The sequence below is a fragment of the Panthera onca genome, chromosome A3, assembly GCF_046562875.1.
Source record: "Panthera onca isolate mPanOnc1 chromosome A3, mPanOnc1 haplotype 2, whole genome shotgun sequence".
Lineage (NCBI taxonomy): Eukaryota > Metazoa > Chordata > Mammalia > Carnivora > Felidae > Panthera > Panthera onca.
In genome coordinates this window covers 63,812,877-64,101,234 of record NC_138341.1, presented here as the reverse complement: position 1 = coordinate 64,101,234, position 288,358 = coordinate 63,812,877, and the positions used below count along the sequence as shown (strand labels likewise).

The window sequence follows — 288,358 nt, the reverse complement described above, 5'->3', positions numbered from 1 at the left end:
TCATCTCTTATCTGATTTGCTGAAATTGATCCTGCCTTCTTTTGTCTTGGTTGTACATACCACTTTTTTCTCTATTTAGGCTCATTTTGAGAGTTTGTCACAACATTTCTCTATGATGGATTTGCCTCTTCTTGCCTTATTGTCTCATATCTATATATGGACTCTAACTATTGATAGGGCATTTTCCTTTTCATTCATTCCTCCAGGAATGAATTGGACAGTTCTATCAATGAAAAAAAAAACCCAGAAATTATTTTGGACCTATACCATGAAATAGGCAATTGTATTACATTATGAAAGAAATATTAGAACAATAGTTGTATACTAAAAAGATACTTTCTTGCATCATATGGAAGTTATTGTAGTTCCTGCAGTTCATCTTTCCCACATATTTAGTTTTATTCTCACACTCTTTCTGTGATGTAGAAAGGTTGAATGTGATCTTCATTTATAGATAAAGAAAACAAGATATGAGGAGTGATTTGTTGATAGCCATACTAACAGAGGAAGAAATTTCCACCAAGAGTCCCAGACCAAGTAGAAGGAGGGAAAAAAAGAAGCAGAGGAAAAAAAGGTCTTTTGACTACAAATTCTATTATTTTTTACATCACAAAAAAATACAGTGGATTGATATCGCAGCCACGATCCAAATTTGTTTAAGTAAAGTATTCTTCAAAGAGACTGGATGGAATTACCCAGTATAAATGTATATATCCAGTATATACCAGTATATATGATATGAGATTATCATCTTTCTTATGATAATAAATTTCCTTCCAAGAAACAAAACAGATGAACATATGGAAAAAGGGGTAAGAGAGAAGAAAGGTTAACAAACTACAAGAGATTCTTAATGATAGAGAACAAACTGAGGGTTGATGGATGAAGGTGGGTAGGAAATGGGCTAGTTGGGTGATAGGTTTTAAGGCAAAAATTTGTTGTGATGAGCACTGGGTGTTTATGTAAGTGATAAATCACTAAATTCTACTTCTGAAACCAATATTTCCCTCTGTGTTAACTAACTAAAATATTTTAAAAGGACAAAATTAATTTTTTTTATAAAGGAAGATAATACTACATAAGATAACTTCAATTCAGGTCTTTCCATGGCAGGACCTTTCCACTGTAATAACTTTCATACCTTTCCCCAGTCCACACTCCATGCTATTCCATCACTTCAACATTTGTTTCAATGTTTAGAACACAGTGGCTCCTCAGCAAAATTCAACTGCTTGACTGCATTTATTTTCCTGCCATTTTCTGTTTACTACCTACTAACTTGAGAGCTTCAGGTCATGGACCTGCATTCCCCTGGCCAGACTGTTAGTGGGATTTTTAACACTAGAAAGGAAATCATTATGCAATACATATTTTTGCCCAATCTTCTAGAAACCTTGAGCCATTGAAGAAAGTAACTAATATGACCTTCTTAGTGATTCCACTCCCTTTGCCATGAAGTTTATTAGTGAAAAGATTCTTTAACATGGAAGGAGAGGTAAATATCACTTCATCCAATCCTTTCAGTTTAAAGATGAGGGAATGAAGGTCCAGATAGGTTAAATAATCTGTTCAAAGGCATTCAATTTTTTAAATGGTATTTCTTTAATGAGTTTATGCCATTTTTAAAAAATTGAGATATAATTGAAATATAATATTGTGTAAGTTTAAGATGTACAATGTGCTGATGTGATACCTTTATATATTGTGATATGATTACCACTGTACTCTAGCTAACATCTCCATTACATTATATAATTATCAGTTCTTTTTTTGTGGTGAGAACATTTATTTAGTCTCTAAGCAACTTTGAAGTGTACAATTCAATATTGTTAAATATAATCTCAAGAACTTATTCATCTTCTCACAGCAAGTTTGAAACCTCAGTTCCCCTAGCCCCTAGTCCCTGCCAACCACCATTCTACTCTCGGTCTCTACAAGTTTAATTGTTTTAGACTCCACATATAAGTGATAACCATGCAATATTTGTCTTTCTCCGTCTGACTTATCTCACTTATCGTAATGCCCTCAAGTTGTATCTCTTGTCTTCCCACTAGTGCTACTGAGTTGAGAGTGTTACAGTATGATGATGATAACTAGATTGTAGGTTCAATTTCTTCATCATAGTCTGCATATCCCAGGCCCACCTGTACATCTTAAAATCACAAGCTTGATGGAAGTTGGCTTGTGGCTCTCAGTATACAAGTAAAGATAAGTTTATCATCACCAGTGGATGAGAAAAGGCAAAGTACTGCTTGCTGAAGGTGCCATTAAAATTCTGCACAAAGGGCATCATATGTAAACGTTGAATCTCACATAGAAAAATTGTGCATTGCCTATGTTTGTAACTTACATAGATTATTGGAAATATTAAATGAACCTTATCCTTTCTCCCAACTAAGTAAAAGCATAAGGATGGTAAACTATAAAAAAGGTGTTTTAGAATATATTTACCAAGACTGGATCATGAGCTGAAGGATATGGTCTATGAGGATTGGTGAAGAACATCTCATGGCCTAGAATGATATAAAAAAAAGTCTGTAATTGAAGTGAAAAGCAATTGCCTCAACATTGTGGCATGTGCAGAGTAAACTTCACTTATATTATTCAAACAAGATTGTACTTCATAACCATCTTATGGTCTTAAGTACCTTGCAACACGATCTCTGACACCATGTATGATAATGAGGTATAAGAGGCCTGTATATCCGGGTAATTTCAGAATGTGAAGATACTATGAATGTGAACCTCTGGGTGAGATCAAAATATCCGCAAATATATGAATTTATATCTAGCAATTCTCAAGATTTATTGAAATGACAGAAAAATATAAAAATAAAAGTGAATCAATAATCATACTAGGAAACTAAGAAAAATGCTATCATCAGATTCGATGAACTTCTGGAAATTATAATGCAGATGAAATCTAACTGATGGTAAAACCAAACAATGCTGAAGAACCAGAGATAAACACAGAATAAAAAGTTAATTTTCCCACAGGACCCAAGATTCCAAACCATAAAAGAGTATCTCCTGTATTAAAAAGAAAAAAGGTTACAATCAGAAAGATGCAACTAGAATTATTCTTGAACATTAGAAATGTGCATATCACAACTTGTAGACAAAACAATAAAGGGGCTGACTTTTTTCCACTAGGAAAATGTTAGCAATCTGGAATATCAATCTGGATATTCCCAAAATGTAGGACAAAAAGACTAAAATAAATTTATGGAAGAAAAGTAAGGGAAAATATTAACCAAAAATAATTTATTTTCAGAATCAGAAACATGAAAAGGTAGAGTAAAAAATATAGTCAAGGAAATGATAGAAGCATATTTCCCTGAACTTAAAAAAGATGATTTATCAATTAGAAAAGAGGCTTTGAATGTTTTAGAGGAATAAAGATGGAACCATTTAAAAATCTACCAACACCAGTAGTAAAGAGAATATGTCATGAATTTCAAAGGAAAAAAGAGAAGTTACCTGCAAGGAATAAAAAAAGACTTTTATGTGTCTTCTCAGTTATGTATGGAAAATAATAGAGCACTGCTTAAAATCCTGAGAGGACAGTTGTCAAATCCAAATTTCTGTATTCAAAAAAAACTATCATTCAAATATAAGGTCAAAAAAGCATTTTAAGGGATAATAAATCTCAGGCACCATCTGTAATTCTCAAGAATGTCCTTCAGCTAAGTGAAAATTAAATTCTAGAAAGTAGAAATCCAAGATATAAAACACATAATGAGCAAAGATACTGAAACTTGTAGTAAACTGACTATTGATAATATGGTGGTGGATATGATTTATTAGACAAAGATGCATAGAACAGATGAGGTATAATAGTAAGAAAAGCCACTGAAAGAAAATTCAGTCTGATTTCAACAAAATGGTTTGATGATGGAAAATATGAGAGGAAAATATTGAATTACAACACAGATCCTATGTGGCTAAAAGAAAAGACTACTAATGCTGGTCATTTTCTGTACTTTAATGGAAAATTCTGCTTAAACATTAAAATTTTTCTTGCAATTAGTTGTGTCAGTTGAGAAAGAGCCTAGACAGTGCTGTGGTAATAAAACCCAATGTCAGTGGCTTAAGCATGATAATAGTCACTCAAGAACCCAGGCTGACCAAGCCTGCATCATCCCTGAAGCCATCACCTCAAGATGAGGTACTGAGGGTTCACTCTGCAGAGAAAGAGAACATGGAGGGAGAAAGGAGAGAGGGAAAGCGTGGGAAACCAAGTACTGGCTCTAAATGTTACAGTACGTAAGTCACATAGCTCTGCTCACCCTCAAAAAGGTGAGGAGGTGTACTCCTACCGGTATTGGTAACCACTAATAATGTCTACCATAATAGACTAGAAATTAAGGATGGAACCTCCCAAACTCTATACAAAATATAATGCAAAAATGTCATGAATCTAGTAAAAATCTGGAAAGAAAAAGAGAAAGAACAACAACACAGAAAATATGTAGTCTGTTGTTAGAAATAATGCCCAGTATATCAATGATCATACGGATGTGAATGCCCCCAAATGAAGAGAAAAATACTGATTGGTTACTGAATAATTAAAGAAAAGTCAGTCACATTTTCTTCCTGAGAGGTCCAGGTAAAACGACACCAAAAGTTGAAAATGAACTGATGAGAAAAATAATAGAAGTATGCTAAAATAGAAAGAGGAAGAGGAGGAGGAAAAGGAAGAGAGAGCAGTCTTGGTAATATTTGACACCAGACAATTTGAAATGCATGGCAGAACAAACTAAAGGGAGCAGAGAGGATTCACACTGATTAGAGGTAAGAATCCAGCAAGACTCTATAAGGAGTTAGAATTTTTAATACACCATAAAGCAAATAATCAAACCATATGAAGCAAAACAAGTAGAATTTGGCATGATTAAAACCAAACAGAACTCAAGGACACACATATAGTAATAATATAGAGGATTTGGGTGACAGAATACCTGATGTGCATATGTCTGAGTGGATGCATATAATGTTTCATGTTAATACTCAGGAAAATGTATAGACTTAACTATTTTCCTTCTAGGAAGGGCAAAATAATTAAAAAGGAAAAAAAGCCATACTATTAGAGAAATTTCAGTAACTTCCCATGTCCAAAGAAATGGAAGCTAGGAATAATGTTAAAGGTGGCACTATGCTTTTTATGATGTGTCTTAACCTCCATTCTGTCAATCAAATAGATTGACATGAGATTGACATGAGATTGACATCCCAACTCCATGTATTTGCATATTCTCATTGTAATTTTTAAAATATTGAATATTTGGGGACAATTCTTATTTAATCTATATAAGGGTTTTTAAAACATTATTAATGTATTACTCTTATTTGGGAGATACCAATTAACAAGTCCACTAGCTTTTATATGTAGATGTATTTTCATTATTTTACTAGTCAATTAGTTTTACTATATTCAGAAGACACAGAATTCCAGATAATTATCACCATCACATTATTTTCTAAATTACAACTTTTGTTTTAAAATCTAAGTTCACTGCTCAAGGTATGTCAAAAATGAACTGACAAGGCCAAAAATAAAAATGCCTACAGGACAAGACAGGTGAGTGACGCAGGTCAGCTCTAAGACAGTACAGTGGTAAGGACTCTGGAAAACTGAATGCGGGCATCTAGTCTTAGAGGGAAGGGCGACCATTTCTCAGCTCCAGCCAATTGTCACCATGTAAAAATCAGGCCCATGTGGCCACATTTTCTAATATACCAAGAGAAGCTGGAAGTCAGAATTTCTATGTAAAATTAATGTGGTAAAAAAATTGATACAATTTTTCAAATGCTACACAAGGAAAAAAGTGCACAGGATCTAGATTGAGCCTATAGGCTGCCAGTTTGAAACCTGGCAGTTCTGGGTATATAGATAGACATGTTTATCTCCAGGCAATCACAGGCATGAGCTGACAATTAGTACAGAGAATTCAGGATAGAAGGGTCACTGCAATAAACTTTTAAGTAGTTAACCTGCTTCACTGTTACTCTATTCCCTTTCATTCTCCACGACTGACAGAGTAGTATATTGAAAACTCAAATTTCACTAAGTCACTCCTATCTATAAGCTTGCAATGGTTTCCTACTACCGTAGGAGCAAAGACCAACACTGTTAGCAAAACCCATGGTTTTTATGGTCCACACTCTGCCTACTGACCTGGCCTCATCTCTCACCTTGTTATCTCTAGTTTGGTGTGTTCAACCTCACTGGCTCCTTCTGGTTTACCAGATATTTTCTCCCTTCCACATAATATTATACTTAGAAGCATCTTCTAATTGCCACCCTATCCCTCTAACACTCATTCCCCTCCCCCCCCCCAGTTAACACCCATTTATCATTTAGCTCATAGCTCAAACATCATTCCTCAGAAAACTCTTCCTTGATACTCCCATACTGATACCCCATTATTTGCTTTCACACATCTGTGAGAGCACTTATTATACTTTGAATTTAATAATCTCTCCCATTAGCCTGTAAGCACTGGGACATAAGGAATGTGTCTATTTTGTTCGCCATGACCAACCTAGCACCTAGCACAGTGTCTAGTAAATAGAGGGCCTGTACAAAATGATTACTAAGTGAAAGAGCAATTGAGCTGTAATGAGAAACTATGGTTTTTTATTAGCTTTTATAGATCAAGCATGATTTTGTCCTCTATATCTGCAATGAAACACTTAAAGACAAAAGAGAATATTAAGGGAAAAAAGTAAAAATGTTATTTGGATACAAGGACAGATATCCCTTTGGTGAGTTTCTTACCTTTGGGAAGATTTTATTAGATGTTATAAATAAGGGTTACAAACAGAGAAATTTTTCTAGGGAGATGAATTTGAATTAATGTAGAAATAAACTTAAGATGAAGAGTGTCGTGTTTTCACAGTTAATAATAAATATATCATTCAACATATAACAATAGATTTTAAAAAGAAATGAACATCCTGCAGCATTAATGGCATTATTTGTTAAGAACAGTATTCATTTATTTTGCACTAAGCCTCCTTCCAGGATGCCCTAATGGACCATGAAGCAGTAAACATTTAGACTTGAATAAGCGCTCTCCCCTCTATCTGACTCTTTAATTCCTTTATCCTTTTCTGTGCTTGAGTCTGACACTTTATTCGCTTTCTCATTTGAACACCTCCATCCATCAAGTTTGGGGAACCCATTCTTTCTCTTCCTTGAGGACTTTATATGAAGAATCACACTTAGTTCTACTTACAGGCACGCTCAGAGGGTAAAAACATGGACTCTTTATGCTCTGGTTGGAGAAGAAAGCAGGCACTTGATGGATATCAGCAGCAATTTTCCAATGAGAATAATATTCTTGATACTTTAGAAATGAAGCTTTCAGAAGCTGATTCTCTAGGTTTCACCAACTTGCTACTCCTTTATAAAAACAGAGTTTTAAGATCTTTGCTATTGTGTTATGTATTATGAACACTGATATTTCAAACATTAAAATGCCGCTTGCGATCTTGTTTGTACTTTGCTATCTTCAGCATGTAGCTCTATGGCCTCTTATGATTTAGAAAAATCAGATCATTGTGTACTTTATTCTGTTAAATAGATTGAAAGCCTTCAAGTTGAAACCTTAGGAAGTTATTCTCCTTCCTAATAGGAGACTTAATAGAAGGAGGCGAGAAGTATGGGAAAACTGTCAGCTCTATTGATGGTCTTTAATTCATACCTGTAGGTTCCAGGTTAAGTTTTGATGATAGCCCCTTATAATTGGAGTATAACTAAAATCATATCCTATTTAGAAGGCCTATATAGACATTGAGAAAGAGTTTACTAAACTCTTGCTATCTCTTTCAAAGAATGATTGTGAAGAAAAATTGTCTTTAGAGTTTTCACTGGTACTTTGAAATTTCTTTTTATCTTGTAAAAGATATTCTGAAGAATCAATAAGTAATGTGTAGGTACCAGATATTAACAAAAAAATAATCATCACATTTCAGTATTATACCATGGACACCAACTTTAGATTGATTTTTCAGTGAAAGTGAAAGATAAGCATGACCCACCCAGTGCTTTCTCAGGGTACAACTTGTAACATGTGAACATCACCTAGACAGCATGAAAGGCTGTGATTAGGGATCATGCAACAAAATAGAGGACTCTAGAAGAATTGAACCTATGGTTTTGATCTCATCTCCACATTTATTCTTGACCCAAACTGTTGATCACCATTGGAATGGACCATCTGCTTGCCTCTTACCAGTTGAAATAGTGAATTTAGCCCTGAATCGTGCAAGGTCTTTTTTTCCAGTTACCAAATTATTTATGCTGAGACTCTCCAGTACTGGAAACTGCTATCAGCTCCTTTCCAGCAACCAAATGGAGTGGTCTCAACACCACTTGACATTAATAAAGGAGAGAGGGAAGCATCTGAAGCAGTAGAATGCCATCAATGCCAAATTTTCAATGAATTTTGCAAACAGACCAACAAAAGATTGAGCTCTTGTATCTCCCACTCCATGCAATTATGCTACAGATGGAGAAGTTGAGGCAACATGAATCTACTCTCATTGACATTGCCCGCATCAGTGGGACAAACATCAGGAAGTTCTCAGGCACACAGACACTGACGTCCACCCAAGTTTCTGCCTCACCCCTCCACGTAAGCTGGCTTCCAGTTGTACATACCTCAGGTCCATATTAGGCCCTTACTTTTCTTTGTGCAATTATCCCTTTACTGCAAATTACTAAAACCAGATTTTACTAAGAGGAGCTAAGGTAAAACCCGACTGACTGATCTTTTTTTTTTTTTTTAATTTTTAGTTTTACTGTCTTTACTAACCCTAGTTTATGTCCAGAAACTGACTTCACTTCAGATCACTTATTTCTAAACTGTGATGAGATCTTTTTGTTAACTTTACGTTACTACATTTCAGAAATAGGAATCAAATATTTATATTATCTTATTCTAAGCTGGGACCAAAGGCTTCTGTGATGAATACCTGGCAACATTTTTATACATTAAACTTCTGGTCCCAGTTAATTTTATAGCTACCACACAGTCATAGATACATATATTTTATTTTATTTTATTTTATTTTATTTTATTTTATTTTATTTTACTTTACTTTACTTTACTTTATTTTATTATTTTATTTTATTTTATTGAAAGAAGATTTGAAACCAGATTTTTAAATTTTGTCTCCATTATTGAAAATGCTGATTGCCATTTCTTCTTATTCTGATGCCTATCTGGTCCTAGAGTGCATTAAGTTCTATTTGCAGCTGGGGCACCTGGGTGGCTCAGTCAGTTAAGCATCGGACTTCAGCTCAGGTCGTGATCTCATGGTTTGTGGGTTCCAGTCCCACATTGAACTCCACGTTGACAGTGCAAAGCTTGCTTGGCATTCTCTCTCTCTGCCTCTCTCTGTCCCTCTCCGACTCGTGCTTTCTCTGTCTCTCAAAATAAATAAATTAAAAAAAAATTAAATTCTACTTGCATTTCATTCTACTGGTACATTATGCTTTGAGGACTAATTACCGACCCCTGCATGATTAAGATAATATTCAAAGACAAAAGTAAAGAAGAAATGTATTTAATGATGGACAGACCACATCCTGCAGCTAGATCATAAATTAATATGACTGGTCACAATGGAAAATGGGCACAGGAGTATAAATATCTCAGTAATACTAATACCTATTACTGGGAAGCCCGTCTTAAGCTCAGGGCATACAGATGATAGATCAGTTGCACCACCTTTGTATTCAAAGTACACCACACTTCATTAGTTGACAATCTACAACATTAGCTGTAGCTTCAGAATCAATCATGCTAATGTTGATATATAGCTGGCTATGTATCGCAAATTTCTGCCTAGGAATCTCTTATTCTTACATGCTGTCTGCAGAGCCAAGTTTCAGAACTAGTTGCCATCCATCCACCCTTTCTTTATTTTTTTAAAGGAGCAATTCATTATGATAAAATTTATTGTGCCATTTAGAGGAAAAGTTTCTGAAACACAGAAAGTAGAACAAACTTGGGTTTCCTACCTTTGAGTTCATACAATTAGTCCAGAAACTGGATCTCAAATGGCAGAAGACAATTTTCATGGTTTAAAAGAGAAAACTGTAAATACAGTTTATCATGTTCTTATAATTCTTTCAGAAACATGTGAGGAAATGTGAGGACCGCTGTGAATCGAACAATAATCATAAAATTAGGAACAAAAGAATCAGACAGAACAAAGCCTTTTTTTTTTCTTTTTTCTCCTTTCTTTTTTAGGATTCTAAATCACATACAAAACATTTGTTCTGCTCCAGCTCTTTGTGAACTAATTGGCTCTCCTGGAGGGATAGGTAATTGTACCTGACTACACAAGCTGTCCCGAAGCTCCCTTGGAAAGCTCCAGTAAGCTTCTAGTGTTAGCAGCCATCAAGGATTTCACAGGTCAGGCATCGGATCGATACAGCTAAAAGCAGCAGGGACTGTAATGTCGACAGCAGGTTTCAGAAAGCGCTGCAAGTGCCAGTTTGTTCCTCTTCATGCAGAAGCTCAAGACAGCTTAATTAACCCTTGGAAAATACAATTTATCCAGAGGCTCGGCAGGTCCCTACCAGGCCTTATTGGTGAACTGATAGGAGAGATACTATAGCTGTGGCAGCGCTGCATTCCCATTTCCCCCTTTAATGCTGTTTCAGTTAGGATGCAAAGAAAACATGATTTTTGGTGGATGTGTTCATCCCGTCCTGAAGAGCATGTGATAGGAGGCAGCTTTAGAGGGGGGTTCGTTAGAACTCACATGTGACTTCAGCAGGAGCAAGGCCGAGCCTGGGCATTGATCATCCGAGTCCTGGGGTGAGGAATTGGGGTGTGTGTGTGCGCGTGTGAATTGGATATGTGTGTGTGTGTGTGTGTGTGAGTTAGGACGGTGCGTGTATGTGTTCATATGTGTGTGAGTGTAGTGGCGGGGACGGGGGGAGAAAAAAAGCAAAGGCATTTTTTCACTGTTTCCCTGATGTAAATGCTTCTGTATCCTCATTTAAAAATATCCATCCCCTTGTTAGTTGTCTATTTTTCATGTCTGTAATATCACACAACCAAGAAAAGCGCAGATCTGAATTTTTTTACATCCCCCAAATACTTCTTTTGGGAAGACAAAACACCTGCTAGGGGTAAAAATCAGGAAGAAGTTGTTTTGCCATGTTCTACCCAAACTCTCATCTCTACCGTTGCCCATCGTGCTATTGGCCTTGTCTCCTACTATTTCCATCTTAAGGCAAGCTGCTGAAGAGACGTAAACGCAGCTAGCCAGACACAGAAAATATTTAAAGTTAGTGGGGCTTGAGGAATTGTGCCCACATGAATGGTCTGGTGCACTCACGCAAACTGATTGTATCTACTTGTATTTGCATTCACATTCACATTAGCCACATTTTTAATTTGTATCATTTCAGTTAATTCATATAAAAGTATTTTCCTAGGTTCATATCTATGGTCATTAGTGAGAGTTCACGGCATTCTGGTTCCAGAACAGTGAACTCTCGCATGGATGCCGACTGGATAGATACCGTCTCCTTTCTGCTGGCTCATTTCCATTTATGATCAGAAGCAACGTAGATTGAAGTGGAAGAAATAAAATTAAATACAGATGAAATGTGCATAGACTGATGGTATATTTTAGACCAGGCCACGATCTCTTTAAAAGAATTTACAACAAATGTAATACACACAGAATAAAAATAATCACATCAGTTGACACGTGAAGGTCCTGTCCTCCTCACTCATCACCAGCCTTTCTCTGGAGAGGTGCAACATGTAACCATTTCTGTTACTGGCTCTACTTTTGGATATGGGCATGCATTTATTCAATAAATGCATACTAAGCTGTTCCTATGTGCCAGGTAGCATTTTAGATGAAAAAGCCAGACAAAACAAAACAAAATCACAACAAAAAATCCCAAAAACTATGTCAAAGAATTTACTTACTAATATAAGTAGACTAAAGACAACCAAACAAAAACATACATATATAATAGCTTGGGAAGTATCTATAAAGAAACACCGAGCAGGGTAAAAATATAGAGTTGAGTTTCTATCATTATTCCTCCTAGCATAGCCGGGGAAAGTTGCTCTAAAAAGGTGACATTTGAGTGAAATTGGAAAGAAAACAGTAGTTTTCCATGTAGATATATGGAGAAAGAGCAAAAGCAGCATGTACAAAGGCCCTGGGGTCGGAGCATGCCTGTCCCAAACAACAGATAAGCAAGGAGGGCTTTGTAGTCACAGCAAATTTTGTGGGGAGGAATAAGACATGATATTAAGTCATACCCATAGTCGCGGGGCAGATCATGTAAGGCCTTATAGGTCTTTCCAAAGGTCACATAGTGAGTAAGTATTGAGTAAGGATTTGTACACAAGAATAACTGCTTGTTCCTAACCACCATAAACTAGGGTTTTTATTTTCACACATGATTTATGGTCATCTTTGTTCTCTCCCTTCTGTATCATTCTCTGCCCCACTTACTCTGATTAATCAAGAATTGACTTCAATTCCAAATTACCAGACTTATTAACTGATCAGCAAGGATGGCTTTATCTCTGCTGAAAACAAACACCAGTGCTCTCGAGTTGCATGTAGAGAGGGGTGACAGAGGCTTTATCACGAATTACATGTATGAGACTTCCAAAAGGCTGAGTCCATACCCAATTTTTGACTAGTGACACAGAAAGGACCACAGAGATTAACCAGTCAACTCTCTTCATTCTATAGACAAAAAAAAAAGAAAAAAAAAAAAAAAGAAGGTGAGGAGTTGTTAACAGTTTCCTGTTCAAAATCAAAGAAGTCAATTGCCAGGGAGATGGTCAGGAATGGAGGAACTACAGTATTCTACCTCAGTGTCCAGCATGGCCCCCTTTCACTTATTCTCTTCCTGACCAGCTCTGCCCCATTCCCCTCCTCCAACCTCCATTTCTGGTATCCTGTTAGGCACATTATGAGTTTTTACAAATTCTGAAGGCTGGATGTAAGAAAAAGGAGCAATGAAACCCCTAAACCTTATCTTCATTCTACTGTCATTCTTGTCTTCTGCAACTATTTCACTGGAGCAGATAGCAAACAAAAGGATAATTTGCACGTGAGAATTCCACTTGACTTTTAAGCCTTGTGCTGTGAAGTTCAACAAAATGGCTGGAAAGCCAACGGGAGGGAAGGTGAGGCAGTGTGGGGTTGGAGGCACAGCACTAATCAGGTGACCTGTTTGCCAAATGGTTTTGAGCAAGTCACTTACCCATGCTAAGCCTCAGATTCCTCATGTGCAAATTGAGAGTTTGAACAGATAATTTCAAAGTCTCTGTCAGCATTAGAGGTTTTAGATTCATGTCATCAAAGCACCAGCACCTAGCTGTCAAAACTTGTCCCCAAAAGCCACATACCATTCCTTTACTGTCGAGATTTCTATACATTTCATACAGCCACCATTCAAATTATGGCATGCAGTCCCAATTAGCACTTTATTAAAGCTCAGCTCATGTGTCTGTAGTCCATTTTTCAAGATGACTTAAAAGAAATCAGAATTTGTGTGCTATTCATTCTCTCTCAAAAGCGTATTTTCAAGATGCATTTAGGCGATAGTGCTTTCTCAAAGCATAATTGTATCCTAATGTAAAAACTGCAAATATATTTCTTTTTCCATGTTTGGCAAATCCTTAAATGACCTCACATTTTAGCATCATTATATAATACAGCAAGGAAGATGCATCTTATTTGAACTTACACACATAAATAGGATTTTAAAAAATTCTTGACACATTACCGTATGCTGCATGCTTTTTATGGATTATGAAAGAACAGAAGACTAATATACTAGCTAAAGTTTGAGAATTTCTCAACATTATCTGAATTTCTATGGTATCTATTCCATTTCATCACACATTCAAATGTCAGTCCCGTTAACAGCGTCCTCAAAGTATTTATATGTTGACTGCATTTGAACAAGATTTTTTTATATTTTCATTTTACAACCAATCAATGCTAATATGTCTGAATCACAAAGATGAGAGAATGTCAGATTTATTGACAGATGTTGCATATTCACATTATAGTTATTGCAATGTTTTTACGATCAAACTGGAAATAACAGAATTAGCAAATACATCTGTTTGTTTAATGACATTCCCAATATAGCTTTTGTACCCTGAAAACTTTTAAAAATATCATGATATCATTTAAAATAGCCACCCCTGTCTTTCTTCAGGTTTTACCTGCCTTCATTTTTCTTCATAAGCTTATTACTACCTGAAATTAAGCTGTAAATATATATTTATCCTCGTTAACTATCACAGAATGGGAATTCCGTGAATGTGGAAAGCTTGACTGTCTACTCATTGTATCTCCAGTACCTACAAAAGTGCTGAGCACATAGTAGGTGCAAAGTACATACTTGTTTAATAAAAAATGAATTTTGAACTATTTATATGTGCTTATAAACACATAAGCTAAATACTAAGTTGATACATAATGCATATCCCCGATTATTGGCATGTAATATATTTTCAACAGTAAGATATCTCTAAAGCTGATAATTATACTAATATAATAACTACACAAGGATGAGATCTGATATTTGCAAAGTCATCTTAAAGAGATTGGAGGCCTCTACAGCTAAAAGGGAGACCTGAAGATACTCATTTTCTCAGCCTCATTCCAAAAATACTTTAATGGGGAAATAAATAGCTAACTCTTATAATAAGACAGCCAAAGAAAATGATATATGAAGAGAACAGGAGTGGAAGGCACTAGAAGTATAGAAAAATAGGATACTTCAAAGTTGGCAATGTACCAGTCAACAATGCATGGAACCAGAACATTTGGGGGCACTAAGAAGTAATATGAGTAAGATGTTTCTTCCAAGCTCCCTCACTACTGTCCTCCTTTGCTCTGATTCTAACCTTATAGAGCAGTCCTTTGATTTAGAATTGGCTTCTCGATGAAGGGGCAGGGGTCTTCCTTGCTTAGCAAATACTAGCATTACTCTCTCCAGAAAGAATATCTCTGATAATAAATTAATGTCTCTGGTTTAGACATGACCTTTAATGGTGTAATTCACCCAGACTAACCCACTCTCAGTATGTGACAACATCCATTTCACGAGATTGTAAGGCTGAGATCCAGAATTTGGATTGAGGTGATCCAACATAGAAGCTGTGTCAAAACTGTGACAGCTGGACTTCAACTAGCCATACCCCTACTAACAATTATGAACAGATTCATTAATTTCATTAATGCAAATTACATTTTAATATATGCACTGTAGTTACACAATACTTTATATCCCTACCAAGGCCTTTGATTTTTCATTCCTTTTTACCTACTTCCAAGTTATTTTGAGTTAAGGCAATGGACATACATTCAGCATCTTCAAAAACTCCATCAGAGAGCAACTCCAGCCTCACAGAGGAGAGCAAGGAATAAACCTGTTACCACTCCATAGATACCAAAAATATACAACAAAACTTACTGCATCGCAAGATGCTTTATTACTCAGCAAACAAAAAGTGTATCATCATGGTACCATGGGTTCCCTTTATCCGTCAAGTGTTGTGGGCATTAATGACGGACCAGATGGGTTGGGTTGCAGCTAAGGGCTATAAGGCCAACAGCTCAACACATTTTACAGCAAGCAGCAAATAAGCTAGTGGTGACAGTGGTCAACTTGACCAACTTAGTTTCCCTACATACCCCTCTATATCATTTGTTCAGTATTGTGACACAGAGATAAGGAGTAGTAAGTATACAGGTAACAAATTGTATGGAAAGCAGTTGCACCTTCTAACGACTGCCTTCTGATTTGGTTCACTTGGCGTAAGTCCAGTTCTAAAATTAAAATGTTCTCGTCTAAACAATATCATTACCTATGGGTTTTTCATGGTGACAAATTCCACAGAATTCTGGAAGTTACTTTCTCAATTATCTAATCAAATAACTATAGAAAGGAAATATACAAAAGTTTGTCAGAGAAAATAAAGCAAAGTAATCAAGGTTGAATAGTTCTTGAGACAAAAAGGTAAAATAATAACACAAGAACAATAGTTACCAATTCTGTGGAATTTTTTTATTGAAGTATAGTTGACACACAATGTTTTATTAGTTTCAGGTGTGCAGCACAGTGATTCGATGAGTCTATACATTATGCTCTGCTCACCATGTGTAGCGACCATCTGTCACCGTACAATTTATGGAATCATTTTGAATTATTTTAAGACAAAGTTACTAGTTTATGAGGATTTCCTATTATAAACTTTAAAAAAAAATTGACATTTATTTATTTTTGAGGGACAGAGCATGAGCAGGGGAGGGGCAGAGAGAGAAGGAGACACAGAATCCGAAGCAGGCTCCAGGCTCTGAGCTGTCAGCACAGAGCCAAACGCGGGGCTCGAACCCACCAACCGTGAGATCATGACCTGGGCCGAAGTTGGACGCTCAACCGACTGAGCCACCCAGGCGCCCCTAATGTAAACTTTATATTAAACAAATAGACATACTTATTCTAGTTAGGAACAGGATTGAGGTTTAGGATATTCAGAATGTTCCCTAACTCATTATTTATAATATATACAAAATGGAAAACTCACTTGGATATCATAATTAAACATTTGAAATTTTTTAATATAACTGAGGAATACCAGGATAGCAAGTGTGGAAAATAGAACATATTCCAATTTGGAATAACTGAGTTTTTACTTCTTTATTTATTAATATATTTTTAAAAATGTAAACCAATCTCAAATAGTTACCAATTGAAAGTGCATATATTTGGACATCATATACATACCCCCCTTATTAAGAGAAAATTATCAATTTTAAATACAGGAAATGATTAAGTGAAAGTACCAGAAAATCCACCTTCTGAATTTACTTTAAGATGTCAATATCAACATAGTTTTAAATAATTAGAGGATTTATTTTACAAGGAAAATCACATCTTTTGGATATTAAGAAGTTACTCCTTTCGTACACATAGCAGCATTCTGAGATGGTAGCATTATCTTTCCCATAACTAATTGTGTTTTTCATATATTATGAGTATGATATATCAAGAATCTGAGGGGTGCCTGGCTGGCTCAGTCGGTGGAGCCCGCAACTCTTGATCTTGGGGGCATGAGTTTGAGCCCTATGTAGGGTGTTAGAATTTGCTTTAAAAAAAAAGAATCAGAAGGGTTACCCAATTTAAGCAATCCTTCTGCAGACCTGCATGGTGCCCAACTACCATTTTTACGCAGAGTAAGGAGGAGGAATCCTTCTTCAAAGCAGCAAATAGATCAGTATAACTGCTAGGTATTCGTTCCCTGGAAGGAAGTAGTCTAGGAAGTTGCAGGTAACTGAACATTGGTTCCAGAAAGATGTTTCCATTTCTCTCAGAAAAAATATTCCCTAGGACTGGAAAGGCTTTAGTAATGGAGCATGCTCCGTAGTTTGGTCTTTTATTTATCATAAAAGGCAATGGATTACATCATTTCCCCAAGAATTGGTCCCTCTTCAAAAATAGTAAGTTGAGCTGTGAGGACAGTAAAGAAATCCTATCTCACTTCAGGAAAACTGAAAGTCGAAATAGAAAGTTGAGGGCAAAACTAAGATAAGGAATGAGATGCCCAGCAACTTTATCTCCTTCTCCCCTTCAAAAAATAAAAGCTGACTGAATACAAATCTTTTCTCTCCACAATAACATTTTGTACTGATGGCTTCATGAATTCGAGTTTGTTTTCTTTTCTTTTGTTTTCCCCAGCTACTACCTTAGAGGGCCTCTTAGCATTTCTTTAGCAAACAGCCTTTAGTAAACATGTTGAAAAATAAGAGGAAACTAAGGATTTGACCAATAATGGATTAAAAAGGGGGTAAGGAAAAATTCCCCCATTCTGAATGTTCCCTAAGAAGACATTTCTTCATTCAAGAGTGAGCCCAAAACAACAAATACAGGGCTTAAAATGCAACACACAAGAAGAGAAGGAACGTTTCCATTATGTAAGAGAACATTATCTCTACACAGTAGAGCCTAGCATGATGGGATAAATTATAGATTAAATAGAGATTAAATAATAAATGCATATTGAGAAGGAAGAAAATTATAGGAAAAAATTACTCCCAAATAAAACTGCAATAGCCGAGTCTCAGAGGCAAAGGAGCCCATGTAAACCTGCAGAAAATTTGAATCACCAGTGTACAGATATGAAAAGTACTCCTAGTATGCTGAAGGAAGGGAGAATACAATGTCAATCATGTGAAAAATTTAAAGAAAAGAACAAATATACAAATTATAAATAAATAGGAGGAACAAGAGGAAATCCAAATTTAGTGAATTAATTAAGGTGCAGGAGAAGAAAGCATTTCTCATTTAAAAAGTTTTGAATCTAGAAATTGAGGAGGTTTACCATGACTCAGGAAAAATAAATGAAAGAGTTACTTACCTAGACATATTTTCGACAAAATGTTTGATTCTTAGGTATGAAGCTAGACTCATTAAAGAGGAAGACAGCCAAACTGGTCTCAGAAGAAAATAAAATTTGTGGTGCTTTGAGAAGAAACAGTTATGATTCAAGAATTTTATACCTAATCAAGTTGTTGTTATCATGGGAACGTCATTTTAAGATAAGCAGTGTTTCAGAAAATATACCCCACTTTGCACTTTTCACACACACACACACACACACACACACACACACACAGATTGAAGATTTGCTCCAGGTTACCAGGAGATTAAAAACTGAATAATGAGGAGGAGTGGCAGATCTGACTGTGAGAGAGCACTGATATCGGTTAAAGATCTAGAGATGGTCCAGGACAGAATCGTCCTGTGGGAAAAACATTGATTTATTGAATGTTAAAAATGTTCCAGGCTTTAAAATGGGTTCCATAGTTGCACAGTTTGGGAAAGTTCTGCATAATGCAACCTCCTATAGATAATTCACAATACTTATGATTATATTAGTCTCTCTTAATATGTGTTTAAACAAGGATATCAGCATAATTGTGTTTACCTCTGCATTGCTAAGCTACCCTTATGGTAAAAGAGTTCTTTTTAAAGGGCGTTTATTAACATATTACAGAACAAAGTGTTTTGAGAGTCACAAATTGGAAAATGCTTGCCTAAATAATTGTAATAAGTGTACCTAAAATAGACAAAAAGGACAAAATTTATAGGGTTGCCCTTTATGAAGGAAAAGAGGGGTCAAGATGACAAAATCAAGATGATGAAAAACAAAGTAGAGAGAGAAACACACACACAGTCTTATCTTCTTTTTTTTTTTTTAATTTTTTTTTTAACGTTTATTTATTTTTGAGACAGAGAGAGACCGAGCATGAACGGGGGAGGGTCAGAGAGAGGGAAACACAGAATCTGAAACAGGCTCCAGGCTCCGAGCTATCAGCACAGAGCCCGACGTGGGGCTCGAACTCACCGACCGCGAGATCATGACCTGAGCCAAAGTCGGCCGCCCAACCGACTGAGCCACCCAGGCGCCCCCACAGTCTTATCTTCTATTGGATGAAGTCAATGTTACTTTGTTTTTATTTACAAATAAATAAATATATGTTTAAGAAGGGTTGTGAAAGTCAAACACTTGAAAATTTAAGTGCATTTTCTGAATTACAGATCAAGTAGGAAATAAATTGGGAGTTATTATTGCATACACATTATTGACTTAAAAAATAAGACCAGTTTAAGAAATCGTGAAACTGAATGTTATTTATATACTCAAAGTTTTGGGATAGAGCTAGGGCTACATCAAAAGCAAACTTGCCACGGGAATCTACCCCCAAAACCAAGAGCACAGTGTACATGTTGCATGTTAGCCAATTTGACAATAAATTATATTTAAAAATTATATAAAAAATTATTAAAAATTTGACAATAAATTATATTAAAAATTATAAAAAATTATTTAAAAATATATTTAAAAATTATATTATATCTCTTACTAAAGAGAAAAAGCATTCAATTAAACTTATATGTCAAGAAATTAGAAAGAGCATTTCTAGGAGTCCTAAGGAAATCAAGACAAAGGAAATAATAAATATTAAGTAAAAGATACATGAAATGTGAAACAGGAAAACTGAGGAAGTTACCAAAACAAAAGCACTTTGAAAGAATCTTACTGACCCATATGTCTGAATATGTTACAATTTCAGTTTATCCCTTACCTATTTTCTTTATAGTCTGTAGTCAAAGTCCAGAATCTCAGGTTTATTTGAGTGTGGGATAGAAGATGGAACAATTCCAAATGAAAAAGGGCATATGCAATGCATATATATACTTATATACATCTATACAAAATGTATCTATATGCATACATATGTGTATATGTATATATTTTCATACCAAAGTATGTTTCTTTATGAAAATGTGGGTATTTCTTTACAATGAGAAATTTTTGAAATGAATTTTTTGCTAAAATTTAAAATATTGCATAGTAGCAAAAGAAGTACCAATATAAAATAAAAATAAACAGTGAAAACTATGTATAGATACTAAAGAATTTCTTATGAAAAAGAACCCTGGCTCAAATGATTTATGAATTAATGTTTTAATCTTCAAGGAACAGCATTTTCTTTTAATACATATTTTTCTTAGAGCATAGAGAAAATATGAAGCAGATGTAAATTTAATATTAAAAGCAGTTAAAATGATAAAAAAGGGAAAATTGAAGAGAATCTCACATATAAACATATATGCAAAATATTTAAAATATTAGCACATACAATTTCAAACCTTTAGTTTTCAAATTATTATAAAATTTAAGTTTAATATTTTATTATGTAATAAATGTTTTGTAAATTTTATTATAAAATATAATAAGTATATTTAAACCCATTACTAAATTTTAGCAAATATCAATTATAAGCAATCTGGTCCTCTATAATCCCACTGTGCTATCTCTTTACAACCCCTGTTGAATTTCTTTAAAACCAATCCCAAACATTGGTTCATTGCATCTCTAAATGTTTCAAAAATCCCTTTTAATTAATAGAGTTTTTCTTCCTCTTTTTTTGCTTTTTCAGAAGTTTATTTGTTAAAGAATCCATAGAGCTTTCCACATTCTGTACCTTGCTGGTAGCATTCCTGTGGTATCATTTACATGCTCCTTTATTCCATGTATTTTTGTAGACTGGTGGTAAGGTATAGAGTATTTGTGTTGGGGTCCCCAAGACCACCCTCAGGTTCAATGATTCATTACACAAACTCACAGAACTCAGCATGGGGTGAAGTGTAGAGGAAACCAGATACAAGCTTGAAAGAACGATCTCTGAGTGGATTGAGATATGACTCACTTAACAAGTGACAACACACATAAGAAGCTCATTAGAAACTCAGTGTTCAAGGTTTTTATAGGAAGCTGGTCATGGGGGTACCTGCTACCTGGTTATCTTGTATTTTTCCTGACTGAACTGTGGATTCACCCATTTCTACAAAGAGGCTTGGTTTATTTATTGGGAATTGGTACTGAGGGACCACACTTTGGACATTGTGGGTGCTCATTACTATCGGGTTACTTATTGTTTCTAGGCTTTTCAGTAGACAAATCTAGAAAATATGTTTGCTCTTGGTTCATTTTAAGATAAATACATATGACATCATGTTGATATTTCTAATTCAAGTGTCAACTTTCAGAATTTTTAACTTCCTTAATATCTACATCTCTTCTCACTTATACAAAAACCTTTAGTTCCTAATGACACTGATGTACTTGCTTTATCCTACTATACACATAATAATTACAGAATAACAAAGCAAGAGTAGCTTACCAAAAACAGTTTAGTGTGTGTGTGTGTGTGTGTGTGTGTGTGTGTGTGTGTGTTATTTTGGTCTTCAGGATATAAATCGCTAAGAAAAGTCAGTCAATTTACTATATTTTCAAGTCTCTTACATTAATTATTTTCTAGGTAGTTATGCCATGAATTCAATACAGTTAGATTTATTTGTTTCATTTAAATTTTGTTTTTGGCTGCTTGTATTTTTTAATTTAGATGTCATTTTTTACATTTATGTAAAATACATCCATTAGTACAAAGTGAAATCTTATGGAACAAGGTATATGAATTTTTTACCTTCAATGTCTATATTGTTTCTTTTATCTGACCTATAGATAATCATACAGTTTTCTCCAGTTTATTTTTCTTTTTCATTTAAAAACTCATACTAGGAATTATTCCATATGTGTATACAAAAATATTCTTCATTTGTTTTTGTAGCTACATATTTCCATTGCATGAATGTACAATAGTTCATATTCAGTCAGACACCAATTGATGAGCATTTGGGTTCTTTCCAGTTTTTGCTACTATTAATAATGCCCTAGTAAATAGCCTTATGCATGTCTTTTCATGTTTCTCCAGAATATCTTTGGGATATATTACTAGAAATGAGCTTTCTGGGGCAAAGGGTAAATACTTATATAGTTTTGTTAGATATTGCCAAATTTTTTCCATGGGGGTTGTACCATTTTGTATTACCATAAACAATATATGAGTGCCTATTTCCTCACAGCCTTGCCAACAGTTGTCAAATTTCTGAATTTTTGCCAACCTGATAGGGGAGAAATAATAATTCAGTGTAATTTTAATAGGCATTTTTCTTAATATGAATAAATTTGAACATCTTTTCATATCTTTAAGGGCCAACAAATTTAACTACAAAATATATTAAAAAGTATGATCTCCTATTAACAAGTAAATGTATTCCAAATAAACAAGAGTGTTGGTTAACTAAAAACAAAGTAATATAATATAAAATACAAGTATGTTAAATTTAAATGTATTTACTCAAAATAGGCTGAAAAGCACTTGTCCATATGTCATCCAATACCCATTCCTCGGAGGTTTTATAGCTTTTAAAATTTGAATTTCTTTTTTTAATGTTTATTTCTTTATTTTTGAGAGAGAGGACGTGTGCAAGGAGGGGAGGGGCAGAGACAGAGCGGGAGACAGAGAATCCCAAGCCGACTCGCTCTGTCAGCGTAGAGCCCGACAATGTGGGGGCTGAACCCACAAACTGTGAGATCATGACCTGAGCCAAAAGCAAGAGTCAGATGTTTAGCTGACTGAGTTACTTAGGTGACCCTAAAATTTGAATTTCTATATAATGAATTCTGCTTACATATTTACCTCCCTTACCTCCTCATCTCTTAATAAATTAAAAGGAAAAAATTCAAAATAATAATTGTCTAGCAGCACTGTAAAACTATAACGTGGGCCATCAAAGAAGTAGTGAATGTTTGGATTTCCTGGAAGATATGATACAGATCTGATTAAAATTGGAAAGGAACATATTGGTTTTAATGCTGAAATTTAAAGATAAAGAAAGAAAGGATAACTCTCTGAGAGGTTCCATTTCTTGACAGATACATATATTCCCTAAAGTCACAGAGCAATCTTTATGTTCAGAGTAGCTGAGGCCAATAGCTAGCAGAAAAAAACAGAAATTCATTATGAAAACTGTTCTTCCTTAAGGAACAACCCATTTTAGTTTAGGAGGGGAGGTGCTTATATAAGGAAGGAACATTCAAGTACCTGAAACTGTATGATGAGAAGGAGACAGACAAGCAAAGATGCCAAGAACAAGGAAAATGGGTGGGAGGTGAGGAGGTGGAAGCATTCCAGAAAATTAGAGTATCATGTGCATGGTCTCTGGGGAATGAAGTAACTAAGTGTAGTCTCTAGAGTAAAAGAAGATTTGGTAAGGTAACAGCAAAAGTTTATATTTTATTCTAAGTATGGCAAAAAATACATATAAGGATTCTATAATTATTTAAAAGTATTCTTTCTGCTGTGAAGAAAATAGGTTCCGAGGAGGAACAGAGCTTTAGTCATAAAGAAATATTTTATAATACCTTTCTCTCAGAAATGACCAGATCAAGTAGATATACAAGTTATAATTAATCATAAAATTCTGTCTTCATTTATTAATATATTATAAATCTATAACCAACTAATATAGAATTCACATTCTTTTCAAATGTCCATGGGATATTTTTAATAAATTGTCTATATGCTAAGACCTATAGTAAAATTGCATTAAATTGAAGAAAGTAGGTGGGCCATATTTTCTTATGTTTCAAAGAACAAGGAATTAAATATGAAATATCAATCTAATCCCTTGGAAATAGAAAAGAGTTTCTTCTAAGAAGTCAGCTAAAAGTACAGGCTCTTTGTAACTCAATGAGAATTTGAGCATGTGATATGAAATCCTCTGGGTTAAAGGCAGAGGCATATAAGACAAAATTCATAGCTGTATATCCATTATTATTAAATAAGAAACACTGAAATTTTTTAAGGAACCAGCTACCTATTAAACTAAAAAACAAACAGCAAAATTAATTAACAAGGAGGTAGAAGACTTAATAAAGGCAGAAAATAATTAATTGAAATCTACATAGAAAGTATAATACTCAACCCTTACCCGATGGGCAATGGCATCAAAATACATAAAGCAAAAACTATTCTACTCACACTAAGAAACTACAGATATATATATATATACATATATATATGTATATATATATATATATACATACTTACAGCAGAAGAATTGAACATCTATCAGATTTAAGAATCAGGTAGACCAAGAAACCAATAAATACAACTTAAATAATACAACTTATAAAATTTGTGTAAATGAGATATACAAAATGTCATAAATTATAGAGAATAGATGTTATTTATATATTATATTCTACAAGTTACTGCAAAAGTATGTCATCATATTTTTGGCCTAAAAAAGTCTAAAATTTAAAAAGTAGAAATTGGGCAAGCAATATTCTCTAATCACAAGAAAAACACACTGCTACCAGGAAATTAATAACAAAGTTACATATTTTAAACCAAGGCATTCTAGATAAGGTCAATGGCTGAGCTGCAACTTTGACTCATCCCCCCAAAATAATCATGCTTCAAACATATAAAAGCGCTACACAAAATTAGACTGACAGTAAACTTTTTAGGAGCAAAAATAAGCACAGAAAGATAATGAAGTACTGCCTTTTTGTGATGTGATTTGTTTTTTAAAAAGTCAACCTAGATTTTAATATACTCTGTATATTATTTTTCTATTGCTGCCATAACAAGTTGCCACAAATTTTGTGGCTTAAACCACTATAAATTTATTATCTTACAGTTCTTGGCCCTTTCTCCATCTCTAGACCCAGCAATACTGTATCTCTGCCCTTCTTTCACATTCACTTCTTCCTCTGACCTCAGCCAGGAAAGGTTCTCTGCTTGTAAGGACTCGTTTGATTAGACTGAGCCCACCTGCATAATCCAGGATAATTTTCCCATCTCAGGGTCGTTAGCCTAAATCATCTCTGCAACATCCCTTTTTCCATGTAATTTATACTCATGAGTCTCAGGGATTGGGACATAGACATCTTTGGGAAGCCATTGTTCTGACTACAATATGCCCTGCCAAACTATCACATGAGCAGAAAGGAAATGAAATAAAAGGCATAGAAGGAAACTACTCATAATGTAGGATTCTAGCTGGACAGTATTTGTCCCCCTTTAACACTGTGCTTTGGTATTTATTGCTGCTACTGAAAAGTGTACTACCAATAAGAGGGAAGTAGAACCTGTGAAGGAGAGTATATGCAATGCTCTAGAAACACATGTTGATCGATAAAAAAAGTCTTCACTGAAATAATAATTATTATAATAACAAACATCACAATGGAAATTTGGAAGGTTGAACATTGTGACACAAACCGTATCAATATTAAAGAAGAGAAAGTGACATTTATAGAAAAAGTTTGTGTTCCAGTGTTCTAGAATATGTGAAGTCCTGTCTTTCTGAGCCACACAGTAGTTGAGGTAACAATCATGCTAATCTGATCATGACTTTACACAAAATCAGCCAAATAAAGTTATCAATTTTGATATAACTCGCTGCATTGATGGAGTTGGATTAGTTAGGAAATGGGGAGATGAGGTATGTGAAAGGATAACTTGAGGAATATTAAAGGTTTTCAGAATTTACTTGAGCAATACTCTGTTCAAATGGGGCAGTGCCAAACTGGAAGCGGTTTTAGGAGGCTTCTACAGACAGGAATCAGGGGAAAGACGTATAAAGAAGGTGCAGTAGCAAAGAAAGGAAATTATTGTATTGGCTATAGCTTAAAGCCCAACTGGCTATTTGTAACTGGTTGTCCTTAACATTTAAATTCCTACCCTTGAGATAGTCATAGACTTAGGGTTTGATTTGGTTAGTATAGCACAAGGGCATTACAGCCATCCCAACTAGTAGCCTTCATATTTAATTAGTTTAACAGGAAATATCAGAAAAGATCACTGGGGTTGTCACGAGATTGGTGCTTGGATGATATTGTAAGATAGTGGCTGGCAAACTTTTTCTTTAAAGGGCCAGATAGGGGCACCTGGATGGATCAACTGGTTAAGTGTCCGACTCTTGATTTCAGCTCAGGTCATGATCTTACTGTCATCAAAAGGAGTCCCATGCTGGGCTCTGCACTGAGCATGGACCTACTTAAGACGCTTTTTCTCTCTCCCTCTGCCCTTCCCCACCTTGCTTGTGCATGCACTGTCTCTCAAAAATGATAGCGGGAGAGAGAGAGAAGGGGATAATAAATGGCCATATAGTAAATATCGTCCATACTGTTCATACTGCCTCTGTCACACCTACTCATTCTTAGCACCAAAGCAGCCATAGACAAAGTGTCAATGTATTCATTCTCTAAATGTATTTTTTAGACCCTAATGTTAAATGTGCAAATGAATAATTGTTGCATTTGGATAGTTGAAACAGTAGGGTGGACTCTCTATGCTAAATAAATAAATCAAGACATAAATTAATAAATACATAAATGCAAGAAAAACTTGATATTACAACCTAACAAAACAATTAAACATATTTGCAGTACATGTATCACTAGAAATGCAAAAACCAAAAAGCCTTCCTAAATAAAATGCTAACAGAGTATTTTAAGTGTATTAAGAGAAAAATACTCAGTGACCAAGTAGGTCATTTCTAGAATGCAAGAGTGGGAAATATGTCAATGTAATTTATCTCTGGTAAGAGAATAAAAACCATGTAATTGTCTTAAGTGCTAAAAGGCATTATATTAACAGTTAACTCTGCTGAGCATTTTTAAAAGTTTGATAAAATGAATCCTTCTTACCAAACTAGAAAAGGAAGGATCTTTGTTTAACATAATAAAGACTATCTACCCCAATATACTTCATGAGTAACACATTGAATTAAATCTCTTGAATGTCAGGGAAAAAAACAAATGGCTAAGGACAATGTTTAATGTTGTCCTTGAAGTTACAGTCAATCCAATTAGATAAGGACAGTAATGAGACATACATTTTGAAAAGGAGATACTTTTTTAGTTAACATTACTCTTTACCAAAAAATGCCAAGAAAAATAACAAAAAATATTAATATTATTAAAAGAGATCATTATAAAATAAGCACTTAAAATTCAATAGCTTTCCTACCTATCAGCAAAAGAAAACTGGAGGCTGTCATTAAAAGATTCTATTTTGGGGGGCACCTGGGTGGCTCAGTCGATTAATCATCCAACTTTGGCTCAGATCATGATTGTCCTGTTTGTGAGTTCAAGTCCTGTGTCAGGCTCTGTGCTGACACCTCAGAGCCTGGCGTTGGCTTCAAATTCTGTGTCTCCCTCTTTCTCTGCCCCTCCCCTGTTCCCACTCTGTCTCTCTCAAAATTAAGTAAACAGGACTTCTATAAAGAAAACTAAACATTTTTATTAAAATTTTTAACAAAATGAATCAAACAGTTAACTTATGAAAGTCATCATTAAGTCATTATGCATGTTTGTTTTCTCATGCTCTAATTTTTCTGGATATTTAAAGCTTATCATAAAAAAAAAACTCTCTTGCTGGAGTTTGATGAATAGCCAGCTAGTTATACAAACAAAGATTGGATGAAACTGGTATCTGGTAGAGGAAATCACTTAATAATATTCTATACCTATCCAATAAAATAGTATAAAGAAAATCAAATCCACACTATGAAATAATATTTAATAATACAGAAATAATATGGAAAAATGAAGTAATATCTGTTTACTTATATGATCAGAAAAAACAATACATTTTCATTAGAAAATGTCCTGACAGAAAAAGGAAGATTTAGTCAGGAAGTGGCACTAGAACAATTGCTTGACTATTTTTAAAAAGTGAATTTCAAAATTTTACTTCACACATCACTTTAAACAGTAAGCAACAAGTAGAAAATTAGTCCTTGTTAAAAGTAAAGGAGAAAATGCACAAAAGTTGAGTCAGCTATTTTACAAATACATAAAAATGATCAACTTGCTATTAAATGAAAATTTGAATAATGAAGGTATGTTATATTAAATTATCAAATATTTTCTCAATCACTAATATACTATGTCAGCAATTATGTAATGAAATCGATAAAATCAATCACTCGAGATAGCCATGTAAATTAGAGTTTTTCAATTAAAAAGCTATTTAGATGTACCAGTAGAGTTTTAAGAATATTCAAAGCTTTGAGTCAATAAATCTACTTTTGAGATATATCTAAGGCTATATTCCTAAATGCAAAAAACACATAAAGAACATATGTTTAGTTCAAAGTTATTCACAGGACACTAGAAGCAACCTAAATGTTAACTAACATCACAATACCAGAAAAATCATCATGACTTGAAATGTAAACCAATCAGAAAAAAAAAAGCACTTGAAAACATAGATCAAAACACAGTGTTGTCTCTTATCTAAATTCCATTTATAATTTTTTTCAATTTTAATAAAGAAGCATGTATTGACAAGGATTTATGCTGAAATGATAGCATATATACATAGCAAATAAGGAAGGGGAAACTGAATAGAGATGGTAAAAATGGGCACATTAGTAAGAATTTAAGTTCAATAGTTATAACGGATTAAAAAAAATCAGTGGTTTTTTTTGTTTTGTTTTGTTTTGTTTTTATGATATAAACACAGATTTATCAAGGGAGCTTTGACAGATATATATATGTAACACTACGGTACAGGTTTCAGGGATACAAAAACACTGTAAAATATGATTCCTGCTCCAAAGAAAACACACTGTTATTGCTGAAGATGTGACTGTAACACTCAAAATAATTAGATAACAGATGATAAAATCTTATATTTTGTAGTACAGGCAATAAATGCAATTATAGAACAACAAATATATGTTAAATAGTCAAGTCATTTATTTTTAAAGGTAATTTTGAAAATTAAACTGGGAATTCTTTTTCTCAAATGTTTCCAGAATCAGTGGTTTAAATAAAATAGAATACCTATGAGGACTAGTCCTACAAGAACTTATGACTCCACGGTGTTAGAGACCAAAGCAGTTGTATCTGGTTGTCCTGCCATTTTTTGGGTGTTGCCCTCATTCACATGTTCTTGGGTTCCCATCTAAATCCCGGAAGAATTGGTAGAAAGACCAATTTAGTTGATGAACAATGGACCCCAAATGGTCATATTTAAGAGTTAAATTTTTATTGCATTAATATTTGGTCTTCCACAATTCAATTATGCTACCCAGAAGTTTTGAAGTTAATAGAATTTTTACCATTGTAGCCAGGATTTCTTGTTTTTATGATATGTTCCAAATGTCTAGAAAAGGAGAGAGAATAATATTACAAACATATATAAACTCAATACCTATAAACATATTTTGACACATTTTCTGCAGATATTTTTAAAAGAAAATGTTATAGACACAGTTGGAATCCCTTAATATATTTCAATTCCATTCCTCTGCCTCCTTAGAATCAACTATTATCCTTATGTTGTTGGGGTTTCTTTCCAAACATGTTTCAATACTTTCCTCCATATCTAGTATATCATATAGCCGTGAACTTCCAAAAGGTTTTAAGATTTGGCTAATCAAACTCCACTAAATATGCTTTTAGAGGTTTTGTTTTTTTTTTTTGTTTGTTTTTTGTTTTTTCAACGTTTTTTATTTTTATTTTTGGGACAGAGAGAGACAGAGCATGAACGGGGGAGGGGCAGAGAGAGAGGGAGACACAGAATCGGAAACAGGCTCCAGGCTCCGAGCCATCAGCCCAGAGCCTGACGCGGGGCTCGAACTCACAGACCGCGAGATCGTGACCTGGCTGAAGTCGGGCGCTTAACCGACTGCGCCACCCAGGCGCCCCTAGAGGTTTTGTTTAAGTTATATTTGAATTTATTGCTTGATTGAAGAAGCATTAACATTTTTTCCATTTGTAATCTTTTCATTCATGAATATAATCTATTGATACATTTATTGGTCTCCTGCTATGTACTTTAAGATAATTTGGTATTCTTTTATAATTTTCACTGTAATAATTATTGATTGCTTATTACATTTAATGTTAGATCACATTTGGGGTTTCCTCTTAATATGAAACAGCTTTTTCTTAACAACATCTTCCAGTTGGCTTGTTATGGGTTTATGGTGTAGTTTTAATGTTTTCATATTGGTTTTATAAGCAGTTACTTGGCTGAGCTTTCTTACTAGTTTAACTGGTTTGCCTGAGATTGTCTTAGATTTTGTGTTTTACTAGAAATTATACCAGTTATCACTTTTTCTTCTATTTCACTATCCACAACCTCCAGTAGAACAGTGAATGGAAGTAGTAAAAATAGGCACATTAGTAAGAATTAAAGTTCAACAGCTATCCCAGGGACTTAAAGAAAAATCAGTGGTTTAAATAGAATAGGATACCTACAAGGACTGGTATAATGACTCCATGGTGTCAGAGACCACACTGGTTTTATCGAGTTGTTCTGCCATTTTTAGGATATTGCTCACATCCACACGTTCCAGGATGGTCATAGCTACACGTCTAGTTCAGTAGGCATAAAAGCCTGAGAGTCAAAAAATGAGATGTGCTCCTTCCCTTTAAAGATGCATCTTAAAAGTTACACACATCATTTCCCAAAATGTGTTCCAAAATGAACACAGTTATATCCATTTGCCAGAGAGGCTGGGCCATACAGGCAGCCATGGGCCCACTCTAAAAACCAGTAGTTATATTACTGCAGAAAGAGAGAACAGACATTGAAGGAATCCTTGTTAGGGGGGGTTCAAAGAGACTGCTTCTAGCACTGTACCCATTTGAAGAAGTTACCTGCTACAACTAGAACTAGTTATTTTAGCCTTTTTATCGTGAATGAATGTTTCTACTACACCTACTGAGATGACCACATTTTTTACAACTTGCTACTGTGGGATATTTCATTAATAAATATAATGCTAAATATTTCTTGCATTCCTATAGTAAGCCATACGTAGCCAAAGTAAATTATTTAAAGTTGTTACTGGATTTGATTGGCATGCACTTTGTTTACAATTTACCTTCTATTTTCTTAAGTGTATTAATCATTAATCATATTTTGTGTATTGCCCTTGGCTGGTTTTGGTGTCAGCTTATACTAATATCAAAATTAGGTTGGGTAGCTTTGGTGCTTTTAATTTGTTCTCTGAAACTCTGAGATATGCATTATGATTCCTTGATAATTTAGTAAAATTCATAGAACAATTTCATCTTGGTTCCTTTTTGAGCTAGGTGGTAAGAAGGGAGAACGTTTTTGCCAATTTAATGTCTTGTTTTCTGTTATGTGTTAAAGAATATTGGAATCTATATCTTTTCCAAAAATATTCTCCATTTATTCTAGGTTTTAAAATTTAAAATTTTTAAATTTAAAATACTAGTTTTTCTAGTATTTCCTTATGCTTTTTCTGTTTTCAATTCTACAAAAACTGTGCTGACGTTGCTTTTCCACTCTATGCAATTTATTTGCACCTTCTCTCTTTTTTGTTCAATTTTATCGATATGTATTTGTTGTTCCCAAAAAATCCATTTTTTGTCTTTATTGGTAATTACGTTGTTTCTTTGTTTTCTTTGTGATTAATTCCTGGTTGTTTCTAATTTTTCCATTTTTTTTTACTCTTTATTTGGGAAGAGGAAAATTTAATTCTTGTGTAGCTTCTTAAAAAATAACCCAGTTAACTCAGTCTTTCAATTTTCTTTATTTTCTAAGATATCTAACGTATCTGTATATGTTAGATAATATCTAATATCTAATAATATCTAAAATATCTATTAAAGGTGATAAATTACCCTCCCGGTACATCACACAAGTTTTTGTTTTGTTTTGAAATGGTTTTTTAATGTTTTTTCATTTTTGAGAGAGAGGGAGAGAGAGAGAGAGAGAGAGAGAGAAAATGGGAGCAAGACAGAGAGAGAGAGACAGAGAGAAAATGGGGGAGGGCAGAGAGAGAGACAGAATCTGAAGAAGGCTCCGCACTCTGAGCTGTCAGCACAGAGCCCAATGCGGGGTTCAAACTCAGGCCGTGAGATCATGATGTGAGCCGAAGTCGGACACTCAACCGACTAAGCCACCCCGGCGCCCCTCTAATTGCATTACATTAAGATCAGGTCATATGATTTATACGATATCACATTTTTGGAAGTTGCAGAGACTTTTTAGTAGCTTAATTTATTGCCAATTTTTGTACTTTTTATTGTGCATTTAAGTAGAATGTACATTTTTTTAGGGGGCAGGGTCTATATTATGTCTACAAGGTTGAATTTTTATTTTTTATTCATTTATATTTTTAATTTTTTTTTTACATTTATTTATTTTTGATAGAGAGAGAGCACAAGTGGGGGAGGGGCAGAGAGAGAAGGAGACACAGAATCCGAAGCAGGCTCTAGGCTCTGAGCTGTCAGCACAGAGCCCACGTGGGGCTCAAATTCATAAACCGCGAGATCATGACCTGAGCCGAAGTTGGACGCTTAACCAACTTAGCCACCCAGGCGCCCCATGAAAGGTTGAATTTTTAGTAATACTTTCAAATTCTTCCACACTCAAATTATTTTTTATATTTATGTTATCTAACAGTTTTGTAGACAGAAATATCAAAAACTTCCACTATAACAGTGGAGAAACCTGGTAGATACTACCTAACCACTAGTTTAACTTTTCAAAGGTGACATCACTTGTGATGAAACATATCACATCAATGTGTCTCCCGATATGATGCACTGAGAAGAACACAACATCACTCCTGTGGTATTCTTGCCAAAAAATGTATGATCTTTGGGGTGCTCAGTTGGTTAAGTGCCCGATTTCAACTCAGGTAGTGATCTCATGGTTCATGAGTTCAAGCCCCACATCAGGCTCTCCAGTGGCAGTGCAGAGCCTGCCTCAGACCCTGTATCTGTCTGTCTGTCTCTGCCTCTCTCTCTGTCTGTCTCTGCCCCTCCCCCACTCACACTCACACTCACACTTTCTCTCAAAAATAAATAAACATTAAAAAAATATATATATGACCTCATGGGAAAACATCAGACAAACCCAAACTGAGGAGTATTCTACATATAAGTGATCAGTATTCTTCAACAGGCCTTTGCTTTATGTATCTTCAGATAATATTATCAACCAAGTAAAGGATATTGACCTATATCTTTCAGATGGATAATCACTGCATAGGTTTCTTTATTTCTTTTCTATTCTGATCTATGGTAGTCGAGATCCCATCAGGAAAGAAAACCACACTATACAGAAAATCTGTTGCATAAAGGGTAGAGAGCTGAAAATTTTGAGGTAGCTTAGAGCTAATTACTGTGAGAAGCAGTTACTATCTCTAGAACTCAGGGAAAGAATGGATTTTATAGAACCAATAAGCTCAGAGCAGCTGCCCCATGAAGTGATACGTAGACTGCTAATAAAACAAATATGACAAGACTGGGTGAAATGAAAGAAGATAGAAGCAGAAGCGAAGTGACATTGATGAAGCAACAATGACAGAAGAAAGAATGGAACATCCCTTATCCCCTTCACTCTCTCTGGTGCCACCTATTGGCAGAGCTTAATGGAAACCAGTTGGAACAGCATCTAGGAAATACAGTTTGCAGAATCCCAGTAACAGTGACACAGAGAGTGTCACACGTTAAGAGCAGATTTGGTAGTGAGAGACATTAGGAAAATAACTGGCATACCATTAGTGTTTTCTTTCAAATCTGTTTCTTCCAATATTAAAATTAGAACATAAGCTATCTTCTAAGACTTGCTAATAACTTTATCATTGTTTAAGAATTTTTTATGTCATCCGCTTTGCTTTTATAGTTTGTACCATTTCGCTTTTAGTAGTGAAGTTTATTTTATTAATGTTTAATGTTATTGCTGATGTATGTTCAATACTTTTTAAACTTATTTTTCTTATTTACCATAACTTTTAACAAACCTAACTTTATTTTGTCTTTTTACCTCCTATCACATTCATCAAATACTATTTTTTCCTTTAATTTTCCTCCACTGGTCTGGAAAGTTTACCTTCTATTTCTATTCTTTAGTTGTCACCTTCCCCTCTTTTAAAATGTATACTTATTCTAACCAAGCCTGCTTATAAGTTTCTTTGCTTATTATTTTCTCATACATGACATGTTTTTGTTCTGGAGTCAATTTCCTTCTCGTAAATGTTCTTTCTTCAAGAAAATATATGTATTACATGTATTAATAATACATGGAAATGTCTTTATTTCACACTTAATCCTGAATGACAGTTTTTCAGAGTTGCAGGTTCTAAATGAAAGTTGTTTTATTTTTCTTGGTACTTTGATGTATTGACATTTTGTATCAGTTTGTCTAGGTATATATTTTGTTTTTATTTTTCCTTCTTAGGACTCATTGGGCTTCAAAACAGAAGATTCATTTTTTTACTCTCTAGAAAATTATTTAATATTAGCTATTCAAATACTCAAATTTTCTCCATCCTCTTTTCCTTTTCTGGAATGATTACTAGACATATATTCAAGCTTACCATTTTGTCCTCTGTGTGCCAACTTCTATTTCATATCCCCCATGTTTGGTTTTTATTTGTTATGCTGTGAGTGGTTTTTGTCATATGTCATATTTTCTAATTCACTAAGTTTCTTTTCAGGTGCATTTAATTTGCTGTTTAACCTTTGAATTTCAATTACTAGATTTTTATTTTCTGGAATTTCTGTTTGGCTGATTAAGATTATCCATTTGGAATCAAGGGACACCACCACAAACATAAAAAGATAATAAGGGAATATTATGACCCACTCTTCCCATAAATTTGACAATATACTTCAGATGGATAAATTATTTTAAAGACATAAATTGCCAAAGCTCACTCAAGAAGAAATAGACAAGCTGAAATCTACCATGTCTGTTAAAGACTTTAAATTTGCTGTTACAAATGTTCTAACCAAGGAAATTCCAGGCTCAGATGCTCCTCTGGCAACTTCTACAAAATAACTAATGAATAAATAATATCAATTTTTTGTATAAATTTTTTTTGTATAAAACCCTTCCATATTATGGGGGAGGAGAAAAACACTTGCTGACTTACTTTATGAGGCCAGCAAAGTCATACAAATAAATGATGGGAAAATTGTAAACCAATGTTCCTTGTGAACAGAGACTCAGATATCCTTAACAAAATACTACCAAATTAAATCTATCAATGTACAGAAAGGACAGTACACCATGACCTAACTAACAAGACTCATCCCAAGAGTTCAAGATTGGTTAAACATTTGTAAATGAATCAATGTAATTCAGCATATTAACAGACTAAAACATGAAAAACAGATATTAATATCTCGATAGATGTGGGAAAAAATTATCAAATTCAACATTCAGATGTGATTGATTAAACCAACAAGCAAGCAAAGTGCTTTCACCAAGCTCAGAATTGAAGGGATTTTTCCTTGCTTCCTTAATCTGATAGAAAACATCTCCAAAGAATCTATAGCTAATATAAGTACTGATAAAACAGTGGATGATTGGGGCGCCTGGGTGGCTCAGTCGGTTAAGCGGCCGACTTCAACTGAGGTCACCATCTCGCGGTCCGTGAGTTCGAGCCCCGCGTGGGGCTCTGGGCTGATGGCTCAGAGCCTGGAGCCTGCTTCCGATTCTGTGTCTCCCTCTCTCTCTGCCCCTCCCCCGTTTGTGCTCTGTCTCTCTCTGTCTCAAAAATAAATAAAACGTTAAAAAAAATTAAAAAAAAAAAAACTGAATGATTTCCCCCTAAGACCAGAAATACAGTGAGGATGTTCCACCTTCAATTTTCCTATTCGAAATCATACTGAAGGTCCTAGCTGACATTACAAATTGCTGGTAGGATGCAGAACAACTAGAATCCCTCATATTTTACTGGTAGAAATGCAAATTATTAACAACCTCTTTCAAGGTGTTTGGAAGTTTCTTATAAAGTGCACTAAGACGACTTCTAACTCCTGGGTATTTATCTGAGTGAAATGGCAATTTATGTTCACACCAAAATGTATATGTAAATGTTTATAGCATCTTTATTCATCGTTGCTAAAAACTGGAGAATGGATAAAAATACTGTGGCAACTCCATACAATGTAATAATATTCAGTAATAAAAAGAAGAAATGACCCCTCATACATGTAATAATATGGTTGAATCTCAGATACATGATGCTAAGTGAAAGAAGCTACATTTAAAAGGCTATATATACTATATAACTTCATTTACATGACATTCTGGAAAAGCCAAAACTACTGGGACAGAAAACAGAATAGCTGTTATTATGGCCTGGGGTCGGAAGAAGGGGTTGGCTACAAAAAGGGGGCATGGGAAAATATTTGGGGCTTATTTTATAAATAACCCCAAATGTGCATTTGTGTATTTATATATACATATATAAATAAAATCAAAATATAAAATATAGTATAGAGATAGTGGTAGTGATTACATAACTGTGTATATATATTATATATATGCTATATATAAAATCAAGATATTTTATAGATATATTATATTTTATATCTTGATTTTAGTGATGTTGGTTACACAACTGTATATATTTGCCAAAACTTTCAGAACTAGGTACCACAAAGGGTGATTTTACTGTACATAAATTATAATTTCATTAAAAAAATTTTTGAATACTCTTCTAAAGTACAATCCTATTTAAGCTTTATGTTTTCCTCTTCTTTGTGTTATCTCTTCTACCTTCTTGGGCATACTTACATTAAAATCTCTTCATATAGTGTATGATTTCTACTTCTTGAGACATTTTATCTTCAGCAGTGGTTCAGTGTTTTGTGTCATGATGTTACCTTTGGGTCTACCACCTAATGTAGTCAGTGCACATTTGGACTCCACAGTTTTTCAAAGCACAGTTTGGGGTTATGTATGCTAGCTCTTGACTTTTTCCTCCCAGGGCACCAGATACTGCCAGTTTCTTATTGCTTCCAAGTTAGCAGACTTTTTTTTTTCCTATTTCAGTGTCCTGAGCACAGCAACCCCTTCATAGCTCAGTTTCAGTACCCCAATTGCATGATTCCATTTCTTCATCCCCTGTCCACGCAGATATTAAACCCAGGCATCGGTGTCTGGAGATGGCCTCTGGGCTTGGCTCCAGAAAGTAATTGGTGGCATTTCATATCACTTAAGGCTGCCATCTTGACTGAAAGTTTCACAGCATTATTTCCTAACATACCATTCTAATATTATTTGGTTTTGCTCACACACAAAATATGAGTTGGAACATTGAGTTAATTATTTGGGCATTTTAAAAAGGAAATTTTCATATTGATTTTAGATAATTTGTATTTTAATTACCTGTTATATGGCATCAATTTTCAACTAAGTGCTTCATGTTTTATCAAAAATTTTGTTGTTGTTGTTTTCATAGTGCCTGTATGGCTTTTTTTGACACATCAGCAATCCATTCAGGCAGATGCACGCTGAAACCAGTAAGTGTCACTGATTTAATCAGCAAACAACTAAGGCTTCTTTGTAACACAGCCTTGGAGTTCAAGAAAACCTGAAAGTAGAGATGTGTAAAGTATCCACATAATAAATGCATTCTTCATTTTTTCAGAGGATTCAGATTTGTAAATAAAACTTCCAGTTTTAACTAGACAGTAGTTTAAAAACAATGTTTACCTCCTGTTTGTTTTCCTGCTTTAAGAAAAATATATTTCCGAATTAATTTATAAAGCTGCCAAAGGATAGATAAGTTAATAATACTGTATAATAGATCACTAGATTTAGAACATCTAACTGGAAAAGCTGGAAATGAGAAGTTTAAAGTTCAAGGAGGTCTGAAATCTAACAAGCTTAATCAAAGGAAAAGATGTGAAATGTTCACAAAAAGGAGTCTGCAAAGCCACACACACAGAAAGACTCTGCCAGTGTGGGAAAAGAATGGCAACTTTTTCCTATTAAGAAAAAATAAAAATAGGTCACATTGTTGACCTTGGCCATCCTCTGGCATAGTCATGTCACAGCCATAACACAGAGCATAACATAAATGGCCAAGGGGCTCTCAACATGTGAGAACAATTTCTGAAAAGGGGGTAGGAAATCAATTCATACTAATTTTAACTCCCTCTTGTTTCTGCAAAGGCTCATCTTGATTTCTTGGTGAACTTTAACACTCTTAGTCTCCTTGACACAGTTCAGTTTTCATTCAGTTCCCTTTGGACTACAAAAGAGATCACTGGACCATATACAGTGCAACAGATAAACATGACCTATCTTGTACTAAAACCGAGTATGTCATACTGAGCTGAAAGAAAAGAATTATATAGGGTAAATATGGTGCAGATGATATGATCATATTATAGGCAAAAATACAGTAAAATTTGCCTCTAAAAATTGCATAGCAACTTTTTTATACTCATCATCAAAAACATCACCAAGTCTAAAAGTAAACCTCACTCCAATATTACTGTCTAGTGTTGCACAATAGTTCACAAATCAACCAGTCACTCAATCAATAAATGAAAAAGCACTCATTAAATATAAATAAGTATCCAAATTTTACTGGATGCTATCGTGAAGAGAAGTGGAAGAATACATTTCACTAATATTTTCATATTTAAAAAATATTTTGATTGCTGTTAGCATGGGAAAACACAATATCTAATATACCTTTCTCATTTCATTTTCTCATTATAATAGACACACACACACACACACACACACACACACGTTAAACAAACAGGAGGTAGAGAACACAAACCCTATGTTAAATCCGTGAAGAGGGAAGAGTTAGGAAGAGGAATGTTAAGAACGCCTCTGTCCATAGTGATGGATGGAAAAAAATACATCCTTGAATATCTCCAAATATACCTCTAAAACTGAATGGCATGGATCATTTCAATAAAAGACTTTGATCTACCTCCTATTCTCTGACTCTAACATGAAGATATAGAGTCCATTATTACCAAAATATCAGCAAACATGCTTCAACTGTAAGAGGCATACCTTCTGAGTTCAACCATCAGTACCCCTGTTTACAGATCCATTTAGGCACTAAAGTTTTTAATATTTGTTATGGTTCTATATCTTGATAGTAGTGGTAGTTATATGGCTGTATGCATTTGCCAAACACATAGAACTAAACTTTTCAAAACGAGTGAATTTTACTGTAAATTATATGTTAACCAAAAAAGGTAAAATATATACCACATAAGAAGTGATGGGAGGTGGAGACAGTGTTGTGTAGAACATGGATATAGATATCTAAGGAAAACATTGCAAATAAGTATTGAAACAGACAAATGCTGACAAGCTAATAGTCTATGGGAAGCAGGCTTAATTCATCCTGTAGCATTTACCAAAGTAGAGTAGTCCAAACAACGTTCCTCGACACATTTACAAAGCATGCATGTTTCTTGAAAGTAAGTTGAACAGATACTGGTTTTAAAAAGAATGACTAACAAGCTTCTTTGCTATAGGATTTTTCTCCAGGTGCTTTATAGTGCATTTCCAACAAGGGAAAGCAGCACATTGTATTTCCCAAAATCATTTGACCGCTCAACATTTTTCTCCTAAGACCTGTAAAATGGCAAACAAATGGTAACCAGAGACTAATCTGACCCTCAGGAATAGACACCCTGAAATTAAAATTAGAAGAAAATCCACACTAAATAATGATCTCCTGTGCAACAGAGACTGGGCTGGAGACTGTAGATCTTGACTTTCAAATCACGGACAAATATAGGTGCAAATTTTTTCACAGCTAAAATATATAGTTAAGAGTACTAAAGATACAGACCTGTATAGTCGTGAACCACCTGTCTAGATGTCCCTGAATTCAAAAACAGATTAAAAAAATACACACACACATGTGTACATATACATGTACATATATGTATATGTATATATATGTGTGTGTGTTTATTTATTTATTATAAATATGTATTATATAAACACACAAAAAATACCGAGTCACAAGAGAAAAGTGCAATCCCCTAAAAGCTGGGAAATAACAGCATAACTGAAATCTCTTCCTACACAAAACATAAGATTACTGTGTAAAGCATTTATTTGGTATACCAAAAATTCTAAATAGATGAGTTCTATAAAGTAGAAGCAGGGAGTCATGAGAGGGCAATATTCTGAGGTGAAGTTGGACAAGCAAATGAAGCTGGCAAATTCTTTACAAAACAGACAAAGAATCAAACAATTCATAAAAGCAACAACAGAATAAAAATTAGTGTTTGCATCAGGAGAGAACAAAGTTGACCTCAGAGAAAGCCAAATCAGTAACATGAGGACAAACTCAAATGGCTCGTGCCGCGTTAGAAGAAACAGATAACGAGAATACAATCCAAAACCTATTGGCAGAGCTTCCAAAACTCGTCACAATCTGGCCCCTGCCTAAATCTTCTGACTCATTTTACCACCATCTCAACCCTTCCACTTAACACATCCCACACTTCAGCCTTAAATAATTACTTACAACTCCCTGAATATGATGCTACGTTTCCATTACCCTAATTTGAGAGCATCAACTGTGGAGTGAAAATGCCAACTTGAATTTCAATTCTCCCAGTTACTAGCCTTATGATTTTTGGAAAACTTATTTAGTTTTTCTGTGCCTCAGGTACTTCATCTACTATTAGAGTTTTTCCTCCTTTTTTTCAAAGAGCTAAATTCCATTATTTCTTCAAATCTCAGCCCAAGGTTTGCTGTCATTCCCTAGTCTCCTAATCGACGACGTTAGACATCTCAAAAGCATCTGAGTTTTTAAAATGAAAGCCATGTCTTTATTATTTTATCTTCTAGAATCAAAAAGAGTGGTGTGTAAAAAACTCTAGTAAGTATCTATTGAAAGTGCAAATATATGAATAAATGAGGAGATGAATAAAAACAGCTGCATAATGCTAAATTTCAGTCAGAAAGTGAAGGTGTTAGTCTAGCTTAAGATGGTAAGAATCACTAGCTAAATAGAGTTTTGGGAAGAGAAGATATTGGGCACCTTGTAACAGAACGTTTTCAGCCAGAAGCTAATGTCTTGGTAATTCCCTGATTTGGGTAGAAATTGCACTAGAAATCCTCGCTATTCCATTCCAACACTTAAATTTTGGGAGCCTCTGCTTTTTAACAGATATAGTTGTATGGAGAAAGTGAAATTTGATATTAACATTAAAGAATGGGTTGAATTTGAATGGTAAGAAAGGTCATTCCAGATTAGGGAACAACATGTACCATGACATGAATATTTCAGTTGTCTTACTTACAGTGAAAGGAAAATAACTCAGTAAAACTAAATACAAGAATCAATGAAAATTCCATACATTGCTAACAGAATTCACTATTATTTTCTTATGATTGTGCTATATTTTGACTACCTGGAGAGGAATCATAGTGTAATGGTTGAGTTCACATTTTCTGCAGCCAGACTGCCTGCATCCTAATCTCAATTCTGACACTGATTAATACACTTGGACAAAGTTTTGAAACTCTCAGTGCCTTGATTTCCTGATCTATAAAATGGATACAATGAAAGTATTGACCTTATAAAGTAGTTCTAATGGTTAAATAATTTAACATGCAAATCACTTAGAATAGTGACTAGCACATTTAAGGGCTCAATAAATATTATTTAATTTGAGGCCACATGCCATTTCCCATGAAGGTTAGTTGTATGTCTTTCAACATTTAGCATAATTGAACACAGTCCTTTCTAACCCAGAATTACATTGACTCACTGCCACTTTAAGACAGGTTGTAGCAGTAACAACGCAATCTTATTTAGCGTAGCATGGTACTTAACATCATAAAAATCAAAAGAAGACTATTCCCTCTGAGAATACCTGTTTGTTCTCATTGATGCGTTCAAAAGTCCTAAGTACAGTTGCCTTAAATTTGATTGTGTTAAGCAATGAGTTTTTCTTATAAGCAATGTATCTCTGGAAAAAATGAAAAGAAGGAAGGAAGAAAGGAAGGAAGGTAGGGAGGAAGAAAAGAAAAGGAAAGAAAAGAAAAGGAAAGAAAAGAAAAGAGAAAAGAAAAGGAGGGAAGGGAGGAAAGAAGGCAAGGAGGAAGGGAGGAAAGAATTACAAGAAAAGCAAAAAGAAAAGGAAAGGGGAGTTTAGACCATGTCCCTCCCTACCCCACTTGAAAAAATGTATCAGAAACTGTTTAAACACCCTAAAAACTTCTTTCTAAATCATACTGCACATGATCCATTGATTTTGTTTGTTGCCTCGGACAGGATTCATTCAAAGAAGTAACTGAAATATTAATCTGATCTGTGATTTGGAAAATGTTTCTCAATAAAAATATTCAAAAGCCTGACAGCTTCTCAGCTCTCAGATGAATTAAGATTTAACTCTGACATGAATTGAACCTCTCTCTGGGGATGCTTCTCTTTATGGGGCTGAGATCACAGAGTTCATCCCTCTGGCACTCGTAGCTCTTTGATCTTTGCTAGGGAGGCCTGCCACCAGAGCGCAATGCGCAGCAACGTGAAGGCATGTCTCCCATATGAGGGTATGTCTTCCCTAATGAAAAGCCAGCCTGGAGGTGGGGGGGGGGGGGGTTGGTTGGAGGGTAAATTTCAAAGAGGGGAAAGGTCAGCTCTTGGTCAAAGTATGAAGAGCTTATGGAAGAAAGAAAACTTCGAAAATAAAGCATTAACATAAATTACTGAACACAGGCTTTCAGGTTCTATAGAAAGAGATGAAGCAATGCAACCATGATAAAAGTTCCCTTTTAAAAAGATATACCCGTCTTTGTCCCCTTCTTATTACTTCAGAAAATTATCAGAAATGTCGGTAGATGATTCCGTTTGAGTTTCTTAAGGAAAACTTTGCAGGCAATGAAATTTGAAAGAGATCCCACCTCTTTAAATCAGAAAGGTGATAAGGTCATGGTAAGCTTTCTGGGAAGAAAATAAAATCTGTAACCTTCCCAGGAGAATAGCCTTTACTAATTGAGGGGGAAACGGTTAAGTTGACATAACATGATGACATAAACTGCATTAGTTCAAAGAGATAGAGGCATGAGTCAGTGTCAATAATCTAGTAAATCTATGAATCTGAATAAACTAGATAATTATTTTCCCATTATTTTCACAAAGTGAAGGTTTAGGGGGAGCCTGAGACACCTGCTGTTTATATGGTTTGGAGGAATAAAAATAACCGACCAGTCTCTGTTTTCCACTGCTGTCCCACTGGGATGAGTGATAGAAGGATGAAAATCCTCAGAAAGATACAGAAACAAAAACTCAGATAAGAAGAGAGAATATGGCAAACACTTGAGAGCTTTGCAGGCAAGAAGTCAAGAGCAGTAGTTTTGGTCTCAGGACTACTTTGCTTCCTTAAAAATTATTGAAAACCCCAAAGACCATTTTATCTGTGAATTATATATGTCAATATTTACTATTTTAGAAATTAAACCTGAAAATATTTATGTACTCATTTATTAGTTCATTTAAACAGAATAACAATAAGCTGATTCTATGTTAGCATAAGTAACACATATTTTAACCTTAATTTCTATATTTTTCCAAACAAAAAATTATTGAGAAGAATGACTTTTGCAAATCTACACTTTTGCAAATCTCTTTTAATATCTGGCTTAATAAAGACAGCTGAATTCTCTCTGCTTCTGTATTCCATCTGTTGTGATATCTTAATTTTGATTAAAAATATCAAGAAAATCTGGTCTCACACAGAAATGTACTAGGCAAAGGAAGAAGCATTTTAATAGCCTTTTCAGATAAGTGTGAGTACTCTTCTCTGATGCTACACTAATATCTGACAAGTGATAATTTCTCAAAGGTTAGCTGCAAAGTAGAATCTGAGACCATATCAACAGATGTTCTATACTTGATTACATTAAAATCCATTGGTCATTATGAAACTTTGAATGAATCATTAATCCATGTATGATTTGCAACATCATGCAATTGTCTTTTGGAAAATAATTGTTTGCTGAGTTATATAGATCTTTCATTACAAAATACATTTTTAGTAAATCACATTCATCAACATCACTACCAATCTCAGAAAAAAATACTTTATTAGGAAGCTGTCAAGCTCACAGAAGTGGCTAGGAGTCTTCCAAAAACTTAATTATTGCTTGAAATCTTAAATTTTATTATTGGCAACAAATATTGTAAGTGGTTTCCATGAAGTGATAGTTTCACTCCATTCATTATCAAGAAAATATTGCCTAATACCCACATCTACATAATTATAGTTTTTCTGTCAGTCATTTTTTTCTAATAAAAATAGTATTTCATGAAAAAAAGTAGTTCAGCTCACTTCTCAAATAATCACACTAGTGCTTTCGCTCAAGACAGTTACTGTATTTCCGTATGCAGCAAAAGTACTTTATGCATACTTCCTGTCATGTCACACAATATTAAAAAGACATGCACTCAAGGGTCAAGATTTAATACAGTAACACGTTTCGCTTCTTCATTAAGAACGTTCTATGTGAAATTGGCTTTTTTAAAAACTGTGAGTCCAGTTTGGTACTACCGCCTGGATTCACGCAAAGATGCAAAAGTTTTATCCACCGCCTTCACTTTTGCAGAGCAGGCCAAATGCCAAAGCAAAGAAACAAACAAAGTAATGTCTGAGTGTTACTATGAAATATTTTTTTTTACCTCACAAACCACCTGAGAGGGTCTTGTGGACCCCCAGAGGACCACATATAATACTTTGAAAACTGATGAAACAGAGAAAAGTTGGCTAAAGCCCAAGGAATGAGCAAGTACTGTGAGGCTGTGTTAAGGAGCAGAGGGGAAGGCTCCTGACTCTGCTTTTATGCTGATCCATCAAGGAGGGAATCTTTGGGACTATTAATGTTGGCCATAGCCAGAAGGAAGGCAAACATATGAAGTCAACCCCTTTTAAACCTATGTCTTGAGTACAAAGAGGGGGAAGTGACTAAAACTAATTGGATATAACTATATTCACAAGGAAGAATTTCAGGCCAAATTAGAACAAGAAATCTCTGGACTCTTGGTCGGAAAAAGAATGTCTTCCAAAAAAGAGTGAGATTCCAAGAAATAGACAGGATGAGGAAAAGCTAGTGATATGATAAAGATGGCTCACATGCTCCTTATCTCAAGAAAAGAAAGATGACCCCAGGCTTAAAAGAAAAACGAAAATTATACAAGAAAGTCTGATCCATATAAGAAGCAAACAGAGTGTGTTATGATTTTGAGCAATCAATGGAAGGAAAGAAGGGAGAATCTATTTAATTTGATGTTAGGAAATTTCTCTTTTGAGTTGCTCGGAAATTTTTACATTGGTTTTGTGGAGAAGAAAATATTTACATAACTATAGTAATATAGATACTGTTTACTCATTTTTAATGTATATGTAACTATATACATTTGTCTTTCGGTTAATTATATATATAATTACATATAGATGTATATGTTATTTATATTTTAGCTTGATTGTAACATACTATGTAAATACCATCGATACTGGGGATGAAAAACAGAAGAGATGTAGAAGGAACATATATCCTCAGTAATGGGGAGTCAAGAGATGCAATTAAAAGTATAGGGAAACTTTAAGTATTTAAGTCAGGTATTATTCAACATTACAAAGTTCAAGTTAAGAGATTTAGAAAATCTTACAATGATCACAAGTTGGAACATGTAGGAGAGATAGGTAGTGCAAATGAAATATATTTTCTTTGATAGTGCTGACTCAAGAAATAATGTTTAAATGTGATAAATCAAGAAATTAGTATGTAAATTTTATTATTTAGACAGCCCTAATATTAAAAATATCTGAAAAAAATATCTGGTAACTATTATGGCACAAACACTTAATGATCAGACCAAGAGGCTATATATTCAAGATAGAGGCTGACTGGGACACACCGGCTACATTATCATCAGTTTTTAAAAAAGAATTAAGGAAGTAACAGCCAGAAGAAATAAAGATAGGAGTAAGCCAAAAGGTGAGCAAAGCTGAAGTAGGAAACTGTTGCTTTTTATTAAAAACTTTGCTGTGCTATTTTTATTTTTATTATATTACTTTGATGAAAAATAATATTAATATATAAAAAGAATATTTTATTTTTATCAGTAATTAAGACCACTTAAAAATTGTGCTGCCATTCTCTTTAAAGTCTATAAGCAATTAATGTTCAACAGAAATAAGTTTAATAAAATGCAACTGTAAACATTTCCTTGGTTTAGTAGCAGATCTGAAAAAAATTCTAATGTGTTCTTATACTCTCAAGGATGTATAAAGGAATTACTTCAAGTTTTAATTTAGGAGATAATTCATCTTTTTACTTCTTTCTCATGAGAATAGAGAAGCAGTGGAAAATATCATTATCTCTAGGGCACATTTTTTTAAGTTATCAATGCTTTTAAATAGTAGGAGATTCTCCTTACCAAAATTAAAGATGATGTTGGGAATTTTATTTTACTTTAATGAATGGGCCCCAATGAACCATAACTTATATCTATATGGCACAATTAACTCTCCTTTCTATTCTTTAGATCACCACAGAGAACAGGGGGCCTACGATAATTACTAGAAGATGTATTTCGAGGACATTGCTTTACTTGAATTTATGAGTAGTACAATTAGTCACAGATATTGTTGGCTGCAAGAAATAAGTCCATGAATAATAGTCTCCCAAATAACATAGATGCCTGTACAAAGAATTATTTGAATGTTGGACTAATTCATTCTGAAGGTCTATGAAGTCAGTAAAGGAAATTATGTAAGAAAAAAGTTATCAAAATGTAATTACTTGCAATTTTCATACACTTCAAAACCTAGAATTTTGTAGAATTGTGTGTACATTTATAAATATGAGAAAATGGCTATATTATTGGACAGTTGTTACATTACAAGGTATAGAGGTGTAGTTGATGGAAAGTCAGGGTAAATGAACACTTGAGTTCGTTTGAAGGAGGCCCGACACAGAACAGTTTTGCAGGTAGTATCCATTTTACCAACACTTCCATCTTAAATCGAATTCCTCATTCTGTAATATAACGATATCTTTGTATAGTATTTTGGACCTCCAGAGTCAAATAACTTAGTATTTCAGGCTATATGGCTTTATTATTTTGGATGTTTCAAACATTCAAGTTGTAATTCCTTCTTTACTCATACTTTTTTATTCAATTTTGATAGGTCCTTGAGAATATAAATAAACTGTAATATTTAAACATAGTTTGGTAATATACATATTAGAAAAATAGCAGAATTGCCACATGTATGTGTATAACATAACCCTGTTGGAAATGAAAAGGAAATCTTCAAGTATTGGATTATTCAAATGCGGTAGCTTTGCGTTTGAGCACACATGTCTACAACAGCCTAATCACAACAAAGAAGTTAATAATTCAAATCTTTGATTATCTTTAATCAAATAGGTAGAAGTTTGAGGCTATGAAAGTCACATATATATAAACATATAAGGAATATAAATATATAAAATGTCAGAAAGAATATTGCTAGAGACCTGCATGTTATTTAAAGCGCTGATTAAATCTTGTGTCATATGTTAAAATCATGAATTCTAGCAAACATCTATAGGAAGATACCAAAATCTGTCTTCAGAGCTCATATACATTTATTAGTTGCAGTAACAAGGTCACATAAATCATATATACTAAAACATTTCTTTTTGTCCTGGAGTATATTCAAAGCAGAGTTCTTAAGGGTCTTACAACACATCAAATGAACATGTATTAAAAACTGTTTAAAACCACATTATTTCTACCTAAGAAAGCAAATTTAATGCACTAGCTTTTCCCCCATTCGTTCAATTATTTCTCCACCATTCATCTTATAAATATTTATTGAGCTCCCTGCTCTTACACTACTGAAGAGAAAGCAGAGACATAAAATATACGGCCATAATACTCTGTGATAAGTGCTCTGGGTTATTTACCAAGTTAGTCCACTCACAGGAACAAATAAGTTAATTACAAAAAGTCTTTCAATAATGTTACTTCTGAAGTAACAGGGTTTAAAAATAAAAAGTTGCGTACATTAGGCTTCATTATACTACAAAAGAACTAGCAAGTGGAAAACTCTAGAATTATTATATTTACATTAAGGAAAATTAGGCAAGATGCCTATCTTCTTAACTTTATATTCATTTAATGGACACCCATTCTTCATCTTTTCTCTTCAGTTATAGAAATTCTTGAAAGGCATTAGACAGGTTCATTTTAATAAGAGAGAGAACAATCAGACAGAAAATGACTAAATTATCCTCAGTTTAGGATTTCACTATTTTTTTTTTATTTTTTGCCTCAGGCTTTGGGGACATTAAGGCCATGTTATAAATCCTGGCCACTGCTTTTTCTAAAGAGCAAAAATGAGAGTTTATTAGCATCTCAGTGGTTGCCTCAATAATGACAAAACAGTTGCTCATTATTGCTCATTAGTTTCATATTAGATTCATTTGCAATAGCAATACATCTTCTATTCATACTCGATTGCAAAACAACTGATATGATTTGACACCTGCTGTACAATGGAATTCATTAGATAGTAATAATACAAATAGAAATTCAGAAGCTGGACTTGTATTTGCCTCTATGATGACTCCATACAGGAAAAGGCCTCTGAAATCACCTAGACTAGAATAAGACAAATAAATATGCACAACAGATGATCAAGGTTTCAAATACCAAAGTCTCTGTTTCTCTATCTACATCAATGTTCTATATGCACAATGTTATATTTTAATGAGTGGCATAATTTCCAAAATAATGAAGCACTTCTCACTATACAGATGAGTGAAATATAAATTGAAAGAACCATACTGAACAAGTAAGAAGCCTAACATAACTTTTTAAACCATAAGATAAACTACATTATTTTTTCATACGTTTTATATATATATTTTTTCATACATGTATGTCTTAGTCCACGGGGAAGAATCAGGTTTCAAAGTGTACCTAATCATTACTTCTGATATTCAATTATGTTTGTTTACTTGAACTCCTTGTGGCTGATGCCACATGTCACTGCATACAATAAAAGAAGAGACTTTCAGCTATTATTCTTTGGTTTAGATTCATGTCACCTAAATCATCTAAATGCAACACACAAATTCAAAATGAAATGACTGCTCCTGCTTATCAGAAATGTTTTAGAAGGGAAATCTAATGTGCTTTGCTTCAGGTAAGAGAGTCAATTGTTAACCTTCTGTCATATAGCCATAGAAAATAAAGAAAAACTACGTTAACCAATTAGTAAAAATATGAGCATGAGAGACCTTTTTTTTTGTTCCATCCCACAACCATTTTTTAAGGTATCCTCAATATTCAAGGGATTATAAGGTCATGATAGTCACACTTTTCGCAACTAGAATTTAACAACGCTTTACCGTTTCCATTAGACCATAAGCTCCAGAGAATCACAATAATGATTAAATTCCTACCACATTGCATAGGCCCAGAACATGGTGGGAACTCATTAAATATTTTTTGAATGAATGAATGAATGAGCGTTGTGAGAAATATAACAGAGGGCAACAATATCTGCCCCTTGATTGGTTATAATTCTGCTGAAGAAATAAGTCTCAAGAGTTTTTTTGCTTTGTTTTGTTTTGGTTTGGTTTGGTTTTAATAAAATGAGTAGTTTATAGTGTATGAGAATGGGTAGTGGAGACCACACTTTGGGAATACAGAAATCAATATAGGTTGAAATTGCAAGGGAATTTTTTTGTTAGACGGTTATATCTTCTTCCAAGCTGTGAAAGACAAGCTGAATTTGGATCAGTGGAAGCTGGAAAGCAAACATACTAGGCCAGGGAAAAGAATTGCCCTAGATTTAGAGGTAGAAATGAGCATAGAAAATATTGATAGTGCTTACCATATATTTTTTATAGTACACTTAAAGTTTGTAAATAGACATTTTTGCATATGCAGTGCCTCTTTTCAGACATCAGAATTTTGCTGTTTCAATTGTGGAAGCATACTTTATTTTGTATCCTGAAACAAAGCTACTAGAATCACAAAATAGATGGCTTTCAAACACACCTGTAGGAAGAAAGCCAAGTCAGAGTCATGATGCTTTCTGCCCAGCAAGTAAACTCATTCCATTTAAATACAACAGCATTTAGGGGCGCCTGGGTGGCTCAGTCGGTTAAGCGGCCGACTTCGGCTCAGGTTATGATCTCACAGTCCGTGAGTTCGAGCCCCGCGTCAGGCTCTGTGCTGACAGCTCAGAGCCTGGAGCCTGTTTCAGACTCTGTGACTCCCTCTCTCTGACCCTCCCCTGTTCATGCTCTGCCTCTCCCTGTCTCAAAAATAAATAAAACGTTAAAAAAATTTTAAATACAACAGCATTTAAATATTAAGTAGAGTATAGAAAATACTCACGGTATTAGTATGTACAATATTATTTAGATAAATGAACTCAAATTCCAACTAGTATATTATCTGAGAATATATTTAAGCAATGTTGGAATTTTCCATAACAAATATGTATAAAACAAATTTTATGATAATCAAAGCCTTAAGAAAATGTTACTCCTATGATATAATTGTTTTATAATAAAAAGCAGATTTTCCTGCCCTTCTCCATAAAAAAAAACAAACCAAACAAAAGCTACCCATAAATTCAATTTCATCATGTCAAAGTACAGACTGTGTATAAATATAAGTTATGTCACCTGAATTTCTAATACTATTTATACCTTGCATCTTTATAGTAACTAATTTGAAACCATATTTCAACATTTTTACTTATTTTTAAGTAAAAATACTTCATACCACCTGGCTAAATCTTTTTTTTATTCATAAATATCTTACAATACTTTCTATTATTCTTTATAATATCAGCTAATGTCTAATACAGAGTTTACAGATTTTGCAAATAAAAATACAGGGTGCTAGATGAATGTGAATTTCAGATAAACAACAAATAATGTTTAACAAAAGTATAATTTAGTGTAAATATAACAATCATATTATAGTATAAATATGTCCCAAATAATGACTTGTGGCCTATGATTCAGCTATAATTCTAATCCAAGCTGAATCAAGGCAGTTTGGATTTATACCTTTTTATTTGCGCAAAGTTATATTACATAATAAATTGTTTACTTTAACTGGTTAGATCATGTTACTGATCCTTTTTGGTAGATTGGATTCTTAGGGCTATTTATCTTTGCCCTACTTAGACCAGATATATAACATTCCTAATTCTAGACGACCATCTTTCATACGTGTGAAAGGCATTCTCTCTTCATATTACTTTAAAGATTAATAACTTTTGATCCTTATTCAGAAGTTTATGTTTAATAGTCAAAGAAACATCTTTGCTCTTTTCTTCCTGTTAATTTTCAATCTCTTTCTTTCTCTTTGTCTCTCTCTTTCCCTTTCTCTTTTTTTCTTACACACACACTCTCACAATTTCTGATCCACCATGTACCGAGGAGATTATTATAAACTTGTTGCAATTCAAACCACACTAATTCTTGAAGCCATAAAAATATTAAGTTACTGTGTATTATCTGAAGATGTGATATAATTTTTATGACTTGTATGATTTTTAAAAATTATTATTTAATGTTTCAATGGAAAAATGAGTGAATCTGTTTTGCTCAAGGTTTTTAAGTAAATCCTTTACCAAAAGTTTTTTATTAGAATGGTAATTGACTGTTCTCCAAATTGCAATTGTAATGATTTTGTCCAGTGAAACAAATCGATGCATTATTTTGAAATAGTGAGTGACATTTGAAATGAAGATTTTTGAACCTGAGTTTCGCAAATAGCCAAAAAATATATGGTTGGACAGTCATGTGTCATTTGTTTTGGATTTTATTACCAAATAGAAATCTTTTATTCCTTTAAAATGCTTCAGTAATAGTTGATTTTCTTTAATTTTGTCTTCTGCCAAGGTAAAGCAATATTTGAAGCAAATAATATAGATGTTTATAGCCCTTTTATAGATGTAGTTGTATTAGGTTTAATTTTAATAGAATATATAAATGAAATTTTTTTCTACCTAAACATTTATCTGGTTCTTTCATTGAATCAGGCAAATAAAATAAACATGTTGCTTTGTGAAATATCAGAAATTCCTAAGTTGATCAGGGATTGTTGAGCCATATACTAGTTCTTTGAGTCTAGTGGAAGACTATTTTATAACTGTATTAAATAAGAGCCTATAAAGTTCTTAGCAATTACAGTTAATTTTGAGATTTAAAGACTAGTTAAGTAGGTAGTATTCTAATTCCAGAAACCAATTAGTTGTCCATTTAGTCTAATTTCACAATTGAAAGGCAAAGAAATGCATAAACATTCAGGCATTAACACTCATGCAGTGAAGAAGAGACTTGCAATTTTACAGGTCATCTAGAAAATATTCATCAAGGATTATCTCATACATTACATTCTATTTGATATGACTTTATAATTAGCCAGGTCAGTCTGTAGGGATTCAGATGTAAAACTATTTTCCAGGAAACCATGCTTACACAGGGATTAAGTTAATAAAAGAAATAACATCTAAGAAGATAATAACTTACTTAAAAATTATCAAAATGGATAACTTTCTTTTAAAACTATGGATTTTTGTCACAAAAATAATATAAGCTCATAGCAGAAAATTTGGAAAATACAGAAAGTGTACAGATTAAAATGAAAATAATTTCTTACTCCAACAGTATCTAGAAAGCTTGTGCTTTTTGATATTTGTTTCTAGTCTTCTAAATCTTAATAGTTTTATAAAATTGGGATTATATTGGATGTAGTTTTTTACAATAGAATAATTAAATGTAAAAACTCAGTTGGTGAAGTAAAGACTAAGTTAGAACTAAGTAAAGAAAGGTTAAGATGCAAAATGAATCTGGTGAAATGATACAAAAATATAGTAAGAAGAAAAATATAAAACACATAAAATAAAAGACATGGAAGAATAACTGAAAAGGTCAGTAATAACATTAAAAAAGATAAGGGGTCAACATTTTTGAAGAGGTGTTGGAAACACCAAAACTTAGATTATGAATCTCAATCAATCTTAGGTAAAATAAAAATTCTTAGTAACAACTATATAGGTCATAATTAAACCAAAGAACAATGTGTAGAAAGAAAGATTTCAAAATTATCTGGCAGTGGGTGGTCTTTAAAAAATTGATTGTGGAGTTCCACTTCCAATAACTAGAAATGTGGAAATTTTGACCAATCTTTTTCTGAGAACAACTAGAAAAGTTGGACAAAAAGAAAAACCTTGTTTCAAACCATTAAAAGGCAACAAGCAATGAAAAATTATGGGACAAAAATACAGAATGAAAAAGAAACTCAGAGTGTTGACCCAGGCATTTGGAACTGCCTTATACTAAGAGGTTTTTTCTAGAAAAACTGATACAGCTGAGAAACTGAGCAGAGCTTTCATCAAACTTGTTAGGACATAGGAAAAAATAGGTATGTATATCTACCAAAATATGGGAGTGGAGGGGAAACGGGGCCTGGAAACTTTACTGAGCTACAAACAAAGGGTAAGTGAATCAGATAGACCATCTCTTACAGAGACTAATGCTCAGTTTTGAATAATATTGATTTTTGCTTGATTTCAGGTAATCCAGGATTGTTGTTTCTGCTGGCTTCCTAACAGAAGCAATTATGAAACATATGGGGAAATGGTAATATTGTCCTAGATCTCAAGTTATCTTAATATCCATCACTCAACGATAAAAAGCAGATATATGAAGAAACAAAATAAACAGATTTAAACCAAGAGAAACGATGAGAGTAAACTAGTTGTACTAGGAATCAGCATAATAGAGCTTTCAAAATAGAAAAAATAAAACAAAGAATATTGAAAGTGATAATGGTAGAGAATCAACTATAGATTACAACTCTAAAATAAATCCCCACTGATATTGAGAATGCAATGCATAGCAAGAAAACAAGGGTAAACACTGATAAAGGGATAATTTGTGAACTGGAATCCAGGTAAGAAAAAAAATAACAAGAATTAAGCAGAGAAAGACAAATGATCAAAATTATACTCTATATAGGCCTCCAGCTTATTCCATTCTGACCTCACATTTTTATTATTGCCATTTTCCTTGAGACAGTTTTTACTATAGAATAGAATGGGGGTGGGAAACTTGGGGTGGGGGGAGTAGTCAGCTTGTCCAGCCAACCCCACTCTTGGATCCTGCCATTCCAAATCAATGATGTCATCTTCTCAGGAGAACTTTACGTACTACCAGAACTTTACATACTACATCCTGAATCCTCCATTAATTTTTGCCAAAATTCACTGAATTTTTCATCTAGTCATCATTTTTGGTTAGGTATTTGGTATTTTATAGTTTCTATACAAAAAATATAGCAATTTCTTTTCTTTGTTCTCTTTATTGATTTTAGTAGATTTTTGAGAACAGAGTGGAGCAGAAAGACTTAGCCTACCATTCTTAAATGGAAGGCATTCTAAATTTTTCAAATTTATAGAAAATTCCATGATAAATATAGTTATTTTTACAAGTGTGTGAGTTTATATTATTATTTCCTTAGAGAAATGGAACATCTGGGACACAGGGTATAACATTGTCAAACTGTCTTTCAGAAATTTGTACCAATTTTGATGTCCACAATCACATGTGAGTGTGCCTATCTTCCTACCTTTTACCAGTTATATTATCATTCTTTTTAATCTTTACATATCAGATAAAGGAAAATTGTATACCATTGTTTTTTATTATGAATCTCTTTATGAAAATTTTTATTTATTATTTTGAGAGAAAGAGGGTGAAAGGAGGTAGGGGAGGGACAGAGAGTGGGAGAGAGAGAATCCAAAGCAGGCTCTGCACTGTCAGCACAGAGCCTGATGTGGGACTCGATCCCACAAATGGTGAGATCATGACCTGGGCCAAAATCAAGAGTCAGATGCTCAACCAACTGAACCACTCAGGTACCCTCGGTTGTTTTAATTTTTAGTATTTGATTCTAGTGGTAAATATTACTTAATTATTATATTACTAATTTGTAATTTAGGGGGTGAAGTTCTGATTGTGTGTTTCTCCCTCTTCTCATCTTTGGTCAGTTTCCATGGAAAACAGACACTGTGATAGAACTTGTTTCACAGGAAGTTCTTTTAGGGTGAATGTCAGGGTTCTCCAGAGAAACAGAACCTGCAGGAAATATAAAAAAAATATATTTATATATGACATATACTTTTTAAAAAATTTTTTTTAATGTTTATTTATTTTTGAAAGAGAGAGTCAGAGTGTGAGTGGCAGAGGGACAGAGAGAGGGAGACACAGAATCCAAAGCACGCTCCAGGCTCTGAGCCATCAGCACAGAGCCCAATGCGGGGCTCGAACTCATGAACCGTGAGATCATGACTCGGGCCAAAGTCAGATGCTCAACCAACTGAGCCACCCAGGTGCCCTTATATATGATATATATCTTTTATATGTTTATTATATATCATACATATTATTATTATATTATAAGGGATTAGCCTATATGATGATGGAGGCTGAGAAATTTCATGATCTGCCATCTGCAAGCTACAGACCCCAGGAAAACTGGTAGTATCATTGTGAGACCAGAAAGGCTGATAGTATGTCCATGTCAAGGGTGGAAGACCAACATTCTTCCCAAATAGTCAAGCAGAATTAGTAAAATTCTCCCTTCCTCCACTTTTTTGTTCTCTTCAGGCTCTTAATAGGACACATTGGGGAGGTCAATCTACTTTACTCAGTCCACTGATTCAAAAGCTAATCATATCTGGAAACACCCTCACAGATTCAAAAATAATGTTTAACCTGGGCACCTTGTGTCCCAGCCAAGTTGATACATAAAACGAACCAACTTGGAAGCAACACCAGTAAGGTGTTGTGAGGGTTACTTGGAAGCAACACCAGTAAGGGGAGTGAAGGAAGTAGGTATGGGCCAAGAAATGGAATTGCCCATGGAAGTTGCCCTCATTGAGACAAAGGGGCCAGACCTTTGTATTCCCACATAAACTACCTATTTGATGAGGGTTGTCCCAAGTAGGGAGCATGATCTTGGGGGAACACAGCATCCTTTGACTGAGAAATTCCTGGAGAGGGCCTCAACTGTGAGCCAGCTTCAACCAAAGTCCAGAAACTGATGAAGTCCCTCTGTCCTCATAGAAAGATACAGACAATGTACCACAGCATCCACTACACCCAGTTCCCAAATTTTCCTTTGGTGAAACTGATCTCCTGGAATTTTAGACATGAGGTTTGTATGAAATTGACCTCAGATGACCTCTAGTTCCCAGGATGGATTGTAATTGGCCTAAACCTGTCAACAGAATCCCAACCTACTTCTTTGCTACCATATTCAGTTTAAGGATGGGCACATCAGTAAATACAATTACCTGACCATGATAGTTTATTTGAGGCTCCCAAAGTCACCACAGATGTTTGAATCAGAGCAAAGACCAAAACTGAATTTCAATCAATCTCTCTCTTTCTCTCTCTCTCTCTCTCCATATAAATAAGGAAACATGTATCCCCTCTGTGCTGCTGGCAGCTGTTGTGTGGGTTTTTTTTCTTCCTGTTGTTTTTGACTGGGGAAACTAGGCATTGGATGCAGACACTAGGATACACAGGCTTTAGTTAGTTAGCAGTAGGGGATCTGGGGTCAGGATGAAGCTGACACCTCAGAAAGAAGCAAAGATGTGGAAAAAAGCAGGGTCTGTGGCACCATTGGACTACTGGATGAAAGCAATCCTGAAGACTCTCTCTGTGAAGACTATTTCTGCACATATGTGAGCTAAATAGTTCTTACACTGTTGAAGTCAGTTTGAACTGTTTGGGGGTTTTTTGGTCACTTGTAAAGTAAAGGGTACTGAGACATCTGCCATGCAGACATCTATTCCTGTGTGTTGGTAGTATTTCTATTAAAGCGTGACCATTTCTTTCTGCATAAATAATTTTTTCAGCCTGTTCGTCTAAACGCCTGTAGAGTCAAATATTTCATATTTTTCCTTTGTAGTGTTCTCTGCAGTGGTGTTATCCATACTTCTTATATAATACCCTATCAGTAAAAGTATTTGAACTTAAACAGCTTACCACACAGGTTGAACCGTCAAAGTAGACTCTGGCTAATCATGGCTATTACCCAAGATATAACAAAACTTTACATAGATTCAAAGGACACAGGAACTGGCACAGAGGTAGCATTTCTTTCTAGAAAAGCACAAATCCTTTAGACACAGTTTTCAAAAACATCCGTATCTCCTGCATAGATAACAAACACATTCTGATTGAGGAGGTGAAACATCTTTCTTAAAGAAGCCATCTCAGGAGTGCCTAGGTGGCTCAGTTGGTTAGGTGTCCGACTTCGGCTCAGATCATGATCTCGTGGTCCGTGAGTTCGAGGCCCACGTCGGGCTCTGTGCTGACAGCTCAGAGCCTGGAGCCTGCTTCAGATTCTGTGTCTCCCTCTCTCTCTGGCCCTCCCCCGTTCATGCTCTGTCTCTCTCTGTCTCAAAAGTAAAATAAACGTTAAAAAAAAATTAAAAAGAAGCCATTTCAGTTTTGTGGTTCCCCAGTTTTATACTCAGAGAGAAAATGTTTATGTTACTATATCCCATTCTCCAGCAGCCAAAGTACATACAGGTTGATTTATAATAAGCACTCTAGACAGACCAGGTATAGTATTTTTTTTTTCAGATAGGCATTTTCCAGTATCTTTCCCCTAATAAACATCATCAATGGGTTTTATAATGGAGGCTGGCCAAATTGATCAATGTCTCTGAGTAGGTAAGGAGTTAGCTTGTTTTTTTTTAATGTTTATTTATTTTTGAGAGAGAGAGAGAGAGAGAGAGAGCAAGTGGGGCAGGGGCAGAGAGCGAGAGGGAGACACAGAATCTGAAACAGGCCCCAGGCTTTAAGCTGTCAGCACAGAGCCTGACACGGGGCTTGAACTCTGACAGGCGAGATCATGACCTGAGCCAAAGTCAGAAGCTTAACTGACTGAGCCACCCAGGCACCCCTAATATTTTCTGATATAATGTCTCTAAGATCTAAGTTTTGGATATATAATGTTAATGACTATTATAACTGAAAAGATACGCAGATCCAGTGGGATAGGTGCTGAATTAATTGTGCTTACTAAATTAGGATATTCACTTTAAAATTCTCATTAACTAATTATGCACAGGTTCTTTTTATTAAATTTTTACCTTCCTCCTTGTCGATCAGTCCTTGCAAAATAATCAAAATGTAGTGTAATTTTACATTTTTAACAAGTGGTTTGGTTTCAATATTCACTGAAACCCCTCGTATGGAAGATTTGTAATTAGGTTAGAAAATTTTGTATCCAAGTTTTTAAAGTATGTAGATATGTGAGATTTATCAACACATATACGTCAATATCAGACACACACACACACACACACACACACACATTCCACATTATGATGTAAATATTTCCATATATTTATTTTCAAAATCTTTTCTGCTTATCATGAATTTCTGTTGAAAGCTGTTAACTTTCTCACTTTTTGATAAAAAATCACTTCCATGAAGAAACTGATTATGGTATTTATTTTTTCTAGAATATATATCAATGAACCATTTCTCTTTATAAAAATCTGGAATGCTTGTCTTTTTAATAGAGAAAACCTATAGCCCATATGCAAGTTTAACAATTTTCTTAAGTACTTTGTCATGAGGTAACCAGGACAAGTGTTTGTTTGTTTGTTTGTTTGTTTGTTTTTATAGTCACTTCTCATCTCCTGTACTGAAAGAAGTATTCTATGATTTAGGAAAATACCATCAGTGGATCTGTTTAACAAGACACATAATACATTGTGTAGGCACATCCACACATCATTATACGCGTAAATAAATACATACATACATGCATACATACCTGAAAGGACCACTGTCAGTCTCTCCATTTGTACCATGGAGCTTTCTCTATTTTTTTCTCTATGTACCACTGGCATTGAATGTCATCTGTGACCATGTGATATATTAACAAAGGACAGCCACCAGTGCAACCTGTTTACTAATAAAATTAATAAAGGGTCATTTCCTTCTTATTTTTAGTTTAAAACTAATATAATTAGTAGATCTACTATGTCTTCTTACAGTTCAATTGATCATTTCATTTTCACCCATATTGTTCACACATTCCATTATATGCCCATTTTATTTAATTCCTACTTTGATTTTCTGCAGTGTCAATTTGAATCATTACTGCTTTTTAATGTCATCGGACATTTTAGACTATTCCATTTTCATCTTGTTCATACAGCCCATATTTTATTGAAATTGTAAAGACTTTATCGTGGATACTTAGTAGACTTTTCCTTGTTTCCTGAAGTAAGCAGTATTTAGATATGCTTTGCTCATTGCCTGTAGATTGATGTTTTATTTATGTGAGAGAATACTTTCGTTGATTCCTCATGTTGATATTTTTTCAGCTTACTCATCCTTTAATGGGGAGCAATCAATATACCCAGGCCTACAAGTTGTAAACGGACAGTGTGAATGTGTATTCCAAATTTTCTCCTTAATGTTTCTACCTGATGTCCACTGGGATGCTGCCAAAATTCTTCTGTCCTACCTTAAGCTGGTTAACAATAGATGTGTGCAGAGCACCCCCGAATTTGTGGCTTCTAGAAAACCAGTACAACTGGTTAGTTACTTTAGTTAGTATAAAATAGTTAGTCCCTATTGACCCTTGATTAGTTCACATACTGTGACTTTCAAATACTCAATGGATAAAGGCAGTTAGTCTATTGGTCAATTTTGCTTGCCCCAGAGGAAGAATGATTGCCACTCATTTTGGCTGTAACACGGGTCTCTGTTTCTACCATAGGAATAGGGAGGAGGGGTGTGCAGGGGCTTTCTGCCATCTATCTGCCTGTCCATGCAGTAGTTTCCAAGGCCCAGGCATGAGGACCATGGTTTCCTGATCTGATCCTTCTGCATAGTTAATACTTCCAGACTAGCAATTCCACGCATCTTTTGCACTCATAGCAATCCTTACCTTCTAAAATATTATGTTAGTTGTGTATTGTCTGCCACTACCCTCACCCCATCCACCTCAGCTACTCTACAAAGGCAGGCAATTTTCTCTGAATGTTTACCTAAAACAGTGTCTGCCCCAGAATACGCCCTCAAATATTTTTAATACATTAATAACCTTACTTTTTAGTACAATTGTGATGTAACTCTATAAGTCTTCCTGTGTTTTCAGAGGCATTTCAATGGATAACTCCATCAGGCAAAGCTAGCTGGCCACCATGACTTGGAGGTCAAGTGTCAAGTGTACTGTTTTAGGAGTTAATCATGTGGACTTTATCCAATACATATCAATTTTAAGAAATATATAGATACCTAAAAGCCCGGGGCATCTTTTTTTTTTTTTTTTTTTTTTTTGGTAATGTCAGAGAAGACAATTGAAGTCACTAAATTTGCATTAAGAGCAGCAACTTTTCCTGAGACAATAGCTGCCTTAGGGCAAGGGCAAAACTTCAGCCATGTTTGTTTGACAGGGATGAAAAACCTGATTGGCCACAGACGCTGCTCTACATATATAATCCAATGAAATTGGTTTTAGTCAGTAATATTAATGGCATTCCTTCTTTGGGTTTCTTCCAATTCTTTTCAGTTGTAAAGTTTTGCCTCTATGATGGTTCTAAGTGCCAGTCAAAAAGCCTCTTTCCAAAGCTGCTGGCTGAGAAGATACTTGAACCAGAATTGCTATTAATAAGTTTTCTAAACAGTGATTTAGTGTCATTCCTCTAATAAATCATATTAAATCATGGAAGAAATACACAGTTGTGCCTGGTGTACTTTCCTCTTGATGAATTTGCTTCTTCCTAACAATAGCACTTGAATTGCTAAGATGGTAAGAGATGTATTCCTGGAATTTCTCCTCCTGACATTCCATTTTTTGGGTCTTGTTATACACCAGGAGAGCAAAGCCAGTTCAGTAAAATGCGTTGTAATAGTTGAAACCCAGGGGTTCTCATTGTTATGCCACAGGTTCAAATTCAGAGTATCATTTGCTGTTACATATGTGCTATTATCTGAGCTAAATATCACTTACTATATGAAGAACAATATCTGGGTCTGTCATTTTCCAACAGCAGTTCTGACTCTCTAATGTGGCCTACGAATGGGTGTCCTACAATTCGATCCTATTCTGACACTAGCTACCCAATGTTAGCATCAGACTTCATAAGTTTAAGAGCTCAGTCCTACAAGACTGTCCTCACTTCAGGGGCACCTGGGTGGCTCAGTCAGTCAAGCCTCCAACTTGGCTCAGGTCATGATCTCGGGGTTTGTGGGTTGAGCCCCATGTCGGGCTTTGTGCTGACAGCTCAAACCCTGGAGACTACTTTGGATTCTGTGTCTCCCTCTCTCTCTCCCCCTCCCCCTCTGGTGCTCTGTCTTTGTCTCCCTCTCAAAAATAAACATTAAAAAAAAAATACTGCCCTCACTGAATTCCTGGGTCCACAGCTAACTGCCCTACTGCATCCAGCTTGGCTAAAAATCAGGGGTTCCCACAATCTACTCCCTTCAGGTTCGATAATCACTAGAATGACTCATGGAACTTAGGCAATCACTGCACTTAGTATTACATTTATTACAAAGGATACAACTCAGGCACAGCCAAATGGATGAGGTGCAAAAGGCAAGGTAAGAGGAGGAAGGGGCAGAGTTATCATGTCTTCTCCAAGAGTGCCATCCTCCCAGTACATCAATGCATTCACCCACCCCAGACTCCTGGAATCTTGTTGTTCATGAGTGTTTTAAGGTTTTGTTACAGCAAATACTCGCCCACAAAGAGACAAGCCACATGCACTCGGGGAATCAGGAAAAGACTGTTTATTGTGCACCGGTGCCGGCCCAACAGAGTCACCTCCAAATGCTGAGCCCCAAACCTTGGCATTGGCCTCCTTTTATGGTTGGGATGGTAAGGGGTTGAGAGACAAAAGAAAAAGGGGAAGGGGCACTTATCAGTGGTGCTATACAGGCAGTTGCTGGACACAGGAGGCAAACAAGATTACAGAAGCCAAAAGCATGCCAGGGGAGTATCCAGCCTTGGACATCTGGCTGGCCCCTTTTATATTGTTTTTACTAGCTTTTCTTGCCATTTCCCCCTCTTGATTCTCAAGCTGCTGTAGCAGACTTAGAGAAAATCAGTTTGTGGGAGCCAGGGAACACTTTGCTGCCATGGAAGGTGGGGCAAAAACTGTTCTGGCTTCTTCCTGCTGGACAGGGACATGGAAGGGAGGGATGAGGCAGCTAGGATTCTTCGTCATCCAAAGGAGAGTAGCAACAGTTAGAATAGTCCAACTGGAGCGTCATCTGGAGTTTTATAGCTTCTAGATAAGAGGAAACAAACCTGGCTAGCCTATTAAGAATACAAGGACCAAACCAGAGGGCTATGAAAAGCCTTAGGAGAGGACCAGCTAAAAGGAGGAACCAAGATGCCCAATTCCATATGTTGCTCCATGAATCTGCTAGTTCCTGTCTTTGTTTGTTGATTCACTCCCTTAACTGTTGGACCATATCTCGGACTATCCCTGATTGGTTGACATAGAAGCAACATTTTTCATTTAGGAAGAGACATAGTCCTCTCCTTTCAGCAGTTAGCAGGTCCAACCCTCTTCTGTTTTATAAGACTACCGCTACTAGGGAGTGTCCTTGGTCTTGTAAAACCATCAGCGATTTGGTAACCTGTTCTATGTCATTTGTTAGGTCTTGGATAATTCATGATAATAAGTGGTTGAGGAGACTATTCCTCCTATTCCAGTGCCCACCCCTGCCATTATTTCCAAGGCAATCAGCCAGGGATATAACTTGAATGGCTCTTTTTGATGGAGTATATGCTGCCAAGAATACTATAAGAGACTGATTGTTGGGTATAATGTTTAGCTGAGGAATGAGGATGGCCAGGGTGCAGATGCCTGTCTAATTGGCTGGTAGACCATAATTGGGTTATAGGAAGATAACTGAGTTTCTAACTGTCAAGAGTCTGGTTGCATTTGCCAATGGTCAGATTGCCGACTGGCTCCATTCCCATTTTGTTTGTCAGACATTAGGGAGCTGTTTGGGACAAGTTGACTCCAGTTAGTACAGGTCTCACCATGTGGGCATTGGGGTCTTTAGTTAACAGGGTCACATTTGCAGTTGCTTGTGTTATTGGAGTAGCTGTGTAACTGGGGGGTCCTATGGACAAGCAGAGCTAGCAGGCTCTGTCCAGGCTGGGATTGGCATCATTGAGGAGGAGATGTGTTGTGTTTAACATTTGGTCTAGATGGGGATCTAAGATGAGTGGTCTATCTGATTTATATTTAGTCGGAGGTTGAAGGGCTAGGTCAGAGGTGACCCAACAGGCATGGGGAACCTCAGGGCAGGTTGGATCAGGCAGCCCCAATAGTGTTTTATTTTTATTTTTCCTATCCAATAAGTTTTCCCATTTCTGGTACAGAGGGTGATCCTCTTGGTATCATAACATCTGTTCGGCATGTGGGGGTACAGGGTGGCACAAGGACATGGTGGTAGTGTCGTTTTAGCTCTACGGGCCAGAGGAGCAGTAATTGGCACAGGGAGAGGAGCTGGAGCAAGAGTCGGGAAGGGCACAGGGGGAGGAATGGCCTCTTTAGGAGACCTTGTGAGGTAGCAGGCAGTGCAACCCCGTGCACCTGTAACATGAGTTTGTCCCTCATGAAGACAGTAGATGGGGTCCAACGGTTGGGAGCATAGAGTGGCTCTTTGTGCCTTGGGGGACAAAGGGGAGAGTGACAAGTCACACATTTGCATGGCAGGAGTGAGAAAACTCCTCTTGAACAGGTTAGGAACAGGAATATGTGTAGCAGGAAAGGAGATAGGGCAATCCCATCCTAGGGTAGGAGACGGTTATAAAGGCAGAGAACAACATGCAGAGAAGGACATCAATCATAACTCAGATCATATACATCTAAAGAGAATAAGACATCCTGACACCAGTAAGTAGAAGAAGGCTAACAAGAGTTTGTGAGTGAGGTGCCAGTCTGTGGGAGTAACTTGGGTCAGCGCTACAGCAAAGAGTATAGCAACAAGTATGGAAAGAGAAATAAGTAGGGGATGACAATGAAATCTGAGAGAGAACAATTTTTTATAATTCATTTAAGTTCCTTGGTGATTTTCCTCAAGCTTCCGGTTACAGAGAGTTCTCAGGTGTTGGCTTCAGGCTGCTTATTGTCTGCTACCTTCTTAAGGGTGGTCTGGAGAGGATTATTCCGGTTAGCGGTTACTTTCCATTTTAAATGGTTGTCAGGTGACAGGTGGGCTGCCTTTACTCGAGAATGGTGGACCCAGGCGGTTAGTCCTGCAACCTTGAGAGCTGTGGGCGTGGTTAGCACAACTAAATAAGGACCCTTCCAGGTAGGTGTAAGCGGTTCCTTTTTCGAATCTTTTATCCAAACCTGGTCCCCAGGTTTGTGGGGGTGCACAGTTACTCCTAGGGAAACAGGTATCCTGTCTGTCACCCATCTAAGTATCTCAAATACAGTTTTCCCTAGACCTTGTAGTTGTTTTTGTATTTCTAAATTACCTAGCTCTGTCAGGTCCCCCTTGCATTTGACTAGTGGAGGGGGCCTTCTGTACAGGATCTCGAATGGGGAGAATCCTATTTTTGCCTGGGGTGTACAGCATATTTGGAGAAGAGCTAGGGGTAGTATATCTGGCCAGGACAAGTTAGTTTCCTAACATAGTTTGCCATGGCTGATTTAAGGGTCCTGTTCAAACACCACTTTCCCTGAACTCTGGGGCCAGTAGACTGCATGTAAGTTCCATTGGATACCTAGGGCTTTGGCTACTTACTGCACCACCTCAGCCACAAAAGGTGGGCAGTTGTCTGAGCCTATGATTAACAGCATTTCATGTCTGGGAATGGTATCCCTTAGCAAATCCTTGGTTACTTCTCCTGCCTTTTCGGTGCATGTGGGATAGGCTTCAATCCAGCTTGAAAACATGCAGATGAATACCAAAAGATATTTGTATCTTTTACTGGGTCTTATTTTGGTAGAATCGACCTCTAAATCATCAAAGGGTGGCTAACCACAGCGTTGGATTTCCGTGGGCCCAGTGGGGCCTTGTTTGGCATTATTTTGAGCACAGAGGAGGCAGCGTTGAGAGACGGAGGCACAGAGGGAGGGGAGTCGAGCAATTACATAGTAATGGCTTAATAAGATATCAAGGGCAGTTTTTCCTAGGTGGGTGAACTCCTGCTGTTGGAGGACCACCTGGTGGGCTAGCTGCTCAGATGTGTAGACTTTTTGGTCTGTAAGTACTCACCATTCTTCTTTTGTCTGGCCTCCTTTTTCCTGTTGTGCCCATTTTGTTTCTTGGATTGTGTACTTTGGGGAAGTTGGCAGTTCCAGGACCAGCATGATTTTTGAGGGTGTTGTTTGTTTTCCCACTGCTTGTTTAGCTGCAACAGTAGCTCATCGGTTACCTTCTGACACTGAGTCCTTTCCTCTTTGGTGTCCCTTGCAGTGGACGACTGCTACCTCCCTCAGTTCCCAGACTGCTGTTAATAGTTTTAGGATTTCTTCCTGATTTTTTTATTTCTTTTCCTCCTGTGGTCAAAAGTCCTCTCTCCTTGTATAGAGAGAGTCCCATGTACATGTAGAGTGGCAAAGGCATAGCCGGAATCAGTGTATATGTTGGCCCGTTTGTTTTTACTGAGTTCTAGTGCTCTTATTAGGGCCCACAGTTCTGCTCTTTGGGCTGGCCATCCTTGTGGAAGGGATTTTGCTTCTATGACCTCAAAATCAGAGACTGCTGCATAACCAGCGTATCTTTTGCCTTTGTTCAAGAAGCTGCTGCCTTGGTTGTACAGGACGAGGTCAGGATTTTGTAAGGGCCTGTCTGATCGGTTGGGTTGGCTAGAAAAGACTTCATCAAGTACCTCTAGACAGTCATGCTCTGGGGGCCCCACCGCTGCGGGCAAGAAGGTGGCAGGGTTTAGAGTTTTTACAGCTTCCAATCTATTCATGGGTTCTCACATAGCAGTCCCTGATATTGTATCATCTGAGCATGCATTAGCCAGTGTTGCCCTCTGGCATCCATCAAGGTAATAACAAAATGGGGAACCTTAATATTTAGATTTTGCCCCAATGTGAGTTTGTCTGATTCCTTGATTAAAAGTGTGGTAGTTGCTGGGGCAACTGAGTGGCTCAGTTGGTTAAGCGTCTGACTTCGGCTCAGGTCATGATCTCAGGGTTCGTGAGTTTGAGCCCCATGTCAGGTTCTGTGCTGACAGCTCAGAGCCTGGAGCCCACTTCAGATTCTGTGTCTCCCTCTGTCTACCTCTTGGCCGCTTGCACTCTGTCTCTTGCATTGTCTCAAAAATAAAAACAAACATTAAAAAAAAAAGTGTCGTAGTGCTAGGGCCCTCAGACAGGGTGACTGTCCTGCCGCAACGGAATCAGTCTGCTTTGAAAGCTATGCCACTGGTCTTTGCCAAGCTCCAAATTCCTGGGTGAGAACACCCAGGGTCACTCCATTCTTCTCAAGTATGAACAGGTTGACATCTCGTGATACATCCAGGAGTCCCAAGCCTGGTGCCTCCGTGAATTTTGTTTTCATAATTCCGAATGCCGTTTCTTGATTAGGGCCCCAGGAAAGGGGTGTTCTCTCTTCACCCAGGAAAGGGGTGCCTTGTATTGAGCTCTGGCCAACTCTGAGAACCCTGGGATCCATATTTGAGAGAATTCTGCTGCTCCCAGAACTCTTGGACCTGCTAGCGGGTAGTGGAAACCAGAATGGCACAGACTGCCTGTTTCCTTTTGGCTCCCAGCATCATTTGCCTTGGGTAAGTTTGAAGCCCAAATATTTAACTTCCTGTTGGCAAATCTGTGCCTTTTTCTTTGACACCTGGTATCCTGCCTCTGCTAGTAGCCTGAGTAGGGCCCTGGTTCCCTCCAAAAACTGGGTCCACGTGGGAATGGCCAACAGAAGCTCATCCATATATTGAAGGAGGATACATCCTAGGTCCCATCTCGGAAACCTGGATAAATCAGATGCCAGCGTGTCCCACTAAATAAGGTTGGTGAATTGTTTTAATCCTTGCGGGGAGTCTAGTCCAAGTGAATTGTTCCTCTGTGGAAGGTTTGTCCCATTCAAAAGCAAATAGGGGTTGGCTATTAGGCACTAGCTGGAGATAGAAGAAGGTGTCTTTTAAATACTAGGGATTTGAACCATCCTGCTTCCGAAGGTATGAGCCCTAGTAGAGTATATAGGTTAGGGAATGCTGAATGCAGTGTGATGACTGGGGAGTATTCCTTGGGGACTGGCGTCATTTTAGAAGTCCCCATTTGAGTAGACTGTCCAAGTGTGTCTGGATCCCTAGGTGTGCCTCCCGTGGGACCATATATTGGTGTATTTTGACAGGTTGGGATCCAGACTTTAGGTCAATTAGTATTGGGGTGGTTTTTTTTGCCAGACCAGGGTGGAGGGGCGGTTTCCTTCCTTCCACCCAAACTGAAGGGAATTCAGCTTCTATCTTGGGGGGACAACAGTTGGCTCACCAGGAGGGGAAGTATATAATCTCTTTTCCTCTTCCCATGGAATCATCAGGAACAAAATCATGGGTTGGGCCTTTTTGTTTAGGCATAATTGCATCTGTCCATCTGAGGCAAAGGCTATTTCTGTGCTCAACTTGGCTCGGAGGTCTCTACCTAACAGAGAGACCGGGCAGTTGGGGAGATACAGGAATTCATGAACTACTTGGCGACCTCCCACCCTGCCAGCACTGTCGGGGACCCCAAAATGGCCTTTGGGTTTGACCCCTGTGGCTCCTGCGATGGTGACTTCTCAACCCGACAGAGGTGCCACTTCGTGTGTCACGACAGAGTGTTCGGCCCCAATGCTGACCATGCAATCTTTTGTTTGGCCCCTCATCTTCAGTTTGACCATGGGCTCATGGGGGCCTAGCTGGATGGAGCGCAGACTTCCCTAAGCAGAGTCTGCTCCTGCCAGTTCGATCAGGTCAGCCTCAGGTGGTCCTGGTTGGTAGCAGCTGGGTGGAGTGGAAGTTTTTGGTTTTCCCTTTTTGGCGGTTGGGGTGTTCATTTTTCCAGTGTCCAAATTCCTTGCAGTAGGCACATTGATCCCATCCCAGTGGTGCCCTTCTTTTTTGTTCTTGCATCCCTTGTGGTTTCCATGGGGGGCCTTTCCGGAGGTGGTGTTCGCCCCAAGACCATGGCCAGGAGAGCTGCCTTTTGTTTCATTTTTTGGTCTGCCTCCTTCCTGGCAACTGCATCCTGGTTTACAAAAACCTTGTTGGTGATTTCCAATAATTCGGTGGCATTTTTTCCAGCGAATCCTTCCAATTTTTGGAGCTTGTCTAATGTCACTTTGGGCCTGTCCCACAAAGGCAGCATGGACCATGTGCTGATTTTGGGGGGCTTAAATGGAGTGTAAATTCTGAAGGCTTCACAATCTTTCATAGAAATCAGCTGGACTCTCTTCTGACTTTTGTAGGACCTCAGATACCTTTGCCATGTTGGTGGGCTTTTTGGCCCCTGCTTTCACCCCCTAGAGGAAAATGAGTCAACATCTTTGTAATCTGGCCCTTCCCACCTCTATGTTGGGGTTCCAGTGGGAATCCTCTTCAGACATAATTTCCCATACTCGAGCCTCAACGTCTAGATTCCCATCTGGTGCCTGTGTCTGGAGCCATTTTCTGTCTTCGGTGACAATTTGTCAGTGCTCTTCCATGTTGAAGAGGGTAAGAAGAAGTTGCTTACAGTCGACCCAGGCAGGATGGTGAGTCTGAATTATGGATTCTAGGAGATCTATCATTGCCTGTGACTTCTCAGAGTAGGGCGGTATGTGGTGTTTCCAGTTGAGGAGGTCAGTAGTGGAGAATGGTTGGTAGTAGGAAACTGATCCGCTCTCTTGTACAGTCCCATCGAGGCCTATTCTCTGGGGATCCCTAGTCTCCCATAGTGGCATCTGCATTGCCATTAGGGACCTCAGACCTCTAGCTGTGGACCTAAGGCATCTTCCAACTGGTTCATGTGTCCCTGGTTGGGGCAGGCTGGCTGTTGGCAGAGGTGAGACCGATGGAGGTGGACTATTAGGCAGTTAAGGCCTCTCTCGATTGATGGGTCGCTGGGGCATATGGTGGCAGAAATGGAGGGACTTCTTTTGAATTTTCTTGGAGGATGGGGGGCAATTTTTTCTGTTGTGAAGTCTTCTTGGCCTGAGCCACTAACACTCTGCATTGTCCCTTACTATTAACACAGAACCAGACCCAAGGAGGCTTGACTCAGGCTCCTTCCAGACATGGATCAGTGTATGGGAATTGATCTGGGTGGCTAGGGTCTCCACTAACTACTTTATAAACAGCTTGGACTATGGGGACACCTTGGGTGCCCTTAGGGGGCCAGTCTATACCAAACATGGGCCATTCTAATTCACAGAGGATGGATGCATAACTTCCCGGGGATCAATTTGACCGCAGAGTCACCTGAAAATCTCTTTTTAAAATTCTTAATCATGTATTCCAAAATAGTTGGTTTTGAGGAATTTCCCCCCATCCTGGTATCCTAGATAGATCCCTCCCAATGTACGATGTCACAGGACAAACACGAGGGAAGAGTTTGCTTCAACCAACTGGCTGCTCCCCTCTCAGGGATTTAGACGCCTCTTAGCATTGGCAGGTCAGTATAAACCCCTGACTTGGATCAGGCCTCTGCGGACCTGATTCTGCCTTGAGCCCTATGAGGTCATCATGGAATCCCAGGGTAGGGCCCACTCAGGCCCCTCAGCAGAGACAGTGGAGCACGGGCACTCACACACACATTCAGACAGATTGCAGACTTCTACCCAGGACTTCCCTGTCTTATGTGGTGACTGTGTTGCCCAGGAGGTGATCAAGCTCCATTTCTGCCTCTAGGGTGGGCCTGAACTCTCTCCTGGGTCCCCGGGGACACTTAGCCCATCGGATGTCCCATCCTGGTAGAATTTTCTGATTCCCCCTGGAGTCCCTCTGAGCGCAGCGGGGACCAACTATTGCCTGGCCCAGGGAGGGTTGGGGTCCAGGGAAATCACCAGCGGTGGCGTGCCTTCTTTTCTGTCGCGGGGGCCTGTGAAGAGTGGCCTCTCCGCTGGTCTCTGACAACGGTGGTTCAAGGGGCGAGTGCGGGTGGTCGACTGACTTTCCTGGCCAATGCACCTAATGTTACAGCAAATACTTGTGTGGCTTGTCTCTTCCTGGGTGCTGAGTATTTGCTATAACAGTTTATTCCTTAGACATGTTAAATTAAATCATAGATCACATCGTCAGTGAATGAACTCTTTTTTGTTGTTGTTGTTTTTGTTTTTCTTTAATGCTTATTTATTTTTGAGACAGCACGAGCAGGGGAGGAGTAAAGAGAGAGGGAGACAGGATCCAAAGTGGGCTCTACACTGACAGCAGAGAACCTGATATAGGGCTCGAACCCACAAACCATAAGATCACAACTGAGCAGAAGTTGGAGGCTCAACCAACTGAGACAGCCTGGTGCCCCAGTGGATGAACTCATTTCCATCCACCTTCCCCTCTCCAGAGGGTGGGGGAAGGGATTGGAAAACCAACCCTCTAACACGTATAGCTAGTCTCTCCCTTGAAACTATCTAAGAAGCTACCCTGAGTCACCCCATTGGTATAAACTCATAGTAGAAAGGGGCTCATTATATGAATAACAAAAGATATTCCTGTCACTCAGGAGATTCTGAGGGTTTGGGGAAGCTCTGTGCCAGGAGCCACAGACAAAAACCAAATATATTTTTTTACTATTCAAGCCTGAGTAAATCATATTTACTAGACAAAGACATCTTGCATGTTATATACATGTAATACTAAATATTTTAGCTACCATTGTGTAGCCAGGTATTTATAATTAAAAAAACAAAAACAACTGATCTTCCAGTGTGTTTTAAAGTTGCAAAAACTTTGTTAAACATTCTGGTATCTGAAAATTCAAACTATGTGATGATTTATTAATTATAACTAAGAGGAAATCAGTTTATAGAGAAGAATAATCTTTCAAAAAAGTGAAAAATTTTAGTGTTAGATGTATTCTATTTTTTATTTACTTTTATTTTATTTATTTTATTTTTTTTAAGTTTATTTATTCAGAGAGCAAGCAGAGGAGGGGCAGAGAGAAGGAGAGCGAATCCCAAGCAAGCTCTGCAGGGTCAGCACAGAGCCTGACATGGGGCTTGAACTCACAAAACTGTGAGATCATGACCTGAACCAGAAACAAGAGTTGGACACTTAACTGACTGAGCTACTCTGATGCCCCTATTTTCTATTTTTTTAAATAAATCCTTTCAATTACAGTTTTAGATGAATAAAGTTAAACCAAAAAAATCACGAAGCAAAGAAAAAAACAAAAACAAAAACAAAAATGAAAACTACTGGCATTTCTGTTCTTTAAATGCCAAAATATTTTAATGGTAAAATATGAAAATAATGTATAATAAAAAGATATTTCAATGGTAAACCCAATAATTTAATTTTTTAATTACCTAATTACCTAAAAATGTTGAATATATAATTCTCTTCTTACATTTTTGAAATAAGTAAAAGTTGTGAAGAGTTTTGTAAAAAGAGACAGGTGTGGTACAAACTGATTAAATTTTTCATATTTTTATATTAGACTGTAATGTTTTTTCATTCTATTCTATTTTTATACATGCTATAGGTTAATCTTTTATAATACTTTCAGGCAATATCACCTAGACAATCATGACAGTTTTTCTATTTTCCAGCGGTGATTTAATATCAGCTATTCTTAGCACAGATAATTCCTTTCTAATTAGTTCATTTTATCAGTTTTTAAATTGATACATATACCATAAGTTGGTGCACAAACTTGGGAACATACTACATTGTAATTTGTTCTATGTAGTATCCCTTACTTAAAGAGATAAACCATCCAGTGGCACCTGGGTGGCTCAGTCGGTTAAGTACCCAAATCTTGGTTTCTGCTCAGGTCATGATCTCACAGTGTGTGAGTTTGAGCCCCGCATCAGGCTCTGTGCTGACAGTGTGGAGCCTGCTTGAGATTCTCTCTGTCCCTCCTCTGCTTGCTTGCTTTCTCTCAAAATAGATAAGTAAACTTAAAAACAATCTTTTTAAAAGGAGAGAAACCATCCAATCTATACAATGTGCATTAGACAACAATATTTTAATTATCAATACTACACAGTCAAGGATAATTTCAACCAACACAATGTCCTTTCTGCTACATTTAAATACCTTGCTCAAATCCTATTGTAAGCTTTTCTTTGATTATGGGTCCTTTGTCTACTTCCTTTGCTTTTTCTAGTATTAATTTTGTGAGATCTTGAGTTACATTGTCTAACTCTACCACTTAAAAGTCTTTGATCTTTGGGCAAGTTGCTTAAACTTTCTGTGCCTCTCAGTCTCCTCATTTGCAAAATTGAAAGTATAGTGGTATTTGCCTTGTAGCTTAGTAAGGATAAAATATGTTATTGCATGTGAATGATAAAAGTTCTAGAACATAATAGGTGTTCAACAAACATCAATTATTGTTGATAGTATTTTAATCATATTTTTATAGAGCTTATAATTTACAAATTCTCCATTGTGTTTTAATTTTGAAATAAAGATTTGTATCTAAACTGCAATCTTTTTAAAAGTTCTAAATTGCTGCATTTGTATAGATGCCATATCTTCTCGACAATAATGGAGAATATGAACTAGAGAGCTTTGAAAATTTTGCTCCTGTTTCTTGGAATGACTGTTTTCTTTCCCCTCAGAGGATATTAGCTGTACCTCCTCATGGTAGTTTTTCTCCCCACAACTACAAAATATTTCCATTTGCCTAGTGATTTTTCTGTTTGTTTAAATTACAGAGTAAGATACTATGTTCAGTTGGAGGAGTTAATATGAAATCAGCTGGTATATAGGTTTCATTACTACCTTTTAAATCCAGTCAAGGGGGACAAGGAAATATTTTCATTTCTTGTAGCTTTATTTTGCTAGATCTGGGAGTCCCGAGTGGCTGTTGTGAGAAGTGCCAGAGCTTCTGAGGAAGCAGTCACATGATAGAAAATTCTCTGCTTGGGGCACCTGGGTGGCTCAGTTGGCTAAGCATCCTACTTCGGCTAAGGTCATGATCTCGCAGTTCATGGGTTCAAGCCCTGCATCTGTGCTAACAGCTCAGAGTCTGGAGCCTGCTTCAGATTCTGTGTCTCCCTCTCTCTCTGCCCCTCCCCGACTCACGCTCTGTCTCTCCGCCTCTCAAAAAATAAATCAGCGTTAAAAAATTTTTTTATTTAATTCTCTGCCTGATAATAGGTTTTCTTTTCCACAGTTGGTAAACAAACCAGTTTAGCTGGGCACCCATCCCTGCCTTCTCCACCTGGGCACGATGAATCTCACTTCTGACATTGCCCGCTCCGCCAGTTGATGCCCTGTTATTTGCCCTCCCCTGACTCCCAGGTCCCAATTCCCAGCTTCTATTCTGAACCTGGATTATAAAGAGGAGGTATTAGGCAATTCTCTTTACTTATTACAGACATGGGCTCTTTTTTTTGTCATAAGTGCCTAATCATGGACTAATGATTATGGCTCTCAATCTGATCCCAATGTGCACTAGATTTTGTAGGGACAATCCTCTACATTGGGGCCTCTTAATGGCCTTTTTTCTTGTTATACAATACTTAATATTATTTTTTCATTTCTCCCACTATTTACATTGCTTTAATCAATTCTTTGAAACTTAGGGAAAGAGTTTGTTACATATACGTGTTCATATTAGTATCCTGAAATGCAAAGTTCTAATTTTTCCTTTTTTTATGGGAGATCCTTGCTTTCTCAAAGCACTGCTATTAGTATATAATGAATCCAGATTTGAAGTATGTGATTAAATATGCAATACATCTCCTTGAAAGAGAAGCCAGTTACCTTAATTTTTGTTAATTATAGTAAAGTCATTCTCTTGGATTTGTTGTTGAATTTCTGTTAAACAAATAAATAAGCTAGATCACATGAATTTTTTAAGCTTCCCCTTGATAATTATATGAAAATGCCCATAGTATGTGCTGCATCATAACAGATAGAGACAGCAAATATGTAGAAGATAATGTCACTTGAGTATTAGAAAATGCAGTTTTAAAAAAGGTACTTTAAAATCATTATATTCGGTCTATCCCATTGCTATTACAGTGCTTTTCACACAGTATTGGAAATGCATCTTTAAATACCTTTCCTACTAGATAAATAAACTAAATGATCGGCAGGCAAAAACCATCTTTCTGAAATTGGTATCTATAATGCCAAGCACAATATCAGCCCTCAAAAATCTGTGTGGAAGGGCACCTGGGTGGCTCAGTCAGTTGAGCATCTGATTTGATTTCGGCTCAGGTCATGATCCCAGGGTCATGGGATTGAGCCCTGAGTCGGGCTCCATGCTGAGCATGGAGGCTCTCTCTCCCTCTTCCTCTGCCTACCCTCAAATAAAATAAAATAAAATAAAATAAAATAAAATGTGTTAAATTAATTACTGAATACCATGACTATGTGAAACGTTAGGACAATGAAGAGAAAATGTTAATGCTGCTTCACAAAACTGGCAATGCTAAGAATATCAGTAAGGATTAGTACTTTAAGTGTGGAGGTAATACATGCTTTAAGAGTAATTACTAAATATCTCTGAGTTTGTTTTTTAGGAATTTCACAGCAATCTTGCAAATGTCAACATTATGTAATGTTGACATTAGTTAAAACTTAGCCATGACTCCTATTCGTACTAGGTTTTCATAGCTAACGTGACATAGAGAAATGAGACAATTATCCAGGAAATTGGGGTGTGTGTGGAAATAGAAAGCTTTGACCTAAATGGCATTGAGTGTATAATTTAGTCTGTATTGATTTTCAAATACCACAGAAAAAGAAGTATATTCAAGTTATTTGGGAATCCTTCAGGCTTCCTGCCCTGTGGTTCTAGTGTAGACTCAACCTTTAAACAGAGGCTTCTCAATCTTGACAGCAGAGCAGCATAACCTATGTGAATTTGTTCATGAAGCCGAATTTCTGAGGAGGACCAGGGCATCTAACTATTCCTCAGAAGTATACTAATTCCCTGATTGCTTAAATAGAGGGGCGCTTGGCTGGCTCAATAGGAGGAGTGGGAGACTCTTGGTCTTGGGATCATGAGTTCGAGCCCTACGTGGGATATTGAGGTTACTTAAATACATAAAAGTTAAAAAAAAAAGAATAAACAGATACTATTTCAAGAAATGGGGAATCGACTACATTATACAGAATTACAGTTACAGAACAACTAAAAGAACTAGAAAAACCATGCACTTGCAACTTTTCAAACAATTCAAACTTCTAAAAGGAAAAGAAGGAAAATATACACACAAAACAAGGAAACACAGACCATTAGAGATGCATTTAAAAAATTCAAATTTTTTCAAAAAGCATAAATAGGGTGACATAACCAAGAGGCAACATATTGAAATATGTTGAAGGTCTATCTGGAGAAAATATTAAAACACTACTTAGGGAGATTGTTTGAAATAGTAAAATACTGTATGCCAGTTAAGTGGCAATCACAGAGATCTGGCCAAATAAAGTCTGATATTTCCATATCATTAAATGCTATCTAACCATTAAAAATTAGAAAGGTGCTTTTTAATTTGTACTGATATGGAACAATTGCCAAAATATACAGTTGAATGACAAAACTGAGGTACATATTATGTGTAAAGGATGCTACTATTTACGTAAAAAGCAGAAAAGCAAATGTAAGTATAAGTAAATATATATATATATATATATATACACATATGTATATGTAAATATATGTATGTATTGTATATATGTATTATATGTATATAAGTGTTCTATGTAAATATATATATATGTACAAAACATTATAAGTAGATTGTATATATTATATGCTTAATATGAAAGATGTCTCTGGAAAGGTGCATAAGAAATAGTGGTTGCTTCTGGGGAGTAGAGTTGAGGGTAAGAGAAAGACCACTTTTTATTGTATAATTTTTTGTATAACTGAACATTTTTTTCAATGTGCATGAATTATCTTTTAAGTTTTTAAAAGTAATAAATAAGGTAAAATCTTGGAAGCCATTCTGATACTGCAAGTATCAGATCTAAGTGGTTTATACTAGACCAATGGCTCTTAACTCTCAGTATCAGAATGGCTTCCAAGATTTTACCTAAGGCACTGTATAGCAGAGGTTCTCAAACTTAGCGCGATGCATGGATTCCTTTGACAGTCAAAGAGAGCCTTTGGACCCATTTTGCATAATTTTTTCTTTTTTTTTTTTGATAAATAAAACAAAATACATAGGATCGTAAAGAAAGTAAAATCTGTTAAAATTAGTGATCAGAATAGTTTTAAAAACCAGACCTGTCAGAGGGCCAGACTTTTCTAATAGTGATGAACATAAATGATACTTTGAGGTATCTACAACAGCTGTATTATGATATGAGAACTCCTCCATTTTTGGGGGTGGAAAAATCATAGGTAATGCAAATATTACATGGTTTGTTGTGTAACTGCAGAAAATAGTAATTCCAGTTAAAAGTGGTGAAAATAAAGATGTGATATCTTCCCCTTTTTTCCAGGTTCACAAACCATTCCTAAAGTCTATCCAGAAATTCGCAGAGAGTGTATGGGCTCCAAATTAAGAACCTTTTCTTTAAAAGAATCCCCTAGCCTTAAATTCTTTCATAGTCAAAATAAAAAAAAATTAATATAGATGTTTGTCACATGGGTTTCAGATGAATAGCTAATATGTTACTGTAGAATTTTTCTTAATGCTAGCTTGTAAATATGCTTGGGATATTAATTTTCTGTAAGATACCACAGTGAACAAGTTAGAGATATTATGACAATTTTGTTTCAGTTTGTACTAACTTATGAAGCGAAAAATATATCCATCAGTTACCAGTGAATCTCTTCCATATAGACATCTGCTAATACTGATTCAAGCCTCTTTTTTTTTGTAATTGAATTTCCTCTCTTTTCTTCACCCCACCCAAAAATCAATGAGTTATAGTTTTTAACATTTTCTTTACTTTTCCTTATGCCCAAGACTCAGCCGGTAGCATCTCCCACACCTAAGTCCTGCCACAATATAACAAATAGCCACTGAAACCCATGTCTTCATTTGACTCTCTAGAGCATCACGTTTTTTACCCTGAGGTATCTGATTGGAAGAAATTGCTCAAAATCTAATGCCCCTGACTTTTAAACAATCATTGTTTCTTTCTTTTGTATCTACCATAAAGCTGTTAATACTTTGAACCCTCTTTAAGTTGCAAAATGTCCACTTGAAAATCTTAATCAGTCAGAAAGTTGGTAAATTATACCTTCATGCTATCCATATTGAGTACCCATTACTCCTGGACATAGCACATTAACTGACTCATTAGCTATTTCAAACCATATGGACTTAGGTTTGGGTGGGTCATTTTGATAATATCCTGAGGTGAGTTTCCTAATTATTGCAATTATGTGATCTCAATCATGAGGCCAGGCTCATGAAATAGTGTCAGTGCCTTTAGAATGAGTGTCAGTGCACCCAGACAGTGACTGAGATGAGCAACATGCTCTTTGGTTGTTCTAAGTCCCCTGATACCCAAAAAGTAATTACTTGAAAAGTTCTGAGAAAATGTCAGAAACAGCCTGAGAACTGAGTCAGCCTGGAATGTTACAGTGCTTGGCAATCATGAGTAGATTGTTCAACGTTGAAAGTCAGAAAACGTTAATGCCTCAGTACTGATGTTCCAACGTTATGTTTCCAATGTAAATCCTTTGTAGTATTTTAAGCAACGATTAAAAGTGGGGGTCGGGGGGGGGGCAGTGGGGAAGGAGTGAGAGGAGTGAGAAAAGAGCTAGTGTAAAAATTGTGGTGTCTGTGAGAAACTCTGGGTTGGTATCTATCACAAAGCAAATACAAGTCAGAAGTTCACGTACTGGAGGTGGCAGGCATAGAAAGAGATATTTTTAAACATAACTTAAAGTTTCTTTTATTGTGGTAAATATACATCATAATTAGCATTTTAACCATTTTAAAGCATACAGTTTTGTGGCATTAAGTGCATTCACATTGTTATGCACCCATCACTGCCATCGTCTCTGGAATTTTTTTCAGTTGGCAAAACTGAAAGTCTATACGCATTACACAGCAACTCCCCATTTCCTCCTCCCCACCCCCTAGCAACTGCCATTCTACTTTCTGTCTCTATGACTTTGACTCCCCTAGGTACCTCATATAAGTGGAATCCTACAATATTTGTCCTTTTGTGATCAGCTTATCAACACAAGGTTGATAACAAGTTTCTTCCATGTTACAGCATGCATCAAAATGTCTGTCCTTTTTCAGCCTGAATAATAGTTTGTCTATCCATTTATCTGTCGACGGGCACATGAGTTTCTCCCTCTTTGTAGCTCTTGTAAATAATGCTGCTATGAGCATGGGTGTACAAATCCTTTTCAAAGGACTTTTCAAGTCCTTACTTTCGATTCTGAAAGGTTATTTTTAAAAAGCAAAATAGTGGGGCAGCTTGGTGGCTCTGTTGGTTGAGTGTCTGACTTCGGCTCAGGTCATAATCTTGAGGTTCGTGAGTTTGAGTCCCATATGGGGCTCTGTGCTGACAGCTCAGAGCCTGGAGCCTGCTTCGGATTCTGTGTCTCCCTCTCTCTCTGCCCCTCTCCTGCTTGCACTCTGTCTCTCTCTCCCTCAAAAAAAAAAAAAAAAAAAAATTACAAAAATTTTTTTAAAAAGAGCAAAATAGTAAATGTGTATTTTTGAAGCCGACCTCTGCACAGACACCTAGAAGTTACCGACTACAAATTAAAATTATAATGTCTGCAATTAAAAGGATCAATTTGAAAATGAAACAGATGAAATCCCCAAAGTGTGCCACTTCCTTCTATTTTTCTGGCTTCTTACGTAATGGCCAAAGATAAACATTAGAAGTAAAACCTTTTTGTTTCTAGAACTCTAAAATACATAGGAAAATACAATCAGAGCTGCCAGGGTGAGTCAGCTGGGGACAATATCTGGACCCCATTACAAAATCAGTATAGAAGCTTTGGAGGAGAGGGTCATGCACAGGTTGATATAAACAACCAAACTGTTGAAATATGGAGATTTACTAGAAAAAGAAAAGAAGTCAGTAATCTCAGAATTGAATACTAATGATGGAAAGATACCTATCTGGTAAGAAATACTTTCATCTTTCAGGAAAAGTTTAGAGATGGGTAGACAGAAGAACCGCTTCTGAAATAAACTGGAATTTTCCATTTTAGGCTGGAATTACTATCTTTGTCAATGGATCTCAGGTTTGTGAAGAACCATTCACACTTAAGAACAGCTTAAGGGTTCAGGACAGACATTTTCCAATTTAAAGGTTGAAATAATAGGCTTAGAAGTAGGATATATCAGGAATTAATAGAAGTGTGTGTGTGTGTGTGTGTGTGTGTGTGTGTGTGTTGTCATTCTGTTAGAAGAATTAAGTTAAAGCACTTGATATAGAGTATGATCTCAGTTGGTAGTGGGAGTCTAAATTCAGTGGATTTATGATGTTCAACAATGAGTCAAATGGGAAGACACTCCCAGTGGCTTTAACACTTTTAAATTTATTTTTGGTGGGAAAGGGAATAATGGCTTTCTTGATATTTTGCTTTTGAATTGTTTGGCCTTCTAAGCTTGGGCCCATCCAACTTTATTCCTAGCCAATCTATCCACAGATCCCACTGCAGCAAATCTGTTACCTCTGGTATAAGCCAAATACCCTAAAGACATTTGATTTCAAGGTGTTGATGCTTTCATAAAGACCTGACTCCTAGAATACTAAGCTCTTAAGGTCTCACACAGTATTCAAGTAATAATGCATGGTGAGGGTGCTGAATTTAGTTGGTTAATGAGACAACAATTGAAAAGGATCAGTATTGAAAAGGATCACATTGAAAAAGATCAATAATTTTTGGAGCTAAGGGTTATCTAAAGATTCAAATATAAAGGAAAAACCTTTTGCTAGAAACCAAATGTAAATGTGGGTGATGGTCCTTGCATTGGTAAGGCTTCCTTATGGGCAAAGGATACTTCATATGGCCACTCTTTAGTTAAGCCATTCTTGGCCTTAATCCCATGTTACACTGAACATTGTATGCCCTACAGCAGAATGGTTGAGAGTGTGAGATCTGCAGCTAGACTTCTGGATTCAAATTTTGTCACTGCTGCCTCCAAACTGTGTGAGTTTAGGCAAGTAACTAAACTGCTCAGAGCCTCAGTTCATCCGCTGTAAAAAAGGACAATAAGATACATGTATCATTTCATTTTTAACTATTTTTTTAAATGTGTATTTATTTTTGAGAGAGAGAGAGAGAGAGAGAGAGAAAGTAAGTGAGTGGGGAAGGAACAGAGAGAGGGAGACACAGAACCTGAAGCAGGCTCCAGACTGAGCTGTCAGCACAGAGCCTGTCGTGGAGCTCAAACTCAGGAGCCATGAGATCATGACCTGAGCTGAAGTCGGACACTAAACTGACTGAGTCACCCAGGTGCCCCTCCTTTTTTAACTATTAAGTGAGTTAATACCTTAAAAGTATTTAGAGCAAATTGATAGCTCAATATGTGATGAGCCATTACTATTTCTAGCACTGGGGTTTCCTTCTTTCATTTGAATAAACTAAGAATTTGAAGGCCAATTTTAGAGAAAGCCCAAACTAAAGAACCAGACAAAAGGGGAAAATCATAGTCTAATTTTTTAAAATTCAATACTTGCTATATTTCAACCATTTCTAACGTAAATGTCTTGTATCTACCTTTGTGTTCATCGCTCAGGGTTATTCTGTGAATTCTGCTTCCCTGTAAGTCATGGTTTCTCTTACTGCCTAACTTAGACCTGATGGACAGCCAAGAACTGTGGCATGAACTTTTTTTTTCAAGGATAGAATGAATTCTCTGGCTGGATTAAAGATGCCCTTCTATTTTGGATTGTTTTATCCTAGTGTTTTTCAGTTTACCAGAGAAAGGATGCCAACTGGATGGCTTTTATAGAAAAGGTAAACTTTTGCTCAGGGACACTCAAAAACCTTTTGCCTGACCTTTGCAGATCACTGGCTCCAGCATTAGCCTTTGCAAGTTGTGCCTCCTTTATCTAACTTTTGTTCCCATATCTTAATCTCTTTTCATCTAATTTATAAGTTGTACAAAGCATTCATCAGTTTGTAATGGTCCCTGTGATTTCAGTATAGATGGCTACTCCTCATGCATTAAATAGTGCTCTATAAAACTATGTGTAAATGGAATAAAATGTGACTCTACTGGGGGATTTTAATACTTCAACTATTGCAAGTCTTCCCTTTTCCAGTGTACTCTGTCTCACTTGTTCCATTACATCATGGAGATGTGCAAAGTGAAAATTGCCTGGTACATTTTCCCTTTTGAAAGAGTAATGGAAAATCTTTGAATTGCTGAGATTATTGGAATGTCTATTACCTAAGGGCAGGTGTTGTCAGTGAGACCAGTGGTTTGTGTGTGAGCGAGAAAGGGAGGGGAGAGTGGGACGGGTTAGTATCTGATTTATGTAATTAATTTCTATAGCATAAAATAATCCTATATATTTAGCTAAGGAATGTTGATATGACTCCTGAAGGCTAGGGATCCACAATACTCTTCCTATGAATATAAAACCATGACAAGTAGCAGGTTCCATAAATAACGTGGAGGTCATGAGTGAAGCTTGTCGGTACTGGCATATGTAGCATTTTAGAGAAGTGAGTAATGCTCTGTCTTATTTTTAGAATGCACTGACTTTAACGCAATAAAAGACTATTTAATTATTTTTCTTATAGGCTGATAGCAAAAGAGAAAATTTTGTTGACTGCTGAAGAAACACGAATCTGCAAATTTTAGTCGGTTTTAGGTAGCCTATGGGTATATAGTTGTAAACTTTTTTGAACAAAGTAATAATCAGTTAAATAATTGTACCATTTTGTGCAAATTAAGGGTGGCTTTCCCTTTCTTTTTGCCTTTCTAATTGTTTATCACCTTAATTCTTTAATACTAAAAACTTAAGGGCACCAATCCGAGATGCCCAGTGACTCAGCAGGATGAGAAAAATCTTCATTGGAGTCCAGTGAAAATCCAAGGTATGATATAAAGATAAAATGCCTCTCTATCCAATCCCATGAACTTAAATAAGATCCCACAGTATTCAAATTACATCCAAGGAAAGAAAACAGAAATAGGCAGTGGTGGTGAGAAGGCTTCTATGGAGGGAGAGCAACAGCTATGACTGATAGTAAAACCTCTAAAATGCCTGAATATAAATCCAAAACAGTGTTTTAAACAACACAATGGAGGCTTCAGAGTAAAGGAAAACAGTCAATTATAGAGCTAGTCAGCTATATAAATAAAAAATTACTTTTTGTGCATCTGAGTCAATGTGTATAAATATTGACCCCGGTACAGACAGAAATATTGACAGAACTTTGTTATAAGTGTTTCAGGTAGAAAAAGACTACTGGCTCCTTCTCTGAGATTTATAGAAGTGTAAATATCCAACACAGGAGGGTGACCGAAAGAGAGGATAATAGGAACGGCTACACTGATAAAGAGGGAAAAAAAGTCTCTCCTCTGAACAGAAATTTGTGTGTATTTCCATGAATATGGCCAATGTTTTTAAATAGAAGTTTTAAGAAGAGGAATTGAGTATGGCTAAATTTTAGCAAAATGTGACCAACACTACAGTATTTGTCCACGTGGTGGAAGAGGGACATACCATGGCCAAGGCTTTCAAATGAAGAACTGCCTAGTAAGAACGACAGTTACTGTTGTTAAATAGACCTCGAACAATTCCATATTCTAGGTCTTTAATCTAGATGGGAGATACCTGAATACTGAGCCTGGACTCACCAGCTATTTTTAGAATTCAGAGCAGGGGAAATTGTTTTTCATCTTGAAATTTTATTGATCCTGATTTAGTGCTTTGTACACCAGGGCTCCCAGAAAGAGGTGACACTTAAGAGTGACAAGTAATAACATCATTTCCTGGTCTCGTCCATAGTTCCTATTTACTACAACACTATATCATCAGTTAGAAATATCTATATCTATATCTATATCATCTATATCTATATCTATATCTGTATCATCTATATCTACATCTATCTATATAGATCTATAAAGAGAAGCAGTTTTTTCCAAAGAGTAATCCAATACAATAGGTTCTGGGTTTTTGAAATTCTTGACAGTTATATTAAAACACTTAACAACTTGATCTCTCTTGAAAAATAATTGTACATCTTCTAGAAGATGAGATACCTCATTGCAGTTTAGTCATCCAGTAATTCCAAAAGAGCCAGCTGAGAAGTCTATTCAAAAATTCCCTTAAAATCCTAAAGAGCTCTATGGAAGCTGATGAGCTATTTTCTATTCCTGTTAAAAACCAAATACAGGAGAAAAATATAAGGCAAACCTCCAGGCATGAAGTGATCACCAGAATTTGCATCTCCAATTTTCTTCCACTTCAATGTCTCTTACCTGTCTGGTCCACTTACACCATTCTTCTCTTCTTAGGCCATTTTCCTCACAGTTCCCATTGGGCTTAACCTCTCAGAGGTCTCTGATTTTCTACTCTAACATTGTTAGATGGGACCATTTTTTACTTTGTATCAATTCAAGTAGAAACTGACTTTTACAAAGGAACTTTGTAAAATTTAAGAGGAAAGTGGTGTTTTTTAAAAATATTTTTAAATTTATTTTTGAGAGGCAGAGACAGAGAGCTAGCTGGGGAGGGGCAGAGAGAGAAGGAGACACAGAATCGGAAGCAGGCTCCAGGCTCTAAGTTAACCAGTACAGAGCCTGACACGGGGCTCGAACCCATGAACCATGAGATCATGACCTGAGCCAAAGTTGGATGCTTAACTGACTGAGCCACCCAGGTGCCCCAAGAGGAAAGGGTTTTTACATTGACCAAATGTAGACTTGATTAAAAGCAAGTAGTATGGCTGGCAGAGCTTGTGAGATCTTGCCCTATTTTCTTGTCTTTCACAATCTTTTCTCATGACCAGATTAAATTATTTGGATTGCTAGGCTAAGGCACACATAGGCTATTCCCTTATAATATTGAGGTTCTTAGGAATTTTTATTTGTTTGTTGATTTTGTATCATAATGGTCACTTTGGTTCTGAGTTCTGTTGAGCTCCTGGTCTACAGTTATCTTTAACTGTTGACTGTTCTCTTTTACAGTTATCTGACTTTTCCTTGAGTATCAGGATAAAGAAGGCCCATCCTTATCTGGCCTCTAACACTGCTTTTCGAGTTCTGAAAGAATCATCTCACACAGCATTTATGATTGTTGTTTGCCTGAGTTTATGACTTTGCCTGAGTTTATGAGTTCTAGAGTCATTGCTCTGGTCTTCTAGTCCAAACATGCGAATGGTCAAATCTTCAGATGATTCTAGTAGTTAAGCTGAGAGTCACCCACAGCTTGCAAATCATCCCAGCAGGAAAAAGCCATTCTCTCTGTGCCCCTTCCAAGCTCCTGACACAAAGAATGTACGAGCATGATAAGGTAGCTGTGGTTTTATGCCACTAAGTTTGGAGTGTTTGTCCAAATGGTGACTCCAAATGGTGACTAAAACAACTAGGGATATAAATTTTGGAGTTCATAACCCATATATTGCATTTAAAGCCTTGGAATGAAAAAAGATCAATGTCTGTGCCCTGAGTAGAGACTGAGCAGAGACAGACTGACCAAAGTAAATTTAGAAGGAATAGCTACTGGACTAAAAGAGCACCAGGAGACCAAAGAAGATAATTGGGATTGGAAGTGATGCATTTTTTGGTAATGAGACCAAGAATATGACTGTCAGTTTCTTCCCTTCCCTCAGTGTGACTGGCTTCAGCAGAGTAGAGGAAAGAAAAATCATTTAAGTTGTGAGGTCAAATAAAGAAAACTTTAAATACATTTTGAAATATTTGAAATAATTACTTAGACTTCAGATCATTAAAGCTCACCATCAGTATTTTTCTTCTAACGTAACTTCCATAACTAATGTTCAATCTAAATGATAGCCAGGTGCTTCCAAATTTCTCAAGATCTAGAAAAAATGAACTCAAGTCCCTTTCCTAAAATTTGAATAGGTTTTCTCCATAAAAACACTTTATGTTATATTCTCATGGCTACGTTGGACTGTTGTTTCTTCATGTGCCATCTCTAATTTGAGTCCCACCTGCTCAGATATGGAACATGGACTCTTTAATTTATACACTCATTCATACACATTAAAAAAAAATGGAAGGAACGTTGGAGAGGAGTTAAGATCATAGCAACCCAAACAACTTTGAGTGGAACAGTAGATATCAGTCTTGATTAGTCCTTTGTCTATCCTACAACCAAGGTCTCAACAATGACCTTTTACCCCACCCAGCCTCCAGTTTCATGCTATGTCTCTGGATGACCTCTCTTCCACCTTTGTCCTGTTTCCTTTTCTTTACTTCTGGAAAACCCTAAGAGTTCCGCATTATTTCCCAATTCTACAGAGCGATTTTCCCTTTTAGGTGTTCAGCAAACGAAATTCCCTTTCATAGGATGTGGTGTAGTTATGAATAGATAGAAACTCTGTTTTTACTTTTGCCTCATTTTTAGTATCCCCCCTCCCCCCAGGTTTTTAGTTACTTTACTTAGCAAGTTTTTCTGGTGTATGTTCTGACTTCTGCATATTTGAAAATATCGCTATTTTTGCCTTCACGCATAAGGATAACTTGACTGTTTTAGCATTCTGAAGTCACAGTCATTTTATTTACAACTCTGTGGTTGACACTCTTTCCTTCTTTCACTTAGTGTCACAGAGAAAAATCTTTGAGACGGATCTCATTTTGCAAGTAAGTAGATTTTTGCTCGGATAAATTTTGAATGTTTTCCCTCATCATTGAAGTTTATTATCTATCATTTCTTTTGAAATTGAAAGAAATTTTATGTTTATCTTCTACATTATTATTACATATTATCTTCAGTTCCATAGGTAAAATCTCTTCTTTGATTGTATTGTATTTATGAATAAAAAAATTAGAATGGTTTTCTGTTTATTGTAGTAATTTTATTTAAAAAAATTTTTAGTGTTTATTTATTTTTGAAAGAGAGAGAAAGAGTGTGAGCAGGGGAAGAACAGACAGAGGGAGTCACAGAATCCAAAGCAGGCTCCAGGCTCTGAGATATCAGCACATAGCCTGATGGGGAGCTTGCACCCATGAACCAGGAGATCATGACCTGAGCCGAAGTTGGATGCTTAATTGACTGAGCCACTCAGGCGCTCCTGTAATAATTTTATTTTTAAAAGAAGGTAGTTTTGATTTTTCAAAGAAGGAATGGAGTCTAAATTGTAGGATCTTTCCTTAAGCACAGTATTTTTTCTCAATTTGGTCATCTACAGAGGGCTATCTATGCTTTTCTCATCTTGTTTTATGGACAAATAGAAATGGATATAGTTTCTGTTAAACTGATATGATTTCCTACTAGAATCTTTCCTGTATGGCTCTAGTGATAAACAGAAAAATTTACAATATAACAGTGTAACTCTGATGTCTTCACAAATCTCAAGGTTTCTCGAAAAATTCTTTCCTCTATCCTAGAAATAAAGTGATTCAAGCTCTGAGTGCAGATAACGTAGTTGTTTCCCAAATAACTTCTGAGGATTCCAGGTAAGTGTTTACAAATTTAAATAATCACTTGCTATCTATCACTATGGATCATTTAAAGAATAATTGCTCGGTAGCTACTGTGATCTTAACATGTAGACAGGATCATGTCATTCCCTTGTTTAAATTCTTCAATAGCTCCTCATTTCACTTAGGAAAAAGACAAACCTTTAGACTCACCAATTGTAGCATTATTTAATCTCCAGGATCATCCTTTGCTATCATCTCTCACAGGTGTCCTTTCGGGGCCTTAAAAACACCAAGTTCCTTCCTACCTCAGGACTTTGCAGATATCCTTTTCTCCACAAAGTGTTCTTCCTTCCCTTTTCTGACTCCTAATGACCTTCACCCCTCAAGTCTCTCTCTTTTTTTTAGTTTATTTATTTATTTTGAGAGAGAGAGAGAGAGAGAGCTAGAGAGAGTGAGAGGAGTGAGCAGGGGAGGGGCAGAGAGAGAGAGGAGAAAGAGAATCCTAAGCAGGCTCTGTGCTGTCAACCCAGAACTCGATGTGAGGCTGGATATCACAAACCATGAGCCAAAATCAAGAGTCGGACGCTTAAGCAACTGAGCCACCCAGGCACCCCACTCAGGTCTTGTTTTAAGTGTCATTCTCTCAGAGGTTTTCCATGACCCTGTCTGCCAGTTGGAATGAGCTCCTCCTGTTACAGCTTCTAACAGAATCCTATACGTTTTCTCAGCGATTATTTAATTCCTGTCCCCTCCAAAGGGGTATGACTTTTTAAAAATTGTTTTTAATGTTTATTTATTTTTGAGAGACAGAGAAAGAGAGAGAGAGAGAGAGCACAAGCAGGGGAGGGGCAGAAAAAGAGGAGGATGCAGAATCCGAGGCCGGCTCCAGGCTCTGAGCTGTCAGGACAGAGCCTGACATGTGGCTCGAACACATGAGCCGTGAGATCATGAGCTGAGCTGAGGTTGGATGCTTAACCGACTGAGCCACCCAGGCTCCCTGTCTATGACTTTTAAGAAGGCAATGATTCTGTCTTTTGGTATAATCTGTCTCCAGAGCCAAGCTGAAGTAATATTCGAGTAAGTGAATGAATCTGCATTGCTGTTTCTGGTTTCTCCATGGGGGTTTCTGTGCATTTCATTTCACCCTCTGTTTTGTTCTGTGAATTTGTCTTCATCTTAGAGCATGAACACCATCTCTCATCTTTGTTTTTTATTCCCCAGGTCAGTGCTAAAGGAAAGCTGACAACAGGTTGCAGGTTTGCTGTTTACATATATATATACGTATATATATATGTATATATATATATGTATATATATATATATAAACCTTGCTGTATATATAGATACAGCAAAGTTTATATATATAAATGAAGTTTATATACATATATAAACTTCATTTATTCATTCAAAATATTGACCAAGCAGTTATACTCCAAGCACTATTATAAATGTTTGGTGACTCTCCCTGGGTGTGGGGAGCAAGCTGCAATGTTGCCAGCTCACTGCTCATGAGGCCTTGCAGTACCAGTGATATGGTCAAAATGTTATGGTCCACATAGGAGAGGTTGTGCTCCTGATGATTCAATGCATGGATTTCACTCTTAACCCTAATACCTTCACATTTCAGAAGCTGGTAGTATTAATTGGCCAGTGTTTTGTCTATCGCATTTTGGTACATGGCTCCTTTAACAGAGGATGTTTGACATCGATACTCCATACTGTCCTTCAATATAATTCCACCTACATAACTTGTTTAAAAATGTCTATTTATTTATTTATTTATTTAGTGAGAGACAGAGAAAGCGAGTTAGCAAAAATGGGGGAGGGGCAGAGAGAGAGGGAGAGAGAGAATCCTAAGCAGGCTCCACAGCACAGAGCCCGACACAGGGCTGGATCTCATGAACTGTGACATCACGACCTGAGCCAAAATCAAGAGTAGGACACTTAACTGACTGAGCCACCCACGTGCCCCTCTACCTGTATAACTTTTAACAGAAATGCCTCCAAGTTCCTTGCATATGGCCGGTATTCATTTTTACTTTCTGGTGCTAATGTGGAATTGTTTTTTCCTCTTTCCCCTTTAAAAATATTATGTTAGGCATTGCAATCAGAATTTTAAAGCAGAGAGATAAAAGTCTGCTTTTGTTATTATCTTGCCCAGAAGCTTCCAATGATTTCTTCACCAGACTATGGTCTCCATATACTCTCTTGTCTGCTATTTACCCGTTTATTTTTGTTATGAGTAGGAACTGATTCCCAGGAAATTATTATGTGTATTAAAAAACTCAAGAGTATCCATATAGCATGAAATATCCTGTAATAGATCGTCCAGATAGCTTCAGAGGAAGATTTCATGATGCTAGTAACATTTGCATTTCATAGTTGATCAAATACCCTTGTGAAATGAACGAGCAGTGTCATGAGTACGTCACACTGTTGATTCACTCCAATATATTGGGATTTGAATGTTCATCACCCCTATCAAATCAATTCAGCATTACTAACTTCACTTCTAGGGAATGGGATTTTTGTAGGCTTCTTCTCCATAATTCGGCAGAAGAGAAGAGAGAAAGCTCCATGAGGTATAAAAGAGTACTAGAATTCTTCCATTTTTATAAGTGCATTCAAGTAGCATCAGATGAAACCCAACAACATATGTGTGAAAATATGAAACACTAAGGTATGGATAACACTCAGGTGTAAAATGAGATTACTGCATAAGAAACACTATCCTAAAAATACATCTGTTCTTTTGAACTGAATCATTGGAGGATAATCTTGGAAAGAAGAACTTCCAACAGTAGTTATGGCTGTTATCCATTAGAATGACTTCATTAGAAGAATATCCTCTTAAACATCCTTGACTTTTTCTCCTATGTGCCAGAGACAGCTAAATAAAGCATGGTCTTTTCCAGAAGTGAGACTCACATGACATATCATTAATGTATTCCAATTGTCTCCTGAAGTGGTTCCAGTTATGATTTTTTTCCTCACCTAATATAGATCATAAACAAAAAGTAGAGTATAAGTAAGATTACATTTCATTTTCCATCAAGAAAAGGGAGTATATTTGATATAATAATATTATTTTGGACCCTTCATATTCAAAATGAGAATTTATATCCCTTTAAAATATGAAGTGCCTATTTTCTACTGGGTACCTAATTATCTTCCCTTAGAAATTTTTTAAAAAAACAAATGTGATAAGGGAGTCAGTATATCATTAATTTCATCTTATAGAGATAACATGCATAGATTTTTCTTTGTTACAGTAGGTAAAACATGTCATAAGTCTAAAATAAAATATTAATCTACTCCTACCATTTCAATTTCACATCTGGACATAACCCAAAGCTCTCAGTATCAGGATAGTGTCTATCCTCCCTATCCTTTCTATGTTCATGCCAATAAAATTAATACAAACTTTATATACATATATATGTGAAAATATATGTGAAATGTGTCAAAATATCTAAGACAATGTACGAAATGAACTAAATCTATTATAAAATTACTATAATCAAAAGAATATAGTATGGGCTGAGGAACAGACCTTTTCCAGACACACTTGTCTACTCTGGGCAGACTAACATAATAAGCGTTTAGGGTTAGCCTCCTGCTTTGTGCAGGATTCTTACATGGAGAGTCGTAACAATGAGGCTTTTCTTTCCAGGAAGCAACTTTATTCATGCCGGCATGGCTCAGTTGGATTCTGTACCGGAAGAACTGAGCCCCAATCACCACATGGTGTAGTTTTTTATATATTTTCTATTTCTTTGTCTCCCATATATGGAAACACACAAGCATGCAGTCTGATTAAGTGGTCTCATGTTACAAGGTCGTGAGGGATGTTATCACGTATGCATATAGCCAGGTTGCATTGAAGTTTGTTTTATTTTCTCTCCTAGGGAGGGGACACTACCACAGCTTGAGTTGCCAAGGATTCTCCATTGTCTATAGCAGTGCTGTCCAGCAGAACTTTCTTTTTTTTTTTTTTTAATTTTTTTTTGATGTTTATTTTTGAAAGAGACTGAGAGAGAGAGAGAAAGAGAGAGACAAAGAGAGAACAAGTGGGCAAGGGGCAGAGAGAGAGGGAGATACAGAATCTGAGGCAGGCTCCAGGTTCTGAGCTGTCAGCATAGAGCTCAATGCAGGGCTTGAACTTTGAACTCGCTAACCTGGAGATCATGACTTGAGCCAAAGTCAGATGTTTAACCAACTGAGCCACTCAGGTCCACTCAGGTTCACCCCGCCAAACTTTCAATGACAGTGGAAATATTCTGTAACTTGTTCTGTCAAGTAGGGTAGCCACTAGCTGCTACCTGTGGCCATTCAGCACTTGAAACATGGCTCATTAAACTGAGGTCCTGAGTTTTTAATTGTGCTTGAATTGTGCTTAAAGTCAACCTGAGTTCAAAGCCTATAGGGTTTAAGAATAAAAACTGAAAGACGGCAGTGCTGCAAGTGTGTGAAAGGCAAGCCTAAGAGCATGGCTTACATCACACGTGGGAAAACTGTCCTCGTCTCTCCATTGAATACATCATCAACTCTATTCTTATTGAAAGCACAGCTTTTTCTTGAAAACCAGTCAGCCAGTTGCCCTTCCTCCTTTTCCAGCTCATGTTTTTGATTATTGCAGGCATGTTAGTTAGAAAGAAAGAGGATGTGAAGTGTGGATATAGTCTTATGATTAATTAACCTTTTATGATGCTTGCATTAGACGAATGGACAGGGTAGGACTAATGTCATTTTGGCTAGCCATACTAGGTTCTACCATATTCAATTGTTTGGGAGATAATTTGATACATATTTACTTCCAATTGTTTGGCAGTAGGGCTCTGCTAATTAATATCTCTGGACACAATTTTATGAAGCCTGTTGACATACCAACAGATGACATTTTAAATTAATTTTTTCTATCCTTGTCTTTCATTTATATGGACAATCAAGAATTATGTTTTGGGGACAATACATTCATGCTTTGTAATGGTCTTATATGTAAAGAATACAAAGGACATAGATATTTGGTCTGATTGTATATCTGAGAGCTTTGAGATTCCATTTATCTGAATACTATCATTTTAAAAATTTCTATGTCAGTAACTGCTTAGCTCTCCAGGGATTTTGCGTTTATGAGTGCAAATGGCCTCCTGATTTTTACAAAACAAAAACTAGCTCTTCTTTGGCAGGCAAAATGTTTCCAGTGAAGTGATCTCCTTTTCTCACATTAAATAACAAAGATTGGATTTTTCTAAATGTTTTGTCTATGCAACATCTTTAACACTTTAATTGATATGAAATGATCTTGGCCTTGTAAAGTATGCTCACTGAATGGCTAGGTTTTTCTTTTTTCTATGAACCAGTACAAGCATTTCACAGCACCTGGTTCTTTGAAAAACAGAACCCAAGCAGTACCTACAATGTTGGCACACTGCCAAGAAAGTCCTTGTGTGTGTGTGTGTGTGTGTGTGTGTGTGTGTGTGTGAGAGAGAGAGAGAGAGAGAGCGAGAGAGAGAGTACGCGTGCATGTGTGTGTGTGATGAATCACTCATAGTCTGTAAGATCTATCAAAATAGCCTTGCTTGAAAACCTTGTTTTCCCTATTTTTTCTTCTTCTGATGACTCATACTTTGTGCTTCATGTCTAGATTCTCTTTTCTTTCTTGTTTCTCATCATGTTCATTCAGAAGACGCTCTTTCACTAGTTCCAAAATTTGTATTTCTATATTCTGTCAGTTTTCATCTTGAAACATACACACAGCAATATGCTCTGAATCATAAAATTCTGCATTAAAACCCAACACTTAAGAAAACCCCACATATTCTCAATACAGGTTTACCTGCACTTCTGTTCCCATTTTTTTTAACCACAAATTTATCAACATTTTAAATATATTGTCACTTGAAACTATTTCATCTGTTAGGAAGATTTTGGCTGCAAGAAACATAAAAACCAATGCTAAGAAGCTTCAGAAATATGGACACTTAAACACTTTATTGAGGAATATGGAAAGTATGGTGGCTTCAAGGTTAGTTGAATGAGTGATTCAAGGAAGGTCTCAAGGACTCAGGTTCTTCTCATCTTTCTCCTCAGCCATTGTTTTCTTGTAAGTCAGTTTTATTGAGGCAAAATTTACATATAATAAAATTCATAAATCTTACATGTACAATTAGATGAGTTGTGACAAATGTATACTCATGTAATCACTACTACAATCAAGAAATTAAGCATTTCTATCATTTCAAAAATTCCACTAGCCCCTTTGCAATCAATCCACCCCTTCAAACTAATCCCTGGGCATTTCAGTGGAATTATACAATATGTACTCTTTTGTGTCTTTTTTTCTTTACATAGCATCATGCTTTTGAGATCCAGCCAGGTTGTTGCATATATCAGTCATTTGTTCTTCTTTATTGCTGAGTGATATTCCAATGTGTAGAAGATATATTATATTCCACAATCTACTTGATGTGAATTTGAGCTGTTTTCAGTTTCTGGCTATTACATAAGAAGCTCTGTAAGCATCTACATAAAAGTCTTTGTGTAGACATAGGTTGACATTCCTCTTACGTAAATAACCAGGAACGTGCATGCTGGCTCATATGCTAATTATACATTTAATATTATAAGAAACTAACAAACTTTTCTGAAGTGGCTGTACCACTTCGGATCCCCACCAGCAAAGAAAGAGAATTCCTGTTACTCCACATACCTACCAAAACTTGATATTTTAACAGGGCTTTTTGAAGAGCAAATTTTTTAATTTTGATGAAGTTAATTTATCAAGTTTTTTTTTAGGCTTTCAGCTTTTTGGGTACATTCTAATTATACAAACTCAAAGATCACAAAGATTTATGGAATCCAAAATCATAAGGAATTTCTCTTAGGTTTTCTCCCAAAAGTTTTATAGTTTTAGTTCCTGCATTTAGATTTAGGTCTATGATCAATTTTAAGTCAAGTTTTATATGAGGAGTGAGTTAAGTGTTGAATTTCTTTTCTTTCTTTTATTCTTCCTTTCTTTTTTTGGATATATAAATAAGTATTTTAACCTCATTTGTTGAAAGTTCTGCAATTTCTGGTGTTCGATTTATACTTTTACCCTCATGTTCACAAGATGACTGCAGAAATTCTAGGCATCACATTCAGAATGATATCCAGAAGAGAGCATCTCTTTATAGAAGTGCCCAGAAAACTTTTCTTTGTCTCCACCTACACTTCATATATACATACTATCTAAACCAATCACTGGAAAGGGGAATGGTAATATCATGATTCATTTATTATTTAACAAGAAAATAGTGTGTTTTCTATTTGCATTCTAGGGACTTGGAATATAGTAGTGACTCAAATAGTCAAAAATGTTGCCTGTTCTCATGGAGCATACAATGTACCAAGAAATACTCTTTGTTTATTTTCAAAATAAGTTACCTGTATAATATGTTGTTGTACAGTAGTAACTACTAGGAGGAAAAAAGGAAAAGGGGCTATGAAGTATCACGGGTAAGTTGAAATTTGAGATAGGGTGGTTTAAAAAAGGACTCCCTGAGTTGACTTTTGGATAAAGTCCTGAATAAAGTGATAGAGTAGGCAATACAGATACAGATTGAAGAGTAGTCCAGGAAAAAGGTAAAGTGCAAAGGTCTTGAGAAGGTCAAGGAGGCCACAATGGTTGGAGGGAGTAGTAGGAAATGGGGTAGTTACAGAAAATGTAGATCCTTGCAGACAAGTCATTCTCACCCAGAGGCAATTTTGACAACATTTATAAAATTTGGTTGACAGTTTTGGTCATCATAACTTGGTGGGAAGGAACTGCTAGGGGGGCTAGGGATGCTGCTATATATCCTACAGTGCTAAATATCCTAAGTATCTATAGGAGATAGACTCCCTCTGGGCCCTCCTCCCCCTCTCAGCAAGGAATCATCTGGCTCAAATGTCAATACTGCCAAGGTTGAAGTAAGGTCATAGTAAGGACTGGCTTTTCCTGAATGACTTAGAATAAAACTAAAGTGTTTTTACCAAAGAATGATCTAATTTAATTTCTTAAAAAGATCACTTAGTTGTTTGTTGTGAATAGACAGAAGGGGTCGACGGGTAGAAAATAGGACAGCATTTAGGAGGGTACCACAATTACCTAAGAAAGACATGATGGTTTGGACCAGGATGGTGGCAGTAGGGGTGGTGAGAAGTGATGGATTCTGGATATGTTTTGGAGGTTGAGCTAACAGGATTTGCCAACTACCATAGACTAAATGTTTGTGTCCCCCTAAAATTCATATGTTGAAACCTAATTCCCAATGTGATGGTGGAGATGCGGCCTATGGGGGGTCATTAGGTCATAACCTCCCCAGCCTTCAGAACTATGAGAAATAAATTTCTGTTGTTTATGAGCCCCCCAGCCTGTGGTATTTTGTTATAGCGGCCTGAGCAGAAAAAGACACAAATACACTAGATATATAGGTGTGAAGAGAAGAGCCATGTATGACTCCTCAGGAGTAATTGGTTGTGCCTGGTGCTGGAGCTGCATCTTCCCAAAGAAATTAACCCGGGGAAGTGGGTAGAAACCTGAACAAATTTGGAATGGGAGAAAGAATGCCCATGTTTGGATAGGCAACCAAGAGCATCAGTTACATATATACATTATGGAAATAAGAATGGACACTGTTGGGTTAGTGAATGACGACCTTAAAGGATGCAATTATTCTACATATAGACTACTGAATTTCTTTAAAAAGGCTTTTTATCCACAGCACCAAGTGCTTTTTAAGAAATGTTTTCTCATGCCATCTTTCATTTGGTGACAAATGTAGGAAGTCCTAAAATCTTATTCCATCAAAGTCATTCAAGGACTTTGGTTTTTCTTTCAGTTTACATTCCAAGTTAGTACTGATTTCCTAAATAGGATGTTGATATATTGTTTTTGTTTTTTGTTTTTTTTTTTAATTTTTTTTTTAACGTTTATTTATTTTTGAGACAGAGAGAGACAGAGCATGAATGGGGGAGGGTCAGAGAGAGGGAGACACAGAATCCGAAACAGGCTCCAGGCCCTGAGCTGTCAGCACAGAGCCTGACGCGGGGCTCGAACTCACGGACCGCGAGATCATGAGCCGAAGTCGGCCGCTTAACCGACTGAGCCACCCAGGCGCCCCGATATATTGTTTAATAATGGCTTTTGGAGCATTTCTTTTGTCTACCCTAAGATATTAGAAGCTCACCCTAAAATATTCGAAGCTCACTATGAGTCATTATTATGTGTTAGAAAACCACTTAATACATTTCTGTCACTAAATTATCATAATAATCTTATAGCTAATAACCTGCTGAACATCCTTTCTTGGACCAAACTCTACTCAGGCTCCCCCAAACTCTTTTTCAACTGGGCATGGCTTTTGACTTCCATGTTCTGTCTACATTGTCCAATTTTAGTGAGAACCCCACTAAGTCAGTTTAGGCCAGTCCCCCATCTACCACAATGGAACACCCTCCACGTCTAACGCAGTTCCTCATCCTTCACCATCCCCCAGATCAGTTCTGATCACCCAGGCCTGTCTGTCTTCAGCAAGAATCCTGTTAGCTCAGTTTAGCCAGAATACTCCTTTTATCCCTGACATTTCCTCTTAATAATTTTTCATCCACTGAACCCCCCCCCCCCCCCCCGACTATAAATTCCCACTTTCCTTTGTTGTCTTTGACATTGAATGCACCTCTTTCTCCTATTGTAATAGTTTGGAGTAAAGTTTTCTTTATCATTTTAACACGTGTCATTATAAATTTTTATTTAACATACCTTATGACCTAAATTTGGTTATTTCCAGTTCACAGGCAGAAAGAAAGAAAGAGAAAGAAGAAAAGAAAGTTTGGCAAAAGAAAGTTTGGTAAAGTCTATCCAACCACTAAATAGGTCTTGAGACAGTATGCCTCTGAGAACCGAAACGCTGTCATAGGCCTTCTGATTTACACCACGCTTCTTGCTCCAGAGGGCCTGGCTAGTGTGACCAGTTACGGGGTAAGAGCTCAGGAAAGGCTCGCCGACTGGTCTGGAAGCTCTAGGTACAGAGCTCGTGGTATGCGAGACGTAAAATTCCTCCTACACAAATGCACCAAAGTGATCTGATGGCTCATCCTCCAGACTGGCGGGCCAGGGTGTGGCAGTAACAGCCCCCTTTTCCGATTTAGACCCACCGCTCGCTCTTCCCCTGGTCTTCCATGGAGCGAGGGCAGGCCGCTGGCACGCAGGCGCAGGCTGCGGGCGTCGGAGGCTTCGCGGGCCCCTAGGCCTGAGTCCGGCCCGGAGCCAGAAGGCGCCGGGCTCGTCCCGCGCAGCCGGCCCAGGTGCGGGACGTCAGCCTGGGCCCTTCCGAGGGCCGGCTCCGGCCCGGCCCGCCTCCCCGCGGGATTGGTGGCCCGCGGCCCCGCCCGGCCCCAAAAGCAGGAGGGAGGGGCCGCGCGCGGCCTGGCGGCGGGGGAAGCCTGGGGCCGGGCGAGCGCTCTCTCTCTCCCGGTACTGGGCGTCGGGCGGAGCGGTACTTCAGCGTTGGGCTCTCCGCCTGCCCTGCCGCCCCGCGGGCCGCGAAAGGAGCTGCTGTCGGAACGAGCGCCGAGGCCTCTGGGCTCGGGCGGGTCCCTGCTGCCGCGGTTGGTTGCTCACTTTCCCCTAACTTGGAGCGAGAACCGGCGCCCCCTTCATCTCGCCTTTGCCCAGAGCTTGGGCCGGAGGAGCTAGACCCGGGAGGGGGTCGGGTTCGCTTTTCGGCGGTGCGGAGAGAGCCTGGGGGCAGGAAGGGAGTCTCCAGACGCCCGCGGGCTTCGCGGAGGTTCGGGGCCCGCCAAGGGGCCCGCCGAGGGTCTAGGCAGGCGGGTGGTGGGCCGCGCTATGCCGGCGCCCCCCCCCCCCCCCTTCCCCCCAGTCCTGGCGCATGTTCAGGCCTCTGGGCACCGGTTTGTCCCCAGCAACTCGTGTTGAGCGCTTTTCATCGTAGCCCTGTAAGGAGCCCCAGAGCAGAGGGACACCCTTGTGGGGTCGGGGGTGGGGGTGGAACTGGCCTGGAGAGGAGGCCGCCGCTTGCTCACTGTAACCGCGCCCAGGATGTGCATTTCACTGTCACATTTCAGGTCTCAAGTTCTGATACCACGGACTTCCCTCCCGCCCCCCAAATGTGTTTATCCTGTTTATACGTATTTAGAATTTAGGTCCGGCTGAAAAGTTGTTCTTTGAACACTTTAGGTTTTAACTCAGCAAACATGTATTGGACACCAGTATATATAAAGTATCGGTCAAGGGGAACCCCCACAAAGCTGCTTTAGGCATAGTTCACCATCTAAATTCCCCGCTTCCCTTGTGTTCCTGTAAGGAGGACAGGTGAATACTATCCTTAAAGGTTTCTCCTGTGTTCCTTGGCGCTGAGACCTTGATGCTAAGTAAAAGATAGCAGGGCATTGGATTAAAGTGAAGAAGGGAAACCTTATTAACAGGAACAAACTTTCTCATTCAAAACATGGAAAGATTATACAACGAAAACTTTAGCTTTCATTTCAAAGTACTCACCACTCTTCAAAATTTTTTTGGAAATACTTAGAGGATTGCAATTACCTTCACATTTAAATTAGTTTCTGGCAGATATGCTGTGGGTTTTTTATCTCCTTATGCAATTTTTTTCTTCCAACTAAAAATCTTTCATTGTGAAAATCACAAACCTGTGTACAAATGTAATTGATTAATCTCTAAGGCAGAGCAATTTTCACTTTGGTGAGGGTGGGGAAGACACAGGGTAGAGGGAAACAAGCTGAAAGTGTAGTGTGCCAGCAATGAAACTGTTCTGTGACTTTGTGCTCTGAGAAGTTATATGTCCATGAAAATTCTAGACTTATTTTACAAATATTTCCTGAGTACCTATTCTGTGTCCCTGATGTCACTTGCTGTGCTTGGTGATGATATATGTTGCTATTGTCACTTTTTCCTAATCCGAAACTGTATTCTTTCCTAGTGACCCAAGACGTTGTCTTTCATACTTACATTCTTGAAGGAGTATTTACATGTATATGAAATTTATTTTCTCTTTGTCATTGGGAATTATAAACTCACGTCTTAAGGTATATTCTGCCCGGTATAATAGACTTCCCTAAATGAATTTTGGAAATTTTAAGTGAAGTTCAACAGGTTTGTTTGCTTGTTTTTTAATATCAGTACTTCTTAGATTTCAATATTGTATGTGAAATTCCGACTTGAATGTAGTATGTGGGCCTTCCCAAGTCCAGTTGACTTCAGAATCCTAATTTTGAGGCACCTGGGAAAGTGCCCCATAGAAGGTATCTTGAGAAATGAATTTTACCTGGACTTCTTGTTGTTTTTATTTTTAATTACTTGTCTCAACCTTTCTGCCAACAGAAGTGATGCCTCCAAGAAGAAATGAGAAATACAGACTTCCTGTTCCACTTCCAGAAGGCACCATTCTGGATGATATGGAAGGAAAACAATGGGTGCTGGGCAAGATGATTGGCTCTGGAGGATTTGGATTGATATATTTAGGTAAAGTATAACTATAAGTTACCAAATATTCCTACATATGTGACTGGAACTGTGATTACTTAGTGTTTTGAACATTGAAACTTTGAAATACAATAGAATTCATAAATATACCTTTTTAAGTAAATGAGGATCATTAACATTTACTAGCATGTCTGGTTTAAGATACGGCTGACCCCACTACTTGCCATTCGTGTTCTGATAATCTTAGAAGTCCTTTCAGAGCATAATTACAAAGTCCACCAGGCAATTGTTAATGTTCTTTTTTGAGAGTGTGTTTTCCTGGAAATTTTGCATTTTGTAGCTCAGAAACCACAGCTGTATAAATCCAAACTGTGAATCTTAATCATTAATATTTAAGTAATACAGGGCTGTGGTCATTTCTTAACTAGGCTTCACTAGAGAATTGAGTCTTAATACCTCACGGCATCTGTTGTGTGGAATCAATTAACTTCTGTCCCGTGCATCTAGATGGTACTTGTTATTTGCCATCCTTGATAAATGAGAAAATAGACCCTCAAATCTATGTTTTTGTTCTTTGGTACAGATAAGGAATCCTAGTTGAGTATATCTTTACACTACATTTAAAAATTTTAAATTATGCTGAACTTAAAAGGATCATTCAGGGCTACCTTAAATCTGTAGTTTAATGATCAGGACTATCCATTACATGACTGGATTTAATGAATAACATAAATATTAGTGATTAAAAAAAATTACTCTCAATCCTAAATGGATTGACTCATTACATCTGTTTTTATAGGAGTTTAAGAAACTGGTAAAAGACCTACACTGGGGAATCTTGGATTCCTTATTAAACATTTCAGACAGTAGGGAAGGAAAAACTTTTCCTCTACTCTCCTAGGTTCGAGAGCTGGGTTATGAAATAAACTGACAACAGGAGAAAAGGTATACAAATTTACTAATTTTTAATGTTATGTACATGAGGATATCACAGTAAAAAAGTGAATACCCCACAAAGCAGTGATATTTGAGAACTTATAGTGTCTTTTTTTTTAATGTTTATTTTTTATTTTTGAGAGCTGAGACAGAGAGAGTGCACAAGTTGGGGGGGGGGGGACAGAGAGAGAGGGAAACACAGAATCTGAAGCAGCCTCCAGGCTTTGAGCTGTCAGCACAGAGCCCAACGTGGGGCTCAGACCCACAAACCATGAGATTATGGCCTGAGCCAGAGTTTGACGCTTAATGGACTGAGCCACCCAGGTGCCCTGAGAGCTGATATACTGTCTTAATAGGAGAAAGGGAAAGGGGATGGAGCTCACTTAAAGGAGAGTAAATGATTTTTAGGAAAGATGAATGGGCCCTTAGGAGAATAGATGGGGGATATGATAGTTTGTGACAAAGTTTGTCTGAGATTGGCATCAATTTCTAATCTCCTGTGGTAAGAGTCAGTCTTCTCTGGTTGATGAAACTTCCCTGGAGGGAATTTATAACAATTGAGTCTTTTCTGGAGGCTCAGTCTTTATGCAAATAAAGGGAATTCAGAGAAAGCCTCTCCCTGCATTTGCTCTTTTATCAGGTGCTGTTAGCCCAAAATAATCCTTCTGCCAAAGAGGCATATTTTAGGGTCACACATTTTGCTATCCTTCACAAACATGTTTCGTAGATCATGATGGATAAAGCTCTTTTTCTGATAGAATTAAGATTATAATTTTGAACAAGTGAATGTTATTCAATAAAAAAAAACAACCCCAAAACAAAAAACCCCTGCTTATTAATCATCTTAGTGCCTACTCTAGTTGGAAACATAAGACCAATACACAAAAATGCATGGGTTAGGGGCACCTGGGTGGCCCAGTTGGTTGAGCGTCAACTCTTGATTCGGCTCAGGTCATGATCCCAGGGTCTTAGGATCAAGCCCAGGTGGGGCTTTGCACTGAGCATGGAGACTGCTTAAGATTCTTTCTCCCTCTGCCCCTCTCCCCCACTCGTTCTCTCTCTCTTTCTCTCTCTCTTTCTCTCTCTCTTTCTCTCTCTCTTTCTCTCTCTCTTTCTCTCTCTCTTTCTCTCTCTCTTTCTCTCTCTCTTTCTCTCTCTCTTTCTCAAATACAAATAGGTAAATAAATAAAGCATGGGTTAAATAGAGAACATTTTCCTCATTTAAAGGGTGTGAACTTTCTTGAAAAATGCTATGATTCTAAGTACTAGGTTGAGTGACATAGGCAGCTCTGTTAAATAGAAAGATAAGGCAAGCTGTTTAGGTAATTTAAAATTTTCTAAGAGCCACATTAAAAAACGTAAAAAAGAAACAGGTGAAATTTATTTCAATGATATATATTATTTAATCCAGTATATCTAAAATGTTATTATTCCAACATGTTATCAAATTAAAGAAAATTATTTTTAGTTAAAGTCTTTAAAATCCAGGATGTATTGAGTCACTTTCAGGAGCTCAGTAGCTACATACAGCTAGTGGCTACCATATTGAATGGTACTGGTAAAGGCCATTAGAGTATACTTAGAGTCAGCAGAGTAGAATTCCCTGTAGAAGTGTTGATTGAGATTTTGAATTAGTGGATTCTCTTGTATAACAAAGAGCTAACTAAGATCTCTAATATAGTGTCTTGACAAAGTCAGAGAGAGGGAGTTGAATAAATTTCTGATGTCACTGAGCTATATAGCCCTGGATTCCATGGCTTATCAGTTATACTGTTAGCTTTCTGATATTTGGATTATTTGAGTAATTTCAAAGAAATACTTTGAAATACTTTGATTGTAATGATCTTATTCCCTTTCTTTTTTTATTGTAAATATATATGTTAATATGTATTTAATTGTAAGTGCATTTTAAAAACTAAGTATACACATATACACACATTCACTACTTGTGTGGTTCCTGTTGTGAAAAAGAAACTTGCTGAGGCGTGTGATTTATTTGTCTGTATTCAAGTCTTTGCTTCTTTCAGTCTGTGTCACATGTTTTAGTTTTTCTCATTACCAAACTAATACTTGTTTTACAACAATTTTTAAGGTTTCATATGTTACGCAGTACCCTCTACTATCTGAATGTTAGAACCCGGATCCTGGGAACATTAGCAAGTGCACAGCACTGAGGAAGGACTTTGAAGAAATATGTAGCTATTTTGAGGAAGAGGCTCATACTTCAGAAAATATAACAGAGCTGTGTGTTCCCAATGTTGTCATTGTTCCATCAAAAGTGGTACTTGTAAATGTAGGATCAGCTCTTTAATGAGATGCCATCAGCAATCACTTTGTTCAGGTTAGTTTGTACTGAATCATTTCAAAGCTGTCTAAGCAAATTCATATCAAATTGTATCATATTTTGCATTTTGCCATGTTCTTCATCATTTCCTGTATATAAATGAAGAAATTCAGATTTTCCTTAATAACACCTTTATGTCCAGCTACATTCTTTTCAGGTAGTACTCCTTCCAGATACACTGTTTCGGCAGACGCTTCATCAGCATTTGTTGCCTAAGGCTGAGAAGAAACTAGCCGCTGTGTCTAACTCCTTGTGCATGTACGGCTGCCCTCTAGCTTTGAGATCAATAGCCAAGGCCTTTCAGTAATTATCAACCTAGAGTAAAGGGGAAGGAGCAGAGAAGTTTGGTATTTACTCATGACTTGGAGAAATACTGTGCCTGTAGCATTAATAGAAATAGTTATAAGAGGGAAAAGAAAAGTCTGAATACAAGAACAAAGACAAGGTTCTTTGTGTATGAAAAGAGGAGGAGGAAAAGGAACAAAGAAAGCTGTTTTACGGAATGGGAAAAATTGCTATAATTTTAGTATCAAATACGTGAAAAAGTTTCTGAAAATCGAGGGAAGGAGAGAGAACTGAGAGTTTGAATTCTGATTTAATGCTAGGTGCATCACAGAACCAAGCAAACTAAGGGAGAATTGCATAAGTAAAGGCATGGGTTTTGGTGTTAGGCAAATCTGGGTAGAATTCTGACCTGAATGAGTCATTTAGAAACTGAATGACTCTTCCTTAGTCACAAGACTTTCTTCCTATTCTGCATCGTTGAGATAATAGTAATTATGAGGATTAAATGGAGTAATGTTTTTAAAAACTTTGGAACTTGGTGAGCACTTAAATGTTTCTTATTTGTTTGTTTGTTTATTTATTTATTTAGAAACTCCCATCCTCAGTGATTAGCTGAATCTCAGGTTCAGTGTCTGGTACCACAGGGGATTGGGATGGTGACAGAGACATCCATTGGACTGGTATTCCATTTATCTTGCCATGGATTATGATAGATTTAGCTACTGATGTGGTAAAACTAAGAATATAGAGAATGCCATTGGAAGACTGACTTTTACTTACTGACCTGAATATTTTTTACCCCTAAAATTTACAATAGTAGCCATGATGACTTAGTAAAAAGTTCTCATTTAAGTTGTATCTCGTGTACCTCAGATATGGAGGATACTGGGTTTCAGAAATTAGGCCAAGTATCCAGAAAAACAGAGCTATATGTAGTAAACTTAAGCCCAATTCCTTTGAAGGCTTGTATGAGTAAAAATAGCAATGGTTTATCTGTAGAAGTTTTAGTTTTTTTGAAGTTGGGCGTAGTGATGACCATTTAGCATCTTGGGAATACCAAGCACAGAATAGATGTTCAACAGGTATTTTCCTAACAGAACGAGGCTGAGGTTGGGATACGCAACCTACACAAGCCAGTCTTCTTTATTCTCTTCCATAATTACAGATATCACCCTTAATTCCAGTCTATAATCTGACAGAAGTACTCTTAGTCACAAGAAAAGCTGAGACAAGTTGATTATCACAACATCATCTAGCAGAATCTATGTATGTTTTATTGAAAAATCAAAAGCATTATGTTTTAGGAAGAAGAACACATTATTATAACTAAAATTAAAATCTGGTGAAGCCTTAAGATTGAATCACTTGTCCATGAATAAATGTATAGATTTCATCTAAGTGATGGTCATACCTTTTTTGGGACATGCTTTCAGATTAGCTCTACTTTGCTTTAGAAACATAGAAGAAATGTTTTTTCAGGGGAATGAGGAAGAGGGTAGCCTAAGTAGGATTCTTAGAAATTATCAAAGCTTACCTCACTTACTGATAAGGAAACAGACTTCTATTTTTGAAAGAATAGAAAAGATGATTTATGCATGTGTCATTTTTACTTACTTTACATTTTTGTCCACGGTAATGGGTTAATTTTTAAGGTATATAGAATAACGTTCAGAAGAGCCAATGATAATTCTGGCAACAGAGTGGCATTATTGGAACACATATGGCTTCATTATGTATTGCTGTATTAAATGCCATTTTGGCAGTGTCTTATAGAGAAGGCTTTGGGGTAAGCAGTTACTCTTATCTGACACAATGCAACATTACAGTGCCACTGTGACTGTAACTAGGAAATTTTGAAAATGATACTGTGGGAGTGAGAAGAAGGAAATAAACATGAAATCGGGAAAACTAGTACTAGAAACTAGTATATATAGTAAATTAGTTCCCAGATGAAGGTGTGGAGAGAGAGACAAGAGGAAGGGATCACTTGGGATTCTGTGAATTTAATGCACTTGTTAGACCTATACACCAGAAATAAAAGTCTATAGAAGATATATTTTAATTTTGTGTTTGTTGTCCATAGGCTATTAATTTTGAGTTTTTATAGAAAGAGGAGTGTTCGTGTACCTATCAGCTTAAGAAATCTAAGTATTTACAGAAGTTTGGGTTCTTTGTATAAAAAGGGAGAGTTCTTCTAAGGCTTAACCTTTGCTTGTCTTTTTCATTTTGTTGAGTGTCTGATCTTCTTTTTAACATATATTATGGTTCTTCATTTTCAACATTTTTACTGTCAAATTTCTTTTGCCTTCAGGGAAGATTTACAAACTACTCCATTCTTCATTGATTTATATATTATGTTTCTTCCACTGCACCTGTTACTGTCTTGTAACTGTTTACAGTGGTCAAGGTTTTAAAATTTGAAACCTATTGCTATAGGGAAATTTCTTCTTCATGAAATGAGCTCACCTCTATTGCCACATAATAAAAGAATTCTCAGCTTTTGAGAGCTTCTGGCTTCCTTATGAAATATGGATAAACTTTGCTTCTGAAGTGTTTTGGTTTTTTTTTTTCTTTTTCCTTTCGATATGGAAGAAGAGGAATAAAGAGTAGGTATGGTCTTTCTTTTCAGACACAGGAATATCCATGTTTATGAAATAAAGGAGAGGAAAATTAAACTCTGAAGCTCTAAATATGAGAATTCACTTGAAAATAGTTTTTTGGAGGATGAAAACTTGTCCACCATTCACATTTAATGTTACAGAGGAATTTATGGATCTTATACTGCTCACATACTTGGTTTTGCAATTAGTGCTTCTTCAGAATGTTTGTACCTTAAAAGTCCAATGCGTGGACTTTATACACTATACCATATTCTACATGGAAGAGTATTGTAGGAGAAAAGGCAGAAAACTCAGTAAGTATGTCAAGACAATTGTTGAATGCTTCCACCGTTCCTTTTAAAAGGATGAACTTCAGTCAGGTAGACTTTTCTTTAACGTCTCCAATCAAGTAATACTTGAGGAAAATGATTCTGTAGAAAGACATCCATTGAAGGCCAGAAACATCTACAGATGCAGTGTGATCCCAAGCAATGAAGCATGTGGCCCTTCATTGGCATTATATGATAACAGGAGGATCTTCTGGCAGAAGAGCTGACTTTTGCTGCGTTCTGCATGCTGCCCCTCCAAACCCATCTTTGATTGGCACCTATGCCCTATTGAAACTGGCATCACACCTTCTGAATGGGCCCAGTGCCAGGCTAGCAGATGGGTATGGGCAAAAGCATGCCAGAAACCCAGTATGTGCATCAAGTTTAAGTATTAGGGGCCCAAACTCTCATCCAGGGATATAAAAACTGCAGTCTGTTGAGAGCTTTTTGTGCTTAAGGTTAAAGGACATGCCATTTCTACTCCAGCTTAGAGGTTGATTAATTTTGAAAGTCAAACAGGAGCTCCCGTGGCTGTGTCAGGCAAAATTCTATCTTTGGTGAATGAGAATTACTACTTCATGTAGGGAAGAGAAAGTATTGTAATGAAGTTTCCAATGAGAGTTACTCTCCTGCAAGTGCCTCCAGCACTTAAGCAGCATGCATTCAGTGGAGATGAATATTTCCATTCTCCAGCAGAGCCAGGTGCAATCAAAGCCAGATCTTCAACCTGCTGCAGTAAAGAACCCTACATTTAGAAAGGGCAGGCAAAGTTTGGAAGAACTCCTTGGTGGCAGCTCTCACCACGAGCTGATGAAGCTTCACGAAAGCGTATAAAGGAGACGAAGGAAAAACTCCACAAACAAAAACCCTTCAGGATACTTCACCCTCCAAACCGAAAGAAAAAGTTTAGTCCTTTATCCTCAATGCAGGAATTGTTCTGAATTTTATATCAATAAAAACTTAGTTTACCAAAATGTTAGAATCAACTTAATGCATAAGTAACAAAGTTTTCTATTCTAACATTTATTTCATTGCATGTCTATCATGTATATAAACTTCACTTCTTGAATAATGGATTTTGCATAAAATTGAGTTCTAAATATCATATTCCTTATGATCGTCTCACACCAACTACAGAACTGGGCAGAAAAAGGGGAGGGCATCATTCCTTATGACCACTTTAATCGTATCCCTCTAAATGCTCTTAAATTTACAGGAATGCCTATAAGGCCAGCTGTGGCCAAGAGAAGCTTTTCCTAATCGCCTTATAGCCACTGCTTTTTCTTTTCCACTGTGTAAACTTTATCTATGGAACAGATTCCATGAGACCGTTGTGAATACTTCAACGTATTCAAAACATATAACTGCCACAAATTAAACTACTAAAACTAAAGCTGGTGCATTGTAACTGCCAAGTAAAGCTGGCACGTCCCTCTGTCAGACTGCGGGAGAGTATGCCATACAGCCCTCAGAAAACACAATTCATCCAGAAGCACTCTTGTCACTTGCTCTGATATTAAAACAGAGAAAGTGACATTAATTAAAGAAGTGACATGAGCCAACAAAGGCAATGAAATTCTAAGCTTTGGCTCATGTGCAGACCTTATTCCAACTCACTCTGCTTAGGTATTGTGGCCATTTCTGGAGTCATGTGGCCACTTTCCCCCCTTCCTCCTCTCACCTCCCTGTTCTGGAACATTGTTTTCAGGCAACTAAAATTTTATCTCCAAGGTTGGACCAGCCAGTTGGTGCGCTGGTAGTTGGTGCAAGGTTTCCCCAAAGAGTAGTGTGATGGCATGTGATGCCTTGACTGCACTCTGTAAGTGCATGAGAAGAACAGCTAGAGGCAGAGGAGAGCTGGTCTAACAGAAAGGCAAGCAACAGCTTACACAGAGCAGAGTACCTCGATTTGGTGGACCGGCAGCTAGGGGAGTCTGTCGTAGCTTGGGTCGTGAAAACCAATGGCAGCCGGTGGCCCTTAGCGAAAATCCGAACATGAGGAAGAGGCAAGCGAGCAGGGGAGCACCCACAACTTTCCCGTCTTTGTTTCCATGGTGTGTTCTTTCAGTGTTTATCTCGTGTCTTCCTACGATGACTATGCGTGTACTCTTTCATTCACCTCCCCCACAACGCTACATGAGAAACTCCTTGTGGGCATTCTCTCAGGGTGCTTAAGCAAGGCCTTGCCTATGACAGACAGTGTTTCAAAAACGATAGGCTAGATGAACTCCAGAGCTAGTCTGTTACGGAAAAATAATTTTCCCAACTGCTAGGTTATCTGAGATGAAATTTTGTGCTCTGTGTACTGTATCATGTGGTGTGTGTGTGTGTGTGTGTGTGTGTGTGTGTGTGTGTATGGCTCTGTACTTTTAGGGATGTTATTCTGTGTATTCTAGGGGAGACAAGTATCTGTTCATTTTCTTTTCAAGTATATTTTTAAACTATAAGAAACTATGTACTTCATAGATCTTAGGATTTATTGGGAAAAGTCTACTTTGCTAATGCATTGTGCAGGGAGTTAAAAAAAAACTGGACACCGCATTAAGCCTAAACAGTTTTGTATCTAGCAGAAAACAATTATGCGTAGCACTTGATTGAATTCATCCAGGAGTACCTAATAGCAGACCTAACAGCAAGTATAAACTTTTGTGGAGGGAATGCATGGATGTTGTTTGTTGTTAAATGGATTGATTTGTAGGCATGTAACATGCATAAGAAATCTGCTTTTCAAAGAATATAAACACAACTTTAACAGAAAATAAATTATTGGAATTTCTTTTAACTCAAGTGAATGAAAGGTTTGATTAAGAGTTTTGTACATAGTCAGAAGCTTTTGTTATGGTTTCTGGGCATTGGGAGTTTTATATTTGAGCTCAGGAATTTTCTGTCTGTGTAATTAGTCATGAGGTTTAATGTACATTTTTCATATCAGGCAGACAATGGCTTCAAAGAGACAGCAATGCTGCAAAGGAGCAAGAAAAGAAGGCCAAAGTTGACACACACAGAGGCAAAACAGTGTAAGAAAAATCAACACGTTTTGCAAAATCAATCATTGAAAATGTGTCAGTGTTCAGGAGACTGTCTTTAATTTGCAATCCAAGTGAAAAAGAGTATTTAAATATGAGAGGCAGTATTATTGAGCCCAGCATGCCTGCTACCACTTGTTTGACTAGCTCAGAATAGAACACTGAGAGGCAAGGGCTCAAAGTTAAATGAACATTTATACATTTTAAAATCAAATGAAGGATTCAGACTATATTCATGAATTAATTTTTTTTTCAGAACCCTAAATTTAATCAGCTGGAATTACTTTTAAAGTGTCATCCTATTTAACTTTTGGGAATGATGAATTTGCCTTTTAATAGGGATGCCGTATTTTATCATGAAGATGAAACAAACTGTCTTTTGTTAATTATTCCCCAGAGACACTGGCCATTTTTCTCATCTAGGCTCAACATGGAGTAACAGCAGCTTTCCCCAAATTTATTTCAAGCAAGAGCAATTGGAAGCTACAACATGTATGAAAAAGAGGCTCATGGAGAGCATAGCTTCCATTGTATATGTTCTGAGTGCCACCTGATGAAATTCTTAGAGGTGATGCTCCCAAAGCCTCACCCAGGAGGCCGTGAACACAGAACACAGAAAAGCAGAAAAGAATGAAAGAGCGAATCTACACTAAAGAGTAGCAGATGAGTCATACGTGTCCGTGGCATCCAGTAACTGCTACGGATAGTTGTTGAAATCTTTGTTAGGAAATCATTATCAACATCAACTTCTACTAAAATCTTCCACTTAAGTGCGTGCCTAGCTCTGTGTTGAATGCTTTACGTGCATTATTTCATTTCGTTCTCTCAATAAACTAATAAGGAAGATGTCGAGGCTTAGGGCGGTGAAGGAATTTGCTTGTGTGCCGCAGTTTGTATAATTGTCCCAATCTACAGTTGAACTCAGGTCTCTTGGCTCTACTGATTGATGTCCTTTGTCAAAGAACACTTTGAATTTAACGCTAGCCAGGGAAGATAGTTGCAAATGACATGCTCGTGACATGCTCATTTCTAAAATAACTGTGAAATATCTAATTGATAATATTGGCAGCTCATTTAAGAAATCTGTTAGTGATAATGCTGATAACGGTGTCATTTTCCTTCAGATTGAGAACCTGGTGTGTCAAGCATCAGTGATATGTTTTTAATATTAAGTTCACAAAATCTGTGGAGGAACATCTGATATTTATAGTAAATCTAATGCTAAGAACTGGAAAAATGCATTAAAAAAGTACTATACTTGGGTCAAACAATATTTTTATGAAAAAAAAATGTGAGAGCAGTCAACCAATAGCGCATACAAACTGGTAAGAAAGAGTTGGTGGATTTTTTGCTTTTTGAAAAATGAATAATTTTATGCAGTTGTTTTGATTCTAAACAGCAGCAGGAAGATCAAAAGAAGCCTCTTTAAAACCCTATGATACAATTTGAATAGGCATCCTGTAAAAACAGATAATTTAGCAAATATTGGATTGTTCTTGACCGTGTCTTTTTATTCATTGGGTAGTAAAGATACACTAATATTTAGAAAACTAGGTCTTTTGAGAGTAAAACAAAACAAAAAATACTTAGATTAGTAGAATCTTGATAAAGAGTATATTGTCATACAGAATTTGTTCAAGTACCCAAATACTTAATCTTTAATAGAAGTATAATTTGTGCAAGATTATTCAGTACCTTCAAGATATTTTTACATAATAGTAGTGATTTATTACAAATTTATAAATGATGTTATGAAAAAAATTGTAACATTTCATGCAGAGGCAAATGCTTAGGTGTTTTTAGTGGAGAAGAGATATTTAATAGGTATTGCAATGCTAGTTTTATGCTAGGTTACTTTTTTCTTTGGAGTATATACATAGCAAGGGAAAGAATGAACAAAATACAATATTACATTAGACTATTTGTTTTTGAGCACTTATAGTGATATAGGATTATTAATTTCAATTTCTGGAAAGTGTGAAGAAAAGCTATTCATTATACTTGATCTTGTTTCTATTAAAAGATCATGTGTTCCAATTCTAGCATAGATCTCCAGTGTCAAATGTGTATTACAGTTGAGAGTGGATATTATGTACACTTTCTTACAAAGTGTTAGGAAGATGGCAGAGAAGAAATAGTAAGACCCATTAAAAAACATCCCCAAACAATACATGTCAAGATAAGTGAGAAAAAAGCAAAAGAAAGCTGCATATCTAACGAGCAAATATTGCCATGTGATGAAAAAGAGAAGAAAAAAATTGTATAGACTCTATAGTATCAGAATTTCTACTCCAGCAAAAAACTTTTGAACAAGTGTAACTGTTCTGAAATTTAGTGTGACGTAAATTGAATGAATTATGGAATCATTGTAAAAATAGAGGTTTTTATTGGAAGAAGGACATTTAAGTTCTTTCTGACCCCGAAAATCTGTGAGATCCAAAAAGATGGTAAGAGATACTGAAACATAGAGGTTTTATGGAAAGAATTGATACAACTGAGCAAAAATTAGTTGTACTATTAATGAACGAGCAAAGCAAATCTGTGTCAGAGAACAGTGACCTAAAAGAGATCATCAAGAAGAAAAAAATAATAGTTCTCTTACCTGTGTGTGTAATATATCTTTGGATAATAAGAATATCACACAAGAAGGTAAAGACCTTTTCAAAATAGAGACCATTATTAAAGAGAAAGATTTCCCTTTGAAACCTAATTTCAGCATGAATTTTAGAAAGTGTTTTAAAAAGTGAGGGCAAGGTTAAAGCTCTTACATAGTAGGTTTTTAAACAAAATACAAAATTTACAATACCATTTTAGGAAATGAGGTCAAGAACTATATTAGCCCTTAATTCACAGGCTGAAAATACAAAGACTTCATGATAGCTAAAAGAAATATGACTATCATTCCAGTATACTATCCAGCCAAATTAAATGTCTCTTAAGAGATAGGAGGGAACATTTGAGGTCTTAGGAAATCTGAAATCATTTTATAACAGATTACCACAAAGATAAAGGACACTTGAAAATATATAATTGAAAGAGACTTATAAGAGATAAATGAATTAAAAAATTAAGAGAAGATTTGATGATAATGTACAGCCAGTTCAGTAAAAATCATTATGAACATAGAATTTTGTATTGCAATCCATATTTCTAAGGTAGATTTATAAACCATGGTTAGGAATTATAGAGTTGAAAGTTAAAGAAAGTTAAATTATATGTTAATCCTTCAAGCAAGCTTAAAATGTACTTAGTTATAATGATGAAAATATCTGAATTAGAATGTAGCAGTGTTGGGTGTTTGAGAAACAGGTAAATGGATTGAAAAATAGCCTATTATAAAATGAAGTTAAATATGAAGTATGTATCACTACCGCTAAGGAATGGGCAAAGAGGCACAAAGAAGAATAACAATGATATAAATTTACTGAGTGTTGGATCGTAATACAATTGCCAGTTATTGTATTTGATAAAAATAGTCTGAAATCCTTTGTGGAATATCATTGACAAAAATCCCTTATCAGTTGTCAAAAGAGAAGTACTTAATGAAAAGATCAAGGTTTTCCATGCGCATGTAAATAGTAAAATAAAGCAGGGTTTTTTGTTGTTGTTATATTTTACATTCTATAGTAAAACCATTAAAAGAGCTAAACAAAGACATTACAGAATGGCAGAAATTTAATAAAGCCAAGTGAAAATGTAATGATAGAATGTAATATGACCAGAATGCTACTGTTGATTTTTATGCTTAAAGAAAAGAAAATTTAGCAGATACTTAATAAGAAATTATTACAAATGTAGTTACGACTGGAGGTGTTATAAGCAAACTCAGAACGGGACAAATCTGTTACCAATAGGTCTTCACAGTTTTCTAATGGAACCTGGCATACAGGTGAAATGGGTAGGGGCTCTGGTCCCTCCACTCATGTTTCAACCTGCGCATTTTCACTTTGATCTTCCATGTATCAAGCTTTGTTTTTATTTAAAGCAATTTTTTTAATGTTTATTTATTTTTGAGAGCCAGAGAGAGACAGACAGAACACGACTGGGGGAGGGGCAGAAACAGCCAGAGACCCAGAATCTGAAGCAGGCTCCAGTCTCTGGGCTGTCAGCACGTGGCCCAATGTAGGGCTCAAATTCAGGAGTCATGAGATCATGACCTGAGCCGGAGTTGGACGCTTGACCAACTGAGCCATCCAGGCGCCCCCTGTGTATCGAGCTTTTGAGGAACATTCTATCACTAAAAGAGTTTGAAGATAACTGTGCTATAACATTTAATAAGCTACAAAGTTGAATATGCAATTAATAATTTTTATTTGGAGGGGATTTAACACCTTTAGAGAGAATATGCTTTTGTTTACCAACTGTACAGGAACTCATTTTAAAAATTAAGTATGTGGTGATTTAGTATATATTAAAAAAAACAAACAATTTGGGGGTACCTGGGTGGCTCAGTCGGTTGAGTTTCCAACTTCAGCTCAGGTCATGATCTCATGGTTCATGAGTTCAAGTCCCATATTGGTCTCACTGTTGCTGCTTGTCAGACAGTGCAGAGCTTGCTTCGGATCTTCTGTCTCCCTCTCTCTCTGCCCCTTCTCTGCTTGTGTTCTCTTTATTCTCTCAAAAAAAAAGAAAACAAACAAATAAAAAAAAGGAAAAAAAAAAACCAAAAAAACCCAGAATTTTTATATGTTATAGTCTTGGAATTCACTGCTGGAAGTAAATACTAAGATCAACTTGCTTGTTCTGTTTTTGTCTTTAGCCCTAACATTCTGTCTCCAGTTTCTACATATTCCAATTGTGTTTATTTGAAGGCCACCTTCCCCTTGAGGCCTACTATTGCTATCCTTTTTTCATTTTCTGCCAAAGTTATACATTGTATATTTGTTTTCAAAATTATTTTTGCCTTTTTATCATTAAGCATATTTTACTTTATATTACAATTGTATATTATATCTTTTTAAAATTTTTTTAAGTGTATTAGAGAACAAGTGCATGTGCATGCATGAGTTGGGGGTGGTGGAGAGAGAGAGGGCAAGAAAGAATCCCAAGCAGGCTCCATGCTATCAGCACAGAGCCTGATGTGGGGCTCGAACCCATGAACTGTGAGATCGTGACCTGAGCTGAAATCAAGAGTTGGGCATTTAACCAACTGAGCCACCCAGGCACCCCTATATTTTATCTTTTTGTTAATATTATTTTTAAATTCACATAGAGAAAAATTGACTTTTTGTCTGTGTATATCTCTGTGGATTTTATCATACCACAACAGTTAGGGTACAAAAGAGATTCATCATCCCTAAAATCTTCCTCATACTATCGCTGTGTAGTTACACCCTTTCCTTAGTTCTAGGTGGTGGCAACCACTGATTTGTTCTCTGTCACTACAATTTTGTCTTTAAAAAAAAAAAAAATTTTAACGTTTTTTGAGACAGGGAAAGACAGCATGAACGGGGGAGGGTCAGAGAGAGAGGGAGACACAGAATCTGAAACAGGCTCCAGGCTCTGAGCTGTCAGCACAGAGCCTGACGCGGCGCTCGAACTCACGGACTGTGAGATCATGACCTGAGCCGAAGTTGGATGCTTAACTGACTGAGCCACCCAGGCGCCCCCAATTTTGTCTTTTTAAGAATGTACAGAATTCCTATCCATGCGATCATACAGCATGTACCTTTTGAGACTGGATTTGTTTCATGTAGCATAGTACCTTCAAAATTCATCCAAGTTGTACATAGCCATAGTTCATTTCTTTTTATTGCCGAGTAGTATTATATGGTATGGATGTACCACAATTTGTTTATTCTGCTATTGAAAGACATATGGATAGTGTGATTCCTTCAACTTTGTTCTCTTTCAAAATTATTTTATCTCTTCTAGTTCCTACCTTTCTGTATAGATTTTTAAATCAAGTTGCCTGTATTTACAAAAAAAAAAAAAAAAAAAAAAAAAGGCAAAAGAAAGAAACTTTGCTGAGATTTTGGTTGGTATTGGATTAAATCTATAGATAAATTTGGAGAGAATTGTCATTTTTACTAAGTCTTTCAATCCACAAATACATTGTTTCTCCATTTCTTTAGGTATTTGATTTCTTTCATCAGCATTTTGTAGTTTTTAGCATAATTGGCCTTGTACATGTACTGTTACTTAAGTATACATGAAGGTTTTTATATTTTTGGTGCTATTGAAAATGTCATTGCTTTTGTAATTTTGGTTTCAAATTTACATTATTAGCATATAGAAATATATTTGATTTTTGCATGTTGACCTTATGTTCCATGATCTTGGAAAACTTATTTATTCTAGGATTTTTTTTTCTGATTCTTTGGGATTTTCTATATGGATAATCCTGTCTTCTGTAAAAAGGGACCACTTTATTTCTTCTTTTCCAATCTGTATGTCTTTTATTTTTTTCCTTGACTCCTTGCACTGGCCATGACTTCTAGTACTTTATTGAATAGGATTGGTGATAATGGATATCGTTGACTTGATCCAAATTTTAGGGAGAAAGCTTTCAGCCTCTCATCATTTAGTATCATGTTAACAATAAGAGGTATTTTGTAAATAGTCTTTATAAAGTTGAGGGAGCTCTCTCCTAGTATACTGAAAGTTTTTTTTTTTATCAGGAATAGGTATTAAATTTGTCAAATGCTTTTTCTGCTTCAATTGTTATGATTGTGTGGTTTTTCTCATTTAGACTTCATATGGTGGATGACAGTAGTTTTGTTTTTCATCAGAGTCATATGGGCTGTTGGTCTGTAGTTTCCTTTTTCTTCTCTTTTTTCCTACTAATTTAGTCTAGTTTTGATATCAGGGTAATGCTGGCTTCATAAAATGAGTTGTGAGTTAATCTCTCCTTTTCTGCTTCCTGGAAATGAGTAGGAGAGTTGGTATTATTTCTTTTGTAAATGTTTTGTAGAATTCTACAGTGAAGTCACTGGGCCTAGAGATACTTTTTACCAGGAGCTTTTTTTTTTTTTTTTTTTTAACTTCATTTTACTTTCATTAGTAGTTTTAGGACTAATTTGGTTGTTTCATCTTAGATAATTTTTAGTAATTTGTGATTTTTAAGGAACTGGTCCATTGTATCTAAATTGTTCAAATCTGTATGTATAAAGTTGTTCATAATTGTACTTATTTTGAGACAGAAGCGTGCAAGTAGGGGAGAAGGGCAGAGGGAGAGAGAGAGAATCTTAAGCATACTCCATGCTCAGTATAGAGCCCAATGTGGAGCTTGATCCCACAAACCTGAGATCATGGTTGAGCTGAAATCAAGAGTCAGATGTTCAACTGACTAAATAACCCAGGTGCCCCCATATTTATTATACTTTGAATGTCAGCAGGTTCTATAGTGATGTTCCCTGTTTCATTCCTGATATAGATAATTTTTATCTTGCTAGTTGCTCTGGGTAGGATTTCCAGTACTATGTTGAGTAAAATTGGTGAGAGTGAGTATCCTTGTCTTGTTCCTGATCTTAAAGGAAAAGCTTTTAAGCTTTTCACAGTTCAGTATGATGTTCAGTATCAGCTTCTCATAATTGGCCTTAATTATGTTGAGGTATGTTCTTTCTATACCCGAATTTTTGAGAGGCTTTCATGGTGAAAGGATGTTGAATTTGTCAGATGCTTTTTTTTTTAAATCTACTGACATGATCTTATGACTTTTATCCTTCATTTTGTTAATGTGGTGGGTGGATTTCATTGATTGATTTGCATATGTTGAACCATCCTTGCATTTCAAAAATAAATCCTACTTCATCATGATATATGAACCTTTAATGTACTGCTGAATTCATTTTGCCAATATTTTGTTGAGTACTTTTGTGTATATGTTCATCAGGGATATTGGCCTATAATTTTTTTTCTTGGAGTGTCCTTGTCTGGCTTGATCTTTACTATTGTCTTCCTAGTCTCTATTTCATTTATTTCCACTCTGATCTTTGTTATTTCCTTCTTTCTACTAACTTTGAGATTTGTTTTTTTTCTGGGGTCTTAGTGTGTAAAGTTACATTGTTATTTTAGATTTTTCTTTTTTCTTAGTGTAGAAGTTTATTGTTACACACTTTCCTCTTAGAACTGCTTTTGCTGCATTCCATAAGTATTGATATGTGGTATTTTCATTTTCATTTGTTTCAAGTATTTTTTAATTGGAAAGTGTACTTTACTCATTTATTTTTTGAAATTTTTATAGTTGACATACAAAGTGAGATTAATTTCAGGTGTACAACGCAGTGATTCAGCTTCTTTATAGGATATTCTACACTCACCACGAGTGTAGCTACCATCTGTCACCATACAATACTATTACAATACCATTGAGTATATTCACTATGCTGTGCCTTTTATTCTCATGACTTATTCATTCCATAACTGGAAGCCTGTATTTCCCATTCCCCTTCACCCATTTTGCCCATCCTTCCACCCCCATTCCCTCTGGCAACCATCACTCTGTTCTCTGTATTTATAGGTCTGATTCTACCTTATTTTTGCTTGTTTGTTTGTTTTATTCCACATATGAGTGAAATTATATGGTATTTGTCTTTCTCAGTCTGAGTTATTTCACTTAGCTAATACCCTCTAGGTCCATCCATGTAGTTGCAAATGGCACAATCTTATCCTTTTTTACGGCTATGTAACATACATATGTGTGTGTGTGTGTATGTGTGTGTGTATACATCATATCTTCCTTATCCATTCAACTATTGATGGGCACTTAGACTGCTGCCATATCTTGGCTATTGTAAATAATGCTATAGTAAACATAGAGGTGAGTATATCTTTTTGAATTAGTGTTTTCATTTTCTTTGGGTAAATACCTGGTAGTGGAATTATTGGATCATGTGGTATTTCCATCTTTAATTGTTTGAAGAACCCCCATACTATTTTCCACAGTGGCTGTACCAATTTACATTCCCACCAACAGTGTGTGAAAGTTCCTTTTCCTCTACATCTTCACCAACATTTGTTATTTCTTGTTTGTTATTTCTTGTTATTTCATGATTAGTGATGTTGAGCATCTTTTCATGTGTCTGCTGGACAACTGTATGTCTTCTTGGAAAAATGTCTGTTTAGATCCTCTGCCCATTTTCAAAATTTATTTGAGAAAGAGAGCAGGAGAGGGGCAGAGAGAGAGGGAGACAGAAGATCTGAAGTGGCTCTGTGCTGACAACAGACAGCCCAATGCAGGGCTTGAACTCACGAGCCATGAGATCATGACCTGAACTAAAGTTAGGCTTTAACTGACTAAGCCACCCAGTTGTCCTCCCCTTCCCATTAAAAAAAAATAATAATGTTTATTAATTTTTTGAGAGAGAGAGACAGAGTGTGAGTGGGGGAGGGGCAGAGAGAGAGGGAGACACAGAATCTGAAGCAGGCTCTGAGCTGTCAGCACAGAGCCCAATGAGGGGCTCAAACTCATGACCCTGAGATCATGACCTGAGCTAAAATCAAGAGTAGGATACTTAACTGACTGAGCCACCGGGGCGTAAACAAGTGCTATGTATTTTCTAAATTCCATTGTGATTTCTTCTTTGGCCTAGAATCTAGCCATTATGGTCACATAATGTAGCCTTAATAATTCTTATTCTTTGATATTCAAGGAAACCTTTCTGGGTAAAATTATGGGCAATTAAAAAATGTTTTGTTTTTGAAAAGAATGTATGTTATTTAATTGTTTTGTTATTTTATGTGGCCTTTAGATAAAAACTGTTAATTGTATTATTCTAATTTATTTTGGTCTGCTTGCCTATACATTATGGATTGTTTTAAAATATTCCATGATTTTTACACTTTCTCATTTTTTTTCTTATAATTCTGGTGGTTTTGATTTCTCTATTATGAAGTACATTATCAGATGTTTTCAAGTTCATGAATTTAGTCATTCCATTGAATTAATTTTTTCTATTGAATCATTTTTTTAATGATTAAGTGGTACTAACTTTATATCTAGTAATTCTTTTGTCCTCAGATTTCTATAATTTTGAAAATACATATTCCGGCCTTTTTTTCAGCCCGTTTTAGCTAGTTTATTTATCTTTTCATTTTCTCTGCATCACTAGGTTTTAGTTATGTCTCATAAATAGTATGCATTTATCTATTTTTCTGACAATCTTACAGTTTCTTTTCTTACTGGTGAAGTTAGTCTACTCAAATTTATTATGATTATGGCATGTTTTTTCACATCTAAGATGTCTCTGATTATAAGATACATCATTATTTTATGTACATATGTTGAGTCTCCATTAGTTGCTTAAAAGTTCATAATTATCTGTCTCTTCAATCATTCTTTTTGTGTTTATATAAGACCTGCTTTATATCTAATGCCTAATACTTCCCATTAAACTAGAACACAGTACCTTTAAAATAGTCTTACATGTGGAACTCATAGAGTACTCAGTTGGTACAGTCCTATCTTAACATTTTTTGACTACTATCAAGTTTAGGTACCACTTTTCTGTTTTTGACTGGTTAATTAATTTTTCTACATGCACAAATAATTGTAAATGACAATTAACTGTAACATGTAACATTGCCAGCAATGTAGAAGACTCAACGGAAGTGAAGACAGACATCGGGGCTAGGTTTGTACCTGTATAGGCAGTGACAACTGTCCACTGCTGTGTGGTCAACAGCAACTGTAAGATGTCTTCAGTTATAAGATGCATTCAAATTTCAGAGATAATATAATATGAAAAAATGTGTGGCTAAAAATTGGTATAAAATTGGTATTTATTTCTTTCATCAGATTTTATGTTTTCTCTGCCTTTTAAAAAAACTGTTCTTTTCCTAGCTTCTATTTTTTTCTATTTTTGCCTATCTTCCTATTTTTAGGTCTTTTTAAAATTCTTTTTTCCCTTATAGATTTTGAAGTTATTAATTTTATTTCTATTATTGTAGAGGTTGCCTGTAAACTTTCAGTACACTCTCTTGATATAATAAACTATGAAGCTAATCATTGTCTCCCTGTTTCTCTTGAATAAATACATGGCATTACGACCCTGTAACTCTAGTCATCATGTTCCTGTTTTGTTCGTTATTTTTGTTCATGTTTTTAGTGCACCTTATTCTAGATTGATAATTATTTTCTCCCAGCATATGAATATATGATATTATACGAATAATGATATTATTCTATGTCTTCCTACTGCCTTGTTGCTGTTAAGTCTGCTGTCACTTCATCTGTCTTTTGTATGCAATCTAATCTTTTCTATCGAGTTGTTTGTTAGAACTTTGTCTTTAATGTTCTGCAGTTTTGACTATGGTGGGCGGAGTGCAGATTTATTATCTTGTGGACTTGCAATTCTTAAATCAGAGGATTCATGACTTTTATCAGTATTTGAAAGTTATCAGATATTATTTATTCAGAAGTGCCTGGCCTCTGTTCTCTCTATTCTCTATTTCTGGAGCTTTTTAGAAAATTGTGTTACTGTCACATATTTCCTTGATGCTTCATAATCTCTTCTTCATATCTTATATCTCTATTTCCTGTGTGGGAAATTCTAGATTATTTTCTCAGATCTAATCCTCAGGTCACTGTTCTCTTTCTAGGTCTCTCTGACCTACCATTTTGGCTATTCATTAAGTTTTAAATATTAATGATTATATATGTATTGCATGTATTATTATATAGAAAAGTGCACACAACAACATATACATACAGTTTATCAGGAAAATATATCTAATAGCAAGACACTCACAATCCCCATCCAGGTCGAGCTTATAATATATCATAAAATAACCAGCACTCTAGAACCTCTAACATGTCTTCCCTCCCTTGTATTAGTAACAACACTAGTCTACACTATTTATGGTTTCAATTATACTGTTTTTTATTATAGTGTACGTGTGTATCCCTAAACAAATATAATTTGTTTGTGGGTTTTAAATTTATATAAATATAATCATAAGTATGCATTCTGTTTTATGTTTTTTTCTACTTACCATTATGTCTAAGATATATCTATATTACTACAGTATATGTATTTCACTCATTTTTTTTTGCTACGATGTGTTTCATGCTATGACTATAGTACAGTGTGTTACACATTCTAATGAAGATAGATGTGCAGGTAGTTTCCAGTATTTGACTATTCCAAATTCAAACTTCCTCCCAGATTTCATCTTGGAGTTCAAATGTCTTCCTTGTTCTTGGTCACTGGCTCTTATAGCTCTCTAATGCTTTCTGAATTACAATCAATTTCATTTTTTCATAAAATATTTTGCATTGTTTTTTATGCTACTGATACTTTGTGTCTGTTATCATTTCAAGCAGATAATTGAGCTATATGGGAGGTCTGAGTTTCTTGGGATTTATGCCTTTTGTTTATTTTCTTTACTATTTTGTAGTGTTGGATCATTTCCTCATCTGTAGCCATGCTTTATCGCTGGAGGTCATGGGAGTCCAGTGTGTCCCTTGAAGATTTGTTTCTTTTGCTTCTGCAAGGTGCTCTGGGTTACCATTTGACTTCAAGTCCCCTGTACCATACAGTTGTGTGAATTTGAGCCTCAAATTCCTGAAGGCAACTTTGGCAGAATAAATTATCAGGAAAGACTGTACTTTGTCTCACACTCATGGTCTAGGCCAAAATAAGGTGGGGTTTTTTGTTTTTCTTTCTGTGTTTGTCATTGGTGAATTCCCTTTCTTCTTTTATTCTTTCCCTCTCCTTCCTCTACCTCCTTCCCTCCCTTCCTTTCTCCCCACTTTCTCCCCTTCCCCCATCTCCCTATTTCTTTTGCTCTTTTTTTTTAATGTTTCACACTAATACAAGACATAGCACTTTAAAAATTCTGACTTTATGTGGCCATCTTAACTTCAAATGTCTGCCTCTTGCGGACCCAGGAACTTGTCTTTTTCCCAAGAGAGCTTTAACACTAATGTCCTTGTTTATCCAGAGTGGGCAGCCTTTCTACCTAGCCTAGAACATTAAGGCTCCCTGTGGTTTTTAGATTTCTCTTTATTTTTGACTTCCTTATTGTTTATTTATTTCACCAGATGAACTCTTCATTTATAAGAAAGTTTGATTATTACATTCGGCATCCTGTTTATTTTATACAAGGTTTTTGGTTTATCTAGTGTGCTACTTTATTGACATTTTTTATCAGACTTCATCATATTTTAGTTTTTCTAGTTGCCTTCTGTGTAAACCTGGTTGCCAATGTCAGAAACTCAAATGTATTAAACAAAGGGGATTTTTTTTAACTCTTATCACTGAGAAGTATAGGGCTTTTTCTGGCTTCAGGTATGGATAGTATAGGGCTTAAGCAATGTCCACAGAGCCCTTTCTCGCTTCCTACCTTAACCTCACTTTTATCAGTGTTGGATTTGACTTTTCAGACTTTATTTTCAGTTTAACTGAGGAAAGTAATTTCTAGGGTTTGGTATCCTTACATCTGGTGGTCTACTTGTATTACATTGCATTTTAATGTCAAATCTTAGGGAGTAACTTTTTACCTAGTTGGGGCATGTTGCTCTTTCTGAACTGGTTGCCGTGGCCAGTGGGTTTGTATATCCCAATTAGCCAGGCTTGGTCATGTGCCCAACTCTGAGACGTAAGGGCGGGAGTACTGTGTGAAGCAATCCTACTAGATCCACATGGGCAGTGGGAGGTTTGGTTCCTCAAGGGAAAAACCAGATAGACTTCCTAGTGAATAGAAAAAAGTGCTAGGAGGGCAGATATTCTATATGTGCAAGATGCATTTTTAGCAGCTCATCAGAGCTCTCATCAGAAATTTATTTTTGTTAATTTATTTATTTATTTTGAGAGAGAGGGGGGAAAAAGAGCAAAAGCAGGGGAAGGGCAAAGAGAGGGGGAGAGAGAGAAAAGCCCAACCAGGCTCCTCACTGTCAGTGCAGAGCCCCATGCAGGGCTCGAACCCATGAACCCTGAGATCATGACCTGAGCCAAAAACCAAGTGTTGGGCGCTTAACTGACTGAGCCACCTAGGTGCCCCTTTAAAAAATATTTTTAAGTTTATTTATTTATCTCATCAGAAATTTAAATGGAGGTGTGAGACTGCTATACTGTCAACACTGTCACTGTCGATGATTGAGCATTCTTTTCAAACCCTAATAGATTAATCAGCAGTAATCTATCAAGCAAGAGCCCTTTTCCTCCATCATCAAGTCCTACCAATTTCACTTTCCTAAATCTCTGAAATCTATGTACCATTGATAGTCTAGTCCAAGCTGTAGTCCTCTTTTCTGTGATCAATCAAAATTAAATCCTTACTGATGGGTCCAGTGTCTACTCTGGTTCCCCTTCAGTCTGTTCTCCACACTGTAGTGTAGTGATATGCTCAGAATGCATGTCTAATTATGTGTTTTCTATCCTCCACTTATACCTCAAGTTTTTAAAACCTTTCATTAAGCAGAAGTTATTAGCCAGATTTGCATCTGGCCCAACATCACTTCTCAAACTGTCCTGGCTGAATAATTCCCTTTGTATAGATTCAGTTATACATCCTCTTATTACTCTCTACCTCCCCCTTTTACATTTGTTATACTTACAGTTTTGCACTTGTGCTTGAGTATTTGATGAATGTCCGATTTCTCCATTAGACTATAAAAGCACATACCATGTCTGTTTTCCATTATCTTTTAATTTTTTAATTACAAATTTTTAATCTTTTAATACCAGCTAGAATGTGGGTTAGCTTATAGTAGAAAATAAATATTTGTTTCATTCATTAATTGATGGATTACCAAAAAGAGACCTCCATGGTAACTAGGACAATTTATTTGTTCAACATCCATCTCCAAGAGCTTTCTAGTCCATTGATTTTGGATTTAGGCCTTCCAATATAATCTGACTTGGAAGTTTATGGAGAATATTATGTAGCTATCAGATGACAAGTGTGGGATGTTTCGAATATAGGTCAACATATAGTTATGTTCCTGTGAATAATGTGAAAGGAAGATGCAGACTTTAAGTGGTAGGGCTATACTGACTGAAATCAGCAAGGAGTAGCCCATTGCACCTTTCCCAGAGCCAGTGTTGTACCAAGTGGACCGGGATTAGGACAGGGCTATTTCTCCCCAGGCTTGGGCACCGCGCTAGTAAAAATAGCCGCCGTAGGGTGGGAAGAAAGGCTTTTCTTATTTCTTCTATAACAGGACTGGACCCCTTCTTCTGTACATACTCTTTTGTTTTTTCTTGCTTTAGATATGGATAATCCATTCCTCTTGCATGAGTGAAAGTGGAACGAATTTACATACATCAAAGCGAAAAGAGAGTTTTACTTGATCTAGACAAGTTTAGTTTTTTTTGTTACTGTAAAGGTCTGGGTTCATAATTTGTATCCAGGATCAACTAACATTGAAGTAATAGTTTCTTCAAATGGTTGGTAACATTTCTGATGTTAAAAATTTTGGAGAGTGGTTTAAAAAATGTGCATAAGTTGACTCTACTGTAAAGTAGAATTGACATATTTTAGTAAATTTGTGGGGTTTTTTTGTTTTTTGTTTTTTTTTTTTTTTTGCATCTATCATGTGAAATAAAAGAAAGTCCATGGAGTAGGAGAAATTTTAGAAGTAGTCATAAGAGGACAGTGTTTGATAAACATACTGAAAATTTACCTGAAGAATTTGATCTTGTTCTCCATTTGTTAGGTGCTGATATTTAATCATATTGAATACTAGCGTCACCATCTTTCCTTTCACTTTCCTTTAAACATAATACTGACACTTAACACAATGCCTTGCAAATCCTAGCCTCATGGTAAAGAAGTACTGGTTAGTTGAATGAATGAAGGAATGCATGGATGAAGAGTGAATGGATGAATGGCAAGTTTCTAGACTTTTACAGCACAAATAAATATACAAGTCAACTTACCAAGGTTTGAAAAACATAATTTTTTAAATAATTTAGATAACGGAGATGAAAGGATTGATTGGATCTAAAAATTTGAACAGTGGAATTTTCAGAAGTTTAATTGCTATATCTAACTTTTTTTTTTTTTTTTTTTTTTTTTTTTTGAGACAGAGAGAGACAGAGCATGAACGGGGGAGGGGCAGAGAGAGAGGGAGACACAGAATCGGAAGCGGGCATCCAGGCTCTGAGCCATCAGCCCAGAGCCCGACGCGGGGCTCGAACTCACAGACCGCGAGATCGTGACCTGGGCTGAAGTCAGCTGCTTAACCGACTGAGCCACCCAGGCGCCCCGAATTGCTATATCTAAAATACAAATGGCAAATAATAAGATAAAATGAAATTGAAATGCACATAATTATGAGATACACATTCTTTAATGTAGGAATGATGGATTGCCAGGGTCAGAAGATGATTTTTAAAGAGTTTATTCTCATTATCACTTGATTTATTTTAGAATTTTGCCACATAGAAATTGTTCTGAACTTTTTAGTTAAGATGCATATGATTTTCTTTCTGAATTATCATAGATTTTAATTTAGTAACATTGAATCAGTGGATTTTAATATGTATCATTTACTGGGTTTAATGCTGTATATCTAGAAAATATTTTCCCCTACATTTGGATCTGTGTGATTAATATCTGTTGTTTTCCATGATTGAATATTTGAATATGGTTTATGGCAAAGTGTGGGCTCTGGCGTCAGACAGATTTGAGTTTCAATCCCCAATCTGATACTTCTCAGCAAATTATTCAACTTTTGAACCTTAGTCAGATCTTGTGTAACATGGAGATAATACCTACCATAAGAAGTTCTTGGGAGGATGCAATAAGTGAATATATGTGAAGTGCTTAGCTCAGTGTCTGCTATATAGTAGGTGTTCGGTAATTGTGAACAGCCAATTCTCACCACCCCCCTTGTGTTTTGTTCTCAGCTTTCCCCACAAATAAACCAGATAAAGATGCAAGACATGTAATAAAAGTGGTGAGCATTGCTCTTAAATTTGTATTTCACTTTTTTCTTTTCTGCTTTTTTCCTGGTATCTTTGTAAAACTGTTCCTTAGCTTTTCTAATTTTACTTATCGATAAATGTAGTATTATGGTATATTTTCACATTCTTAAAATGTAAAGATTGGAGAACTTTGTTCTTCTGTGTTGACATTTATCATCTTTGTATCCTATCTAGCTATCTCTCCTCTTATTTCTTCCCTTCTTTCCTCTCTACTCTAGATGGTAAGGTCCTTAAAGGCGAGGATGAGGTTTTATTTCTGTTTGTATCCCCTATGCCTAACACAATGGATGAAATGTAGTAGACACTTAATAAAGGTATCATGTATGAATGAACCCCAGGGTAGTTTACAGTATATCTACCCTGATGTCCATGTTGGTAGATGCTGAATATCTTTGTATGTGTGTATATCCAATTGTCAGTATTTTTAGTAGGTTCTTTCCTTAAGAAGACTACTTTCATGTGTAAGATTGTATAGACAGCATTACAGGTGTTAAATTTAAACATGAGATTCTCCAAGTTTAGTGCTTTCTGAGCTTTTTAATGGAAATTTGATGCATCTATTTTATAGTAAATTATTCAAGCACTATTATATATTACCAATATGTACTCATATTTTCACAGTTGAAATACCAAATCTATCTTTAAGATTTTTTTCCTAATAAAATTAATTGTTCTTATCTTTTATAGGAATATCAGGAAAATGGCCCATTATTTTCAGAACTTAAATTTTATCAAAGAGCTGCAAAAAAAGACTATAGTAAGTAAATTTAGCAAAGCAAGCTACTTCTGTATAGTTTGCTAAAGTGAGTGTTAATATATTTCTCTTTTCTGGCCTTCTGGAAAATTCTTTTCAATCACGAATTTTATTGTAAAATGATACAATTAGTTATTATATAAAAATAAGATAGATGGTATATAAATGTTGATATTACATACATAATGAGTTATACATTTCAAATCAAAGTTGTTTCCACTACTTTACATACAATATTAGGTTGTTGGTCTAAGCTACTAAGTGTTCTTTAAGTGTAAAAGATAGTAGAATGAAATCATAATTTTTAATAGAAAACCATGTGGAGTCAAAGGTAATAAAGAAACTATATTAAAATGGGCAGCAGATATATAAACAAAAGAAATGGCCATAGAATGGATTAGTGTAAGGTGTATGGAAATGATTAAATATTGAAATAATTTAGAACATAAGCTAAAAGTGTTAGAAACTTGAATGTTGGAAAATCAATTGGAGCTGGAAATCACATGTGAGAACTACCAGTTAGAGGAATTTAATGAGAAATGAATGTGAGCAGAGTTGAGGAATAAGTGAAACATTTTATAAATACAGTAGAATATAGGTGGACAAAGTAAAACTTAACGGAAGTTGATATGAATAAAAGTGATATAGTCAAGATCCTCTACATTATGCTTAAGAAAAAGAATAATGAGTCTAGACTCAATAATTAACTTTGTTTTCCTTAATAAAACCTAAATGTTATGAAAGTAGTCTTTACTAACTGCTTAAACTATGTCAGGGTGACAAATAGAATCCATTAAACATTGATTATTTATCGTAGAGCTGTCTTACACATTAAACATATATGGTAGAAAAGTGGAAAATAAACTACCTGATGATTTCAGTGGATTTGACTTTTTTAGACTAAATTTAGTCAAAAAAGTTTCTGTATAACAATTTCATAGTAAATGATTTTTCTGCCCAACTTCTATTTTTTCAACCACCATGGCTTTAGATTTTTAAGTAATGGAAAAGAAAAAGCCATCTCTCTACTGATTCTTTGGTAGTTAACATATGTTATATTTTATTTTATTTTAATTTTTTGAGCATATGTTATGTTTTGGAATTTAACATATAAGGGAATGAATTATTTTCATGAATAGAAAGATTTGAGTATATGATAGCTATGCATTTTATGACCATGACTACTTCTGTTTTGGTTATAATTGATTTAATTTAAAATTTCTATATATGTTTTTATGTTAATTATGGTGACAGAGAATTTAAAAGCTACTGGATAGATAGATATTAGATTCTTTAAAACATTTTCCAGGAAGTCTAATTTCTACTTAGGTTAGCTAGATAAGTTTTAGGATCTATGTAAAAGTGAGAAATAACATTTCTAAAATTAAATAACTTTTTTCCTGTTAAATTTGTCTTTGTAGTCAAAAACTGGATAGAACTCAAACAACTTGATTATTTAGGAATTCCTATGTTTTATGGATCCGGTATTACTGAATTCAAGGGAAGAAGGTAAAATGCAATTATTATAATCAAGTGTTGTTCTATGACTGTTTCTTACGGGGTCTAATACCTGTTGCTATGTAACTAATTACCCAATTCATAGTGATTTGTAACAACAGACTAATATCATCTTAGTTTCCATGATCAGTTTCTATAACTGGGTTACCAGCTCGGGACTTGTGAGGATGTAGTTAGCTGCCTGCTGGGTTACAGTCATCTCCCTACTTGACTGGGGAAGGATCTCTTTTCAAGGTCACTGCTGTAGCTATTGGCAAGCCTCACTTTCCCATCATGTAGGTCTCTCCATAGGCTGCCTCAATGTTATAAAGACATGGTGGCTGGCTTTCCCTAGAGGAAGTAATAGGAACAGAGAGAGAGAGAGGGAGAAAGAGAGCATGTGCGCGCGCGCACACACACACACACACGAGCATGCATCCAAGAAGAAAGCCAAAGCCTTTTTATAATTGAAACTGTTTTATCAAAATTTTATTTAACTTCTAGTTAGTTAATATAGAGGGTAATATTAGTTTCAGGAGTAGAATGTAGGGATTCATCACTTACATACAATACCCAGTGCAAATCGTAACAAGTGCCCTCCTTAATCTCCATCACCCATTTAGTCCATCCCTCACCCATGCCTCTCCAACAACCCTCAGTTTGTTCCTTATAGTTAAGAGTCTTCTGGTTTGCTCCCTTTTCTTTTTTCCCCCTTCCCCTATGTTCATCTGTTTTGTCTCTTAAATTCCACATATGAGTGAAATCATATGGTATTTGTCTTTCTTTGACTGACTTATTTCAAATCTTATAGTAATATCACATCATTTCCACTGTAGTCTCTTTGCTAGAGGCAAGTCACTAAGTCTACTCCATATGTAAGAGGAGATTCAATTAAACTTCATCTCTTGAGAAGAGGCACAAGAAAAAAATTGTGGAAATATTTTTAAAATCACCACATATGGCTAGTCATCACATATAAATAACTGAGTAGTGATTTTTAAAGAAGAAAAAAATTCGGGGCACCTGGGTGGCTCAATTGATTAAGCATCCGACTTTAGCTCAGGTCATGATCTCGTGGTTTGTGAGTTGGAGCCCCGTATCCGGCTCTGTGCTGACAGCTCGGAACCTGGAGCCTGCTTCAGTCTATGTCTTCTCTCTCTCTGCGCCTCCCCTGTTCACATTCTGTCTCTATCTCTCAAAAATAAACATTAAAAAAAATTTAAAAAAAAATTCTATTTGTTAGGTATCCCATTTGGTCCTTTCAATAGCCTTTAAAATAGTGATATTTTCTTTCCTAAGTGAGAAAATAGGCTCAGTGTTCAGTGCTTTGTTCAAATGGTCTTCAAATGCTATCACTAAAAAATGAGCAAACAGTAATCTGGAAACAAAGTAAAGGGCTGCTAATAGAGGACTGAGTGACTGAGTAGATCATGGTATATCCATATCATGTACTATTATGCAGCCCATGAAAGGACTCAATTACAGCTATACCAGTTGAGGGGTGCATAGGTGGCTTGGTGATTAAGCGTCCGACTCTTGATTTTGGCTCAGGTCATGACCTGAGTTCATGGGATCGAGCACTGTGTTGGGCTTCATGCTGTGAGCATGCAGAGCCCACTTGGGATTCTCTCTCTCTGCCTCTCCCCATCCCTTCCCACCCCGAAAAAACAGACATTAAAAAGAGAGCTAATGCAGTTGATTTGGAAGGATTTCAGTGAGCTATTAATGAAAAAAAGTATGATGTAGAGAAGTGCATACAGTAACATCACATTTTTGTAAAACAAGGACAAAAATTCCTCTATGTCTGTGTTCATGTGTGTATACATAGATCAATAAAGAATAGGGGCTGGTGTGGATCTGTCAAGGGAAGACAAGAAGGGGTGGAGGTGCCAAACAGAAAGGAAGTACATTTTTTAAAAAAGTCATATTTGTATGTGTATGGAGAAAGTAATTATGATTTATAAGCTCAAGAAGCAAATATAAATAAAAATTTCTGTCCAAACAAATAATTTGTTCAAGGTCACACAGTGAGAAGGTGATGGAGTCAAAATGAATCAAACTCAGGACTCTTTAATTTAGAAAGAGTATTCTCTTTTCATGGTCTAAGAGTGAGTATGAATGTTTCAGCACAACATTCTCTTCTACTAGAAAACTAACTGCAAAGTAAATACTGACTAGTATTTTTCTGTAAAAGAACAGCAAAATTATTAACGTACACTCACCTTTAATGGTTTAGGTTGCAGTATTCTTCGTTGTTAGGTTGAGGGTATTTTTCCTTGTTTCAAATTCATAAATAGGCATTTTCAAGCATTGCTATCTTAAGATCTCTTTTTGACGTCTCCTTCTTATAGTTACAGATTTATGGTAATGGAAAGACTAGGAATAGATTTACAGAAGATCTCAGACCAGAATGGTACTTTTAAAAAGTCAACTGTCCTGCAGCTAGGTATCCGAATGGTAAGAAGGAATGACTTATTTCACATGCCTCATTTTCAGATTATTTACTTGTTACAATACACAAATCGTTGCCCTTTGTGGAATTATCAGAGAATGAAGGATTATTGCCCTAGAAATGTCAGTTATTTAGAGTAGAGGCTATTTTGGTGAAATTGATAACAGTGGGCTCTGTAAGTGACAGAATGTGCTGTGTTTGGCACTACAAACTCAATTAGGCATTGGTTCTACAGTCTGATTTTTTTTCCCCTCACAGCTTTGTTTTACATATCAGAACAAGCTTGCATTGCTATAAGAATAACCTCTCTTTTGTCAGTTGTATTTATAACAATGCAAACTATGGCAAAATATATTATTTTCCATACTAAACATGTGACAGTATGGGGCGCTGTGCAGTTTTTATTATGAGTTTGGGATGGTGGCAGTAATTAGTATGGCAATGAATAATATATACTTTGCCAAATAAGAAGCAATGAAATCTTAATAGCACCCATGCACACATTTTGTTTATATCACATATTTGTCTTATCTTGTTTGTGTTGGGTTTGCCCAAGCTCCATTTTATTTTTTCCATTTTAAATAGAATGAAACTAGTCATGCCAGGTTGGGATGTGGCAAATAGAACTCGCTAATTTTCCCGTTCATCCATTCATCCGTTTAGCCAGCCAGCAAATGTTTATTGAGCACTGGGTGAAGGTAATATGCAAGGCTCAAGGGCTTTAAAGATGAAGCTCAGGTTTTTTTCCTATTACTGTCCAGAGGGAGAATGCCTTTCTCTGAGCTCATGGACACGGTGTTTTGTTCTGGGGTCTCCAAAACTTGATTTATAATCATTGCTTGGGTGAGGAATTCCTGAGTGGGCTTCATGATTATTGTACAGCGTATCTCGGATTTTTTCCTCCTTGTACAGTGTGATTTGGCCACCAGGCTGTTGGGAACATAGGCATCAGCATTGTTGAATCTCGGTCCCCTTTCATCAGAAGTTTAATTAAAACACTTGATATTTAAGGATCATGTTGTTCAACTTTTTTTCCAGGATAAGTGACCAGTTCATGTGATATTTGAGAATAGGCAAACACATAATTGTATAATATGTCACTTTGTTATTGTTAATGAGAAAAAATACATGTTATTCTATATTCAAAATGTTCAAGTTGATCATGAGTTTGAAATAGACATTAGTATAACCTTATATATTTCTTTTCATAGTTGGATGTTCTGGAATATATACATGAAAATGAATATGTTCATGGTGATATAAAAGCAGCAAATCTACTATTAGGTTATAGAGATCCAGATCGGGTAAGTACAGTATTAAGCTTTTGCTTTCAGTAAGGATCCTCAGAGTATTATACTGAGACATTCAAAAATCAAACTCCTAACCCAGGAGAGTTTATAAATGAGGATTAACATGATGAATGTTGTGATTTATCTTACCTTGCTTATCTCATTTAATGCACTAAACTGATAAGTAATTAGGATGAGGACACTGAGACTCAGAGGGGTTAATTTGTTAATGGACATATAGTAAAATGGCTGAAATTTGACCTTCAGAGTGAATATAAAGAACTATCAAAATTCAGTGGGAGAAGGGATGGATTTGTGCAGAGAAAAAATAAAAATAAAATTCATATTAGCTCCCCTTTCATTGTATAAACACTTAAGTCTTAAACAGAGCAGCGTTTCCAGTGGAACTTTCTCTAATGATGGAAATATTCTATATGATACTGTCCAGTATGGTAGCCATGAGCCACGTGTGGCTATCCAGCACCTGAAACATGGGTAGTGTACCATCAAATGCTGATGAGGATGGAGAGTGTCAGGAACTCCCATTCATTGCTGCTGGAAATGCAAAATGATATGGCCACTGTGGCAGACAGTTTGGCGTTTTCTTTAAAAGCTGAACATATTCGTAACATATGATCTGCAATTACACTGCTTGGTATTTACCCAAAGGAGTTGAAAACTTATATCCACACAAAAACCTACACACACATGTTTATAGCAGCTTTATTCATAGTTGCCAAAACTTGAAGCAATGAAGATGTCCTTTAATAGGTGAATGGATAAATAAACTGTGGTATATCCAAATAAGGCAATATTACTCAATGTTAAAAGAAGTGAGCAGTCAAGACATGAAAAGACATGGAGGAACCTTAAATGCATTTTACTAAGTGAAAATCTATATAATTCCAACTTTACAAGGTTTTGGACAAGGAGAAACTATGGAGACACTAAAAAGATCAGTGATTGCTAGGGCTTAGAGGGAAGGGAGTGATGAATAGGCAGAGCACAGAAGATTTTTAGGGAAGTGAAACTGTTCTGTAAGATACTACAATGGTGGGTATATGTTGCTACACATTTGTCAAAACTCATAGAATGTTCAACACCAAAAGTGAGCCCTATTGCAAACTATAGACTTTTGGTTATAATGATGTGTTGCTGTGTAAGGAATGTAAGTTCATCCATTGTAACAGATACAATACTCTGGTATGGGATGGAGACTGTCTGGGGGGAGAGGCAGTGGGTATATGAGAACTCACTGTACTTTCCACTCAGTTTTACCTGAATTGCTCTAAATTTGCCAAAATTGAATATAAATTAACTGCTTTAAAAAAAAGAATCTCTAAAAAATGTGGCTAGTGTGACTGAGGAACTGAATTTTAAATTTAACTTAATTATTAACTAATTTTTTATTTTACCTTGCTTTCTCTCCCCCACCCCCAGCTTTCTTGAGGTAGGATTGTCACAAAAATGCATATGTTTAGGTTGTACAACATGATTTTTTAAAGGTGTACAAAGTGATGATGTATATGTTGTGAAGTGATTGCCATCATCAATTTAATTAATGCATTCGTTTCATATAGCTACTTTTTTGTTTGCTTTTGTGGTAAGACCACTTAAGATCTACTCTTGGCAAATTTGAAGTACATAGCATTATTAACTGTTGTCTCCATGCTGTATGTTAGAGCCCTAGAACTTATTCATCTTTTTTGACCAACACCTCCCTATTTCCTCCACACACCCCCCACCACCACCCCCAGCCCTTGGCAACCACTTTTCTACTTGCTGGTTCAGTAAGTTTTACTGTTTTACATGCCACGTATAAGTGAGATAATACAGTCTTTCTGTGTCTGACTTAATGTCCTCCAGGTTCATCCATGGTGTCACAAATGGCATATTTCCTTTTATGGCTGAATAATTCTGTTGCATGTGTATACCACATTTTCTTCATTCATCCATCCATCCATCAGTGAACACTAAGGTTATTTACATATTTTGGCTGTTGTGAAAAATGCTGCAGTAACACGAGAGTGCACATATCTCCTTAAGATAATGATTTATTTTCCTTTTGGTATATACCCAGAAGTTGGATTGCTGGATCATATGATAGTTGCATTCAGAGGAACTGCTTGACTTTTTTGCATAAAGACTATACAGTACACAAGGGTTCCCTTTTCTTCACACCTTCCCCACTGGTTATCACTGGTTATCACTGGATAACACTGGTTATCTCTTGTCTTTTTCATAATAGCCATCTTAACAGGTATTGAGTGATGTCTCATTGTGGTTTTGGTGTTCATTTCCCTGATGATAATATTGGGCACCTTTTCTTATACCTGTTGGGCATGTGTATGCCTTCTTTGGAAAAATGTCTGTGCAGGTCCTTTGTATATTTTTCAGTTGGCTTATTTTCTTGCTAGTGAGTTGTATGAGTTCTTGTATATTTTGGATATTAACCCTTTATCATATCTATGGTTTGCAAATATTTTCTCCAGTTTGGTAGTTTCCCTTTTTATTTTGTTGGTGACTTCCTTTGCTGTGTGGAATCTTTTTGGTTTGAGGTAGTTCTACTTGTTTATTTTTGTCTTCATTGCCTATGCTTTTGGTGTCAGTTGAAAGAATCATTGCCGTGACCCATGTTCATGGATCACAAGAACTAATATTGTTAAAATGTCCATACTACCCAACACAATCTACAGATTCACTGCAATCCCTATCAAAGTTCCAATGGCATTTTTCATAGAAACAGAAAAGAGAATCCTAAGGTTCGTATGGGACCACAAAAGACCGTGAATAGCCAAAGCAATCTTGAGAACAAAGTTGGAAGCATCATACTTCCTGATTTCAAATATATGACAATGTTATAGTATAAAAACAGTATACTATTGGCATAAAAACAGTGGACCAAAACAGAGAGCTCAGAAATAAACTCACACAGATACAATGAACTAGTCTTTGACAAGGGTACCAGTAATATACAATGGGGAAGGGATAGTCTCTTTAATAAATAATGGTGGGCAACTGGACAGCTACACGCAAAAGAATGAAACTGGACTCTTACCTTATACCACACATAAAAATTAACTCAGAATGGATTAAAGACTTAAATGTAAGGCCTGAAACCATAAAACCAGAAGAAAACACAGGAAAATAACTTAAATTAATTTAAATTTCAATAACTACGTGTGGCTGGTAGCCACTGAATCAGACAAAAGAGATTTAAGATTTTTTAAATTGACTCTATAAAAAATTTAAAAAGTCATAGTTGAATATTTACCTGAACTCTGAGGAGGAGGAAAAATTTTTTTAAATAATGGTACTAAAGAACAAATCCTAGAAAATATTGAGAGATTTCCAACTTTAAGATGTCTACGTTTAAAAAGTTGAAAAAATGAAAGAAATGACAAAATGGAAAGTAGAATTATGACAGATATTTGAGGAGATGTATCAAACTCAAAAAAATTAATAAGAAAAACACTAAATATTTTCTTAAAACAATGACTAAAAGGAATTAACAGAACAGAGAAGAAATACAGCTGTCAGAAACGGATAAACAATAGTTCACCATCACTAAAAAGAAGAGAGATGCAGTGGTAACATTTTCAAAGAACATATCAGATTGGAAAAGCCTGAAATAATAATCTGATGATATCGAGCTGATGAAGTGCAGGCACTTGTAGACCGCCAGTGGGAATGTAAATTAAATGGGAGTAGAAGAAGAAATTAAGTTAATGGAAGGGCAATTTGGCAATGTATATTAAAATCCTGTAAACGTCTGCATACTTTTTTAAGGTTAGGTTTTGTGAAGTATAATTTACAAACAGTAAAATTCACCCTTTTAACTGTACAGCTTGATGTGTTTTGACACATGTATATCATATAACCATCACTGCAATCATGATACAGAATGTTCCTATCATCCTCACACTTTCTGTCATTCCCCTGCTTAGTTCCCTTCTCTCACTCCCCTAACCCCTGGTGATGATTTCTACCCCATAGTTTTTGCGTGTTTAAGGAATGTCATATAAAAATGGAATTATAGGATATATACCCTTGTGTCTGGCTTCCTTCACTGAGCATGATGTTTGGGAGATTTACCTGGGCTGTAGTTGTTAGTAGTTGATTCTTCTTTAATGATAGGTAGTATTCCATGGAAAACTACCACAGGGTATCTGTTTACCTGTTGGAGATTTGTGTCTTTTCCAGTTTGGGGGCAGTTATTAGTAAAGTTGCTATAAGCATTCACATTAAGTTATGTAGGTATATGTTTTAACAACTTCTGGGTAAATAACTAGGAGTGGAATTTCTGGATTGTATGGAAGTATATGTTTAATTTAAAAGAAGCAGCCAAACTGTCTTCCAGAGTGGTTGTACCATTGTTATACATTCCCACCAGTGATGTGTAGTTCTCCACATCTTGCCACCACTTGGTTTCATTAGTTTTTAAAATTTTAGCCATTATGGTAAATGTGGTGTCATATCTAGTAGTCTTAATGTGCGTCAGTTATGTAATGACTGATGATACGGAGCGTCTTTCATGTATATATTTGCCGCTCTTTTATCTTCTTTGGTGAATTATATGCTCCCATTTTTAAATCAGATTTGTCTTAAGAGAGCTTTATTTTTTAAGGATAGGAACATTTTGTCAGATACTTGTTTGCAGATGCTTTCTACATCTGTAGCTTATCTTTTCATTTTCTTATCAGTGTCTTTCAGAAAGCAGTTGTTTTTAATTATAATGAGGCCCAGTTTATGATTTTTTTTTCTTTGTATGATTTGTGCTACTTCTGTCCTAAGCTAGGATCATAAAATGTTTTCTCATAAGTTTTCTTCAAGGGGTTTTATACAACTCTTATATTTAGATTCCTGATCTGTTTCAAGTTTGTATTTGGTGCCAGGTAAGGATCAAGGCTCTTTTCTAGGGGGAGGGTGGATATACATATGGGACATGCATATGTATGTGTACATACATACATATGATGTTGAAGTGAATCCCAGTGAATTGCTTTCAGCTCCTCTGTCAAAATTATTGACCATCTATGAATGGGTCTATTTCTGGATTCTCTGTTACAGTATCATACAGTCATTATCACAGTTCATGGTCTGGAAAGTAGGAGGAGTCTTCCAACTCTGTTCTTTTCTTCAAAATTATTTTGACTTTTCTGGCTACTTTGCAATTCCTTTTGTAATATTTTAGAATCAGTCAATTTTGGGACAGAATTGTCAATTTCTGTCCCAAAACCTGCAAGGATTTTGATTGAGATTGTGAGTTTTTATAGCTAGTACATTTCTTGCTTTTATAGCTAGTAATATTACTTGTTCAACTTTGTCTGATATTAATATAACCACACCCCTTTCTTTTTTTTTTTTTTTTTTTTTTTTTAATTTTTTTTTTCAACGTTTTTTATTTATTTTTGGGACAGAGAGAGACAGAGCATGAACGGGGGAGGGGCAGAGAGAGGGAGACACAGAATCAGAAACAGGCTCCAGGCTCCCAGCCATCAGCCCAGAGCCTGACGCGGGGCTCGAACTCACGGACCGCAAGATCGTGACCTGGCTGAAGTCGGACGCTTAACCGACTGCGCCACCCAGGCGCCCCACACCCCTTTCTTTTGATTAATGTTTACATTATATAGCTTCTCCCTTCTTTTAATCTAATCAATCTCTAATTTCTTCGAGACAGTATGTTCATTTTGAGGCTATTTTTTAAGCTTTGCTAAAATGAGTCTATAGTAGCCTTTACTTCTGTGGATAGTTTATTCCTGGTTCTATGCTGTGAAGTTCTGTGATTTCTAATGGAATTCCGTGTGAGGACTTAACTCTGGTTGGTCAGAACTCAACTCCCAGCTCTTTGTGAACCCTGGGAGTTATTCTTCTCCCTACTCCTATTGGTCGTTGGCTCCACCTTTTATACTACAGGTAAGGAGATCCTTAGGCAGATTTTTCTGGAACTTCCTCCCCTCCTGCCCCTGCCCCTACCCCTACCCCTACCCCTACCCCCATGTAGCTCCCTCTTCTCTTATTCTAAACTCCTCTCTGCAATTTCAGACTCTTTGGGAGCCTCGCTGGATTCAATGACTGTGTCGTCAGGATTGCTGTGCTGCCGTTAGGATTTCCCTTCCTGTTCTTGAGTTTGGAATTGTCACCAGGCAGAAAGCTGGGGCATCTGTGGGACTCAACTCATCTTTTTTTCCCTCATTTTCTCAAGGATCTCAGTCATATGCTGCCTATTTAATATCCAAAACATTTGTATCTTTCATTTTATGCAGTTTCCCTCAGGCAGTGGCAGTGTAAATCCAGTCACTGTATTCCTTTTTTGCCAAAAGCAAAAAGGGCTAGTTTTATTTTTTTTATTATTTTTTTAATATGAAATTTGTTATCAAATTGGTTTCCATACAACACCCAGTGCTCATCCCAACAGGTGCCCTCCTCAATGCCCATCACTCCCCCCCCCCTCCCCCCCCCCCTCAACCCTCAGTTTATTCTCAGTTTTTAAGAGTCTCTTACGGTTTGGCTCTCTCCCTTTCTAACTTTTTTTTTCCTTCCCCTCCCCCATGGTCTTCTGTTAAGTTTCTCAGGATCCACATAAGAGTGACAACATATGGTATCTGTCTTTCTCTGTATGACTTATTTCACTTAGCATAACATGCTCCAGTTCCATCCACAGTGCTACAAAAGGCCATATTTCATTCTTTCTCATTACCCAGTAGTATTCCATTGTGTATATAAACCACAATTTCTTATCCATTCATCAGTTGATGGACATTTAGACTCTTTGCATAATTTGGCTATTGTTGAAAGTACTGCTATAAACACTGGAGTACAGGTGCCCCTATGCATCAGCACTCCTGTATCCCTGGGTCATAGGGTAGATCTATTTTTAATTTTTTGAGGAACCTCCACACTGTTTTCCAGAGTGGCTGCACCAGTTTGCATTCTCACCAACAATGCAAGAGGGTTCCCGTTTCTCCACATCTTCTCCAGCATCTATAGTCTCCTAATTTGTTCATTTTAGCCATTCTGACTGGCGTGAGGTGATACCTGAGTGTGGTTTTGATTTGTATTTCCCTGATGAGGAGTGACGTTGAGCATCTTTTCATGTGCCTGTCGGCCATCTGGATGTCTTCTTTAGAGAAGTTCTATTCATGTTAATAGAAGTTCTTCTACTCATGTTTTCTGCCCATTTCTTCACTGGATTATTTGTTTTTTGGGTGTGGAATTTGGTGAGTTCTTTATAGATTTTGGATACTAGAAAAAGGGCTAGTTTTAAATAATTTGTGTGTGTGTACATGAAATGTCTGCTCATGTCTTTTGCCTGTTTCTCTCTCTTTTTTTTTGTTTTTTTATTCCCTCTCTTTTGAAGAGTTCTTTAAATATATAAGCCCATCATCTATTATAGATTTTACACATATGTTCTTTCAATTTGCCTTCTGTCCTTTGATTATATTTGTGATGTTTTATTGCCACATAGAAGGTGAAACTTTATTTTTAATGCGATCAAATTATTAATTTTTTATTTACTATGGGTATTCAAGCATGATTAAAAACCTTGCTCCACAGAGAGATTTTATATGAATTTAATTGTATATTTTCATTTTTTATATTTAAATCTCTTATTAATTTAGAGTTTATTCTTTTACATGGAAGAAGTGTTGACTCAGTGTTGTCATTTTCTAAATGATTTTCTAGTTTTTCCAATGCTATTTTATTTAATTAATTAATTTATTTATTTTGCTTCAGGGCACCTGGGTGGCTCAGATGGTTGAGTGTCTGACTTGATTTCGACTCAGGTCATGATCTCACGGTTCTTGAGTTTGCGCCCCGCATTGGCCTCTGTGCTGGCAGTGTGGGTACTGCTTGGGATTCTCTCTTTCTCCCTCTCTCTCTGCCTCTCTCCTGCTTGCGCTCTCTCTTGCTCTCAAAACAAACTTGAAAAAAATTTTTTTTGCCTTCAGTGATATTAGATGCCACCTTTATCATAAACTTCCATATGTACTTGAGTTCATTTCTGTACTTTCTACTGAATCCTTCTGGTTTGTATAATTATGTTTAATTATAATACTAGTGCATTAATATCTGAGGCTTTATAACATAATTTAATATCTGATGAGGCTTTGTGCCTTGTAGCTTTCTTTTTCAGTATTACTCTAGATATTTATAGTTTCTATATTATTTTGTTTAGCTTCATTTAAAAAATACATGTTGGCTGGGGTGCCTGAGTGTCTCAGTCGGTTAACGGTCTGACTTTGGCTCAGGTCATGATCTCGTGGTTCGTGAGTTCGAGCCCTGCGTCAGGTTCTGGGCTGACAGCTCGGAGCCGGGAACCTGCTTCAGATTCTCTTCAGAGTGCCTGCGGCTTGCACTCTGTCTCTTGCATTGTCTCAAAAATAAATAAACATTAAAAAAAAATACATGTTGGCATTTTTATTGGCATTTTGTTAAATTTTTAAATTAACTTGGGGAAGACCTGACGTCTTTATGATGTATAGATGCTTTTCAACAGCAAGGAATGATTTTGTATTTCATCAGTATTACATTTATTATCTCTTGAGTATTTTTTTTTAATTTTTTTAATGTTTATTTATTTTTGAGAGAGAGAGAGAGAGAGACAGTGTGAGTGGGGGAGGCGCAGAGAAAGAGGGAGACACAGAATCCGAAGCAGGCTCCAGGCTCCAAGCTTCCAGCACAGAGCCTGATGTGGGGCTCACACTCACAAACTGCGAGATCATGACCTGAGCTGAAGTTGGAAGCTTAACCGACTGAGCCACCCAGGCGCCCCTCTTGAGTATTTTAATTTTTCCTCATATTAAGTTTTTTATATTTCTTGCTACCCTTATTCTTAAAGATTAAACCACTTTTGTTGGTATTGTCACTGCTATTTTACTCTACTATTTTATCTTCTAAGTGATTATTGTTTGTGTATATGTGCATTGTTGATTTCTTTTTTTTTTAATTTTTGTTTTAACATTTATTTATTTTTGAGACAGAGAGAGACAGAGCATGAATGGGGGAGGGGCAGAGAGAGAGGGAGACACAGAATCCGAAGCAGGCTCCAGGCTCTGAGCCAACAGCCCAGAGCCCGACGCGGGGCTCGAACTCACAGACCGCGAGATCGTGACCTGAGCTGAAGTCGGACGCTCAACCGACTGAGCCACCCAGACGCCCCTGTTGATTTCTATATATTCACTTTATATCCTATTAATTTATTGACTTTGAGGTAGTTTTAGTAATGATTATCTAGGGTTTTCTTAGGAAGCATTTCAGACACAAGTAGATATAGTTGTCTTTCGGTTCTTGTATCTCTGATTTCTTTTGTCTAATTAATTGTATTGCTAGTATATCCAGTATGTAGTAAATAGTAGTGAAAATAGTGATTATCCTGTTTCTTCCTGATTTTAATGGAAATGCCTGAAGTTTACTCCATTAAATATGATGCTGGCTTTAGGACTAAGGTGTGCCTACGTATATGTATGTGAGTGTGTACATGTGTGTGTCCTTATAGTCATATCAAGGAAATCACCATCAATTCCTATGTTCTCGAGTGGATTTTTTCATTTTATGGGATGGGTATTGAATTTCATCAAAGATTTACTTAGTGTGTATGGAAATAATTACACATTTTTCTCAGATCAGTTAATATGGTGTGACATATCACTGTGCTTCTAATATTGAATCAACCTTACTTTCCAGGAATAAATCCCACTTTGTTATAGTACATTATTTACTTAATATGGTGTTGAGGTATGTTCACTAATATTTTATGTAGTATTTTCATATAGGTATTTGTAAGTGATGTTGATCTGTAATTTTCTATTTTTGTACTATTTTTTTTTTATCAGATTTAGGTATCAGCATTATATTTCATAAAAAGAATTTGTAAGTTTTACTTCATTTCCTATATTCTAGAACCATTTCTATTAAATTGGCACCAATTGGTTTTTGAATATGAAATCATCTGGTTCTGCTGTTTTTCTATGAGGCAGTTCCTTGTAATGTAGCTACCTCTTCCTATGGAACTGTTTAAGCTTTTTATCTCTACATGGGTCAATTGTGATAGTTATCCATTTTGTCTAGTTTTCCAAATGTATTTATTTTTTTTTCCAAATGTATTTCTACGGTGTTACGCATTGTAGTTAGTCTCTTCTGAATTTTAAATTTATTCTACTTCAATGGTTGTTTCCCTCTGGTTATTTTTTATTATTTCTTTCTTCCTTTTTTCTGCCTTAATAAAGGTGTTTCTTTTTCAACTCACTTGGATTCTGATTTGATTACTGAGAAATATTTTCCTTTTTCTATCTCATTAATTTCTGATTTTGCCTTTATTATGTCATTTCTTATCATCTTTTTATTTCACCCTTTTCTTTTTTTACTTGGTCTTCAGTTTCAGATCTATTTCATTTATTTTCATTAAAAATTGTTTTATTTCTCTAAGTGTTTGAAGCCATGATTTTTCCTCTGGTCACAGCTTTATGTTGTACTCATCAATTTTAATATGTTTTTTATTATCTTTATCTTTTAGAAGATTTGTATTGCTTCTTCACCAAAAAGTTGTGCAGCAGCAGGTTTTTAAATTTTCATGTAGAAGGACCTTTTTAAAACTTTTGTTAATAAATTCTAGACTTGTAACAAGATGATCAGGATATTGTTTACTCTGATAATTTTACTCTTTGGAATGCCCTGAAGCCTTTATTGGTGACTTAGAAGAAGGTCAGCTTTTGTCAGTATTCCACGTCTGTTTGAGAAAAAGGTAGTCTGTATTCTTATAGTGTATAGTTTAATATCTGTCCAAAAGTTCTATCTTATTGACTATATTATTTATGTCATCTATACCTTTACTTAGTTTTTGTTCACTTGATTTGTTTTGACCAAGAGTGGTATTTAAAAATCTTCTGTTATTAGTGTGTTTCTATGTGGCCTCAAGGGCCAGAATCAAGTTCTGTAGTTTTTATTTAATAAAGATCATTGCTGTGCTACTTGGTAAATATTCATTATCTATATTTGCTCTGTTTCATATGTGTTTTCTCTGATCTTATTCTTTAAGGTTTCTTTGGGTGGGAGGACTATTTATGAAAGCTCATATTTTTGTTGTAGTGATTGGCCTTGGTATCTATACCTTTTAAAGATGCTTTTGGCTCACTTTATCCATATTTAACCTTTTGTTGCTACTATGATAGTCTTTTATGGTAGTTTTACTTCACCTACTACTAATTCACTATTGTTTATTTTACTTTCCTCTTTCCCTCAATGTTGTTTTCTTGGTTTTTAGTCCTACTACTTTACCTTGTCAGAACATGGGTCACTTGTATATTCTTCATTTATCACCAGCCTTGTTTTGGTCTTAGATATAATTAAGTATATTAAATGCTCATCTCTCTGTCCTTTTACCAGAGTTACCTACTCATCTTTAGATTGGATGAAACTAATGCTTTAGTAACTTGATTGCTCAAGAAGTGCCCAAGGGTACAAAATACCCTTGCGTGTGTTACACTTTTTCAATAACATTGATCCCTGAGGGATAGCTTGAATGGATTTAAAATATTTAGTTCACATGTTTTTCCTTGAATCTCTTGAAAATGCTAATCTGTTGTTGCCTTGTTTTGCATGTTGCTTTTAAGAATCTGCTGCTAGTTTAATTCTCTTACCAGTATATGTTATTTGTTCTTTTTCCCTTGCTACCTTTAGGATTTTTATTTCTTTACTAATAATGTCTAATGGTGTTACCAGGATATGTTTAGAGTAGATCATCTTGTATTGGTTTTCCCAGATGTCTGGTGGGCCCTTTTGATATATAGATTCTTTTATTTTCAGAAAGTTTTCTTGGATTATAGTTTTAAATATTAATTCACCCTTCATGTATATTTTGAGTTAAAATTATGGCGAAAAGAACTTTGAGCAATAAGCTGTTTAATGGAGAGAAAAAACTACTGGAAAAAGAGATTCAATAGCAGAGAGGGAAGACATTGTTGAATGATTTGGCAACAGAAAAAGCCAAAAATGTTGACATTTATACAACCTTTGTCAAAGCAGTAGAGTTGTAAGGATTGAGATAAACTTAGGAAATAGAGGTGTTGAGTAGAAACAGCCATTTTAGTTAAGATGGAAAGAAAGGGTCCTGATAAGGATGATAGTCAAAATAAAGTTCTGGGTAGTCCATTGGGGGCACACTTGATGTTCTGAGCTGTTTTCATTTTACTGTGTTTTTAAAAAAAAAATCTCTTCAAATACTATTCAGACATTGATCAAACAGTGTTTTTCCTTAAAATCAGACAGGTAACCTCACTGAGAGTTGAATTAGCTCATTGTAGATTATTTTATTCTTCTTTTTCCCTATGTCTTCATTGCATATTGTCCATTTCTTCATAACTCATCTGATACTTTCCAAATTTGGTATTATGAAGACTCCCAAAGTGTACACCATTTACCTTCTTTCTTTTGTCATCTTTATCATTTTTTGTTGAAAATTATGTTATATTGTTTTTTTTTATCTTTTTTTTGCATTTATTTATTTTTGAGAGACAGAGATAGAGCACAAGTTGGGGAGGGGCAGAGAGAGAAGGAGACACAGAATCTGAAGCAGGCTCCAGGCTCTGAGCTGTCAGCACAGAGCCCGACACGGGGCCTGAACTCAAGAACTGCGAGATCATGACCTGAGCCGAAGTTGGACTTTTAACCAACTGAGCCACCCAGCAGCCCCTGTTATATTCTTTAAATAACATTATGTTTCTAAATCTATACTTCCCTGATAGATAAGTAGGCAACATCCTCTTAGACTACTTAAGTTTCCTAACTTCCGTTTAGAAAGCTCACTGACTTTGAAGTATGATATGGCGTTGTACAACTGATTACTGGCAATGAGGCTTATGGGTGCCATTATGATATTTAGAGAATGAATGTGCCTTTCTTATTTCATTGCTTAAAATGGCATTACCAGAAATGACATCAAGTGGTGGTTTTGCCATGGAGTACCACCCACTTGGCTGTATCTGACAGTGTCATTAGTGAAAAAAGGTGAGGCACATTAGTTAAAATCAGGGTTTGTGCACATCTTTTTATATCTTTCTATTTCAGAGGTGCAGTTGATGTCCCACCTGTAAAAGGCCACTTTGTTGATTAGAAGGACATCATTTTTTTAAAGTTTTTATTTCAACTCCAGTTAGTTAAAATGCAGTGCAATATTAGTTTCAGGTATAAACACTTAATATGCAATACACCGTGCTCATCATGACAAATGCCTTCCTCAATCCCCATCACCCTTATGACCCCCCCCACCTCCCCTCTGGTAACCATCAGTTTGTTTTCTAGACTTAAGAGTCTGTTTCTTGTTTTCTCTCTCTCTCTATTTTTACCTTCGTTCATTTGTTTTGTGTCTTAAATTCCACATATGAGTGAAATCATATGGTATTTTTCTTTCTCTGACTGACTTAATTCACTTAGATAATATTCTCTAGCTCCATCCATGTCATTGTAAGTTGTAAAATTTCATTCTTTTTTATGGCTGAGTAATACTCCATTTGTGTGTGTGTGTGTGTGTGTGTGTGTGTGTGTGTGTGTGTGTGTATGTTGTATATATGTGTGTATCTTTAAAACATTTTTAATGTTTATTTATTTTTGAGAGAGAGAGAGAGAGGGAGGGAGGGAGGGAGGGGCAGAGAGCGAGGGAGACACAGAATCCAAAGCAGGCTCCAGGCTTTGAGCTGTCAGCACAGAGCCCCACGTGGGGCTCAGACCCACATGCAAGATCATGACCTGAGCCAAAGTCAGACACTTAACCAACTGAGCCATCCAGGCACTCTTTACCACGTCTTTATCCATTCATCAGTCAGTGGACACTTGCCTTGTTTCCATAATTTGACTATTATAGATGCTGCTGCTATAAACATTGGGGTGCATGTATCCCATTGAATTGGCATATTTGTATTCTTTGGGTAAATACCTAGTAGTGCGATTCCTGGATCGTAGGGTAGTTCTATTTGTATCTTTTTGAGGAACTTCCATACTGTTTTCCAGAGTGGCTGCACCAGTTTGTATTCCCACCAATAGTGCAAAAGTGTTCCCCTTTCTCTATATCCTTACCAACACCTGTTGTTTCTTGTGTTGTTGATTTTAGTCATTCTTGTGTTGTTGATTTTAGGTGTGAGGGGATATCTCACTGTCATTTTGATTTGCGTTTCCGCATTTCCCTGATGATCAGTGATGTTGAGCATCTTTTAATGGAAGCACATCATTTTTTCATGCACCAGCTTATAACCTTGCTTTTACATGAAGTCTTTCTTGATGATTCTGGTTTATACTGATTCCCAATTTCCTTTAGCTTCTAATTTTTTTTTTAAACACATGAGCCCTCAAGTCTTAGTTGTTTCATATTGTCTTATGAACTATAATGGACTCCTTGAGACATGTAGATATGTATACTTCCCTTCTCTTGTATTTCTCACAGCATCTAGGTTAGTGTTGCTTTTGTAATTACCCCTCAGGAAATACTTTATTGACCTCTCAGGACGAAAGGATAGTCTTGATGCAATGCCTGTCATCTCTCTTAGTGCCCAGAGCACCCTGACTCTTCAGGGCCTCCACCCCACCACACTCCATGTGTCTCTGTCCCAAAGCTGCCTGGTAAGTGAAAGAGAAAGGCCCTCACAGGTGGAGAAAACAGTTCTGCGTGTCAGCATCTGGAGTATGGCTTAGGAAACCTGTGATTTTTAAAAACACTTGCTTGACTACTGGGAGTTGTGTTGGACCGAAAGTCAGGAGATGAGGTTTCAGACTCAGCCCTAACATTGAGCAGGCTTGCAGCCTTCGGCAAATGATTTAACCTGTGAGGATGTTAGCTCTCCAATCTATAAAATGTAAGCCTTTGACTGAGTGATATTAAAATTTCCTTCTAGCTCTAAAATTCTGTGATTCTCTGAAAACATGTTTCCAAATGCTTAATGCTCATTGCAGAAGGTAATGTTTCTTACAATGTTTCCAAAGCGTCCACTTATTGTTGCATAGCTAAGGAAGTTAAAAAGCTCAAATTTAGAAAAACAAAACAAAACAAAACAAAAAAACCTTAATGATCTGGGAGCGGGAATTGTAGTACCTGACCTGTATCTGGTGGCAAAATGCTCACTTTCATCCATAGGGTAGGGTCATAAGCCTCATTAAAGTTGCTTGTTCGCTGTTTGCTAGAGGGAATTCTAACATAATCCATTTATCAGTTACAGTTTCTTGTAAGATGGAGTGCAAATGTGTGTTTGTAAGAATTTTTCATGGTATATGCACATAATATGGTACCATTTTTAGAGGCAGCATTTCCTTTGTTGAACATTTATAAAATTTAGTCCTGGTGATATACTTCTGTGTTTCATTATCTTTGGAGTGGTATTGTATGTCTTAGCTTGATGATACCATAATATTACCAGATGGTACAGCTGGTAAGGCTACTTTAAAGTATTTTGGTATCACGTGGATAGGATTATACTGTAGATTAAATAACGTGGTGTTTATAGTCACTTGTAACGTGCAATAGCATGCACGTCATTTTCTTTCTTCCTAGTGAGGTTCTGCTCTACATTTTTAGTTGAGCAAAGGGACTTTGAAATTTATTCCTATGATTTTAGTTACTTGAACTTTTAAAATTTTATGAGTTTTATGTTAATGGAATTGTTTGTAAAATACACACTTTCGCTGAATTTTTTTTGTCTCAACATAATTTGTCATCTGAATATGTTTTTAAGATTTAATACCGTGTGTGTATCTCTACTCATGGATTAGTTTTACAAACTTACTATTTGGAGATTTTTTCAGTATGATTTGTCAAAGAAAAATAAAGTCAGTTCCAAATTTTATTTCAATCTAACATTCTTTAATGTTTAATGCTGCTATGTTTTACTACATTCTGATTAAATTACTTTAAAATCATTGAAGTAATCAAATGTATTTTAGCTCTGTTATCTGATACTGAATAGTGTTCCTATTATCAAAATTTATTCTTAACATGTGTATATTAAGATGTCTGATTTTAAATCAGATTAGATCCATATAAAAAGAAATAATTCATACTCAAAATACTATGCAAATGACAGTAATATGAATATATACTACTGGAGTGTTATTGAAAGGTGGTGATGAATGGAAAATATTGAAGAAAACAGCATAATAATTATAATTTAGAAGCCATGGTCTCCATATTTAAAATTAATATTTTGTGAAGCTTATTTCCCAGTGCTGGGACTCTGAGACAAGTGAGAACCTGTTAAGTAGATAATTGTGCCTTTAGGAGGATACAGTTTTTTTAACCTTTTGTTTTGAAAAATTTGAAACATACTGAATAATAGAGAACTCCAGATACCCATCACTTTGATTTAAAAATTAACATTCTGAAATTTTATTTTATCTATTTTTTGGCTGAAAGGTTTTAAAGCAATTACAGATACCATGTCATCTTATCTCTAAATACTTATGTATGCATTTTCAAAAAACGAGGACAATTCACTGTATTATCACCATGCTATTACTTAACAAAATTAACATCATTCCTTCATGTCAGGTATGATTTTATACGTTCTATTTTCTTTCTCCTTTCTCCTAAAATTCATTAGAAAATGGGAATATAAGCAATTTTTATTCTAATTGTACTTAAACACTTTTTTCCTTTTTACAAAATTACTTATTATAGTAGACTTCTGTGCTCTAATTTTCCTTTCTATAAATTGAGTGATGTAGATCATGAGATCTCTTGGACCCCTTTTAGCTCTCATAGCCTCTTACTTCCTGGACAGGACTGGTTGTAAGCTACAAATCTCACTTAGGAAACTACTGGTACAGAACCACGTGAGCGTATTTCTCTCAGTTAAATGTCCATCAGGAGAGCAAGTTTCTAGTCTTGTATACAAGAAAACAGAGATTATGTTTTATTCACTGATGTGTATCCAGCAGCTGGCACAGAGCATGGCATATAATAAGCACTCAATAAATAAATGATGACTGAACAGTGAGTAATTGAATAGGTTAATGCATAAATGAATTGATTAATTAGTCATTCGATGTTCAGGAGTAACAGGCAAAGCCAACCAAGTAGAGCTGGATAGAGTACAGTAACATATAGCAACTAAATTCCTACTGGGAGAAATCTATCCAGTGTCAAGAGATCATTAGTACTTTATATTGCCATTATCAGTGTTTTCTTAGAGATAGAGCTCTGCCAGCATATCCATGAAGAGAAACTGAGAAATAGGGGCTGCTCTGGATTAAATTGTGTCCTCTCAAAAGATGTTGAAGTCCCAACCCCCAGCATCTGTGCATGTGACCTTATTTGGAAATAGGGTCTTTTTGAGTTACCAAGAGGTCATTAGAGAAGGCCCTAATCCAGTATGGTTGATATTACAAATGGGGAAACTTGGACACAGAGAGAAACCAGACATGAAGAGATGAAAGACAGTGTGAAGAAATAGGAAGAATGCCTCCTCTAAACCTTGGAGCACCTGAGATCGCTTGAAGCTAGGCGAGAGGCATAGAACAGATTATCCCTCACATCCCTCAGAAGGGATCAACCCTGCAAACGCCTTGATGGCAGACATGTAGCCTCGAAAACTATGAGATGATATATTTCTGTTATTGTTTAAGCCACTCAGTTTGTGGTACCTTGTTATAGCAGTAGCCCTGCAAAACTAATACAGGAACATAGACAAATCTTTGGGTGGAAGTTGATATAAGAACATTTCCAAACAATTTTAATAAAAAATTCAGGCACCAGGATAGGGGGGAAAAAACGGAAAGAGGAAAAAGTTAAGAACAGAGGGGAAAGAGAAGTACCCTAGGGTACTTTTGTTTTGCCTAGGGCCACTCCAGGCTGGGCCAAATCACTTAGTGTTTCTAACATAATTTATTCTTATACATGGGATCTCAGGCAGTTAATTCTTGACCATGTGTGGTGGAATCTTCATGATAATAGACTGCTTGTTTTATCTGGAACTAAATGTCTTTGTTTAGAGGCACCTGGGTGGCTCAGTCAGTTGAGCATCTGACTCTTGATTTCAACTCAGGTCATTATCCCAGGGTCATGGGTTCAAGCCCTACACTGGGCTCCCACACTGAGTATGGAGTCTGCTTAAGATTTTCTCTTTCTCTCTCTCTTTCTCTCTCTCTCTCCTGCTCCCATCTCCCCTGCTTCTTAAAAAAAAGAACCTTTAGAAAAATAAATAAATGTCCTTGTTCAGAAGATACTAAAAAAGGGTGGTTTACCTTTTCCTAATCCCAGGCAAAAAGGTTTTATTAGAAAAAGATGGCAACTATTTGCATAACTTTCAATACAGATTCAGTGTAGAAATAGTTGAGGGTTTGAGGATATGAGCTCTAGAATCAGATTCTCTGGCTTTGAGTTCTGGCCCTGCCTCTTACTAGCTCTGTTTTCTTTGCCATATTATTTTACCTGCCTGTGCTGTTTCCACATCTAAAGCTAATAAGAGAACTTCCTTCAAAGAGGTATTTTAATAATCAAATGATTTAAAATGTGAAAGGCTTAGGCAAATATCAGGCACATAATAAGCACTCAGTAAATAATAGCTAGAAAATAATTTTATTATTTTTATACTTATGCTGAAAGAATACCGTATCTTATTTTGCTCTCCAAGAATTCTTTAGATTTATGAAAAAAGATATAATGATGTTCTGGTTAAATATTAAGAAGATGGTAATTAATTGGATGTAATAAGTGTAGTTCTCCCCAGGTGTGTAGTTTAATGATAGATGTCCTTCAAGTTGTTTGGAACAGAACACCCAGGGTCTATTTTCTATGTAAGGGAAAAGATTTTACATTTACGAGTGTGTATGCGCTGTAAATATAGGATGGCCCATTTAACAAATTACCTATCCCCAAGAATATGGTTCCCAAGAGAGTTAATGCTGTTGAAAAATTAGTGTTTTCCTATAATCAATACAAGCTTATTGAGTGCCTACTGAGTCCCATTGGTCATATTATTTCTATTTCTGAAGGCCAGATGCATACTTGACCAAAGAATATTTGAGCATCCTGATTCACAAAAGGCTATATATAGGGGTTTTATTTTGTTTTGTTTTGTTTTTAGTTATTATAGGAAGATGGCCTTTTTGAATTCTGAATCAACTCATTAAGCTGCATAAGTTGGATGGGTTAAGATGTACCCCTGTTTAGAGGCTATTAAAAAACTGGAACCCCAAGGGACTGTGCATGTAAGAATGGCGTTGGTGTCGGCAACCTCAAATACTGTCTTTGAAATCATTGGAATTTACAGTTAAAGTAGAACAGGTGGCTATTTTGAATGTTGGATAGCTGTGTTTTATGTAGATACAGCTTCCATGTGGTGAACCTGTTTATAATATTATAGCAATGACAGTTAAATTATATCAGCTAACGTTTTGGAGTATCTACTATTTACAGATATACCAAGCACTGAGAATGCTTACTGACATGCTGAAAACTCTTAAGTTCAGACTTGATTTAGACAAAAAGGAAAACCATAAATTGGATGCAATTCAGATTCTCCTCTTCCATTGCCTATTTATTTTGTTAAAGGACAGACACAAATTATGTGCTTTGATAGCACGTTGGAAATTAGAAAGAAAGGGTATTGTACGTTCTTTCATACAATTCTTGAGAACTTGTGTCAGAAGGACAAATTGGAAAGAGACTGTAATTGGAAAGGTTTTCTTTTGTGGGTGAAAGGCATTTTTAGTAAAGAAGCAATTGCTAGCATATGAACTATTGAGGGAATTTCCCCCAAAGTCTGGAAAGCATATTAAGTCACAGCCCTATTTGATCAAATAGGCTTTCACATAATGCTTAGGGGAAAAAAAAAAACTAAGCTGGAATAGAAAAACAGGTCATGGGTTCAAAATGCTAATATCATTTAGAATACTGCTAAGTGCCTCTCAGGATTTTGTTATGATGCTTGAATTTATAGTTCCATTTAAAGGAACCATAGACTTGAGCCTGACGGAGCAGTAGATGCCATAAAGAGATGATGATAAGAGGCATAGCTCGTCTGCCATCTCTTCATATGTTAACCTCATGGATGTGTCTTTAAGTCTCTCACTCTCAGTGAATGTTACATATAAAGAAAACAGGATAAAATTCCAGATTTGAAGTAGAGTAGGTAGTTATGAGATCTAAGAGGGAAAAACCTCCAACATAGAAGGCACATTTTTTTTTAAGAATAATTGCATGTTGCAGCCATCAGAAAACAGAAGCTTCAGACTTTTTACAGCTCAGATAAGGTCAGACTATAGTTTTGAAAAATACATTTCATGCTGATTCTAATAAGCATCACATTTGAAAAGTAAGTCGGAACCTTTTAAAATTTGCATTATTTCGTCTAGACTGTAGTGGTGATGCAACATTACTGGCAAAAACAAGAAGAAAAAGAAAAACAAAAAGAGAAGCTGAAAAACAAAGTACTGGACAATAAGAGAATAAAAAGCACGGGTTTATATCAAAACATAGTAGCATCTATGAGGTTACACGTCGGTTTTTAACAGACATGAGTGATGTTTGTGAACAGAGCCATGTTGCTTACACATTGCATGCTTCATTCCTGCTTTGGCATGCAGAGATTTTCATTAGTTCATAAGCACTTAGTTTACTGCGAAGATTTTCACACTATTGTATCTTGTTGATAGAATAGGGAAATATTATACCCTATTCAAATAAGATAAATGCTGGCTTTTTAAAAAATGTGTTTAAAGTTGCTGACTAAGACTATGTTCTTGCTAGAGTTTTAAGAGTGTTTTTTTTTTTTTTAAGTTTCCACTTTAAAAAGTCATGAATAGTAACTATCTCTCTCCATAGTGTAATTTCCAACGAGAGCTTAAGAGACACATTTCTTGATGCGGCAAGGTGTGCCAGTTAAAAAGATTTAATTGTATAAAATAGCGTGAAAAATGGTAAGACACGAGATTGTATAACAAAAATTTAAGTTCTTGAAAAGTGAATTCCATCTTGGGGGCTAAATGTATATCTCTAATGTATACTGAAAATGCAAAGTGGAGGTAAAGTAGTAACGTGGTTTAATGGGTGGTCACATGCCACTGAGCAGTGATATTTGCTCACAATTGTGTCTTGCTTCTTGCTTCTCTCTCAGCTCCATAATCTCTTGCACCCCTTCTCCAGCTGACATCTTTCCTGTCCATCACATCAAGTGTTGAGAAATGCTTCCATCTGAGCCAGTGTGGCTGCTTAGGATTCCCAGTTGCTTGGGCAGCAGAAAGGTGCCAGATTTGACTCTTGTTGGGAAAGAGGTTCTTTACTTTTTTCATCAACTATGAGCGTGTCCCTCAAATTTGCATAAACTGAAAGAATCAGGAACTGGTTGGGTGAGGTTGTTAGCCACCAATCAACCAGTTTATTTTTGGTACAAAAATGAATAAATCATTTTTTTTTCCAAACTTCTTCTTCCTCCTCTGCATTCTTTATTCATCGAATCCTCCCTTACCAGCCAACCATACCATTCTTAGAGTTGTCATTGATCCACTTATCTAGTAACTGTGGTTCTCCGTGGTCTCCCTTCTTTTGTACACCAGTGCCCTAGTCCACCCTCCCATCACCCTTTGCCCGGACTATTGTTATATTCTCCCAAACGAATTCTCTGCTTCCCTTTCCTCATCATGGTGCTGCCAGTACTGATAATATTATTCCTTGCCAGAAGCCTTTGGTGACTTGTATTTGCATACTAAAATTGTGTTCTAGCTTCTTAGCACGGTTTTGGAAGCTTTCTGTAAACTGATGATAACCAGTTTTTTTCTGGCTTTTGTTGTATTTCCAGTAGCCTCTGCACTCCCAACATGCATTGACCCATACTCTGGTTTTCCTTCTTGTGTTACTTCATTTCCCTATCTCCATTTGTGGAAAGCTTAGATATTTGTCAAGACCCAACACAAATGTTTCTTTCTCTGAGTCTTTCAATTAGAAATAACTTCCCCTTGCTCCAAAGTGTTGCTAACTTTGGGGTACCTGGGTGGCTCAGTCAGGCGTCCAGCTTCAGTTCAGGTCATGATCTCATGGTTCATGAGTTTGAGCCCCACATCAGATTCTGTGCTGACAGCTCAGAGCCTAGAGCCTACTTTGGATTCTGTATCTCCCTGTCTCTCTGCGTCTTCCCAACTCGCACATGCGCACGTGCGCGTGCTCTCTCTCAAAAATAAACATTAAAAAAATAATAAAGTGCTACTAAATTTAAATCTGTTACACTTTTTCTCAAAGTAATGTTACCTTTAGACCTATAGGTAGACTTCTGTCATCTCTCCTTTGTATGAGATATATGGAAAAAACTCTACCTCTGTGTGAGATATATGGAAAAAACTCTACTTCTGATCAGACTGATTTAGGTTCATTTTCAACTTTGCCAGTTACTGTAAGTTTGTTGTGTACAGAATACCTACCTTTACTCATTCTGTTTTCACATCTTCAAGACATCTTAAAATAATCTCCTTTTAGGGTCATGAGGGTTAAATGATTTGACTTCTCTAAAGCACTCAATAAATATGCATTCAATACATATGCACTCATTTTTGTTTTTCTTTGTTTTTTTGTAAACATACGATTCTCAATAGTTTATCATGCTTGGCACTCAGATGTCTATTGAAAAGAATTTACTCCAATTTTTCCAATTATTAACATCAAGAAAAATTAATAAAAAATTATTTAAGCCTGTGCAGAAGGCCTTAAGAGTAGGTACTGTCACAGATGCAAAAGTATATGTATGCAACATTGTCCTGGCCACTTACTTCTCCCCTTGGAGCTTACAGCTGGTAAATGTGGCACCAAGGCTTAAATACAAGAAAAGCTAAATAATTCTGTACACTTTTAAATAGTAAATCCATGTGGACACAAATGAAAACCCAGTAAGTTGCTTTGTGGTTAAAGGAATGTACATACCAGGATTCAGGTGTGAGTGGTGAACCCAGGAATTGTGAAGTGTGGAGCCAGGTGTGTGGTAGGAGGCAGAGAAGAGCACTTTGGGCACCTTAGAGGGGTACCTGATTGAAGATGAAGGCCCTTCCCATGCAATTCACTGCAAAGAAGAGTTATGACAGGGTGTTCTGTAATCATCAGTTCTACCTATCCATTTGGAGAATTAAAGCGGTATAAGACCCTCACCACATCAGGAAACAAAGGAGATGGGACGTAAAGGATTGACTAAGTGCAGAACTTGAGAATGTGGTATGGGTGCAGATCTGGTTAGGTTAAAGGGGGAGATGATGTTTGAGACAGTCTTGGTTAGTACAGGAAAGTTGCATTTTTTATGGACATCAAAGTCTAACTTGCTTTTCATCTTTATTTGCCTAGTGCTTTTAATGAAAGCTATGACTTACCACCTGTGTCAAATCCAGTTTTCAGAGGGGCCGCTGCTGAGACAGAATTAGGATTGCAAGGTCTTTATTGGAGAAGCAAGTATATTACCCATGCGAGGGAAAAAGAGAAAAAGCAAGATTGGACAAAGAAAGCTTTGAGAGTGGGATGTTCATGTGACCCCCACAAGAGGAAAGGGGGGCAGGAAGGATTGGGCCGGGAGAGCTCAGACTGTGATACAGCTCTGACAGGCAGCACCAGACCAGAGAGTACCCATTAGAAGAACCCCTGGGTAGAAATGGCTACATGGTATCCCAACTGTGCTCCTTGTGTAGGCGGGTGCTGCCTAGGGAGATCATGCCATTGGCTCACGCGCTGTAACAGTTCCCAGTGGGCCTGCCAGTTGAGGTTGTCCACTTATTGCCTTCTTCACAGGCGAAAGGTCCCTTCTTTCTGGGTGGGACTGGACCTCAGTGGCTACCAGGCTACCTTTTCAGTAGTAAAATATTAAAGTCAAAAGTCCAGGTAAACCTTTTCAGATTAGGTGGGTTTTGTTTTTTGGTTTTTTTTTTTGTTTTGTTTTGTTTTTTGGAGGTGGGGAGATTAGGGAGCCTGAAAAACTCACTAAAACAATAAAACTTTTGTAGAAGCTGGATTTGGTGTGGGTAATTTGCATTATCTGGGTGTAACACATTATTTTTTTATCTGTTAAATGTGCATAATGACACATTTTCCTTACCTACCTCATGAAGTTGAAAACAACAACAACAACAACCCATAATACATATCTATGAAAGGTGAGAAGAAAATGACTACCATGTGGAAATAAAGTACAATGTAATAGAAAGATCTATGGAATTAGAATAAAGGGGAAGCAGGCAGGGCTCTCCTTTTATTTGTGGAGAAAAGAAAAACGATTACTAAATTCAGAAAAATCACATAAAAAGAAAATCATTTAAAATGCATTAGGGAGCTAGATATTTACATTTTGCTATGCCTAGTATGCTTACAATGCAAATAATCATTTCCTACCTGATCTTGGTACTCTTGAGTTTCCTACTACAGACTTGTCTAAAACTAGGGATATTGTACATACTTAAAGTGAAAATATTAACTAGTTGTTATTTTTTATTTCATAGAAAAAAAGAAGAGATAATATTTAAAAAGTTAACTGGAAAGCAAGTTTTATTTTAGATTAGGGGTTGGCAAACTTTTTCTGTAAAGAACCAGATAGTAAATATTTTAGGCTTTTATGAGCTCTGTGGGCCACATATGGGTCTCTGTTGCATATTCTTTTTCTTTCTTTCTTTTCTTTTTTTTTATAATCCTATAAAAATGTAAAAATCATTCTTAGCTCAAGGACACATAAAAATAGGACTTAGACTGCAAACCTTATTGTGGATTAAGTTTTGCTCAAACTTATTTTTAACTTCAGCAAAATTTCAGAAATAGATAGAACCTCAAATTCTAAACTATATTAAAAAAGGAGAATGGACTTTGATGTCATAGAGGCATGGGATTGAATCCTGCGTCTGTCCATTACTGGTTCTGACTTGGGCAGGTTACTTGCTGGGGTGCTTAGCTTCCTGGCTGGGAGGTGGCCTTGATTTAATGAGATAATTTGTGAAAGATACTTTTCCCAATGATCATCACATAATTAGAACCTCAACAAATTTTCTTCCTTCCCTCCCTTTCTTATCTTCTTTGACAATATTTCCCAGTCCTTTCTTTCTTGAATTGCTTTAACAGAATTCTAGACTGTGTATTTCTAATATAATATCTTCATAGAAACTCTCACTTTGACCTAATTTGTATAAAATTAATTTATCAACATTTTTATTACTTGGGACAAATTATTGACTTTATTTACACCAAAATCTATACCCACTAAATGCAGTCACTCCTAAATTTCTTCAGTACTGTATCAAGATCTATAATGTTGATAGATAGTAGTGATAAAACTTTTATGGGAATTTTATTTATTTATTTATTTTTAATTTTTGTTTAGTGTTTGTTTATTTTTGAGACAGAGACAGGGCATGAGCAGGGGAGGGGCAGAGAGAGAGGGAGACACAGAATCAGAAGCAGGCTCCAGGCTCTGAGCTGTCAGCACAGAGCCCGACGCGGGGCTCGAACTCACGGACCGTAAGATCATGACCTGAGCCGCAGTCGGACGTTTAACCGAGTAAGCCACCCAGGCGCCCCATGTGGGAATTTTAGAGAATTTATCCAATACTCATAGAATATAAATATTTTAAGCCATATGCTACATTATTAGATAAAAAAAACAAACTAAAAAAACAGGGGTTATATAGGCTGGTGAAGATTGTTAGTTGTTTGTTTTACCATTTTGTTCAATAGCCTTCTATGATTATTTGAATGCTGCGCACAACTCTCTATTAAGACCACTGGTTATGCACCCACAATTGGAGCACCAAGTATATAAAGCATAAGTTAACAAATTAAAGACTCCACCTATAGACAACAATACAGTGATATGGGGTTCCAATACATTCTCAACAATGGATACATCATCCAGATGAAAATCAATGAGGAAACATTGGGCTTAAACTGCATGTTAGATCAGATGGACTAACAGACATATACAAATCATTCCAACCAACTGCAGCAGAATATACATTCTTCTCAAACACACATGGAACATTTTCTAGAGCAGATCATTTGTTAGGCCACAGGACAAAATAAATTTAAGAAGATTGAAATATCAAGCATCGTTTCCAACCACAACATTATGAAACTTGAAATCAATTATAAGAGGAAAACTGGAAACTTCCCTTATGTGTGGAGATTAAACAACATGTTCCTGAACTACCATTAGTGAAAGGGACAGACATCAAAGGAACTACCAAATCAAAAAGGACAACAAGGGCACCTGGCTGGCTCAGTTGGTAGAGCATATCAGTCTTGATCTCAGGGTTGTGAGTTTGAGCCCCACATCGGGTATAGAGATTACTTAAATAAATAAATATTTTTTAAAAAGGCACATCAAAGAATATCTCCAGACAAATTAAAATGGAAAGACACATACCCAAACTTATAGGATGCAAGAAAAGAAGTTCCAAAAAGTAACTTTATAGTGATAAATGCCTACATTAAGAAAAAAGAAAGATCTTAACCTAGCTTTACATCTAAAGGAATGAGAAAAAGAAGAACAAACACAAAGTTTGTAAGCACGAAGTTAGTTGAAAGAAGAAAATAATAAACTCCAGAGCCAAAATTCATGAAATAGAGACCAAAAAGAATAGAAAAGATCAAGGAAACAGCTGGCTTTTAAAAAGATAGAAAATATTGGCAAACTTTTAGCTAGACTAAAAAAAAAAGAGACCCATATCAATGAAGTCAGGGATGAAAGAAGAGAGATTATAACTGATAAACTCTAGGGGCTCCTGGGTGGCTTAGTTGGTTAAGTGTTTGACTCTTGATTTCAGCTCAGGTCATGATTTAAAGATTCATGAGTTTGAGCCCTCATTTGGCTCTGCACTGGCAGCACAAATCCTGCTTGGGATTCTCTACCTCTCTCTTTCTCTCTCTCTCTCTGCCCCTCCCCTGCTCTCTCTCTCTCTCTCAAAATAAATAAACATTTTTTTATTAAAAAAAAGAAAACCTCTAAGAATCTTAAGAAACTACTATGGACAATTATATAGCAACACACTAGATAAGTTAGAAGAAATGGATATATTTCTAGAAACATGCAACCTACCAAGATCGAATCACAGAAAAATAGAAAATCTGAACAGACCTATTACTAGTAAAGAACAAGGAAAAGTCCAGGACCAGATGGCTTCCCTGGTGAATTCTACCAAACATTTAAAGAAGAATTCATATGAATTGTTTTCAAACTCTTCCCCCAAAATAGAAGAAGGACACACTTCCAAACTCATTTTAAGAAGCCAGCATTTCCATGGTACCAAGGCCAGGTAAGGATGCTATAGGAAAAGAAAATTACAGTCCAATATCCCTGATGACCATAGATGCAAAAATACTAAGCAAAATACTAGCAATCCAATTTCAACAGTATGTTAAAGGGTTAATACACCACGATCAAGTGGGGCTTATTCCTGGGATGCAAGGATGGTTCAAATAAACAAATCAATCAGTGTGATACATCACATTAACAAAATGAGTGCTAAGAATCATACGATCATGTAAGTAGATGCAGAAAAAAAAAAAGCATTTGACAAATTCAACATCTTTTCATGATTAAAAAGTCTCTAAAAATTAGGCCTAGAAGGAACGTACCTCAACATAAAAAAGGCCAGTTATGACAAGCCCATAGACAACATCATAACTGATGGTGAAAAGCTGAAAGCTCTTCCTCTAAGATTAGGAAAATGACAAGAATGCCCACTCTCACCATTTTTATTCAATATAGTACTGGAAGTCCTACTCAGAGCAATTTGTCAAGAAAAAGAAATAAAGTCATCCAAATAGGAAAGGAAGTAAAATTGTCTCTGGGGATGACATGATCTTATATACAGAAAACCCTAAAGATTCCACCAAAAAACCATTAGAAGTAATAATGGTAATAATGAAGTAATAAAGAATTTCAGTAAAGTTGCAGGATACAAAGTCAGTATAGAAAAATCAGTTGCATTTCTATATACTAACAATGAGCTATTGAAAAGAGAAATTAAAATAATCCCATTTAAAATCACATCAAAAAGAATAAAATATTTAGGAATAAATTTAACCAAGAACATGAAAGATCTATATACTGAAAACCATAAAATACTGATGAAAGAAATTGAAGAAGGCACAAATAAATAGAAAGACATTCCATGCTGATGGGTTGAAAGAATTAAAATTGTAAAAATGTACATACTGTCCAGAACAGTCAACAGATTCAACTTAGTCTCTATCAAAGTTCCAATGGCTTTTTTCACAGAAATAGAAAAACAATTCTAAAAATTGTTTGGAACCACAAAAGACCCTGAGTTGCCATAGCAATCCTGAGAAGGAAGAATGGTGTTGGAGGCATCACACTTCTTGATCTCAAACTGGATTACAGTGTTCTAGTAATCAAAACAATATGGTGTTAGCATGAGAACAGAAACATAGATCAATGCGACAGAATAGAAATCCCAGAAATAAACTCATGCATATACGGTCAATTAATCTTTGACAAGGAGCCAAGAATATACATAGGAAAAGGATATTTTTTTTAATGGTGCTGGGAAAATTTAACAGCTACATGGAAAAGAATGAAACTGGACCCATATCTTACACCACACACAAAAATTAACTCCAAATGGATTAAAGACTTGAACATAAGACTTGAAACCATAAAACTTCTAGAAGAAAACATAGGGAAAACTTGACATTGGTCTTGCCAGTGATTTTTGGGTTTAACGCCAAAAGCAAAGGCAACTAATGCAAAAATAAACAAGTGAGACTGCATCAAACTAAAAATCCTCTTCATATTAAAGGAAACCATCAACACAATGAATAGGCAATTATGGAATGGGAGAAAACATGTACAAACCACATGTCCAGTGAGGATATATCCAAAATATGCAAACGAACTCATATAACTCAATAGCAAAAACAAAGCAACCCAGTTGAAAAGTGAGCAAAGGATATGTATAGGCATTTTCCAAAGAAGACATCCAAATGGCCACCGGGTATATAAAATTGTACTCAGCATCACTAAATCATCAGACAAATGCAAATCAAAACCACAATGTGATATCAACTCACACTTGTTAGGCTATTATCAAAAATACCAGATAACAAATACTGGCAAGGATATGGAAAAAAGGGAACCCTTGTGCACTGTTGGTGGGAATGTAAACTACCACAGCCACTGTGGAAAATAATACAGAGATTCCTCAAGAAATTAAACTACCATATCATCCAGTAATCCACTTCTGGGTATGTATCCGAAGGAAGTGAAATCATTGTCTCCGAGACTTACCTTTACTGTCATGTTCACTGCAGCATTATCTAAAGAATTACTATATTCTGAGCCAAATGGTTAGCATATGTTTTCTTTACTATATTGTTTGCTTCTTGTCTTTATATTAAACGTAGACCCCACACTGCCCTTTAGACTTTGAGTAAGCCAACACAGTCTTGAGACCCATAGCTCAGTGATGATCGAGAAGGCCTTAGTGTTCCCCCCTCAGCTTGACTAAATTTTAGACCATTTTCTTCTGGATTATAGGCCCCTGTCCTCCCTCTTCTTAAAGCATTTACCTAAGAACACTTAAAATTGTAAGTTCTTTCTCTGCATCTTTGAGATATAAATCTCCTCCCAGCCTCTTGCCAGTGTTGCAACCAGGAATGTCTTTCTCAAGGACCTGGGAGCCATCCCTTTAAAATGTAGTCATTAAGAAGAATTGTGCCCTTATCCCCTTGTCTCTGATGAAGGGGCGGAGCCTACACACCAGTTAACAAACGGACAACCTACTCATGCTGACCAGCCTTCTCTCTTAACCTCCTCCAGTTATTTCACTAGCTCACCCTCAGGACTTAAAAACTTGCCCACGTTTTGTTTCAGTGGAGTTGAATTCAAGCCCTACCCAACTGCTGCAGTCTCTCTCCCTTATTCAGTAGCCTTCTTTGTCTGTTTGACTTGATCAGTACAACTTCCCTTTGACAGTGATTGAGAGTGAAAACTCTGGGGTCAGACTCTGACTCCATTTTACTACACAAATCACATAATCTCACCAGGCTTCAGTTTTTATTTGAAAAAAAAAAAATGGAGATAATGGTACCTACCTACAGGATTTCTGTGAGGATGGCATGGGTCAGTGAATATAAAGCTCTTAGCATGCTGCCTGGTGCATATTAGGCACAATGAATTTTAGGTCTGATGTTTTGTGTTTTTTTTTTGACTAATGACTATATGAAAAGCCTCTTGATATGTCTTTTATATATATATATACTATATATATAGTATATATATATAGTATAGTGTGTATATATATATATAATATATATAATATATATATATTATATATACACACATAGTAAATTACTCTAGTGTATTTAAAAGGTTTCCTTTAGCTGAATTACCAGTATGTATATTTTCAGGGTATCTACTTTGCAAAGTGAAGTCTGTTTAGTTCTTGAACTAAAATGAGTGCATCATAAATAGTGAAAGCAGTTATATATCTAATCCTGGAGTCTAGTTATTTAGGGCAGAGGGATAGGGTTACTTCTGAGGCCATGTTGAGAAATGGTGTCTGTGGGCGAGAGAGACAAAACTGAAATATCATGTTTTCAGACACTCTAGCAAGCTATATTCTCCAACAAATGAAGAAAACTGTGTGCTGCTTATATTTTTAAGGTCAAATTATCTCCTTCTTAGGCTATCATAAAACCAAAAACTTAGACTAAAATTTAATACTAAATTTTCTTTTAACGGGTATTATATTTTAAAAATGCAAGTTGTATTGCAGTACTCTGTTGTCTTAAAGCTCTATCATGAAATGTTGCCTCAGTCCCTAAATTTTAAAGAAATACATGTGAAACAGTACATTTAAAACTTTTAAACTGCTTTTGGGCACCTAGGTGGCTCAGTTGGTTGAGTGTTGGACTCCTGATTTTGGCTCAGGTCATGATTTCATGGTTCGTGGGTTCAAGCCCCACGTCAGGCTCTGTACAGACAGCATGGAGCCTGGTTGGGATTCTCTCTCTTCCTTTCTCTCTGCCCTTCCCAGGTCACACACACACACACACTTTCTCTCTCAAAACAACATAAAAACTTAAAAAAAATTTTTTAAACTACCTTCTTTTTGTGGGGGGAGCATGGTGACATAGTTGGGAACTCCTATATTCTGACTACATATCAGGATAAATGTCTAGTCATTTCAGTTTCCTATTCAGTTCATGTTATATCTGGAAAACTACTTCTCCCCCTTCTTTCTGTCTCCAAAAGTAATCTGAGAAAAATTCGCTTGAATTGCCATCTGACTTTTAACAATCTATATTCTGTTTGGAGAACTTGCTTGCAATTCTGACTGACTTACAAAGATAACAGTGATGATATGGATCAGCCTGAAAGGCCAAAAGTACTGCATTGATGTTCCCTTCTTAAATACAGACAACATGGTGGGTTTGTTTGGTTTTTTTTTTTTTTTTTTTTTCTCTTTAAGAGTCATTACCTCTTACGGTCTGTTCACTATTTCCATACTTCCTGGTAATGGAGATTCCGATAACATTAGGTTTATATTTTTAGATTGTTAGCTCTCCTCTCATCTCCCTGCTTGAACCACTTTTATGATTCAGGGAGGGGTTGTAAGAATAGGCAGATCCCATAAGCTGTATGAATACAGATTTAAAAAAATTGTAGTTTATGATATCTAGATGCTCACCTGGAGGGAAGGGAATTTAGGAGTAAAATAAAAAGGACTAAAATTTAAGTCAACTCAGAAACAAGATATGTCTATGATGAAGTAAGGATTTAAGCTGGAAAGTTAGTTGTTATGGCCCCCAGTTGTATATATTTTATCCTCAGGCACCATTTGGTTTAATAAAATGTAGATCTGAGGCTGTTCTTAACCTATCAGTTTCTTAAGACTTAATTATAAAGGTTATATTTTCAGAGGACAAAAGCATTATTCATTTCTCTGTTCATGTCTTCCAGGTTTATCTTGCAGATTATGGACTTTGCTACAGATATTGTCCCAATGGGAACCACAAACAGTATCAAGAAAATCCTAGAAAAGGCCATAATGGGACAATAGAGTTTACCAGCGTGGATGCCCACAAGGGAGTAGGTAGGTTTCTTTTTTTCTCTTTTTCTTAATTTTATTTCAGGAGAATGATTAAAGAGTAATAAGGCCCATAAAATGACCTTTGCATAGTCAGTTTGAAGAGTGAGAACACTGACAAGATTTTTATCAAAAGTAGTGAATTCTGTATGCCAGTGAGTATTTCTTCTAACAAGGGGAGGAGGTAGAGATCGTGACAAGTGAGAAGGGCACAACAGAGTGTCAAGTAAGCAAAACTTGATGGATTTGGGGCAGGAAATTACTAGTTTGTATGGGTTAAACTTGTAGGTCGGCAACTGAATGTGTATGCTGTCGTTAATAATCACAGATTTGGTAAAGGTGCACATGGGAAGAATTATTCTTGTTTTTCTCCATGCCCTTATCAGAGCTTTAGAAGATATCATCTTTCCACAATAAGGAAATCTTTTCTGAAACTATAAAGTGTTAACTTGTGGAAATCTCTCCTAGTCGCCTTTCATATATCTTACTTATTTAAACTCACTTTGATGGTATTGGAAACACATTTGCAGGTAAATTACATACATAGTCCTTTTATTGGATATTGATTGTACTGCCTTGCATTCCAAGGCAGACTTAATTCAACAATTCCCTAATTAGTTAAAGTCATAACCTATGTCTTGTATTCATTTACCATTAATTAAACCTTAGCTGTTTATTACACTGCAGTCCAAATCCAATAGCCGACCCAGAGAGCCATGGAAAAGGAAGTAGGAGGTCAATATTGAAAATATATGGTGCAGAATCCCACCGATGGTTGCTTTGTTCACAATCAATATGGTCAATGCAACTGTACTTTCTTAGTTGCTCTGTCAGCAAGACAAAAAGTCAATTCTAATGTTATGCTAGTAAAAAAAATGGTGAATATTGAAAAAGTTTGGCTTTCAAAATTATATTCTTTGTAAACCTTATTTATAAAAGTATTTTAAAATATGCTAAACCATACAAATAATTTACAAGCAGCTTTGAAAGGACCACATTTCACTCAGAGGCAATTAGACATTTGCACTTGTTAATGGCTGTTGAGCTGTTACCCTAAACTGATACTTTCTGACGAGTTTTAGTTGGTGCAAACAACTGTATATTATTGCCTTTTCTGTTAAAAGGACCATTGACCATGTAATGTAGAAGGTCTTGATCATTTTCCAGAGCAGTTAAAACCCACACTAGTGTGAGGTAGGCCAATGAAAAAAGTGAAACAAGTGTGTCAGTTGTATACCTTCTTTCCGAGAAGCATCATAGGTTAAATTTTCTGAAATGGAAATTAGCGTTTTTATATTCCTGATCAGAGTAACAGAAATCACTACATTTTTTCCCCAATAATAGGATAGTTAGAAAAGTAGTGATCACTCGGAAACAGTAATATTGTATAATTTTTCACCATTTACATTGTTAATGAATCAATGAGCATTTAAAGACGTGAATGGGACATGGCTTTAATTAAATTAAGAAATGTAAGAGTCAAATGCTTATTGATATATATTTTTTTCAATTTAAAGTTCTTGCACTCTGAATGAATTTTGTTCCTTATTTTTGCTAGATGTATTGGTATGAAAGAATTTGCAGAAACCTGGAGGTACTTTTTTCATAGTGGTGTAACTGGAAATTCATCACACAGATTCTTAAGCATTGGTCTAGTGATGTTAATGATATTAACTTATGGTTGGGCCACTTACTTCTAAAACTGACTGCTCTAATACTGATCCTGCCTGATTTCGGCTATCAAAATCACTAAGAAACCATAGTGATTGCAGAAGGGGAAGTAGAGTTGTTACATGTTGGTTTAGTTAGTGTGTGGACTGTGGTAATTCTGAACGTCCTCAACAGTCATCCCCTAGTTTAGGGCAGTGTTTTCATTGTGCCATCTTCATGAATGACTCAAATAATTTTTTTTTTATTCTGTAGTCCATTTAAGTTTTTCGTCCCTAAATAATAAAACGTGTTGATGAATTGGGCAGATTTCCGCATGCTATGTCTCTGGGGAGAAGACTGAACTGAGAAGGATGGTAGAAAGATGGTATTACCTTCCTAGGAGGGTAGTCAGGGAAGTGCCTATACGACATGTTTTTGGTATTTGCTAAGAAGTTAGATGCTAGGGTGAATAATTCATTTTTATCATGGGTTTCACCAGATTCATACAAAAAATAGATTCCCTTCATGCATTTAAAATAGAATTTACACTAAACTTCTAGGAATATCTATATCTGCACAGGTAGACATATAGATACAGTTAACCCTTAAACAACATGAGGATTAGGGGTGCCAATGCCCCATGCGGTCAAAAATCCACGCATAAATTTTGACCCCCCATAACTTAACCACTAATAGCCTACTGAATAACCAGAAGCCTTACCGGATAATATAGTTGATTAATATGTTTTTTATGTTATATGTATTACATACTACATTCTTACAATAAAGTAAGCTGGAGAAAGAAAACGTTACTAAGAAAATTGTAAGGAAGAGAAAATGCATTTACAGTGCTATACTGTAAAAAAGTCTGCATTTAAGTAGACCCATACAATTCAAATCTGTGTTGTCCACTATATACACATATATACATACATACATGCACGTGTACCCACATATATACATAGATACATATAAGTATGCATTTTTGCTGAAGTTTTAGTGTGCAGTTTTAGCCTGGTATAAGAAGCGAAGGGTTTGATATCCTCAAATGTTTGAAAGCTATTCATTCCTAACGTTTTGCATTTAATTTTCCAAAATAAAACATTTTACTTTAGGATTTTATTAGGAATGAGATAATCATTTAGTCATACGTAGAAACCAGAATAAACAGGGCCATAAATCCTGTAGGTAAATGCGAAAGGTCAGATTCATAAATATTCATGTGTTTACTTTTCAGTAGAGTCACTATGTAGTTTAATCTCAGAAAAAAATCTTTTCTCTACCAGTCCAGCCGTGAGATCAAATAAATACTGAGAAAGATAATGCAAAGGAAAACATAAAGAGCAAAACAAGTTATCTCTAGGAAGTAGAACCTCTGGTTGTCAAAGCATTTGCTGTATGTCAGGTGTATCCGTGTCTGGTCAGGCCCAGGGAAATATACACGCTTCCATGTAAAACTGGCTTCTGAATTAGCCGCTTAACAGAGTCTGTTAACGTGATCAGACTACCTGGTCTTACCTACTTTTTCTAGTGGATACTTGGAAACCAGAGCTAACTCTCATTTTTCTGTGGATTAGTTGGGTTTTTCTAATGCAAGCGCTTGTATAAGGTGCCAATCAGCAGTTTCGCCTAAGCATTTTCTAGTTCAACTTTATGTAAAAAGAAAGGCAGCTTGTATTATTACAAACCAAAAGCTATGAATAGAGGATACAGGGATGGATGGATAGATGGATGAGCATTTCCAGGACTGTCCTACATCTCTGTATATCTGTATGCTTTTTAAAAATTGGAGTTACTCTTCTAAACTCAGTTCTCTTCTATGGCCTAAAGGTATTTTCTGGGTAGCTGAAATGCTTCATTTAGTGTAAAATTAGAATAATATACATTGGGTTTATCTGTCTCTTCTATTATTAATTTTTTATTCTTCATAAACACTAACATGTATAAACATTGACATATTTTGGGCTTGTTGCCTGATAATTAAAGAGAATTATATCTGTGTCAAATATAGTGTTTTAAAATTTCTTACATTCTTAGTAATGTTAAAAAGCAATATTTGGATCAATGTGTGGTATGGATTTTTGTAGATTTTTCTACTCACTGAGGCATGCAGTCAATACCTAATTTCTCCAGAGATATACTGCATTTAACATATTGAGTTTTTTTAAATACTTCAGACCTCTACATTGAGTGTATAATACCTGTTTTAATTTGACATCATTGGTGACCATAAAATATGATATCTAAATTGCATTTTAAATGTCCATTTGTTTGTGTAATATATTCAGTATCAAGGAAAGAGACATAGACTTTTTTTATTTTTGCCAGTTGCTACGGTGTATGAAATCCAAGTCTTGTGTTATTTCTTGCACAGTTTCCTTTCACCCTAATCTAGCACTCCAGCTTACAAAATGTATGTGAAATAAACTGCGAGTGTATTTTCATGTTACCAAACTTGAGGAAATGATACAGTTTATACAATATTTATCTCCTTAAACAATGATTCGATTATTATCATAATTTTTCAATTATGATATTAAGGTAAACTATCAAGCTTGGATCCTGTTAGTAGTCAGAAAAACATACCATTGATTTCGATTTTTAGGTAATTGTGACTGCTATAAATAGTATTTGGTTGATATATAAATAAAAAATAAGACACTATTCCTTCTACATGGCATACCCCAATTTTAACATTTAGGCATGACTTTTAAAGTCTTAACGTAGGTCTTAATCTATTTTTTTGGGTTAATAGTACACATTGGCCAAATGTAAGATACCTTTGAGGAATTTAAGAAAGAAAACAAACAAGTAAAGAAGAGGGGGGAAGAAACAGAAAGGGAGGCAAACCAAGAAAACAACTCTTAACTACAGAGAACATACTGATGAATGTTACCAGAGGGGAGGTGGGTGGCGGGATGGGTAAAATAAAAATAAAAATAAAAATAAAAAAGCTTTGCTCTGTTGAATAACGTTTCCTATGCCTCACAGAGTAATGTTTCATGGACAACTTTTTAAAAAAATTTTTTTTTGATGTTTTTATTTTTTGGAGGGAGAGAGAGAGAGAGAGAGAGACTGAGTGCGAGTGGGGAGGGGCAGAGAGAGAGGAAGACACAGAATCCCAATCAGCTCCAGGCTCTGAGCTGACAGCAGAGAACCAGATACAAGGTGCTGGAACTCAGGAACCACAAGGTCACGACCTGAGCCGAAGTCAGGCGCTAACCAACTGAGCCGCCCATACGCCCCTTCATTAAAAACTTTTTTAAAGTTAATGAAAAATAAGAGAGACCGGAGTTGAATATTTTATTTGAAATGTGACACATTGCATTCTGCTTTCCTAATACCCTTTTTTGAAATTAAAATAAATTAAAATAAATTGTGGCCACCATAAAATTTTTTAGCTCTTTATGCATCTAAATTGACAAAATGTAATAACATAGACAACTAGCTGGGGGAAAAAAAGAAAGCTCTAAATTTGTTCTGCAGATAGGCACCATTTGATACATCAGGTGAACATCTCATTCAGATGTTTTCTCCTTTCTTATGTCATCTCTGAGCATAGAAACTAGTGTTTTGGGTGTTTAAACCCTGTCTGCTTAAGGCAGAAGTTTTCAAGTTCACTTTATTATTTCCTACCAAATCTTATTTTTCTTCATACTTCATACTTCATGTTACTCTGTATAAAAAATAAAACTAAACAGAAAATACTTTCATCAAATAATCGATATATTTTGGGATGAACACTTAAACTTTCTTTTGCCCTCGGTTCCTGTTTCATCCTGTTTGGTGAGTTGACCCTAGATAATTTTACTCCAGTTTGTCTTTAGAATAAGGACCAGTTCTCTAAGTGAACTTCTCTCATTCTCATACCAGCTCGGAGGACCAGGACCATCGAAACACTTTTAGAAAGTAATGTTTTAACTAGAGACCCTTCTTCATCAGAATGAAGTAGTTTGAAAGGAATTGTTTCACGAAGGGATAGTTGCGTGGAAACTTTTTTTAGTGTGGCAGCTTAGACCTCAGAACCTGCTGTTTGTTTATTCCTTGACAAACAGCTGTCTTTGCCTCAATATGTCCTTTGGTATTTTAAGTTAAAATGCCTGCTTCAAATAATCCCCCAACTATAGAAGTAGTTAAGGTAATGTGGTCTGAATGGTGTTAAATGATAGATGTAATGTAATTGTTAGATTGAGTGTGGGTTTTGGGTTCGGGAAGATTTGGATTTCAATGCAGAGCTCTCTCAATTTTTGCTTTGTGATACAAGAAAAGTTATTTAACCTCTCTGAGCATCTATTTTCTTTAAAAAAAAAGTTTATTTATTGCGTGAGACAGAGGGGTGAAGCATGGGAGCGCAGGAGCATGAGACAGAGAGAGAGAGAGAGAGAGAATCCCAGGCAGGTTCCGTAGTGTTCACGCAGACCCCGAGACGGGGCTTGATCTCAAGAACGTCGAGATTCTTGGTTTTCTGCTGAGGTCATGATCTCGAGGTTCTTGAGATCAAGCCCCGTCTCAGGCTCTGCCTGGATACCACGGAGCCTGCTTGGGATTCTCTGTCTCTCTCTGTCTCTACCCCTCCCAGGCTGGCACATTAGCAGATCCATAATCATATTAACTATTTTTATTTTCATTATGCATTCTAGTGTCCACTCTTTCTGGAATCTGCTTTTTCATGAAATGGCATTCAAGCCACACCTATGCTTTTTTTAAATTGCTGTTACTCTTGGCAGTACTTCATAATTTAGAAATGTTAAACAATTGAGAATACAACAGGCTTTCAATAAAGGGTCATTTGCATTGCTCCATAGTAATAAGCTAAATAAAAACTAGATGCTAAATTTTATTTTAAAACTAACAAGAGAGGGGCCCCTGGGTGACTCAGTCAGTTGGGCAGCCTTGATTTGATCAAGTGACTCTTGATTTTGGCTCAGGTCGTGCTCTCACTGTTGGTCATGAGTTCAAGGTCCACATGGGGCTTTTGCACTCACAGTGTGGCCCCTGCTTCAGACCCTCTGTCTCCCTCTTTCTGCCTCTACCTCACTCACACCCTCTCTCCCTCTCTCTCCCTCCCTCTCTCTCTTTCAAAAACAAATAAATGTTTAAAAAAATTATAAAATAAAACTAAGAGAGTGTAGAAGAAAAATATTAATAACTGAATCTTGCCACATTTCTGAGCAGTAGCTCAGAATAAGTAAAAGTTTGATTTTTTAGGAAATCTACATGAAAATATACTGTTAATGATTACATTAATTATCAAATTCAACTGAAGAACTTTATTATAATAAATTATACAGAGATACAAATTCTACAGAAACAAAATAGTTCATAATATATTTTAACTTTCAAATTATAAAAATATTTTTATAGTTAGATATTAATATTTATTTTCAGATATAATAAATTCTTATTTTTTTATTTTATGCATTTTAATTTTTTCCAGATAAACAGGAAATAGACTATCCAACTATCCAATTATATTGTATGGTACATATACAAAACTCCATTTCCTGGGATTGGATTGGATTATTAATATTATTATTGTTATCTAGAATTATTATACTTTTGTAATATCATCTCTATTTTGATGATGCATTTTAATGTCAATTAAAGCTATATGATCATTCTGTTAATTATACCCACACATATGCTAATATTGTCATCTAGAATATTTATTTTTAATTAATTTAACATGCTTTTTCTGTATAGTAGGTGGAAGAAGACCTAATCATTAGGTCTTAGAGGTGAACTTCATTAAAACACATAGAACTTTGTAATTTGTTTCTCTGGGAGGGAATATCAGAGAGAGTTATCTTTTTAATGGTGCGAAAGAGTGACTATAGGATTTTTTTTTAATATTACATGTATTTTAGTGGAAATAGTAGTAAAACATTTACCTAACTAAAATTATCAATGCATATGTGCAATAAAACAAAATAAAGGTTGAAAAATTTGATCATGTATTTTAATTATAATAGTGAAGTAAAAGTTAACTCTCACAGGGCTATTTCAATGGAAGACCAGTTTATGAAAAATTGACTTCAGAAATCTAAATGATTTGTCATTACTTACAACTTCATATCAATTCATCCCTCAGTTGAAGGGTGGGAAAGTGATGGGAAGGTTCATTCCATTTTAATTCTAATCATTTTTCCTCCAGGGGCCTCTTGTGTGTAGCCTATGTTGTCCAAACAGGTGCCAGAATATATATTTTCTTTGAAAATTATTTTTTGAAAATTAGAGGATGTGAATTTAAAGTGGTGGTAATTGGGAATTGCCATAATGGAAAAGGGACTTGTGAACACATCTGTATAAATGGAGCCATTCCATTATTAGTGGGAGATTTATTAGTGAAGAAATCAGTACCAACCAGCGTGGTAGAGATTGTGTTTTTCTTTGAATAGGAGAGCCAAGTCTTGCATTAGGACATTGTTGAAGCTTGTGAAGAAAGTAAACAGTACCCATGGGACTGTAGCATTCTGCTCAATTGGAGGGCCTTTAATAATCCAGTACTCTAATAGCAGTTAAGATTGAGTATGTGTAAGAGTTAATCTTGTCTTCTGCTTTTATTATAACCTGTGTATGGTAACCAAAAGTAGTTATGATGTGCTAGCAGCATTCTTCTTAGTAGGTGACTTTTTAAATTAAAAACTAAGTTTCCTGAGTGACTTTTCAGAGTTTATTTAATGAAAGATAATAAAATAGGATACCTGTTTACAGCAGGTTTAACAGCCACATACTGCACTTAGGAGATTTTATTTCCCTACACAGATGAATGTTCAAGTAATGGCAGAAATGTAAATACCAGCCCATTGTTTTATGACAATTTGAAATGGTTATAAAAAAAAATGAGATCATTTTGTGGGATCTCATTAATGTGTTAATCATTATTTCAGTAGTATTTGTTATATATTTTTTTACTTATATTAGATTTCATTGTCCATCTTTTGAAATAGGTATTTTAAAAAATATATAAAATTATGATAAAATCAGTCTACAGAATTTAATAGTTTGATATAAATGATACTTACAGTGGCCTGAAATGTTCTTCTGTACTTTTTGATGAAAAGCCATCTTATTGTAAATTCTGAAAGCCTCTGTTTGACTTCAAAAATCTGTATCCAACCACCTCTGCCTCTACCCCATGCACACCATTGCCTCACCTTTATATTTCTGTTCAGGATATTTGGCCAGAATTTTAGCTTGGCACTGCTTATATATCTAAAAATATTTGTAAAATTTTAGAACCAGATACCTAAAAGCAGGAGGCATTTTTTACCCTGTACTTTCATTTAATTGAAAAATCTTACGACAGACCTGTTTTTTAATACTGCACACTAGATGGCAGTTTTGTCATATTCTTCCAACATCAAATGCTCCCAGTGTGAGTGGAACAGGAAAGGCCATCAGTGTTTAGTCTGCACTCAAAGGGTCTCTGCATGACCAACGCAGACCCCATGGACTTCCTGGAACATATGTTAGCAATTTAGCTGCAGACATTTATTTCTTTGTTTTACTGCTTGGCTCTTTGAGAAAGTGTTGGTGCCAGGTTATGGGTTGTCTGGATCATGTCAGAGGCCATGGAGATCAAGTTCATGTGACAGGCCAGACTAAGGAAGGATGAAGTTGGAGGAGGTGAGGAAACTGACCCTTACTTTCAACAGCAACAAGTCACTGCCTGTCTGTGGACTGGGGCCAAAAGCCTGGGCGTTTAAGTTTTAGTCCAGCTGAATAAACAAAACACATTTGCCCATTTGGCTTTTTCGTATTTCATCAGTGGTAGTTCATTCGACAATTTCTCTCTGTCTCAAAACTTGCTTGTCCCTCATGTTTCTTTCTCAATGCTTCCTCCTCTAGCCCTGTCCAGACGAAGTGACCTCGAAACCCTCGGCTACTGCCTGCTGCGGTGGTTATGTGGGAGACTGCCCTGGGAGCGGAGCCTGCGGGACCCTGTGGCTGTTCAGACTGCTAAAACAAAGTACACATTTTCAAGTATTCCATCACGTACAGCGGCAGGTCTGAAGGGATACATTAAAGGGAGTAAATATCCCAGAGAAGATTGCCATTCTCGTAGTCTGAGAACCAAGGCAAATTTCTGAAATTTGAAAACTATTTTTTGAAAAACCAAACACCCTACAGACATAAAATCAATTAAGAAGACACCTATGAAATCGCATGTATGTGAGTTGTCATGCAAAACATAAAGTGAAGTGTTTGTTCTTTTACATGTTTTCCAAAGCTTAGATTCTAGGTGGTAGTCTTTTCAAGGAAGAGTATTTTCAAATTAGCATTGTACATGTATAAGGAGGCAGTCTGAGTTCGGTGGGGTTGATATTAACTGGGCGAAGCAACAACGAGAAATGGGACAAATTGGGCTTGTATTTTTCAAGTGAGCAATATACCTCTTTCTTAATTCTGTATCTTGGAGGGAAGTTTTGTTTCTTAAGGAAGAAACAAACAAAACTTTTATATAAGGTATTTATATAAGAGATAATCTTGCAACCACATAAACACTTTTAATATTCCTCATTCAATTCTTCTCATCTAGAATCTGTTAGCAGAGAACTAGGTCAGATTGAGAACAGAGCATGTTACTATTTTACTAATTTCTCACTAATAAGGCTTAACAGAAAGCAATTGCATGCAGCACAGAATAGCCAGTTTTTCATTATATACTAGGATCTGCTCAACAGTAGTTATCCACACGTGTAATATTGTGATTGGAAAAGGCAGCTATGTTTTAAGTAGGGTGAGTCCCAACGGAAGTTTACAGAAGGGGTAAATCAGTCTGATTTGAAATCAGTCTTCAAATTCAGCGTGGTGTCAGTGCCTGATAGGATATAGCCTGCAGATGCAAAGTAATGCAGGTTACATTTGTAAGTATGGATATATTATATGAAATATTTCTCTGCCTGGAATCTTGACCATCCTAGTCCCTTACCCCAAACGAACACATTCATATAAGTCAATATTAGAACTATCTAATCAGTTTTTTACTGCAGTGATTAAAGTGTCCATATTAACCAACACTTTTCAATGTATGGGTCAAGTCAAAGCACAGCAATGGGCATGTATAAGCAATCTGGATATCCAGTTTTTAACCTCAGTTTACCTGATTTGAATAATGTACTACATTTAAAAGGCTCACATTTTAATTTTAGTGATTATGTGTATTTTTTCTTTTAAGAAAACTTATGAATATGATTTGTTGTAATCTTTTAAGAATATACATATGTAGTTGAATTCATTGTGGATATCTAAAGAATATGCCTATGTGTGTATATTCAAATACAAAAATAGTGTATCATGTAAAATAATAAAATATAATGTTAATAAACATAACCTCTATTTCCATTTTGGGGATCCTTATGTATATTAATATCTTCATTTTTATTTAATTACTAATATAAATCTACAAGCCAGTGAAGCTGATACATAATGAAGTTTATAATTAAGATAAGCTACAGACATTTTTAAACTTCTGATATTATATAATCATAATTCATTCAACTGCTAAGAAGGCATACTCTGAATTTCCTTGTAAGGGCATGCTTGCATATACAGTCATAATACTTTATCTCCCTATGCCTTTTATCTACCTGACATAGGGTAATATTAGATCAGTGAATTTATTGTTGCAATTCTGCCTGGGCCTGAGTTTGTCAATCAGACGTTCATGTCAGTAATTTTAGTTGCATGTTTATATTACCGGTGGATGAAGCAACTTAAAAGAATTGTACTTGTTCAGTCTAAAACACTGGGAAGAGTTAGAAAAATGACTTTTCTTGTTGGTTTTGTTTGGTTATTTAATGTTAACCTCTCGAATCATAGGATAGCATATATTGCTCCCACTGGGGAACGGTATACATAAATAATTAAATAATTTGCCCCTCCCCAGTGGTAAGTACCTGAGGAAAAATCTCCTGAAAATCCAGATCGAATTTTCCTATGTATTTTTTCTTGTTTTTAAGAAAAAATCATGATGGATATCCCTACTTTTGTATTACAAACTTCGAATGCAAGCATTTATAGTATAAATCTACATTTAGTTTCTAGGTGATTGATATAAAATTGGTCAGTGAGAATGGAGGGATCCCCTCCACCTCCACTTACCCTCTTATCCATAACAGGTGGGTGAAAAAAATATTGAAAGTCACAACATGGGTGACCCACTAACACAGAATTTGAATTTTGTTTTCTAATCAAAACAACAAATCGCAGGATTACAAACAAATTCATTGTGTATTACTCTACTTCATTTTAGTCTGTTGGATGAGCTTCCTGAGTCAGTGCTTAAATGGGCTCCTTCCGGAAGCAGTTGCTGTAAGTCAAATGATAACTTCTACCTTCTCCTATGTGATTTACACGTCACCACATTTGTCACTCTTGTTTTACAGCTTTTGCTTAACCCACACTCTCCCACTGCCACATGGGTCGGAGAAAACCCTACACAGGGTTACAGATAAGTTGCTACGGAAGAGAATGTTTACGTCTTCTTTGACATTAGAACACAAGAATGCTACAAGAAAATATTTAGGCAGTGTTCTAGGCTTTGTTGACTGATTTTTTTTTTTTTTTTTTTTTTGGCAGGGGAGAGGGTATCATATACAGGTTTAATAGTCAACTGTATCTAGTATTTTTAGAGTTGACGTTCTATTTTTGTTCCTCTTTATATTGTTCAGAGAAGATAAAGTTGATCTAAGGAAAGAGCACCTTCAATCATTAATTTAAAAAAACAAATCATTGGGGTGCCTAGGTGGCACAGTTGGTTAAGCATCTGATTGGATCTCGGCTCAGGTCATGATCTTGCTGAGTTCGAGCTCCACACGGGGCTCTGTGCTGATGGTGCAGAGCCTGCCTGGGATTCTGCCTCTCCTTCTCTCTGCCCCTCCTCCTCTTGTACTCTCTCGCTTTCTCTCTCTCAAAATAAATAAACTTAAAAAAATAAAATAAAAATAAAATAACCAAATCATTGAACACTTGCATCGCTGAACCCTTCAGGGTTTGCGCTCTGAACAGCCTGCAAAAAAAAATTTTGGATTAGCAAAGGCATATAACCTTGGGATTTGAAGGTACATTTCATTAAATGGTTTTCTCTTTTGAGTTAGTATGGATTGTTTTGGAATTCTTTAAATTGACAGTATTATCAGTAAAAATAGTCAATTCAGAATTACCCAAGTGCCTGTCGTTTGCATATGCATGCATGGCACCAATTTAGCAAATGAGTTCGATTGTCTTAGAGAAAAGAGTCCCTTCTATTGTCAGCCTCACTTTTTCTCAGAGACAGATAAGCAGAAAGAACCTTGTTCTCTCTCTATATTGGGTAATCTCAACGTTAGCTTTTAGCTGACTTATGAAAGTAAATGTGTACGCTGACCCTCTAGATAAGGTCAAATAGCATCAGTTTCCATCTGAGAGTTTAAAAGTAGAGTTAAATCATCTTAAACTTATATTTATAGCCCTTCTTTGACAAGAAACCAAAATGTTCATTTCCATGGGAAACTAAAGAAGAACAAAGCAGTTCTGCTTTTCCACCTCTATTCCCCAAGTCCTAAGCCTGCCCCAGTGTTGTGCCTCCTGCTTCCCACTTTCTGTGGTCCCTCTTCTGATGGAGGCGCCATAGGGGGAGTATTCTCCTGGGGGTCAGGGGATGGACTGAAGGCTTTTCCTTTCTGTAACTGCACTGAGTGATGTGGTTCAAATGCCAATATTCTTTCTTGGCTAATATGCTTATTGACATTTTGACCAAGTTATACCGTTTATGTTTTACTCAATAAGACAGCAAAAAAGAGAGATGGGATATGTCAAAAAAATTTTTTTCACTGTGTATCTCCTTTACCTTTTCTGCCCCTCCTGCACAAAAGGCAACTAACTGTTCTGGAATAGAAAAGAAAGCCCAGATGCCCTGGGTCCCACAAGATAAATGCCTGTGGACCTGTGTATACTCGAGACACTTCTATTACTGGAGATCAGAAGATTTGGATGATAATGAGAAATGACAGGAGTGCCCGGTCCCCCATTTTCAGTACAAACCATTTATTTGAGACCATCCTATTATTTTATAAAATGCAGATTTCTGTTTCTAAAGCATAAAACTTTGAAACTTTACTATTGACTGAAGATTCCTTAGTTGGTCGTGCTGAGGAGTGGGTATTGCAAGCATGACAATTAATCCGATTTATAAAAGGTTTATTTTAAGGCAGCTTATGAAATAAAACCACCACAGAGGTTGAAACACGCATGTCTAGTTCAGTGTAATAATAATAGTTTGAAAAGTTTGTATTTCTTGAAATGATAGTAATGATACTTAATATTTCATTAGCTTAAAAGCAGATGATTCAAGAATATCACCATTTCATACTACCCAAAGCATTTTGTTTTATAGCTCCAGAAATATGCTAGTAAATTAAAAAGTATACTTAATATAATAAATCTAGATCTTGGAAGGCTCACATTTAAAGCAGTAATACATCACAATAGTCTAAGCTTCAGGTTGATAATAATGAATTTATAAGAGGGCGGTTCTTTCTCTCCTTTTCCTACCTCACCGATGCCTCATTTTCCCAAGTCCCAGACCCATGAAGGCTTTGCCGCACAGCTGCTGTCCATTGGTGCAGTGCCAGAATCTTCCATTGCCTTCTAACAGTGACCTGTGAAAACTTCTCCCCGATTATTCAGCTCTCTCCTCCATTTGGGATATTTTGGTTAATAGAGTTATAATAATATATGCCAAACCTGGCTTACCAATCTTGAAAGGGCCAAAGAACAACAGAATATTTACATTAAAATAACAGTGAATGTAATTTAATCTCATTTTCTTTTTAATCGTCCCTTCAGCAATCAAACCTCCCCAATGGGCTTCTGGAAACATGAGTTATAACTACTTGCCAGCTAATAGAGATCTGTTTGATCAAATGTTAGAGAACAGAATTTGATATATCTTAGACATTAGGGGAAAAAGTAGGTTGCATTATAATTGCCTAAGTATCAACAGAAAGGGAAGGAAGAAAAGAAAAGAAAAGAAAAGAAAAGAAAAGAAAAGAAAAGAAAAAAGAAAAACCCAAAAAACAAAACCAAAAAAACCTGGAGCTAAGAGTTCTCATTTTCGCCACAGTAGCCTTATATTCCTAGAAAATGGCTATGGACAATATGGTATAAAATGGTCACTCCGACTTTCATAGCGGACGGAACAGGATGGTGACTGTTCCTTTTGGAATTCTTCCCCATAGGGAGATAAACCCAGGGTCCGCGGTTCCCCACTGGAATGGAGGTGGGCCTGGAGGGGAAAGGAAGGATTAGGAAGTCACTCCTGCCAACCCACAAAGCTTCCCAGATTTTCCCTGTCATGGGAATATAAACAACTTAGTAAGAGGTACTTGTGTCTGTGTCAGTAATAAGTTTTTGAAGGGGAAAAGCTTGTAAAAAGTGGAGTATCTAAACATCTCTGTGAACAAATGAAAACATGCCAGATTTTAAACAGTATATGGTATGATCACTTAACTTGTGTCTGGATTTTAGATTGAATCTCCATCTGAAACAAAAATGCAAACTACATTTGTTTTAAGGCAGCTATATTTGTAACTTTGGGTTACTAATTCTGCTTGTATTTAGAAGTTTGTAGTTCATAGTTTCTGGCAGGGGGAAGGGGGTTACTATAGTTCTAGGGAAGAGATTACATTAGAAAAAGATTAGGGATGCCTGGGTGGCTCAGTCCGTTCAGCATCTGACTCTGGGTTTTGCCTTCAGTCATGATCTCACAGTTTGTGAGTTCGAGCCCCACACTGGGCTCCACACTGACAGCAGGGAGTCTGCTTGGGATTCCCTCTGTCCCCCTCTCTCTGCCCCTTTCCCACTTGCACTCTCTCTTTCTCAAAATAAACAAACAAACTTGAAAAGAAAAAGTAGCAACATTTTCCCCTTCTGCTCTAAATCAGAAAGGCTATATAATGAATGCACTAGTGAATGCACTAGGCTAGCTAGGTGTGGAGGACTCCAGGGAGGTTCGATGAATTCTAAAATTAGTCATGGCTGAAAACCTAGAATTCAAGCTCATTTCTAAATGTACTTTAAAAAATTTTTTTACGTTTATTTATTATTGAGAGACAGAGGGACGTAGAGCATGAGCAGGGGAGGGGCAGAGAGAGGGGGAGACACAGAATCTGAAGCAGGCTCCAGGCTCTGAGCTGTCAGCACAGAGCCCGACTCTGCGCTTGAACTCACAAACCGTGAGATCATGACCTGAGCCGAAGTCGGACGCTCAACTGACTGAGCCACCCAGGCATCCCTCTAAATGTACTTTTATAATCTCAAAATCAAAGCCTGAATTAAAACTTGCAGTGATTTTTTTTTCCGTTGAAGTAAGGAGGTTTATAATAAGTAACACTTGTTTTTAACTCAATTTTTAAAACTTCAACATAAAGTATGAAGCATGTCTGGTCTATTATATTATTCATGTAGTTCTTAGTAGTTGCACTTCATAAATCAAACTCACTAACTATAATTTTAAAATTTGCTTCCTTTGATAAGATTAGTGAAATGTAAACATATCAACAAAGATGTGTAAAAAAATTACCAGTTTCTCCCATCTTGTCAAATCTCTAAGTCACTATATTTCAGTCATTTTTGGATATCATTTGAAAAGTGCTTTGCATCGAATTGTTTATTCTTAGTTTCTTCAGGATGTGTGTTGTGTGCACGTGTAAGAGAGAATAGAGAGATTTTGATGATATTGGAATCTTGACAATTCTTGCCAATTACGAATAACATGTAAAAAAAATTTACACTTCACAGGTGAAATAGCCCAGTATTTGGTATGTGCTCATAATTTAGCATATGATGAAAAGCCAAACTATCAAATGCTCAAGAAAATTCTGAACCCAGGTGGAACACCTTTAGGACCACTGGAATTTTCCACTAAAGGAGAGAGTGTGAATGTGGATACTCCAAACAATCAAAAAGTAAGTAACGTAGTCCCTGGGATCCTACGATTACCTTCTGTGAGGCTTTTCTACCAAATGAAGTTGTTTTGGGTCTCAGAGGGAGTCTGACAACCCACTTTCTTGCTTATTACATTTAATTCCTATTTCTCCTAACTGAGCTCCAGGAAATTTTGTTGCAAGTTCTTTTGACCTATTGTCTCTTAGATAAAAACAGTAGGATCCATGGCCTATTTAGGGTACTATTAAAGAAATAAAGCAGTCGCTGAGGTCACAGAGACACGACCAGGGTAAGATTAAAGGCTAATCTGACTTTATTCAGGACAACCTTTATTCGTTGCTTTTCTTCAGATTTCTTTGGTTATTGCCCTCTGCTTTTGTTTGCCAGTTTGGCCATAATTCCATAATTTGGGGGTGATAATGATGATATTCTTAGGTTTAACCAGACTACTCGTATGCACTGATATATCAATCTACAAAAATAACCTTTTAAAAAGTTTTAAGTTACCCTTTTCTCCTATACTCTGTTATCTTCCAACTGACTTAAAAATAGACAGAGAGAACTTGAAACAATACACAAGAATTAGGATTTAAAACATTTTTTACAGGGTGGGGGAAACCTGAGATTCCTGTGAGCAGTGCTACTAGACAGGCAACTAAATGTCCAGTCCTTCCTGGACACGATCCACATGCAAAACCTGTAGGGAGGGCTTTTTCTCCCCGATGCATGTGCAATAAGGTAGGGTCAGGATGCCATTCATTTTTAATATTTCTTATGAACTTTGGATCATCACAAGTGTTCCTGAGCCAAGAATGCAGGATGCAAACTAACGTGACTGATAGGCCGCTAGATGGATGGTGAGTCAAGTATCAGTGCACAGATGGTTCTGATTTGCTGAATTTTGTAGCTGCTGCAACTGAAGACATAAAATATCCTTCTAGTCATAAATTAGCTCTTTGGAAGCAAAACCTTGGCACCAGAGCTTTACAACCTTCAATTAGTAGGGAAAGAAGTATTTGAATGACTGTGGTATTGACATCTGTAGGCCTGCATAGTAATCATTCCTAATAGAAGAGAATATCTGTTTGAGGAGGTTTTGCATGGCTAATTAACTACCAGTGAGAATATGTAATTTTTTCATGATCTCCTGATTGTCACCTTTCTCTCATGATACAATTACATTTTATTGTAGCAAATGCCTCACAAACCAATTGTCAGCACTATTTACGTATTGCAGAAGGCAGAACAAAAGTTCATGTTTAATAAAAAGCCAGTGGATTTTGATCTTGGTAATTACTGAGACTTATTTTAACAGTTTTATTGACTTTTGTGTTTTTATCACTTTTGCAACAAAACAAAGAGCCATTTCCTTAACGTAGTATCTCCCTTGCAATAATGGTCACCACTTAATCTACACTAATTTAAGTAGATTTTTTTCCTTTTCTGTAGTTTTTCAGTTTCATAAACTTAATTGAAATATAAAAGAAGCCATTTTAAAAACTGATAGTTATATCCTCTGATGTAAAATTCTAATTATTATCCACCAGAATTTTTCAGTTTCATCAAATTCAAAGGATGTTTGTTGTGAAACCACTTTTATATGCAGAGAATAGAACATAAAACATTTTTTCCAATGAGCCTCAATGAAAAATATTTTATTCTTCCCTTTTGATTAGAGCACTTTGATTATGAGTAAAAAGCAAACACTAAGAATAATATGCATTCTTAAGACCTTAGTTAATTTCTAACAATATGACCACCCCCGATATAAAGACAGCAAGAGGTTTTGGGGATGTAGTTCACAGCCGGTCAATAGTTATTGAATAAAGACTTTATTTCTGTAGTATTTTAAGTGCACATATATATGTTATAATCATAATATAAAAATAGGTTCACCATGTGGTGAATCAGTATTTTTAAAGTTTACAGATTTTGTAATGTTGCAAATACTAAACTTGAAAATGTTGAAAAGCAAAATATGACAATATAAACTGTGCTGTACTCAGTTTCCCTGAATGATAAAAGTATAGGCTAGTTTCCACAATTGATTGCTTCCATAACAAAAATCATTTTGGGTCCAGAATGAGTATCAACCACATGGCCCCAGATTTCTCTTTTTAGTCCCAGACAGAATCTCCTTATGAGTAACTAAAAACATTTTTTGTTACTTCATACATGGATTACTCTAGTTATTTAACAGAATATTGAATGAATCCTGGACTTACACTCTTTGGACAAAGATACTGAAAAAGAAGTCAGTGGACCAGAAAACATATACCGTTAGGTAAATAAAATATTTCTATCATTCAGTATTCAAAGGAAAGTTATGAATGCTTATTTTTTTTAAAATGTTATTTCCCTCAGCAGAAATGGTTGTACCTTTTAAATTTAGTATTCCTAACAAAAATATGCTTTGGTTAGGTATTAGAAAATAGCACATCACCGTTAAGAATCTTGGCAAACTTACAGCATCTTTTTGCAAAAGAAAAAGGAGGTATTTTTCCAATACTAGGTTTTTACAAGGCATCATAAACTGTTCCCTGTAAACAGAGCCGCCTTCTTACACAAGTCCTCCAATACTGTTACTGGAGTTAAATTGGAAATGAATTTTTGTCAAGACAGTAGAGACATTGATATTTTTTTTTTTCTGAAAGGCAAATCTTTTGGGGCATTTGCCTCAATCAAAATGATGTTCTGTATAGCTGAAATCACTCTTTAGTAGCTCCGATGGCTCCTGAGGTAACACTGTCAAATTAGAAGAATCTATCATCAGGCCACCACAGTCTATTTATACCATCCACTGGGATTTAATGTCCAGAATTCACTGAAGGAAACCATATTTCAGTAAGAATGCTTATTGAGGTGAGCTAAAGCTCTAGAATTCCCAGATGAGAATGTTAAAGCCACGTTGGAAAACCAGCATTATTGAAGGCCCCCGTTCAACCCTCTGAATAAGCTGTTTCTTCCACAGCCAGTAGAGGATCCTTTTACCAGCTTATCATAGCTCTCTCCTTGTTATGATGCTTGAATCCATACTGTAATACCACAGACACCCATCCTTCCTCAGTGCTCTCCCTAGGCAGAGGAGTAACTGTAGGGCAGAATGAAAATGTTCAAGCTGTCTTACGTTTCAGACAAGTAAGAGTTTGTCCCTTCATTTACTCTAAATCTGAGGTTAGCAGCAAATCCAGGGATGAATATATATATTACTATTCGTGGTAGTAATCTTTGTGTTGACCTTGAAAGTTCATAAAATTATTTCTTGAGCTTTAATTCTCAAAATAATTCTATTTATATTTATACTGTGTGAGAAAAGTAGAATATAAATTCTCATTTGTGAGCACATTTTTGGCTCACTAGATTTCAGGAGGCCAAAGTATTCCTGATTTCTTGGAACACTGAAGTGCCAATGGAAAATTAAATAAAAAATACCTGATCTGAATAGCCTCTCTCTTGAAGATGACACCTATTTGGGTAGTATTTTATTTGATTTCGTGTGATGCCCAGAGTGTTTTCTATATTCACTCTTACATCTTTGAGAAAACGTTTTACCTCTGTTCACAATTAAGAGTCAAACTTATCCCACTTCACTCTTACCATTTTAAAAGTTCCCCTAGAAATAGCAAATTTCCATAAACTGGGTATCATCTTGTTTATTAGCTAGAAATGCTTATGGCAGCGCAACCTGCCCATCCAGCCAACTGACGGCAGATCCAGGAGGCACCATCTCTTCCAGAAAGCCTCACAGAGGACTGAATATATTAGATCAGATTTTGTTTGTACATCAGAGGCTCCCAGGCCAGAAACTCTTATACCTAAAGTGAGGCATTAAAAACCTCAGTATCTCAACTAATCCCTTATATCATAAAACACATTTTCACAGTGATTGGCAAGCCAGTCTTTCATTAGAACGAACCGGTGTACAACAGCTTTGGGAAACCCTTTGTTTCGCACCAGTGGTATGGTGAGCATTTATCACTAAGATGACTTCAGTGGGAGTGTGACTCAGAAGGTGGTTACCCATGAATTTTCCCAGTAGTTTGCGAGACTTGAGTGGTGAAAATAAAGAAACCCTGAGTGATTAGGGAACAATGCCAATTGTCAGGGTACTGAAAAGCAATGGCTTTGCTACCCTTTGAGAAGCCGGGATCCGGGAGGAGGGGCGAATAAAGAATGGTGTTGTGACAGCTTAGACCTCGCCACAAAACACCAGCATATTTTAAAGGGAAGGAGTGAACACACTTGGCAATAGAAGCTAAAAATTGAGAGACTACAAATTAAGGCTCTGCTTGCCTAGCCAACGTAATTCATTCTCTGTTTTGGCACTGGCTACTCCATTATTTCCCCTTGTGCTGTTCCTATCTTCTGCCCCCTCTTTAACCCATGAAGAAAAGGTGACGGCACTTTCAGCTGCTGTAAACATGAAGCTACTGACCAAATACTTCACATAAGGATCTTCACTGTGGCTCTTAATCTTCCAGCTGAATTGTGGGATCTGCCCTTTGATTTCCGTGTCTACTTCAAGGTTATTAAGAGTCAGTCATCCCCCAGATAACACCACGGTGTGAAAAAGAACCTGAGAGACAGCAGGCTTGTTGTAGAACTTAACCTTTGATACTGGTGCACAGTACCAGGTGGCAGGAACTGTTACTCATCTACTCAAAGGTTAAATTACCTGTATAAGAAAGTAAGCAACATTATAAGCTCCTTTTCTACGTTCACATTCATTAGGCTCACTTCAATGATAGAAAACGAAGATTCTAATTAATAAGAATTTAAACTAAAAAGATGTACTGGATCCACTCCCAGCAAAGGTTAATAATGAATTCATGTGCAGTTTTAGAATGTGACAGTTTTCTGTAAAAATGCCGTTTTCAATAAGCAAGTTATCTGTAGAGATAATTTCTAAAGAGCGTATAACAGTGACACTAATTTTACTTGGTCTTGTACTATTGATGAGAAAGGGTCTGGATCTTGCCAACTGCTATATTCTTTCTATAACATCCATTTGTTGGTTTCCTCTTTAATTCTTCCTTTTTTTTTCAAAGCTTGGCAAGTTTAGAATTTTCAAGAATCTGGACATAGAAGCATCTTTGTTTTACAAGTGTCAAAAGTTTTCATTATACATTATTACTCTCAATCAACAGGTTGTTTCTCAAAAGGCTGCAACAAAGCAAGTCAATCAGATGCAAAATAGGTTAATAGAAAAAAACATCCGTGGTGAGAGAAGTGCTGAGTCCTGTTCAACCTGGAGAAAAGTGCAAACAGAGGAGCCGCTGACTAGATTGCTTAACAGTGAAACAGCTCAGGTGAGAGGCTTTTTGTTGTGTTTTTTTTTTTTTTTTTTTTTTTCCTTAACGTTACATTAGAATATGCCGTTTGGGAATAAAGACCTTTTATTTTCTCCTGGGGGCCAAGGTTGTATGGTTTTGTTAAATGAGAAGGGGCAGAAAATATCCTATCCAGTGTATAAAATCAAAGCAGCCGACACCAATCATCACAGAAACAGAATGACAGTGAGCACATTTGCGTACAGATCTGATTTCTTTACCCTGAGAACGTAATGAAGTGCACTTAAATTTTTTATGCCATCTTTGATCCATTAGGGACTCTTAGCATGTTCCATACTCTTACATGGGTTCCTCCACTCTCGCCCTTATAATCAAATGTGAGTGAAGAGTTTCCCTGTTGATACGGTTGTATTGTAAAATGATGTATTTTTTACGTTATTCGATCATTTGGTTGACTAGTGACTTACCTTTAGCAGAGGACTCATTCAAGCAACAGCAAAAGTCTTTCCTAATCGAACCTTTTTCTGAGAAGAAGGAGAAGCATACAATCAATGTATTTATATCCTCAATGAAAAAATATTTATTTTCCAAAATGACCAACGTTTTATATGATTTATACACCATCATTTTCCTCAAATAATTTGAGGTAGTTTAAAATGTGAAACAGGATATTTTAATGCCCCCATCTTCTATCTCCCAAACCCTCTCCCCTCAAAATTGGTTTATCAGGCATTGAGACGTTAATCACTAAACTGAGCACTGAATTTGGCTCTGAACCTCTTGGCAGCCAAGGTGAAAATTAGACACATACAAGTTGGGCATTTCTTACCCAACCAACAAGCATACACGTTTATCCAGAGAATGTTTTTACAGTACTAATAAGAATCCTTTGAACTTATAGTTCCCATTTGTAAAATTACAAATATTGCTTGATGACAAAATTTTGAGATTCTTGTGTGTTCTTTTTCAACCTGTACTATGCACCAGAATCACTTTGTGTATGGAGATAGGAAGGGACTATAAAAAAAAAAAACCTGATGCCCAGGTTCCAAGCCAAGAAATTGATTCATTGTAACTAGTGTGGGCATTTGTGATATGTGTGTGCAGATTTTATCACTCCAGAAAGCTCTTTGTTCCTTTTCTCAGTCAGTCCCTTTCCCCCAAACAACCACTGTTCTGATATTCTGATTTTCACACTAGGTTAGTTTTGCCTCTTCTAGAATGTCACGTACCATGTTAGTCATACAGAATGCACTCTTTTGTGTCTGTCTTCTTTCACTCAGCATATTTGTTTGTTAGTTAGTTTGTTTTTGAAACTCATCCATATTGTTACACGTATCACTAATTTGTTCTTGTTGAGCAGAACTCCATTGTGTAGTACACCAGAGGCCATATATCCATTCTCCCAGGACACCTGGGCTGCCCCTGGCTCTAGCCATCATAACTAATAGTTACTATGAACATTGTGACACAAGTCCTTCTATGGTTACATTTCGTTTGTCCTGAGAAGTGGAATTGCTGGTTCACAGGGCAGATGTATGTTCACCTCTATAAAAAGCTGACAAGTGCTTCCATTTTGTACTCCCACCAGTAATCCCAGATCCTCCCCAGCATTTGGTGGTGTTGGTCTTTTTAATTTTGGGCATTCCAACATTTATGTATTAGTATTTCTGTTGAGTCCGATTATCAGTGACCTGTTAATTAATAACTGTGGGCACCATTTTCATGTGCTGACTCCCCATTCATATGTCTTCTTTTGTAAAATGTCTTGATCCATTTTTATTTGGATGATAGTCTCTTTATTACTGAGTTGTAGGAATTCTTTATACATCTGTATTGTGGATATGTTCTCCTAGTGTGCAGCCTCCCTATTCATTTATTTGTCTTTAACGAGCAAAAACTGTTATTTTTATTTGAAGTTCAATTTATCAATGTTTTCTGTAAAGAAACCTGGGAAAACTTTGCCTATCTTAGGGTCACAGTTTGCTAAATATTTTTTTAAAAGCCTTCTAGTTTTGGCTTTCATTTTTGAGTCCATGAGCTCATTCTTGTGTGTATAAGGGGTTGAGGTTCTTGTTTTCCATCAGAGCCAGCTGTCACAGCACCATTTGTTAAAAAGATTTCCTTTTCCTAATTAAATTTCCTTGGAGTCTTTTTCAAAAGTCAGCTGACAGTGTAAATTGTGGTCTATTTCTGAACTCTCTCTTGTCTTCTAATCAGTCTGTCTGTCCTTATACCAAAACCACAGTACATCAATTACTGCAGCTTTACAACTAGTTCTGAAATTAGGTAGTACAAGTCCTTCAACCCTTTTCCTCAAGAATGCTTTGGGTCCTGTTCCTCTCCATAAAATTTAAGAACTGGTTTGTCAATTTCCACTAAAAAGCAAAATGGAATTTTGATTGTGATTCCACTAAATCTAAAGATCAGTTTAGGGGCAACTGAAATCCCAACAACACATTTGAGTCTTCCAATGCATGAACCCGATACTTGTCTCCATTTATGTAGATTTTTAATTTCCTCTAAGTGTTTTGTAGTTTTTGGTGTAGGTATCGTATACATCTTCCATTAAAATTATCTCTAAATATCTTGTTTTTTAATTCTATTGTAAATATCATTTTGTATATTGACCTTGCGTCTTGAGATCTTTCTAAAGTCACTTTTTAATTCTCGTTTTTTGGTAGATTCTTAGGATTTTATACACAGTCAGTAATGTTTGTGAATAGAGTTTTACTTCTTTTCCAACATGTATGCCTTTCATAGCTTTTTTTCATGCTTTGTTATACCTTCTATGACCTCTAATACTACACTGAGCATGGGCATCCTTGCTTTGTTCCTGTTCTTTGGTGGAAAACATTCATTCTTTATACATTAAGTATGATGTTAGCTGTAGGTTTTTCCTAAATGCCCTCTTATCAGGCTGAGGAAATTTCATTGTAGTTGTTGAAAAAAATTAAGTCATGAGTGTATATTAAGTCCTTTTTGGGGATCTACTGAAATGATCATATGATTTTTCTCCTTTACTAGTGCAATGAATTGCATTGATTTTTGAGTGTTAAATCAACCTTTTTCTCTGGGATAAACCACATTTAGTCATGATGCGTTGTCATACTGAATTCAATTTGGTATTATTCCATTAAGGGTTTTTATATCTACATTGATGAGGGATATTGATCTGTAATTTTTTTTTTCTTATGATATCCTTGTGTGGTTTTGTTTTCAGGTCATTATGCAAATTGGACGTGTCTATTTTCAGAAACTGTTTTAGTAAGATTTATCTTTCATAAATGTTTCCTAGAATTTAGCAAGAAAATCATCTGGGCCTAGAATTTTATTGTAGGAAAATCTTTAATTATGAATTTACTCTCTATAACATATAATGATCATTAGATTTTCTTTTTCTTCTTGTGTCAGCTTTGGTAATATGTATCTTCCAAGGAATTTTTTTCTTTCTTTTTTTTTTTTTTTTACAGTCTAGCTAGATGCTTATCACTTTTATTGATCTTTTCAAAGAACCAATTTTTGGATTTGTTGAATTATCTACTGCTGAGATTTATTTTTTCTCTTTTACTAATTACCGTTCTTTATCATTTCCTTATACTTATTTTGGGTACTCTTTTTTTTAAGCTTCATAAGGTAAATGCTTAAATCATTACTTTTAAGCCTTTCTTTCTAAAATATATAAAGCTATAAAGAATTTTAAGCAGTGTTTTAGATGTATTCCACAAATCTTGATATATTGTGTTTCATTGTTGTTCAGTTAAACGTATTTTCTAATTTCCCTTCACTTAGTCTTTGACCCCATGGATTTTAGAATCATGATTTTTTAATTCCTAAATATTTTTGAGATTTTATTGCTATGTTTTTGTTATTGACTTCTAATTTATCAGAGCATATTCTTGCAATCCTTTAAAATACACTGAAACTTGTTTTATGGTCAAAAAGAAGACTTAGTTTGATGAATGTTCCTCATGTGCTTGGAACAAATATATATTCTGAATTTGGAATTTACTATTCTATAAATGTTGATTAGGTTAAATTGATAGTGTTGTTCAGTCCTTCTATATCCTTACTGTTTTGCTTTATTTTGTCCTCCTGTTTAATCAATCAATGACAAGGTATGTTAAATCTTCAACTGTAATTGTGGAGTTGTCTATATTTCCTTTAGTTTTATAAGTTCTTGCTTCATGAATTTTCATGCTGTTAATAGGGACATACAGATACAGAACTGTTACGTCTTCTTGGTGAAATATTGTTTATCATTTTAAACATCTTTCTTACATGTGTCAATATTCTTTTGTCTTGAATTTTACTTTAATTTTAACAATTCCAGCCTTCCTATGATTAGTTTGCATGGTGTGTCCTTTTCCATCCTTTTGTTTAATGTTTGTGTTTTGTGTCTTTGTGTCTGTGAGTGCTTTTGTAAATAACAGTTTAAGTCTTGCTTTTTTGCATGACCTCACAAACCTTCCTTTTAATCTGTCCCATTTCCATTTAATGTAATTATTGTAGTTCAATTTAATCTACAATCTCACGATTTGGTTTCTTTTTGCTCCATTTATTCTTTGTCACTTTTAACCTCCCTCCTGCTTTCTTTTGGAGTAAGTGGGAATTTGTCTCTCATATCTTCAATTTGTAAACTGTGCTTCTCTGGGCTGTTTTGTTTTTGTTGTAGTGGTTACTTTAGTACAGCAAGATATGGCTTATGGGCCAAAGTCAGCGGGTCACCTATTTTAAGTAGTTATATTTAAATATACTTATATGGTTGTATTGTTAATAGTTAAAGTTAAATAGTTATATTGCAACATAGCCGTACTCATTCGTTTACATATTCTCTTACATGTTGTCTATGGGTATTTCCATGCTACAGTGGCAGAGCTGAGTATTTAGAACACAGACTGTGTGGCCCCCAAATCCTAAAATATTTACTATCTGCCCTTGAAAGAAAAAGTTTGCAAACCCCTGCTCTAAAACCACTCTAATTAAAGTTTACTTTAATAATATAAAAACTCTAATTAAACTAATACCCAGAATATTGTAACTATAATAAAAATTGAGACATATTACATTCTTTTTTTCATATTAAGTCTTCAAAATCTGGTGTGTTTTACACTAACTGCACACCTCAATTTAGACTAGCCATATTCCAAGTATTCAAGTCATATGTGGTCGGTGGCTACCATATTAACATAGCTCTAGAAATTATAATATACATCTTTCACTTGTATAATAATCTACCTTGATTTAATAAACGACTTCATATATAATGTAAGAATCTTGCAAAAATACATTTCCATCCTTTGTGCTACTGTTGTCATACTTTTTTTCACATATATAATTAATTCCATAATGTGGTTACTATTGTGTTTTAAAAAATCAGTTTTGGGTCACCTGGGTGGCCCAGTCAGTTAAGCATCCAACTTTGGCTCAGGTTGTGAACTCACAGTTCATGGGGTTCGAGCTCCACGTTGGGCTCTGTGCTGACAGCTCAGAGCCTGGAGTCTGCTTCAGATCCTGTGTCTCCCTCTCTCTCTGCTCCTTCCCTGCTCATGCTCTGTCTCTGTCTCTCAAAAATGAATAAACGTTAAATTATTTTTTTAAAAATTACTTTTATTTCAAAGAAATTGAGAGGGAAAAAAAAAGTCTCTTATTTATCGCTGTTGGAATTCTTCAGCCCTCCCATAGATCTGAGTTTACAGTTGGTTCATTTCCCATCTTCGCAGAGAAGTTCCTTTAACATTGTAGTGGAAAGTTCCTGGAGACTAATTCTCTCACTTCTTGTCTGAAAATATCTTTATTTCACCTTTACTTTTTTTGTTTGTTTGTTTTTATTTTGTTTTTTGGTGTGGGAGAGCTGGAACTATATTTTACCTCTGAATTTATTTTTTTAACATTTCATTTTAAAATAATTGCACACTCAGAAATTGCAATAGAGGGCTCCCATGTACCCTTCCTTCAGCTCCCATGTACCCTTTACCCAGCTTCCTCCAATGACATCATCTTATAACAGTAGTATAATTTTCAAAACCAGGAACTAACTTTGGCATACTACTATAAAATACATACCTTATTTGGTCATCAGTTTTTACATGCACTCATATGTGTATGTTGCTGTTAAATTGTATTACATGTATGGACTAATCACAAAAATTACTGTACGGAACTGTTCTAGGAAGAAACTCCCTCACATAGAAACTTCCGTGTATTGCTTTATATGGACACCCTCCCCTTTATCCTAAACCCTGGAAAGCACTGATTTGTTCCATATCACTATAATTGATTATCTTGAGCATGTTGCACAAATCAAATTCCTTACTATGTAACTTGTTGAGATGGGCTTTGTTTCATTCACCATAATGCCCTAGATAGAGATCCATCTGAGTTTGCATGTATCAGTATAGCTCATTCCTTTTTACTGATAAGGAATGTTCTGAAGTATGGACGTAGTGTTGAAGAACATGTGAGTTGTTTATTCTTCACCATTTAGTGTGATGTTAGCTGTATATTTTTGGTAGGTGTTATCAGGTTGATGAGGCTCACCTCTATTTCTAGTGTACTAAGAGTTATTATGAATGGGTATTAAATTTTATCAAGTGCTTTTTCTGTATCAATTAATATGATCATATGATTTTTCAGCTTTACACTGTTGCCATGGTGGATGACATTGATTAGTGTTTGAATATTGAACTAGTCTTACATTTCTTTAATGTTTGTTTATTTTTGAGAGAGAGAGACAGAACAAGAGCAGGGAAGGGGCAGAGAGAGAGGGAAACACAGAATCTGAAGCGGGCTCCAGGCTCCGCGTTGTCAGCACAGAGCCCAACGTGGGGCTTGAATTCACAAACTGTGAGATCATGACCTGAGCCAAAGTCAGATGCTCAACTGAGCCACCCAGGCACCCCTCTAGTCTTACATGGTGTAGAATTCTTTTCATATGTTGCTAGGTTCAATTTGCTAGTATTTTGTTGAGAACTTTTAAATCTGTTAATGAGGACTACTGGTGTGTAGCTTTCTTTTTATTCTACTGTCTTTATCCGGTGTTGGTATCACAGCAGTGCTGGCCTCATAAAATGAGTTGACAAGTCTTCCTCCTTTTAATTTCTGGAACAGAATTAGTAGAATTTGTGTTGTTTCTTTTTAAAATGTTTTAGAGGGGCGCCTGGGTGGCTCAGTCAGTTAAGCTTCCGGCTTTGGCTCAGGACATGATCTCACCGCTCATGAGTTCAAGCCCCACATGGGGCTCTGTGCCGACAGCTCAGAGCCTGGAGCCTGTTTCAGATTCTGTCTCTCACTTTCTCTGCTCCTCCCGTGCTCACACTCTCTCTCTCAATAATAAACATTTAAAAAAATTTTAAAGTAAATATTTTAGAGAATTCTCCAGTGAAACCATCTGGGCCTAGAGATTTCTCCTTTTCACTATGGATTCAATTTCAAGAGTAGTCAAAGTTCTCTGCAAGCAGCCAAATAGTTAAATATTTAGGTTTTATAGGTCACATGCTCTCTGTTACAACTATTCAGCTGTACACCATAGTACAAAAGTATCATATACAATATGTAAACAAATGAGTCTAGCTGAGTTCCAACAAAATTTTATGGCACTGAAGTTTGAATTCCATAAAATTTTCCAATCAGAAAATGTTTGTTCCAACCATTTAAAAATTTAAAATTAATTCTTAGTTGGTAACTCTACAAAACAGGCTGGATTTAGACTGGGCAGATTTTCCTATTCTTTGTTTCAACTTGATTTTTGGTTTATTTTCCTTTTTCTAGTTTAGGTAGAAGGTTAGACTATTGTTTGAGCCCTTTCATTTTTTCTAATGTAGATATTTAATGCTATAAATGTCCTATTAAGTATTGGTTTAACTGTATCCCATAAATCCTTATGTAATGTACTTTTCTTGTACCTATAATTTTATTTATTTATTATTTATTTACATTTGTTTATTTCTGAGAGACAGAGACAGAGCATGAGCAGGGTAGGGGCAGTAAGAGAGGGAGACATAGAATCAGAAGCAGGCTCCAGGCTCTGAGCTGTCAGCACAGAGCCCAACGCAGGGCTCAAACTCAGGAACTGTGAGATCATGATCTGAGCAGAAGTTGGTTGCTTAACCGACTGCGCCACCCAGGTGCCCCTAATTTTACTTATTTTTTAACGTTGATTTGTTTTTCAGAGAGAGAGAGCAAGCTGGGGAGGGGCAGAGAGAGGGGGAAATAGAGGATCTGAGAGCAGAGAGGCTGATGTGGGGCTCAAACCCACGAGCTGCAAGATCATGACTTGGGCTGAAGTTGGATGCTTAACCAACTGAGCCACCCAGGCACCTCAATATTTTTAATTTTGTACTTTTTCATGAGACTTCTTTTGATGCCTTGGCTATTAGGAGTGTGTTAATTTCTAAGTGAAGATTTTTTCCATTTTCTTTGTTACTGATTTCTAATTTATATTATTGTCTGAGAACATATTTTGTATCATTTCAAATTTGTTAAGGTTTATTTTTTGACCCAGGGTATGGTCTTAATGAGAGATTAAAGAGACCATGCATTCTACTGTTTTGAGGTGTAGTGCTCTATAAATATTATCAGATCCCATTGGTTTGTGGTATTATTGATTTTTTTTTTTTTTCTATAGCTGGGCTAGTTAGCTCTCTTGTAGTTCTATTAATTCCTGAGAACAGGGTTTTCTAATTAGAAGGATGTGAGGTATACTTTTTTTTTTTTTTTTTAATGCATGATAGTGATGGGTCAGTTGGGCTCCTATCCACAACATTTGAGGCCAAAGAGACATAGAGGGTTGCTGCTTTTTGCTAATGTTTGCTTAATGCAGGCTGGGCATGGTCCTTAGGGCTCTACTGCACAATGTCCACAGTGTCTGTTGCAGAGGAAGAGAGGCACTACTTATGTTGTGTGAGTGCAGGGAAGGACAGTCTACAAGGCTCTACCCTTTGGTCTCCAGAGTATCTGGGAGAGAGGGAAGGAGAAGTCAGTGCTCAGTAGTACAGGCTGGGCATTGACAGGGCTCTGTCTCATAATTTCCATAATGCCAGTGGAGAGGGTACTGCTTTGTTAGTGTGGGGTTGGTCTTTTGACAGGGCTCCACTTTAGTCTCGTCAGTGCTTGGTGGGGAAGGGTAGGTGTGCTCCCTGGTTAACGCATGGTGGTGACACCTGACAGGACTCTACCCCAGTTTCCACAACCCCTAGTGGGAAGTGGGAAGGGTACAGCTTCTTTCATGGTGTTCACCTAAAGTACAGCAGGTTTAGGAGACAAGTGTCCTGAACCGTATACTTGCCCTCCTGCTGATCCACTGTTTAAAGACAACAGGCTTTTCCTGGACTTTTTTGTGTGCACAGTGTTGTTTTCCAATTGTAGATTGCATTGTGGCCCAGGCTGGGATAAATAGGCACCAAAAAAAAAGGTGGTTGGGATGAGACTTGGGGCTGGGTCATTCTGTGTGTTCTAAGGTCCTTATCCAGTCTGCCTTCTATTCTATAACTTTCAGAATGTTGTATTAATTTTTGTCTAAAATCTTTAGTAGTAATTAGAAGGAATAAAGTAGAATGTACTTACTGTCGTGGCTGGGACTAGATGCCCCTCACCTTCATTGTGAAGGCCTCACCTGACATGAGATTTTTCGTTCTGAATTTAAAAATGTTTCTTGTCATCTTGTGTTTTTTTTCCGATGAGAAGTTAGCAGTTATTCTTATCATTGACCCTATATATAATGTGTCCCTTCTGGCTTTTAATATTTGCTTTTTATCTTTGGTTTTCTAGAGATAGTTGTCTTTATGTTTATTCTGCTTTGGGCTCATTGAGCTTTTTTCATCTGTGGGTTGGTAATTGTCATCACTGGAAGTTTCAGCTAGGATTTGTTTCATGCCTCAGTCCCTCTTCTCTGAGATCCAAATACATGCAGTTAGAATTGTCTACCTTCTCTCACAGGCCTTTTCGGAGGCCCTGTTCGTTTTTCAAATTAGTCTTTTATTTTGCTGTGCTTCATTCTGGTCCTTTGCCTGGTCTCTACCTATTTAACCAGTGGATGTTTAACTTCATTTATTGTATTTTTCCATTCTAGAAGCATTTTATATTTTCCATTTCTCTGCTGAGTCTCTTGATCTGTTCACTAATTATGTTTAACTTTATATTTAATTCCTTGAACATACTTATGTAGTGGTTTTATTGTCCCTGTTTGATAATTTTACCATCTGGGTCACATCTATTTCTCTTCTTCTCCTAGTTATGGGTCACAGTTTCCTGTTCCTTGTGTGTCATAAAAGTTTTATTCGTTGAATATCGTGGCTGCTAGTCAGTTCTTGAAACTCCACATTTTATTGTATTTCTTTAAAGAGTACTGACTTTTGTCCTGGTAGACAAATGATTTATTGGTGGTTCAACTTGATTAGTCATGTCTTCACTTCATTTAGGCTTTTTGAAGGCTGGACTAAGGTAAAGATCATCTGAAACTGTAGCCTTTATCAATCTGGGTGTTTTCCTCTCCTCCAGAATCACAGCCTTGTTTTCTCTGTGTGATAAGTTCCTTCATATATTTTGTCCAACTCTATTGTTTTGTATTCATTTCATGGGCTTTTCACAGCAGGAGGGGAGATCTGATGCCCATTATTCATGGCTAGAACTAAAAAGGGTATTGGTATTTTTCATAGCTTCCTAATTGACTCTGACATGCATTCAAGGCTAATAACTTGCTCAGAATTCAAGGTTTCTCAGCAGCACCACTCTGGGCTTACTGAGCTGGCTGTCCTGTACACTGTAAGCCATCTCTGGCCTTTATCTAGTAGATGCCAATAGTACTTCCTCCCAGTTGTAGTACCCAGAATGTCTCCCGAAATTGTTAAATGTCCTATGGAGCACAAGTGTCCCAGGTTCAGAAACACTATACTGACTAGGATTATTGTATGCCTTAAGCCTCTGCTACTAAAAGTCTGCTGTGCCAACCAGCTGCACTGGCATCACCTGGAGCTTCTTAGAAACACAGAATCTAAGTCTTATCTTAGACTTTCTGAATGAAACGTGTATTTTTCATGTTTGTTATTTTTGAGAGCGAGAGTAAGACAGAGGATCCAAAGCAGACTCTGCACTGACAGAAGAGGCCAGTGTGGGGTTCAAAACTCACAAATCGCAAGATCATGACCTGAACCAAAGTTGAGGCTTAACCACCTGAGCCACCCAGGCTCCCCTGAAATCTGTATTTTAACAAGATCCCAAAATGATTTGTACACTTTTTCTAATGCTTGAAATACTATGCCATAGACCAGAAAGCTTTTTCGTAAAGAGCCAGATGGTAAATATTTTGGGTTTACAGCCTAGCCTTTGTCAGAAACAATTCAACTCTGCCATTGCAGTATAAAAGCAGCCATACACAGTAAAATACAAATGAGTGTGGCTGTGTTCCAATCAATCTTTATTCACAAAACAGGCAACTCACAACATTTTACAACCTATGCCATAGACTATCTTGCCCAAGCAGATCTCTCAGTAAGCCGAAGACAACTGGTGGTTAAATCCTTAGATGAGGGCCTTCCCATTTGATATCAGTTGTTGCTTAAAGAGAGACTAGGTACACAGACTTCTCTAGTGTGTAACCAACCTTGAAATTTTAGTAGCTTGACTTCTGTTCTTACCTGGATGGGGATATCGTCTACTTCTACATGTAAGTTATTATATATAAATGCTACTTGTTAGCTAACTAGTGGCTCTCCTTCTTTAAAAATCTAAAATTTGATGGCGTATTTCTTTTTCTTTGTGGGAGAACAACGCTTTAGGGGGCCACAGGAGTAATTATTTTGCCTTTAGCAAATAAAGCTGACAAAATTTTTTTTTAAAGTAGGCTCCACACCCATGTGGGGCATGAATTCATGCCCCTGAGATCAAAAGTCACGTGCTGTACACCCTGGGCCAGCTAGGCACCTCTAAAGCTGAGAAAACTTTAGGACAATTGGGATAGTGTGTCTTTATTAGCTCTCAGGCAGTAAAGAGTAGCTTAAAGTTAGTTATTTGACTTTCAATGATTTCTTCTAAGTAGAAAAGTTAAAGGGCCTTCCTTCAAGACCTCTATTTTGTTTTGTATACCTTATGTAGAAGGTAATTACTTCTTGCCTTCTAAAACTGCATCCTGAAAGTGACTTTTAGGGGGGTAAAAAAGGCTCTTTGAAGAATGGTGGTTTAGAGGTCAAGAAAGTAGCTATTGTGAAGAATGATGGTATTACATCAGATGGTTGAAGATTGAAATATTTTGCCTTGTTTTTTAATTTTTTCCTTCTAAGTTACTTGATAAATAGTACAAGGACAGGGCAGGGCAGGTCACCAAAGTGAAGCAGAAACAGAACAACTCGTAACCAGTTAAGATTAAAGCAGGAAACTGATTAAGAGCTCTGGCTAAAAGGAATGGTGTAAGAAATTCCTGGAACTTGCATATATCAATAATATTCAGTCTACAGTGGTTGGTATGTTCCCAGAGCTTTCTATGAGACATGCCACAATATCCACCCTGGGGCAATTTCCTCTGGTTGTGAACAGCCAATTCCTTTATCCAATATATGGCATGTAGGTCAGGTAAAGGGTTCCATGTCATGATAAAGGTTGGGAATGACTATTTTTATTTTTTATTGTAGTAAAAAGTAACATTAAACTTAACCGTGTAGTTTAGTAGTGCCAAGTATATACACACTGTTGTGCAAAAGATCTCTAGAACTTTTACATCTTGCAAAATTGAAACTTTAGACCCACTACACCAACTACCCTCTACCTTGGCAACTACCTTTCTGTTTCTGTTATTTTGACTTCTTTAAATATTTGTTAGTGGAATCATAGATGTCCTTTTGTGACTGGCTTAATTTGCTCTTCAGAACGTCCTCAAGGATTGATCCATATTGTAGCATGTGGCAGGCTTTCCTTTTTTTAAGGCTGCATAATATTCCATTATATGTATATATTCTTTATTCATCTGCCCATAGGAATCTGGGTGCTTCTGCCTCTTGGCTACTGCCTCTTGGCTAATAATGCTATGATGAACATGGGTGTACATATATCTCTTCAAGACACTTGAGTTCTCAATATATACCCGGAAGTAGGATTGCTGGATTATATGGTAATTCTACTTCTAATGTTTTGAGGAACTTCTGTGCTGTTTCCCATAATGGCTACACCATTTTACAGTCCTCTGAACAGTACACAAGGGTTCCAATTTCTCTGTATCTTCACCATTTGTTATTTTCTGTTCTTTCGATAATGGCCTTAAAGGGTAAGATGATATCTCATTATAGTTTGATTTGCATTTCTCTTGCAATTGGTGATGTTGAGCATCTTTTCATATGCTTTCAGAGAACTGTCTATTCAAGTCTTTATGTATTCTGGATACAAATCCTTTATCAGATAAATGATTTGCAGAATTTTCTCCCAGTCTGTGAGTTGTCTTTGAATTTTTTAAATGATGTCCTTCAATTATGTAAACTTTTATTTGCTTTTGTAAGTTTGATATTATAGAGAACACTTTACCTGACCCTAGATCACAGATTTTCTCCTGTTTTTTTTTTTTCCTTAAAGTTTTAAATTCCAGCTATATTTACAGTTACAATTTGGTTCTGGTCAATTTTTGTACAAAATGAAGTAGGTCTAAATTTATATTTTTACAAGGATGTCCAGTTGTCTCTGCACCTTTGTTGAAGATTACCTGAATTGCCTTCGTACATTTGTTGGAAACCAATTCCTCATGTATGTGAGAGTTTTCTTCTGGACTTTCAATTCTATTCCACTGATCTGTATGCCTGTCCCTGTGCCAGGACCATACTGTCTTGATTAGTCTAGCTTTGTGATTAGTTTTCAAATTGTGAAGTATGTTTTTCCACTTTGTTCTTGACTGTCAAGGTTGTTTTAGCTATTCTGGGTCCACTGCATTTCCAAAGCCTGATTGGATTTTGACTGGGACAGTGTTGAATCTATAGATCAGTTTGGGGGAAAACTGTTTTTTTGTTTGGCTAAACAATAACTGCCCTATGTAATCACCGCTCCTTGTGGGAGTTCTAGGCTCTGAATTCACATATATCAGGCCCTCCGTGAGACAGGCTCATTCCAGAAACTGAATTCTAGTAACAGCTGATTCTTCTTAGAAATAGGTATTTTGCTTCTTGCTTTATGGAATTTCACAAATACCTGATTTTCTCTGAGTGTATTCGGAGGTTTATTTATAATGATATCCTCCTTCATACCTCCACGGGTGGACAGCTTGACGCTGCTTTCCAAACAGTGTGTTCTAAGTCCCCACCAAAGAACAAGGGTCATGTTGATCTTCTTGAGTCTTTGGCAACATCCTCTGACAAATTTTGTTGTATGCTCCTAGGCATTCCAGTTTAACACTGCAAAACTGTAATCTGTGGAGACTTTTTCCTTTTTGGCTAGGAAATGAGCATCTTTTCTTGGATCAACATTCAGGACAAATAAGGATTTTAACCAACTTTCTTCTTAAGGTCTGTTATTGGGAGATGTCATTCTCTGGCATCCAGGCAGGAGGCTGCTGGACAGAGGCTGCTCTGTGGACGTGCAGCACTGCCACCAACATCTCGCTCTGCTGCCACGGCTGCCTCAGAATCACTAATTATTAATAACCAAAAAGCTTTCTAATCGTGACTATCTTGCCCACATAAGATTTGTCTTGCCAAGAAAATTCAGGTTTCATATTTCGTTGTATTTTTAGAGGACAAATTATAAGATGGCCTATTGCCTGATTTAAAAGAACCAATCAGTTTAACTAGATTTGGGTTGGTTAATGGGATAAGTACTTCATAAAAAACTTCTCAGGAAGGATATGCAAAAAATTTGTTCATTTTGTGTAACATGTTTTATTTAGAACTCTTAGAGTACACAGTATAAGGATAACTCAAACCTAACACAATATATATACTTTTCCATAGGAAAGCACAAAGAGAAGACAAAAGTACTGTGAGTCTCAAATTCTGAATGAAAGAAACCGTTCTCCACAAAAACCCAGCTCTATACAGTTCCCAAATTCACTTTACAAACCATATCAAGATTTTATCAGTCCGTATATACTCGACAATTCAAGATCTTCATCTTGGTATACATATACTTCTCCAACCGGAATGGAGGTCAGAGACTCTACTCTCAGTGAAGAGACAGTTACCGACGTGTATTATTACGGCTTTATTGTTCTTTTTCTTTTGATTTTAGTAGGTCTTACTTTATACTTTCTCTGAAGATATCAAATAAAATCCTTTTGATAATTCTTAAGGTTGCCAGTTCTTCACAGAAATGTTACATTCTTATTTTAGGATTTCCTCCCAGACATTTTCAAGGTAATTGGCTTGTAAAAAGAGAATACAATTTAACAAAGTCAGTTTGTGAACATTCTAAAAATTAAGATTGCTTTATTGTAGAAAACAGTGTCATGATACAGTTTGAAAAATAACTTTTTTTGATCAAAGGAGCAATTTAAAAAACAAAATGTCATTGACAGGGACAATTTTACCCTTTTTGTTTCTTACCACATAGAATAACAGAAGTAACAAAAAGTTTTGGATAAGCTGATATACTATATGCTTATCTATCTTCCAAAGCACACTATTAAAAGCTAGGCATATTTTATGAAATTTGATTAATGATTTCCTTACCTTACTACAATATGGGCATTCACCAAATATGATGTTAAAACTCTGTCTACTAGTCAACAGTCCTCTCAACCACTGAAGATTTTAAAAAGAGAAGAAAAAGGGAGCAATGTCAGCATGATTACACATTACAGATACTCTAAATTCATTTCCTTTATGATTACATATATTTTTATTCCAAAAGATTTACCTTCTTAATTTTCTTTTACAAAAAGTAAGGGGAACATTTCCTGGCCAATACCAGACTAGTAGTATGCTGAATAATAAGGGGAGACCACCACGAATTTCGGGATCTATACCACTGGTTTATAGCCAAATTATGGGCCCCTTTATGCATTTTCTCAACATCCAAAATAGACACAAAAATAATGTACACAAGTCAATGGGGTTCACAGACTTGACCTGAAGTCATTAATTACAAATTAAGAACTCTTGCTGTAAAAGATACTGTAAGCTCGTGAAAATTTAGGTCTCAATTCTGGTCTTAATCACCAATAGTGGGTTAATTCTCAATCCACTAATTATAAGCACGAGGCAGTCCATTTTTAAAAATTAAATGAATATTCACTATTATAAAAGAAAGCACATGTTCCCTTAAGAGTATCTCTATAATTAGACCTGGTATTTTGTGAGTTTATAGAAGGTGAATTGACATCTCTAAGTTCTCCATTCTTAAAGTGCAGGTAACACCAACTGCTTGTAATCACAAAAACAAGAGGTGATATTCAAGAAGACTGAACGCACTATACAACTGAAGGTGTTTCATATATACATGCATATATAATCATGTCAACTGTGCCCTAAGATGAATGCTATAGAGATCAAATGACTATACACAGGAACGAAAGCAGACTTCACAGAGAGTAAATAATAAATAAAATGTCACTGAGAGTGCTGTGACATATCCAGATCACAAAATGCATTTTTCTCAATATCAAAAGATTATTACATTTATTCTATACTTAAATATACTTTGAAAAGTAACAGACACTCATTAGTGCCAGTTCCCTTTCACCTTATTGCTACCACTACTACTCCCACTTGGATGAGTGACAGTTTGCACTGTGGTCACATGAGATTTTCACTGAAAGATTCCAATGTAGCATCAATTTGATCTGTTATGCATCAGTAAGCAGCCCATGAATATATTCTGGATACATTTTCTCCCTTCCTAGGATACTACTTTAGGACATTTATTCACTCATTAGTGACCAGGATGAAGAAATGAAAGCACACGGGCATCTGGAAATGGACTGGTAAAGAAGCTAATGGAAAAAAGAGATTGCTATTCACTTCAACAGATTTTGGATTCTGTATATTTCAACATGCAGACTTGCTAGGTCATGGTAGCCAAAATAGTCTTAACAGCGTTATTTTTATTGTTTACCTCATATAAGCATATTTGATGGAAAGGCTGTGCACATTGGGGATTATCACACACTTGATCAGGAATGGCACCATCAAGTTGATATGAATAACAAATGCCACAATCCATAGAAAAATCCTTCAAAAGAAGAAATATTTATAAGCACAAGTGTTTAAAACACACAAGGTAATATAAGAAAGAATAATATGGGATAGACAAGATCAAATTTTCATACAAAGTTTTCATAAAGGTAACTATAGCATTATTTACAGAAAATACAGTTACATCACTACTTAACCCTTTAGAAAAGCGATTTGTAAGAGTGCTTCCTTTTGCATCCAGTAAGTGATACACACAGATATACTAAAAAACAGGTTCTATTTGGGGCTTAAATTTCCCACATTGTACATCAATATTATGCCAGTGTAATATATAAAGATACTAATTGACATTAGCTAATGATTACTAAACTTCAAAATTCTTTAACTAAAGGAAGAAGACAAAAACATTCCCATCACTTTAATAGTCTACAACCTCTGCAACTTTATCAAAACTCAATCCCAAGTTTATCATTTTTGCAACACAGTGACATCTATTCATTTTCAAAAACTGTACTGCCATCCTTCACAAAATCCATCAAGCTAATTAAAACTTTATTTCAATCATCCATAAGCAGATAGTATTAGAATATCCAAACATCTCATTAGCTACTTTGGACCTTTCCCCCTATTTTTAATAATAAAGATGTCTGTCATTAATCACTTCATTGCTACAAAGACCATGACAAAAGTATCCTTAAACCACTAATCAAAGGTTAACAAATTCTTTGATGCTACTGTTGCTTGCAGTTCAGAAGTCTGTTACAATATTCTTCCAATTCCCTCCCTTTCAGCCTCATTTTTCTCTGGTGTCTAAAAGAAGAACATTTAACTTTCATTATGCTATGCTGTTTGGAATATCAAAGCACTCATAAAACTTACAGATTTTTCCAGGTTAGTGCGAGCTGGAAAATCTATTTCTAAAACATCTTTCAAATTTTGTAACAGACTATTTTCTGGATCCCTAAAAGCATGAAAAAAAATTGTTATTAAATTTGCAAAATAATAGAAAAATAAATATTGTGTTACAAAAAATACCTACCACAAATGTATGTTCCTGCTCAGCTTAATTCCAAGAGGTTTTACCACTTCAGAGATTAAAAAAAAAAAAAAAAAAAAACGTTTAAAAATGTAGTGTCTGCAGCTCTCGCTTTGTAAAGCCACATTTAGCACAGAATTTTTTTTTTTAACTGAGATATAATGGGTATATAATATTGTATTGCTTTTAGGTGTACAACATCATGATTTGGTATGTGTGTGTATTGCAAAATGATCACTACAAATTCAGTTAATACCTATTACCACATGTAGTTACAAATTATTTTCTGATGAAAACTTCTAAGATCTCTTAGCAACTCTGAAATATACTCTCTTGTTAAAACACAGAATTTGCTAATTATTTGACTGGAAAATCTAAATCATCTACTTAAAAAAACACAAAAGTACACAGTTCAGAATGATGAAACATTTTCATTTAAAATAATTACCATATGTTAATATTTTAGAATATTTTAACAGTGAAGACAAGAATTTTAGGACTGTTAAAAACATTTAAATAGGAGATCTCATACCATGGTCAGCTCCAAGAAAGCAGCACTCGGGAAGCATAGTAGGATGCTTGGGGTCAACCTCTATATGTATTGAAGCATTATTCCCTAGAATAAAAGAACATTAAAGCAGTATCTGGGTACTTACAGGAAAGATTAGCCAATGTGTTATGGGTTTCAATAAATATATAAATGTATTTATTTATAGAATATATTTATAAATATAATTTTATAGTCTAAAAGAAATGCACTTTGAAATTATGATTATGAATAAAGATTTGGGGATCCATCTAAAGTTTTAAAATACAGAGTCAGTCCATTAAGTTAATTGATTTCTAGTGAAATTCTGGTCAGAATTCTATTTTAGCTTAAATAAAAATTTTTTATAGAGTGATAGATCTTTAATATTAAAAGAAATCACAAGTTCAAGAAATAATTATCAAAGTGACTTCCATAACTTTCTTGGAAAGCACAATTATGGTCAGATGTAAAAAGACCAGCATACAATAAATTATGATTTGAGTTTTATGGAGTTTTATCGAAACATTTTCTATCAATAATCACTTCCAATGAAGTGGACTAAACGCTCCAATCAAAAGACAGAGGTTGTCAGAATGGATAAACAAAAGTTAAGACCTATCTATATTCTGCCTACAAGAGACTCATTTTAGACTTAAAGAGAAATATTTACTACACAAATGGATGTCAAAAGAAAGCCAGAGTAGCAATACTTATACTGGACAAACTAGACTTTAAACCAAAGACCGTAACAAGAGATAAAGAAGGGCACTATATCATAATAAAGGGGACAATCCAACAAGAACATCTAACAATTGTAAATATTTATGCACCCAACATGAAAGCACCCAAATATATAAAACAATAACAAACATAAAGGAACTAATTGATAATAACACAGTAATAGCAGGGAATTTTAACATCCCACTTATATCAGGTATCCAAATCAGCAAGGAAGTAAAACTTTCTGATACTCCATAGAGAAAACCCAAAAGACTCCTCCAAAAAACTGCTAGAACTTATATATGAATTCAGTAAAGTCACAGGATACAAAATCAACATACAGAAATCTGTTGCATTTCTATACACTAAAAATGAAGCAGCAGAAAGAGAAATTAAGAAATCAATCCCACTTACAACTACACCAAAAAAAAAAAAAGATACCTAGGAATAAACCTAACCAAAGAGGTGAAAGACTTGTACTCTGAAAACTATACAAAACACTGATGAAGGGAAACAGTGATACAAAAAGATGGAAAGACATTCCATGCTCATAGGTTAGAAGAATGAATATTGCTAAAATGTCTTTATTACCTAAAGCAATCTACACATTTAATATGCAATCCCTGTCAAACTACCATTAGCATTTTACACAGAGTTAGAAAAACAACCCTGGTATTTGTATGGAGCCAGAAAAGACCCTGAATAGCCAAAGCAACCTTGAAAAAGAAAAGCAAAGCTGGAGGTATCACTATTCCAGACTTCAAATTATATTACAAAGTTGTAGTGATCGAAACAGTGTAGTACTGGCACAAAATATAGATCAATGAAACAAAATAGAACACTCAGAAATAAACCCATAACTATATGGTCAATTAATCTTCGACACAGCAGGAAATAATATACATTGGGAAAAAGACAATCTCTTCAACAAATGGTGTTGGAAAAACTGGACTATTTCTTACACCAAACATAAAGGGATGAGAACATCCCTTTGACGGTGGCTGTAGCAACTTCTTTCTAGAGATGTCTCCTGAGGTAAGGGACACAAAAGCAAAAATAAACTATTGGGACTTCAGCAAAATAAAAAGCTTCTGCACAGCAAAGGAAATGGTCAACAAAACTAAAAGGCAACTTACAAACTGGGAGAAGATATTTGCAAATGACATATCTGAGAAAGGGTTAGTATCCAAAATCTATAAAGAACTTATAAAACTCAACATCGCAAAAATGAATAATGCAGTTAAGAAATGGACAGAGGACACGAACAGACATTTTTCCCAAGAAGACATGCAGATAGCCAATGGACACATGGTCAACATCACTCTTCATCAGGAAAATACAAATCAAAACTTATCTTGATGAACACTGAGTAACATGGAACTGTTGAATCACTATATTGTACCCCTGAAACCAATATTACATTTTATGTCAACTGAAATTTAAATATTTTTAAAAAACATTTTCTGAATTCTTTTGCTCATTGTGAAGCTTTCCACTTCAACAACAGACTCAATTCACATTAAACTGAAACTGTTCGTTTAATAACAAACAACTAACCTAGTTTATAAGATCTAAGAAAAATCTATTTCTACTTGGCACTAGATTCTTTCATAAGTTCTATCTATACTGGAATATTGTATGGATTTCAGAAGTTTTACTTTTAAAGGCACATAGTATAACTGTATAAGGGCATTTGGATTTTATTTTTACAGTAAAAAGGACTTAATAAATTCTACACACCATAACATTAACTTTTGGTTAAGTTTGACAACAATATGAACACAATTATTACAGATCTGACAAAAAGGTAATCAAGTAAAAATGATATATAAAACATAAAAGTGCTATAATCTCATTTGCTTATACATTCTTTACCATGAACACAAATCCCATATTAGCCTTTAGCTATGTCATATACTAATGGCCTCACTTAATAATGAGTATATTATTAAAAAAAAAAAAAAAAAAAAAATGAGTATATTATTTAATATATCTCAATTAGTTTGCTGAAAACTTGGTCTTCAAAAAGCATATCAGTGCCTGAAAGGGGATAAAAAAGAGCTATAGGTAAATACAGAGAAAGTGACTAAAAAGCAGGTTGTTTATGCTGAACAATGAGCAATATAATAAAAGTATATTTAATCATTACCTAATTAAAATAATTATTTACATGGGGCTATGAAGAAAATAAATTACTACACTATTTTGAAGAAAATATTTTCATTCTTAATATCTATTTGTTCACAAATATACCATTATTTGGTCAACTATTCAAAATTAAATACGGATTAAACTTTTTAGACTAAGTAACAATACTATTTGTACAACTGCTATACAACGGTATCTTCCTTTTCTCATAATTACATGTTACTTATTTTCTCCCAGATAATCTATTATGCCTGGGGAGAAACCATAAAAATTGCTAATGTGGATAGGACTCACAACAGAATTTCATAATATCTTTCAGAACATATGTCTTTTAACAATATATTTATTTAGGCTAAAAAAAAAAAAGAGAAGGGAAGACACAAATAGATATCATATGATCACCTAACTACACTATTTACTGTAAACTGAAACATAGTTTAAAACATCTAAAATCTGGAGAGGCTGAACTCAAAACTGACTTCATATATGGCTTGCTCATAATGAAAATACATAAAACTAATTTTATAATAAGAATATGGTAATGTTGCAGGGGTATTTACAGTTGTAACACATCTTATTCATTAATGTCACATATATTTATAGTAAATACTTAAAATATATTTAATTATTATTTTGTGCTTCCTGTTTACTCTTCAGTGGCATGTATGGCCCACTTCAGATCCTTTCATCCTCTAAAGTTCATCAGAAAATATTCCCAGATCTGTTGATATTAATCTTGTCTAGTTTCATGGATGAAGATTTCATTATTTCTAACAGTTTCTTTTTAAAAAATTTTTTTTCTTAGTGTTTATGTAATTTTGAAGGAGAAAGACAGCGCATGAGTGAGGGAGGGGCAGAGAGAGAGAGGGACAGAACCCAAAGTAGGCTCCAGGCTCCGAGCTGTCAGCACAGAGCCCAGTGCGGGGCTTGCACTCACAGACTGTACAATCATGACCTAAGCTGACGTCCAACACTTAACCGACTTGAGCCACCCAGGTGCCCCTATTTCTAACAGTTTCTTTTCCCAAATAATGGAAGTACTGAAAAACCTGTTCCACTATTTCTGAGCTACTAACAGCTGATTATACAGGATCTCTGAATGATACTGCCATTGGATCATCACCTTTTATAATGAAACACCTTAGTACTTGCCCTTTCTCCTGAAATATTTACATTCAAATACATAGGGCTAAATCAGAGCTTATTTGACTTCATGCAAAAAAAGTCTCACCTAAGGGTCCAATGTCCTCTTGAGCTCCATTTTCCTTAGTAATACAAAGTATAATCCAACATCTAAACAAACAAAAAGCCTCCTTAATCCCTTTTCCCTACCCAGTGCAATCCTGCGTGCTGTTGCACTCCTTGTAGGTTTTTCTGGCTCCAGTACCCAAGTCTTCTCGTCGATTTCATCCATAACATCCCAGAATGCTTTCAGTGATTCTAAGGCTGCCAAAAACTGACCGTAAATGCTTATTAAAGAGCTCTGTGAAAGACAGATAAAAGCAGAGTAAGTTGAATGACACTCTTATCAACAACAGATAATTTTTCACTTAAAATATCATTCAATTTAGAAATTTTAAGCTCTGTTTCACTTCAGCTAAAACTACCCTAGTAAACAAGAGTCAACTAACTGTCCCTGCTTCATAGCTCTTCACCTCCATTAGCATTAATAGAATTTTCTGACTGTCATTGGGACTGTGCATCTTACCAGGAATAGTTTCTTTTTTTTTTAATTTTTTAATGTTTGTTTATTTTTGAGAGAGATCACAAGCAGGAGAGGGGCAGAGAAAGAGAGAGACACAGAATCTGAAGGAGGCATCAGGCTCTGAGCTGTCAGCACAGAGCCCAATGTGGGGCTCGAACTCATGAACCGTGAGATCATGACCTGAGCCAAAGTCAGATGCTTAACCGACTGAGCCACCCAGGTGCCCCAGGAATTGTTTTCTAAAGACCATATTTATTTTTATTATGATGTATTCTGTACTGTATTTATAGAATAGTAACTACTAATACAAGATGACATGTGTGTACTTTCTTAATGAATATACTATATACATATTGAGCATAGAGTCTATACAATTTTAATATGAAAGTTGTCAAGTTATCTAGTTTGTGCAGTTATCAAGTTAAATGCAGCACCACTTGTAATTTGATTACACATTATTAACTTTACAGACTTAATTAGGCAAAGAGTATAAAAAGGTTCTACATATATTTTCTCTACAAGGTTTTTATTGATTAAATTCAAATAATAATGGAGTACATTTTTTTTTGTAATATAGATCTATTAATGAGAATAATGCATCTTTCGGTAGGAGGGGAATAATGTTTAATTGGGGCTGAAAGTAGTGTTCCCTATTAACATAATCAATTGCAAATGTTTATCTGTTAATGCCTGTAATGAAACTTTACATATGTCATCCCTAGAAATGTCTTTTCTCACACACAGGTACTGTGTGGAGCATCTAAGCACTGCCAAATACTGATATAAATCCAGAAGCACTGGATTTAATAGAGACTATTCATTACTAGGAAGGCATCTGTGAATTCTATGAGGTTCTTTTTTTTTTTTTTTTTTAGGTAAAAAATCAACGTATATCATATTAGTTTCAGGTGTACAGAATAATTCATTTGTATACACCGTAAAACAATCACAATAAGTCTGTCACACTATAAAGTTTTGAAAATTTTTTTCTTCCCTTGTGATGAGAACTTTTAAGATTTACTCTTTTAAGATTCTATTTTCAAATATGGAATACAATATTATAGATTAGGTTTAAAATTTCTTCTGAGGCTAAACTTTTAGCCAACGTCTGAATTCAGTTATTTCAGACAATATTCTATGGGAATTAACTTAAATACATTTTCACTAATGATAAGAACTAAAGTCATTACTGATTTTAAAAATCAATTTATAATTACTTTCAACTAAAGAGTTTCTCATAAAGTAGTATGTTTAAATGATACCAATACTTACTAAATATTCTATATAAAAAGCCATCAAAACTAAAAGTTTAAGAATTAAGGATCTTATTGTTTCAAATAAGCAAAACACATTTAAAAAAAATCACTGGAAATTCTACCAACATTATTTATCCAAAAACAGATACAAGACAACAATGTAAGAATACAGTATACCATGAGTGAGATGAAAAGGAAGTACTCACTTCCTTTAAGGTATATTTTGTACTCATATGTACTTAAGGAAAACCCATTTCATCCCATCACTTCAGTCAGGGTTCACACTTAGATGATTTCATGGCTCAGTTTCACAAAGCTAGTTTCAACTCTTCTAACCTTCTATACACAGGGGAAAAAAGTAAGAGTAGTAATGAGAGCTTAATACCTGCAAATAACCTTTTAGGATCCCTTTTAGCATACCTGTTCTCTTCCAATATGCTATACTTATCTATAAATTTAGATGCCAGAATCCGGAAATCAGAAACCAAATTTCCAAGTTTTGTTTTGACTTTACTATGGGCTGCACTTTATCTCCTCTTTCATTAAATGTGCCACAATTCTTTAGCTATGCAAACAAGAAACCAGCTGGGATCCCTGCAGATTGTTTTTTACACCTAATAAATTCATTAACTAAAGACCTGATTCTATTTTTAGCAAATTTCTTGATAACTCTATTTACCCTAGTATTTTTATGTACTATTAGGATAACCCCCTTAAAAAAATAAACAAGTCCTTGCAGAGGACAGTAAAAAGTATATAAAATAATGCCCTTTTTCTTGTTTCCATATCCAGACATGCCATCACTATCTTCTAATACCCTACTGTGGAGTACCCTATCTAAAATGTAACACTGAACATATCAGTGTGCCTCATAAAACCATTTAAAACAACCTACTAACTGGTTTTTCCCCCTCTAGTCACATTCCCCTAACTCCCATTATTTATATTGCAATTAAGTTGATATTTGTATTCTGTAAACCTGATACTACCATTTCCTGGTTTATAACAAAACAACTTAAGTGCAGTTCTCAGTGATATTTTTTCTTTGTAATACCACCACTTAATGACAGCAACACAAACTCCAAAAGCTATTCAATAAATATTTGTTTAAGTAAATTGAAGTCAACTACTTGATATAAAAATAATCATTTATGACCTTCATCATTCTATTTATTAAGGCTACCGTTATTTACAAGTAGTTTGCAAATTATGTTTTATGTTACTGATTAAAACCCCAGTTCTTTATCGTGGCTTGCAATTAACATTGTTTAACATGTATACATAGATATGTTTACACAGAGTAAATTGAAATACTTTCCATGGGTATATTTACTGCTCCAAGCTTCAGTAAGCACCCTCTCTATACATGATCATTCCCAAGTTTCTTTAGGCCAAACAGACAACTCCAGAACTGCTCAACCATCACTATGTAGATAATCTCCACACTGCTAACAGACTTATTGCTCCACCCTAATCTCATGATCTTCCCAGAGAAATCCAACCTCCTAGGTCCACGTCCCCCACCCCCCAGGTGACAGGGGATACTACCTGCCCTATTGTGCAAACCAGAAATCTAAGCACAGATTACTAGTTAACTAGATCACTCAAACAACCTTGTAACTAAATTTTCTTCCTTTAGTCACAGTCTCCTAAAACTCATTATTTACACTGCAATTAAATTGATTTTTGTATTCTGCAGATGTGATACTATAGTTTCTTTGTTTATAATAAGATATTGATCATCAGATACATATACAATAATCCAATTGCTGGACGGTACGTTGATTTTTTAATAGCTTTACTCAGATGTAAGGGATATACAAAGAACTGCACATATTTAATGTGTACAAGTTGATGAATATGAGCATGTGCGGTACAACCTGATACCATCATTACAATCAAAGTAATAAACCTACCCAACACTTCCCCAAAGGTTCCTTGTGTCTTTTTCAGGGGGTTTTCAGCGGTTTCAGTAACATAAGCTCTGTCTACCCTCTCAAGTTTTGAAATGCACAATACTGTATTGTTAAGTATAAGCATTATGTTGTACAGCACATCTCTAGAATCTGTTCATCTACCAGAGCTGAAACTTTACACGCACTGAACAACAACAACACCCTTCCTCCACCTTCCAGACCCCTGGCAACCACTACTGTAGTCTCTGTATGTGTGAGTTTGACTAAGTTAGATACTTCATGTTAGAAACATGCAATATTTGTCCTGCTGTGACTGGTTTATGTCAGTTGGACATAATGTCCTCTAGATTCATCTGTATTTTTGCAACTGGCATGATTTTCTCCTTTCAGGCTGTCTGTATATACTATCTTTTCTTAAATACCACATTCATTTGTTGATAGACACTGGGATTTTTTCCTGTCTCTTTGCTATTGTGAATAACACTATAATGAACATGGAGGTACAGGTAGCTCTTTGAGATTCTGATTTTAGCCCTTCTGGATATATACTCAGAAGTGGGATTGCCAGGTCATACAGCAGTTATATTACTTACTTTTTGGAGGAACATCCACACTGTTTTCCATTGTTGCCATACCATTTTACACTCCCACCAATAGTGTACATACAGGGTTCCAATTTCTCCATATCCTGTAACACTTGGCATTCATTTCACTTTTTTTTAAAATGTTAATGTTTGTTTATTTTTGAGGGAGAGAGAGACAGAGACAGAGTGCGAACTGGGGACAGGCAGAGAGAGAGGGAGACACAGAATCTGAAGCAGGCTCCAGACTCAGCTGTCGGTACAGAGCCCGACGTGGGGCCCAAACTCATGAACCGTGAGATCATAACCTGAGCTGAAGTCAGATGCTTAACTGAATGAGGCACTCAGGCACCCCGTTTTTTTGGTTTTTAATAGCCATCCTAACAGTTGTACAGTGGTATCTCATTTTAGTTTTGATTTGCATTTCCTTGATAATTAATGAAGTTGAACATCTTTTCATATCTCTGTTGGCGATTTGTAGGTCATCTTTGAAAAAGTATCTGTTCAAGTCCTTTGCCCATTTTCTAACCAGGTTATTTGTTTTTTTTGCTGCTGAGAGGTTTCTTATGTATTTTGGATGTTAACCCCTTATCAGATACATTGTTTTCAAGTATTATCGTGAACTCACTAGGATGACTTTTCATCCTGCCGATTGTTTCCTTTATTGTGCAGTAAGTCCCTTAGTTTGATATAGTCCCACTTGTCTCTTTTTGCTTTGTTGTCATTGCTCTTGGTGTCATAATCAACAGATCATTATCAAGACTAATGTCAAGAATTATTCCCCCTATGTTTCTACTAGGAGTTTTATACTTTCAGGTCTTATATTTAAGTCTTTATTTTGAGTTAGTTTTTGTGTACAAATGCAAGGTAAGGGTCCAATTTCCCTTCTTCATGTGGATATCCTATTTCTCAATACCATTTGTTCAAAAGACTCTTCTTTTCCAAAGTCAGTACCATAATGTCTCTTTCCTTTCTCTCCATTTGTAACTAGATCTATATTTTAAAAATCTATAATTACCTATTTCACTGTAAACCCAAGAAAAGTTAACCAAAAACCAAAATAGCCACACAGTATTTTCACAGTGACATCTTCCATTTGAAAGGAGCAATGTCCACTTCTGGCATGCCTGACTGTAAACGGGGTTCTACTTAACACAGTTCTACTTAAAACTAATTCTGCATTTTGAACAGAAAATGAAAGATCCAAAGAAAATGGCAGTAAGAAAAAATACAATAACCCTGAAACTAGAAGTCAGTTGGTAATTACAGAAGTAGTAAATTTTAAATCCTAAAAGTCATCATGAGATTTTGCTAGTCACATGAGGTACATTAAAAAAAGCCAAAAAAGGTGAAAAGTGGGACACAAACATTTATCTTAGAAATTTCAATGAACTTAAGAGGTAGACATTAAAACTATTACATCAGTAAGCTATCTGAAAAACTAACAGATTTTTCTCTAACTGCTTCTTTTATCCATTAAATCATTCACAAACTCTTACTCCTAATTGATTTCCCTACTGAAATTGAAAAAGAAACATTTATAAATCCTATTTCTAACAATGTCATTAAATATTCTATATACATAAATGCCAAAAGAGCACACTATAATATGACCTAAATTAATAAAAGTTAAATATTTTGCAAGTTTTCTAAAAAATGTTCAAAAATAAAAATTGCCAAGTTCTTTTTTTTTTTTTCTCATTTTATTTTAGAGCGTGTGAGTGGGGGGAAGGGACAGAGAGAGACAAAGACAGAGAGAATTCCAAGGAGGCTCCAGGCTCAGCACAGAGCCTGAGGTGGGGCTCAATCCTACAACCTCAGGGCCAAGACCTGAGCCAAAATCGAGTCACATGCTCAACTGAATGAACTACCAAGGTAGTTTCCCATCTCACCAAAGCTACCATTTTAAGGTTTTGGGGGACTTTTTGAGGTGGGGGGTAGGCAAATTTGCAATGTGCAAAATAAATTTAAAATTGAATCAAAGAAAAACTCAGGAAAAAGTAAGAATACTAATATTAAGAGGTAACATTAAAATAAAATATCAAATGTCGGTGAAGATGTAAACAACCTAAACTCTCATATGCTGCTGAGCATGTAAAATGGCACAACCACTTTTGAAAAGATCAGACACCTTCTTAAAAACTAAATCTATTCCTATCTTAAGACCTAGCAATTCCACTCCAACAGAAGTGAAAAGATATGCCCATAGAAAGACTTATACAAAAACGTTCAGAACAGTTTTATTCAAAGAGCAAAAAATCAGTATAAGTCCAAATGTCCATTAATAAAAGATAGAGTAAACTCCAGTATATTCATGTAATGGACTACTACTCGGGAATAAACAAAATAAAAATTGTGACACATGTCACAACATGGATGAATTTCAAAAATATGCCAGGTGAAATGAGGCTATCTACAAAGAGAACACAGTGTCCACTTCTATTTATATTAAATCTGGTACAGACAAAAATAAAGCATGGTTCAGAGAAATCAATACAATAGGATTTACTGGGAAGAGATAAAAGAGCCAAGATAATGGTAATGTTCTGCATCTTGAAAATGGACTGCAGGAGTATATTCATTCACAGAAACTTATGCTACACTTAGGATTATGCATTTCATTGTTTCCAAATTTTACCAACACCTAAATTCTAGTTAATGCAGACATACTGAAGGATTTTGGAGAAAGATCTAGGACACCTGCAAAATATTTTGAAAGGCACCAAAACTCAGATACACTGATGAATGGAGAGATGCACAAATGGAAAGGTAAGTGACGAAGCCAGAATAGTGAATATTAACTGTGGAATCTAAGTGGTGGATATAGGAGTATATTCACCATAAACTCTTTCAATGTTTTGTGGGTTTTAAAATTTATAATAAAATAATGGGGGGGGGGGGCGGGGAGGGATAATTACGTAACGTGTAAATTATTCATTGTAACTGAGAAAGTTAAGTTTGTTGAATTAGGTTAGACTAATCTTTCATTTTTTTCAAATATTCAATAACATTTAATTCTTTACAGCTACATATTTAGATAACATATTTAGATAACGTATTTAGACCCTCTCCAAAACAAAATAAGAATAGGTCTTCCTAGACAAGAAGCTCACTGTATAAGGCAAGTTATAATCTTTGAAAAGTCTGTAACAGATATTCTTAACCAGAGAATCAGAAGCTTGGGTTAAAAAAAATACATCTTTATTTTCTTTAAGTAAAATTTAGCACTTATTTCAACTACAGATACAAAAAACAAAGAATATAAATAATATCAATACCTTTAACTTTCTATACAAGTAAAATTATATTGCAATCACCTAGGGAAATTGAACACTAATATCTACAGTCCATTGTCAGTCATTACTTTTTAATTAATCTTGGTTCAATGCAGCCTTGGCATTTGGACTTCTAAAAGGTCCCCAAATGATTCTAATGTACAAAGTTAAGAAACAATGATAGAACAATGAAGAATAGCCATCCTTGTCATAGTCTGACGCTTATAGAATCATATTTCTAAAAGATTTAAACAATTCATGTAGCAAGAGACAAAGAAGGGCATAATGACAAAAGGAACAGTCCAACTGGAAGTATCTATGCACCCAACATAGGAGCACTTAAAAATATAAAGCAAATATTAACATACAAGAAAGGAGAAACTGATGGTAATACAAGTAGAGGACTTGAACACCTCACTAGCATCAAAGGATAGGTCATCGAGAAAAAAAAAAAAAAATTCAACAAGGAAACAGTGACTTTAAATGACACATTCAACCAGATGGACCTCACATTTATATACAAAACATTCCATTCAGAAACAGAAAAGTACACATTCTTTTTCAAGTGCACACAGAAATTCCTAAAGAACAGATCACATGTTAGGCCACAACACAAGTCTCAATAAATTTAAGAAAACTGAAACCATATCAAGCATCTTTTCCAACCACTATAGTGTGAAACTAGAAACCAATTACAAGAAAAAGTCCGAAATGAACGTAATATGCATCAAGGCTAAAAAACATGCCACTAAACAATAAATGAGTCAACCAAAAATCAAAGAGGAAATAAAAAAAACATATGGAGAAAAATGAAAACACAATGGTTCAAAATCTTTGGGATGCAGCAAAAGCTGTTCTAAGAGGGAAATTTATAGCAATACGGGTCTACCTCAAGAAATCAAGAAAAATCTCAAACAACTTTACACCTAAAATAGCTAGACACAGAAAAATAATGCCCAAAGCTAGAAAAAAGAAGGATAAAGGTTAGAGCAGAAATAAATGAAATCGAGATTAAAAAAATAGAAAAGAGCAATAGGACCAGGAACTTATTCTTTGAAAATATAAACAAAATTGATAAACCTTTAGCCAGACTAATCAAGGAAAAGAGAGGACTCATACAATTAAAATGAGAAATGAAGGAGAAGAAATAACAACTGACACTACAAAAATACAAAGGATTAAAAGAATATTATGTAAAACTAAATGCCAACAAATGGGATAACCTGGAAGAAATGAATAAATTCCAGGGCACCTGAGTGGCTCAGTAGGTTAAGCGTCAGACTTCAGCTCAGGTCATGATCTCATGGTTGGTGAGTCTGACCCCACATCAGGCTCCCTGCTGCCAGCCTGTCAGCACAGAGCTGTCCAGCTCTCTTTCTGCCCCTCCCCCCACTTGCACTCTCCCCCAAATAAATAAATTTTTAAAAAAGAAATGGATAAATTCCTAGAAACACATAATCTTCCAAAACTGAATCATAAAGAAATACAAAATTTGAACATACCAGTTATTACTAATAAAATTGAATTGGTATTCACAAAACTCCTAACAAACAAAGGTTCAGGACAAGACAGATTCACTGTTAAACACTACCAAACATTTAAAGAAGAGTTAATATCCTAACCTTCTCAAACTATCTCAAAAAAACAGAAGAGAAAGAAAAGCTTCCAAATTCATTCTATAAGGCCAGCATTATCCTGATACCAACACCAGACAAAAACACTACAAAAAGAGGAAATTGCAGGCCAATGTCTCAGATGAACACAGACTAAAAGTCCTCAAGAAATATTAAACCAAATTCAACAAAACATTTAAAAAAATCATTCACCGTGATTAAGTAGGAATTATTCTAGGATGCAAGGTAGTTCAAAACTCAAAAATCAATGTGATACATCACATTAATAAGAGAAAGAGTAAAAATCATATGATCATCTCAATAAGATGCAGAAAAGCATGTGACAAAGGCATCTGACATCCATTTATGATAAAAATTCTCAACAAAGTGAATTTAAAGGAAACATATCTCAACATAATAATGGCCATATGTCACAAACTCACAGACAGCATCATACTCAATGGTGAAAAAGAGAGCTTTTCTCCTAAGATCAGAAACACGACAAGAGTGTCCACTCTTACCACTTTTAGTTAATATTGTACTGGAAGTCCTAGCTGCAGCAATCAGAAAAGGAAAAGAATTAAAAGCCATACAAAATTGGTAAGGATGAAGTAAAACTGTCACTCTTTGCAGATGACATGATCCTACACATAGAAAACCCTAAAGACTCCACCAAAAAACTATTAGAACTGATAAATTACAGGATACAAAATCAATATACAGAAATTAAGAAAACAATATCATTTACAATTACACCAAAAAAATTAAAAACCTAGGGCTAAACTTAATTGAGAAGGTGAAAGACCTGCTGCTGTACCCTGAAAACTATAAAACACTAATGAAAGAAACTGAAGATGACAAAAACAAATAGATGTTCCATGCTCATGGATTAGAATTAATATTGTTGAAATGTCCATACTACCCAAAGCAATCTATAGATTCAATACAATCCCATCAAAATACCAACAGCATTTTTCACAGAACTAGAACAAATACTAAAATTTGTGTGGAAGGACAGAAGACCTGCAGTAGCCAAAGAAATTTTGAGAAAAAAGAACAAAACTGAAGGTGTCATAATCCCAAGATACGCTACAATCACATGTGGTAATTAAAACAGTATGGTACTGGCACAAAAATAGACACACAGATCAATGGAACAGAATAAAGAGCCCAAATTAAGCCCATGCCTATGTGGTCAATCAACCTATGGCAAAGGAGGCAAGAATATACAATGGAAAGAAGACTGTATCTTCAATCAATGGTGCTGGGAAAACTGGACAGCTACATGCAAAAAAATGAAACTGAACCACTTTCTTATACCACACACAAAAGAAAACTCAAAATGGATTAAAGACCTGGGACGCCTGGATGGCTCAGTCAGTGAAGCCTCAAACTTCGGCTCAGGTCATGATCCTGCAGTTCGTGAGTTAGTCCCATGTCAGCATAGAGTGCTGACAGCTTGGAGCCTGCTTTAGATTCTCTGTCTCCCTCTCCCTCTCTCTGCCCCTTCCCCACTAGCACTCTGTCTCTCTCTCTCTCAAAAATAAAATTTAAAAAATTGATTAAAGACCTAAATGTGAAACCTGAAACCACAAAAATCCTGGAAGAAACAATAGGAAGAAATCTCTGATATCAGCCTTAGCAGCATTTTTCTAAATGTGACTCCCCAGGCAAGAAAAATGAAAGCAAAAAAAAAAAAAAATTTCTAGGACTATACCAAAAGGAAAAGGTTTTGCACAGTGAAGGAAACTATCAACAAAACAAAAAGGAAACCTGATGAATGGGAAAATATACTGGCAATAATACATCCAATAAGAGGTTAATATCCAAAATATATAAAGAACTTACACTCCTAAACACCAAAACACAAACAAAAAACAATTAGAAAATGGGCAGAGGACCTGAATAGACATTTTTCCAAAGAAGGCCTACAGATGGCCACCAAACACATGAAAAGATATTTGACATCGTTAGTCGTATCAGTGAAATGCAAATCAAAACCACAATGATTAATCAGCCTACACCTATCAGAATGACTAGAATCAAAAAAAGAAATCACAATGTTGGTGAGGATGTGGAAAAATGAATCCCTGTATACTGTTGGTGAGAATGTAAACTGGTGCAGCCCCTGTGGAAATCAGTGTATCAGCTCCTCAAAAAAATTAAAAATAAAAACATATGATTCAGTAATTCCACTACTGAATTCCACTGAATTCCACTACCCAAAGAATAGAAAAAAATTAATTCAAAAAGATGTATGCACCCCTCTGTTGGTTGCAGCATTATTTATGGCAGGCAAAATATGAAAGCAACCCAAGTGTCCACTGATAAATGAATGGATAAAGGAGATGTGGGGTTTCTATGTGTATACATAATACACAATGGAATATTATGCAGCCATAAAAAGGGTAAGATCTTGACCTTTGTAACAATATGGATGAACCTAGAGGGTATTAAGCTAAGTGAAATGAATCAAAAACAAATACCTTATGATCTCATTTTATGTAGAATCTAAAAAACAAACAAAAAACTCAAATATAGAGAATAAACTGGTGTAGGGGGGTGGTGAGAGGTGAAACAGATAAAGGGGATTAAGAAGCTCAAACTTCCTGTTAAAAAATAGGTCACGAAGATGAAAAGTACAGCGTAGGGAATGCAGTCAATAATACCGTAATAACATTGTGTGAAGACAGATGGACTACATTTATCATGGTAAACATTGAGTAATATATAGAATTGTCAAATCAATATGTTATACACCTGAAACTAATATAACACTGTATCGTACAGTTCAATTAACAAAAGATTTGGGGCAGCTGGTTAAGCATGTGACTCTTGATTTCAGCTCAGGTCATGATCTCACGGTTTATGAGATCGAACCCACCTCGGGCTCTGGGCTAAAAGCACGGAGTCTGCTTGAGATTCTATCTCCTCTCTGTCTGCCCCTTCCATGCTCATGCTCTCTCTCTCAAAATAAATAAAACTTAAAAAAAAAATTCAGGTGGCCCAGTTTATGAGGAAAATAGCATCCTTAAGAACATTTACATCATAATATTTTAATTTGGCTGTTTTTAAATAACATTTTAATCATAATTTTGGGATTTAGGAAGGTATACAATACATTTGTAAAAATGAACACGTTTTATAAAATTAGAACTATGGAAAAAAGTTTTAACTTCAACTTAGATCAATTTGTAACCATATTTCATAAGGTATCTGGGTTAAGAACTGAATGCAGAGAGAGACAAATATTATATGATTTCACTTAAATGTGGAATCTAAAAAGCAAAACAAACACATAAACAAAAAGCAGAAACAGATCCATAAATACAGAGAACTGATGGTTGCCATAGGGAAGGGAAGTTTGCGGGGAGGGCAAACAGGGAAGAAGAGTAGGAGACATAGGCTTCCAGTTATGGAATGAATAAGTCATGGTGATCAAGGTACAGCACAGGAAATACAGTCAATGGTACCGTGATGACACTTTATGGTGACAGCTGGTGCTACACCCGTGATGAGCACAGCACCAAGTATAGCCTTTTGAAGCACCATGTTGTACAGGTGAAACTAATGTGTGTGTCAACTACACTTCAGTAAATAAAAGAAGCAAAAGAATGTATGTTCTCATTTACAGCACACCGAATTATACAAAATTAAATAAGCAAATAATATACAAAATAAGTTATGTGTTAATAATTCAATCCAGCAAATGTACAAAACATGTCTACTAAGAGTTATGGTCTATCGTAGATATGGGTTGATCTAAAGAAATATGAGATATAACACAACATATTAAGATGATGGACTTGGTAGTCAAATCTTGAGTCTCATTCCTAGCCCTGTCCTCTTAATGCTAGCTGCATCTTTCTCAGCAAATTAATCTCACTCAGCTTCTACAACATGGAAATAGTGTTAATCCTTACAAAACTTGAGTGAGATAATGTGTGTAAAATGCTTAACTGATTAGCATGCATATATATATATGCATATATATATATATGCATGATAGCATGCATATATATATATATGCATGATAGCATGCATATATATATATAAACATATATATATATATATATGTTTAAAAATTGATAGACATTATTATAGTCATATAGTCCTTGATCTGGAGAAGTTCACAGCTCATGAACGAAAACAGTAAACTGAAAAATACCTATTGTATTAAAGTATCAATACTCTTGACATAAAAAGGTTATTGAAAAATCAGTAAAAAAAAAAAAAGTATATAGGAATTTTTAAAAAAGGGGGGGATGAAGAGATAATTCCCCAAAGAAAAGAATACACATGATCAAATAAAAAATACTCAACCTCATAAGTTTACACATAACTTCTCTAAGTGCAACACTTCAGGTAAGAGAAAGAGAAGAGATGAATTAGAGGACGATGAGAAAAATGAGGTGTACCAGATGGGGGTCTGCTTTTACCAGAGCAATTCTTCCTTCAAAGCTGAGATAGCTCAGTTCCACAGGTTAGCTTCTCTCTTACAACACTCCTGTTATTAGTTACTGTTTTATTTTAAAACCTCACTGAAGAGGTGAGCATCTTGTAGATCATACAAGACCATGATTCATGCCTTTAATCTATTCCAGAATTATCCACAGTGGTTTTATTCTGATTTGGCTCCAATGACTTTGTTCCCATGTTTCAACGGTCTCTAATGTAGTTTTAACCCTTTTTACGACAATTTTTATTTTCTTCTTGTACTTCTCCATATTACCTATAATATGTATTACTTTTACAATCATAAAAAAGCGTATGTAAAAATAAAAATAAACGGTCTGTTAGCCATCCTTTCATTTCATGATGTGCACAGTATAGTGAAAAGATACATAACCCTTAATTTAATGAAACTAATATTTCAACTATGTGTCAGATCTATGTTGGGATCTCTGATACAAAGATAAGAGCATCCAGTACACAATGAGGTCTCAGCTATCATCTTGATGGTAACAAACTATTTGATCAAGACATACTCAGCAACTTAAAGCCTTAACACTGCATCTATAAATATGGGTGTGCAGTAGATAACTTCTAAGGTGACTTCCAGCTCTAGTAGCCAAGAACTCAATTAACTATTTGAAAATCCATAGGTAATTCTGTCCACTTAAAAGTACCTATCTTTCCTGGGGCTCCTGGGTGGCTCAGTCAGTTAAGTGTCTGACTTCAGCTCAGGTCATGATCTGACAGCTAGTGAGTTCAAGCTCCACGTTGGGCTCTGTGCTGACAGTTCAGAGCCTGGAGCCTGCCTCAGATTCTGTGTCCTTCTCTGACTCTGCCCCTTCCTCACTCATGCTCTGTCTCTCTCTCTCAAGAATAAACATTAAATTAAAAAAAAATTAAAAAGTACCTATCTTTCAAGATGCCAATTACTACAACATACACCCATTATTTCCAACTCGTGTTTACAAACCGATTTTCTCACTCAAATTATACAGAAGTATAACCATTAAATATGAACAACTTATATGCCTGAACATAATCATTTCCTTTTTAATCAAAAGAACTTTCATACCAGAATCAAACTATTTGGACTACATTATATCTTTTATCCCCATGTATTCAAGAAGAGAAGTCCATGATGCATTACAGAACACTATTATTTTCTAATATAAAAAAAAAAATCAGTCTTCCAAAAACTCAAAGGTTTTGGAATAGGTTAAGAACCACAAATTTCTAGAAGGAATAGAAAAGCAGTTACATAACTATAACATGGCAAAGATCCAAAAATTACACCCAGAATACTGCAAGGGATTAATTTACTAATCAAAGGAAAATGCCTTTTTTTTTTTTTTGAACACATATATAATACCATGATTAAAAGGAAATGAAATAGAGGAACAAAGACATAAGCTGGGAAAAAACTAGAGAAGAAAGACAACAGAAATAAGCAGCAAAAAACAAAAGCAAAAGCACAAACAACAAAAATCCCATAAACACACACACGCAAGAGCCTTAAGTTCCCAGTAACAAAAATAATGATGCAGAAACCCAACGCTTTAACCTTGCTGTGGTAGGAGAAAGAAGACAGGATGCTAAACAACCTCTTGTCCTTAAAACGTTAAAAAGAAAAAAAAAAAAAAAAGAAATCCTGAGAAAGCTAGAAAATATAAAACAAGGTGGGAAGAGTACATTCTATACTCTACCTGCTCCAAAGATTTGCAGCAAGGGCCCATGTTGAGGCATACCAACCACACTATCTTGCAGTCTGTGTATTTTCATGTGGGGTAAAACTTTAACAGAAACAAAGGCACATACCCAACACCAGAAACTGGAAAACTACATTTATAACATTACATGCACAGGGAACACAAGAGCTAAGTTAACAGGGGAGATATTCTCTGGTATGGAGTCCAATCTTCCTTTGTGAAAACCAAAGGTCAGAAAATAACAAGAATGTATTAATCTCAAGAAAAAAGTCGGAAAAAATAGGCATCTCGACAAAATTTGAAAAGAGCAGGCATAAAGATAATAAGAGATCAATCTAATATTAAGTTCACCTCAGGCACTTAATGAAATTTTCTGCACTGAAATCAGAATACCTAGACTGTTGTGTGTGTGGACTTCTCAGTGGGAAGATCTATATGTGGGATCCCTGCACTGATTCACTGAAAATTTCTCAACAACACAACTGAAAAGATTTCTAAGCAAGCAGTCTGTTCAGTGTGATAGATTTGGTATTTAAACCTTGAGATCATGAACCAATAGAAAGTTTGTCTGGTCAAAGGTCTACAGATGCCTTACAAAAAAACTAAAAGATGGGGCACATGGGTGGTTCAGTCGGTTGAGCGTCCGACTTTGGCTCAGGTCATAATCTCATGGTTCGTGGGTTCGAGCCCGGTGTCAGGCTCTGTGCTGACAGCTCAGAGCCTGGAGCCTGCTTCGGATTCTGTGGCTCTCTTTCTGCTCCTCCTCCAGTCATGTTCTGTTTCTCTCTCTCTCTCTCTCTCTCTCTCTCTCTCTCTCTCTCTCTCAAAAATAAACATTAAAAAAATTAGAAAAACAAAACACAACAAAAACCTAAAAGGCTTATTCTATTTCCTGACTAGTTTTACGCTAAAACACAGTTAGCAATGCTTGCCCACTTTTATTGCTAGAGGATGTGCATGAATCAAGTGCCTTGATATTTGAGCACAGAAAGGTCAACTTGGTTATTATATATAGTTCATGTTTAATAAATAAAATAAACCATCAGAAGACTAGATTATATCATTCTAAAAACCTTAAATGGTCCATATTTTCTTATGAAGCATAGCCAATGAACAGGGAGGTAGATAAAAATGTTCTAATTAGCTCCAGGACTAGACAATGTACTTTTAGAGAAAGAAATCAATGATCTGTTTTCCACAGTGTTATTGTCCACTCATGAATTGTCTGTATGCTTAAGTCTAAACTCTTTTCAAGGCATGCTAGTACCTATTACTTAAATACTGAGGATTTTTTTTTTTTTTTTACATTCTACGAAATTAAGTACAAGTACAAGCTAAGAAGTTAGTGCCTATGGCCCACTGCTATACACAAGTCACATAAAATTTTCCAAGTGGTGGTAACAAGTCAAGGAAGCAGATAGCAACTGGGATTGCTCCTAGAAATTTTGTAGGAGCAAGGACATCACCTGAAAGCAAACTAGTGTAGTCTTTGATTTATAAATTGATTTTAAAGAAGGCCTGTCAAGTTATATTGCTTAGAAGGTCATACATAGTTGCATAGGTCTTGTTCAATCTTTAAAAAAAAAGAAAAATCAAATAAGCTAAAAGCAATGATTTTTAAGAAGGTAAATTCCTGGGCCATAAGGATGATTGGTACATTTGGACCCTTATTCTACATCATCTTTATCTGTAGCTGTAACAGTAAGTGATATATGCAAGGATAATTTGAGCTTGGGGTCTCCCCACAAAAGCAAACTCTGAGACAAGAGCTTATGTGTACATAGGCTATTGGCAATAATCTTAGGGACTGAGAGGGAGGGGGTGCTGGGAAAAGTGAAATAGGACAGAAAGCCAAAATAAGGGTGTACTGTCAAGCTGGTCACTGTGGTCAACGGTTGGCCCTGTGAGTTGTAGAGAAAGCTCAGAATCAGTGCCCCAAAAAGGGAGCTCAAAACATTTATTCACTGGCCTCTGTTCTCAAATGGTCAAGTTGCTCTAAAAGGGATAATTCTCACACTTCCAGATTTACATGTATACATGGATGCTCCTCTAGGCACCCTTGGTCCTGGCATTAGAAAAGCCCTGGGACACAGAACAAAGCAGTGGTAGAGTTGAGGTGAGGGGTTTTGTCTGCAGCTGACTGAAGGGATGTGGCCAAGTAAAAAGTGAATGCAATGGAAGTGAAAGAGGGAGCAAGAATTACCAGATTCCTAGCCATTTGCCAACAAAGGAAGGGACACGTGGGCAATTCCCTAAAAGGTAAATAAATATATTTTTAAAAATTTTTCCTCACAAAATCAATTTATATAAAATTTTGATAAAAAAAGGGAGATCTCTGAAGTATCCAAAATACATGTCTATAAAAAAAGTCAGCTCATTTTGGGTTGTTGTCTTATTATTGAGCTTTGAAAACTCATTACATATTCTAAATAGAAGTCCATTATCAGATAAGTAATTCGCAAATATTCTGTCTTAGTCTGTGGCTTGTCTTTTCAGTCTCTTAACAGTATTTTTCAAGAAAAGAAAATTTTAACTTTGATTAAATCCAATTTATCAATTTGTTCTTATATGGATCTCGCTTTGGGTGTTATATTAAGAAATCCCAGGGGTGCCTGGGTGGCTTAGTTCGTTAAGTGTCCAACTTCGGCTCAGGTCACGATCTCACAGTTCGTGAGTGGGAGGGAGCCCCTCATCGGGCTCTGTGCTGACAGCTCAGAGCCTGGAACCTGCCTCAGATTCTATGTCTCCATCTGGCCCTCTCCCATTTGTGCTCTGTCTCTCTCAAAAATGAACAGACATTAAAAAAATTAAGAAATCCGGAAGTTCCAAAGCTGTTCTTTGTGGTTCCAGAAGTTTCACTGCCTTAGGTTTTACATTAAGTTCATAATCCACTTGGAGTTAATTTTTTTTTTAATTTTTTTTTAACGTTTATTTATTTTTGAGACAGAGAGAGACAGAGCATGAACGGGGGAGGGGCAAAGAGAGAGGGAGACACAGAATCGGAAGCAGGCTCCAGGCTCTGAGCCATCAGCCCAGAGCCTGACGCGGGGCTCGAACTCACAGACTGTGAGATCGTGACCGGAGCCGAAGTCGGACGCTTAACCCACTGAGCCACCCAGGCGCCCTAATGGAGTTAATTTTTGTATACAGATTGAAGTTCATCTTTTGCATACAGCAAATTGTTTCAGCCCCATTTATTGAAAAGACAGGCTTTCCTCCACACTGAATTATCTTTCCACCTTTACTAACAATAGTTCTTTGTATACACAAACAGTTGTATAGGTATACGCGCAGTCCCCAACTTCAACGGTCTAACTTGGGATATTCCAACTTTACAACAGTATGAAAACTGGTACGCAGTCAGTAGAATGTGTACTTCAAATGTTGAATCCTGATCTTTCCAGGCTAATAATATGCAGTAGGATATTCTTGTGATGCCGGGCAGTGGCAGCAAGCCACAGATCCCAGTGAGCCATGCAATCACGAAGGTAAACAACCATGCTGCACCCATACAACCATTCGGCTTTTCACTTTCAGTACAGGATTCAATAAATTATATGAGATTTTCAACCCATTATTATAAAATAGCCTTTGTTAGATGATCTTGCCCAACTCTGGGCTAACGTAAGTGTTCTGAGCATGTTTAAGGCAGGCTGGGCTAAGCTATGAGGTTTGGTAGGTTACATGTGTTATTAATTGCATTTTCAACTTACAGTATTTTTAACTTACAATGTGTTTATCAGGACATAACCCCATCTCCAGTCAAGGAGTATTTCTACGATAATGCCACATTATCTTGATAAATGTAATTTGTGTCCTGAAATCAGGTCACATTAGTTCTTTAACTTTGTCTTTTTCAGTTTCTCTATTTTAGATCCTTTGCATTTTCCTTATGTAGTTTAGAATTATATTGTCAATTTCTAAACTAAATCTGTTGGAATTCTGACTGGGATTATATTGAATCTATAGATCAATTTGAAGAGAAATGGCATCTTAACAATACTGAGTAGTCTAATGCATTAGTGTAGACTATCTCTCCATCTAATTAGGTCGTTTGGGCAAAAAATTTGCAGATACTTCACCAGAGGAGATATATAGGTGACAAACACATAAAAAATATGTTCAACATTATTGGTCACTAAAGGAATGCAATTAAAATCACAATGACTTTTCACTACACACTATTAGGATGGCTAAAATGAGAAAGACTGGCCAAACCAAATGTGAACAAAATTGTAGAGAAAGAGAACAAGCAGGGGAGAGGGTAAGAGACAGATTATATATATACGTGTATATATGTGTGTATATATATATACACACATATATATATATACGTATATATGTATACACATATACGTATATATACGTGTGTATATATACGTGTGTATATATGTATATATACACACATATATATACACGTATACATATACATACATATATATACATATATATACATACATATATATGTATGTATGTGTATATATATATATATACACACATACATACATGAGAGAAAAATGAATGAATGAATGAATGAATATATCTTAAGCAGGCTCCATGCTCAGCTCAGAGCTCAATGTGGGGCTCAATGTCACAACTGTGATATCCTGACCTGAGCCAAAATCGAGAGTTGGGTGCTTAACTGGCTGAGCCACCCAGGTGCCCCAACAACCACTTTCTTAAGCAACTGGTTTTGAAACAGTTTAAAGTTTTAAAACAGTTTCTACAGTTTTTTTTCAATTAAATTAGTTAAAAAAATTTTAGATGTTAGCAGTTTCTTAAATTAAACATACACCTTTTATATGATCCACCATTCATTCCACCCCTAGGTGTTTGCTATAGGGAAATGAAAGCATATGTTCATATAATGACATCACATAATATTAACAGCAGCTCTATCTATAATAGCCAAATCTTAAAATCTATTCTTATGTCCATCAACAAGTAAATGGACAATATATAGCAAATCCATATAATGGAGTACTACTTGGCCTAAAAAGAATGAACTGTTATTATATGCCACATATGGAAGAATCTCTATGCTGAGGAAAGAAATCTGACAGAAAAGAACACACAGAATTATACAAAATTCTAGAATGCATATCAGTAGTTGCCTGGGGACCAGCGGGAGGAACAAGAAGGACAGAGAGATCACAAAGGGGAGTAGGGAGCTACCATGTTCACCTGACAAAGGGAAGTGGGGAAACTTGGACATAATGGAAATGTTTATTATCTTGATTGCGGGGTTGATTTCACAGGTGTAAACATTTGTCAAAACTCAAACTGTACACTTTATATTCAGTTTATTGTACATCAATTATACCTTAATAAAGCTGTTAAAAAAAACCACTTGTTATGACTTCTGGGTAGTAATGTATATACAAAGCAGGATTATTTTTGCAGATTAATTAATAATTAGGAGCTAAAAAATTATAAAGCAGCAGTATTTCTAATGCCAAGGACAAAGGCAAAAAATAACTGTCCATAAACTCATCACTTAGAGAATGAAATTTTATGTTTTATACATATATAGTTATATAAAATGTGTATATACTGGAGAAGGAAGGAGAAAAGATATATAGGAGAACTCAGATGTTAACTATTCTCCCATAACTGTTATTAAATTATGTTAAACTAGGAAAGCACTTAAGCAGAAAAGTGTGAACACTGCCAATCTCAAAATGTAATGCTTATTATCTTTAAAAGCATTTTGTTACTTTTATAATACCTGAAGTGATATAATAATGTCAGTCACTTAACCAGATCTTAGAGTATAATATCTTCATCTTAAGTACTATTATTTCCAGTATTTTAATAATTTTCTCACAGTCCCGGAATGTGATCTTTTGTGCTCTGATGACACTTAAATTAATAGCATAATTTTCTGGTACTTGCAACAGTTGCTTTCCATTCTGATTTTTTTTTATACTTTCCTATAATATGTGCAGATAAATCCTCTAATAATCATTTTTGTCTTTATCTCTAGGGGATTCAAAAAGCTTCAATAGAATAAGGAAATATCAAGATTAAACTTTTTTAAGAAACTTAATTTTAATATTAATTGCAGTATTTCTAATCAGATATCTTTAAAGAGATAGTGAATCTCTTAAATATTCAGTTCATTTGATCTTATTTGCAAGCTTCATTGATGTTCTCCACATTTTCTGTAGATAGCTCTATAACTACACCTATTTAATCAAATGCTATTCTCTGTCAAGCAATCCACACGGAATGTATCAACTCTTCCAATACTTAACCTTATTTTGACTGTAACTGACCACTGCTGATGATGACTTAAAAGATGTGCTACTAGGGGCATCTGGGTGGGTCAGTTGGTTAAGTGTCTGACTCTTGACTTCGGCTAAGGTCATGATCTCACAGTTGTGAGGTCAAGCCCCGCTGGAAGGCTCCACTGGGCATGAAGCCACATTAAGGTTCTCTCTCTCCCTTTCCTTCTGCCCTTTCCAGCTCCCTCTCCCCCCCACCCTGTCTCTTGCTCAAAAAGAAAAAAAAAAAAGATTTGCTACTATTTATAAGTCCTAAGAAGAGGGTATCTACCCACAAAGTCAAATGAAATACAGTCACTTCATAAACAGCCATTACAGAATGACTACAGCAGCCAAGAAAAAAAAAGAAAAGAAGAGAAAAGAGAAAAGAAGGGAAAAGAAAAGAAAGAAACATCTGTCAAGTGCATGCTGACAATTAGTAGGCACTCTCAAAATGTAGACCATTAAAAAAAATAAAATAAAAACTCAACATCAAGTTAATTAGGAGATGATTCTGAGTAGATGGCTGAGTAGAAAACACCAGGAATCTGTCTCCCACCTAGACAGCATTTACACTGATAGAACCTGTGTGATGTATCTATTTTGGAACCCTGGAGTCTACTGAAGGCTTGCAAATTCTATTTCAGCTCTTCACTTGACAGAGGCTCTCCATCACCCAGCCCCATGACCAACAGCCCTCCAGGTACTCCAGGAGCAACTTGCACAGCTTATAGGAGGAAGAGTAGGCAAAAGGAATCTTGTCTTGCAATTAGCAGCAATCTGTGCTCTGATATGAACGTGGCTTCTAATCTCAGAGGGGCAAAGAGGCAGTTGGACATTGTTGTTGTATCTCCTCCGATTGTTGCAAGCCTCTCCTCCTCCTGCAGAGTATTTTAAGAGCCAGTGCCCTCTTCCCTCATCATTTTTCTTTTTATCCCCTTTTTAGGAGTCAGACATTAAAGATGTGAACTTTAAAAGTAACTGCATATAAAGAGGGAATGTGGAAGTTAATATACAAGTGCAGGGAAAGATGCAGGCTCAAAACTGACCAGAAAAGACCCTAATAAGCTTATACCTTAATCTGATCCTTGGCACAGAGACAACCTATGAGAATAATAATAATAAAAAAAACCCAAAAGAATAAAATAAAAAAGCGGGAGATTATGATCTTTCCTTTCTAGGGAGAAGGGAAAATCCAACTTCTAGACTTACCTCACTAGTAAAAGTATCCAGTTTTCAACAACAACAAAATTACAAGGCATAAAGTAACAGGAAAATGTGGCCTTGATCCAAAGAAAAAACATTAAAGAAATGGTCCCTTAAAAAGACCTGATAGTAGACCTACTAGACAAAGAACCTGAAAAAATGGTCTTAAGGATGCTTTAAAAATTAAAGAGAGATGTGGAGAAAGTCAAGAAAATGATGTATGAGCAAAATGGAAATACCAATAAAGAGAAAGAAAACCTAAAAAGAAACCAGAAAGAAATTTTGGAGCTGAAAGTACAATGACTGAAATGGAACATTCATAAAAGCAATCTAAACGCAGATTTGAGCGTGCAAAAGAGTAGGGACCTTAAAGACGAGACAGTGTAAATGATCAAATCTGAGCAAGAGAGACAAAAAGGAATGAAGAGAACAGAACCTAAGGGAAAGGTGGCACATCAACAATGCAAGCACTGTGAGGACCCAAAAGAAGACAGAAAGTAGCAGAGAACATTTGAAGAAATAATACCTTAAAAATCCTAATTTTGATGAAAGACATGAATATAAACATCCAAGAGATCAGTGAAGTCTAAGTAAGATGAAATCAAAGAGATCCACACCAGGACACCTTATAAACAAACTTTCAAAAGCCAAAGATAGAATCTTGTAAAAAGCAAGACGTGACTCATCACAGACAAGGGATCCTCAAAAACAATCAGATTTCCAAGAAATTTTGAAAGCCAGAAGGTTGTGGGCTGATATATTCAAAGTGCTTAAAACAAAAATAAAAACAACTTACAACCAAAAATCTTGGCAAAACTGTCCTTCATAAGAGAAGAAGAAATTAAGACATTCCCAGCTGAATAAAAGCTGAAGTAGTTCTATCATTAGACCTACGCTGCAGGAAATGCTCAAGGGAGTCTCACAGGTTGAAATGAAAGGACAGTAGACAGTAACATGAAGCCCTTTGAAGAAATAAAGATCTCAGTAAAGGTAATTACATGAGCAATTATAAAAGCTAGTATTATCATAAACAATGGCTTAACACTACTTTGTTTCCTCTAAGATTTAAGAGACTAACACATTTTTATAACAATTAGTCTAAAAGCTAGCATTATTTGTAACTTTGGTCTGTAACTCTGCATTTTGCTTTCTATAGGAGACAAATGCATTTAAAAAATTATTAGTTGGTGGTTTGGGGGCACACAATGTATAAAAATGTAACTTTGTGATAACAACTGAAAAGCACAGGTACAGAGTTGCAAAGGACCAAAGGTTGTATATGTTTTCGAAGTCAAGCTGGTATAAATTCAAGTTAGAAGGTTATACCTTCAAGATATTAAATGTAATCCTGGTAATCACAGAGAAAATATCTATTACATATACACAAAAAGGAGAAATTTAAATGTTTAACTAGAAAATTTTAACTAAGTCTAAATAAAACAGTAATGCAAAAACTAAGGGACAAAATAAGACATATGGAAAACAGCAGCAACATGACAGAAATGTCCCCCCTTATCAGTAATTACTTTAAATATTAATGGATTAAACTCTCCAATCAAAAGACAGATTTCAATAAGAACCAAATGTGACCTTGTACATATTTTGGCAGCTAAAATTCTTTAAGGCTACTGACGGGTGACCCCTTAAATCAGTCTTGTCTGATTGCTGCATGCAGGGAAAGGTTTCTCCTTTCATTTCTTTCTTGGGGGACGGGGGTTATTGCAAAAATATTCATTTTAACATTACAGGGGCCCTTTTGTTAGAGCTCCTCTACCACAGACATTAACAGGTGAGTAACAGCCACATGTACTGATTGTATCCATTCACAATGGACAATGGCATCGAAAGTAAGCTAGCTTACTTTTGTCACTATGTTTTTCTTGAGTTTGTTCTTATGTTTTAAGAGGTACCAAGTGTGCATTTTTACACGGAAATCTAAAGGTACCTTCAAAAAATATCTGCCGCAAAAACAGTCCTTCATCATTATTTAATCATGTGTTTGTACATTTTTGTACGTTAATTTATGAATGAGTTTTTCAGTAAGAAATGTATATGCAAGAACCAAAAAAAAAAAAAAACAAAAGACACACAGATTGGCTAATGGATAAAAACACATGTTCCAACTATATGCTGTCTGTAAGAGTCTCACTTTAAATCCACAGAGACAAAAAGGTTAAAAGTGAAAGGATGAAAAAAGATATTCTGTGCAAATAACAACTAAAAGAGAGCAGGGGTGGCAATACTAATTATCAAAGCAGACTTTAAATTAAAATAGGTTACAAAAGACAAGGACATTACAGGCTCATCTTCCATATGCTGTGGGTTTGATTCCAGACCACTGCACTGAAGTGGTTATCACGATAAAGCAAATGTTGCACTAAAGCAAGTCAAATGAATTTTTTGGTTTCCCGGTGCATGTAAAAGTTACGTTGATACTGCACTGTGACCTATTAAGTGCGCAATAACGTATGTGTAAAATAATGTTCTTTTATTAAAAAAAAAAAAAACACACACATTATTGCCAGAAAGTGCTAACTATCCCCCGAGCTTTCAGAGTCCTATCTTTCTGCCTGAAGAGGGTCTTGTCTCGACGTTGATGGCAGCAAACTGACAAGGGTAGTGGCTGCTGGAGGTTAGAGTGGCTGCACTAATTTCTTAAGATATGACAACAATGAAGTTTGAGTCACTGAGGGACTTCCTCCCCTTCACAAACAATTTCTCTGCATGTGGCATGCAATGCTGGTTGACAGCATCTGACCCACACTACAGTCAATTCTCTCAAACTCCACCACTGCTTTATCAACTAAGTTTCTGTAATATCTAATCCCTTGCCGTCATTTCGACAGTCTTCACAGCATCTTTGCCTGGTGTAGACTCTATCTCAAAAAAAAAAAAAACAATTTCTTTGCTCATTCATAAGAAATAATTCCTTACCCGTTAAAGTTTGATCAGGAGATTGAAGCAAGTCAGTCTCACCTTCAGGTTCCAATTCCAAGTCTAGTTCTCTTGATGTTTCCCCCACATCTGCACCACATTTCCACTGAAGTCTTGAACCCTTAAAGTCTTCCATGAGGGTTTGCAACAACTTCTTCCAGACTCCTGTTCACGTAGGTATTTTGACCTCTCCCCATCAATCACGAATGTTCTTACGGCATCTACAACTGTGAATCCCTTCCAGAAGGTTTTCAATTTTTTTCCCAGATCTGGAGGCTACAGGGCTATGGCCTTACAAAATGCATTTCTTAAATATTAAGACGTGAAAGTCAAAATCATCCCTTGATCCACAGGCTTCAGAATGGATGTTGCACTAACAGACATGAAAACATGAATCTCCTTGTAGATCTCCATCAGAGCTCTTGAGTGACAAGGTACATTGTCAATGAGTAGTGACATTTTTAAAAGTAATCTTTTTTTTTTCTTACCATGTTGTAAACAGATGGGATGTCTCCCAGGCTTTGTTGTTCCATTTATAGAGCATGGGCAGAGCTGATATAGCATCATTCTTAAGAGCTCTAGGATCTTCCGAATGGTAAATGAGCACCGGCTTCAACTTAAAGTCACCAGGTGCATTAGGCCTTAAAAAGGCAGTCAACTTGTCATTTGAAGCTTATGAGGCCAGGCATTGACTTCTCTCTCGCTATGCAAGTCCCAGATGGCAGCATCTTGCAAAGAATGCTGCTTTGTCTACACAGAAAATCTCTTCTTTAGTGTAGCCACCTTCATTCACTATCTTAGCTAGATCTTTCGAATAAAGTTACTGCAGCTTTAGATCGGCACTTGCTGCTTCACCTTGCCCTTTTATGCTTTAGAGAGGACTTCTTTCCTTGAACCTCATGAACCAACCTCTGCAGCCTCAAACCTTCCTTCTGGTACTTCCTCACCTCTTCCCTGCCTTCACAGAATTGACGAGAGTTAAGGCTTTGCTCTGCATTAGGCTTTGGCTTAGAAGAATGCTGTGACTGGTTTGCCTTTCTATCCAGACCGCTCGAAAACACTAAACAGTTTTGCTTTCTTATCATTTGTGTGTTTGCTTATGTGTTCACTGGAGTAACACTTTTAATCCCTTTCAAGAACTTCTTTGCATTCATAACCTGGTTTAGTGTTTGGCTCAAGAGGCCTAGCTTTCAGCCTATCCTGGTTTTTACCATGCGTTCCTCACTAAGTTTAATCATTTCTAGCTTCTGATTTAAAGTGAGAGACCTTCAACTCTTCTTCTCACCTGAATACTTAGATGCCATTTAGGGTTATTAATTGGCTTAATTTCAAGATTTTTGTGCCTCGGAGAACAGGACAGCCATGGGAAAGGGAGCAAGATGGGGGAAAGCCAGTATGTGCAGCAGTCAGAACACACACATTTATCGATTAAGTTCACCATCTTAAATGGGTGCAATTCACGGGGACTGAAAACAATCACAATAGTCACATCAAGGTTCACTGGTCACAGATCATCATAACAAATAATAATGAAAAACCCTGAAATGCCGTAAGAATTACCACAATGGACGGGGACCAGAAAGGATCAAATGCTATTGGAAAACGGAGCCAAGAGACTTCCTCAAGGCAAGAGTCCACAAACCTTCAATTTGTAAAAAACAAAAGCACAAAAGAAAATATCTGTGAAGTGCAATAAAGCAAAACACAGTAAAACAAGGTGTGCGCATACACTAGATGCTGCCTCAGTCTAGCAAAAGCTCCAGTGTTCTCAGACTGCCCACAGAACACCAAAAGCTGTGCAATTCATGTACTATCTCCTAATTTCATGCCTTTGTCTTTGGCTAATGCAGTTGTCTCCTGAAGTATCATCTCCCTTCCCAAACCGAACTTCTCATGCCTCAAGACGCACTGAGCTCAAGTAACATCCTATCCAGAAAACGTGCTTAGTCACATCAGGTTAGATTATGTGCTTCTTCTCCACCTTATCACAACAGCTCATCATGACACTCAACATATTTTACTAAAATCATCTTTTTAAATACCTCTCTCCTTATCAGACTGAAAGTTAATCCTGAAAGCCTACCCTAGGTATTAGAACCTGTCTAATTCACCACAACAATGTCCGGATCCGACTCAGTGCTCCACATATTACTAGTGGAAATAAATGTATGCGACATTTAAATTGTTCCCTACTGAAAAATGTTGCTTCTTGCTTTTCTGTTTATGTCCTTTTTCAAGGTTAACTATAAAGAAAGACTTGACCATGACAGCTATACAATTTCATCTAATAAAGCACTAAAAATAAGATAGAACTTCCCTAGTAGACCTTTGATAAGTTAGTTCCTCTTACTTATCTTCCTAAGTTCTATGAAAGTCCAAAGAACCCTGAACTTTCCACACTAATCCCCTCCGTATAACACGAGTGGGAGGGAAAATAAGAGGATTTATTTCTTTTGTCACTTGCCTGTAGTTGGAAATGTGGGACTCCATTCATATTCAGCACACTTATTCAGAAATTTCAGTATTTCTCTTTAACTAGCAGCCCACTGGCAAAACCAAAGAATGAATTTTAACATCCCATGTTCACAACTAGTTTATACATCAGAATTCAAATAAAGTAGTAACTACACATCTAATATTTAATATTCTATTAAAAAAGGGGGGGTAAAAGCTACTAGATAAGGAAGGTGTATTAAATACACACATCTAATTTCAGTCCCTCCCCAAAATGCACTAAAACTATGTTATCGCTGTTTTTTCTTCATGACACAATCTCACAAAAAAACAGGGAGAACTAGACAGGCAACAAAAACAAAATTTTGGAAGCAGAAAAAACAAAGTGATTGCTCACAGATGCAAATTCCTAAAAATATAAGAAATGAAATCTGGCGATATACAATATACATCGAAGATCATAGGTGTGTGATCAATAGATAAACAGTTATACACCATGACCTAACAGGGTCTATTTCAAGAACACAGGACTGGTTTAATATTAGGAAATCCAATAATTCACCACATTAACATTAAAGGAGAAAAACAATTTGATTATCTCTTTATGTTTAAAGAGAATACATTTAATAATTTCAACTTCCCAGTCATAACAAAACTCTTAGCAAACTGGAAATACAAATAAATTCCATTAATTATTGTTAAAGGATTTCAGTACAAGAAATACACAGACAAAAATCTACCTAATATTAAAAACTCAGAAGTTTTTCCTTTGAGATCTAGAACAATACAAGAACGCTTGTGTTTACTATTTATAGTTCACATTGTATTGGAGAGCTTAGCCAGAGCAGTAAAGGGGGGGGGGGGGGTAGGTGTAAAGATCGGAATGGAGGAAATAAAACTGTTGTTACAAATGATATGATTATGTTCACAGTAAATCCAATGAATTTATTGACAAATTATGAGATAAGACTTTAACAAGGCTAGTGGATAGAAAATCATTAAAGAAAACAGATTTAAATACATCAACAATAAACAAAACGGAAGGAAAAAAAGGGGGAAAAAAATGACTACTATACACAACCAAGAATGGCCAAATTAAAAAGTCTGAAAATACCAAGTGATAACTTGGATATCATTTTTTGCCTCTTAGCTCCAAATCCACCCTCATTATTTATCTGCTCTATGGTAATAGAAGTTTACCCTGTAAGCATGTCTCTTTAACAGCTATATGATGTTCCGCCTTATCAGCAGAAGATGCCGTAAGGTTAACTGCTTACCAATTCAGGCTGTGGTGTCCTGTCCACCAGCCTTGGTCAACTTAATACCTCACAGGAATGTTTTCTGCTTGCTCAGAGACTACCAGGCAGAAGGTTGGAAGAGTCTTCTCCAAGAAATCTAACCAACCAATCAATCATTCAAAAAGCCCTAAAAGGTACTGACATTTGGCATTCCTCATCACACGATCTACTCAGATGACTCTACACTAAGGTTCACAGTTGACAGGCCCCACATACGCACTCAAAGCTTCCAAAGAGCTTTTTATAGCTGACGTTTCATCACAAGCAGATAAACAAAGATTATAAGCCTAGACAAAAAAGCAACTCAAGGAAATAGAAACGACTCAGAGGCGGAGGGAAAAAAAAAAGAAAAATATTACTATCTCTGGGGAAAATATATACCTATGAAGTGAACTCTTAGAGATGAACATGACAGAAGTAAAAAGAAAAAAAACAAACAAACAAAACACCTCAACAGGAAGGTTAGGAGGTAAAGTTGATGAAATTTCCCAGAAAATAAAGCTAACAGAAAACCTAATATAGATGGCTAAGAGGAGATGTAGACAAGTGATGGAATTTGGGGGCTGAATGAGTGTTAAGTACAGAGAAAACTACCGAAGTGACAAAGTAAGGTAACTGTTAACTCTAGGAATAGCAACAGCCAGGGTGACAAAGGAAAAATGAGGGTTAACTACAAGGCTCATCTCTGCATAATATACATACGTGTTCATAATAATATAAACCCTCAATATTAATATAATCAAAATTAAAAGGTAACTATTTGGACGCTCACCTCAGCAGCACATCTACTAACATTGGAATAATACAGAGAAGATTAGCATGGCCCGTGCATAAGGAGGACACACAAATTCGTGAAACATTCCATATAAAAAAAAAAGTAAATAAATAAAAGATAGCTATTTGGGGAAAACAGGAAGATACGAAGTATGCATGTGTGTGGAGTGGGAGAAGAAACAGCAACCTCATCTATAGTGGAAAGTTAACAGATAAGGACTAACACAAAAACAAAATGCAGTATAATTACAAGAGCACGTAATAATACAAATAATATTCTAAGACCAAAAGGATCAGCTAAAAATTAAAAGTCACTGACTCTGCAGAAGGAGAAAAAGGTGGGAAAGTGGCTAGGAAGTACTATTTGGTCTAAAAAGCAAACAACATCAACAAAAACCCTGTAACCTAACTCTTTAAACTATGTTCTTATGTAACTGTAGTAAAAAGTAAAAACTTAAAAACAAATAGCTTGCCCATACTATCATGGTAAACTAGGAAATATTATTTTTTTAAGTTTATTTATTTTGAAAGAGAGAGAGAGAGAGAGAGAGAGAGAGAGAGAGAGAGAGAGATAGGCAGGGAGTGAGGGGGAGAGAGAGAATTCCAAGCAGGCTCTGAGCTGTCAGTGCAGAACCTGACATGGGGCTCCAACTCATGAACCATGAGATCATGACCTGAGCCAAAACCAAGAGCCGGATGCTTAACCAACTGAGACACCCAGGTGCCCCTAGAAAAAATGATTTCTTAAACAAGTATTCACAGCAGCAACACATTTTTTTAAATGCTTAGGTGTAAATTCAACAAAAATATGCAAAATATGGATTAAGAAACCACTGTCCCTTAAGTGAGGGACCTAAATAAATGTAAGCATAACCAGTTCCTAGATTATGGACACGACAGTTCTTAATTTGATGGATAAACATAAACCTAACTAAAAACTAAATGATTCTAAGGAGTTCCTAGGATAAATGCACAGCATTATCAGTGATGTTTTAAAAACTAAAATATGTTGTCAAGTGACAAGCATAGTTTCAAAGCTATTATCCGGTGAGAACCCCATTCTAAATGAAGGCATTACAGGTGATTTTATATTTTCTTAAGCTTGCTTATTTGTATTTTCTCTCTCTTTTTTAAAATTAATGCAGGGTCCTTTTAAAATAAGTTACTGGGCACCTGGGTGGCTCAGTCAGTTAAGCATCCAACTCTTGATTTCAGGTCAAGTTATGATCTGGGTCATGAGATCAAGCCCTGTGTTAGGCTCTGCACTGAGCGTGGAGCCTCCTTGGGATTCTCTCTCCCCCCTACCCATCTCTGCCCCTCACCTGCTCATGCTCTCTTTCTCTCACTCTCTCTCAAAATAAATTAACAACAACAACAGTTATTAAAAAAGAAAAAAAATGAAAGATGGCTAATAGATTACTGAGGCCAATATCACATTGATACTTTTACCATATCACATGATCTCAACATTGAGTTAAGTTTCTTTGTTTTGGTCCTTTTGATGTCTTTTTAAGCATACCACTATGGCAACAAAACTGCCTTGGCAAAAGCACATTTAATTAATCAATTTAAGAGGGAACAAGAATCCAGTACTTGGTGTTCTCCAATAAAGAGAGCAAAGAAAAAAATGGAAAGAAAGATAATCTAGGAGGGCAAAAAAGGAGTAGTTACACAGGATCCTTAGATGGGATATGGAGGGTTTTTCCCCAGACATTGTTTACTTTAAATCCAATTTATTTTTCTCAATATCTCTGTGAAAAAGAAAAAGTTCATTATCTGCATACACACATAAACTGAGGCAAGGGGCAGTCACATGACTTGTTTGAAATTATACAATTAAGTCAATGGCTGAACTGTAAACAAAACCAACGATTCCCAACTGCTAGTCGGCTGCTCTAACTAATGGATCATGCTCCCTGCTATGTAATAGGACTGTTTCCTTTAATTATGAGTTCTTCATTCACCATCAGCTTATCAGCCAGAGGTTTCATCATTAGTTTTGCTATTCTTGCATTCATGGCATTACTCTAAGTATATGAGACTTCCATGATAAAAAACATAAAGACCGCTACTTACTGTATCATACCAAATCTGAAAATTCCAACTGCAATGGCAAGGATACATCACCAAACCTGCACTTAATGGCACAGTTATAGGTAGAACTGTAATTCTAACACCTATTTGGGGTTGATCAGTGACCTGGAGAGAATGAATTCTGTTCTTTTAGATACCAATTTCAGTGCACTTAAAATCTTACATTACAGCATTCTATGGTCTCATTAGTCAACAAAATTTGCAAATACAACCTGGAAGTAAAAGTCCCAAAGGTAGCAGATTGTTAAAGATATATTTTGGAGCATCTGCGATGCTGGGAAGTAGACTAAGATAAAAATCATGAGATATTCTTACATTATACGCTAAAATCTGTAAAACAAAATTTATTGGGTAAACAAAGTAAATTGCTGAAAAGACGTATGCAGTCACTTGTCTTTGAGAAGCACTTTGTGTTTCTTTGGCACAGATCACGGCAGCAGTAGTAGCAGCAGCCTTGCCCTTGGTGCTGATTTCTTACTACTCTAAATGTCTCCTCTGAGCCAGAATACACTGGCTGTTGCTGATCATGCTGTGAGACACCTGCACTGGCTACTAGGCTTGTCATGACGCACAAAACCCTACCATCTTCAGCTTGACATTGTGCAAGTTATAATTATTCATCCAAATGAATATGTCAGAGCAGCAGCAGCAGACCTCTCATCAGAGCAAAAGAAAAATACATCAAAACATTATCAACCCAGCAGGAAGACAGGGACCATAAGGAAAATTACCCATTTTTAATATGGATGCCACAAAGCCATGCCTATTATTTCACAAAAAGAAAGGAAAATAAAGATCTTCCAAGTTTAAAGTCCAGAAACACTGAATCCAAAGAGGAAATGTACAAAAACAGACAAGAATTTTTTAAATCAATGATCTGGGACCTATTTACAATCTCGTAAATAGAAGTTTGCTGTTAGACCACGTTTATTTTGCTTAAGAACTACAACTGTTTAAAGATTGTTAAGAGAAAATAACTCCCACAAGCAAAATTGTTTCCAAAAAGGCAATGGAAAAAGACCATACACAGTGGTCTGATACTGCTTCTTACGCTTAAAATAAACCTTGCCAATACTCTTATCATGTCTAAAAGACTCAAGAGTTCATACCACTGGTAGAATCACCAAAATGCTTATGATGTATTGCTATGCTCGATGCTAAAACAGGTAAATAATGTATTTTGAAAATTTTCTCAATTTTAATGGCAAATGTAAAAGAAAAACTGAAATCACCCCTAGACTTACACAATGAAGACAAATCCAAATTTTATGAGCATATACTAAATAGCCAAGTGTAAATAAGAGTCCCAGCTCCTAATTAAATGTGAAAAAAACATATAACTTTTAGAATATTAGGAAACTATCTTTTCAGAACAAGATATGAAAGATTTTCTCATTCAAGACACAAAAAGCAGAAATCACAAGAAAGAGATGATACATGGGACCACACTGAAAGTTAAACTTCTGACTGACAGAAAAGATCATACACAAAGTTAAAAAGTATGCCACAGAAAGAAGATACATTCCATGTAACCAACAACTGGTACCCAAATAAAAAAGGGACACTTACAATAAAAGAAAAAATTTTAAATATACAAAGATTTTAAGTACCATAATGATGATTATCAATTCTTGTTAAAAATTAAGGTCAGACTACAGTCGGACTAAGACTTGGAAAGGATTTGGAAAAGTAGGTATTACTATGCAATCCTGGGTACGAGTGTAAACTTAGACAACCAATTTGGGAAGGCAATCTGGCAACAGTTAGTAATCTCAAAGAGGCACATTCCTTTCAATCCAACATTTTCACTTCTAGGCATAAGCCACCCTAAAAGTCTCCCATGTGTACAAGGAAACATAAGGATGTTCACTAGAGCACTACCTAAGAAACTGTGAACAACCCTATCAGTATGGCAATGAATAAGTTAACTGGTGGATTCATATAATGGAACTATATTAAGCATTTAAAGTAAATGTACTAAACATACAAAGACCATGGGTAGATCTCAGAAACAATGCTGTTTAAAAACTTCAGCCAGCCTGTATTACAGAATATGGCATGAGCAAATGTGGCAAAAAAATATGCATGGATAGACCATGTATCAATTTCAGGAAGGTGGTTACCTCTAGAAAGGGAGAGAAGAAAAGAAAAAGGAAAAAGAGGGAAATAAAGTCTTACTTGTTCCTAGAACATTTTATTCCTAAGAGAGAGACAGAAATAAAAGATGTAAGTGAAACAAACATGACAAAAAGTTAACATCTGTCAAATCAGAGTCTGTGGATAAAAAGGAAGGTAGCCAAATTTTCATCTGTGCTTTACCAAGAATTTTAGTATCTTCTTTAATTAAAAAATAAATAGGACATTTCAGTTACTAATTAGTTCTGTCTTCTTAGAGCTAGTACAAAACAGAAAACTTGCTGTATGACCTAATTAAATCTAAAATTCATCCCATGCTTAAATGTGCAAGGCATCGAGCTGGTGTTAAGGAGCGATAGAAACTTTGAAAGAAATTACCCTCAGAGACTTCCCAGTGTATTGAAATCACAAATTTTGCTAAATGACAGAATAAGGTAAGTGCTAACACTCTTTTTGTGGAGATGCAAACTTTTTCACAGATTTAAGTATGGGAAAAACCTGAGTTATCTACATTCAAAAACACTAGAAACTCATCAAAAGTATAGTCTTGGGATTTTGATATATATTAAAATATAATCTAGAGATAGAAGATCTGAAAAGAATAATACAAGCATAGTGTTATCTCATAATCTCACACATAACAAAATTTACAGAGCCAATAGGACATGTATATTTAAAAAAAAGGAAAATACATATTTTAAAAAGAGGAAGGCCAAATAGAAAATGTACATTTGGAAAAGAGGAAAAGTTTCTTTAAAAAAAAAAAAAAAATCAACACAGCATTTCTTAGATATTTATAACATATATCAGAATACCAAAAGCAAATTACAGGGTATTTCCTCTCCTTTATTTTGCTGTGTTTTCTCAATTTCCATCGAAAGGAGGGTGACTTTTGTTTTTAAGGAAAAAAAATTAGAAAAATAATTTTTAACATGTGTGTGATTAAAAGGATATTTGAACTTATACAACACTATTTAAATCCTATTAGGTTTTTTAAAAAACTAACTACATATACAATCACTTGACTCTGTTTTTATTGAAAACATTAAGCATAAATTTTTACTTGGCCCTATCAAAATTTCCTAACACACATATGGGCAGCCTGGAGAGTATCTGTAAAATGTCCACAGGAATGTGTTTTCCCCCTCTTTGCATAAGAATAGAAATGCTCTCTCCATTTTGCTATCAACTGCCACAATTTACTTGGTGAAAGAAGGACCCTGCCTGTCATCATTAGATTGTCCTTGGAGTCTAACCACCACTCTGTCAGATCTTTAAAAATCACACACACGTCATGGTGACAATGGTGCGACTAGTATCCATACCACCTTGTATCTACATAATGTTGCTGTTTACACTGCACTTCTAATTTCATCCTCTTGTTAAATTATCACCAACTTTTTAAGAAATTAAATTGACACAAGCAGGAGCAAGAATTTCCTACATTCTGTACATGAAGTATGAATGTTCCAAAGCCCACACAAAAATATAATCTAAGTTCAGGGATGAATTATGGGAACTCCTTTATAACAATAAAAACTGAGTAGAAATGATTTGTATTTTCAGTCATAACTCATTCTCCTATGAAAAATGATTCTCTGATATTATGCCATCAATATTAACACTTTTAGCAATCTGAAAAATCCACTCAACTTTCCACTTACTGCTCACGGCTTTACAGAGTTCTTTATGATTTAAATTTAAAGGAAAATTTCTGTCATTAGACCTTCATATTTATCTACTATGAGGCATAAACATCTCAATACTGGATGGTGTGTTTACATGTGAGGTGAGGGAGAAAGTAGATATTAACCACTAGAAAATATGGAAAAAAGCACTCTAAAAGTTCTGTTTATAAATAAATGCTTAGGAAAAAACCTAAAAAGAAAAAAAAAAAACACTCTATAACCTATAAAGGCCACTTATGCTTTTTAGCTACTTAAAATAAATTTAACAACTTACCTGTGGTGTCCAAGAAACAGAAAATGGAACAGGAAAATCCACAAAACAATCTGGTGATTCTGCAGGGTACTACAAAAAAGCATAAAATCAGGTGATTTTTGCTTCTGTGTGGTAATTTCACACGAAGTATCTTAGAAAAACTGAATAGGAAAAGTTTTATTATAAATTCAAACGCATTATATATAAATATTTTGATTCTATTCTTATAGAAAATGTCAAGAGCTAATTAATAGTCAAGTTATGCTCAGGAGGTACAAAGTTTGGTGACTGGGATGCCAAAGCACTGGGTTTTGAGTAAAGAATAATGAATTAATTCAGTGTCAGGTCACCTGTTAATGTAAGCTGAGGGGAGAACCACACAGGATCTCAGTTTCTTTCTCTTTAAAACAAGAGATTTTTCATCTTTAAAACTGATTGGTATTTAATATCCTTTCAACCTAAAATTTAATCTCAGTCTCAGTCACTATTTAAAAATGCTCTATCTGTTAAAAGAATCATGAAATGTACAAAAAATATAAGCTATCAATTAAGAGAAGTATTTTCCACAACAAAGCAATTACTCTTAGCAAGAACATAAATAAAAAGAAGCAATGAAATGCTTTCTGGTTATTAAGGAAAAATAGAAGTAATAGCTTTAAGAAAAACCTTTTCATGGTTGATAAAGAGAAAATTAATTCAATACCTTCACACAAAAAGTGACAGTCATTAAGGACAAATCAGATGTCCAAGTTAAGAAAGACAAAGGCAATTTTTCCTAAAATCAATTTCATTATTATAGAATTGTACTACATGATTTCTGTAAAATCCAATTCTGGATTCTTGAAAGTCACATGTAATTATAAAATACTCATTTCTTTTTTCATTAAAAAGCAAAACTTACTAAGAGAAAATGAGTTTGGGGAAAACCTCTGTCTCTCATTTGAGAAAATGTTTAAAAGAAGTTTTAGACTGCCACTTTTTTCACTACTTCGCTGAATAAGCAAATGGGTTCCAAGAATTAGCACTACAGTATTTAGCACACGCCAGCCCATCCAAAGTCAATGTTTTGAAAAGAATTAACATTTAGTTATAATATGTGGTTTGCTAAAAAGAAGATTATCAACAAATTCTGATGGTACCTGACTACACAGAACTGGTAACACAAAGGAAAGTATACAGGAAATCATATAAAAATATAATAATGATTTAATTTGGAGAAAAGGAAAAAAGAAGAAGGTCAGGCTGAGACTGAGGGAGCTCTAGTACAATTCTAAATATCAGATTCTAAGTACTTCAGATTATAACTGTTATAATCACTACAAAAACGATCTGTATGCCATTTTTACAAGTCCTGTGATTATCTCAAAGTAAGTGCAGGCAGAGACCTTAATTTTCTGATTTCTAGTTCTGCTAACTTGTATGATCTTGGACAAGTCATTTAACCTCCCTGGCTGTTTGATATGTAAAATTGATGAGACACAACTAAAAGTCTTATAACATCTCTTCCCTCTAGCATGTTAAGATTCTGTAAAAATAATAATGCACACTTGAAACGTCCATGGGTCAAAAATGGGAGTATCTAGTTCAATTTAAATCGCTGCTTTTTATCTCCTACTCATCCCAACAATGAACAATATCAACTCTTTAACTTAAATCATCAATCTAGGGAAGAGTACAAAGTTAATGAAATGTTTACTGTATTGAGAGTAGATGAACAAAGGAAAACAGCTGTTAATGTGGAAGTCATTTAGTACATACAGCAACATTATTTTAAAAGAAAATATGATCCTAATCCAAATAGGACTCAGTAAATAAGTATATACAGACAGATACAGAAAGAGACCTACAGATAGTTAAAAAAGAGTTAGAATAAATTTGATATGATCCCATATCCATAAATGAGTCTCCACAGAATTTTAGAATTTGAGATAAGAACATCTTTCAAATATATTTTTATGTATAATTATGCAGACATACAAGTATAATAAATTAGACTGATCTATCTGTAGGTGACTTTATTGTAGAAGTTAAATGCAAATATAGTGTATGTTATATTCATGCTCAACATCGATTTTGTTTATATAAGAAACTATACATAATTATATATAGAACCTAAAAAGCAAACTGATATACTTCTGGAAGACTTAACATGAATTATGAAGTAGGATCCTAGATATTTCAGAATCATTTGTGTGGTAGCACTAACTACAACACAGATGACTAATGCAATATTGTGAAACAGCTTCATCAAAATTCAGATAGTTTTTGATAGGAAGCTGTATAGATAGGTATATATAAAACCAGAGACTAATTGCCAAGTTTTACTTTAGCAGTCTAAATGACAACAAAAACTCCACATAAAGGGGCATTAATTAAAAAATAAGTGGTCAATCATTTTTATTAACAGTTTTTAAAATCTCACTTGAAACAATTCAATCAAATCAGTAACTATAAAAGAATTATCATAGCATATTAAGTAAATATTTTTATCATATATGGTATTTTTTAGACTCTGTAGCATATTGTTCTAAGGAAAATTTTAACCCAAGTGTTCTGTGATTGGACCATCTAAGCAGCAAGGTTACCGCCAAGTAAATACATACAAACTGCAGCAAATTACAGAAACAGCCATCAGAGACAGAGTGCCCAGCCTCTGAAACATGTGATTTGGTTTTCAAGTAGTTCTGCCCTTGGCCAAAGCCAAGGAAGCTCTGGTCCACCAGGTATTGTAAATACTGCGTAGAAATACACCTAGAAAAGTGACAAAATTCAACTGTTTCCCTTTTTTGATTTATGTACTTACTTAATAGAGTGATTATTTAAAATTAATATTTTCTTTGAGGGTTGGAGACAGTGAGGGGGAATGGCAGAATTGGGAGAATATGTATTCAAGCAAAAAAATAAATGTGTTCTTTTACTATATATCAAAAAATACCAGATACAAGAAATAAAGGTTTGTATATTTTCAAAGGTAAGCGTGCTTTATGGTTTACTTTTTTTTTTAATCAGCTTGACTCTTTAAAATTTAGTTTGAGCTATGATATTTGCCTTATATACTCTTAATGTATAGCTTCAGTTATCTGAAAGTCCCAAATACTCCTAAAAAAGAAGAAGAAGAAGAAGAAGAAGAAGAAGAAGAAGAAGAAGAAGAAGAAATAATTACCACATCTAAAATACATCTTTGGTCTATGAAAACTGAACTAAATGGACAATTAAGGACTGTAATAAAATCATACCAACATAAGATTCATTCATTTCCACCCTGGTTTTTTTTGGGTTTTTTTGATATAGTTTTTTTCTTAATTCCTTCCTTAATTTAAAAAAAGCTTTCTAGTCTCTCTTGACAGGACATCCATAACAATGCTTCACAGCTATTGATGCTGTAAATATGGACACTTGAAAACATTCTTCACAGAAATTATATTAAGTGTCACCTTGTCTACCCAAAAAAGATGTAATAAAAAGCAAACAGGATGGAACATACTAGTGGCTACATCCTCACTCTCAATACTACTAACAATGTCATTAATTAGAGTTAATAACAAAATCTTGTAGCTACAGGCAGAGCTGATGTAAAGCATCGTCTCCTTAGTAAAAAAAAATCATTTTTTTATAAAAATCAGGCTATTAAAAAAACATTACCCCACCAGCACCCAGAATAAGGATGAGATGCATTTAAAATTTTTCATTTTGGTCTTCACAGTGGCAAAGGAACTTTTATCAAGTACAAAGTATAAACAAATAAAACTTTGAAGTAAATGACAGAACCCTTGCCACTAGTGGTATGTGACCCTTAGTGGTAAAATAAAATAAGATTTCTCCCTGATCTAAAAAAAAAAAAAAAGAAAGAAACAAAGAAAGAAAGAAAGAGAAAAGCAAGCAAGCACACCTTTAAAAAGAAAATAAAAATTTTTTCACCTTAACAAAACTATCCATAATATCTTCTTTTACAAAGAAGATTTCTATGCCACTAATTTTTTCAACACTAAACAGTCATGAATCTTAAAATTATACCTGAATATTCTGTGAGGAAAAAGAGAAAGTCATTTCTCAACTTGTCTGATAAAGAGGCATTATAAGATACCAACTTTTCTGTGTCACCCAGTACAGCTTTATATATTTTCTCTCATGGAAAGCTTAAATGCCAGACACATTTTTAAAAAGGACAAACACAATTGATCTTTTCATCACTACAATCTTCTGAAATACAGTTGATTGATGATTCCTAGAAACAAAAAAAGTTAAATGTCCTAGTTTTCCCAAATTCTAATGTTTCCCTAGTGATTACCAAGTAAATGATTAATATGCTGAACTTGCTTATTCTACTTATTTTTCAAAGTTCAAAATCTAGAACTAAAAAATAAAGATGAAACAGCTATGTTTTGTGCCAATAAAGTTAGTAAGTAATCACAGATCACCAACCTGTGAAGAGTCTACAAATGAAGGCATAACCTTTGCAAATTCTTAAAATACAGGAGTAAAATTTCAGACAAAACAAGCAAGCAATAAAAAGCAATGCATGTGGACGTGTTTTCAGAGTCCGAGTGATGTTCAGAAATAAGACCTACAAATGTAATTCACAGAGCTGAAGACAAGAGACTTCAGTGAAACTTTACTTGGGACAGTGGAAACTCAAGTTTTTTCTTTGTACAGCATTACAAATGGCACATGGAGACTGCTGAATCTTATCCGTAATATTTATTATGAAGCCTATATTTTGATCCAATTTGCACTGAACAGTGACATGAAATTATGTCTACGCTTTTGGAAACTTGAGGGGTAAGTTTTAGGAGCTTTCCAAATATATTTTTTTTTTTGGAAGCAACTAGCATCTCTTTACATTGAAAACATTCAGGGTTCATTTCACAAAGTATTTCCTAACCATAACAGTTTAATGAAGCACATACCTTTGCCTTCAACTTGAGAGTAATTAAATGCTTTCTACCAGAAGCATCTTCAGCTTTTAACTTGATGGTACTGAGACAGGTATCCACAAATACAAGTCTGGTGAGTAGAAGGAAATAAAAAATGATCATGCTAGGGAGGGCAAAGTTGGGGGGGAGGGGGAGGTTAAAGGATGGTAGAATTCAAAATGAAAATATTTGCTGTATTCCTATTAATCCATTACAAAAATTAATCCGAGGAATTTCTGCATGCCAGCCCTTTATGCAGCTATAGATTTACTGCCGTTAATACACCAGCCTGGTGCTTAATGCAGTCATAGATCTCTGGATTATTTACAATGTGTGTCAAGGCTCATGCTGTGGTCAGTGAGCACTATGTTTCGGTTTTCCATCACTGGAACCTTTGGCACACACAGCATGTTGCTGTCAGCTTCTACTTATGTACACATTAAACTTCCTGTCAAACTCTTTGATCCATTTCTGTAGTTTCATACAGTATGAGACTTTTGTGCTTCCTTTATTTGTTTTTCTCTTCAATGAACTTCTCCTTTATTATCAATAATGTTAGTGTACAAAAATCTGGCTGATATTAGTTCATATACTCAATTGATGCTCTCAGGAAAAGGTTATATAAGCACAGGTACAGTCCAATCTGGTAACAATAAATTTTCTTTTTGTGCAATATATAGCTTCTGACATTTAACCTGGACATGCATTCAAGATGACTAATATTTTAAACCCACAGCACAAGCACAATTGTTTCTGGCTTTAAGTTGCTCTAAATGCATGAATTTTCTACAACGGAAACCAATACCCTTTGAAATACATCATTCTGTAAAAATATGGTCCCTTGAGTAGTATAAGCTACTGCCAAAAAGGTTCAAATTTAGCAGTATATTTACTAGTGAACTGGGCATGTGGATATTTTTTGACATTTTTACAATACTATTCTCTTGTAAAGATAAAAAGTAGCCTAAGAGTATTGCACAACTTATCACCCAGACTGATGGTGAGACCCATTAGAGTTCAGAACTAACATTAGCCTCCTCACCTAGGAAACATTTCTTTTAACATCACTATATGCCATCTAGTCACTAGCCAGATGTAATGGTAAAATAGGTCAATTTCAAGAAATGCTGGGCAATAGTTGTGGAACACTGCTTGTAATGAAAAATAGATCTAAGTCTGAAGATCTGGATCCTCAAAAATAGAATAAGAAGTAAAACAAAACAGTCTTTATCAACAGAAGAAATATGTATCCTAAACTATGCAAAGTCTAGGGTCCTAGAAAATAAATGAAAGCAAAATTATTCTAGAAAAAAACTATTTACATTAAAATATTAATGACTTGTAAGTAAAAGAAAATAATGGTTATATATCTGTAAACATCTCCCCAACCCCCTACCCCCGACAGTTTAGAACATGAGACTTCGTCACATGTTTCATCAAGACGACTCTAAGGCTCTGACTCTAAAAACGCTGACACTTCAGATTCAAGACGTTGAGACATGCATTCATATTCTCTACTAATCAAAACAGAACGAAGGAATTTTAAAAAGTTACAAATAAACAGTTAACAAAAAGAACAAGAAGGAACAAACATTAACAAAACAAATTTCCAACAGCTATTATAAAAATGAAAAGTGGTTAGAAAAGCACTGGGTGACAAAACAGATTAGAACAGGAAGAAAAGAAGGCTCCAGAGGGTTGACAGTGGGCAAAAAAAGGAAAGTTTGTATAATACGGAGAATAGAAAGTATGACTTAAATACAAGATGAAATTAAGAAAAAAAATTTTAAAATGCAAGAAACCAAAAAGGAATGAGGGAATTTTAAGTGAAGTTATAAACAATAAAGCGACGACAAAAACTGTAATTGCTCCACCATTAGTTTTTCAGTGAAAAGCATTTATGTAGTCATTAAAAATTTAGCTGCTAATTATGATTTTTAGAATCCAGCAACAGACAAAACTAAGAGACTTAATTATAGTTATAGAAACTAATGTAAATACATTTGACCACGGCAATTTAAAAGGAAGAGAGGACACAACTTGAGAGATAGAGGGAAAAGATATGAGGAAGGAAGATTAGGGACACTAAAATTTGTAATTGCTAATTTGAGAGTAAGAGATACCATCTTTAATTGAAGGGACATGAAAGAAGTTTGAGAAATATTAAAGCTAACAGAGGAATAAAAGAAGAGTGAGGAAGGGAGAGAAAAGGTAGTATGCGAGCCAAATCCTTTTCTACTATAATAATCAGTATATAATTTCCAAAACTGATAAATCAAGTTATATTGAATAAGGCACATTATTTAGAAATATGGAAGTTGTGAACATGAACATTTCAGTGAATATGAACATTTCAGTGTCTATCTTAAAGACTAAGAGCAGGGATACAAAATGGTGTGGAGGAAAAAAAAAAAAAAAAAGACTGCTGCTCTTTATTATAAGCCCTAAGTAGTTTACAATCATTATAAATATGTAGACACAGAGAGAACAAGAGGGGTGGGGAGGGAAAAGGAAAAACTAAATCATCAACCAGTACTTTTCACACTGATGCTCAGCATCAAAATATTAAAAGTTATTGAACATCTATAAAATAAGATAGAAATAAAAGTTCTGGTCTTTATGCAATTACACAAAAAATTATCTTCCCACAAAGTTTAAGACAGAGGAACTACATTAGATATGGCCTTGCTTTCAAAATGATCATAACGTTAATTCTGCTGAACTTTAAGAAGTAATTCAAATAAAGTATCAAAACAATGTTTGCAATTGCAGGTTAATCTCGGCATAGTCATTTAAAATTAAGCATTTTACCCATGCTGATGCCTGTCTACTTTGTATAAGGGACAGGAAGAAACCTTATTCTAAATTATTAACATCTTGGGTACAAATTTGCTAAACCAAATTTTGGCAGGGTACATCCGACAGCTAGCAGTCCTTCCAGCTGCACTTGGATGTCAGCATATCACTAAATCTGGCCGATGAACTGTAAGCAGTGATTTGTGCATCTCTTGAATCATTTGTAACAAAAGCACACCTTCCCCTCCCCCTACTCCTCTCATTCTCCCTACCTGTACACCAGAACTTAAGCCAACATAAGCCAGCAAAGACCATGCAGACAAGAACAACGCTCTCAGAGCAGCTCTGACCAACAGAACCTCTGCTAGGATGGAAGTAGTCTATACCCGCACTGTCCAAAACAGCAGCAACACCCACATGTAGCTATGAAGAACTTAAGATACATTAAAACTGAATTTTTAATGTAATTTAAATATAAATATCAATAGCCACATTTGGCTAATAACTACTGTACTTAACAATGCAGCCAGGGTGGGGCGCCTGGGTGGCTCAGTCGGTTAAGCATCGGACTCTTGATTTTGACTCAGGTCATGATCTCATGGTTCAAGGGTTCAAGCCCCACGTCGGGCTCTGTGCTAATGGCACAAAGCCCGCCTGGGATTCTCTCTCTCTCTCTCTCTCTCTCTCTCTCTCTCTCTCACACACACACACACACACACACACACACACACACAATCAATAAACTTAAAAACAAACAAAAAAATGCACCCAGGGTGGATGGTTGAGAAACAAAGAAACTTGAGTTCCTGGATGACCTTATGGACCAAACAGAGCCACGAACTCCCTCCTGACCACCTTGCCTACCTCTCAACTGTTAAATGAGAGATGAATAAAATTCTATCTTGTGTGAAAATTGAGAATTCAGTGTTCTCTTTGTTAATGGCACCTTAGCTTGTACCCTTACTAACAGAATGTATTTCTATCCACAATAAGAATAGTATCTTATTGTTTGGTGTATGGAAGAGATATTAAGGGAGGGGGAAAAAAGTAATAAACTGTTAACAAGTAACATTAAAAACAATTTTTCTTAAAAAAAGCCTATTTCAAATGTTCTGCTTTATTGTAAAGTTGGGTATCTCAATTTAGACAATATGGAATAACTGTAGTTTTCACTCATTTATTTTTTTTAATTTTTTTTAATGTTTATTTATTTTTGAGACAGAGAGAGACAGAGCATGAACAGTGGAGGGGCAGAGAGAGAGGGAGACACAGAATCTGAAACAGGCTCCAGGCTCTGAGCTGTCAGCACAGAGCCCGATGCGGGGCTCGAACTCACGGATCATGAGATCATGACCTGAGCCGAAGTCGGACACTTAACCGACTGAGCCACCCAGGCGCCCCAGTTTTCACTCATTTAAATAACATATACATTCATATAAATAATAAACTTAGGAAAGTCATCACTTTTGAAAAACTCACATTTTTGAAAAGTTATAAAATCACATTTAAAATTTATATTTAGAAGTTATTATTTATATTTAGGTGTTCTTACTTAGTTAGGCATAATCCAAAATTGACTAAGAAAGTGTAAACATACAAATATAAAACCTAAAGAAAAAACTCTATTTTTGGCACTTTACTTTGTATTTATCATTTGCTACATTTCTTTACAAGTTACTGCTTACAATAAAATGGCACTAAACTTGACAGTTAAGTTTTTTAAACATTTGAAAAGGACACTAATTCTTAAGCTTACCAGAGGTTTTTGCTATTCACATTAATAGCTGAATGTTACCAATAGAGAAAAGCAGAAGAAAATTGCTTTGTAACACTATCCTTAGTTTGACCAACAGCTTAAGCTACATAGTTTTTCTTTAAACATCTAAGATGCATGGGTGCCTGAGTGGCTCAACAGGTTGAGGTTGAGTGTCTGACTCTTGATTTCAGCTCAGGTCATGACCCTAGGGTAGTGGGATCCACCCCTGTGTCAGGCTCCATGCTGAGCGTGGAGCCTGCTTGGTATTTTCTCCCTCTCTGCCTCTGCCCCCTCCCTCTGTCGCACTCTCCCTGTCTTGCTCTCAAACAAACAAAATTAAAATAATATAAAATAGTTGCATTTATGCAGCAATAACATCAAAAGGCAGGTTACAGACCTTCATATTTTAATAAAGCATCAATTCCATGTTTACCACCACCCTCAAGTTTAAGCATTAACTACTTCAAAAAACCTCCCTAATTGGTGTTTTTTTCTTGTATCTTCTATATACATCAATCTACCCTGTCCTCCCATGGCTAAATTAATCTCCCTAAGTACTTTTTAAATTGTATCAACCTCTTGCTCAAAAACAGTCAAGGAGTCCCCATCACTTGCATATAAACAATCCTTAGGCTAATAGTCAAGACCTTTCAGTCTGGCCCTGATATTAATCCTCTTAAGTCAACAACTGATCTCCAAAGTCCAAAGATGAACGGCACATTTCCAGCAGTACAAACTTGTTTCTACCACTGCCTCCCTTGTAAGGCTCTCTATATTCCTTCCAAGCTTATCCCAATATCCACCTCCTCTAAGAACCTTCCTAGATCATCTGCAGCCCTAAAGGATTTCGCCTTTCTCACAACTGTCACACTGTTCCTCTTCGTGTAAATTTTTGCTTCCCAAATAACCTTTTTTTAAGGAATATGAAAGGGTTTTTTTCAAGTTTGAGAGAGAGAGAGAGAGAGCATGCATGCATAGCCGGGGGGAAGCAAAGAGAGAGGGGAGAGAGAGAATCCCGAGCAGGCTCCGTGCTGCCAGCGAGGAGCCCAATGTGGAGCCGAAATCAAGAGTCAGACGCTTAATCCACTAAGCCACCCAAGTGCCCCAGGAATGTGAAAGTTTTAAACTTCTCTGCATGTATGTATTATACGACCATGGAGATGCTGCTATCAGACTGGTTCATATTTATTGATTCATATGCAAGTTTTAAACAACTGAGTATATATTGTTTAAATTGTAATATATACTATAAACTTTTTACCAATTTAGAAAAATGCAATTTTTTCACTATTAGATAATTTCCAGTTATTCAGTGATTTGAATATATACGAGGAAAAAGCACTCTAATATATAGGTAATTTAAAATGAAAATCATACTTATTAACATCTATGTTCTTATGCATTATGCAATGGAAATTATCATTACTGGTTGTAATTAAATCATAATACTAATTAAGAGCTGTAAAACTCCTATGTAGTCTGACACTTTTAGGTGAACTGGTGGCTCAACAACTTTATACCTACTTTACACAAGGCATTATTTGAAATCAAATGACATGTGTTTCTTTTTAATCCTTATTAAACATTAGTTTCATTTGAAAAACTATGAAAATGTGGCTCAAAGAGGTTACATTACTTGCCCAAGTTCACACAGCTGATAAGCCAGAATTAAAGCCCTTGTTAAGACAAAATGAATTCCAATAACTAGACAAGTATCTCCATTTCTGCCAATAAGGTATACAGTTCTTTGAAATCTACTGAGAATTATAGAAAATATCGCCGTCAATGGATTAAGTCCATTACCAAAATAAGGTACTTCATTAAAAATCCAACTTAATATATGTCTACAATCTTTTAACAGCACAATAAATTTAATAAAACTCAGCTCTTTAACAAGACAAATTGAAAAGGCTACATAGTTGGAATTCTACTCACTCTAGTTGACAAAAAACAACCATCAGATCACACTTCCCCCAGTTGGAACTATCTAATCTCTGAACTACCTGGGCCATGTGATTACTAAAACAAACATAAGGTATTTTATCACTAAGACGTGCATTTCTTCCAAATTGAGACACTTCTGAGACTGAAAGAGGCCAGGATAAAAGGATAAAAATCCTAATTTATGTCAACCCACTTATAATGAAAAGTATTCAGTCAGGACATTCTTAATAACAAACAGAAAATCTTGCTAAACCCCAAGGACTCTACTTAATTCTTATCAGTTTCATGAGCCATTCTACAAAACAACACAAGCAGAAGTGAATAGAAACCCATCAAAACCTCCTTCTGCATCACTCACCTTTGCGAACTGTGTAACACCTAAAGTCACCCATAGCTACCTTATCATTTTTTTACCCTTTGGACACCTAGATGTTTTTAGTGAGTAGTTATAGAAGGTGAAACAAATTCAGAAATTATAACAATAGCAATCAAACTTAAGGTCAGTTACTAATTCTCAATGTCATTTCTATAAAAAAGGTATGTGAATATAGAAAAAAAGATTTCAATCATATTCTAAGTATTTATTTATTTTTCCTATTTTTTTATAATGTCTGATCCAACAGAACTGATTAGATGTCAAATATCTAATTTAAAAACACAGCAAAGTCTTCATTACCTTAAAAAAATAGTTGTCTTTTATCAGATTTTACCATTACACTAAAAACTCTATATAATTATTACTTAGAGTGTAGGGAAAATATAGACATATTGACATGATCTAGGAATCCTTAAGATTCTGACAATCCATTCAAATCAATTAGTTGTACAAATCACTATCTGCGTCATTTTAAGGGATATTTTACATTAAGAAGCTGGCCACCTGGCCAGCCAGGATCTCAAAAGGTAGCAATTCTAGTATGTGAACAGCCCAATTCAACTCTTGGTGTTAATACTGGGTTTCAGGACCCTCAGAACTATCAGTGTGCCAACTATACCAGACCTAATTTAAGAATCAAATCACAAAATAATATCGATAGATTTTCTTATTCCAGAGAGTGAATAAATACTGACAACATCTTCTTTGGCTTCGGACAATCCATGCAAACAACTTCTCTTCTGCTAACGCATTCCTCACTTGTAAAGACTATGAAACAAATGATTCAGAAACAGGAGCTATATTCTAATTCAATCATGCACACTAGTCACTATAATTAAACTTTGATCTTTCACAAATCTAAGCAACAGATTTCAAAACTCTCTCTCAGGATGGGTTAATTTTGCATATGGCCAATTTTATCCATGATGAGACAGTCACACACTGAGGATGAAACTAATAAAAACTATCTCTCCAAGTACTTGAGGTAACTTCAATAAAGGCTCCATCTCAGAGCTCCCCCACAGCACAATTCCAGGCAGCATCGTTCACACAGAACGCCTGAGGACTGTTATGCAGCCAGTCTTGGCTACATACGCTCATTTTATATATAAAGTTCAGCATAAAAATATGTATCTTGAAATTTATTCTGAGAATTAACTAAGAATTATGTAAAATAGTTAGCAGTAAGTAGCATATGACAGAAACTTCGAAAGTGGAAGTTCCTGTATATAATAATCTTAGTTCCAGGGGGAGACAAGCATTCATGTTGTAAGCAGTGCTATCATAGAGGTATTCATAACCTTCCTTTTGGCGTCCTCTGTTATCCAAGATAGACATTTCTTTTTCTCCCACTTCAGAAAAATGTATAAAATGCAAAGTAAAAGTAAATACTTTCTATTTGTCCCTAAAAGATACTTATTCCATAAAATATTTTAATACTTGCACTATTTCTCATATACCTTTGTTGCTAATGGCATTCAGGAAATCTTATAATTATATTCTGTAGTACTTGCCACAGCTATAATTAAGTACTACTGTGATCATCTACTTAAATGCTGACTCTCCCATTAGATTTAAGTTCCTTGAGGAATCCCAAGTCTTGCCTATAGATCTCCACTGCCTTACATTACAGGCATTCAATAGTTAGGGGGGGGGGGGGAAGAATGATTCAAAAATCTCATATTTGCATTCTCAATTCTTGAACTACTTACTACTGGAGTTCCTCCAAACAGGTCACATCCACTTAAAAAAGCGCTTCCCTTCCCAAGTCCTCCCTACATTCCTAACTATCCTTTAAACACCTAAGATCTTAACATTTAAGCATCTTTAAATAAGTCAACATGATTTTTCTCCATCACCTTAAATCCAAAGAATGATCAGGTCCATGGTGTCAATGCCTCCAGACAAACCTCCATGATTTCAGCCAAATTACTATTAGTTCATCTCAATTCATTACTTGTCTTCTGTCTCTCCCCTCCATCGTTATGCTAAATTTTATTTAAAAGTTCTAGCTTTTCTCAAATCTTATTCATGAATGGCACCTTATCAAATCATGCCTAATCATATGAATAAACATTAGCCAGTCCCCACTAAAACCACCAACAGTACATTTAAAGTTACACGTAGCATCCATTTCTGGCTAAAATGGAGTAGCTTGTCACAGAACTACACTCCCACTGAGAACTACTTAGACCAGCCTGATGCAAGGGGAAAGTAAGTTTGAAGGCAACAAAACTTGAAGAACCAACGTCCTGAAGTAAGAGAAACAACGGAGAGGTAAGCCAATACTGCAGCCATTTTTCCCTCAGCTATTTTGCCAACTCTGGGCACAGGGCAAGAGAAGTAGGATTGGGGTGAAGGGCACAGATAGCCGCCATTAAGTGGCACCAAAACATAAAACAACGAAACCACCTAGCAGCATTTCTGGCCATCTCTTAAGGTTAGAGAAATAAAAATAACAGACATAAAGGGCCAGAATCTAGTGAATGGTAGGGCCAGAGATCTTATCCTAATATTCGGGCCATTTTTCCATCAAAACTTTTGATAAATCCTTAAACTGCAAGGGATAAGAGGATAAAAGAAAAAAATAAGCAGAAAGCCAATGAAAACCAAAGGAGAATAATTAGATCTCTCATAATATAAGAAAAAATTAATTAACATTTCCCACTAGTGGGAAAAAGCCCCAGTGAATATCCCCAGGCTCTCAGTGGGAACTCTTGGATGGCTACCCCTAAAAGCAAAACAAACAAGAGGTAGATGAAGCATTGTCAAAAGCAGACCACTGACTCCAACTGGGAGGTAAACTGGAATTGTGAAAAGACACATATAAAGGGTGCCTGGGTGATTCAGTTGGTTAAGCACTGACTTCGGCTCAGATCATGATCTTGTGGTTCATGGGTCCAAGTTCTGCATTGGGCTCTGTGCCTAGAGCCTGGAGCCTGCTTTGGATTCTGTCTGTCTTTCAAAAATGAGTGGAAAAAAAAAAAAAAAAAAGACACACATAAGAGTTTAGGATCTACCAAGGGAGAAATTCCAATGAACACATCTAACTCCCGCTGGAAAGTTCGAAAGACTTATAGCTTAGGAGAGAGAGGGGAACAGTACGTACTACAGTGAATCTTACAAAGACTATATAATGCAACCTGAACCAGTTCAGTCTCTAGCAGGATTACAGTAACCTGCCCCTACTCTATTTCTTAGCAAATGAAAAAGTAAACACTTTATCAAAGAAAATATCCTCATCTAGAGACTCTCAACTTTTTTATACACAATTTCTAACACTCAGCAAATATCAGGCATAGCACCTCAGCCTTAATGAACAAGGGCAAATACTGAAGAAGAACAGCCAGCAACAGTCAGTGAGAAAAGGTGCATTAACTAAAATATGTGCAAATTAAGTTCATTTCTTCACTTCTCCCCTTTTACCAGTTTTTGTTTTTGTTTTTGGGTTTTTTTTTTTTTTTTTAAGAAAAAGTAGTCATCGAGTAGAGACCAGGAAATTTCAGGTTTTACATTTTTGTTGTTGTTACAGAGTATTCAAGCCATTCTATTGTGAAAATAAAGAAAAACCCTTTACTCTTTATTGTTTAAAAAAAAAAAAAAAGTATTGGGCCCACATGAAAAGATTCTCAACATGACTCATCATCAGGGAAAAATACAAATCAAAACCACAATGGCATACCGCCTCATCCCCGTCAAAATGACTACAATCAACAACACAAGAAACAACAGGTATTGGGGAGGAGGGGGGAGAAAGGGGAGCCCTCTTACATTGTTGGTGGGAAGACAAACTAGTGCAGTCACTCTGGAAAACAGTATGGAGGTTCCTCAAAAAGTTAAAAATAGAACTACCCTACACCCAGCAATTACACTACTAGGTATTTACCCAAAGGATACAAAAATACTGATTCAAAGGGATACATGCACCCCAATGTTTATAGCACCATTGTCACCAATAAGCCAAATTATGGAAACAGCCCAAGTGTCTATTGACTGATGAATGGTTAAGGAAGATGTGGTATATATACAACGGAATATTATCCAGCCATAAAAAAGAATAAAATCTTACCATTTGCAATGACATGGATGGAACTAGACAGTATTAGCTAAGTGAAATAGAAGAAACAGAGAAAGACCAATTCCATATGATTTCACTCATGTGGAATTAAAAAATTGAGCAAAAACATTAAAAATTAAAAAAAAGCAGCAAACCAAGAAACAGACTCTTAACTATAGAGAACAAACTGATGGTTACCAGAGGGGAGGTGGGTGGGATTAAGGAGTGCACTGATTGTGATAAACACCCCATGGTGTATGGAAGTACTAAATCACTATATTGTACACCTGAAACTAATTAACATACTAACTAACATAACTAACATACTACTGTATGTTAACTGGAATTTAAATAAAAACTTAAGAAAAAAAAGTAGCAGGTCCAGGTATTTACCAATGTAGATGAAAAAAGAAAAAAAAAACCATGAAAACCTACATACAGATGTCTATAGCAGCTTTATTAGTAATGCCAAAACTTGGATGCAACCAAGATGTCCTTTACTAACTTAATGGATCAATAAAATTGGTATATCCAGACAATGGAATTATATTCAGTGGTAAAAACAAATGAACTAACAGGCCATGAAAAGACTAAGAAGAAATTTAAACACATATTACTAACTAAAAGAAGCCAATCTGAAAAGGCTACATACTGTAGGATTCCAACTATAGGCATTCTGGAAAATCCAAAGCTGTGGAGACAGTAAAAAGATCAGTGGCTGCTAGAGGTTAGGGGATAAGAAGGCAGGGATGGATACTTGGAGCACAGAGGAAATACAGGTCATTAAACATTTGTCCAAAACCATAAGATGTACATGCCTAAGAGTAAACCCCAATGTAAAGTATGGTTTCGGGGTGACAACAATGTGTGGATAGAAGCTGATCCATTGGGGCGCCTGGGTGGCGCAGTCGGTTAAGCGTCCGACTTCAGCCAGGTCACGATCTCACGGTCCGTGAGTTCGAGCCCCGCGTCAGGCTCTGAGCCCCGCGTCAGGCGCTGGGCTGATGGCTCGGAGCCTGGAGCCTGTTTCCGATTCTGTGTCTCCCTCTCTCTCTCTGCCCCTCCCCCGTTCATGCTCTGTCTCTCTCTGTCCCAAAAATAAATAAAAAACGTTGGAAAAAAAAATTTAAAAAAAAAAAAAAAAAAGAAGCTGATCCATTATCACAAATGTAGCACCTTGGTGTGGGGAATAACAGGGCAGTCTACACATACATAGGGGCAAAAAGTACAAGAAGAACCCCTGTACCTTCTTCTCAATTTTGCTGTGAACCTAAACTGCTCTAAAAAGGAAGAAAGCAGACAGACAATTTGGAAAAAAGAGAAGGAAAAAAAAAAAGTACTAGGAATGCCAAGACCCAGGACTAACTATATGACTGAAAACTATAAGAAAAAAAAAAAATTAAAAACAAACTCTGGTGGATCTAGATTATGAGAGTTAGTAGAAAAGTATTTTTAAACAACTATGTAAGAAAATAGGGAAAAAGAATTTTAATAAAGCATTGAAATCGTATATTAATATCTAACAAAGTAGACATTAAGGGAATAAGTATTACCAGAGACTAAAAGAAACATTTAATGATAAAAATGAAAATCCACAGGAAGATACAGCAATTATAAATCTGTACACATTCTAAAATTAAAAATAGAACTGCCATATGGTCCAGCAATTCCATTTCTGGGTATACATCCAAAGAAAACAAAATCACAATGTTGAAGAGATAGCTGCATCCCCAAGTTCACTGCAGCAATATTTACCATAGCCATGACATGGAAACAACCTATGTATCCACTAACACCATGAATGGAGAAAGAAAATTTGGTATAATTATACACACCAAATATATAATGAAATACTATTTGGCCACAAAAAAGGACATCCTGCTATTGTGACACCACAGATGGACCTTCAGGGCATTATGCTAAGTAAAACAAGTCAGACAGAGGAAAGAAATACTACATGACCTCACTTGTACATGGAATCTTTAAAAAAAGAAAAAGCAAAATAAAAGAAAAAAACAGAACTCAAATACAGAGAATGCACTGGTGGTTGCCGGAGGCAGAGGTGAAATGAGTGAAGGTGGTAAAATGATACAAACTTCCAGTTATGTAATGTAAAGCACAGTGACTATAATTAATACTGTATTATATATTTGGAAGTTGCTAAGAGACTAAATTTTTTTTAATGTTTATTTTATTTTGAGAAAGAGAGAGAGTGAACATGAGCGGGGTAGGGGCAGAGGGAGGAGAGAGAGAATCCCAGGCAACCTCCACACTAATAGCATGGGACCCCATCTCATGAACCCTAAGATCATGACCTAAGACAAAATTAAGAGACGCTCAACTGACTGAGCCACCCAGGTGCCCCGAAAGTAAGTCTTGAAAGCTCTCCTCACAAGAAAAAAATTGTGTAAGTATGTGTGATGGTGGATGTTGGCTAGCCTTATTGTTGTGATCATTTCATGATATATACATCTATCAAATCACTATGTTGTATACTTGAAACTAGTATTATATGTCAATTATATCTCAAAAAAATATTTAAAAAAAGTCTTGAGTCAGGAAGAAAAAGATTCCAGACAGAAGGAAAGAAATGCAGGAAAGAGTGAAGACCACTGGGAGAAATCATTGTTTCTGGGACACATATATACACACAAATATATGTATACTGACTTTAAATAGAATCATAAAGCTTGCCAATTTGGGGGGGGGGGGACGCTTGGGTGGCTCAGTCAGTTAAGCATCTGACTCTTGATTTTAGTTCAAGTCATGATCTCACAATTGTGAGTTAGAGCCCCACATTAGGCTCCACGCTGGGAGTAGAGCCTGCTTAAAAGTCTCTCCCTTCCTTCCTCCCCCTACCACCACCCCCCCCACCTCTTCCTCCCCAGCTCATGCACACACTCCCTCAAAAAAAAATTTTTTTTTTAAAAGCTTGCCAATTTTAAATAGAGAATAAAATGTATGATAACAATAACACAACATGTAAAGAAATGAGAAAACACATTAAGGAGATTTATAAGAAAATTGGTAACAGTAACAATGTATATTTTGCTATATGTATGTTGTAATTTCTAAGGTAATTCTAGAAGAACAGTAAAAGAATGTATAACAATTTAATAGAATAAAAACTAATAAAATTCTTGATTATCTCAAATAAAGGCAGATGAAAGCAGATGGGAGAGAAAAACACAAAATGGGTGAGACAAACAGAAAACATACAGCAAGCTATCAGTGAAAATGGCAGTAAATATATTGAGTGATGTCAGGGACAATGGCAGTGAGAAGTTCCTAAAAGTCTCTCTTCCATAACAGCCACAAGAACAATGGCCCAAAAAATATCAGGAAAAAAAGCAAATATGTGTGGTGATGGAGATGTTAACGAGTTTATAGGAATTCTTCTACAATATGCATATAAATCAAAATGATATTGTACACATTAAAAATATTATAATCTTCTTTGTCAATTATACCTCAACAAAACTAAAACAGTAACACATTTATATTCAATAAAAATATGGTAACATTTTGTATATAAAAATGTTATTTTTTTTTCAAATCATATTTAGTATTTTACCTTGTAGATCAGTTTGTTAAACATGATATCCCTTTAATTCATAGCCACAGTAATGATAGGTTGCCCTAATTATAATCAAATACTTTGACTAAAAAGGGTACAAATTGCTAAAACTGCAAATACATTGACTGAAATGTGAAATTAAAAAAAAAAACAAAAAACTTCTGAAGTATTTTAAAATAGACCTACTTGTCCCAACCAAGAATTCCTATCTCTTCAACAAGGCTTGAGTAGAACTGGGGAGGAGGAGGTGGTGGACACAACTCCTGTTTCTTCTTTAAAGCAACTTCCTGTGTAAAAGAAAAAACTTGAATCTGCTGTGGAATGCTAGACAGTGAATTGTTAGTACCTGATTACAAAACAATTTCAAAATTTCCTTTGTGGCTAACCAAAGTGTCCATTACTTTCATAGAAATTCCAGTTGAATCACTCCCAGTCTCCTATAAAGAAACCTGAAAAAGTTGAAGGGCTGCACAGAATGTTATGTGAAAATATCAATTATTATACCATTGAAACATCAAATTTTTTCTTAGACTACTATGCTTATCAGAGATAAGAGTTAAAAAAAAAAAAAAAAAAACAAGGCTTCACCATTTTTCTATTCCTGTGGATAGAAGTTTTGATAGAAACATGTACCTTTAAGAAAAGCTTGAATTGAATCACACCCTTACAAACAAAATTCCTTTATTACAGTAAATATTCACCTGCTACTTTCTTTCACTGACTTAACATTCTGTATTATTTCCAGACCAGGTTAAGTGTTTTTTTCATCTATCTGGCTAGATCACAGTTCCTTTCCCTGCTAGGCCCACCCATGATATCTTCAAGATGGTTTATGGACCCTCAAAAATACTAAGATTTTTTTTTTTTTGCAAGCAATACTAACATCATTAGAATTGCTAGGGCTGAATATTACCAATTACTTCAGAGGTGCTGACCTAGACAAATATCTCATTTGGAAAGTGAAAATATATGTATCTTGCAAATTACAGATGTACATGTGGTCTGGATTATCAAGAGATCATAAAAAAATAAATTAAAAAAGAAGTCAGATATAATAAATAATAAAACCAGATGAGAACAAGTATAAAAATCATGTTTCTACAACCCTAATAAAAGGTGTTAAGTTTTATTCATATATAAAGTTCTTACACTTTTTTAAACAAGGATAGAATACTATTAAATTGAGACAATACCAGAAAGAATAGATTTTACACAACAGTATTTCAAAAACAGTATTTCAAAATCAGGACTATTAACTGAAATTAACACAGTTCTAAATCTGCTTTAGGATAGAAACAAGCAAAAACAAACAAACAATAACAACAAAACTTTGAAAGCAGGTTTGTAAAGCCCAAAATGTCAATTTGGATTTAATTAGACAAGAAGTATGCTGCTTTTTTAATGAACTAAATACCTAACGTTATCTGTAAGTTGCCTGATGGTCCATAAAAATAAATTTTTACTATTAAGATTATCCTGTTATTACGAAAACAAGTCAGTGTAGTTCCTATACATATATATTAAACAGCTTCAGTAATTCTTTTGAAGTTTTTTTTAAATCCAGAAATATTAAATACTGCTATCCACATACATTGACGGTAAAAATAAGTTCAGATGATAATAAAAATGTATTTGGGGGGGCACCTGGGTGGCTCAGTCGGTTAAGCGTTCAACTCTTGATTTCGGCTCAGGTAATGATCTCTTGGTTCCTGAGTTCGAGTCCCGCACAGGGCTCCAGGCTGACACCGCAGAGCCTGCTCGGAATTCTCTCTCTCCTGTCTCTCTCTCTCTGTCTTCTCCTCCCCCAGCTCATGCGTGCTCTAATAAACTTAAAGATGTATTTTAATCCTAGGTTTATGACATTTGTAAACTCTACCTTCTACCTTGAATCAAACAAGTTACTCCTATTCCAGAACCACAACAAGAAAAAGGTCTAAGTCAGAGAAGCAAAGCATTCTTTGTGGAGAAGAGGCAAGATACATGGTAGAAAGAGCACAAGCTTTACAAAGGTTTTAAATTCTAACTTTACCATTTCCTATTTTAAGGCCTTAGCTGCTTAGTGACTAAGCCCTAAAGAGGAATAAAAAAAAAAAAAAAAAAAAAAAAAACCTACCCACATCAGAGTTCTATTAAAACACAGGTAAATGCTCACATATTAAATATATACTGAACTCCCCTATATGCCTAGTTACTACTAGGAAACTGTGGAGATACACCAATTTCCTGAAAAGGTTCAATAACTACACATTTCATTTGAACATCATCCTCAATACTTTCATTGGTGATTATGTTATAGGAATCCTATTACCGACAACACAGCCCAACAAATAAACTAATGCAATTCTTATTTTCTTAGGCATACTGTTCACAAATGTGCAATAGTATCACCAATCTGTCAATTTCTTTAGAAAGCTAAAATACAGCAAGTCATTTTATTGAGAAACGTGGTAACAAATGTACTAAATAGAATATTGTTAATCAGAGATCAATGTCAACATTTTAAACCAGTAAGTTTCTTCAAAATTAAATGACCGATAGAGCTGTTCTTACAACCTAATAAAGTTAGCTTTAGTAATAAGAGCTTAATGGGACACAGTATATATAGTTTTACCTTGGTCCCTTAGTCCTTTTATTTGTACCATTTTTTTAAAGTATGCTAAAAAGATTTAAAAAAAAAAAAAAAACCTTACAGACTTTTTTTGCAATGTCAAGGATAAACCAAAATATGCTTCACATCTTCACCTCATCTTTTTTAAGTTTATCATATTTTGGCTTTTGATGAAATTCATAATCAATTTTGATAATTCTTATTAGTTAGGGTTGATGAATTTATAAGTCAAATTTTAGAAACTGACTATAATCTATTCTGATCCCAAACATTTGATCAAAGCCCTACCTCAGAGGCTTGTTAGGAGGATTGAAAAAAGGACTCAGAACAACTGGCAACTAAGCTCTTAGTACGTGGCAAATGCTACCAAGAATAAAAAACTCAAAAAGAACTACAAAAAAATAAACTGCTTGCAGTTGTTAATACCAATACATTGGTAACATAATTTTGTAAGAGAAATATAAATAAAGAGATATAAGGAAAGCATAAGTAAAACATAACAAGTAAAACATAACAAAAAATAATTATGTTAATATTAGAAACCAAGATTTTCAGAGTAAAAGAAACACAAGCATGAATATCAAAGTAAAAATGCCGTAATGCCAAATTTGACTTGGAAATATCAATATGAATTCATGATAAATTATTCTCTTTCTAAACAGTATTTTTTCCTAGTTTTTGTCCACTGACAAGGCCTAGCAGTAATAGCAATGAACACTCCAGTTTCTAGATCTGTGGCATGCAAACACTATCTCCTATAAAGAAACCATGGCTCTTCAGAGAAGTAACTGATTATAGTTCTGCAAAAGGATGAGTAAATTAAACTGGGGCAACTAGTGTCAGAAAGCAAAGTTTGGGCTGTGTTAAAAGAACTAAAAAGCCGAGATGAAGGGGGATACACTGACCAAAAATGGTAACAATTTAAGCATCAAAAGGTATAGTGATTGCAATGGACTAAAGTCAATATATAAAAGTCCATGAGTTCTTAATGCTACTAAACAAAAAAAAACAAACAAAAAAATCATTAGTTCCCTTTGACAGTTGCTAGGCACTAACTCATTACTCTAAAAATTGATTTAAAAAAAAAAAAAAAAAAAGGGAAAAGAAACAAGCACTTAACCTATTTCTCCAGTATGAGCTATACCTCAAATTAACCAAATAACTGATGAAGGGAAGTTCTTCTCTACAGACCTCCAGATAATAAATGTAGATGACAGAATTTTTTAAATCACCATCTGCAATGATTATCATTGGATGCTAAAACCATTAGGTGACAGGCTGATATGAAACTTTATATTCAATGGATCTAAATCTATTGATCAATCTTAACTTTACTAAAAGAGGAATTATCAGATACTATGTGCCTCCCTCATGCAATCTAAGTACACAGCACAAAGTATTCTTACCAGAAAATGAACCCAACTCTGTTGAGACTGAATTACAAAAAAAGGCAGAAGACTATGTTAAAAGACACCATGAATATCTAATAAACCAAATCCAGAATGCAAGAAATGTTATAGGACACATGATCTAGTTTATTTAACAAGTAAATGGCATGAAGAAAAAAAAGGGTGGGGGAAAGATGAAATGCTGCTAGAAATTAAGAGACTTAGGAGACATATCAACACATATAATGTGTGGACCTTATTCTCATACAGATACAGAGAACTATAAGAAATTACCACTAACTTTGTCAGGGTTATAATAGTATATTTAACAACATTAAAAAAAAACACTTAGCTGTTAGAAGTATACACCAATATATTCATGGAGGGATGAATACAATGTCCAGGATTTCCTTAAAACTACTCTAGTCCCTCTCTCCTTAAAGAGTAGGGGGAAAAATGACAAAATGTCAGGTCATGGGCCCATCAGTTTTCACTATGCAGTCTTCCCTCTTCTGCTTATGTTGAAAACTTGCATAACAATTTTTTAAATAATACAATGTCCATAGGATAAACTAAAAAGTATTTTATGCATAATTGATTAACAGAATAATCAATTACTATATGTAAGTATATGTATGTAATAAGCCTAAGAAGTTCTTCAGAAATCTGCAGCTGTATACAAATTTATACATATATCTTTAGGTCTGACTATCTCTCCATAGATGTTAAATTCTCTGACAAACCAGGAGTACATTTTATTTCTTCACCACCTAAGACTAGTGTCAAATGTATCCATTTTATGACACAGTCAGATTGGTTCCTACACACATTTCTGTTCCTCATGCAATTCAAAAAAAGCATCACCCACATTTACACACACAGTAAAATAAAACATTAAGTGACTGGGAGTTGAGAAGTTTTAAATTCCAATGATGTTAGTTTTTAAAGCAATTTTTTAAAACATCAAGACTTATAGAATATGGTAACAGCACCAGAAAACAAATTCTTACCAAAACCATCTTCAACTCCATCAGAAAGCTCATTAGATCAGGAGAGTGCTGCATTCTCTAGATTAAAACATTTCTAATTAATTTCATTTGTACAATGAATATTCCATATACTGAAATTGAACTAAAGTACAGGTCCATGTGGATGAAAAAAATATTAAATGTATCTACATTTTAAAAGCGTAACAGTTAAAGTACTTATAACCATCTCTCCTATGTCTACCAATTTCAAAGAGTAATTTAAAGCCCTCAAATCTATTTTGGTGAGATACACTGAATTGTACTTAAAATCCCACACACCTTAGTTCCTTCAGCACTGACTACTGGTCAAGTTTAGCAAATCTGCCAAACCACATCATTATGAAAGAAAGAAAGAAAGAAAAGAAAGGAAACAAAGGAAACAAAGGAAAGAAAGAAAAAAGAAAGAAGACAGACAAAGGTGTTATAGGAGTGAAGAAGAACATAAAATAAAATTCAGGCAAATCTATGCAATTAAAAAATCTAATTAGAGTGATGAATTAATGATCAATACTGTATTTTTATTTTTGCCCTTGACCTTAAAACTACCTACAATTGTTAATTTTGTTTTTTCACAACTAACCCATATTAATTCAAAAGCAGTCAATCTTTTAACAAGATAAAGCCATTGTAACAAAAAGGCAAAAAGGAAATAACTTCTAAAGTTGAATATTTAAGAGTTATAATTTTATTTCCTAGAATCTTTGATTCTTAAAATAACTATAGAATAAAGGAAAGCAAAGCAAATTCTCAAGTGTAACTTTTAGATGAAACCCTACATCACTTCTCTTCTTGAAATCAAAATATTGCATTTTTGTTACTTTTTTGTGATACACTGCAGTACCACCACGCAGTTCTGAACAAAGCCCATCTGTGAATTTGTTCACTCTTTTAGACAAGAAAAATAATAATCTAAGATACTTCAACAATTCATGAGACATATGAATAACAACATAGCTTTGAGTGAGCAAATCTATAAAATGAATCCTTGACTTTCTCATCTTCTATACAATATGTGCCCTGTTAGCTTACTAGTAATGAGCAATAAATAGTATCAAGTTTCTGTGAAAGAGAGCCTAGAGGCTAGAAGCAGCCCAATACCTGTTTCCAGAACTAAAGTTGTACGGAAATGCAGCCACACCCATTCGTTTACCTCTGGTCATGGCTGCTATGGCCCTACAAGTTAAGTAGTTGGGACAGATTTTAGGACCACCTAAGCCTGAAAAATTTACTGTCTGACTCTTCACAGAAAAAGACTGCTGATCCCCCAACCCATACTTATTAAAGTTAAAAACACTATAAGGAAAGAACAGGAATACTGGAATAAAACAAAGAAAAACTAATTCTTGGTTCTATATGACCCACTGGAGGGCAGAAAAGAGATTAATAAGTATTGGGACTTTTTCTAGGAACTCTTGTGGTGAACTGGAGGAGAAAAACAATTATAGATATTATACTTAGTCTCTATTAACAATTTTTTCCAGGCTATTTAAATATCTCAATAGATTCGTTTCTTGAACTCTAGTATACAATATAAATAGTCACAGTGGATGAGGACGAGGTAGTGTAAAGAAAACAGAGAAATAATTTAAATATCTCCTTAAAAAACTGCAGTAATTATGCTGCCAGCAATGACAGCCTACATTCTACAAATCAAATAGTTTATCTCCTATATTTCTTTGTGGTTCAGTAATGCTTTATGTGAGAGTGACTGTCATTGTCAGTTATCATAGATAATAACCTGCTTTTAAGATAGAAAAAATATAGGAATAGCAGAAATCAGGAAAAACCTACAAATGAATAAAGCATCAAAGGAAATGCAGTTCTACTTACATTTATTTTTCTACAAGAGGCATTTCATTTATTTTTGGTTTCTTTAGTAACAGTGACTTTTTTTAAGCTTCTCTAATTTTTAAAAGAATTTTCAGGCAGAACCTAAACATCAAGAATAACTACAGTGGGGCTGAGGGTGAAATAGGTGTAGGTAATCCATAATACAAACTTCCAGTTATGACAATTAAAAAAAAAAAGATTAATCCTGTCTATACCTCATGTATGCTGTATTTACATGTACACTCATTAAGTACGTATGTATGATCCTAAGTGATTTCCACCACACCTTTCCTGTTCCTAATCTAGAACTACAATCCCATTTTTGCCACAGATACTCTACAATTCCTAAATGGGTCCTGGTTTTCTTCTCCTTACTACCACTATTCAGTCTCAGCAAAAAAATCTCTCAAAAAAGTGATGGCTATGCATGATGGCTATACATTTGAAGACCCTCAAGTCTCCAGGATGGAAATCAGTTTCAGAACAAATGCTGCCTAGAGATGTACGTAGGATTCTGAGAAAACACTTTCTATAATGCATGGATCCTTAAAATATTTAATAGAAATGAAACCTACAAAAGTCAGCAACTATTAAACCAGTTTGTTACAACAACGTTCTGCAAACAGTCCTCTAAAAAAGAGTTAACTTTGTAATTTCTTATCCTTGTTTGAAACAAACTTTTTAAAGGACTTACCTGTTGTACTATTTGATGGTATCCATTAAGTATTGTTTTCAGTTGCCAACTACATAATAATCTAAAATTTAATGGAACAAAATGGTTTCTTTATTGTTCAGAATTAAAAGGAAAAAACTTATTTGTATGCTAGCACAAACACGCATGTACATAGAAAAGAATGACATAAATATAATTCTGACAAGTTAATAAAATTTTTTACCACTGATACTGTTGAAAGTCTTGTCTTCAAACTGTCGGGACTAATTTTATTTCAAAATATAAATAACTGCAATCAGTAAATGACATGCAAACAGTAAATCTTTTTTTTTTTTTTTAACCATATCCAAAGAAAAATTTGCTATTGAACTAGATTCTTCTCCAAGTTAGGTTAAAGAAAACCAACAGTTTTGATCATAATGTACAGAACTTGTATTTGAGAAAGCATATGTAATGATATAATCTTCAAATTAAAGATTAATGTAAAAGGTACTTTTAATTATATAAGTAGTAATAAGTTAGTGTTCACCTATCCACTGGCTCACCTCAGCTGTGCTCTTGATATTGCTTAGATGAGTAACTCTTCTAAGATGTGCTTTTCCTTACCTTGAAGTAGGAAGCCCCTCTGAGTTTCCCCAATTATAGCCCCTTCAGGACATCATGACTCTCTCCCATTCTTGGTCTGCTAACCTCCATTTCCCCCCTATTTCCTCTCTTAATAACAAAGTAGTTCATTCAACTGCCCACAAGAAAACTTCTTCTCCAAATGTACGTTCCATCCCTTGCCAAGTTGACCATCAATTCATTATCACTTTACTGTGATATCTTTATTTCCTGCTAGTTTTTTCAACTTAATATATTAACTTGCCCAAGTAAATCTCAACATAAAAAAACAAGATCATTACAACTCTTCTTTGACTGCATTACCCTTCTCTAGCCACTCCTTTTTTTCAAAATAGAATTGACATTTGAACAACACTGGTTGAACTGCACAGGTCCACTTACAGATTATTTCAATAAATATACATACGGTACTATAAACGCCACTTCCTCTTATGATTTTCTTAATACATTCTCTCTAGTTTGCTTTAAGAATACAGTATATAGTACATACAACATACAGTATACAAGTGTTAAACAACTTGTTCATGTTATTGATAAGGTTTCTGGTCAACAGTTTCGGGAGAGTCAAAAGTTATATGCAAATGTTTAAGTGCATGAGGGATTGGTACCCCTTAATCCTGGGTTCTTCAAGGGTCAAATGTACTTTATACTGTTTATGTTTTCTTTCTACTCCCTTACCCACTCCCAAACCCAATACAATTTGCTTTCTGTCACTACACGAAACCTATTCATATTTAACCTGATCCCTCTGCAATACTCAGTGAACCATTTTCTCATTAAGCCTCTTCATAGCTTTAGTGATAATTGTCATCCAGATCTTCCCCTTACCTCTCTGGTCAGTCCTTACTCTTCTTCCAAGTTCCTCTTTATTTACCAGTCCTGTAAATGTTGGTATATTCTCAAGTCTTTTAAACATTGGCTTTCTCTTTTCACCCCACACTTGCAGAAACTGGAAAGTATCCATACTAACAGGCCCAAATCCCATGCCTACTGTGACTTGCATGTCTCACACTTGATTTCAAAGCCAATACACTAAACATCTCCTCTTGATACTTCACACCTGACAACGTCTCTAAATGATGGCTCTCTTACTTCTCCACTTTAACCTCTTCTCTAGCTTAGTGTTGCCAGAACTTGGAAAGCATCCTTCACAACTCTTCCCCTCGATCTCCTACTTCTAATTAGTCACAAAATCCAGTCAATTCTACTAACAATGTCTCTGGATTCTTTGTCCACTCTACTCCCAGAGATGTTTAAGAACAGAAATGAGATTTTTAGATGCTGCCTACTTTCCAGTCTCATCTCTTGATACTCCTTGAAGGGCTGTCTGTACCAAGAGGTACATTACACAATTGCTATTTACTACTTTAATGAAAAAAAAAAAAAATTAGAGAATTAATGTTTTACCTTTGAAAAGTACTTCAGCACAAGGGAAAATAATTTACAAATGTACACTGATTTGAAAAAACCGGAAACATTTCTGGTTGGCTAATAAGCACTTTAGGCAAAACTAATTGCTAGAATCAGCTTTTACCAGATTAAATGACTGTCCATCTACCAAGATGCATGTATATAACAAAACACCACATCACCTTGCATTCTTCATTTGTAAATCTTCAGGCAACTCTATTCTAAGGTGAAAATCTCGTCCCTGTGGAAAATATTGAAAAGGTTCACTCAAATTTTCATCTTTTGCTTAATGTTAAAAAAAAAGCTAAACTTAAAAAAAAAATCACACAGAAACAGCAAGGTTTTTCCTTTATTTTCTAAAAGGTATTAACTTCATCCAAATCTTTACATTTGTTAAAATGTATAGAATAAAATATTGCATTTGAGTAAAAATAACTTAAAAATGTCAGAAACTTTGTAATTACTGGGAAATCAAAACAAAGAGTCTTAGAATCAACTCATGTCACAAGAAATACTAAGAAATTGTTAATGTAAACAAAGAAATTTAAGTATTTCTTAGAAAATAAGTCTGTGAAGAAATTCCTTCAATTGCTTTGATTATGGAAGAAAAAAAATCACAATGCAAAATAAGATCATCTGATACATTACCAGCTTTGTAATTTTCAATTTCCTAATTTTAATAAAATGAAAATATATTTAGTTCCATAATCTGAACATACAGACATGAGAGAAATATTTTCATAAAACAAAATATTTAATTCTCCCACATTCATGTGCTGTTAATGAATAAAATCACTAATATTTATTTTAAATATTCACAAGCTATACATTTGAATATACCAAGTTTTACTCAAGAGTCTTTCTTAGGAAAGAACTGTTCTCTGAAAAACATATTCAGTTTCTTTCTTGAGAAAGTGAATGGGTAAGCAGCTTAAACTTTATATCTTAAATAGGATAATACACATGATCTGAGCAAAGGTAAGCAGAAAAAGACAAACAGAAATATAATCTTTTACTCCAACAGTATAAAATGAAAAAGAGTAATAAAATTCTCGAAAAATAATCACCATGAGAATTTTAGCACAGGCTCCCTCAAAGCAGATTCAAAACTAGAGGAACACAATTAAATGTACCCCATAACCTTTACTTTCATGATAATATTACAGTTCTGACTTTCATTACATTTAAATGTCCTTTAAAAAAATGAAACAAAATGTACTACTGACCTTTTCAAAAGGTCAAGTAACAATAATTCACTATTTCATTAAAGCACTAGAAGATATTATGTAGTAACTTTAACCTAACTTTATAGACATCCCACACATTGGTGTAAGAACAATCTGGAATTCAAAATTTACATGAAAAATAGTAAAACTACTCTACCGATCTGTTATCTGAAAGAATAAAATTCCAAAGTCCCTTATGTGCAAAATCCAACCATTTTAAAAGGTCAAATGCCATGTTACATGTCACAATATTTTTCTGATTCAAGAAAATGTTCAAAATTAGCTTTTTTTAGTTAAAGCATATAAAAAATGTTAATTGTTCTCAAGAAGAACTTCCAGGTTGCAGGGAACAAGGTACAGAGAGTTGCCTAAATCTGAATCTCTCCACTCATCCTCCCAAATAGATCAATATTAAGAACAAATTAAAACCACAAAAATCCCGTGTCTCCAGCAAAATCAGAGAGAGCACACTATAAACTTCAAGCTACCTAGGAAGAAAAATAAAAACCACTTTCTAGTGGCTTCTACCCTGGGACTTCCATAGCAAGTCCTCTTAAAGAACTAGGGGGTTCAGAAAAAAAAGCATGGAAGAGAGAAGAGGAATTGGACTAAGTGTTAAAATAATAATAAAGAGTTCGGTAGATCAGAGCACTGACTACGGGTAGGGGGGCTTAGTATAAACACAAAAGTCAAGAGGCTCACCTTGGAAACGAAATATGAATAGATGATAAAAAAGGCAGGTAAAGCCATCCTTTGGAAAATGGATGTTGGGAGGAAAAATTAAGAGTGAGAAATGGAGGAGCTTATATAACAAAATAAAAACACTCAACTCCTCCCTCAACACTACTACTAAAAAATTATCCACTAAATAAACTGCACTTTGCTTCACCTACAGAAGAAATTATACTTAAGCTAGGAATTTTATAAACTATTGTCAACAACCAAATTCACCAAGATATTGGTTTCATCAATGTCAAGCTAGGAGTCAAAACCAGAATGAAAGAAAACATTTCAAGTGATAACAAATCACCTGTGCAAACAAAAAACACAGGCATAAACAAATTACAATACTGAATTATATTATCATTAAGTATTTGTACTAATATTCAGAAATTCAAAAACCAAGAACAGAAATTGTAAGGAAAAAAATTTTACTTCAGAAAAAGATAAAATACTAGAATGGAATAAATTAATAGGTGCTCAAGGAAGAACAGAGCAAAATAAAAATTTCGTAAGAGGTGGGGTGCCTGAATGGCTCAATTGGTAGACTGCATGACTCTTGACCTCAGGGTTGTGAGTTCAAGCCCCAAGCTGGGGTAGTGATTACTTAAAATAAAATGGTTAAACTGGCAAAGGTTATGTATACTTTACTCCAATAAAATATTTTTTCAAGTTTCTTAAGAGGCAAACAAAAAGCCAGAAAATCACCAAATGAGAAAAAAATTAAAAACCATCAGAAAAAAGCAACTGAAGTGGAAACAGGTAAAGACAATACAATACACAAAGAACTGGAGACCTTGAAAATAAGACAGCAGAAAAAAATATTTTAAATTACAGTCCAAGTATATTTTCTGGCAATTCACATAAGGAAAAGAGCCAACTGAACATGTGAGAAATGACTTCTAAGGATCCACTCTAAGAGCTATCTTAATATGCAGACCTTAACAATAAAAAGTCCACAACTGCTAAGATCAAATAGTATATGGGAGGGGCGCCTGGGTGGCTCAGTCGGTTGAGCATCCGACTTCGGCTCAGGTCATGATCTCAGGGTCTGTGAGTTTGAGCCCCGCGTTGGGCTCTGTGCTGACAGCTGAGAGCCTGGAGCTGCTTTGGATTCTGTGTCTCCCTCTCTCTCTGCCCCTCCCCCACTCATGCTCTGTCTCTCTGTCAAAAATAAATAAACATTAAAAAAAAATTTCAAATAGTATATGGGAAACAGAATAAGAGTAGTGCCACATTTCTCAAAGCAAAATTTTTAAAAAGCAACAATACAACTTTTAAGACACTGAAAGAGGATTTCTGCCTCTAGCTAACATGGAGTAACAGTGGCAGGACTTACTTTCTACGTTAGGTAAAAACTGGACAAAAAATACATGAAACGATGATATTCAGACATCAAATAGACACTAAAAGACAGTCATACTTGCAAGAAGGGAAACAAATGAGAAAATCTCTTTAGCTGTCCAGTCTTACTCTCTGAAGATTTTTCAGGCTACACAGCAAGGATGGAGAACCAAATGGAGTCCAACATTGCCCCCAATCTGAGATAAAGGGGTTAAGTCGGGGGAGGCAAAGGTACCTATAATTCACAAGGTACAGTATCAAAGAGGAAAGAAATACGTGGAAAAGAGAGAAATCTACAGAGACTAAACCTAGAGAATCAGTGTAATCAGCTGAGTATGACAGTTGCACGTATGTGAGAAAACCACCAAAAGCTGAGGACCCATGAGAACAGAACATGCAAAACAATCTTGGAGCTCACACAAGGCTGGGAATAGTCCTGTTTCTGACCAGCAAGAGTGGAAAACCTTGTCCTATAAAAGTTATCAAAATATATATGTATGTACATACATACATACATACACACATATACACGCTGAAGACTAATGCCCCAGTAGCAGAACCAAATTAAATCTAGGCTAAAGTCTGTTTTGGTTCTGCCTTACAAAGCTTACAAGCAAACCATGACAAAATTAAACTGTTTTCAAGTAATTTAACTCATCTTAGAACAAATCAAGAATGTTTAAGAAAATAAAATTATCTAGCACACAATAGTTAGAATGCATAGTGTCTGGCATCCAATCAAACTATACCAGGCATGCAGAGAGACAGGAAAATAAGATTCATAATAAAGAGGAAAATCCAGAGAAATACAAAAATGGCAAATGATAGAATTCCTCAAAAAATTTTCAACAGTTTTAACTACATTATAGATATCCAAGAAGGTAGAGAAAAGCAGGAGTATGCTAAATAGAACAAACAGGAAAGATAATGACCCAAATCAAAGAAATGAAAAGTACAATGTCTGAGATGGTAGACAGTATTAGCAGATTAAGCCTTGCAAAAGATGATTTTAGGGTACCTCAAAACACAGAACATTAAAAATAAAACAGAGAAAGAGCCTAAAACAAACACCAAAAAAGAACAGAACCATTAGTGAATTATAAAACAACTTTATAGTGGCCTAATATGCATGTAGTTTGAGTCTCCAATACAAGGGAAAGAGAGGGAGGGACAAAAATATTTTTGAAAAAATAATGACTGACGTTTTTTCCCAAATTAAATGAAAATATATACTCACAAATCCAAAGAGCTCAACAAACAAACCCAGTGGAGGAAAAACATGAAGAAAACTACACCAAGGTATATCATAATCTAATTGGTAAAAACTAATGACAAAAAACAAAAATCGTATTATAAGCAAAGAAAAACGACACACTACTTAGAGGACCAAAAGTAAGAAATACTAGAGATTTCACACAGGAAATAATGCAAGACAGTTAAGCAACATCTGTAAAATACGAAAAGGGGGGGGAAAAAATCAATCTAGAGTTTTAGCCCTAGTAAAAGTATCTTTCAAAAGGCCAAACAATATGTCAGATATAAAACAGCCAAAAAACAGCCAATTTATCAGTACAAGACATGCACCACAAGAAATGTTAAAGGAATAACACTAGGAAGAAAAGAAATCCCAAAAGAAATCCCCTTTAAATATACAGGCACAGATAGGTATAAAATAAAGAATGGAAAAACATTAAGCCATGCCAGCACTAATCAAAAGAAAGCTGGAGTCACTATACTAATATCAGAAAGTAGAGATTCTAGGATAAAGATTACCACAGATAAAAAGGGTCATTTCAGAATCATAAAAAAAAAGAAAAGAAAGAAAAGAAAAAAATTAGTTCAAGATTGCTTAATAATCCTAAAAGTTTATGTACCTAATAAAAGGACTTCAAAATAAATGAAGCAAAAACTGAGAAATGAAAGCAGAAATTGATCGATAATTATAGATTTCAATACCCCCTTTCATTAATAAAACAAGCAGACAGAAAATCAGTGAGCACATAAAAAACTCAAATAGCATTATGAACCAACTAGACCTGACATTATAGAACAATCCACCCAACAGCAGCAGAATGCACATTCAAGTACAGCCATAACATTTACCAATATAGGCCATATTCTATGCCATAAGTCCCAAAATATTTTAAAAAGTTTAAATCATAAAAATCATGTTGTGACCAATATGAAACTAAATTATAGATCAGTATGAAAAAGAGATCTGGAAAATCCTCAAATACTTAGGAAGACATTGTTCTTCTAAGTAACCTGTGCAAAAAAATAAATAAAAAGAAATTAACAAGTATCCTGAACTTAAAAAACAAAAATGAAAATACAACATATGAAGTAGATCTTACATAGCTAAAGTAGCATCTGAAGAAAAATTTACAGCACTAAACATCTATATTATAAGACAAAAAACTTCTCATTATCAAGGAGCTAACCTCCCACTTGAAGAAATTGGGAAACTTAACAGAAAGCAATGAAACACAAGCACAAAAATAAGAGAAAAAAAAATCAGTAAAATGAAAAGTAGGTTCTTCGAAGAGATCAATAATTTTTTTTTTTTAAGTTTATTTTCAGAGAGTGTGCGAGAAAGTTGGGGAGGGGCAGAGAGAGAGAGAGAGAGAGAGAGAGAGAGAGAATCAGAAGCAGGCTCTGCACGGTCAGCGCAGAGCCCACTGGACACAGGGCCTGACCTCACACACCGTGAGATCATGACCTGAGTCGAAATTAAGAATCAGACCCAAAATTAAGAGTCAGACATTTAACCAACTGAGCCACCCAGGTGCCCTGAGATCAATAAAATTTATAAGCCTCTATCCAGTTTTTTCTGCCTTTAAGAGTCAGTACCTCATTTCTCTCCTTTTGAATAAAGACTAGATTTACAACTTGCTTCTAGAAAAACTGAATAAAGCAGAAGTAAGTATGTATTAATATCAGAGGCCAGGGGAAAAAAGGGACTATGCAGCTTTCTGCTTGGTCTCTGTTATGTCACTCAGGGGAAGCTAGCTGCCATGTTGTGAGGACACTATGGAGGTCTGTGCCGTAAGGAACTGAGGGCCTCCAGTCAAAAGCAGCAGAAAACAGAAGGCTCCAGCCAACAGCCATGTTCATGAGCTATCCTGGAAGCAAATCTTTCAGCTCTAGTCAAGCCTTTGGAGTACTGGGAAACTAGCTAGCATCTTCATTGCAAGTTCATGAGGAACACTGATCCAGAACCATCCACCCAAGTAACTTTCAAATTCCTGATCCACAGCATATGTGACAATGTTTGTTGTTCTAAGCCACAAAGATTTGGAGTAGGTAGTTATGCAGCAAAAGATAATATAGGGAACATCATTATAGATCCTAAAAGCATTCATTAAAAGGATAATAATGGAATATCATAACATTTAAGACAATAAATTCAAAAATCTAGAGGAAATAATCAAATTCCTTGAAGGAAACAAACTACCAAGGCTCACTCAAAAGAAAAGGAACAATCTAATAATATCTTCTTAAAATATCTTCTTAAAATATCTTCTTAAAGCCAGAGGGTTTATTCTCACACACACATACACATACAAAGGATCAATAAGTTTCACACGCTATAATTTTTACAAAGATTATCTAATCACAACGTAAGAGAACTAGAAATAACAAAATTAAAAATCAAAACAAGACTTGTGAGAAAATGTTTTACTTTTCTATTAAATAACTCCTGGGTACAAGGGATCTACAAAGTAAACTTCAGTACTAAAAAACTATGACGATGAAACACTGTAAGTCAGCATATACAGAGTACTATAAAAACACTAATAAGAGGATAATGCAGAGCTATAAAAATTTTATCAATAAAAATGTGCACTCATAGCCAAATCTGGGATAATTTAAACATCAAAATAAGTAATGATCACAATCCATTAAATAAATTATTTTTAAAACCAATGAGTCCCGTCTGATACAAGTGGGGAAAAAGAGAAAGCTACTCCTTATAATAAAATGACAATAAAGAAAAACTAGTGAAGTCAGAAAAGCATCATTTGGTGCAGCACCTGGGTGGCTTAGTCAATTGAGCTGCCGACTCTCGATTTCGGCTCAGGTTACGATCTCATGGTTTCACGGGTTTGAGCCCTGCATCTGACTCCATGCAGACAGCGTGCAGCCTGCTTGTTATTCTCTCACTCACGCACCTGCCCCACTCACGCACACTCTCTGTGTCTGTCTCTCTTTCTCTCTCTCAAAAGAAATAAACTTTAGAAAAAGAAAAGGAAATCATCATTTATTTGGCAACCACCACAGTACTAACTGGTTCAATCAAGAGTCAACAGATGCTAAAACTGGTGTGTACCCCTGAAAGTTTGATGCCTCATAGCTCTCTAGAAGTACTTCTGAATTACAAAAGGAAAATCTGGCACATGTCATCTTAAACAGGTGATCAGAGGTAACATCACCAATGAAACCCGCTACCTTCATGAGCCCTGAAAATAACACAACATTCTTTCTGTGTCATCTCTGCCAAAGTGACATGATCTGAATTTAATGATGAGGAAACATCAGTCAAACCCAAACTGAGGGACATTCTGCCTAATAACCATACTGTAATCTTAAACAACATCAAGTTTAGGGCACCTGGGCGGCTCAGTCCGACTCCTGGTTAAGCGTCGGACTCTTGTGGCTCAGTTGGTTAAGCGTCCGACTCTTGGTTAAGGGTCCGACCCCTGGTTTCAGCTCAGGTCATGATCTCACTCATGGTTTTGTGGGTACAAGCCCGCATCAGGCTCCGCACTGACAGTATGGGGCCTGCTTGGGATCTTCTCTCTCGCTCTCAATCTCTCTCTCTCTCTCTCTGCCCCTCCCTGACTCACACTCTGTCTCTTTCAAAATAAATAAACTTAAAAATTCTCAAATTTATTAAAAGCAAAGAGACCATGGAACTATTCCAGATTAAAGAGATATGTCAACTAAATGTAATGTGATATCTTTTAGGAGGCTGGAAAGGGACACAAAATATGTAATTGCAACATCAACAAAATTTGAATTTGGACTCCAGATAATGGCATTACATCATGATTAAACTTCCTGATTTTGGTAACTGTACTGTGGATTTATATAAGTGTATCCTTGTTCTCATGAAATATATGCTGAAATATTTAAGAATAAAGAGGCACTATGTCTACAACCTAATCTTAAACTGTTCAGAAAAATAATGTGTATATATACCCACCCACATATATATATAAAATATTATATATAATATATATTATATATATTATATATACACACACACACTCAGAATAATAAATCAAATGGGGCAAAAGTAAAATGGAGAATCTGGGTAATCTTCATACATGCTTGTTACTGTAAGTTTGAAATTATATACAAGACAAACAGACGAAAATCAGCTCCACCAAACAAAACAATGTTAAATTAAGTTGTTTACGTTATGATTTCAGTAAGCTGCTTAAGGCAAGTACAAATCAGAACTGTAGCTACAACAAAGGGTCACAGGTAAATTTCATCTAATCTCAATTCTGATGTTTACACATTTTCTCTTTTTTGTTTTGTTTTTTTGTTTACACATTTTCTAAGAGGCTTTAGCAGACAGACACATATAATACAAAGTACTTTCCTTAAAGTGCCTAAAATGCTGGAAACATGGTTCCTAATAAAAACGTAACTTAAGATCTCTTCAATTTTTCTAAATATTGTCTGAAAAGTGAATCATGTTTTCACCTAGGTAATTCAAGACTGGTACTTCCAACTGGGGAAGGGAAAAGTGGATTACCTTTATTCCAGAAATAATAATGAAATTTAACCTCTACTTGCTGTGATTATCCCGATGAATTTGAAGAAAAATGAATATATCCGTATGTACCCTCTGTAACCTTCCCTTAATTACAGTGTATTGATTAGTTATACACTCAATATTCTGAGGGGTGGGTAAAAGTTTCATTTAGCAAGTAAATGTGATAACTCACTCTGTATTTTTGAGAGATTATTATATGTTTTGAGTAAACTTCAAAACTTAACGATAATTCTAGGATACGGCCCCGATCTTCAAAAAGTATGTGTGCTAGTGGGGAAGTAGGTCAAACAGGTAAAGGTTGTGCACCTTCTAGGCACAAACACCCAGTCATAAAAAAGTTAAAGGAATGTAACGTACAGCATGGCAACAGGAGTTAATACTATTGCATATCTGAAAGCTGCTAAGAGACTAATCTTAAAAGTTCTCATCACAGGAAAAAAATTCTACAACTACATATGGCGAATCAGATGAACAGCTAGACTTAACTGTGATTATTTCACAATACATACATATATCAAATCATTATGTTGTACACCTGAAACTAATATAACATTGCATGTCATTTATAACTAAAAAAAAGCATGAAATATGCTTCTCTTTAAAGTTAAATAAATTATCAAGTTTTCAAATACCCAATACTCAAACATTTTTGAAAGGTGAAACCATTCTCTTAATCACTATAATTAAGAGTTAAATTTTACCTCCATCCCATTCATTTAATACTGGCAATGTCTGTTTTGATGAGAATTGTTGAATGGAGCGTTAATCAAGGTAAGGTGGAGCAACGCAATTATTCATTTTCCTTTCAGAAAATAAAAATAATTCTGAGAACAGAAATTTTTATTCATTACCATGATATTTTTCCAAATTATCTGGTTAATCACTAAATTTTAAATTATGACAAAATTGCATAATTTGTGTTTCCATAAAAAGGAGTCCAAATAATTGAAAACTTGCCTAAGATTCATACATATTTTCTTAGAAAATACAGTTCTGCTTCAATGTTAAGTTGTTTTAAAATGACCACTTTGTTTCTTTCCTCTTCAGGAATTTCTCCTTATTTCACATAGCAAACCAAATCCTCTGGTTCGTCAGTCACGTGTTACGTTTTATAGCTAGAAGGTACGGATTGATCATTTAACCTATTCATGACCCGTATTATAAGTTGCAGGTGGTTAGGGCCCACCGCCTGGTTAAGCATCAGTCTCTTGATTTCAGCTCAGGTCATGATCTCACTATTGATGAGTTCAGAGCCCCACCTCCGGAGCCTGCTTGGGATTCTCTCTCTCCCTCTCTCTCTCTGCCCTTCGTTGCCCCGCTCGCGCTCCACTGCTCCATCACGCTCTGTCTCTCAATAAACAAACTTAAAAAAAAAAAAATTAAAATTAAAAAATGTTGCAGGTGGTTAATTTGTGTGTGGTTTCACCAGTTTTCCCTCAGGCTGGATCTGTTAATTTTAAAAGATTTAAAAAAACATATGTGTGGTCAGAGAGGTGGTACCATGATGAGTGTAAAGGTCAGGGAGCAAAAATCTATCCTTAAAATTCTACCCTAGGGTATCTTGGTGCAATGCAGAGGCGCAAAATCCATCCACAGGTGAATCACAGAGCCTGGCTTTAAGGAATTCTGGTGATCATAGGCAAGTAACTTAACCTCTCCGCCTTCCCATGCTTTGACTTACTTAACTATGAAGAGAGAATGACTTTTTTTTTTTTTATTTTAAATCGTGCCTCAAGGGGCTGAGCATTAGTGAAACAAGGTACTTGGAAAGCACTCTGTAAACTTCAGAAATGTACACGTGTGTTACCATGTGTAATAAACTCCACAAGAGAAGCCACTTGCACTCAGAAGTAATGAATTAAGATTCCGTACAAAATATCGCTGCTGGAGGTGTTCAGGTACACACGACTAAGCTGGGAGCCAAAAGGAGGCTTATATATACATATTTTTTAATTTGTTTATTTTACTGTAAAACGAATATAATTAGCACGGATTTCCTCGTGAACAGGCACCAACCTTCGTGGGTTTTGTCGGGCGGGGTGGGAATGGCGTTAGAATCGAGGTAGGCAAAAATTTATGAAAAAACGAACAAACAAAAACACAGTTAACGGTGGGACAGACACCGAGTCAAAAGGGAGGCCAAACTCAGGAAGCTGAGCGAGGGGGCGTGGCCCTCCGCCCCGCCCCCCGCTCCGGTCCAGCGCGGGGCTCCGCCGGCCAAGTCCCTGGCTGCGAGCCCGTCCCGGCCACCGACGCGGTAGCGAGGGGCCGGCTTGCCCACAAGAGCAGCCGTTCTCAAACCTCTAGACTCGGAGGAAGCGGTCCCGCGCCGCCCCCCTCGATCCCCACAGGTCCGGGCCACTAACCGCTCCCGTAGCTGACTTCCAGGGGCGGAGCTGCGCCGCGAGAGGGAGGCCCAAGTAGCGAGCAGGCAACAAGCGGGCAGGTACCTGAACTGAAATGAATCCTTCGTACACGGTTTTCGCCCGGTTCTGAGGCAGAAGCAGCGGGCACTGGCGCAACAGGCTCGCTTCCATCTCCGCCACAGTTCGCCGTCCGTGGAGCCGCCGGGGGTTTAGCCACTGGCTGCGCCCCGCACATGCGCAGTCCCGCCAGCGCCCTGGGCTCCGAGGGGCGGAAACACCGGCTTTGGCGGGAAAAAGTCTCGAAGATTCCGCGCGAGGGGAAATGAAGGTCTTGGGCTAGTCCGGGCCCCTGGACTCAGGCCCAGCCACAGTAGATGCTCGGCAGGAGATAGCATTGGCCCCAATAGGGGGCAGGAGGGAAGATTGTTATTTTCACAGATGTAATTGAACAAGAGCATTCCAGCCTTGATTGTCCCAATAACCCTTTTGGTAATTTTGTTTGATTTTACTGAGAGACTACTACAGCTTTGTGGAGTTGCATTTCTTACCGCATAAGATGGTTTGTACAGTCTGGGTATTGTATTTCCTTTACCCTGAACCTGCCTCAACTCCCCTTCTTCACTGTAATCAGTCTATTAGCCTGTTCTACAGGATCTCTTGTATGCCTTCAGCATACAGAAAAATGTATTGTTCTGTATGTATTACTATACAATGAATTATAATCCATTCAGTATATCACATGCAACATTGTAATTCTATGGTTTACCAAGTTTAGTCAGTTACTATTGTATTTCAGAACTGCACAATTGTGTATTTGTGTGTGTACACACACACACAACACGCACACAAATATATATACACACATATACACACGTATCTCCAGACTCAAGTCAACATCACACTCAGCTTTGGTGCACTGCATTCACAAACGTCTCAAGGCAAAATGTGAGGGAAGATTGCCAATTAACTTGTTGAGCCAAAGTAAATTTTTCTTTGATAACCCTTTCTATACATTTTATTTTTTTACTCAGAAATGGTGATTATCCATTTCCTTGTACTGAGGGCTGATTAAATAAGTAGCTTACTACTATTTACTACAAAATTGTTTGATATCACCATCAGTATTCAATGCATTATATTTTTGAACCCTAGTATTTGCAAAACATCATTGTAATATGCCACAGGCCATGTAAAGATGACTAAGATGTACTCCCTCCCATCTTTATTGCCCTCAAAATGGAATTTGACTTCCTGAAGATTCTTAAACTTTCACAACAATTATCACCATATTCTGGATACTTAGGGGAAAACAAGAGTATGGCAGTGGTAGTTAGATACAAATTACACTAAAGCAGTCGTTTTTAAAATGTCTAGAACCATCAGCAGCAGTCTCACCTGGGAAATGCAAATTTTCACCCCTCTGTCTCAGATCTAGGGAATCCCAAACTCTGGGAGTAAGGCCTAACCATGTGTGTTTTAACAAGCCCTCCAGATGATTATGATGCATGCAAAGTTTGAGGACCTTCTTAGGGATGTGACCCTCCCCTCCCTCAATTATGCAACTCATTCATTAAGGATGATACTGCAGTCAACCATCACAATCATGTTAAACTATTTACATGGGTGCCCAAGCTGTAGCCTTGACTAGGGGTTCTCAAAGGGTGGTCCTTGGACCAGCATCATCAGTATCACCTGAGACCATGTCACCCCAGACCAATTGAATCTCTTAACTCTAGGAGACGAGTTCAGCAATCTGTTTTAAGAATCACACGTTTAACACCTCTGTGTTTTAACAAGGGACTCTAATGTAAGCCGAAATTTGAACACCATTACCTTAGACTTAATGAAGTTTTATTTTCACACCTGATTCTACTGTGCAACCAGCTGAAAGTCATTGCACTAATCAAGTGAATAATTGTCAAAGATTTTACAGTTCCAACGTCAGAGTTACCTCGCCACATAGTTAAGGTTTAGACATTAGCTATGTGAATACACATGGTTTATTAGTGTCAAACCATCATTTAAAAGAAATTCTTAATACAGAGATCATTTCAATTATAAAAAGAGAAACTTTAAAGGAAAAAAAAGCTGAAAGAGTAATGGCAATTTGGGTCTGATATTAGGGAACGGAAATTTCCTTGGCTTTTCTATCATGGTCTCAAGATCACTACTGGAGCCCTAACCATCAATAGATAGAAGGGCAGTGATAGCTTTCACAGAGGTCCCTTGAACAAGTCTTATATCACATTGGCCATCCCATATGCAAAGGGTCTGGGAAACACAGGTGGGTTTTTTTGGCAAATATATTGTTTGGAATTTGTTAGTAAGAATAAAGGAGAGAATGGTGGAGATGGGCTGCTTTCCATTTCTGTAACACTGAAAAATCCACCTGCCCTCTCCCCCCAAAAAAACATTTGTACTTTCTTGGCAACGCATTATTAATGAAATATATGCTTTATATGACAAATTTTCATGTATGTGTACTTCTAAAGATATGATAGTATATTTTCCTGTATTTTCTTTTTATTTCAAGATGATTTTTCCTTTCAAAGAGCACTAAAATTAATTTATATTTTGTTGACTAACTGAAATGAACATCATTTATAAAAGCATTAAGGATTAGAAATCAGATGAATAGGGGCTTCTAGGTGGCTCAGATGGTTGAGCATCTGACTCTTGATTTCAGCTCAGATCATGATCCCAGGGTCATGGAATAGAGCCCAGTATGGGGCTCTGAGCTGAGCATGGAGCCTGCTTGAGATTCTCTCCCTCTGCCCCTCTCCCTCATTCACACTCACTCTCTCAGAAGGAAAGAAAGGAAGGAAGGAAGAAAGAAAAAGGAAAAGAAAGAAATCAGATGAATAGGTAACATTATAAGCAATAAGGAACCAATTTTACATTTTGGAAACTTAGTGTAATCTACATAGTAATGAAATATCCTGCAAATAGAATAAGGAAGCCATGAAATCACAAGTGTATTTTTCATCCAAAAATGTCCTTCAGCTATGAAAAATAAAAAAGATATGGTTGTGGTTTACCACATTCCTTTAAAGAATCCTTTGTT

The 288,358-nt window shown here is 35.8% G+C and overlaps 2 protein-coding genes and 1 non-coding gene across 13 annotated transcripts; 2 read left to right on the top strand and 1 right to left on the bottom strand.

The window, feature by feature from the left end:
- The first annotated feature begins 97,145 nt into the window (after positions 1-97,145).
- Positions 97,146-200,978, top strand: VRK2 (VRK serine/threonine kinase 2). Of its 6 annotated transcripts, none has more exons than XM_060605339.3 (14): positions 97,146-97,275; positions 99,329-99,469; positions 125,747-125,796; positions 126,512-126,581; positions 128,000-128,087; positions 130,427-130,532; positions 131,739-131,831; positions 148,210-148,344; positions 163,730-163,862; positions 173,358-173,478; positions 175,765-175,823; positions 180,291-180,457; positions 185,585-185,746; positions 200,647-200,978. In XM_060605339.3, the coding sequence occupies exons 2-14, from the start codon at positions 99,334-99,336 to the stop codon at positions 200,947-200,949; spliced, it is 1,623 nt and encodes a 540-aa protein (XP_060461322.1). In that variant the 5' UTR covers positions 97,146-97,275; positions 99,329-99,333; the 3' UTR covers positions 200,950-200,978. The 6 variants fall into 6 exon arrangements, with proteins under 6 accessions (XP_060461322.1, XP_060461316.1, XP_060461364.1 ...); XM_060605333.3 differs by lacking the exon at positions 97,146-97,275 and adding an exon at positions 97,332-97,578; XM_060605349.2 differs by lacking the exon at positions 97,146-97,275 and adding an exon at positions 121,290-121,386 and having other exon boundaries at positions 99,358-99,469.
- FANCL (FA complementation group L) lies at positions 199,261-285,529 on the bottom strand. 6 transcript variants are annotated; one of them, XM_078444503.2, is made up of 16 exons: positions 285,379-285,483; positions 283,630-283,730; positions 274,033-274,091; positions 273,269-273,319; positions 271,838-271,898; positions 269,296-269,352; positions 264,476-264,576; positions 249,778-249,874; positions 244,892-244,960; positions 208,593-208,743; positions 204,396-204,479; positions 203,867-203,912; positions 203,707-203,788; positions 202,748-202,864; positions 201,364-201,435; positions 199,261-201,056 (listed from the first exon to the last, which is right to left on the bottom strand). In XM_078444503.2, exons 6-16 carry the CDS (start codon positions 269,347-269,349, stop codon positions 201,021-201,023), a joined length of 909 nt encoding a protein of 302 aa, XP_078300629.1. In that variant the 5' UTR covers positions 269,350-269,352; positions 271,838-271,898; positions 273,269-273,319; positions 274,033-274,091; positions 283,630-283,730; positions 285,379-285,483; the 3' UTR covers positions 199,261-201,020. The 6 variants fall into 6 exon arrangements, with proteins under 6 accessions (XP_078300629.1, XP_078300627.1, XP_078300625.1 ...); XM_078444501.2 differs by lacking the exon at positions 273,269-273,319; XM_078444499.2 differs by lacking the exons at positions 273,269-273,319; positions 283,630-283,730 and having other exon boundaries at positions 285,379-285,526.
- LOC132673022 (U6 spliceosomal RNA) lies at positions 238,690-238,796 on the top strand. Its single transcript, XR_009607835.1, has one exon. It is a non-coding gene; the product is annotated as a U6 spliceosomal RNA (small nuclear RNA).
- Positions 285,530-288,358: the final 2,829 nt, after the last annotated feature.

Coding starts and splice junctions, on each gene's coding strand:
- FANCL (XM_078444499.2), bottom strand. CDS start 285,465: ATGGAAGCGAGCCTGTTGCGCCAGTGCCCGCTGCTTCTGCCTCAGAAC. Junction 274,092..285,378: donor AAGGATTCATTTCAGTTCAG/GTACCTGCCCGC, acceptor TATTTTCCACAG/GGACGAGATTTTCACCTTAG. Junction 202,865..203,706: donor GCACTAACCTGGAAAAATCT/GTAAGTTTTATG, acceptor CTTCTTTTGAAG/GATTTTTCTATGGATTGTGG.
- VRK2 (XM_060605339.3), top strand. CDS start 99,334: ATGCCTCCAAGAAGAAATGAGAAATACAGACTTCCTGTTCCACTTCCA. Junction 99,470..125,746: donor ATTTGGATTGATATATTTAG/GTAAAGTATAAC, acceptor TTTTGTTCTCAG/CTTTCCCCACAAATAAACCA. Junction 180,458..185,584: donor ATACTCCAAACAATCAAAAA/GTAAGTAACGTA, acceptor CTCAATCAACAG/GTTGTTTCTCAAAAGGCTGC.